Below are 288,358 nucleotides of genomic sequence, written 5' to 3'. Positions count from 1 at the left end.
AGAGGAGTAAATCCTCCGGCCCGTAAGGTCCAACTTTCTGCCCTCTCTGTCCACGGGTGCAGAATGTGCCTTCTGTGAGCGGCCTTGAGCCGACTCCCTACGATCGAATTAGGTTTGGGATGTTGGACCAGAAACTGTACATTTTCTTGTTAGACTCGATAGAGGGTCTCTAGCCTTTACGATGTGGCTGGAGACATAGCCGGTGTTTTCCAGAATAATTGAGCCATTTGCTTTAAAGCATGTGGTGCTGGATCACCAGTCCTAATGCCTGAGCCATTCTAAGCATATGATCAGAAGATCTGACCGTATCGTCGGAAGGGGAAGAAGGGTCGTTGTCATGAACCTCATCTTATGGTGAAGGCATCGATGGAGTAGCCGACAACCCCAATTCAGAATCCGATGAATAATTTTCTTCAGGCAAGGATACTGTAACCACCTGGAGGCATACATGCTCCGTCAGTATCGTGGTAACCGCGGCAGTTGATGCCGATGGCTGTGTACGGTGTCGAGGCGTCGACACCGTGGACATTGGTGGGCGGGCGGTGGAGGCAGCGGTAGATGACACATGCTCCGTCTGTATCGTGGTAACCGCGGCAGTCGATGCCGATGGCTGCGTACGGTGTCGAGGCGTTGACACCGTGGACATTGGTGGGCGGGCGGTGGAGGCAGCGGTAGATGACACACCCTCGATGTAAGCGAAGGGTGCGCATAATACTCTTCTTGAGGGTACTGGTGGTCACCCTGGAAGTGGGCGATATCGATCCCATTCCGAAGGCGGTAGAGGGATTAGTCCCTGAACCTCTCACGGCCTGGTAGGCTCTCAGAAAGAGGCCGCTGAAGCCGAATCCCGCAACTCGCCCTCCGATAGACTGGGAGGGTGTGTCGGTACTGTAGCCATCGGTAGCGGCTGGAATCTCGATACCGAGGGAGGCCTCGGTATCGAAGCGGTCGGTATGACAGGAGGAGTAGAGTGACTCCTAGCCGTTTCCGCCGCTCCATTTCCGAAGAAGATTTGGGAGTCCGGGCCTTTTTTGGAGATTTTCCTGGCCGCGGAATTCGCCAGTGACCGTCCAGGCGTTAGGGGTATCTGAGCCCTATTAGCCGCTCTGGAATATTCAGGCACCTCAGTGCAACAGTCATCAACGGACTTACTGGCTGCCGTTTTGTCGATCGTCGAAGATTTGGGAGCCCGGGCCTTTTTTTTTTTTTGGAGACTTTCCTGGCCGCGGAACTCGCCAGTGACCGTCCAGGCGTTAGGGGTATCTGAGCCCTATTAGCCGCTCTGGAATATTCAGGCACCTCAGTGCAACGGTCATCAACGGACTTACTGGCTGCCGTTTTGTCGATCGTCGAAGATTTGGGAGCCCGGGCCTTTTTTGGACATTTTCCTGGCCGCGGAACTCGCCAGTGACCGTCCAGGCGTTAGGGGTATCTGAGCCCTATTAGCCGCTCTGGAATATTCAGGCACCTCAGTGCAACGGTCATCAACGGACTTACTGGCTGCCGTTTTGTCCATCATCGAAGATTTGGGAGTCCGGGCCCTTTTGGAGATTTTCCTGGCCGCGGAACTCACCAGTGACCGTCCAGGCGTTAGGGGTATCTGAGCCCTATTAGCCGCTCTGGAATTCTCAGGCACCTCAGTGCAACGGTCATCAACGGTCTTACTGGCTGCCGTTTTGTCGGTAACGGACTTACTCGCTGCCGTTTTGTCGGTAACGGACTTACTGACTGCCGTTTTATCCATAGTAGGAGCCTCCGTGGCTCTGAGAGCTTTTTCCCCCCAAGATGGAGGGAAGTCGTCAGCTCTGCTTTTCCTCGTTTGTTTTGTAAACGACATGCAGTGATAGCAGGCCTCAACGATATGGCCTTAGCACAAACAAAGGACACAGAGGGAGTGTCCGTCAATAGGTGGAAGCTTAGCCCCACACTTCACACACTTCGTAAACGGGGCTTCAACTGCCATACAGGCCTCACGCGACCGAAGTCACTGAGGAAAACTATCTACAATATATATATTTTTTTTTAATATAAGAAAAGTAGTAAGAAGAGTCTTAGAAAAAGATCGAAAAACGAAGAAGATCGTAAAAGAGAAAATAAAGTTAATAAGAAAAACGCTAGAGGTTCGGTTAAACAGGTCTGTGCACAATGGCGGACGACGAAGAACTGAGGTAAGGGCGGGAACCCCATGGACATGCACGGTAGCGTGGGGGAGGGGTTCCCGCCAAAAACGTTCCACTCAGCTATAGAAGGTTCCGGTCTGGTCTCTGCGCAGGCGCAAAGCCCATATGTGTGATGCATAGAGACCACGAAGAAGAACTGGCATATACTTCTGCTTTCTGTACCTGTTCAGCTATGTAATTGTATAGAGTAGGAATGCTTTTTTCATATCCATTGTGCTTGCTAAAATAGTGAAAAGAATCTAAGCAGTTATGTTTGAATAAGAATGTTAGATTTTTAAAAAATACTGCACTGATTAACCAAAGTTGCCTAGTATCTACAGTACCATTTCATAAACCACTTGCTTTGTCACAGTTCCATTCATACTACTGGGGCTATTCCAGAAAAAGAGCACCAATTCTTCTGAGAGCACCAATTTAACAATATTATTATTATTATTATTATTATTATTATTATTATTATTTATATAGCACCATCAATGTACATGGTGCTGTACAGAGTAAAACAGTAAATAGCAAGACCCTGCCGCATAGGCTTACATTCTAATATAGCTTCAGATTATGAACTAGTACTGTATTATGGAGGGGAAGGAGTGCACAATCTTTTGACTTGCTCCTAGTAATTTAACCATGGTTAAGGGATCAATCAAATGTGCATTATTTATTTACAATTATCATTATACCATTGTATTATTATTATTGTTGTTGTTGTTGTTGTTATCATCCTTATCCTCCTCCTCCTCCTCCTCCTCACCAAACTCCTTGTGAAAGTCTGCAGAGGCAGGAAAGCTTCTAAATCCAGAAGCTATGCTAATCCTATGCCTCAATTTAATAAAAATCTGATTGGGCTCATACATTGTCCCATTAAGCGTAACGTTTCTCCATGAATCCTCTATCTGTGATAAGCAAATAACTGTGTTGCTGCCTTGTCTGAACTTCTGTCTCCTGCCTCCTTGCAGGATTTCCTAGACCTGCACCAGTTTCCATGTTCCGGGACCAGCACTGTAGTTTCAAACCGCAATCTAGATTGTAGACCTAAGAACTGTCATCCTTGAATTGCCTTCGCCTTCACCTTTTCTGGCTTAGACCACTGGCATGTTAAGGACACTGCTTCTGTCTTTGGGCCAGTAGCTTTTATTAATAGATGGTGTCTAATTGTAAACGCCTGAGTTTGCAAGAAACAGCAGTCTTCAACCCAGCATGTGATAGCTTTATTCCAGGTATCTGTACATCTAGCCAATTTGGGTGCTCCCCTGCTGTGCATATTCAGCAGGCCATTGTAATCATTTTGGAAAGACTACAAGCCAGGCTGCCTTTCAAGATGACTGACTATATATGCAAAATACTTAAAATTCTTTGTGCTGGTTGTCAAGGATGGGGGTGCAAACATGAATGCAAGGAATCAGCTAAATCAACCTTAGAAATCACCATGTCAGCTAGACCATCAAAATAACCTTTGCTCTGGCTTCAGTGGTGTCAACCACAATTAAAGAAGCCTAGATTGTTGTGCGGACTTTATACTGTTAGTTTTACCCTACCCTGTGCCTGCTTACCCTACCCTGTGCCTGTTGGCATTCTCTTCCCCTCCTTATTGTTTTACTATGATTTTATTAGATTGTAAGCCTATGCGGCAGGGCCTTGCTATTTACTGTTTTACTCTGTACAGCACCATGTACATTGATGGTGCTATATAAATAAATAATAATAATAATAATAATAATAATAATAGATAACCTATTCTGCTAAGCCTGACAATAGAAGAGTGTTTTCACTTATTCGCTTTCAACTTACAAAACCAGTAGTGCTTTATTATGCTAATAAAGGTTTTAGGTAATTACACTTCTCTTTTCAACTAAATTTGGGAGTGTAATGGCAAAGTTGTGTTGTTGTTTTTTAAGTTCCTATTAGACACTTGCGCAAAAGTGTGATACAGTGAAAAAGTTCACACCTACTTGATGATAGCTTCATGGGAGCGATAGTTCTCACACAGCAAGATCCTGCATGGAAATTCTGCAGGGTAGTGTTCATAGAGACGATCGAGTAGTGAGACGTGAAGATTTCTTTCTCTGGCAAATTCACTGTACACAAAAGGACTAAGCTGCAACAGAAAAAAAACCAAGGAACATGTTATTTATTTAGCCTTATAATTGAATTAGAATATCTGTGCGAACATTACCTCATGCTGTGTTGTAAAATATCAGAAAAAAACTAATGGTAAATCCATAGTAATAACATTAGATGTCTCAACCTACAGTGAAAAAAATAAATAGGATGACACTTTATTCATAGCTTGCTCCCTCCAGGCAGCAAAATTATCAGTGTGTGAAACTCCTGCGATTTCAAATCACAAATCCCTGAAGTAATGTGTCAAAATTATTATTTTTCTGTTGTATTGGGAAGCAAAGTGGATACCATAGTAGAGTTCTGGCTCCAGGTTTTGGCAGCCCTTGGCCAAGGCACCCTCAATGGGCCCCCTCCCTCAGTAGGCCTGTTCAGACAACATGCTAACCCATGGTTAGGCCACTAACCCTTTTGCAGCAAATGATTAGTGAGCATGCTTAAACTGTGGTTATGTAGCCACATGGTTAGGAATGGTTCACATGACACGCTCAATCGTGGTTCACATGACACGCTAGGCCATAATGTTTAGGTCAAAATGCTTAACCACTGTGGCTTAGTGTGTCATCTGAACACAGTCAGTGAGTCTTCACCATTGATCCCAACTACTATTGCTGCACATCCTCTTTCTCACCATTGTACCACTTGCTAGCTTGACAAGCAGAATCAGTGAGCAAGCCAGCAGTGGCATCTATGGCTCCCCATTCTCACCACCACCATCGCCATCATTGTCTGAACTCTTCCAGGTCAATCTACTATCATAGTCTCTCATATTTCTAATTGCCCATTCTTGTTCATTTCCTTTTGTGTTTATGCTGGATGTGTGATAAGGCTGCTCTTATCCATGATCTTTTTCTCTCTGAAGCTTAGTCTTGACTTTCATTGAAACTACACTACTCGCTTTTGATTCTGTGACTCCTCCATTTTCTCTTTAGATATTTTAACAATTTCTCATTCTATCTGCCTCAAAAACTATGTCACGGGATTTGCTTTATGCTTTTGTCTGGTATTATATCAACTTCGATAATTTTCTCATTCTGTCTCCTTTTAACAATAAGCAAACTTCAGTTACTTGTGTAAAGCCCATGTTGCCATGGGTGCTAGTAATCCTGCTCCTTTCCCACTGTTTTGCCCCTCAGTCCCCTCATCACAGGGGGGCTCATGATTAGTGCAAAAGGTGCTCATGCATAATAAATCCCCCCTCCGAAATTTGCACGCAGCACAGACACGTGCCCTCCCTCATGCTCCCCAGTTGCCCACCTCCATCTCCTTCCTCCTCCCCACTGGCAGCAACAGCTGTGCCCACAGCCCACCTTTACACTACACTGATTGGCTCAGCAGGGCTGTCTGTCATCCCGCTGGCTAGGGGCTGGCCTTCCTGTTTGGTACGGAGGGCATTAATTGCCATTCAAGCTTGAGCCTTCAACCTTTTCTTGAACTTTCAAAATTTTCTGCACTGCTCAAGCTTCAGTTTAAAATAAAAAGGAGCAAAATCGGCCTGGTAGATCTCAAGTAATAAGCCTTACACTACCGTATTCTTATATAAGATTGTCAACAGCAGATTTGTTTACATATTTACTATTTTGATTTTACCCGACCTGATACCAAGGGATTAGAAAGTGTGAGGTAGACAGATATTATTACCTCTTAGCAGACAGAAGCTGAGGCTGAAAGACAGAGACTTGCCTAAGGCTAACCAGTGAATTAACTGAGACCTTCATGATTTATGTTTCATTCTCTTAACTACTACACCATGCTACCTGTTGGGAATGTTTTATGAAAGTGCTGGTTTGTAATTTGCAAATACAGTGTGTACTTTGCTGGTTATTTTTATTTCCCTGAGGAACTTTTTTATGTGAGCTAAGTTCAACAATACACAGCCTTACTTGCATATGGTCTCCAGCCAAGACAATTCTTGTATTTTTATTTGCTAGTGCTAGAGGCATGATCGTCTCACACTCCATTGCTTGTGCAGCTTCATCTAACAAAATATGTGTAAAAAACCCTACAAAACAGAAACAGACAAAATGTTAAGTAACAAGTGATAAAAATGGTGATAATTCATTGAAAACACTGAGGTTCGATTCTGTAACACTGACTCAAACCTAATCAACACAATCATGTGTCTTGTAAAATGACTGGTTTTCGCAAGCAATTTTCAGTCAATACATGCCAACAGATAACTTCTTTTATCTGTGTTTCAATTAAAAGTTCAGCTTTGAATGGTAGCACTATATACGCTTCTATCTGTCATGAATACCCTATCTGCAAACAGTTACATCAGCTTTAATGTACTGTATGGATGCAAGGGCACGTTTGTCTATTTTGTCATCTGTAGCTGTGGTATACATATACCAGAAAGACAAGGGCAACTGCAGCTTCCCACTACTTATTACATTTTTATTCCACCTTTTTACGTCCTGAAGGAACCCAAAGGGGTGTAAATAATCCTCCTCCTCTCCATTTTATCCTCACAACAACAACCCTGTGAAGTAGGTTGGGCTGAGAGTCTGTGACTGGCCCAGACACCCAGTGAGCTTCCATGGCCAAGTGGGGACTAGAACCTGGATCTTCCGACTCCCAGTCCAGGACACTAGCTAGTACACCACACTGAGTTTTTCACCATATGTATACTATGATGAGGGTAATCATGGACGAGGGAAATCATGGATGTCCCAAAGTATGAAAAGAAATAAGCACCTTGGATTGGAGCCTTTGAGATTGTGGCTGGTTCTATTGTGCCCTTTTATATCCTCTGTGCAGCACCAACATAGATTGGAAGGTCAGGGAGTGGGGGTTGCTGTGGACTACAGGAATTTCATCTTCCTCTCTAGGCTATCTGCTCATTTGAGTGCATCACTTCCTAACAAATGGCTGGAACTGATGCTGAAGTATTGTAGCAACATACCAAATCAAGGGTTATAGCAGTTCCTTGTATCAGATGGGACAGTCACATTCTCATTTTTATATTCATGCTTTATTGCAAATAACAGGACAAGGATGGGGCAGAATAATTTATATAAGAGATACGTTTTGTCATTGCAGAAAAATACGTTCTGGATATCATTAGAGCAAATCCCAGCACCAGTAATTTATTAAAGATTGGGAGAATACATGAAAGTAAATTGAATCCTGATTTTCCTCCTTCATTGCAATTAGTTATAATGAACAACGTGAAGATAAAATAATATTGAGTAATACACAGATCTAGGAGGAACATACTTTAATAGAGTTTAGGCAAATGCTAAAAATGGTTTGATAAAAGGCTAGAGGGAAGTGGCTGAAGAAACAGGGCAAAATTGTTTACTGTACTTCCAATATTTCCAGATTAAACATAGCCATCTAAATATGGTTCAATGAAAGATCATACCAGCTTTGAACTTCTCATCATTAACAGTTTGTTTAAAGGAGCTTTAAACCAGATATATACAATAATAACAGGTTCGGAGACAGTAGGAAATTCATACGAGGTGAAATGGGAAAATGATCTAGGGCAGTACACTCAGGATATATGGAATTGGTTTGTAAATTAAACCAAAAGAGAACATTATGAATGAATTTCAAGGAAAACGTTTATAAGGTAATGTTTAGATAGTATTTAACACTTTCCAAACTCAGCAAAATATATACACGTGTAGAAGATAAGTGCTAGAGATGTGGCTCTAACAGTATAGTGTTTGTATCTTTTGATCATTTTTCAAAATTAACTTTTGAGTGTTGGTGGTAAGTGAGATTAAATAATGACTATTGTTACATTATTTATTTATCCTTCTTATTGTACAACTAATCAGTCAGTTTATTGCATATAACTATAGGTTCTTACAAGTTTATTGTATTATATTTGTTTGCTACTTTTGTAATATTCACCTTATGTTATGTAGCTCATTACTGTTGTAGTAGTAGTCGCAATTGCAATAACAATAACAACAACAACAACAACAAGATGATGGAAGAAATTAATGTCAGGTCTCTTTAAGCGTTAAACTATTATTCTGTTTCCAATGTAAAAAAAAATCAAATTCCTTCATAGTAAACATTTTGTAAAGAAACAAGACTCAGCATGAATAAACGGTGAATATATGCATGATTTTATATCGATAAAAGATACTGGGAAGAGTTTACTTCCCACTGCATCCAATCTGCACAGATTATCTCACACACAAACTTGCTGAAGAGTTTACTTGTGAGTACAAGACTGTAAATACAAAAGAAAGGAACAGTAAAACATTTCTCATGTACATTTCCTCACCAGGTTCAAGATCCAGTTGACAGAGATATTGTGACGTATTCAATGTGACCACTACTACTCGTTGTTTAAGAATGTCTTCTTTTTGGGGCATCTGAAAGGTGGAATGTGTGCTTGAAATCAAACAGTACTGATGCACAACTGGGTGGACAGTTTTTACCCAGCGATTTCTAAAATACACCCTGGAAAAGAGGGGAAAAGAACTTATTTTTTTGGCGTAACACAGCTGTAATGAACAGTTAACTTTTAAAATTTTCTGTTAAATAAATCAAATCATGGTGGAATGCATAATTTAATGAACTTCATTCTCTAACACACTCTACATTATTTTCAAAATGCAGAAGTAGCCCCTTTCTCCAACACCTAAATTATACGTATCAAAATGTTAGGTTATCAAAATTCACCGTGTCCTGACCCAGCACTTCCAATTTTTCAAACATGTGATTATCCAGCGTTTTAGATATCCCCCACTAGCGATTAGCTTAAATTATGCTGTAATATATTCCTCTCAGGAAGCTACTAGAATTAAGCCACTCATGAGTGTAATAACTGCTAGAATACATATTTGAGAAATTAAATAAAACGTTACATTTAGTTTGATATGAAAAATCACACAATGTCATTGTCCATGGGCAGACTGAAACTACAACCCTTTAGGGAACTTGGACAGAGCTCTGCTCCTTGCGCCACTACATCTCTGTGGAAAGCACAGGACTTCTGGGGCCCACAACTCCTCATTAACTGTGATTGGTCACTGCCCTTTCCTATCCCAGCATAAAATTTCCCTTTCTGGAAGTAAACTGTACAGCAAAGCACCTCCTGCATGCAGCTCACAGACTCCACTGTTTGCTTTGCCTTTGCCTGTTCCCACTTCTCGTAGTCGTGCAAGCCTTTCCTTGGTGCCTCTCCTCTCCCAGTACTTCCCTTCTGTACCTATACTCCCTAATGAAACTGGCTTCAGCTTGTCTCTCCTGCTGATAACTTGTCTGTGTTTAAAGTCAGGTGGCTTCACCGGCTTGTAAATAATACAATGTGAATAAATCATGTACTTTCCCCTATATATTATGTACTTTCCCCTATGTGGGAAACTAAAACAAAATCTGCCCTGCAGTCCTTACAGAGTGGCCAACCCCTGCCAAGATGCAAGGCGTTTGCAAATTTATTTTATTTATTTATTTATTACATATTTATACTGCCCAACAGCCTAAGCCCTCTGGGCAGTTTACAACTAAAACCATAAAATCCAGCATAATTACGGGAGGTACAAAGTATTTGTGGGCACAGAGTGCACAGAAATTCACTATACCCCCTAGGTTCTTGCAGCATTGAATTACAGTGGATTTGTTTTGTTCACTGTTCAGATATTTCATATGGATTGAATGATATGAAATATCATAAAATAAACCAATAAATATGCAGCCTAGTGACCACCGAGTTCAGAGGTTGTTGCTGACGGCAACAATGAGTCTTGGATAAGATGTATTATTTTTGCTGCTCTTTGAATCAGTTGTTAGGCCCTAGTATGAATTATTATTAGGTTTTAAAATCTTAGTATATATTTAAAATCATATGACTATTTATTTTTGGTATCTTGTAATAGTTAGTGAATTGTTTTGAAATCTAAACTCGTCTGATGATATATGTACTAAAAAACCCAAAACCATTTAAACACCAATTTTAGCATACTGATATCACTATCCCCTAATAATATCTTTGGCAATTACAAGCTGATAAATCCTATATTAATGTCAGCATTTTCAAACTAACTTTAAACAGAAAATAACTGGATAATTTAAGCACATTTAAAATAGTGAGCAACTAGCTAGTCTGTCATTACAATCTTATGCACGCTCACCTGAGAGTAAGTCCCAATGAACTCAATGGGAAATATATCTGAGTAGCCATGCAGAGGACCTTTCCCAATCAGGAACATACATTCTCCTTAACTATCCCCTGCTCTGTTTTCCTCCATATATCAATCTACTACTCCTTTTTTCCCTTCATTTGCTTCATCCCCCTACATCACTCCAACTTATTTGGCCTCCTCCTACATACACCTCCTTCTGTGTTTCATTTAGTCGATCGATTTTTCTGTCTGCTCTTTCATTGACCTCCTCTCCTCAGTCATTAACACTTCTTACTACTTATTTCTCCAACTCAGTTGAGGGCGGCACTGTACATGCCGGTCACCCCATTTGTGACTGACTCTGCCCATTGAGTAAATATTTTGAAACTGGCACTAGTGTTTTGTTTTTTTAAGTAGATCATACAAACCTGAAATCTGCCCTTCCGGGTATACAGAGCTTCACCTACCCTACCTTCACCTATGATTAAGATAATACAGAGATCCTTGCTGTGCTGGTTGACAAGGGCCAAAACAGCAGATTTCACTACAGCCACAAACAACATTATCCTGATTGTTCCTTTTCTGTTTTAGCGGACCCTCAGGAGTGGAAGTTTTCCAGCTACAAAGGGTTTGGAGAAGGAAATGACTGCACACTTTCTTTCCTAAACGCACCTTCCCAACTGCTTTACTTCCAACGGTATTCTGGGGCCTAATTAAACCTGAAAACATGGCTCTGGAATGCCATGAGAATAAAAGCAGCTCAGGGAGGTATAATCCTGGAGAAAGCAAGTAAAAAGGAAAGGGTAAGCACTCCCTTGCCCCCATTCCTTCTCTGAGTCTGCAGTGAAATGCTGTGCAATGGAGAAGGAACTGTTGGGCTAACGTAACACCTGGTTGCTGCGTAATATGCAATTTAAACAGACAGAAAAGTACAAGAATGTACAAGTACCTCTCCATCGTGCCTGGGTCCAGCTCCAGCTGAGAGCCCCCTCCCTCCTGCTACCAACTGTCACTGCAGAGGCCACCAGTGAGGGAGGAAGCAGCAGCCAGGAACCTCTCCACCGTGCCTGGGTCCAGCTCCAGCTGAGAGCCCCCCCCCCCCCCCGCTTCCTCCTGCTACCAACTGTCTCTGCAGAGGCCATCAGTGAGGGAGGAAGCAGCAGACAGGCACCTCTCCACCGTGCCTGGGTCCAGCTCCAGCTGAGAGCCCCCTCCCTCCTGCTGTCAACTGTAACTGCTGAACTTTGCAACTAAGATTGTAGTGCCTGAATTTGCTTTCCTTTCCCCCCTCCTCCTCCTCCTCCTCCCTCCCAATCCCCTTTCCTTTTGTGTCATGTCTTTTAGATTGTAAGCCTGTGGGCAGGGACTGTCAAGAAATACTTTTGTAAGCCACCGTAAGAGCCTTTTTTGGCTGAATGGCGGCATAAAAATGCTTAAATAATAAATAAATAAATACATAAATAAATAAATAAATGTGTTTTATTGGATAAACTTCTTTTGATAAGTAGAATGCAAGTCTGGCCCCAGTGCACTCATTTCTTCCCAAAGAAGAACCTGAAAAGTTTTAGATAACTGCATTCTACTTCGCCAAGTAAAGTTGGTGTAATAACAGGTAATCCCTCTCTACTTTGTATTTCTTGTTTAAGAGCAATGGTTCATTCAAGGCTTGTCACTCCAAGACGGAAAGGAAAGAGACAGCCATTATCAGTGTCCTGGAAGACAGTGCACCAAATCTTGTGTTTCGAAGGCTACTGGTTTAAGATGCAGACTTGAGAGACAGTGCCAACAGAATGCCTGAAATAGAAGATCTATTTGCACACAGATGACCAATATGCTTCAGCACTTACAAAACAATCATGAGCATAGCATTTGCACTTGTCACCACTGCATCCTTCCAAGCAGCGCGGAGGCCACTGATTCTGGCTCAGAATGCAGCTAAATTATTACTGAGGGTTCGATAGCAAAAAGCTATCGAAGAGAAAGAAAACTGGTAGGTCTGATAATATACATAGCCATGTAGAACTAAGGTGATCAACACAAGACAAAGCCAGGATATCTGATGTTCTCTCTAGAGAGAGAGAGCTGACAAATATCTAACAGGACAGTTGGCAAAATCAGACTCTGATCAAAAAAGTCAGTGTGGAGTAGTGGGTACAGTGTTGTCTAGAACTACAGAGACCCAAGTTCAAATCATCACTCAGCCATGAAGCTCAATGGGTGACCTTGGGTCTGTCACTATCTGTCAGCCTAACCTACTTCGCAGGGATGGTGGGGATAAAATAAATAAGGAAGAACCATCAGTGACACCTTGAGCTCGTTGGAGGAAATGTATATATTTATAAAAGGAATATAAATATATGAAATAAATATAAAAGGTTAAATCCATAGTCATACTTAGAATAGAACCACTGAAATTAATGGAGCGGGTAAGTCCCACTGATTACCATGTGTCTACTCTTAAGTATGATAAGGAACTATTCAAAAGCAACCTTTGAAGTTATTTAAAAACACATGGGACCTATAATAAAATTTAATGTTTACTATTTTTAACTGTTGTAAACCGCCCAGAGAGCTTCGGCTGTGGGGCGGTATATAAATGTAAATAAATAAATAAATAAATAAATAATAAAATGCAGCAGTGAATACACACTGGCTAAGAAGAGTGCTTTTGTTCAGAGCTCTTGACAGCAAGGAACAGGAGCTTTGTTCATGCCATGCCAATCAGGGGCTGAAGGATGCGAGGGGGGGAAGAAAGTTTCATGAACAAGTAAGGGATTGAGGGACACTCTTCTTCCCCCATGCTAAAGCCTTCCTCTCCTGTGCCGCACAACTGCCAGCCAAAATCCTGAGCTATGAACCACTCATATATTATGGAATAAGGATGTACACTATGTTTACATACAGTGTATTCCTGAACGTTTGAGATGACTATGTGTATACATGCTGGTGCTGGGATACCCACAAACTGAAGCTCTCCACTGAGAGTACATGCAATGGAATACATGCAAATAGCTATTCCAAGCAAGACTGTACATTCTTAATCCATAGTGTATGAAGCATCATAGAATCTGGTTACCTAAAGGAACATCTTCTCCGAATTGAATCTGCCCATATATTATGAAAACAGGCTTTCTTCCTCTTTCCACCACATCCCACCAATATCTGAAGTGCATTTAGCAGAAACGCAGGAGATTGAGCTTTTCAAGCGGCTGCCCCCATGCTCAAAAATTCCTTGCCCAGGGGGGCCCATTTAGCCCCAATACCACCCTCCCCATGTTATTGGCCTTTCACCAAATGACAAAGACAAGCTTTGTGTTCCAGCAGGCTTTTCGGCAGTATTTCATTGCATTATGGGTGTTTTAGCTTCCTGTTGGTTGTAGTTCATGATTTGTTATTTTACTGTGTTTTATTGTAGTTCTGCGATTATCCTTGTTAGCCTCCTTCAGCATACATTTGGAAAGGCAAACAGGAATTTATTATTCCCAGATCTGAGTGATCAAATGAACTCCCAACAGGCTTTTAGAATCTCTACAACATAATATTATTATCTCATGGGCCACATCCCAATACTCTTTTAATGAAATTCTGGAAAATTGCATGCCATTCCTATTAGCATCATAATAATTTGACTGCCTCCTGTTTTAATATTATTCAAAAATCAGAATGTCAACTACATTTATTATGGGGATTGTATCTGTCTGTTTTGCAGCAGAACTGATATTGCTGACAGCTGGGATTTCCCCATCTCCTTCCGTGCTTCCCAAATCTGCTCCAGAGGGTTGGAGGTTGCAGGAGGTGCACAGGGGAGGAGAGGAAGGGGAAATGCTGTTGTATGACTAGGGCCTGTTCAGAAGACACCTTAAACCACAGCTTTAACCACGATGAATAAGGCAAAAAGACTTATTCACCATTGTTAAAGCCATGGTTTAAGGTGTCTTCTGAACAGGGCCTAGATGTCCACCCACATAATGTTGGATGGAGCCCTGTAATTTTTATTAAACAGATAAAAACTAAATTTGTTAAATTCAGAAATTTAAAGCAATACTGTTACGTCACAATTAGCCAAAAGTTGCAAATGCCATATAACATCTTCTGATTTCAAATAATGACATTCTCTTTTTGCTTGTCAGATTGCAATTTTTAGTGCATGTTTTATAGAAAACTACCAATCACAAAACAATTTTAATACAGCTTCAATCCACCAATGGATATCTGCCAATTTGCTAGAATAAGAAGTGTTTGCAAAGTGGTTGTCTTTAATTTAGCTGTGTTGGGGCTTTGACGAAAGGAGTTTGTTCCACTTCAGTGAGACAGCAGTGATCTAAGCAATTTGACTTTATATTCCAGGTCTAGCATAGCTCTGTTTTGCGACTGTGAAGTAACACTTATCTCACTGTACCCTCTTGCTACTTTTCACAGCTCTTTCAAAAACACCCTCTTTAATATTTGGAAATGTTTCAAAGTTCAGAAATGAACAGACTCCAAAGAAACCAATGATAGTGCTTTACTCTTTTAAAGTGAAAAATCTTTAAAACATAAACACACATACACAGGCTCAGTTCACATAACTAAAATAAACCCATGGGCTGCTACAGGGTTATTTGGGGGTTGTTTAGCCCTCCAACAAGGATGCTGCTCAAGTTCAGACAACACAATAAGCTGCAAATCACACCCGGCTCGCACCACTGCCCACCACTGGCTTGTTTTAGCATGTGAACCAGCCCACTGTGAAAGTGAGAAATTAACCAAGGAAGTGAACTGCCTAGATAATCTCATAACTAGGCAGTCCTTCAAAATGTTGAGGACCTAGTGACAATTGTAACTGAACTAGAAGGCTGCATCCGAAGAACAGTCCAGTTTGTTCCAATCTATATATGGAATTCACCCACTCTTACTTGTTGCCCCTCTATGCTGCCAGGTCACAATTACAGTGACCAGAGAAGCCACAACCAGACAGCTTTCTGTGAGAGTCTAAACTCTATGCCTCCTTGTTTCCTGGTCCTCAGTGCCTCCAAACCTCTTCTGCCTTGCTGCCAATAGCATGCAGCCCCAGTCTTACTATCCAGATTTGCTGCCACACCTACTTTATTCTCAGTTCTTCTTTCTTTCACTGTCATGTCTCCATCACTCATTATTTTCTTTTCAGGCCAGTGCTTATTTTATCCATTTAGCCAATGGCCGTGTTCACACAACACGCCAAGCTACCTTGTGCATAAGCTACACAGTGTGGGTTGTTCACACAACCCATGGTGTGCCTGACAGATCATGGGGCTCACCATGCCTTGTTCTCTCCCTCCTTCCCCACTGAATTCTCCTGGCGGTATTGCACGGTCCTTTGGGCCTATCCCATCTTTGTCTTCCCTTCCCTGCTCTGATCGCTACCCGTCTTCATTCGCCAGAGTTTTGTTTTTGTTTTTTAAAAAAAACAGAGCTTCAAAAATGTGCAATTGGTGTTGCATTTTTTTCAGCCCCATAAAATTGAGCAGTTGTGCTCATAACTTTTAAAATTATTATTTTTCATAAGTGCACTCTTAAGGCTGTGCAGTATGTATAGTCTTGTCTGGTCAATTTCCTTGTTTGTTTCAACTGTCAAGGGAGCAGTAAAGTGGAGTAGCCAATCTACAGCTGATCCACACATGAAATTATTCTCCCGAGTTCGAATGACATGACAACCCACTATTGATTGAACAAGCCCTAGAACAAGCCATGAGTTGTCAGGGTGGCTTACTGCTGAGAAATAAGCCACCCCACATGAAGCTGTCTAAGTTTGGACAACACAACATCCCATCGTGATTAGTTACCCACAATAGGTTGTCAAGAAATACTTTTGTAAGCCGCCGTGAGAGCCTTTTTTGGCTGAATGGCGGCATAAAAATCCTTAAATAAATAAATAAATAAATAAATAAAAATAAATATCATGTAAACCCACTTTTTCAATAACATTACCTAACCCAAGAAGATTTGCACTTTATGACTTTAATAGAAAATTCCATCTGATTCTAGGAGGGCCATTCAATCCCTAGCCCACCAAGGCCCTCTTCCACAAAAGGAGCAGTTTATGTCAGATGTGGCACAAGTACTGAATATATAAAACATATGAGTACATCTAGCTCAGTGCTGTCTACCCCAACTGGCAGCAGCTCTTCCGGGTCTCAGAGACAGGTTTTTTCAGCTCTCCTAATCCGATCCTTGGAGCTGGAAAGGCCAGGGACTGAATCTGTGCCCATCTGCATGCAAAGCATATGCTCTGCCACTGAACCACGGCCCTCACACAGAATACAAGCACACCCCATGCCTACAAATGACTCGTTCAAGTCAGCCAAGCCAAATGCTATGGAGGAAATTAAAAATCCCAAGTGTGACAGAAAACTCCGTCCTGACTCCAAAAACCTTGTCAAGATCCCAGGGCTGCCAGCAACACAGCAACTGTGTGCAACTTTCATTGCACACAGCATTTGAACAATGATGCAACTCCAGATGTAATTTTGTCTCATTTTAAATATAAAACACTTGCTCTGCGGAAACACCCCTTCCATTACCAACTTCTGCCCTGACTTCAGGACAGTGGCATGCAGTGGTAAATCAAATTTTAGCAGCAGCATCTGCAGCTAAATGAACTCTCAGATTAAATTAAATGTATGTCTATTATTAAACAAATTTCTACATATTCCAGATAAAAATATAAGCAAAGTATTCCCAGCAGGAAGTAATTTTTGATTCCACAGGAAGGAATTAAATTCTCCTCTGAGATCTTTACTTTGCTAATTCCCCTAATACCCAGGACAACTTCATTTAAATACACAAACGGCTTGATACTGAACTAATTTCACATGATTCTCTAAATATGTAACTTCTTTGATAGTCATTTTTTTCCAAATTGACATGTGTTGTTTGATTTTAAAAAGACACCATTTACCCCAAACAAAATCCAATTAGTATCTTGTTTAAAAAGAAAGAAAGAAGTCTTAGTTGCTTTTTAGAGGACCATAACAAAATTTGTTCAGTTAGAAAAGCACATATATCCACAAAAGAAAGGCTTAAAAAAGGATGTCTTTATCTTTAACGCATGAAACAAACTCAGACTGATATTGTTCCATTTTGCATTTTTATTTCTAAGTTATGCAAAAGCACCGCTTTTAAATGCCAATATACCTGAAATCCTGAAATGTTTCAAAAACTATTTGGAATAGACACCTTTTCTTAAGATATTGTACAGATACATAATAAGCCTTAAAAAATACCTGAGAGGTCTTGCCTGGGGATTGCCTGCTTCTACATATGGATGTAAATAATCCTTTATGTAGAGATCAGCAGCACTATTAGAATGGGTGCAAATGAGAATCCTGCTGGAATAAATGGTGCAAATAAAAAAGCAATGAAGAAACAGAAAATCATTCAAAGCAGTAAAAATACAAAAAAATAGTGACCATCTTCCCCACACATTTATTTCAGTGAAATTAGTCTGTGAATTTATGGTTCAATGATGCTTCTAACTAATTTCTGTGGGAAGATTTAAACTTTCAACACAGCTTTTAAAAATCATTTAACACTTAAACTAATGTTTTTTTAAAAAAAATAAAGATATTTATTAAAGTTCTACACAATGCACAGCTTTCTAAATATAATGCAATGCATTTGTTCAACATATTGCCAATTTTAATTCTAAGGACTGCCAAATTCTTTCCTGTGTATCTATACGAAACAATGATGGATGGTTTTTTTAAAGCTGGATGGAGATTCTGTACTGCTAACTTCCCCTTAAGTAAAGAGTGGCATTTGCTTTCCAATTCAATATCTATATATTATCCCATCTCACCTAGTATCGTGCTGTTGGAGTATGTGCTTGACTGCCTGAGCCAAAGTGAAGGTTTTGCCTGTCCCATAGGGACCGATGATAAGAACAGGAGGCAATTGTATTGAGAGTGGAGTTGTGATAGCCAGAACAGCCTCTTTCTGCTTTGCATTGAGCCTAGGATCCAATTGCTCGTCCCACTGTCTGCACAATAGAAAGCAGGATATTTAGCAACACCAAAATGCCATGAATGAACGTGAAATGACTTTATAATTATCCAATTACATATCTCAAACAAATATTACACCATCACATTCTTGTACTATTTTTACAATCTGAATTAAACTTCAGCAGAAATGACAAAGTAAAACAACAACTATTTCACACATATTAGTTGTATTGGCTTCTTTTAAAATACTGCAAAAATACTGTTTTTTATGCAATTTCTCACTGTCCATCATATTCATAATCACAACTCAATTAAAAACACAGACAATACTAGTTTACTTATCACTCACTCCAGTTACATTTAAATAGACATTACTCATTATCTTCAATGAACAAAAGCCCAAACCAGATTTTTTTTTAAAAAAACAACAATTTATACAGTTAGATGTATGGGTTGTAATTAATTTATTGCATTTTTATACCGCCCAATAGCCAAAGCTCTCTGGACACAAAAATTAAAACCATAAAAACCATTCAAAATATAAAACGTCAATCTCACATCAATTACACCTTGATCCATTTTCTCATGATAAATTGACTTTATGGGGCATCACATCTAAAAATTGGTAGCTCTGTGTGTGTGTGTGTTTGTGGCAGACATGGACAGATAACGTATTTTTTGCTTTGGATCATTAGGTGCCAATGATTTTTGTCATTTTCTAACTTGGGTGCCCTATATTACTTACCAGCTATGGCTAAATGACAGTACTTGCAATTGTAGCATTTATTAGTAACTAGGCTTGGCCCAGTAACTTTTACAGGATCAGAGTCTCCATCTTTATTGGAAGCACTTATTGGGGCTGATCAGGCAAAGTGCCTTATGATTCACATCTATAAAAACTTGTTATTGGTTAATAAATATAATATATAGGATTTCAAGCAGGAATAGAATAGGGAATTGTATTGTCCCATTATGCCTAATCAGTGGATCTCCATTTGGTGTCTATACCTATTACATCTATGGATCTTAGGCTGCATCTTAGTCAGCAAAATCTCTTGTTTCATGTCTACTGGCCACCACAATGTCTCTTTAATAAGGGATTGTCTAATTCAGCTAATTGCTGGCAGTACAATGCAGCTAATGCTTCTTTTAAAGTTTGGAAATGTCAAGTAGTTGCTTCTTTCTAGGAGAAGGTTATTGTATGGATTATATTTTGTACTGGTACAAAAAAAATCCAGTACAAAATTTATCCATATTCCCTAACATGTTATTTTAAATTATTTACCTATTTTATGGAAATTAATGAAAAGTGTAAATGGATTCTACACACCCTCTGACAGCTAAAATACTGACATTACAACATTGGAAGGATAAATGCCCACCTCTTATAATGGAATGGACTGAGGCCCTTGTAATGCTTTAAACATTTGAATGGGTGGCATTTAGACACGACCTTCAAATGGATATTTACTTGGATCTCTGTTCCACATTTTGAAGCCTAAGGATTTTGTATTCTCCCTTATTATAATTGCTATTAAGTTGTATTTTCATATATATATATATATATATATATATATATATATTCATTGCTATGGATATATACATATTTATGCACACATATTAAAAAAAGAAGAAAAAAGAAAAAAATCTCACTCCATTTTCCACTTTTAAATAGACATCACTCTTTATCTTTGATGAACTAAACCCCAAACCAAATTTTTTAAAAGAACTGAACCGTATAACTCAACAAAATTGCAGCCAATTGTAAAATCTCTCTTAAAAACAGTATTTAACATTAAAAAAACCCTGCATCTTGGAAGTACTAGTACAGCAAGTTTGTTAAATAATGAGCATAAGGACAGGAAGCTGCTCTAGAGATATTCAATAACAGGTTAATGATTTCTGCAAGCAGTAACAGATTTAAAAGTAGGCACAGATAGTAGAAAACACCTGTTATTAAAGTCCATACTTTTGTAACGTGATCTTTATCTTGGTGTAAGTTTCATAGACTTGGAATATTTGCACTAAGTGGTAGCTGGTTGTAGGGGGTAAAAACAAAAGCTCAGAAAGATTATTAAATCCGTTTTGCAATGACTGCTATGAACAGCCAGCTGAAGGAAGAACCTCGTAAGAGCTATAAAAGTTATAGTGATGTAAAGCCAAAAGAGAAAGAGAAACTAGAAGGGAAGATTATCTTGAATTAGTAAGAAATATAAAAACATTAGACGGAAGCAGTATCTTTATTAGAACACATTGAACTATATGAATAGCTACTGAAACAATCCCACTGATTTTAGTGGGACTTTGTCCAGAAATTCACTGGGCTCAATGTTTAGGGAGTAAAACCCAGAATCAACCCTCTGACAAGACAGAAGGCAGCTAGTTCGCTGAGGAGCTTGACATATGAAGGATTGAAAGAAGCCTGAAAAATGTATACAACTGGGACAAATAAGTTGAAATGACTAAAAGTTATGTCAGTAGTTAAGGAGACAGAATGAACCACTCTGAAAGAGTAAATAATCATAATCTTCAAGAACGAACTAGACTCGACTCCTCGATTCAGTACAGTGAGGAAGTTCCCTTGGGTGTTGGTGCTCAGACATGCCACCGCAAGGCAATAAAGGAATTATCCGAAGTATCAGCCCACAAAGCTCCATCTTCTGTTTGGAGAGCAGGACTCACCATGTACTAATATTACTGGAAGGCTGACAAGGCAACTCATTAATCCACTCATTAGTGGAATGGAAAAACCTATGACAATTTTGTATGGCTCTTTCCAGGTAGTAGTCCATCACAACCTCCTCAGTTCAACTTCCTTCTGAACCCTGTTTCAGACTCTCCAAGACAGTTTAACTAATCATTAGACAGTAATATGGAATATTCTATTCATGGACTGGCCAGTGGCTATTGAGGACTCCAAGGTAAAAATAGTAACTTCTCCTGTTTCTCCACATAAAAACCAAACTAATTTCCTAAGAGAAAACAGTTGCTATTTCCATACTGTAAAGGCCAGATTTTCTTCATAATAATCAGTACAAACAAAATTATTTCCTTTGAGGCTCTGTTTATACCAGCCTGTTTGCTCTTGGGACAAGTTCTCTCAAGGGGATCTTTCCTTGCCCCTATTCAATCTTCTCTCTGTGTGTAGGCCACTAGCACAAAGAGCAGCACAGGAATTACTCACAAGTAAATGCCCTGCTGGGCTGCTTGTTTATTCAGCCCTGCTTCACAAACACATTTGCTGAGAAGGTATCACCACAGTACGGATGAATAAAAGGTGTTGGTGGACCATTCCTTTCAACCTGACCAACTTAGTATTCTGGTCCAATCCATATAAATACTGTAAATCACTCTAGTTTTTACTTTTAAATTTTCCTTGAATCCTCTCTCACTGATTTTGAAACCCTCTGTCTACTCACACCTCCTAACAGCTGAAGAGCATGTGAGGCTCTTCACACTCCTGTGATTAGTATCAGATTTATAGAGGAAATGTAAATGATATGGAGTAAGAAGAATGACATGGAGTAAGACATGGAGCTCCCACTACATCGTAAACTGAAGGTAATTAGCTATTGATATTCCTACCATCACCAGTCTTGACATTCATTACTGTTCCACTTTAAATAGTTTAGGCCAGCATATTTCGGTAGTTATTATAAACCAATATGAGCCCTTGGGAATAGGGGCATTATGAACCTGCACATTATTTGCAGGAAATAAGATATCCTGATCTTAAGGGTCAACTATATGTTTGCTTTCCTACTTATAGCTGTTTCACTTCCTATTCCTATACCCTACACAGAAGAAGGTGATCTAATGTAAGGACATGTCTGAGCCACCTGCTATAAGGAATGCAAAATAATACTAATATAACAGCTTCCAGTATCAAAGTGTATTTTGTACCTGTTGGGACTCCAAGGTATTGTGGGAATCATGTTGACATCTGGAAAGAGAATATTGTTGTCCTTGATTCTGTCCAAGGCATAATGCATTTCACAGAGGGGTAAGCGGTTTAACTGAAACTGAAGTTCAACCTATGGTGCATACAAAACGAATGAATGAAAGGTATGCCAGAAAAAAGGCAATTAAAAGGAATAGTATTAGGCTTGGTTAAACAAAACTATTGCAATTAAATATGTCAACAAATTCATAAACTTTACAGGAAAAAGCAGCAAATTAGATTAAGATCTTTACTAACTGGCTTATATAGACTTCAGTCAATGGAAAGGCCAATGCAAACATTTTTGTAACACAACTTGCATTTTGTACTACTGTTTTATATATAGATGTACTACTGCTTTTAAAATTCAGTGATGCCTATTAGTAAACAGTATACAGGCTTCTCATAGATGAACTTATTTAGAAGGTTTATAACAGAGATGGGGGACTAAATTCCCTCAAGATATTGTCCCTCCAGCAGTCAATGGAGTTGCAGTCCAACAACATCTGGAGGACCACAAGTTTCCCAACACCTGGTGTATAGAATGAAACCTTGATTATTGATATGGTCAGAATACAATTTGTTAATTAGCAGAAAATCTCCAGCATAAGCCATCATATCTACAACAAGCCCCAACAGAGGTTAATAAGCAATGAGTGGGAAGAATACTGTGGAAGGATTGGGAAGAGAGTCAATTAACTGTTCAGATCCATATAGGATTTTGGGAGCAAGGTTAAGTGAGACACTTATTGGAGGCAGACTGATGTGCGCTGGATGTAGAAGGATAAGATCAAAAATACTAAAAAGGCTGGCCCAAGAAAAATATTTAATAACCAGCTGATCTTTCTGAAGCAATTTTAAATATTCTGCCTTTATTTTATGAAAAAAGAATGACACAATAGTCTTTATGGGCATGAACTATAATATTGTTATCGATAACTATTTAATCCTAACAAATAAGGGTCCCGGAGAAATATTGGCACGCTTCCAAAAGTATTTACCAGAACCCAACATTTGAAAATGTACAACATTAGTTCCATCAATTGTATTACTAACAAAGCAAATAAGGAAATACAACTTCATTGGGAAAATGGATAAAAGCAACTCAAAAGAAGACAAATCATGAAGATTATTCATAAAGAGCCAGAAATGCACACAGCATTAATTTGGATTTATGTCCAAAAACAATTATCTCAAACCAAAGCACTGAATGCAAGGTTGATTCTTATGTAAAAACCTAAATAAAACGACACCAAACAAAACAGTTTAAACAGAATGTGAGTAACATCAGGGCAGGGATGGGGGATCTCTAGCCCATGGCCAAATGCCCATAGATGTCCCCCATGTGGCCTGACAGTTATTTAGGTAGGTTATTTGTCCTTTGCTATGCCTCCCATGGCAGCCATTTTGTGATGGTGCCCAAGACAGTTTCTCAAACTGCCCAATGCCCCCACAGCCCAAAAAGATTGCCTAATCCAGTATTAAACAGATAACTAGTAAGACTTAGAGACCTGTAAGATGACCCTCTCAATGACGGTGAAGAGAAATATATGTAACAAGCTGTGAATGAAAGACCCTTAGTAGGCAGATAACAGAAATAGGACAAAGAAGGGCACACCTGGCACCTGTACCCTTCTGATATACCACAGGTTGTCTCATTAATCTGCCTGGACTCAGAGTCCCAACTAAGAGCATCCAATCAACCCAACTACTGGAGGCACCGCAGCACTTGGGCAGACTGCTGCAGAAAGTTGGCAAGTGCATAGAGGAACTACAGGATGTTAGGCACACAAAATCTAGTCTTGTTTCTCTGGCCTCCCAAATCCAGATGCACAACCACTATATTTGGCCCCTTGTCATTAAACATGCGATATTAGAAAAGTTTAAAGTCAAGCAATTGAACCCAACAGAGTCATTCCAGTAGCACAAATGACGTTGCGCTAGCAGAAACCAACTTTCAACTATGTACAAAGGGAGAATCCAACTGAAGTTCCACTTGAGTGAACGCTTGGAGATCAAAAGTTTTAAAAGTGGCCCACTAGCACTTGCATAACAGGAAAAGGCAGCAGAGCTCTACTAGCACAGCCATTTCTTCCACTAAGAGTACATTGGATTTGAGCCAAATACGGAAGGGTACAGATTAGAGTAGCTGAATAATTTTTAAAAATCTATGCTGTAAAACATAGTGCCCATTGGAATGCGTTGGTGCTCTGTAACAAAATGTAGGAAGGATACCAACAAGTTGAACTTCACAATAATTTGTAAAAGAAAATCTGGTCACAGCAGCATTCTGGATAGGAAACGCAGCTCTCAACGTGGACGCTCCACAGATAAAGTGTTTAACTTTGCTATCAATGGCAATATTATTGTCGCTAACAGTGAATACTCATGATCAGCTCCTGACAAAGGATCCTGGTATCTAAAACGTTGAGCTTTTTTAATCACAAATCTATTTTTTCCACAATACCATTAAAGATTTATTATCCTGCATAGCACCAGAGCTAGTCTCTTTTCTCGTACCACAGCTACTAATAGCCCGTTTTCTTTTGTATTCCAGTGGCATTTGAATTTCCTGATCTAGTCATGTAGTTGTGCTGATTGTTTTTAGAAAATATACACAACCCAGTGTCCAGTGGTGTAATCGGTGTGATGACTAATTAGCATGTTAAATAAAAATATATTAGGATTCGTGCATAATTCTTCAACAGACTAATTAGAAAGTGACATTGCTGATTTCTCCCAATGGGAATGAATTTACTTCATCTGTACTTGTGGCCTGTATTTTAAATTATTTCTGCTAGATAGCCAGAGTCAGCCACTTTATGCCAAAACCATTTAGTTCAGTTGACTGAGACTTTTTAATGGTCTACAGCAGGAAATATTAAAGGTGTTTGATGGCACTATCTTTGTCTGGAAAACATAAAATGGCATAAGGTCATAGCTTCTACTTCCTCCAGTATCAGACTGACAGCAAAATGATCAAAGACATGACCATATACATCATATCCCCAATGCTTCCTTATCTGCTGCTAGTGTTGTAAATCACTATTCTGAGACTCTATGAAAGGAAGATTACTTTAGCTACAATAACACAGACTCCCTTTTACACAGATCACCTTTCTATCTTCTGTGCTATCTAAACTTATTACAGCCAGCTAAATACATTCTTTTTGTTTTAGAAGAACTGGGCTATCCCAATTTTGGCAGCCAACAAAATGATGACGACGACGATGACAACGAATCAATTTTTGTGGTTAACAAGCAAAGGTCAACTGGTAATTTTGCCTGAAACACATATGGAGTAAAATTCCTAGGGCAGCATGTTAAATTGAATGCTTAAAAAAACCATTTATTTCATTTATTTTCTAACACATTCCTTCGAAAGGACTTCAGAGGGAGATTTACAAAAAAAGATTAACAAAGTCAATTACAGGGAATAATAGTTTAAAATGCAGTCATTAGAACTATAAAACAATAAAGCAACAGTAGAAAAAGGGAAAAAAGCTCACTTTAAAATAGCATCTGCCTTACCCTCCAAAGACCTGCTGGAATAACACCTTCATTCGTTTCTGAAAGGTGAGGACAGAGCTAGGAAGGAAATGGCAGAAAAGACAGAAAAGGAGGAAAGAGTGGTGCCATAACTGAAAACGGCCTTCTCTTCATTGCCCCAGCCTAAGAGGGGCAATGAAGCAAGACCTCTTCTGCTTATCGTAGTGCACAATACGCATGGTAAGGAGAAAGGTATTCCCTTAAATAACCTGGGCCATTCAGGTCTTTAAATGTCAAAACCAGCACTTTAAATTATTCTTAGAAACAGGTTAAGAGTCAATACAGCCATTTCAGTTGACACCAAAAATTAAATGAATGGCCTCATTTTAAATTTACTGAAGTTTGCAGACATACATCAAAGGCAACCTCGCATAGGGGATGTCACAATAAGTAACTGGGGATTTTATGTATATGTTCCATGGGGCATAGGATGGAACTTGTCCTATGGTGGAACAGATAGGCAAAGAACCACCTTGCTTGTGGTGCCTCCTACCTAGGCAGGTGATCCAGAAGGATATCATGGTTGATAATAATGGAAGTCATCGAGAGGTTCTGAAGAATCAACAGAAGAATCTCTCTATGTATTTCCCTGCACAGGTCATCCACTGGGACAACCCAGGCAGTTTCTGTTTCAGCCAGGCCTGGAGCTAGACTCATACAGCTCTAGATAATCAGTTTAATCCAGAAGTCCCTTTACTTGTGTTACTACTACTACTCAGTTGATCATTTTGCCCAAAGAAGTTGGATTAGACACTAGACAGAAATTATTCAGGTCTAATAGGTCTAAGGATTCTCCCCACCCCCTAATAAATGTCTGGGCAAAGGGGCAGAAATGATCCCTTCCCAGAGAGGGACACTGATCTCATCCTGGACCCAACCAGCCAACAAAGCCCATCTGGTTACAACCAGCTAGAAAGGGCAAGTGTTGGTCAGATGCTTCTAGAAGCTTGTCCATGTTCTCAGATAAAATCAACTGAAATGGATCCAGTAACTGACAGAGTCTGTGGACATCTCCTGAATCAGAATTACACTTGATGTGGAATCCACATTGGAGCAGATGCATTTTTATCCACGAAATGCCCAGCAACAATATCACAGTGGGCTGTCCTGTGTTCAATTTTGATTATCATGGTGAGAATGTAATAGGCTTTATTGGACAGAGCTCTGCTGGGCAGAACCATGCAGATACAATTATATGGTGGAGAAGCAAGACTTCTATCACAGAATAAGTCTTCAAATGCTTGGTCACATTTCGACTACCATCACGCTAAGTCTTGTCCTTGTTGCTTTATCACCCACACCCCCTTGGAAACACCATAGTATCAATAAAAGTTAGCACAAGGGAGAGCTGCTACGTAAACTGGTCAAGTCAATTCTGTATTCTAGACATCAACTATGCCTTCAACAGAATATTTAACAATTACAGGGAATAATAATTGTTAAATTATTGAGCAGGGGGTTGGACTCGATGGCCTTATAGGCCCCTTCCAACTCTACTATTCTATGATTCTATGAACATTTGTCATGCAAGTTCATTATTATAGGCTGATTTTGTATATCAGTACTAATTTCACTCTCATCTGGAATTTCTGTAAGTAACAACAGCCCCTGCCTCTCCAAGAGGGATTTCAAAATTTTCACTTTTCTTAAGAACAATTTTACTTTACCTTCTTATAAACGATGTTCCGTAGGGCGATGAAGGACAAACTGCTCAGAACCAAGGCCTACACCAGAAATGTATGGTGAGCCACAGGGGTCTAAATTAATTTTCAAAGTCTTAATGTTATGTTACTGACACAAAATGTGTATATCCATGCCAGAAGCTCCACAAGTAGACATGCAATACTTAATTTTTGAACTCAGCTAGAAAAATATTTCAACTAGAAAAAACGATATTTTACTGTCTCTCAGTCTGTTTCTAGGGCCAATTCACAGTGCTGGTATTAACCAAGAAAATTATAAACAGCTTGGGGCTAGGTTACTAGAAGGATCATCATATCGCCCAGTTGTGGAATGGCCTCCCCAGAGAGGATCGCCTGGTGCTTACATTGTGGTCTTCCTGGTGCCAGGTGAAGATCTTTTTATTCTCCCAAACTCTCTAGTTTTAGTACTTTTTAAGTTCTTGGCACTATTGTTTTTTTTTCTGTTTTATTCTGCTGCTGTTATAACCGTTAACATGTTATTTCCATGTTTTAGCTTTATACTTCATGATTTGAATTTGTGAACCACCTGGATAACATTTTGTTGAGGGGTGGTATAAAAATGTAGTAAATAAATACTAAAATTGTGACCATGAGATAACCACCAGAAAAGTGAGTGTTCACAAACTCTTCAGTGTGGATTAAAAGTCCCGGAGCTATGGCAAGAGAAAGTATTCTTAAAAGAATTGCACCACTGCACTGCTATAGGTGACTCAAGTCTCTCTCACTGTGCTCCCTTTTTTTTTTTTAATCATGTTCAAAGTTTACACACTACCATCCCATCATTGCACAATAATGTCCACCTTTTTTGAGTGGTGGTGGAAGTTATGATGCGATAATTTGGGTGATAATGCTGAATGCTCCCTTTAGTTATGGTGCAATAAATGCCCTCCAGTGAACTCACCCTTAGCATAGAAGAGGTTGTTAGACACATAGGTTAGAGCACTTTCAATCAGTGGAGATGACTGAAGCCAGATTTGTGGGGGTCAAAAAGAGTTGGTGAGGATAGGTCACAGCCACAGGAACAGACAGCATGTTTAGTGATTTGGGAAATAAAAGGGAAAGAGGGAAACAGAAAGAATTTGGCTTTAACAAGAGCCCAGAATACATGCTATATCTATAAACAAGTAGTTGGTGGCTCCATAGTCCATAAGCATTCTTCTATGAGGCATTCTGAATTAAAAAATGTCTGCATTTTGTTAGCAAGTACTGATTCTGTTTCTCCAAGGCTTCAGCAACATCAGATTCAGGCCTACACACGTATCAATATCAGAACAGGTTTTAACTTAGAAAGAAAACTCAATAAAAATAAAATAAAAAAAGATTCAGACCTTGGTAACCAGTTCAAAACATTATCACATATAAAATCAGACATAAATATTAGACAAGATTATTAGGTTATTCCCAGTATAATCAGGTAACTTAAAAAATCCTCTTCATCTGTTCTGGCAGCGCAATCCCAATGAGTTAAACAAGATGGAGCAGAACTTGTAATGGCTTGCACTACCATCACTACTGCAACATCTTATCGCTGTCAAGCAGGTCAGAGCTCTAGCTGTGCACACAACCAGGAACTTCCACCTAAAGCTTTAAGACAGTTCTGTCAGCCTCCACGAACATCACGTTGGCAGCTGTGCCTCGCTTTCTATCTCTGGCCACAGCAATTGAAGAAGTAAAGACTGCGGCGTTCACAGGTGCTGCTATTGCTCTTACTGTACTGTACCAAGTGTAATTGATGGCAATAGGTCTGGCCTCCCATTCCGTAATGTTTCATTGTACCAGCAAAAGAACCATACAGTCTGGTCCCATAAGATGCTGCCTCCAATGTCTAGATTTGTATCACACGCCTTATGACATGCCACCTAAGAAATGCAATTCCTTTGCTTTGCCACAAATATGTTGTACAACATTTATTCAAGATAACTTGTGAGGACTCCTATGTTATGATTGACCTAGCAGAGATAGAAGGCCAAAGGAAACAGGAAGAGGCACACAAGCAATTTCTATCCAAACATACCTGCATTTCACAATCTGCTCGAAGATTAAGTTCTTCACAGCATTCCCTGGATATTCTCAAAAAGATATACTCCTTTGTTTTTTCCTCAATAGCTCCTTCATACACCTTCTCTTTGGTTCCTTGGGTCAGTACTGACTTCTCTTTAGTGACTGGCAATAAATAAACAGCATTGACTTTGGTCATCACCAGTCGCCCTGCCAAAGTGTCCTCAGAAAGCGTTTCTGTGAGCTTAAATCGTCCAAAAAGCTGTCCATTTTGGGCATACTTTGCCCCTCCAGAAACACCGGTGAGCATGAAGCTTGCTACAATCTGCAATTGCACTTTTATGTTGAACCTAAACCAGAAAGCATACAGTTAGTTTTTTTGGGAAAATAACTGACTTTTGTATCCAGCAGAAGCGATAAAGAAAAGATTGAAGACCAAGCCAGAGATGATGTGTAGAATCCATGATCAGAATCTTCTGCGTTTGTTTTTTTAAAAAATGATATTAACAGCAGATGCGGAGGTGAGAGAGTTGGCTGTGAATTGGGGATGTTGCCTTGGGAGATGGGGAGGGGATAACCATTTTTCCTAATTGAAATTGGAGGTGGGAGAGTTGGTTGTGGATTATGACATACCGGGTGCCTCCCTTCTGGTTTTTTTATTTCCCATTACAATAAAAGGCAGTTCTCCTGACCGTGGGAGAAGCCCTCAAGCTCCAGCAATTCAGACATGACATTCATAAAGTTTATTTATTTACTTTATTACATGTCTTGCTGACCAATAGCCAAAGCAAACTTGGGCAAAGTTTATTACCTGGATATATTAACGTATTAACTACCTTTCCAATGCATGTTTGTTTATTTATTTATTTATTTTATTGCATTTATATACTGCCCCATAGTCGAAGTTCTCTGGGTGGTGCACATAATATTTAAATATTGTATAACATGAATTAATGCAGCTACAAAGTACTGGTTTACTTGCATAATATTTAACAGTAGCACATCTACTCCTGAATGTGCTTCCGCAGTGTCCACTGTATTGACTGTGGTTACAAAACCATGCTGTAAATTAAAAGTCAGCATATACCAACACTAAAAAGCACATAACTATTAGGGCTGCACCATATTTTCGTATGGTTCATTTTTCGGTTGAAACGTACGTGCTTTGCACACAAACAATGGTGATCAGCAGAGTGAGATCCCTCCTCCTTTCTTGGCAACGCAAGGAGGAAGGGATCTTGCTGCAGATCACTCTGCAAGCCGCCACATTTAAAATGACAGCTGCCACTTTAAAGAAAGAAAGCCACAACATGTTACAGACTTTGTTTTCTCTATTAGGAATAGAGCATCTGTACAGCTTGGAATTGCGGGAGGGGGAGGGATGCTTGCCACATGAAGTTAGTGAATACATATTACCACCGCTAAAGGGGGTGTCTGTAAGACAATTAAGTTCAGAATATAAAGCCACCTAAATGAATCACTGACTTCATACTGCACCAAATGTTTTAAAAGCCCTTAGTGACCCAAGCATATGCTTGATTCAAGAAAAAGAGATTATGGCACTTTAAAGACTAACAAATTTCCCACAGTCCACTTATGCAATATTTGATTGGGGGGGAAAAGAAACCAAAATTAATGTACCTAGGCCCTGCGATTAAAATCACTCCACTGGCTGCCAATTAGTTTCCAGGTGAAGTACAAAGTGTTGGTTATTATCTTTAAAGCCCTACATAGTTTGGGTCCAGGTTACCTGCGGGATCGCCTTCTCCCCTACAATCCGCCCCGCACACTCAGGTCCTCTGGGGAAAACTTACTTCAGTCAGCCAAAATTAGGCTGACAACTGTTACTTAGAGGACCTTTTCTTTTGTCTCCCCCAGACTGTGAAATGGCCTGCTGGAAGAGATTCGTCAACTTAGCTCTCTCTCAGAGTTAAAGGCAGCAATAAAGACTAGCCTCTTCCAGCAGGCCTACCCAGATGAATTTTAAACGAAGAATTTTAAGTTGACTTGATTGTTTTTTTAATATTGGATTGGATTTATATGCTTTTTTAATTAATTTTATGTATTTGATTTATATTGTATTGTTGTACTAATGTTGTTCCCCACTTCAATCCACAGGGAGAGGTGGGTAAGAAATAATAATAATAATAATAATAATAATAATAATAATAATAATAATAATAATAATAATGATCACCAACACAAGGAGGCATTCCCACCCGCTTTTCTCACTGCAGCCACCTAAAAGCCTCTCTAGGGGATCCTCTGGAATGCCATGGGAAGCGGTGCAGGAGGCTGCAGTAAGAGAAAAGGTGAAGCGAAGAAGTGAAAAGCAGGTGGAGGCACCTTGCACAAAGGAAGTTCTGCTTGTGCACAGTGTGCCTGCCTGATTTTCACCAATTCCCCCATCCCACTGCAGCTCCTTGAATTAGGAGGGTTGAAGGATGCAAGGGACTACACTGCAGAGGAAGGGGTGGAGAAGCCCCACTTCACAAGTGACCGTCTACTCGCACAACTCTAGATCCAATCCATGGACCTGTAGGAAAAATTCCTGAAACCATAACTGAATACAGCTTAATAAATAAACTTTGCACAATTTTTTAAACACACACACACACACACACACACACACACACACACACACATACCATACAGCATGATAATTAGAGTAAGAATTCAATGACCTCTGACTTCAAATACAACAGCAGCAATCAATCAATCAATCAGGGCAATATTTAACAGAAATGTTACTTACTTGCTGACTTCTTTATATTGTGCTATTTCTTCAATATAAAGGAGATCATGCAATCGTGACTGATAGTTGCTCTTGGTCAATGATTTGTCCAAGACAGACTGTGTAAATAGCTGGTCAGCAGACAGAGGAATTTGGTATCTGATCAGAAGGCTCTTATCCAATTCAGTAGTCTCATTTGGCTCAAATTCTACAATAGTCTTAGAGGTGGAATCCCAACGCTTGGCTGTAGTTAATAGTTGTTGTCGTGCATTCATTCGGTACTCAAGATCTGTTTGACAGCAGAAAAATACAGAAAGATTGATGCATAGAGGATATATATACATATTATATATTACACAATGAGAAACTGCGATGGATTTGTGGTGCCTCATAAAGGTGCCATCAAAACATTGTATGTAAAGTGCAGAAAACTACATTGCTAAGTGACATGCCCTGTCGCTTCAAGGAGCTCTCGCAGTTATCAAAGTGGCTATAGTTCACTATGACTGAATTATATTCAAATAATCACACTGCAGATACAACTGATCAGACAATGTCCCTGCTGTGCCACCCCAATCGGTTTCTGTGCTATACGTGATACAGGTGGAGTCCCTTCCGGCATGACCAGCACAGAAATCAAGTGGACTGACGGAGGAGGCACAGAGTGGTCCGTGCCTCCTCCATTGAGCTTGCTTTTTTTATGCTGAAAGAACAGAAGAGCTGGCACAAGAGACATGAACTGATGGCTCCCTGCCTCTGCCAGCTCACTTAGCTTCTGTGGCTTCCCTTCCTCTGTGGCCAACATAGAAGCCAAGAAAGCTGGCTGAGGAGGCGTGGAGCGGATCCATGCCTCTTCAGCCACCCTGCTGTGTTACTAGCCTCAAAACTAGTTAAGTCAAAACTATTCTGGCAGGCCTTCCCTTTTTAGAATTATTATTTCTCTTTGCTTATTGTCATATGCTGCTGCAAGGCTGTATTGTTTTTATTGTAGGGTGTTGGTGTTGTTGGCGGTTTTGTTTTGTTTTGTTAAACTGTTCTTAACTCTGTATGCCACCTAGAGTACTTTGTATATAGGTGGGTTATAAATTGAATAAATAAATAAAATAAAACGTTGTTCAAAGCTGCTTTTACTCTGAAAAGAGCCCTCTTCTGCAAAGGGCCCCCAAACCTGCTTTTACTCTGAAAAAGCTTTGGCTATGGGGCAGTTTATATAATGATGACGATGATGATGATGACGACGACGAAATGAAGGCAAGGGAAATGTTTCACAGGCAAGTCACTTTGAGGGGCTTAGCACCAAGGCTGGCCTAATATTTAATTTATGGTTCTTTCTTATCCAGAGCCCTCATTTCATGGATTTTAGGCAATACAAACACTGTTTCTATTCATTTGACAATAAAGTATCAAAGTAGCTTTTATTTCCAAGAAATGCTAAAAAAAAAAAAATGGGTCTGGAAATTTTATTCATATTTGGTCTGTATGAAACAAAGGCAATCTTTTGGATGAAAGTGCCAGCAGTTACAATTTTATGTCAGGACCACAAGCAGCTGTAACCGTAGAATTTGTAATTTTGCATTGCTGCTGTTTTTATCTGGTTGAGCTTTGATATTGTATTTTATATTATGATTTTATACTGTTGTTTTATACTTTGAATGGTTTTAATTTTTGTGAACCGCCCAGAGAGCTCCAGCTATTGGGCGGTATAGAAATGTAATAAATAAATAAATAAATAGTCCTATGCAGTTTCTGCCTGCATCCTTGATCAGTTTTAAATGATCAGTACTGAGAATTCAGGCAGCTGAAATGAAAAAGGACACAGATGTTTTTGAAGATGAAATCCATGCCATTTCAGGAATAAATTGTGGATTACACTTTTTGTGGGTTTCAGAGTTGTTTTTTGTTGTTTGTTTTTAAACAGCAATAAAACTCAAGCACACCAGATCTCTCCAAGTTGACTGTACACTTTATAGACAGGATGCCTTTGATTAGCCACCTTTTAACATTGAGATCAAAGAACTGTTCCCAAGAAGACCACAGTCATCCCCCAAAAAATCTTTTCTAATTCACACAAGTCAAGTCAGGTTTTGCATTGCAGCAACAGTACAACTTATACAGTCTCCCTGCTTTAGGCTACAAGTATTCAGATAATCTGGAAAGAACAGTTCACGAACTATGGCATTTGCTTTACATTTTTGCTCTATCTGTGCTGGAAATGTAAATCTGTTGTACATAAATAAAGAATAGGGATGAGCAAGAAAGCACCTGAAGCTCTAGCCAACCCAGATTCAGAATATACAAAGGATTCAGTTTGCAGCATAATTAGTGCCGCTCATCACAAGGATTTTAAAAGTCATGTGCCTCGGTGTAGACCAAGGAGATTGATGAACCACAAATATGGTCCCAGCTCAAGCCCACATGAATGAACAAGATGGCAAAAATATCAAGAACAAAACACTATGCTCTAGACAGGCAAGAGTTAGTATTTGAAACCTAAAATAAAAACCTGCATGCAGTCCATCTTGTGAGCATTTTCCTTCACCTTTCTGTGTTCCATTGTGAAATGAGATAGATCTCAAGCTCTGAAAGTATTTGAACTTAGCAAAAAATATACCAGATTCAGTCTGTACAACAAGGAATGCTGCTTATTTCTGTAGCCTAGCTACAGTTATCCATGCTCTGATAACCTCTCGTTTGGATTACTGCAATGCGTTATACGTGGGGCTGCCTTTGAAAACGGTCCGGAAGCTTCAGCTGGTACAAAACAGGGCAGCCCGTTTACTAACAGGGACTGGCTGGCGAGATCACATTACGCCAGTCCTTTTACAACTTCATTGGCTGCCAGTCCAGGTCTGGGCCCGATTCAAAGTGCTGGTATTGACATTTAAAGCCCTAAACAGTTTGAGGCCAGGTTATTTGAAGGAACGCCTCCTCCCATATGTACCTACCCGGACCTTAAGATCATCTACAGGGGCCCTTCTCCGTGAGCCCCTGCCAAAGGAAGTGAGGCAGGTGGCTGCTAGGCGGAGGGCTTTATCCACTGTGGCACCCCGGTTGTGGAATGAGCTCCCTAGAGAGGTCCGCCTGGCGCCTACACTGTACTCCTTTCGTCGCCAGCTGAAGACCTTTTTATTCACTCAGTATTTTAACACTTAATTTTAACTTAAATTTAAATTATACTGTTTTAACTCTGTATTTTAACCTTATATCAATTTTGCTGCGTGGTTTAATCCTGGTTGTGCTTTTTATATTGTATTTTGTATTTGTGTTTTTAACTTGTTGGTTGTTTTATGATGGTTTTAATTTTTGTGAACCGCCCAGAGAGCTTCGGCTATTGGGCGGTATAAAAATGTAATAAATAAATAAAAATAAATAAAATAAATTATTTCTACTCTCCTTTGTGTTACAAAAAATCATTAAACAACTCAAGCAAATCACTTTGAGGGAGGTTTTTTTTAAAAAAAAAAATATCTGGATGCCTGAATCCATCAAAACACAGCAAAGAAGTGCTAATCTCATGTCTCTGTGACATGCAATGAACACATGTTCCAGTACTTACCCCAAAGTAAATTAATTTCACTCTGGGATATTATGCCATGACTATTATGCCAACAGATGTCATTACTTATTGGAAAGTTCAATCTATTTCTAGAAAGTTGGGGTAGTATCCAATGTTAGTTCCTACATAAAGCAGACTCATTGAAATGAATGTGGCTTAAATTAATTATGACTAACGTAACTGTCTTTCATTTCAATGGCTCTACTCTACCTAGGACTAACATTGGATGCTACCCCTGGTCTTTAACAGGTGAGTTTTAGCCTTCTCTAAGTGGAAACATGGCCAGATTTTGGAGACAGAATGAGATAGGGGGGAAGGAGTAAGTTGTACAAAGGGGAAAGGGAAGAGGAAAGGCACAATGTGGACAGACAGACGGACAGATAGATATACCAAAGGTAAAAATAATATGGAAAGTACAAAATTAAAATGACCCCCACACACACAACAAACCACTTCCACATCTGAGAAACATTTGTTGCAACAATAAATACCCTAAGCTCTTTGGAATTGGAGTCATAAGAAAACAGGAATAAGGGTAGAATGACTCCGTGAAGAAAGGATGACTTGTAATCTTCAAGCCACTATACAGCATAAAAACGAGTTTTTAAAACAGATTTAGCATTATCACAGCTCTGTGAGGACTGAGCTGCTAGTACTCTAACTGAGGCAATATATTTATTTATAAAGAAAATTAGGAGGAGGAGGAGGAGGAGGAGGAAGAAGAAGAAAGAGTACTAGGACGCTACAAAACATTCATTATTAAAACTCTGATTAACTTTAAATGCTTGGTTATTTTCAAATGCCAAACAAAATGGGCTAGGCTCCAACAAGAGATGTTATCAACATTAATGAGATCTCACTTTCTAAAATTCATAGGCCAATCCTACGATGTGCCAGCAAAGGGACTCAGCTTCATCATTCATTTATTTTGAAATCAGCTCATTCAGCATTCCCATTATTCCTTGTCCTTATTATCTCCCTTACCCTTTGTAACTTGTGATCTTTGATAGCGAGTTCTGTGGATGCAATCAAATCTGTCCATGTGTTATATGGCTTGTGTGTTCGCAGCGCAGTACTGTCACTTGTTTGGGAGTGGGAGGCCTGGGAGTGGGAGGAATGTCTAGACAATGGGCTTGGTATTTGCTTATAACATGTTTTGGAGTTATTGCACATGCCTCTATTTACACACAAAGGAGAGAGGTGTGTCTAATCCTGTTGACATTCAAATGATTGCATTTTGTGTTGTTACTGCTTCATCTTATGTGCGCCTATTGGCCACATCTGACTCACTCAAGACAGTGCAGCTGTACCAACATAACAGTATGCAGCAGTACAATTCCTTGACTACACTGGCAACATGGTCCTAGCACTTGATTCTTCTAGCCTTACTTTTGCTAGGCATATCTCATTCACCACACTAGATACATTTTTCTGCCTGCTTTGTGTTAATATTTTTAGGTCTTTCTCAATACTATACCACCCTCACTTTTTACTGGTAGCTTTTTACCAAGCAACAGAACTATTTTCATATTTCCTCATAAATCAAACACATCCACTTCCTCTTCATATTCTCCTTTTCCTGTAGGCATTTAAAAGTACTGACATCCTCCTTTATAACAAGGGAGAAACGTGTTGTCTGGCAGGAAAACTCCTCACAATGGTGGAAGTTTTTTGGGGGGAAACACTCCACACAGGATATCCATGCTGTGCAGAGGAAAGTTCCTGCACAACCATCGTATTTTGGGCTTCGTGGAGTTTTCCATTGCGTTGAGTGGACTTTTCCCACTGGCTACAGAGTTCCCTGGCAAGAGCAGCAAAAGGTGTGAGTATCGCTCTAGGAGAGCCACTGGGATTGTGTTTTTTTTGCAGCAATGGCTGATGGGATACTATCGGGAGAACCGGGGGAGGAGAGAGGGCAGAGGAACTGTCAATCAAACATTGCGATGAATTTTACTCAACTCCACGGTAGCCCACAGTCACAAAATGGAGTTAGAACATGTGGTGTGGGGAGCACCCCCTAAAAACTCAATTGTTGAGTGGAGTTTTCACATTGCATTGACTAATGCGTTGTCTGAACTGAGCCAATGACTTCTCTATTTCTTGCACTTTGTAACACTTAGAAACTGACTGAAATCTGAGCTTGATTTTGTCCGTTGCCTCAACCAAACCAGCAACAAATGCCTCCTTGCCAACACTTGTCTTCCAAAGTAATCGGTATTTCCATAGTAGCATGATTTAAGCATTATTATGTTTTAACATGTTTCCTTATAGCTAAGTGTGTTCAAGACATGTTTCAAAGGAGTTCTTTGGTAGCATATTTCAATCATATCATTCAAAGATCACCAAAATTAGACTTACTGGCATTGAACAAAGTATAGGTTAACTTTTGGGTGTTTAATCCTCAAACATACCAAAGTGCCGAAGGTTCGGATATCAGTGTAACAACCTACAAATGCAGCATTCGTAGGTGATTGCTAAAAATGGTAGGCAGGTTGCACACGCTGTGCATCATTGTAATTTGTGAATTAATTTGCCATCGAATACCACCATTACAGACCCATTGAAACATTTCTTGAGTAACTATCAAAAATCAATTCTCAGAATATACTTAATAGCCTTCAGTCTTGCTATCTTTTCAACTGTCACATTATTCCAGACTAAGTAAAAGACTATTACATTCCTGCCATTTTTAGAACTTTTTAATACAAAGGTTCAAGACTGGAGCAGCAAAAAGCCTAATAAATACAGACTTCCATATGAAACTTCCTACTCCCTAAGACCATCTGAAAAGGCTATGTGCTGATTTTTATTACTGACAGACCGATGACAGAGGGCCACACTACAATGCTCCCATATATAATGTTTGGCGCAATGGCTACTTTACCATTGCAAAGCATATCGAAGGAGGGGAAATTTCCAATGGATTTCCCCCTGGAGCTCTCCTCCCTCCAGCCAATTTTACCTGTTTCTCAGACCCATGTTTATCTCACACAGACAGGTATGGGACACTACAGGGTAAGGGGACTTTCATGGGAAAAGCAGCAGGTAGGGAAAGTTTAAGCGTAAAAACACGTCTCTTCTGCCAGGCAAACTGCCCTCCCAAAGGCACTTTACAGTGGAGAAGCAGCCGTTGGGTTAACATTACACATGACAGCAGTGGAACTTGTAGTTTGGCCCACATACCAGAACTTTTTCTGTGATGCTACTCTGCTTGTGGGATTCCATCCCCAGAGAAGTCAACTAAGCCCATCCCCTAGAGACTTTTAGAAAACTAGCTGTACCCGGCGTAATATACGCCGTTGTAGCATATCTTAAAGTTTATTAATTAAATATCATCGCGGGGGTGCGGGCTGCTTGGAGGCTGCCGATACAGCGCTGTCTGGCAGACCTGGGGGGGCAGGGAGGTCGGGGGGAGTGGAAGCAGGTTTCCCCCTCTCCCCGGGGTTCCTGTCAGCCTTGGGTCACCCACCCAGCTTGCATGAGATTAAGCCGGGACCTGGGCTCGCAGCAGGCGAGAGGCCTCCCACCCGGCCACCAAGGGCCCTGGCCGTGCCTCGCTCATGCTCCAGACTGTGGTGCTGCCCCCTTTGTGGGGGGGGGAGCGAAGAGGCAAAAAGGGGGGTAGGATTACCTTGGAAAGCTCGGAGGAGTCGGGCGAGGGGCTTAGCAACCTGTATCAGCTGACGTTACATGTTGTTACTGTTGCTTAGCAACCTGTATCAGCTGAAGCCTGTACAGAAACATACCTAAGCATTTTATATAGATAGATGTGTAACGTGTTTTGTTGTTGTTTTGTTCTGCCAGATATTTGGGTTTGGCCAATTTTTAACACTGATGTTATTTACCGCTGCTGCTGATGATTTGATTGTATATCTTTGATTTTATGATTTTTTTGTTAATGACATCACAATGACAAAATTGCCCTGCCTCTATGTATGTGTTTTTTTCCCTCTGACATGTCTCAGGTCAGCATGAAAGGCCCATGTCTGACCATTAGCAAAAGTGGGGAGGACAGAGGAAGGCACTCCCTATAGAATAACCCTGTTTGCTGCACATACTTTCTCGGAAAATCTGCCTGGCTCCCTCTTATTGTCGTGCAGCCAGCCGATAAAAACTCTTGTATTCTTGAAGGCATTTCCCTCTTGCTGACTGTAGACACAGTGTTTTACAACTGCTGCTTAGTTTACTTGGCTTTGGCTTTTTGAATGACTTTTAGGCTTTAGTTTTAGAAGATTTTTGTTATATTTTGCAGCCTTTTCTCTATTTTAAAGCCATTCTGATACCTACTATCAACCACTATTTCAATCCCACTAAGCAGCCCTCCACACATTAGAAAGACCTGAAAGAAATTTGTATTTTTATTTGTCCTGATGACATGGTAAAAGCATGAGGTGTTATTTTTAATATAATAGGCAACTGCAAGGGGAGTTTACAGTAAGACTGCAACTTCGGCTATTAAAAAAAACAAACCCAACAACAACAGAGATTCATTGTGCAGAAGGAAGGAAAGTCCCAAGTGTTTTTTGGAGTTAGGAATATGAATACTAGAATACTACTGTCATACATGTCAGAAAACTCTCAAGACAGCTTACAACAAAAATGTATATAACACAGACTGTTCCAACAAATGTGTGCATTAACAAAAGCATGGAAGCAATACCTTCTGTTGAAGCAGCATCAATCATCACTCGTTGCATCAAAACTGGTTCAGTCCCAAAATCAAATACCACAGTTTGGCGAAATGTCCCAAAGATTTCTGTGCTAAAGGCTATGCTGATTTTGTACACAGAATGATCTATTCCATTCTGGGCGATCTTTCCTCCTATCCATTCCTGGCAATTTTCTGGGACTTCTTGTGATACCTGGGTAGAGCTATCTCCAGCAGATATGGCTGTGATACTGAAATGGGGACGATGGGCATCATAAAGTAATGCCACCCGATACAGCATTCTTGCGGGCTGAGGAGGAACAAAACTGTGTAAGTAATTGCGTGTGAGGGGGTGACATCCCAACACAGAATATATGACAACCCAACACAGAATATGATTACTTCCACCGACCTCAAAAACATCAAGTTTAACTTCTAAAAATGCAAGATTTTTCTAGCATTGTTGTGTGGTCAGAGAAACATGAAACTGTGTAAGAAGTTACCATTAAAGACCAAAAGACCAGTGAAGGTTCGGGCTTGCAGTAACTGGCGGCTGGGACTTTGGCATTTAATAACATGGCGCCTTTATATAATACTCTCTTGCATTCAAAGTGCTTCACATACATTATTGTACCAATCCTTACAACAATTCTATAAATATTATGATCTCCATATGAGAAGGGGCTGAGAAACAGGCTCGCCGAAGCCCACCTCGTGAGTTCATTGCCAAAATTAAATTTGAATTGAGGCTCACACTCTTTCCTTCCAAAAACTAATCTAAATTATCGGAAAAACAGCAAAAGATACATTTCAAGCCTGAGGCAAAGGTGGAATCAGTTAATTTTGCAACAACTGCAGAGCATGAAAATTCTACCATTATGTGCATATTTGCACACTTTTCGTACTTCACAGCAGTGACAGAATGTGGATATGAATATTCTAGTAAATAGGCTGAATGTGGATATGGATATTCGGGTAATCTAGCATTTCTCTCCTGCAGATGGCAGGGCTCTTTCGGTTGGCCTAAGGCTTCTGATCAATCAGAGAATTTCCACTGATGGAATGGAGAAAAATACCACTTTCCTCTATTCCCTCATCCCCTGCAATCCCCAATATCCCTAAAATTCTACTGAAGAACAGTGAGGGAGGTGGCACTGGGACTGCTAGAGGAGGGGAAATACCTACTCCACCCTTTTGCCACCAGAAGTGTTCTGAGATGAACTCCACGCAGGAAACGCTCCCACTGGAGGAATACAACACTGAATCCAACCCACTACCTTCCCCATGAATATGGAAAATTCAAAAATAGAAGATGTTGAAAATGTTAAGTGCAAACATGTATAATCTCACAATTCCAGCAACACAGTACAATCTAAATTCTTGCAAAGGGAAAAGGGAAAAGGAGCCTACCTTACATGTGAGAGCAAATGTCCACATCTGTTGTGATTTTTTGGTGGTGACAGTAAGTGACAGTTCAGGGTTATGTTCAACTCTCACGCCATCTAGGCATTCACTAAGCTAGAGAAAGAAGTAAATATTAGATATTCTATAGGACAACAGCAACAGGGGAGAAAGCATTTTTTATAAATGTAGAAATATTTCTTAACAAGACAAATACTGGTGAACATCCTTTTTAACTACATCAACTACATTCTGCACTAGAGAACCAATCTAGATGTAAATCGTAATAATGATCGCTGTTTATAGAGACACACACAGTTCAGGGAGAACTCAGTACTCATCAGTGTGAATTTGAAACAATATCACAAGACAGGTCTACACCAGGATCTTATACCAGCTTAACCTTAATTGAATCAGTACAAAAAAAAATCAAGGTTAAATTATTTTAAACACATATATCTGCCCTGTTATACTAATTGATTAAGCTCTATGATTCAGGTTATTTAAATGCCTAACTGCTTAAGCTAACCTATAAAGTACAAGGATGTTCAGTTACACTTAAGGGACCACCACCATTTCCCACTAAATCTTACCAAAAGTATTGATTTCTTAATTCAACTGAACTTTATTGCCTGGTTATGAAAACTATCAATATTTATATATAGATATAGATTGATGCATTATCCCCACTTCATTTTATCAACTTGTTCATGAACAACCAAGTTTTTGCATCCATGAAACTCTGGGCTGCAGCGGTAAATACAAAATAGAGCTAGTTTAATTTTGATTTACCAAGATCATAGAACTCAGCAAGAAACCACATGCACAACAAATAATAAAAAGGGTTAACGGGGTAATAGAGGTGCTATGTGCAATATTTGAAATGTAACTGGCCTTAATCTCAGCAGGACAAAATTACTATAATTAAACAGATATCTGATACGATGAAAAGTTCCCACACTCAGTAACTGCATCATTGCTTTTAGAGCTAACAGCATGATTCCTCTGTAACGCATTATCTAGGTTCCTATTCATTAATAATTTAATTCAGATATTTCAGTTGTCCTTGATTCAAATTTACTCAGCATCTTATGTACCCAAAACTCCTTTGTGTCAAGTGGTAAGCAGAACTGGTCAAATGCTATTTGACAAAAGCTCCTTTAAATCTTTTGGGCTTCATCATGTTCTTCCTAACTACTGTTTGGTATTCATGATCAGGCAGAAGAGGGGATAGATGGCAGCTACAAAAACCTAAAGCTGCCAATCAAGAAGATCTTGGCAGAAACAATAATATTTTATTTCCTCCAAGCATGTATTTTCCTAACACACACCTGTTCTGTTATAGATTCAGGAAGCAGGTGTTATCCTATGAAACCTTGAGTCATTTGGTACAAGCTTGACATGGTCTCAATGTCAAGGTGAAATCTGCCCAAATTGTCCACAAAATCTTGAAGCTGTCAACTGCCATTACAGAAACTAGGATTGGCTGATGAATTTCTTATACACAGAAAAATTGAATTACACGTTTGAAATGGTACTTTGGGAGTAAATATTTCAACCAGGCCTAACAGAAAGTGCCAATATCAGGCATTTTTGTTAATCTGAAATATTAACACTGAAAGAAGTAGTTTACTTTTTCTTACCACTTTCTCAGGAGATAACGAATTCATCCATTTTTCAATCAAGGATTCCATGTAACTTCCCAGACATTGTTTGTTTTCCTTCTGCTGTTTTAACTTTATCAAGCGGGATGCATATCGTTTCTGCCATTCTGTTAACTCTTCCTTGGAATGTGCTGATGTACACTGTGCACCATACCTGCAAATTCCTGGTTCTAAAACTCTACATGAAGCAAGAAAGATAATTATAGTTTCCAATTCAAAATATCCCCCAAATGCACACTTTTCTTTTTTAAAAAAACAAACAAACCTTACGTCTTGAATTTCCCAACTAAAAGTATGGGCCAAGATTAAAGAGGGGGGAAAGCACAACTAGTTCCATGTGGCCAAGGTGAGTTTGAAATTGCCTGTCTTCAACAGTACCCACCACTACCACACCATGCTGCATGGCTTTTGAAATTGGGGGAGTTTCATAAGCAAATTGTGATATGGCATGAGGTTCTGCTGATTAAAGAAAACATACATAGCTCTTTAGATCATGGCCATAGTATCATTTATGGCAAATAAAAAAGAGAGATAATATGTAAATGTGTTCAACAAATAGTCTTTCATTTGATCTCTCTTATAAAATACAAAGAACTGTCCAATACTACTATTCTAAACACATTTTAATTTCAAATAGATACAAGTTAAACACCTAGCACTCCAGCAGAAATAAAGGACACATTATATAGCAGAAGTACACAATATAAAAAGGATCTAACGTAAGTTTGAAACGTAAAGATGTATTATTCTTACTAACTGCCGCTCGCCAGACAATTACACAGCAGTGGGGAAAATTGGACAATTTGAACTTATCGGCAGGGTACCGAAATATATGGTCAGTGGCAATATCAGAAAAAATAACTCATGACTTGCTTCTAATCCAAGGAAAAACAGAATCACTATCTTTTTATGTTATATAGTGGATATTTATTCAACATACGTCACAACCGGACTTACAACAATATATGCCCACTTCAGCTTTGAGCATTTGGACATTATAACAACAAATGAAACTCATACAGCACACTTATTAACTGATATATTTGTTTTAGTTATTTCTACTTTTTCCTCCCCTTTTTTCTCTTTTCTTTCCTTCTTTGTATTGCTTTCCCCCCTAAAATTGTATTAATTAATTTTATGTAGCTATTTAGACATCAATTCTAAGGGGACTGATAACTTTTTGGTTACAATTTAAAAAAATAAAAAATTTAAAAAAAGGAAAGAAAAAAGAAAAAAATCTTTCCAAATACTGGAGTGACAGTGACACCATGTGGTCTTCTTTGTTATTTCAGGTTCATACTAGTAAAACAGGAACATCTTCAGCGCACAAATCAAATGTCCACATCTTTGGTATGTGTCCAACTAACTTTGTGACCAATACTATTGCCAACATAGGAATCAACTTATAACTGCCTGCTGCCTGCAGGAACAATTTATAATCCATTTATTCTGGAGCAGTCCCATGGATATTATAATAGGATTTTACTAGCATACATGGATGTCACATCCTGTTTGCAATTGGCATTGCTATAACTGCTGATTGGTTACATCTTTCATTGAAATATTAGGATTGTCTCCAATTAAAAGCGCTTTATTGCATATCTTGCTTTTAAACACTTTACAAATAAACTCATTAAAAGAAACAGCATTTTTCTGGGATGCTATGAAAATATTGGACAACAGCAGATTCTTATATAAATCACTGGAAATATTCATTGCTGGCTAAGTCATCTTAAATGCACCACCTAAATAGTAAAAATGTTTTATCTAACAAGGGCCATTAGCAGAAAGCATAATTTTACAGGAGACAGCCTTAAATCCAACTGAAAATAAATACTTTTAGCCCATCAGCAGTTATGTTATTCTATCAAAGAGTGGAACCCTGTCCAATAAGTATATCTGCTGAAATTAACCTGGATAGCTACAAATATAACAGCAGCTACAAATCTAACAAGTCTTAAAAACAGTTGGGGAAGAGAACGTAGCTTTTGAGTGTTAAGATGCAGATCAATATAAGTTTTAAAAAAAACTATCACATGTACCGCCTCAACAGCACGTAGTTAAGTTTTTCCTATCCCTGCTTTACCTATTATATAAATAATAAAAATGCAATGGTAACAAAAGGAGAACATACTTCGACCCAAGTAAGAGGGTAAAGCAAGCAGTGGAATTGAGCTGCTATGGCCCTAAGCCAAGTTCCCCAATCAATGGATAATTCTATCTTTCCACTTGAATTTACATAAGGATATGGAAGGTTCACATATGTATGTTGACCACTTGCTTACTGCAGCATCAAGTTGTGACTTCCATGGGTGAAGCCATCAGTAATACAACAATGAAGACTGAACTTTGCTATCACCTTGAATGCACTATTTTTCATGGCGAGTCAGTTTGCATATTCACCAGTAAGTCACTGTGTTGATAATCATGTGTGAACCCATGCAACATATCTTTAGCATACCAAAAGTACAGCAGTGATTCTCATTAGAGCCAAACTCATAGAGCCAGAAGGTTTGTGAGATTTTCAAACCCATCGCTGGGGAATCACTAATCTCTGAGGTAATATGAAAGTCAGGGGAAAGCAACCTAATATCCTCCAGCTGTTTTGGACTACAATTCCCATAAACCCCAGCTAGTATGACCAATGGTTAGGGAACATGGCAGTTGTATGCTAAAATATGTGGAAGACGCCAAGCTGCTTAAGGATATGCTATAAGATGATTATTACTTATTGCATTTATATACCGCCCCATAGCCGAAGCTCTCTGGGCGGTTCACATAAAGATACTATTTGTTATTTATTTCTTCATATTTGCTCTACTCTATCCCATGAGCTCACAATGGCTTCATTTAAATATAATTTATTCTATTCTAACTGGGTGAATTTACACTCTTTTTAATGATTTCCTACCTAATCTTTATTTGGCATATTTTCAAACTGGATATTTAGGATTTTACACTCATCAAGAAAGTCTTCTATTTCCACATTTAATGTATAAATGGAAATTAATTTCTGGAGTCTTACAGCACACATTCTGCTGAGATATTTTAAGGCACATAAGAATACTAGGAATACTCCTGTGTCTTATTTCTACAGCATGGGAAACAGTCCTAAACTATCTCTTTCTACTTTGTTGTGCATAAATACAAGGGGTTCAACCTAGAGTGCCCTTTCTCATGAATAGAAGGGCTCCTTCCATTCACAGAATGGACCAAGATCCAGCAGAGGCTCCGACTGGAAAAAGGGAGGGTGATATTTAGCAATTCATCCTTCTCCCTGCAGCTTCCCGCACCACCTTCCACGTTGTTCCAGAGCATCCCCACCAATCCTCCTGAGCAATTTTTCAGAGAGCATAAGGGAAAGAAAGTTCCTCCTTCCCCCACTTCCTCAAGGGAAAGCATCTCCTGAGCAGAGTTTCACTCACAGGAACTCTGGATCCCAGGCAAAGCTGAATAAGAATCTTAAGATATGCAATATGTTACAGCTATATTTTTGGTAGCAAAAATAATGGCCAGCCTAATATGCTTCTCCCCTACCAACCTGCCAAGTCACTGAGGGCATCCGAGGGCATGCTCCTGGTAGTTCCACATAGATCCATCCTCCGACTGGAGTCCACCAGGGGAAGAGCCTTTAGTGTGGTGGCCCCCCTCCTAAGGAATTCCCCGCCTCTGGAGGTCAGGCAGGCGCCAACTTTGTATTCCTTTCGGCGCCTCCTAAAAACCTTATTGTTCCAAGAAGCCTTTCCTTAATGACCAGCCACGATTCACAGTTCACCTCTCATTTTGCTTTTAAAAATCTATTTTAAGGTGTTTTATTCTGTTTTTATTGTATTTTATCTTGTAGACCGCTCCAAAATTTTGAATGGGGAGCAGTATATAAATATTGTAAATAAATAAATAATATGTAGGTTCTGTTGGATACATAATATACTAATATACAAGCTTTAGAGAGTTGTAGACCTTCACAATGACAACCCACATCATCTTAACAAATGCCAACACGGATTAAAATCACTTTAAATTAAGTTATTTCATTATTTAGATTGATTTTATCATCTTGTTTGCACTCCACCATTCTTTTACTCACTCACAAACAAGTAGACTATCAGAGGAAGAGATTGTTAAAATGAAAAGTAATTTGTGAAAATCTCTTTTTATATATATATACTTCCAGACACAGAACGTTATTCATGTTCTTTGCTACTATATATATTTCTGATTTATGTGTTCCTCTTATTACTGATGCTGTTTTGAGAACACCAATCAACACACACAAAAAATGAAAAGCTAATACTTTACCTTTTGCATAATGTGTACTCCTCGCTACTTGTGACTCCCCTGGGTGGGGGGCGAAATTGCCAGTGATCCTGAGATCCTGCCACAAAATTATAATATTCATATTATTTTTCTGGCTGCCACTACTCAATTCCTGATACACGTAGGCCATCCAGATATGGGTCACATAACTGATTTCAAGTGTTGAGCTGAGCCAAACAACAGACAGCCTGATCCAACCTAATGGTTACACTGCTTTCCAAACATGGAGAAGCCAGTGCTCACTCGCCTCAATAATGGTTTGATAAGCATCTAGAATATCCGAATTAGAGTCCAGGATTCCTTGGTGATGCAATATAAAGGTAATGCTCTCGAGTGTCTGAGAAACAGAAGAACCCAGGTTGATTGACCAACATATCCTTCGTTCCCCAAACTGAACTCCATACAAATTTTGGAAAGAACAAGGAAGATGTGGATTTGGAAAATCTATTGTTAGCAACAGGAGAAACTGATCACTTTCAACCCCATTGTCAACCTTAAAACTATCTATGTCAGGCAATACATTTACAGAAACTGCCCCAGTCCTATCATAATGGGTTCCATGTAGACATTGTTTATTATGCAAATATAAGACATCTAAAACTTCAAACTTGATTTGTTTATAATTTTACCCTGGGAAACTATCTATAAGTAATTGTTGAGAACATCCTCCATGGTTAATGCCATCCACTTGTTTAGGCAAACCAATGCCAATTATAGCATTAAGATCTCCACATAACAGAAGTCTTGTATTGGGATACTGAAACTCCAAAAGAGTCAGGGTTTCAGACAGGCTATTCCAAATGCTTTTTGAACCTAAATTTCTGGATACAACAGGTAGAAAATAAACATTTATTCAAATAAAAGAACCTAATAAAACACTTGTATATACTGCTGAGAAATACTATTCAATGGTTGTATGTCAGCGGTTAATTGAGATCTAGCTGGAGCTAGTTCAGAGAGTTTCTAAAATTAGGAGCTTTTACAATCAATTTCAACTTAATTATTATCTTATGTTTATCAGTAACTCCATGTAAGGAGACACACTAGCTTCACTATCAGGATCTTCCCTTGTTCTAATCTAATCCAGTGCAATCACTCCATGAATAGAAGGAGCTTCTGTTCACAGGAGGAGAACTGCACTCATAAAAACAACAGTGCAACTACATCAGACCCAATCCTTTGTCTCCAAGAAACCAGTGACAGAAACAGGGGAGATCAGCAACCTGGTATCCCCAATTGGTGAATTAGAAGGTGTATAAAAAATGTCACATGTCTTTTCTATTAGCAGGATAGACGCTGCATTTAACATCTAGTTTAGGATATTCTTTAAAGGCATTAAATATTGTTCCTGTCCTATATGATAAGGCCTATAAATCAGTAACGCTAATCTCAGGAGGGAAGATGCAGGCTCTAGCACGTCAACATGTTTTTATTGTGCTTTATGGAAGAACTTTTGCATAAGCCACTCTGGGTTTATTTTATAAAGAAAAGTGGGCTGTAAATGTTTAAATAAATAAATAAATAATCAAACAATCAGCACATCCTATTATTTTCCATAAGTGGACATGCTCATCAATTGGGCAATAGTTCAAACAATGAGGCACGGATCCTGAGCAGCACAGAAAAGAGGGGGTTGGCAGAATATGACTTTCCTGCCCTTCTTCCCCTCCCAGCACCTACCCACCCCCAAACTGCCTCTTCCTAAGGTCATGGGAACTGCCTGAATGGGGTAGGCTGCAACATGAGGAATCACCAACAACTGGGCACAGTCACCTTCCATGAGCAGGAGTATCACTCACAAGAGGTACGTCCACCCAATTTTTGGCAATACCTTCTTCCTCATCCTCCCCAGCCCACCCCACCCCATGCTATAGGTCATCCCAATCACAGCAGTCCCCAAAACTTCAGAAGCAGCTTTGGGAGGGGAGTAGCCAAGAGGAGGAGGGGCAGAAAAGTCACTTTCCACCATCTCAGGATCCAAGTTTCTGTCCATTATAACTTCCCTTTTGTCCTTCATAAACATCGTATTGCATGCTTCCTATACCAAATTCTGGAATAAACCTGGCTTAGCATCTCTTGACAGGAAATTATAATACTCCGTTCCAAGTTGTAAAATATATTTTTAAATTTACCCTCTTCAAACTCTTCTTCATGGTATATTGAGGGTACTTTAGCAGCTGCTGCCTGCAAATATAAAGAATTCATGTAGCATATTAGTCAAACAAACAAGTCTAAAATAAGTATCAAATACAATTCTAAATATTAACTATATGAAAATTTAAGTAGAACATGAAATATACGCCACTTCAGAGAATTTATGGTTTTCTTTTTAACAGCTTTAGATTCCAAGTTTAAAATATATTTTGGGAACTTTCAGCAGTAGTGCTCCCAGGGCAGCTAGTTTAAGGTCCCAGCTTCAACATTGGAGTTAGCCTTGTAGATTATAGCTAAAATTTTATTAGAAGTAGTCTGAAAAGGTCTGGGCCTTGGAATGTCAGAATCTATGTGAGTTTATCTCTATCAGTGCACTCAGACCAAAGCCAGAGGAGTCAGCCTACTCCCCATCCAACTGCTAGTTTGGCCTTGGCAAGGAGGGAGGCTGGGAAGCGCTCTCTGAGAAACTGACAGAGGTAGGGGTGTTACAGAAGGGTCACCCAGGTTGAAGCATCAATGATGGAGGACTGAACAGAGACGCCCTTGTTTGGACAGGGGCCGCGCTGAATGGCTAAAAGCCCTTTGTCTGTCAAATGGTCCAGAGAAGGTGTCTTGTAGTCACGTTTTCCCCTTTTAAATTGACAAAAATGTGAGGAGCCTTTGCTAGGAACATTCTCATCTTCATTGCCTGAAACCTTCTATGTTTGGGTCTACCATCTTCTGAGCCTCTGGAGGCATTCCACACATTATTTTATTTATTTACTTATTTATTTATTTACTTATTTATTACATTTTTATACTACCCAACAGCTGAAGCTCTCTGGGTGGTTCACAAAAATTAAAACCATAATAAACACATGGAATCTCTTTCTAACTGGAACTTTGGATTGCTAAGGACTAGCCATCAAAAGTCCTGTAATGCTTTTCATAGACTTTGAACTCTTGTTTTTCTGTGGATTGTATGTCTTCCTTGTGGTCAGCCTAGAGTGCCAGCAGGCTGGGTCCGATCCTGACTCTTGGATTTTTCTCGTCTGGACTGGAGTTACCACAGTGAAAGCTATGGCGTGAAACCATGCTTGTGTGAACTTACTCTTGGACTTAATAGGCCTCGTCCATGTAGTACAAATCCAAAAGGAAGGTTCTGGGTTATACAACATCTCCTTGCGTGTGGATTTGTTTGGGCCTTTTCTAGAACTCTTGCCTTTGATTGCCTGAAAAGGATAACCCAGGAATCATTCCAGTTTTTTGTTCTGTTTGTGGAAATGCATTTCTTTGATTGCCTGGGAAGGTTTATCCCAGGAATAATTTAGGTTACTGACTCTTGTCCACAATTCCCTGGGAAGGATGACCCCAGGAAGCCTGAACCCCCTTCCCTGTGTTTTGAGCCTAAAAGATTCAATGGGGAAACCTATTGTACACATCTCTGCTAAGGTTGTAGTTTTTAGCTTTTGACTGTTCTGGAATTACATAGGTCCTATAGCTATTGACTATCAGCTATATGATTTCGGAAGAGTGTGATTTCCAGCAATAAAGAAGTCTCATTGATTTGGGTGTCCTGTGTCAAGTTTGCCAGAGTGTGTGTTCTGGAAAGATTGAGAATCATGACAGCTAACAAGTTAGTCAAATATATTTAAAATAATAAAAGCCTATAACAACCAATAAACAAAAAAACAAAAACAAAAAACAGCAGGGCAGTAAAACACTAAAATCACAGTGGCAAAGAAAAAAAACATTTCAATCAGAATCTAAAAGGCCTAGGAAAATAAAAGGTCTTTGCCAAGTGACCCCAAAAACTAAGAGTGGATGCCAGGTGAGTCTCCTTAGGGAGGGCATTCCAAAGGTGAGATGCCACAACTAGTCACCACCCACCTAATTTCAGAAAGTGGGGAAACCAAAAGAAGGTTCTCCAGGGATGCTCTTAATGCACAGGAGGAGTTACTCTTTCAGGTCATTTAAACAGTGTCCTCTATTACCTTTGAACTGGTAATTTATTCTGTTTTAAACTAAGGCTCACTTCAGACAACACATTAGTCAACACAATATAAAAACTCCACTCAAAGGTTGAGTTTCTAGGGAGTACTCCCCACCCAACATGTTTTAACTCCACCGTTATGTGACTGTGGGCTACTGTGGAGTTGAGTAAAATCCATCACAAAGTTTGATTGACAGTTCTTCCACCCTCTCTCCTTCCCCAGTCCTCCCGATGGTATCCCATCAGCCATTGCTGCAAAAAAAATATCCCGGTGGCTCTCCTAGAGCAACACTCTCTCCTTTCACCGCTCTTGTCAGGGAACTCTGTAGCCAGTGGGAAAACTCAACTCAACGCAATGAAAAACACTACAGAGCCCGCCACATAATACAATTGTGCAGGAACTCTCCTCTGCACAACATGGATATTCTGCATGGAGTGTTTTCTAAAAAAAAACCTCCAGCGTTGCATGGAATTTTCCCTCCAGAGAACACATTTCTCAACGGTGGTGTAAAAACTCCACCGTGGAGTTTTTACACCACTTTAGAACTCCACCATGGAGTTCTAAAACCACTGTTGAGAAATGTGTTGTCTGAACTGAGCCTAAGAGTTTTACTTTATGTTTTACTAAGTTATTGAAGAGAGACTGAAACAACTGGGCATGTTTAGCCTGGAGAAGAGAAGATTGAGGGGAGACATGATAGCAGTCTTCAAATACTTAAAAGGTTGTCACACAGAGGAAGGCCAGGATCTCTTCTCGATCATCCCAGAGTGCAGGACACGGAACAACAGGCTGAAGTTACAGGAAGTCAGATTCCAGCTGGACATCAGGAAAAACTTCCTGACTGAGAGCAGTATGACAATGGAACCAGTTACCTAGGGAGGTTGTGGGCTCTCCCGCACTAGAGGCATTCAAGAGGCAGCTGGACAACCATCTGTCAGGGATGCTTTAGGGTTGATTCCTGCATTGAGCAAGAGGTTGGACTCAATGGCCTTTCCAACGCTACTATTCTATGAAATTTTGTTTTGTGACCTGCCCAGAGAGCTTCAGCTACCGGTTGGTATAGAAATTTAATAAATGTATCCTAAACATCCAGAATTCAAAGAGACACATACAGGGCTGCTTTCAAGTAAGATGCATATGATCAGCCAGCACAGCATACGGAGCCTTGGTAGATGTGACACTAAAGTATTCAGCATTATTTGAAAAGGCCGTGAGGCCTACAGCAGTGAGGAAGAATCCTTCAGTTCCATAAAACACAGCGCAGGTAGTCCAAAGCTGCATCCAGGAAATATACTGCTATTCTTACCTCTGTTTCAACAAGAATTGTTTTCAGCCTTGTCAGATCTTTAGTTACCATCCCATTCTGCCAAAAAAAAAAAAAAAAAGTTATCACATACTGCCCATTTGTTTTCTATGTTAAATACAAATTGCAAGATCTTTTTTCTATTTTTTTAACAAGTTTAGTTAAACTGTATTCTCGACAGGTACTCTATAATTCTCAGTGACATTGACTATAGGCCAGTTTAAAATAGGGCAAAAGTACATGAAAAAAATGTTTACAGTTATCTAAGCTGCGTATCAGTGGGAACAAAATTGAAAAATATTTTGGGCTACATTCAACATCACACAAGTAGGCTTCTGCTTGTGCATAAGGACTTCCCCTTCCTCTCCTCTCTTGCCCTGTAGTCCCCAAGGTACCCACTGAATCTGATCCACAGGGCTGTGGGATGGACACCACTGAAAATAACCCTTTATTTGAAAAATGACAAACTATGGGAAATCTCTTACACCTTTAAAATACAAGAAAATTATATGGACTGAATTTATGACCGATCACTTTTACTACAGAAGGCACTCTTTCTCTTTTGCTCAAGGTTCTTTATTCCTGATAAAATGCTTCTTCCAACCATCAAACTGTCTGCAGTTACACTCTTAAAAACAACTGATAACAGTAATAGTCAAGGACAGCTCAACATTTCAGACTTGGGGCCTGGTCAGGCCAGTATTATTTGGTGAACCCGGTATAAGGGGAAGCGTGCCTCAAGCTCATGTGCACCTTCACTCTGTTCTCCCTGCCTTCATTTCCTTGCAATGTCTGATGCTGCCAAATGTGAACTCCAGGCTAAATGAATTGCCAGACCCTTCACTATCAAACAAAACGTATCAGAAATAACAGATAATCTATCTATGTCAGTGAGGCAAGGTCAAAACAAAAACTGTTTCCCTGAAAAACAATGGAACAGTGGAACTTTTAAAGCTATCTATTTAACTAGGACATTACAATACAGGTGGCATTTTGTTTAGTACAGTTGTTATGTTTATATATTGATATCAGTAAATCCTCCAGAGTTATGTGCAATTACTTCTGTATTGTGTAAAATCAGCCTTAGAATTAAAAGCAAACAAGCTTTATTTCTTTTACTTGACAAGGAATGTATTCTGAATATGTGTGTTCTGCTAGCATGGGTTCCATAAACATCAGTAAAAGAACAAGAAATTTCCAATCCTTAGACCAGGGATGGGGAACATGTAGCCCTCCAGATATTTGGGGACTACAACTCTTATCAGCCCCAACAACATCTGTAGGGCTGCAGGTTCCACAGCCCAGCATTAAACTAATCTTTGAATTGATACCATCACTTCACATGGAGCAAATTAAAACCATGACCAATAGAAAAAAGCAAAACAGGACATGCATCCTGATTCTTTTAAGTATAAGTAGGCCCAAAGGAAAAAGATAAAGTTAAAAAAACATGGATGCAGAACCTGCAACACTCCATAGATTGCTGTACTCAATTCCTGTCAGCCCCAGCCAGCATAGCCAATGGTCAGAGATATTGGAAGATATAGTCCAACAACACCCGGAGGGCCACATATGGTCACCCCGGCATAAAGGATTTAACTTTTAAGACTGTGGGCTGAATCTAGAGAAAGAAGAATGGGATTCCACTGGTAAAACAGACTTTTGTAGCTCCTTGGCCTCTGCTACTGCCCCATGTGCCCCGTCAAAAGCTGCTCCTAAGGCTACACCTCTGGAACAAAATGTGATGGGACACTGGGGCTCCAGTGGGCCAGGGAAACCTAGAGAATCCAGCTTTCTACAAGCAGAACGGCCTTTCCATTTGTGCAAGACATCTCTGGATCTAAATTTGTGGATTTATCATTTAGTGATTAATTACCTGCAAAGGAAACCTCAAACAAGCTATTTTCAGCTATTTGTTTTGAAAAGCAAACTCTCTTTATCCTTTCCCATCATGGATTAATTTGATGGTAATTTATAAATTGGATTGCCTTTAAAATTATTAATCCTACCAGCATGCTTTCTGCTACATAAAGAATTCAACAGGAAACCTTCCTGTAATTCTGTGTATCTGGAAGATACACAGCAGTGGGATACACCTCTCTCCAATGTGATTCAAACCAAAAGAAACTAAAGGGTTTGGCCACTCTCTAGTCTGTGGCCACCCTACTAGGCTATGGGCCTAGCAACAGGGAGATTCTTGAAGAAGTGGGGGAAGGTAATTTCATCACTCTGAACCATACTGAAGAATACTGGGCTGCAGCTCTGTCAGCCACAGCAGGTGGCAAATCAAGTCACACTGACTCTAGTCTGAGGCCAGATTAACGACAAGTGAGGTCTCAAGGGCATTTCCCCTTCAGAAAACCCAGGTAGTACCTTCACATACTATGAAATTTATGGTATAACAACTCAACCTCTTCCAAAAGGAGCAGACTCAGAAAGACCTCTGATGTGAAAAATACAGTAATAAAAATGGAAAGGCACATGTCTCTGCTCTATTAATCTGCACATGATGAAAATTACTTGGCATTCCTTTGCAATTAAATGGCGGTAAGGGTTTTTTTTTTTTTTTTTTTTAAATCCATATATTTGTCTGTCTGCTGACTGGGGCTCATGTTTCTTTTCATGTATTAACATCTGGATATTTTGATATGTTTACATCACTGAGGGTTCAAGCCAAAGCAGTTTGATCTTGAAATCTACTGACATAGCCACTGTGCTACTAATCTAAAGTACCTTAGTTGTCACTTACCAGTGATTCGCCCATCAGTGACTTAGAAAGCACGTTAGATACAACCTGCAGCTTCCCTTTAAGATGCATGCAGCAAAGCACTGCACGGAAAGTGTCACCTTCCCTGTCCAGTCCTTCTCCCAATACTGCAATCCAAAGCAGATTCCATTACTTCCCACAATACAGCAAATATGTAACTCAACACACACACACTTTTGGTCTCACTGTACAAAAGTAATATTTAAGGCTGCAACCCTAGTTTTACCCTACCCTGTGCCTGCTTACCCTACCCTGTGCCTGTTTGCCTTCTCTTCCCCTCCTTATTGTTTTACTATGATTTTATTAGATTGTAAGCCTATGCGGCAGGGTCTTGCTATTTACTGTTTTACTCTGTACAGCACCATGTACATTGATGGTGCTATATAAATAAATAAATAATAATAATAATAATAATAATAATAATAATAATAATAACAACAACAACTCAGGGACCTTACTTCTCAACAGACACGTATAGGATTGCACTGTAAATCTATGGCCCAATTGGAGTCCACCAGGAGAAAAGCCTTTAGTCTGGTGGTCCCCTTTCTTTGGAACTCCTTGCTCCTGGAGATCAGGCAGGCACCAACACTGTGCTGCTCACAGCGCCCCCTGAAAACAGTCCTATTTCAGGAAGCACTCCTTAATCGACAGCCAGTTTTTATTGGCATTCCATTTTTAAAAAGTATAATTTTAATATGGTGCTGTAATCTTTTTATTTTTTACGGTTTTATTTCTTATGTTCACCACTCCAGAATCTGTTTTAGATATGGAGTAATATATAAATTTTGTAAATGAATAAATAAATAAATCCTTTTTGGGGAATGTAATTTTAGAAAGTGTCCTCCCCAGTTTCTCTTTCGTCACATTTTCACTGTATGCATGTCATATTGCACTTTCTAGCTCTGCTTTAAACTTGAACACTGTTATAACTAAAGAAGACAATCCTTAGGAATTTGTCCTCCACAGTTCCTGTGGAACTGGTGTTCATTTCAATAAAGCATGCACAAAAGATATTCCCAGAGAACTGTACCCAAGGGCAATCATCCACAACGTATTTACCAACGAGCAGGCCCACTCAAGTCATGCTGTGGGATAACTTTGCTTTGTATCTGGATCAGTTTAATTTTGATAGTACAAAATTAAATCAGAAGATAAATGTTGTGTTCTCAGTGGTATATTACAAGCAATATATTCAGCAACGTAAAGCCACATTAAAACAAGTGCAGGAGAGGGAAGGGTACAGAATTTCACAATCGCAACCTGTTTATATTATAACCGCAGAACATTATCCAGTCGAAGTTAATGTACTTAATTCTCCCAAGGAAGTGAGTGGAGCTTAACAGTGCTTAATTTAGGGCTAGGTCATGTCTATTATTTGCATAAAATCTATATAAATAAGGAACACACTAAATTGCAACCAGCAGAGGTATTGCATCTCTTCTGTCACGTCATTTGTGGTCTGGTATGAAATTAGACAAGCCGTTCTTATATTTTGGAATTTAAATCAGTTAAATATTCTCAGCTGAATCTTACTGACATGTCTAATTGTAAGTGAACAAATGTAGGTGTCTAGTAGTATTGTTTTGACTTGACAGGCATTTTTGGAGGATGCCAACAACCATACATAACCACAATAACTTCAGACTGTTTTCTCTCATAGGTTTTAGAGAATGAAAAAAGTTGCAATTAATGTTTTTCAGGTGACTATCCCAAGCACACGTGTGGGAGAATACATATTATACCACTGAAATGTATATGTGTCTCATACTGAAACCCCAACAACAACCACTGTGGATTGGTGGAAAAGAGTTGAACTCTTTTTCTGTTAAATAGATGTTTGTCATCATATCATACAAAGGTTTTTTTGGGTTGCTAAAATTATTAGTATATCAACAGTTTTCAATACTTTTGTTTTTTCTTAAATGTATACAATGTATTTATCCTATTGTCTTTAAATCACATTAATCATGCTTTCATTCCCCCCCCCTCAAATAATTTGGGTCAAATATTTATGGTGTAATTAGCCTGAGATCCTTTTTTAAGATTTGTGGTTTATTAAATGCAAGTAATAAAAACATACTAAATTAGATCACTCCCTAAGTCTCCAGAAAAAATCTGATGCACATACAAAATTTTCCAATGAAAATTTTCCAATGAAAATTAGCTGAATTTTGAATTTGCCAATTCAAAATTTTCTGGAAAACTGACATCACTAGCTAAAAACATAACTGTGATCCTCCAAGTTGTGAACCTCTGGATTAGATCCATCAGATCTCCTTATTGATTTATGTCTTGAAACCAATCAATTTTAAGTAAATTTGCATATTATCAAAAACCTCAAAAGGTGCCTTTTCAGATAGAAGTATAACATAAATAAACAATAGCTGTCACCTTTTGCTAGAAGGAAAAGAATTTTTAAAATTATTTTCTTTTACATGTGAAATTACAGTAACACAGTACAACCAAAATATCCTCAAAAGATAAAGAATAGTCTTTGATTCACATCAAATTAAATTCCCTTCCCATTAATTAAGCTTTAGTTGTTTAATTTTAAGCTTTATTTAAATTACCAATTAAATCAATTAAAGTCTGCAGCCTAACTATCAGTTAAAGACTCAATTAAACAGAAATCCAAATATCTGAAGTTATTATAGCAAATGAGGACAACTACAGTATTTCAAAATCAAAGTATTTCAAAATAAACATGGCTAGTAGTTTAGCATATGGCAGGATGATCAGAAATGCAAAATAAGTTCAGTTGTAGACACCTAAGTATGAATTTTTGGGGGAACCCATCTGCTCCCATGTTTATGCTTCTAAAGTGACTTTTCAGTGCTAAAAAACAGTAATACAAAACCTGCACTACTCTATATAGCCTAGAGCACTGGTCTTCAACAAGTGGGTCCCGACCCAAAAGTGGGTCATGAGATCAGTCCAAATGGGTCGCCATGCTGGGCAACTGTGAAATTGTAAAAGTGGATCCCATGCTGCAGGTTGGGAGTCCAAGATGGAACTCGGGTCTGAACCAGTTGAAGACCAACTGGCCTAGAAGATAACAGAGGTTTCTAAACATATACTTTAATTCAACTGACTTCAGTCTTTTGTTATATCAGGAATATTACCAAACATTGGAGCAGAGCTGGGAGACTGAATATTAAAATCTCTGCTCAACTACTACCCATTTCCTACAATTACGAAGGTACTGTCTACTCTATACAAAAAGTACCAGAAAAGTTACTGTGATGTACTGCATTATCTTTTTGAAAATGGCAAATATTTTTTTTTAAATAACCCACAGCAATATTGATATAATGGACAAATTCTTCTTATCAGAGAAGTAAATGTGATATCATTTCCTAACATTTAGAACCCAAAGAACACATTACTATAAACTGGGGGGGGGGGGACTACATACCATGCCTACAGTCCTCATCTGCCTTCCCATAGTTTTTCTGCAAAAAGGAAAAAAATGATGATTAGACACAACAGCCATAATAAGTACATCTCTGCTTCTCAGCTGCTTAAACAAAAACAGTCTAAGAAGAAATGTTATTTATTCAGCAGCTTCCTGGGTGTAAACACAGTCATATGTATGGAAGCCTCACTGATTTCAATGCAACTCACACAAACTTGAATGTGCACAGGATCACAGACTAATAGTGAATGCGTTATCCAAGTGTGGATCCTAAGTAGCCAAAATGGCACCATCCATGCACAAGAGGAAGATATTAGAATACTCGGGGCAAACTGAAGATTTGCAGAAGCACAAAAGATGTTTAGGGGGAAAAACACCTAAATGATGAACCCCCAAAAACAACTCAGTGAGGACTAACCATGCTTAGCAGTCATGGAATACTCACTGTTGTGTGTCAGGGGAGAGAAAGTGTGGGAATGGAATGGAGTATGGTGGAGCAGGGCATGGCTGACTAACTTGAACAGTGAACAGGAGCACGCCACACTGCAACATTTTGTTGCAGGTTCCACTTGTCTAGATCTTAAAATAAAAATAGAAACCTTCTTTATGCTCATTTAAAATAACAGAATTCACATTAGAAATAAAGGGCATATGTAAGGTCTACAATACTCAATTTTTTTAAAAAAAAAAACACCTACTTGTCACCCAGACTAGTTTAAAATTTACACTGCTACTTACCCACTGAGCATACTACTTCAATTTGCACTAATATATTGCCAAAACCTATACAAACAGGTTAAAATTTAGATCAACTGATGTCAGTGTCAGTCTTGCCACTGACTCAAGTAAAGCCAGAATTCTGGCATTAAAATTGATACATAACACCTACAGGATTTTGCATTTTCTATATATATTTCAACAAAAACTTTTATTAAACTATCTTTGCAAATAGTTAAGAAGCATTTAACATCACCATTACCACTGAGAAAAGTATTTAGCAAAACATTGTCCCAATTGGTGTCTGTGATCCCTTTCTTAAACTCCATTTATAAAATGGTTCTCACTTTAAGAATTGTTTCTAGGGCAGGGGTGGCCAACCTATGCCCTTTGGCCTTCAACTCCCATGATCCCAGCAATAGCTAAGCTAGCTAGAGCTGATGGGAATTGTAGGCCAAAACATCTGGAGGGTGAATGGGAGATGTAGGCCAAAACATCCCCTCTATGATTTTATTAAGAAGCTATTCTCTAAAGTGTATATTTCCAATGTTGCTGTAATTTATTATATAACTACTGGATATTTCCCAGCATTAATAGTTCAGATCTAAATTGTATTTAGACCAAATCTTGAAAGCTGTTTTATGCAGGAAGTCTTGAAATTAATTTGTACTAGATATTCAGCACACAAACTCTTAGCATCTCCGCCTGATATCTATCAGCACACCCGCACTGGTGTTTGACCCCATCCTCTCTATTTAAGGAATCACTACACCAGTGGCAGTGAAAATTAATTCATTTTCCTCTTCACCAACTTTTTATGTTGAACTACACAGCCACTATTTCAATAAGACAGAATGAAGAACAAAAATCAGAATATCATAATTTATACCCCAAAGCAGACAGCATTGGACAATACATGTCCATTTCCCATGAAAGCTAACACGGGAAGCAATTATAAGCATCCACCTCAATTATATAGCCAAGTACATAAACATGTTAATCACAAAGTTCTGCTTGCTGGGAGTAGCACAGTAGTGTGATGTCAAGAAAGGCATTAGTTTTCCATTTTTACTCATACAATAAAATTATTTTCACTTGATTCCACTGTAAACATCACACTCACGAGTTGCAAAGAAGAAGCGATTCTATAGAGAAGGCTCTCAATTTTGATGCGGTCGATTTCAGCCTGACATGCGTCTGGGAAGTGAGTGGGAGGGTATTGGCTGAGGGAAAAAAGGGCCTCCGAACAGTGCTTCAGCGCCACTTCATAATCCTGCTGTCTGAGTGATTCACATGCTTGTTCACATGACTTCTCTGGTCTTCTGTCTGCCATGACTCAGCGACAGAAATCCTAATATGAATCAGGAGGGGTTTCAAATGCAGGTTAGCTGTAACACGAAAATGATCTTTTGAAACACACCTACAGTTGTGAGCGCTCCCCACCTGGTCTTTATCCATCCCATTGTTCTTATATTCTGCTTGGGCCTCTGCCACATGTTGAACATTTGCCCTTTTTTCCATAAGTTGTCTCCTTGCATTACACATTTGCACTGCCATCTAACATCTGGGATAAGGTAGACTTTACTCATATCCCCTTTTGCTACAAGTATCAAGATTGCATTCTATAATTTATCCTAATTTAGTTGGAAGGGTCATCCAGAGTTAGCTGGTCAATCACCTTTGAATTTTCGCCTAAGCCATTCCCAACAGATTCTTATATTGTCAATTTGATTTCCCTTGCACAACCTTGACATTAATTATGCCTGAAATTAATTTTGCACTTTAAGTAACTGACAATTTTGTGACTGACTTCCAACAGATCCAAGATTTTATATTCCAGTCTATCACTCGCAGTGCCCTTGAGAAGGGGCTGTAGCTCAGTGCTAGAGCACCTGCTTTGCTGACAGAAGGTTCCAAATTTGATCCCCAGCATCTGCCGGTAGGGCTAGGAAGGAATCCTGCCAGAAACCCTGGAGAGCTGTTCCCAGTCAGTGTTGGCAATACTGGGCTAGATGGACCAATGGTCTGATTCAGTACAAGACAGCTGCTGCCTGTGTTTCTAAGGAGAGCTGAGGGTCTCCTCCTTTGAGCATTAATTTTCAATAACATCCTCCTTTCCATGGAGTTTAAGACAGAATTCCCACAGAGATAGAAAATTGGGTGGGTGGGATTTGGGTTGCAGCAGGACACAGCCTTTGACCCAGGACAAGACTGCAATACCAACAAGCTCCACAAGCTCAGTACATGGGTTAGTGCTCTCACTATAGATAGGATAGGAAACTACTACTACCAATGTCAACAAAGCAGAAAAGTTTCAAATTTTTCGGCCAAGAATGTAAAAATATTTAGTTGGGTGGAAGTCAATTTCTAATATAATAACTAATTTTGACACACACAAACGATTCATTGTTCTTCTGTGTTTTCAGTGGTAAGTATATTTTATAAGGACGTTATATTGCAACAGCACTTTTTTTAGGGCTGTGTGCTAATTTAAAAACTTTAGTTGCTCTGACTTATTAAAATGAGATAAATGCTGATTTTACCAAGATTTTAATAAAGGTGCTTTTGTGACATACTGAAGGACATGGATGCTACTTACAATTTAATAAGCCAGAGCTTTCATGCACAGTTAGAAGAGAATTATTTAATATTTTCATTCATTCTCTATTATAGTAACATACCAGAACCAAAACAGGTAAATTAAACACGTGTGCCCTTGATTTCAGCCCTCATCTAACAAAATTGCCCTGAAATGAGAAATTAAAGCTTGAGCAATTAAATGTTTAAGTTCATAAATCTACCCAACAAGCTCTGTGCCTTATAGTTCTATTTTAGTATAACCCCCCTTTATATTGGCATTCTACAATCTGCTTTAATGAAAAATGCATTAATTTTTATATACATTCTACCTCAATCCTACATGGATTAGAAACAAATACCTTGACTTCTATGGAATTCGATATTGGACACATACAACCTTAACACTCCCAATCTCAATCATGTTCACAGGACCATATTCTGTCTCTGCCCGCTTCTCATATGCATTTGGACTACTGGAAAATGCTCTACATGGGACTTCCTTTGAAAACTGTAAAGAAACTTTACAGACTGTTGGCTGGGGTTGATTACAGGGAGCACATGACTCCCTTGTTACAATAGCTTCACTGGCTACTGGTTGTCAAGCGCCAAGCCTCTGGTCTCTTTGTAAATCCATCTTCACTGTGAGACTACCAATCAATTACTTTTAGTATGTAAGCCACAGCCAAATCGACAGTGCCTCAGGTTACAGTCAGCATCCACAAACAGGAACGTGGAGCTAGGTTCTCCAGTCAGCTTTGCATAATACAATACTAATTAGACTACAAGTGCTTCTTTGGTTAATGCACTATGATAGAAAGTTGCAATAAAGCTGCTGGCCGCCTCTTCACAACCTGAGTGTCTCTCTAAATCCCGCCCTCAGGGTGGTTCTTCCCAGAAAGACCTCTCCTGGGCTGCTAGCCTTTTTTAATGTCTCACGACCCAGCATTGCTCCTCCCTCCTGACCCAACGTCTAATTCTTGGATCCTAGCTCCTCCTCATTAAGATCCTGCATTCCCATGGGCAGTGAAGGCCCTGGCTGGTTATCATCCAAATGGTTAGTCTGGATATGGACAAGCACTTCTCTGTTAATGTTAACTCTCACACATCTCCTGAGATCTTGGTGGCTCGACAACCCTTTCCCCCTCCTCTTTGTCTGACTCCAAATCAGTTCCCACATATTTTTGGATGGTTCTGTAGAGGTGCTGAGCCCAATCCCTACACCAGGCACAATTAAAAGTGCTAGTTATAATCTATAAAGCCCTATATGGGTTGGGACTGGGCTACCTGACAGGCCACCTTCTCCCATACAACCGTGACTGGGGAGGCCCATTCCTCGGTATCACCACCTTCAGAGGCTCATTTGGTGGTGATACAAGAGAAGGCCTTCTTGGTGACTGCTCCCAGGATCTGGAACTCCCTCCCAGGGGAAGCTAGGTTAGCTCTCTCTTTGCTATTCTTCTCATGCAATGCCCTATTAAAAGCTGCTCTCATTCTACAAACATTTAATCTATCTGGAATGGTAGATGCTCAATTTGTATATCAAAACACTCCTTGTTGTATAATGATTGAGTTAACTTATTTCATGGCCAATTTGGAAAAGGCACCTGGCCATTTCCAGAAAAGGCAATGAAAAAGCATCTTAGAACAATGTTTACAACCCCCAAAAGAAATGAAATCAGTACCTAAATTCCTCTTGATTTTTTTTTTACATTGAATAAGGCACCAAATAATTTGCTCTATAAAAATAGGCTTTGGAATGAATACCTAAAGAGTAATAAAAGGTTTTCTGAAAACCACTAGAAGAAATTCACAAAACTTTCTCACATAAAAATTTAACAATGATAATTCAAAGATATCAAACATGACTACTCAGTATTAATTCATAGCTGCCAAATTATCATCTCCCTGACTTAACAGTTTATAAGAAAAGTTGGGGGGGGAATCGCAACTTCCACAACTAACAAACTTTTATTCATTCAAATTGTGTCCTAGAAGAGTTCTGACAGAGTGATGAAAGCAACGATAGTTTTTCCATATTAAATTGGAAAAATCCCTGGAAAAACCACAGCTGAAACAATGACACTGGCAGTTCATCTTGTGAAGGATTCACTATACCATATGTCACCACACTACTGAACCAAAAGGAAAGCATTCACATCTGCTCAGTGTTTTGTATGGCAGAACACACACAAATCTTCAAAAGACAAAATCCCCCTTTGACCACTGTTCTAAAGCTCTTTACTCTTTGATGTGTTTGTTTCTATCACGGGGTGGGGGTATGTTACAGACCCTACTGTCTAGATGCCAAGGATAAGGAGGTAGACTGTGGAAGACTTCTGCTGCAAAGAGCAACCATATATAGATATAGCAGTTTAAGACTAAATTTATTCTCAAGGACCATTATGGTCACTGTACAGCTGTGTGCCGTGTTAAAAATATCTTAGAAATTAAGCTCAGCAACTTTCAAGGGCTCTTCCACTTTTCACGTTGGCACTTTGTAAAAGGTATCCAAAAAAGCACACATTTTATTTTTGTCACCCGCTGCCCAGCAAAGCTTGAGTCTTGTTGTTTCAGCTGTCCAAAGGAGAAACCAAATTTCATACCCTAAGGAAATGCAGCAGGTTTGTATTGTGGGACAAGATTTTTTTTCCCCTTGTATTCTTATAGAGTACTCTAGTAATAAAGCTTTAGATAATACTGAATTTTAGTCAAGTGGTGTTGACACATACATACACATACACACACACACACACACACCCCATTGAGACAGGTTTTCACATGGCAATGCACTGTGCGGGAAGAAAATGTGAAAATATAAAGGGCCTTAATTTCATTTTGGTCATTCAGGATAATGCATTACTATTAAGCTTGTGAACACATTTTTAGATTCTGGTTTAAAATTCGTACACAGCAAGCAGCATATACCCCTTAAAAATGAACCAGTCGCCAATTAGATAAATGCTGATGCAAGTAGGCCCATTTGCACAATTCCCCCCCCCCCCAAAAAAGAGTTGTGGCACCAGATCCAACTCCTGATTTCAGGAGATTCCCCACCCCACCGCTGCCATCCCATACAACCCAGCCCCACTGTTCAGCCCGACTCTTCAGACTCTGGAGGGGCTTTTTGGAGTGTACAAGAGGCTGCAGGGGAGGAAGACTGGTTGCACTACTCATGTAACCACTGGATGCAACCCACTACCTAGGCAACTCTGCACCTAAGTTTCCTTGTAATTATCTAATGCAAGCTAGATTTGTACAAAGTTATTAGAAAACCACAAGAGCACCTCAGCACAACTTGCAACCCACCAGGCATAGCTATGTATGGCAGCTAATTGGGGCATGATAAACCTTGGCATTTCCCCCCCTAGAAATCACAAGAATCCTGCAGGACATAATAGATGGCAAGCTGTACATGCCAGCATTAGTCCCTTGGTTCTCAATTTTGGTGCAGGCCCCCACCAGGAAAGTATAAGCTATGAATCAGGGGGTGGGGAGGAGATAGAACTCTGGGAACAACCTGCAGCTGCTGTTTCTAGAAGACAAACCATGACAAACAATGGTTGACTCTTCTCTCTCTCTGAGACCCCATCAAGGACACTTCAACCAAGAGCTGGAGGAAGAAGCCACCTGACAGGCCAGTGCGTACAGTAGTTGATCACATCCTCCAAACTGGGATATCAGGCTTTGGAGTCTTTCAAACATGTTAAGTGCAACTAACAGAAATCAAAATAAAATGGCTTAAACACAAGAAAAACAACAATAACAACAGCAAGCAAAGAGAAAGAAAAGTCATTATTATTTATCATTATGTGGTTTATTGTACTGTGTTTTATTTTAATCATATTTGTACACCGTGCTGGTATCTGCAAAGATGAATGTTTAAAACTTTAAGGAAATAAATGTCACTCCTCAGGAGTCACAGAGAGTACTAGGAATGGAAAGAGTTGTCGGGTGAAGATAAAGAGGCACAAACAACAAAAGCATCTACCTCACTTAGTATAATATAAACATCACCTCTTCTTGACACACAAGAAGCTGTGAAAGAATCATTTCATGGCTGGATAAATGGCTCAGCAACAAGCCAAAAATAAACATGCAAAAGAGTGTGTGTGTAGAGTGAAAGCGCAATGAAAGTTTATCATTTGGGAAACAGTCCGTGATCATGCCCTCCTGCAACATATTGCAGTGATGCATTCAAAAACTCCATTTTTAAATATATGAACAGATCAGGTGAAACACAAAGCCACTGAAGTAAGCAGTCCCGTATAATTTTCCAGTTCATGGCAACAATGAGAGCCCTTGGTATGATCCACCAACTGGGACATGTTCACATGAAGAATTACTTCAGTTTAAAACATTCTTCACATGATTTGATGCTGTTTACTTTCATCTTTTCAGAAAGCAGGCTGGGTGCCCTCTTGGGTTGTAGGCCCAGAGAAGCTGGCTGTTGATACTGACCTATTTTTCATATTTTTTTCTGTAATTCATATCCTCCCTTCTGTATCAACATATATTCAGAGAAGCTCACAAAGATTTAAAATACAACAAAACAAAACAGAGCAGTAAACCACAAATTTAGTACTAAAATACTTCTTGATGAAGTGTTTTGAACACTCTAATGTGCTATATAAATGATAAATATAATTAATATTAATGTACCCTGCAATCTGTCTAGTCCTCCTCCTGCTATGCCCTGCTGTCAATCAAGATATACCAGGACATATTTTCAGCCTTCTGTATTTCCCGTTTTGTATGGTTCTAATATGAAGTTTGGAGGGAAACATATTCTGTTTCTCTTTCCTTAATTAAAACGAAGCAATAAATATTCACAGGTCTTTAAAAGAAGCATCTTAACTTATGCACTCGAAAACCCTACATTTTGCATATGTACACCCTTGCCTGATGCCTTTGCTTCCCACTGGCACTGCAGTCTGTTCCTGGCTGTGGAGAAACAAAAAGAAATGGAGCAATCTGGCTGCTTTACTGCCTGCTTACTCTTTCCAATTTATGTGAAATTTAGAAAGGATATGGGTGAAGCTTGACTAGCTCCATCTGAGCCTAAGAGAATCAATATTGATCCTGACTGACCTTGTGACCTTTTCCAAAATACTTGATCATTTCTTTGGATGAGAAACATGGACCCCACTATCAGTGCCCATCGGCTAGAGAAAGATTTCAAATACTTCTGAAGACAGGTACAGATCGTCATTTTAGAAAACGCAATGACATGCCCCTTTTTAAATTAAAGATTTCACTGGCGTATAAATAATTGTGATTGACTCACAACAGCAATAAGCAATTATCCAAAATCATTAAAGTCCATCCAATCAAGGTTTTCAAAATGAACTGAATGTTCACATTATTTAAAGATATTTTATAACAGCAGAAAGCACTCTCAGAAATAAGAAAAATATCTTCAAAATTGAGCTCTTGGCAGAGCACAGAGAATAGCCCATAATATTGAAAAAGTAGCTGAACAAAAGTTATGGATTGTTTTGAAAATAAATACTAAAGAAGCCCATGGGATTTAAGTCAAAGGAAATATTCATCTAGTTGCATTTCTGTCATGCCCTCCCAAGGGTTCCAGCGGGGAATATTTTAAAAAAATACAACATAAACCTAATACCCACTTGTCAGATATAATGGGGAAAGCTATAATACTTCCCCCTCCCTCCCTAATTATATAGCTGAGCAAAATGTCCTCTGACTTTCATAGATCCCTTTGGAGAATAGAGCATTTCAGCTGCTTTCAGGGGTAGGACACATTCAAACCTGGGGAGAGGGGCAAAATTCACCAGCAGTCTTCGTAGCTGTTCAGGCCAGTGGTCAGAATCGTTATGTTTCAATAATGACCCAGAGGAACACGATGTTGTGATGTACTGGTCACCATTTGGGGAGGACGACACCCTCCCCACAGAATGACACTTGGAATGACACTACATCACCACATATCTTTGTTTCAGGGTATTACTGGAAAATAAAAATCGCATTTGCCAGCTGAAGGGAAGCCACAGGAGCATCAAAGAGTGTTGCTTCCAACCCCCAACCCCGAAAGACAGAAGAGGGACAACCCCCACTCCCCACCATTTCAGCCAAAAGTTATCTTCTGAGAACTTTCTGCCCAGCACTACTTCTATTTTGCACTGTAGGTGCTGCTTCACTACTTGAATGCAATCACAATCAAAGTTCTTTTAATCTCCTTCACACATGTGTGTGAACAGACAAACCGGATTCAGAAGATGAGGTATATAAAAAGAAGAACCCTCTTGCTATTTGCACAGGGGAAGGGAAGGAGTAAAGAGGCCGCTGCCTAATTCATGAAGAAAGACGCTAAACTGCATAACGGCGGCATCCTGCCAAAGCCTCTGCTGCTTTTCACACTGGGACAGCCTTTTGCCTGCATTTTGGTCCATGCAAGAGTGAGGGAACGTCAGGACTAATGCTGCAGACCCTTCAACAATTCAAAACAAGGTCCCTGTTAAAAGTTAATTGCCAGTCAGGAACTTACATACATACTGAGAAAACAAGGCCAGAAGCCTTGATATAACTGCTCTTTATGTAGGCCTCTGTATGTAGTTTGGTTCTTGCAAGTGAACTGCATGATGGGATTGGAATAATGTATGTGCCTATTTGTGCTGTAATGCTAAAACTGTTATATCAGCAAGGAACTGTCAAGACCTCTTGATATAGTAGAAGACAAATAAGCTAGTTTGATAAGAAGGACTGAACATCCAGGTCAATCGGACACTGCCAGAAGAGTTTTGGGCCATCTGTTGATAAAGTATAATGACAAAGTTTTCTTTGATCTGTCTTTCTTTTCCTTTAGGACTTTACTAACTTGTAATTGGTTAAGATGCTACTATGTATAAATATACCTGCTTTTCATACTGCCATTTGACAAGTTTTGTCTGAAGGACTTTTTCTATACAACTGTATTACGCTCAATAAAACAGAGTTGCCTTACAACCAAAGTGGACTTTTATCTTTGGCAATACATACATACACATTCATAGTGAGCATTACACAAATGAAAAATGAGGGCTGTGCCAGCTGTGGGCGTGTCACTTCATCATTCTCAATCCAATCCATGATTTTGTCTGGACATACGATAATGACTTTTGCTTCCACTGTGCATAGAAACATATGTCGCACTAAAATACAACACCAGAACAACAAAAAAGCTGTTTGTCACAGGCATGATCACACACAAGCTTAAAATAGACATGTGAGCTAGTGCACAAGTCACTCTCAAATGCATAGCTATCTGAATATATAGTCATTGCATATCTGCTGCAACCCTATTCTCTATTAACTGTTTGCCAGCTCTCAAAGATACTGATCACAACTGGTGACAAAAAGTGGTCAGCTGCTAAAGAAAATACAATCTAGGGAGTGTCTTACCTACACTGTGATAGCTGAGGAAGCTCTATATCTCTTTGCCAAGTCGCACCCACATTCCTCTTTCGTCATCAGACAATATAATGTCGGATTTGCTTGTAAAAAATGGAAGCACTCCATACACAGGACCTTTTAAATGTGGCAAAAGCTTCAATTTGTGTGGTGTGACTTTCTGACTATAAAATTCCATAGACACCATGGGCAGACATGGGATCACTGCCTAGGTGCAAGCTGTTGACCATTTACAAGTAGTTTTAGGCATACCATTCAGAGGCTTGTCTCTTCAAAACATTCCAAGGACTGCCATTTCGGGTCTCCTTTATGCAAGTCAATTTATTGAGGCTTCTAGTTCGTGCCACTCTTGCAAAATGGCCAAGAGTGTTAAATTAACACTACTTTACTTTAAACCACTTTACTCCCCACCCCCTTACTTTAATCCACAATCAAACTAATAGATACAAAGGGGGCACAATTTCAAACTACAATGGAACATTTGAATGATTTCAGCAGGGTGCACTCTACACAAAACAGTAATAAAAATAGACTAGTAATTTGATTGAGGGCCATACAGCACCTGAAGCTTTTTCATACTAATGGTTGATATTAGAGCTTGTAAAAGAACATAGCACATTGCATGCCAAATGTAATAAACCTGATTAATCCTTTTACTTTTTTCCCCTTTGGAACTGGTAGGAAATCAGGGCGTTTCCACAGACCCTACCAATAAAGATTATATACCAAAGACACAGATAAGAAAATAGCAATGTTCAGATATTTCAATTAGTGTTCCTACAGGGTAATTACCCTTTATTTAAAATGCACAGCCAATCTCTAAGAAAGCACTAAACAATTTACATTTTCACAAGGAGGAAATATTTGACAAAGGATATATGGAAAATGTTTGAAGGGCTATCTATGGCCCAGTGACTTTCTTAGCTATTCTTCAGACATGCAGCTCAAACCTGGCAACTTCTCAGCTGCAGGTTCCATACATTTGAGACACATGTCCTACCCACACAGCCAGCTGACTATAATGCAATCACAGTGAGTCAGGGAGGCAATTTCTTTAACCCAAAAACATTCACATTAAATATGTGTAAGGTCTCAATTAAGTGCTATAAAATTTTAACTAACAATACTAAGAACTAACTACTCAGTTACAGTATCATGTCTTCAATTTCCTATCTTATATTCACATGTCATAGAAACCATTTTTAATGATTAGTCACACATTAATTATTCTCTAGCAAGAGTATCAAGGATATACACATAGGCAGACATATTATTTTACTTTTGGTCAAATAAAAGCTGAATTTCAGATAAAATAAGCAACGGTGAAGATAGATGTTTGTATCTAGACACTTCCAATACATTGTGAAAATACAAGGAGTGACCAGGACTAACATGCTCAGTGAAGCCATTCCACAGAATCATTTAATCATTTATTTACTTATTTGCAACATTTGTCTACTGCTTCATATCTAGACAGGTTACAGAGTGAACAATAAAAGATACAAAACAGGATAAAAGAATAAAACGCCAATGTTAAAATAATTGAGAGGGCAGTTGCCTTCCATCTCCAAGCAGTTTTGGAAGATACAGATTTTCTAGACTCATTTCAAACCGACTTCAGGGCAGGATATGGAGTTGAGACAGTTATGGTCGCCTTAGTGGATGATCTACGCTTGAGTATTGACAGGGGGAGTGTGCCCCTGCTGGTGCTTTTGGACCTCTCAGCGGCTTTCAATACCATCGACCATGGTATCCTTATGGAACGCCTGGGAGATTTGGGAATCGGGGGCACTGTGCTTCAGTGGTTCCGATCCTACCAGATAGTGATGCTTGGGGATAGTTGCGCCTCAAAGAATGAGATGTTGTATGGTGTACCACAAGGTGTCATCCTATCCCCAATGCTGTTTAACATCAACACAAAACCACTGGGAGAGATCATCCGGAGGCATGGGGTGGGGTGCTATCAGTATGCCAATGACACCCAAATAGCCTTCTCTATGCCTTCAACAACAGCGTCAGCTAAAGATAGTGCGTCTCCTCTGAAGGAATGCATGGAGGCAGTAATGGGCTGGATGAGGAAAAACGAACTGAAGCTGAATCCAGACAACACGAAGGTGCTTACTGTCAAAGGCCCCAACCTGGGTTTGGAGGTCTGTCAAGCAGCCCTGGATGGGGTTACACTCTCCCTGAAAGACCGTGTTCGCAGCTTGGGGGTGCTCCTGGATCCGTCACTCCAAATGACAGCCCAGATAGATGCGGCAGCAAGGAGTGCCTACTATCAGCTTTGGCTGATATGCCAGCTGCGCCCCTTCCTAGAGTCGGAAGACCTAAAGACGGTAGTGCACGTGCTGGTAACTTCAAGGCTCGACTTCTGCAATGCACTCTACATAGGGCTACCTTTGTGCCTAGTCCAGAAACTTCAATTAGTCCAAAATATGGCAGTCAGGCTGGTCACTGATACACCTAGGGGTGACCACATTGCACCAGTTTTAAAATCTCTTCACCGGCTGCCAATTAGTTTCCGGGTGAAGTGTAAAGTGTTGGTTATTACTTTTAAAGCTCTACATGGTTTGGGTCCAGGTTACCTGTGGGATCACCTTCTCCCATACAATCCGCCCCACACACTCAGGTCCTCTGGGAAGAATTTACTTCAACCAGCAAAAACTAGATTGACATCTGTTACCCAGAGGACCTTCTCTTCTGCCGCTCCCAGGAGAATGGCCTGCCAGGAGAGATTCGCCAACTCAACAGTCTTTCTGAATATAAAAATGCTATAAAGACTGATCTCTTCCAGCAGGCCTACCCAGTTGAATTTTAAGATGTCTGCCTGTTATTTTAATAATGTATTAGTTTTATATGTTTTAATCAGTTTTATATATTTTATAATATTTTTGTATTCTGTTGTTCCCCACCTCAATCCAGAAGGAGAGGTGGGTAAGAAATATATTATTATTATTATTATTATTATTATTATTATTATTATTATATTTTTAAAAGAAAACAGAATTCTGATAAAACCGTGGCTGATTACTCAAGGAAGGCTCTCAGGAGACACCAGAAACAGTAAAATGTTGGTACTTCCAATATAAATGAAAGGAACCTTGGGGCCATCCAACCTCAATGCAGAATGAAACTACAGCACCCCTGATGGATGGCCATCGAGCTTTGCTGGAGATATTTCAGCAGTAGGAGAGTGTACCTTTTTTTGATTCCTCCCAAATTTCTGGGGGTGGTGGATCATTCAGAGTTTTGTGATTCAGTATCACCAATATGTGGATGACACAGACCTCTTTCTTTCCTTTCCATCTCATTCCAAGAACACTGTTGAGGTGCTGAACCATTGCCGGGAGATGGTAATTATTATTATTATTATTTATTTATATAGCACCATCAATGTACATGGTGCTGTACAGAGTAAAACAGTAAATAGCAAGACCCTGCCGCATAGGCTTAAACTGCTGAATCCAGACAAGACAGAGGTGGTCTTGGTCAGTAGACTTTATGCAGGATATGTGGCTCCACCTGTGTTGGACAGGAGAGCATTCTCCTTGAAAACAAAGGCTTATAGTTTGGATACTCAGGTCTCGGCAGTGGCCAGGTGTGCTTTTGGCAACTATGCCCATTCCTGGGGAATCGAAATCTGGCCAGGGTGACACATGCCTTACTTACAGTAATGTGCTCTACATAGATCTGCCGTTGAAGAATATTTGGAAACTACAGTTGGTCCAGAATGGAACCCCTCAGCAGGGCCAGCGCTGCCACAGAGGCCAGTCAGGCAGCCGCCTAGAGCGCCAACGTAAGGGGGGCGCCGAACACCACACCCGGAAGTCGCCCTCCCACTCCCAAAGCCGCTCTAGCTGAGCGAGGGCAGCTTCCGGGCACACCGTTCCAAAGCTGCCCTTCCGCCCCCACCTCCACCCTATCGTCCCTGGCTTGGTTTCGGCTGGGCGCCTGCCCAGCCAAAGCTAAGCCCAGACGCTGTGGGGGGGATGGCTCCACGTTCTGACTTCTAGCGCACGCCGGATGTCAGAACATGGAGCCATCCGCCCACCCACCCCAGCGTCCCAACTTGGCTTTAGCTGGGTGGGCGCCCAGCCAAAGCCAAGCTGGGACGGTGGGGTGGGGTGGGGGGTGGACGGACGGATGGCTCCACGTTCTGGCGTCTGGGCATGCCGGACGTCAGGACGTGGAGCCGTCCGCCCGTCCCCCCCACACCCCAGCATCCCGCCCAGCCAAAGCCAAGTCAGGGCGCATGTTCTGACTTCGGGTGAGGGAAAGGTAACGCGGCCTCCATCCCCGCCTGTCTCCGTCTACCGGGGATGGGGGGGTACGCTAGGGTGGGGGGGTATGGTGGAGTGGGGGGGTACGCTGGGGGTGGGGGGGTGAAATCAGCTCACCTTGCCTAGGGCACAAAATAGCCTAGCACCAGCCCTGCCCCTCAGTTGCTAACAGGGGCTGCAGTGCATGTCACTTCTTTGTTGAAACAGCGGCACTGGCTTCCAATCTATTTCCAGATAGAATTCAAAGTACTGAATTAAAAGTGTTTTAAAGCCCTAAATGTTTTAAAGTGTTTTAAAGCCTTAAAAGTGTTTTAAAGCCCTATATGAAAGACCACCTCCATCCCCCTGTAAGCCTGCTTCGCTATTGATTTCACTAGCCCAAAAAGGAATCAGAGTTTGATTCCAAAAAGTAGTAATACTAGAATATCTATATAACATTATAAAAACCTAAAGTGGGCAATGTCAGAGAGTTTATTCAGTAACCAAGTGAGCTTCTCCCTTACTTCCCCTGTTTTTAGTCAATGAGTTACGAAAGGACTATACTCCATTAACCTCAAACCAACAAGTAATCTAACACAATGATTTTTCAAAGACTCTGTCTTCAGGAACTCTTTCCAATTTGGCTCATCTCCCAAGTCACCCCTTTATAAAGAATTCCCAGACTTATTTTAGGGCACCCTATTAGTTATGCTGAAGGCCAGGCCTGTTGGGCCTTGCCTTTGTCCCGTGTGAACTTAAAACACACCCAATATGCGCTGTATACTGCAAGGGGAAGATACTGGGCTGGGCAAATTGTCTCTCAGGGAACATCTTCCATTGCTTATCATTTCCCCTGATAAGCTTCCAAGGAATCTCAGGCTTCCCTGGAACACAGTTTAAAAAAACACTTCCCTAGCAGAACACATACAAACCTCTTAACAGAATTTCACACTTCTGATTCATATGGGTAGCAGTTATTAAAATTACCTGCAATTGCATAGGAAAACTGCTTTCTTTTGACGTGTCTCTTTTTAACAATAAAATGGACTGTACTTACTATACCAGATTTAAATGTAAACAATTTATTTAGATGCAAGCCCCAATGAATCATTAGAAATTACTTCCAAGTATATAGTTTTAAGAGCGCAATCCTATACATATGTACTAAAAAAAAAATGGATTGCATACTAACAGTACAACCAATTAAACTGTCTGTTGGATATTTCTTCAAAATGCTTAAAGAATATCTAGGAAATGGCTGATGAGAAATTTGGAAGAGATTATGGTGTCAAGGGAATATAACAATTAACAATTTTGCATTTTTATAGCCTAGTACAAAAAAAAAGCACTCAGGAAAGAACTAGACTTTTGCAGTAATTCTTAAATGGTAACATATTACAGTCTATTGGTCGGGGTTTGCTTATTCTTTGCCTATTTTACTCTTATGTGATGGTCCAAAATATTGTCATTTATTTATTTATTTTATTTAATGGACACATATGCTGCCTTTCAATGCAAAGCCTTCCGAAAGCGGCTTACAAAAGATCATTAAAAAACATAAAACAAATGTTAAAATACAAATAAAACAACCCGATTACCAAAACAGCAACAACTAAAATCAGCAAGTGTTTTAAAGGCTTCCAAAACTTCACTTCTTCTCTATTCTTATTCACCTGTACTGTATAAGGAGACACTTGAAAGGTTTCCCAATTAAAAACACTTTTACTGCACTCCAGTGAAACTATACCACATACTCCATCCAAACAAATTAGCCCTGTATTGTAATGTTTTGTTTGACAAATGTCTCAGTAACACTGAGCATGTACAAACCTAGTAATATTTGGTACTTACCTACCAAAGCTTGCCATTTCTTTTCGTCCTACACAATGTGCACAAGGAGATGGAAAAGGCAATCAGTATCTCCCTCCAATATTTTTGTTGTGGACTCAGAGACCACCAGAAAATGTACTGTAGACAGCAGTTTAAAAATTTCTCTATCAGTGGTACAGAGTAATTGAAATACACCGCTTTCCACTGTAAATCTTTCTACAGTTTTTTGTTCCTAAAGGCTTTATAGTTCCCTGAATTACTTAACAAAATGGTCCAATAAAAAACTAAGCTTCAGTTAAACATTTGTATGTTCAGTTAAGGTAATGGCTAAAAATTACAAGAGCTTGTATGCTCAGTCTCTGCAGTTAGCAGTTTTCACCTAACACGTAAGGTGACCTTCAACTTTGTGCTCTGTAAGTTCTGAAAAAGTAAACATAATACTGCGAATATCTGAAAAACGTAACATTTCATCTCAACAGGAAACAAAGCGTGATATGTAAACTGGACATAACTGAGGAATGCATATTATTGTAAGTCTGGAGCGAATTGCTCCAAAACTAGTGGGTATGGTTTTTTTCTACTTAATACCTTTGGCAACTTCAACATATATTCAGATCAACTATTCTGTTCCCATTATCCTTCTGCTGTTTACCCACTTTTGAAATCATTATTCCTTTATAACCAGGCAAGAGCATGAGATGCTGTCCACAGGCATTACAAACCCAAAGATTATACAACGTTCAGTTAATTCAGTCACAATACAAGAAGCATTTCTGGAGACACTGCATCAGAAACAAATCAGAGTAGGATTTGCAAAACTGACTTGGATTGCTTTAACAGACCTATTTTGTGAATCACTCAGCAACACAGAAATGACTAGTTATTGTAGGTAATACGACTGACGGATTATCAACCATGCCCAGCATGTACTCCTTAAAGCCGGGGTGGACAAGTTGTGGCCCTTGTTGTTGAACTGCAACTCGTATCATCTGTAACCAGAATAGCCAAAGGTGAAACATTCTGCAGTCCAACATCTAGAGGGACAAAGATTGCCCACTCTTTCCTTAAAGCTACTCTGATCTTTGATTTACTCACCAACCCAAAATACGTTGGCTTGGATGAAGAGTACATGAAAAATTCCACTCACAATTTGCTCCTGCTGGCAGGTGGGGGGAACAATTTCCCCTGTGTCATTCAAAAAGATCTCTGGAAGGTTGGGGGACCCTCCAGAATAGTGTGGGAGGTGGTATAGGAAGAATCAGCAAAAGCCACCTTCCACTACCATGTACTTCTGCTGGATCAAAATCTTCCACAAACAAAAGAAAACAGGTATGGATCCGAACAATTTACTGACAAGTAACTTCCATTTATTAGAATCCCATATATATAATCCCATCCTACGTGCAGAGTTGCTGCTACAGAATCTAGGCCCCACCACCATACAAGTACTTCCTTAGAGGTAGGTTGTCGCAAATTTTACACTAATCACCACCTATTAATTCTTCAGCCAAAAAATTCAAATCCTTTTCTTAAACTATACATGGTCTTTTTAAGTATTAAGGTGCAAGCTGAAATTCTCAGATTCCTAAAAAAGTAACATGATTCTACAGTAGGAAGACTTACTGATTCACTCTATCTTCTGCTGTTTGGTTATTATCACTTGCTGCTGACTTATTTTTGGTTGTACATTGCTTCATTTTTAATAGAAAAGTTTACTGTGAGTGGAAAGAAGCTTGCGGAAGTTGTCTCCATCTGATTTGGGCTAATTCTCCCTTCTCCCAGCAACTCCTGCGCTGGAATGCACACCATTCAAGGAAGTCCCCTTACCACCTGCAGAATCTTTTCTAGAGATGCAGGCTGCTGCAGGAGAAAGGCAGGAATGGGATTGTCCCCTTCTGAAAGCTTCCTTCCACTTGTGATTCTCAGGGTCCAAGTCTATACATTTTATAGATAATAAATATTCCATTGTGTCCAGCATGATCCCGGAAACTTCTACAAGTCGCAGCTTGCCAATGATGTAGTGGGTTTTTAACGAACAAATTATGGGAAGCCTTTTTATCGAAAGGCCATACTGCTGATTTAAGGTATCGCAAGAACACACAGAGATATATATTGACATGCCTGCCTGTGTGGGCATGAGAGGGCATGTGTATGTATAAGGCACTAACTCTCTCACATTTACATACTCTTCAGATTGTTGTTAACCACCCAGAGAGCTTCGGCTATTGGGGGAAATAGAAATGTAATAAATAAATAAAATGTTGTTCTTATTTTATTAAATTATAGATCACATCCCACCACAATAAGCAGTCTTGAAATGACTTATATACACAATACAGAAATCTATGATTAAATAACAAAAAAAAAACCCCACCAAAATCAATATAATCAATAATCAGCACAAAAATAATAATCAGCATAAAAAATACCATAAAAGCACAATACAATATGACAAGTGTTCATCCACAAATACACAAAATCTTACCACACTCGCAGCCTAGCATGAACATCACAAATGCAACCCATAACAATTGGGCCATAACTAACATCCAAATGCATAAATGCCCCTTACGCCTGGAACGCTCTTCCAGAACATTTGAGAACTACAAGTTCAATCTCAGCTTTTAAAGCTCAGCTAAAAACTTTGCTTTTAAAACTTGATTTTGTTCTGACTTTTATACTGTTAGTTTTACTCTACCCTGTGCCTGTTTGGTGCATTCTCTTCCCCTCCTTATTGTTTTATTATGAATTTATTAGAATGTAAGCCTATGCGGCAGGGTCTTGCTATTTTATTGTTTTACTCTGTACAGCACCATGTACACTGATGGTGCTATATAAATAAATAATAATAATTAATAATAATAATAACAACAGCAAGTACAGACTTATTTATCTTTTAACTACTGGGGATTGTATGGAATAGGCACAGCATGTCCAGTTCTGAAATAAATAAAAATTGAGCCAGGCGCTACCATTAGATACCCCACCCCTGTCTGGCCTGGGCCACACAAACTGCAATGCTTAGTTGTGCCATATAAAAGGCTTTTGAGCTCCCGCCATTGTTGGTATACATGTGTGAAACACAGAAAGTTTTAAATGCACTTGTCCTAGGCTTTTTAATCAACCATGCAGGAAAATGGATTTCCAATTGTATTTTTTCTGTCACTTGCAAACAGATGTGTTCCATCTAAAGCAATCACCATTTCCCCATAGGGCTGTACGCATTTAGGAATAGGGTTTTTTCCCCCCCGCATTTGCACATTTTTCTTACTATCCCATTATCTGCTTTTCAATGAAACTGACAAGGTCAAGCAATCAGTTTTACTAATGCTGAGAAAACATAATCCATCCACCTCTTTTGCCTGCTGCCATTTCTACTATTGCTCCAATGGGGTGGGGAAGAGGAATGTACAAAAGAAATTGACAAGCCTTTCTTCCAATCATGTCAGTTTCAACGAACAGTAGAGAAATGGGATGGTGAAAGGAACACAAATTGTGCAGGTTAGAAGGGTAATTGTAGAATTGCATTCTTCCACATTAGCTGAGGAAGAATGTGTGACATTTAAAGCAGGAGAGGCATAACTTGTGAACAGTGGCAATGCATATTTATTGAAGCGTGTAAAGATTTCTGAGTGACAATTGCAGCACTTTAGAATACACATGTGATTTTGCCAAAGTCTCACCAAAAGTATCTAGACCTATTTCAGGCTGGCTTCAGACCTGGACACAGCACTGAAACAGCCTTGTTCAGCTGACTGATTACTGTCTTCAGGAAAGAGATGAAGGAAGAGTGCTCCCCTGTGTGTTAGTTGGGAGTAGGAAGTGCTTATTGCAATGGTTCTGCTCCTACCAACTGAGTCACTACCAGCATGGGGAGATTTCTGCTTGGCTCCATGACCGTTATGATGTAGGGTGCCACAAGGTTCCAGCTTGTCTACCATGCAATTTAACATCTATGTGAAAGTGCTAGAGTTGGGGTAGTCTTAGGATTTGAAGTGTGGTGTTACCACACATGTGAATGACACCCAGGCAGTGATGGGCTGGAAGAGGGCCACTAAACTGAGGTCCTGTAAGACCGAGGCACTGTGGGTAAATGGTTCCTGAGTACAACAATCAGTCAAACTGTTCTGGATGGAATAGCACTCCCCCTAATGGAACAACTATGTAGCCTGGGATTATTCCTTGATTTAAAGTTGTCAATGGACCCAGGTGGCCTCACTGGAATGAAGTCTTATGGTGAGCCATGGCCATCCCCAGACCAGGATTACCTGGCAAGAATATTCCATGCACTGATAACTTTCCAACTGGACCACTGCAATTTTTTTTACAACAGGCTGAAAGCTGCAGCTAGTGCAGAAGGCTGCTGTCCATGTGTTGAGTTTCTAGATCTCTGTGCTGTCTGCTCCTGAGCTGCTGGGCCCAATTCAAGGTGTTAGTACTATTGTAAAAAGCCATAAATGGCTCCCAACCTAGGTATGTGAATGATTCCCTTCCCCAATATCAACCAACCAAAGATTTAAGATAGGCCGGGGAAGCTTTACTTGTGGTGCCCTTGAAGAATGTGGCCTGTGGGTACCATACATGGCAGGGCCTTTTTGGTGGTGACACCCCACCTATGGAACTCCCTTCCAATAGAGACAAGCTGTTGTCATTTAGGTGCCAGAAAAAATGCATTTATTTGTGCAAACATTAGGGGTATAGAGAAGTGCTTTATTTCTTTTTGATTGTGTTTATAGCTTTTCTTGTATTTTATTATATAATAGTGATTTTATTTATATTTATTTATTACATTTATATACCGCCCCATAGCCGAAGCTCTCTGGGTGGTTTACAAAAGTAAAAGAAATTATTTCAAATGTTTTTGTGGTGTACTGTGTTTCTATAAGATGTTAGCCATCCTGGGCTCTTTGTGAGGAAAAGCAAAATATAGATCAAATAAATAAACAAATACTCAAAGAGTGAATAGGATTAAGATTGCAATAATAGAAGAAATTGCTGGATGAAACCAGGCCTTGTCTAAGTCTTTTGCCAGCAAAAAATGCCATGATGCATAAGTAAGCTATGGGAAAGGGTGTGGGAAGGGGGAAGCAGTAAATACCATATATTTTAAATATGGAAAGTTGAAAAGTTGTAAACCCTGAATTGGCTACAACAGCAAACACAAAAGAGCATTGGCTCAAATAAAGCCAAAATGTCAATGGAAATAGAGAGTGCTTTCAATACCATGTTTCCAGAATAGGAAGGAAGTATCAAACTATATTAGGATATTATTATATCGCCTTCCATTTGTTCACAAGAATTGTTCAAAGGTGCTTTTCTAATCCAATAATGATATTGCAGCAAGCTGCTGTTGATGCTTCTATGCAGACATGAATTCTCACATGACATCACAGACGGTACCTCACATTATTCTAGGACCACCAAGAAGTTACAGTGTTAAATTTCCAAATAATCTGACAGAATCCAAACATTAGTTATCATGAAAAAACTTCTCATCTACTCCACAGTGTTCCATCAATCAAGGAAGGTCAAAGATAAGTGCTCATCCTGTTTAATTTCCACCATGACTATATATATTGAGAATAAACATATACCCCCCCTAAACTAAGTTTGATGTGAACTTCAAAAATGGGTGAGTCTATTTTAACTTCTTATTATAATTTAATCAAAGAGACATGCTGCATCATCATTATTTATTATTATTATTATTATTATTATTATTATTATTATTATTATTTTAAGCCACATGCATTGGCCATCAGTAATAGTTAAGAACTTTAGAAATCCAGGATTGGTTCCCAACTCTACTGTTAAGCTATTTAATGCATTTTTACACAAAATCTTAGTCATGACTTAGCTAGTCAAGCTCACATTCCCTCCACACTTTGTGTTGTCTCTGAGAAGCACTAGCTAGCTACACTGCTTCCTGAAATAATACCAAGCAGTAATATCTTGGCAGAAAACAGCAATTGAGAACACATTAAAACTGGAATGCCCCTTCAGAGGACTGGTCCTGGAAGGCTATTTAAGGATGGACATGCCATGAGCCAGGAGTCAAATGTAGACAAACTAGTGCCAGTTTATTTTATAGCCCACTGAGCTTTCTGCATATATTGTCCCAGGAGCATAACAGTGAATGACTAGCTTCACACAAACAATTGCATTTTCTCCTCCCAACCCCCAGTCACTGAAAAAATGGAAGAGAACACCCACCCCTTTCCATCTTCCCGCCAGAAATGAAAGATGCGTTTCCACTACTATGAGATGCCAGGTATAACACAAAGAAACATGTACTAGCAGTGACAAGGGAGATATTATCTGGGGACACAAAAATGGCAGCAATAGCAGGAGAAGATCGGCTAGGTCAGGTCAGAATAGGAACCATCCACAGGAGACCCAAGATACAAAAGTGGAAGGTGCACAACACTACATCTCCTAGGGATGTCTGGCAATGCATAATGTTTATTAAAAAGAGTATGAGATGGTTGATATGTAAGGGAAAGTGAGAAGGCACAGAGATTGCATGCACATTTTTAAGTCAGGTAGCAAGTAGAGAGGAGTGTAGGCTAGAAAATGCGTAAAGTGAGTGGGTTTTGCAATACTCAGCCTTATGATTCATAGAGTTATTTAACTGAACTAATTCATAACTGATTGGCCAAAATATACCCTTTGCCAGCCAACACTTCTGCATATAATATGTCCCACCAAGCAGCATGTCAATTAGCCTATGGTTCGAGTACACCAGTGGTTCTCAGCCTTCCTAATGCCGCGACCCTTTAATACAGTTCCTCATCTTGTGGTGACCCCCAACCATAAAATTATTTTCGTTCTTCTCTACACGATCCATTGTCATGGGATGGTTTGCTAATGAAAATAATACATAACAATAGCTTTAATAATACAAAAGATGATACATGACATAGTTCAGTCAATACAATTTCAAAAGACTGTCGGAAATATGTGTTTTCCGATGATCTTAGGCGACCCCTGTGAAAGGGTTATTCGACCCCCAAAGGGGTCCCGACCGCTGGAGTACACAAATAGTCACTTACAACTTAACAAGTGAATATCAGCAAACTAACAGATGCTGTATGAAATACCATCACATCTTTGTCTTGCAAGATGACAGAAGTGAAATAAGTTCAGAAATAAATTCTGCCCATAGTATCATATATTGCAAAATAGATGTAATACAAACATGTCTGGAGCTGTATTGAAAAGATCACAATTAAGCTGCAAACTGTTGCTTGGTAGAAAAGTTCAATTCTAAGAAAATAAAAAACAATGCGTCCAAAAAAATTTTATTGCAAATCCTCCTCGGGGCAATGATAGCAGATATAATTTTCTTTCAAAGATGATTCTCTTACAACGCAATCCTATGTATGTTTACTCAGATGCAAGTCCTATTGTATTCAGTGGAGTTATTCACTGTTAAATGTGTTTAGGACTGCAGCCTTGCACTACAAATCTAGGTAAGTTCCATTCTGTTCAATGGAGCTTACACCCAATTAATTACGCACAGGACTGCAACTTCAAATACTCTTAAAGGATCTTTATTTTTAATAAAAAAGAAATCAAATCCAAGTGTCCCAGTAGAAATTTACAAGACAAAATACTTTGGGCACTTAATAGCTTTCCTCTGCCAGAATAAAACTTTTCTTCCCCTACATCTATTAGTTTGAGGCCTACAACTAGTATTTTCGATCCTTGTTTCTCTTTATTTCTTAAACTTGTATTAATAAATTTACTCTGCCACTATAAAGAAGACAAGGGGAGATCTGCCTGATAATACTGTATCTGTGACAAAGATGGGGTATCTTAGACTGGCACCGTAATTTCTTACACTGGGAAAAACAACAGACAGTAAGAAATTAATGAGCAAGGTAGTATTTAGTATTTGTAAGGCATTTTTGAGTGTTCAAAATACATTACCCTAGTAATCCTTACACAAATATTGTAAAGTAAATCAGTATTACCAGACCTAGATCACAGATGGGGGAGGAGCTACAGCTGAGACAGCACCTTGCCAAGACAAGCTGGTGAATGAATGGTTGATGGGGAATTTTAACAAAGATTTTGAATCTTATTGACTATCGACTATAAGCCACTTTGATAAATACTACATAAATTAGTATTAATCTAGTGCATAAATACGAATTTATCCACTAGAAATTAGGTTGATGCTATACTTTTGAGCTTCTCCTTAAATGAAAAGGAACATTTACACAAAATACATTTACATCACAATCCTATACATGTCTACTACAGAACTCAATAGGACTCATTCCCAGGTATACATGAATTGCAGTTTTAAGAAGGAAAATGTTTAAACTGATTCTCTGCATTTATGATCATATGCTGTAAAAAGCAAGGCCTGTAAATAATCTCACTCTTCCATTAAAAAGATTTAAGTCAAATTTGAATTAATGTTAACATTGTATTGAAAAAAGAATGTTCAGCTTTTAGGCTATTTCCCCTGCATGGGTTTCAACTAAACTGCTAAAAGACTTTTTCCATTTGTAGCACACATACAAGAATACTCCCCCTTGCTCAAACAAATCCAGCAGCATATCCTTAACTTCAGTTGCATATACTGAAGTTGTTTTGAGTTCCTGTAAGAGCATTTCCTTATTCCTATTCCTGTTTCTAATGGCAAACTTGGCTACATGAATCCTAGCAGATAGTTTTCACAGGGAAAAAAATTCCTTTCTATGAGCTATCCCAGCACTCGAAGTTACAATCACAAAGCTTAATTATCTTTCAATATCAAATGTGTTGTGTAAAAAAAGTGTTTGCAAAAGTCATACATGTGTGTTGCAAAAGGCTTCATTTCCTAAAGAGCATCAAAATACTAACACTTAACAGTACTCAAACCATTCCAGAAAAATAAGTCCCAGTGTAGTAGCACAATTCCCCCCCCCCATTTATAACTCATTTTCCCTTATGGGTTTGCATCAATATTTTCAGTTATGATCAGATTTCTAGTCTATGGGATAGAATACACAGTTACTGATTTCCCATATTTACCATGTAATCAATTTTAACATAGCTTTCACTTAATAGCCATGCAGTTCTTAAACATTTTTTTAAGTGTTCTCATTCCCTCCCGACAAAGGAACTCATTTTCTTGCAATTGTCTTCACCGATCTGAGCACTGTCCCTTTCATTCTACTTCTTGCTGAAGAATCACCTCCGAAATACTCAACCCCCTTAAAAGTCTCATGCACCTCAAAAATTAACACTTGATACGTCTAATATTTATGTCTAACTTCGTTAATGGAAACAGTGCTGCTTGGTGGAGCTGGCATGCATATTTGCAGGAGCCTGCTTTATAGCGGCGGCGGGTGGGGTGGGGTAGGGGGGAGTGGGAGGAGAGCGGAACCGTCCGTTTAAATGTTGGGAGTTGTTGTTTGCCTTCTCAGTTTCACAAAGACTTGCCCCGTGAGATCCTCGAGGAATTTTATTTTTTTTACTACCCCGCCCTTTAAAAGCTTCCTCATTCGCTTAGCTTAAATGTGCACATGCATGTTTTAGACATTTTGTTTTAAAACCGGAGAGGGAGGCACATACACACACCCCACCCTTGAGTGTAGGTTTTGTTTCCTCCCTCCAAGCCGTTTAAGGCACCGTTCGTTCCCCGGACTGCCATCTGCAGCCGCCCCGGTTCGCAGCCGCCCGGGCCGCTCTGCCCCAGGCAGCCCAGCCCCCCAGAGCAGCTCACCAGGCACCAGGACTCCGGCGGAGCCTGCTTGTAAACAGCCCCTAAGCTGCTGCTGCTGCAGGCCCCTCCGCAGAAACAGGGCCCTCTCCAGCCGGCACTGCTCCACCTCGCCCCGAGCCAGGGGCCTCAGCTCAGCCCCACCGGGCCTTGCTCCGCGCCGGGAGCCCACCGACCCGCTCCGCTGCCCCTACTCCCGCCGGGGCCCCTTGCCCTTCGTTCTCCTAGCGAGGAAATGGGGAAGTCCTGACTTACCTGTCATTACTTTCTACGCCATCTTGGATCCACTTGTCAACGTCCTCACAAAGCATTGTGGGTAAAAAGTCTTCCCCCTTCCCTTCCCTTCTCTTCTCCTCCTCCTCCTCCCCCCTCCCCAGTCCTTCTTCCCTTCTCCCATGCCAGGACCAGAGCAAAGAAAGTTGGGCGAGTGGAGGGGCTTCTGCGGGGATCCGCTTGCTGCCCAGCCGGAGGGGGGGGGGGGAGAGGGAGGCGTGAGAGGGAAGTCGAGATGGGCTGGCACCGAGCAGGCTGCGAGCCAAAGGCGGCTATTCCTTGCCCCGTTTTAAACACGACTTTTGCAAAAGAGAGTTCAATGGGATTGGCTCGGCGCCAGCCCATCTCTTCGGCAGCCTGTCGAGCCAAGAGACTAGAAAAAGCAATCTTGATCTGGGCTGCATAGATTGAAAACCTAAATACCTAACTGCCCCCCCAAAACTGGAGTTTTATTTCTGTTGGGCTGCACCTGCCGTATTATTCTTCCTTTTCTTTTCTTTTTAATGCTGTGTGGGATTTGGGGCGGCCATAATAAAGATTTAATATCGTAGTGGGCTTTGTGCACATATACATTTTTAGTATTGATGGTCTCCTCCTGTGCTCCAGAGTGCTGTTTTTAGGTGTTTTCCAAATTATAGATACAACTTTGGACATTTACCAGAACAGGTACAAGATATTTATTCATTTTGTCTGCCGATATTTATGAACCACTTCCAGTAAAATAAATTTCTAAGCGATATACAGGTAATACAGTATAAAACCATAGTAAAATATTGTATAAGACTTAGAAGGGACAATAGCATGGCAGCAATGAAAAAGACAAGATCATCATTTCGGGAAAGCATGTTGGGACAAGTAAGTTTTCAGTATTTATTTATTTAAGGATTTTTATGCCGCCATTCAGCCAAAAAAGGCTCTCATGGTGGCTTACAAAAGTATTTCTTGACAGTAGGTGCCACAGCCCCAGAAAGGTTGGTGGGGAGTTTCACAGAGTGGGTGCTGTGATACTAAAGGCCCTATTCTGAGCCATCGTGGACTGGAACTCTGATATCTTAGGCACAGCCAGGAAGATATCTCCTGATGAATGAGCAAACAGGCAAGTAGGGAGTCAGGCAATCTCTTAAACATCCAAGTGTTGAATGGTTTAAAATCGCTTTGTAAACATGTAGCAAAAACTTAAACTTGGCCTTGTAGACTATTGGCAGCCGGTGCAGTACTCTGGTGTAATAAGCCAGAGATAAGCACCTCCTGTTACTGACCTGGCCATAGTATTTTGCACCAACTGCAGTCCCACATAAGGTAATGCAGTGTTGGGGTTACCAATACATGAATCATGGTGGTCAAGCTATCCTTGTCCAGGAATGTACGGAGCTGTCTTACCCGCCAGAGCTGGTAATAGGCACAACTAGCTATTGAAGACACTCGTTTCCAGTGGCTCGAGAACCCCCAGACTAGGCACAGGCTCCTTCAGAGGGAATGTAATCCCGTCCAGAGCAGGTGGCTGACCCAGGTTTTGGATATGAGAACCACTCACCCACAGAAGCTCTCTCTTGCCAGGATTCAAACTCAGTTTGTTGACCTTCACCTAGCCTGACAAAGCATCCAGACACTGGCCCAAGGCTAGCAGAGCCTTCCCTGGTTCAAACATTGCAGAGGAATAAAACTGGGTGTCCATTATTTGAAATTGTTGTAACTGATGGTGCTTGAGAGATAAGAAAAAGTTATTGATAGATATAGATATAACATGTACACACTATACACATATCCAAATGAGTACCCAATATCTACTGTCTCTGAAATCCTTCCATGTAGCCATTCTCTTTCCAAGGAAAATTAACTATTTCTTACAAGCAGTGTCTCAGACCTAACGCTTTACAATTTCATGCAAGCAGCAGGCTATTATATATTTTGTATGTATCTGCAAGGTACAGTGGTACAAAATTATGGTCACTCAGAGTATCTACTATCAGTTCCTTTTATTATTTATACCAAGTATATTTCTAGGTTTCTGAATAAGGAATAATTTCCTTCCATGATACCATACCACAGTGGAAGTGGGTAATGAAATGGTACTGGCCATGTATTCAGGACAGAATTTAAATAACTTCAATTGAAACTCAATTATGCTGCAGCCTCTGGGATTAATGAGCATAATCTGCTTGTTTACTGCAAATTGTTATCAAATTTTACTTTCTTTTATTGCAGAAATTAGCATTTGCTTTGCATTTTGTTGAATAAGAACACTGGGTGCAATCTTATGCACACTCACTTGGTATGAGAGAAAACTCCACTGAAGAGGGTAGGACTTGGCTCTGAGTAACCATGCATAGGATCAGACTGCAGCCTCAATGTGACACCACGGAAGTGGACCAAAGATTGAAAAGGATTTTTGCTTTGCAAACCAGCATGACAAGAGACCATTCAAACACAACTTCCTGAAATCATACTTACTCTTGAATAACAACTGTACCAGCCGTTCTAGAGGCTGAATTGCTCATTTATGCATCGACACATAGTGTAGTATAATCCTATAAATGTCTACTCAGAAGTAAACCCCCTTCAGTTCAAACGGGCTTACTCTCCCAGGTCAGTGGATACAGGATTGCAGATCAAAGGTTCTATTGCTTGCAGAAACCCCTTTTTTATTCTTGTGCAAGTATCAACACTTTGATTCTGCTTATGCAAATTATTGTACAAGAAATTTCACAATGCATTTTCCAAGCTGTTGTGCATTTTGTGCAACAGCTTGTGCAAGCAGAATCCAAGTATTGGATTTGTCACATGTGCAAGGATAAAAACAGTTTCTGCAAGCTGTAGAAGCTTTGCACTAGCAGAATTACACCATTGGACACACCCTTTAGTGTTCAACTGATACATAATACAGTATAAATTGTGTGAGTCAATAGTGCCTCTGTCAAAAAACACAACATCTCACCAGCGAGGACTATTTTCCAGTAATTTTCTCTCTTTACGTACGTTTTTATAATGAGTGTGAGGGAAGAAACCCTCAGAAAGTGTTCCTTTAAAACAAAATCAACCCCATCATGCCAAAAAAAAAAGTTTAAGTGCTGTTTACTCTTGAATGTCTCTAAAGTTCTCTGACTATCTTGTTCTCTCTAATTTGCTACTTCGTACCCACTCCACCCACCCTTTTGCTACTTCCCTTCCCATTGATAATTCTGCTTTTTTACTGGCCTTTCCCCACCTCCTTTCAACGCCTTCTTTCCTTTGTTTATCAAAGCAGACCTCTTTCACTCCTTCTCTTGCTTCTTTTGTGTAGATATTCTTGTTCTACTCTTCTTCCATTGATGTGCCCTTCTAAACTACAGCCTTCAGTCACTGGTACTATTTATTTTCTTCACCCTGCTGTGTTCACCTCTATGGGAAAATACTGTCCTGGTTTAGTCTACAGTATAAATTCTCCCTCTCCTCTTTCAACTGCAGGAAAGATTATGCATAATCAAAGTTAAGCTTCTTAAACATTTGAAGTTGTTCTAGGTACAGTTTAAAGTTCTCACAAAAGTCTAGGTACAGTTTAAAGCACTCACAAAATAAACAAGAGAGCTTCGGCTATTGGGCGGTATAAAAATGTAATAAATAAGTAAATAAACAAACAAACCCACACCAGTGAGGAAAAAAGGAGTGTTTTCTGTTGACAACTGGATGTTAATTACAGTTGAAAATGCAGAACCAGATACTCATTAGACATACAAACTAGATTTTAAAATTAAAATATGTTTCAATTCATTATAAATTCAGCCGAATTGTCATTTTCAATTGCAATGTTAGCTTAACATTCAGAACACACATCTCATTTTTATGGGCTTCAGTCTAACACAAAGACTGGTTCACACATAATGCCTGCAGCATGCCTGCCTCTTCCATTTTTACTGCACAACCTGCAATTGGCTGCTTTGTAGATTGTGCAGCATGACATACAAACCCAGAGTGCAGGGTTGTTTAAGGGCCAAACAGCTTAGCAGTTAACCTATGAAGGAGCTGATCATGGTTGTACACTAAAGCAGAAGTGGGGAGCGCATCCTGACAAGCCATAGGTTTTTAAACCAATGGGTTATCATGTGTGAACAACCCCAAAGCGGGCTGAAATCCATTGAATGTAATTAACATAGACACACTTAACTTTGTGTTGGATTATGTTTAAGTCACTCATCACATTATACCTGTGCACCACTAACTACATTGGCTCCCAGTTCATTCCAGCCCATGGCTTGAGACAAGCATGGAGGAACACTTGTCTACACATTTGCCTACTGGTGCACTACAATATTCAACAGAGACCCTTTTCAGATGCCAGCTTTTGGATTTATTTATTTTAAAAAAATCAAAGTAATGATAAACAGTACGCCACATGTGAGTCAATTTGTTCAGTATTTTTGATCACTCAGGATCTCAGCAAGATTATCTGATAAAGTCAACAGTCATCACCCTAATAGGTCACACACCACAGAATTCCATGTGTCTTAGGAGGTTGTTGTGTCTTGTTGTGCCGTTGGAGGCTTGACGGGTGGCTACCAGAGTAAGGTCACCCTGACTGTGGACTATTCACTCAGGGCATCCAGTGGGCCGCTTTTATTCAGCACTGTATTTGTTTTATTTGTGCTGACTGCTTTTAATATTTGTGTTTAGTATTTAGTTTTGCTGCATTTTTAAATCTTTGAAATCTGCCCTTGTAAAGGAATTATTTAGACTTATCAGGCTAATCAATGAATAAAGTATGATCAATACAGTTACAGCGAAAACAAACAAAGACTATAGAAAGCAGAACAGGTGTTAACTTATGCAGTCTTCCTTTTGCCTTCCTCTGACTTGTTAAGATGAAGCTATCTTTAAAAGGTCTTTCAAGAAAGACTGAATATTGACATTCATCTTGAGAAAACAAGGCCAGGAGCCTTGGTATAACTGCTCTGTGTGCAAGCCCATGTGTGCAGTTTGGTTCTTGCAAGTGGACTGCATGATTGCATTGGAATAATGCATGTGGCTGAATGTGCTGTAATGCTCCTTTTTCCCTGTGGGGAAGAAGGAACTGTTGGTCTGCCCCTCTATTAGAAGATGAGAGGGGGGAGAAGGGCCTTCCCACCAGCCTGAACAGTCTCCTTAATTTCTTTTTATTTTCTCCCTCTTCCCTCCCCATCCCCTTTTCCTTACATTCTTTTTAGAATGTAACCCTGAGGGCAGGGACTGTCTTCTTTACTGATCAATTGTAAGCCGCTCTGGGAGCCTTTTTGGCTGAGGTGCGGGATAAAAATATTCTAAATAAATAAATAATAAATAATAAATAAATAAATATCAGCAAGGAAATGCTTAATTGGAATTTCTGTCAAGTCCTCTTGCTATAGTAGAAGACAAATAAGCAAACTTGATAAGAAGGACTGAATATCCAGGTCAATCTGACATTGCCAGAAGTGTTATGGGCCATCTGTTGGTAAGGTATAATGAAGAAGTTTTCTTTGATCTGCCTTTGTTTGGTTTTAGAATTTTGCCAACTGCTAATTGGTTAAGATGCTACTATGTATAAATATATCTGCTTTTCACACTTCCAGTTGAGAAGTTCTTTGTCTGAAGGACTCTCTCCGTACAGCTGTATTATGCTCAATAAAATAGAGTTGCCTTACAACCAAAGTGGTTTTTTATCCTTGACAACCTGCTTTGTTTTTGCTAGAACCCCAAGATCCACCAACTGTCTGGTGCAAAAGACAGACACAGTAGGGTCAAACTACTGTACATGTTACGTTAATTGTACTGCATATAGCTGAGCCTGATAGTTTTATTTATGTTAGTGTAACCACACACAGTCCTGATCTGGATTGGGATCAGCATGCATTGGAAGGGGAGGATTAAATCTTCATCCCACCATTTCTTCCTGAAATTATTATTATTATTATTATTATTATTATTATTATTATTATTATTATTAATTGCATTTTTATACTGCCCAACAGCTGAAGCACCCTAGGTGGTTCACAAAAACTAACTGTCAAGTCCTTAATGTAGAGTATGTAGACTTCCTCCACGCACCTTCAAGCCTTAGTATCTGCTCAGATACAAAAAAGGTTTTCCCCCATTTACTCTCTGCTGTTCTTCCAGGAAGCTCAAAGCAGTTTAGATTTGGTTAAATCCTAGAAGTATAGTCATAATACAGTACACACAGCATATGAAGTTGAAACATCATAGCATAATCTTCATTTACTTATATTTATCTAAATCTCCATGCACACAAAATGCAGCCCACTAAGCATTTTAGTATAAAATATGTATACTAAATAAATACAATATTCCCCTAGACCAGCCTTTCTCAACCTGGGGTGCTCCAGATGTGTTGGACTGCATCTCCCAGAATGCCCCAGCCAGCAGAGCTGGCTGGGGCATTCTGGGAGTTGTAGTCCAATACATCTGGAGCGCCCCAGGTTGAGAAAGGCTGGTCTAGACAATGTTATTTCCTATATCATGTATTCTTCCACAATAAAGGAGTACTTTTTTCTTGGGTATTTTAAGCTCCACTCCTATTTTTTATTTGAAGGATCCAGGATCTGCCTTCTGTGAGGGGAAGAGCTTCACTCAAGGAAAATCCCTCCACCTGATTTTTGGGGAAACCTCCACACACACTATAGGTCACCTCTTTTAACAAGGACTCCCCATCCTCTGAATAGCATTTTCATTGGTCTGGAGTGGTTGTTGTTGGAAGGAGGGGGTGGGGGATTTCACTTATCTATTATTTATTATTAAAATGTATGTATTGCTTTATCTCCGAAAAAGCCACTTCTGCCTGCACCGTTGACTTCAGCAGCTTAAATCTGGATCCAACCAAAGGTCTAAAAGTAAATAGGGGGAAATCAAAAAGAAACACCATGCACCCAGTTTATTCAAGTGAAAAGGGCATTTAACAGTGCGATCCAATCCATGTTTATTCAGAAATTGCCCTATTGACTTCAGTTGGACATATTCCAAGGTAAGTGGGTATAGGACTCTCTTTTAAGTGTCAAAATTGCTTTTCTATGCAGCACACAGATCAAGGGCAGCCAATTTTAAGAGACTACGAAGTGATCCAGGGGAGGATGCGTCCTCCGAAGTGTGTGAGCATTTGCAAGGAGGGCAACATGCAGCATGCACTTAACACAAGAGATCTAAAGGTAAAAGACAACAGAGCCACTAAACATCAATAGAGCCCTGCAATTCTTTTCTGTGGAGAAGCACAACTCTGCAAGTTATCGCTACTATTCTGAAGATGCCACTTGTAATTTTCACAGCGGAAGAAAATATATAACAGACTATGTGAAAGAAATATTTTCTAGCAACAACTAAAAGTAAATAGGAGTGCCTTTTACCAGTTTAGGTTGGTACACTAGCTGCTACCCTGGCAGGATCTACACTACTGCTTTATAACCGTTTTGACAACTGTTCAGGCCCAGGTCACATTCTATATACCATTTTCAAAATGTTTTCAAAATGTTATATCCTGCTTGGTGTCTGGAGGTGGCAAACTTTGCTTCAGATTCTCATGCCCTGATTACATCTAGATTAGACTGCTGTAAAGTTCTCTGCATGGGGCTGTCTTTTGAAGATTGTTCAGAAGTCTCCATTGTGCTAAATGTGGTTGCCTGGAAGCTTGTAAGGACGAAGCGTTTGGAGAACGTTAGACTGATTCTATACCAGTTGAGTTTATTCTAGGCCCAATTTAAAGTGCTGTTTTTGACCTTAAAGCCCTAAACCAGGAGAAGGCAACCTGCAGGTCTCCAGTTGTTTTGGACTACAACTCCCAGAAGTCCCATCAGCATGGCCAAAGGACACTGATAATCAGAGTTGTAATCCCTCACATCCGGAACTCACCAATTTTTCCACCCTGGCACCAAAATGGTTTGGGACCAGGTGATGTAAAGGACTACAAAGTGACACAGGGGAAGACGTGTGAGCATTTGCAAGCAAGGTAATATGCAGCACGGACTTAACACAAGCGACTACTGAGGTAAAAGACAAATACAACATCAACAGAGGACTGCAATTATTTTCTATGGAGAAACACATAGACGTTTGGAACCAGGTTATCTGAATGACCACCTGCACCGATATGAATTTGGCTGACAACATGCTTCTGATATTTTGCAGACAGTAAAAAATGAAAGTCATATAAAAATGAAAAGCCTCTGTAGCTTAGGAAGCTACAGAAGCTTCCAGTGGACAAATTTAGCTTGTTTTAAAGCTACATTTGTCCTCAGGAAACCTCCGCAGCAGTCAGTTCGGTAGCAAAACAAGATTCTTTTTATTGGTGCCACAGAAGTAGAGGACAACAGGGCTACATTTTGGCTATCCCTGGCCTACAATATGCAAGTTTTGGCACATGGAATAAACATGCACAGAGGCTAAGAGAGGCCTCTCAGGCAGAGTGTATGTGTATGTGTTTTCCCAGTACACGTATTTATTTATTTCCTTCCTTCCTTCCTTCCCCCAACCCCCTTGCTGCGAAAACTGACAAACTGAGGCCTGGCTATGTGACAGATCACTAGGTTGAGCTCATTTTATAGAGCTATCCACTCTCTTCTTTTGCTGGTCCCGGCACCACAATCCATCTCCATGACTGGGATTGTGTGATATATACAATCAGGGATTGAATATCTACTTCTACAACTACATGCGCACGCCTACATGCATCCAGGCTTTCCAAACATATTAGGAAACAAAAACCCTTCTAAGATGAACATCATAGATCCCTTTTGCCTTTTAAGGTTTTCATAAGAGTTATAGATGCATGTATGTAAATGTTTATACATTTTGACAGCTTCAGAGTTTCAGTTTCGCATGAATTTAAACCTTTCTAAATTTTTAGGAATCGGGGAGAAAATACCTCTCACTGGAATGTTTGCCATGCTGGCAGTTCGCAATGGGAAAAACCCTTTTCTCTCCCAACACAAACTGTCGTCAGGGATTTTCCCTTTTAATTTAAGGTAGACATTTAAACCTTGGGCTATAAAATCTACATCACATCTATGTCCAGTTCCACTCTCGCTTTCTCTTTCCCATATGTGAATCCCATGTATGCTTATTTGTTTATCATCACAGATTTAGCTTCAAAAAATTAAATTCAAAAGATTCAGTCTTCAAAACTGACAAGGGCAGTAAGATTAGGAGAATGCTAAAGAACATTTTGTTGAGGTTAGTAATGTCTTTGTTTGTTCTCACAAGCTTTTCAAGTAGGCTAGGCTGAGAGCATCATCACACAGGGGAAAATCACATTTCCTTACTGTCCCTTCGCTCTTCCTGCCCTGAGAAAAAAGAGGAAGTAAACAAAGACCACGTGGCCCATTCAGGGGCTATTGTTATCATGCAGCTTTTCCAGCACACAGCAAGAGATCATGGCACATTCCATTAAAAAAGTCAGATTAAAAGGGGTCTATTTTGCAATGGAAAAATGAGCGGAAGGAGTGGGAGACACATGGGAGTCAGATGTCGCCATCTAAAGAACGTGTGTACATCTGTAAGTGGGCAGAAGCGAGCATGTGATAAAACACTTGTCTGATGAACCTCTGAGACAGACAAGGCCATCCAGTAACGTTTGTAACAAAGTGGGGGTTTCAACCTAGCCTAACACTCTTAAGTGCTACTCTACACTGGTCATTCATTGCTTAAAGAACAGGAAGCAGAGAAGAGGAATCAAGAGATGGTTCTCACAATGGTTAGAAATTAGGAAGTGAGGTTCCCAAAGGATCTGTAATTTTTTCGTAAACCATATGGAATGAACAATGACATGGCCAAGTTTGTGGATGGCATGACACTCAATTTTAAGGGTGGTGAACATCAAAGCAAAAGTGCAAGGAGCTCTCTAACCTGGGCACCAAATGGCAAATGTGGTTTACTGCAGGGTTGGCTTGATTGGGCACCTACTGAAAGCCCAGACTTTAGCAGAGACCCACCAGAAGAACCCCTTGGAGTTGCTCCTTTTCACTAGTGCAACCTGCTTGTTCTCTTGCTCTGGCCCAGTCAATGGTGGTGGTGAGAAGGAGCTGTAAATGTTACTGCCTACTTTCACACAGACTCCCTGCCTGTCAAGCAAGAAACTGGCGGCAGTGAGAAAGAGAATAAGGAGCAATAGCAGCTGGTTTCCCCGTCTCAAAAAGGATATTGTAAAATTATGAAAGATGCAGAAAAGGGCAACAAAATGATCAGCACGCTGCAGCGTTCTAAAGAAAATGGGCAGAAGCCAATGTCACATAAGTGGACTTCCTGCTTTTCTCCTTCCCCTTGCTGCCCCCACCCCTAAATCTGCTCCAGAGGAGGGGAGGGCAAATCACTCCCCTCCTGATTTCACTGAGAGAAGCAGTTCCATCAGCATAAACATTTCACTGAATTTCATCCAAATTGCCTGGGTCTTTTAGTTTAGGAAAAAGCTGACTAAGGGGAACATTTATTTATGATGTCTATGTGCCATCCAGTGAAAAGACTTTCCCAGGGAAGCTCACACAAGAAAGGTTTATAAAATTGGGGAGGGAGAGAAGTTACACACACACACACACCAGACTAGAATGCAGGGTCTCTGATTTGGGACAGGCAAAAGAATGTACTTTACACAACACATAATGAAGGTATGGAATTTGTTACAAGATGTGGTGATAACTACTAGCAGTGGAGGCTGGTGGCTCCCATGTCAGTGGGGTGGTGAATCTCCTCTGGGTTTCAGTCAGAACAAGTCAGACCTCTAAAGAAGCTATCCTGGATAGCTTCTTTAGAGTTCTGACTGGTTCTGATTGAAACCCGAAGTAGATTTGCCACCCCACTGACATGGAAGTCACCATTCTCCAATGGCTACTAGCTTAAGATTGCTTTTAAAGCGGATAACACAAATAAGAACTTTGGCTATTGGGCGGTATAGAAATGCAATAAATAAATAAATAAACCCATAAATCTTTACATGGATACTGGTCATGATGGCAATATAGAATCTCCAAGTTCACAATGGGAAACCACAACGGAAGACTCTTGCCTTCAGGCCCTGCCTGAGGGCCTTCCAGAGACAGTGTCTAGCTGGCCACCATGGGAAGCAAGCTGTTGAATTACATGGACCTTTGTCTGATCCAACAGTGTTCTTCTTGCCTTCTCAGACATCGGAGCAAGAGTAACAACAAATGAAGATTGAGCTTCAGTGCTACAATGCCTTACTATGCAGCATGAATGGGGAATGGGTGGCCCTCCAGACATTGTTTGACTGCAACTGCCACCATCCCTACCATGCTGATGGGCATTGCAATCCACCATCTGGGAGGGTCATGCACCCCTCCCCCTCATTATGTAATGCAGTCATCATTGTGAAGAAGCTGGAAGAAGAGTTATCACATCAATCTTCCAAAAGAATGAAGCAGAAAACTCTTCAAAGGGTTGGGTGATGGGAAAGAGTGCTTCAGGGTAACTTGCAACAAGTAGAGTGTTCCAACTTGTTCCCTATTCCCTTTTATCAATTCAGGACAGTAAAAAAATAAATTAGTGTTAAGAATATAGCTGATCTTGCCATCTGTTTTAAGCCTTGTTGCCATTGCCAATTTACTCATGTAGTGAGAAACGCACATCACCTTAATTAAGGATGTGATAATTATTTTTTAATTTAGATTTTACTAACGAAAACAGCTTGCATTGCATCCTTTTTAGTGAAGGTGCAGCGTTCAACTTTAATTTCCTTATGCTTCCTCTACTCTCACTAAAATGAGCAAGTTCCCTTAAGAGTGCACAGTATGTTATTTTTCCAACTCTAATTACAGATCATCCCATTAAGGAGAGGACAAAAGAATGAATTCTCTTTGCACAGAGGGATTCCTGCTTGCTTAAAATTAAAGCATGTAGCATCTTCTGTTCAGGCTACCTGGTAAAATGGAAGGATTACAGAAGAATATTCTAAGCCTACAGTTTGATTTGGTGCCATGAACCTCAAACAATGTCATGCTGACTTAGTAATGGGCTAAACTTTCATCATCTTTGCCACTGGGCTAGAGCTGCTCCAAATTGGACCAACAGGTAATTGACACCCGAATCCTGGAAAAGCCAGGAAAATAACTGTGTGAAACACAAGCAGAAAAATCAAGTAAACTAAATTCTATGTTGCTTATTTAAAAGCTTAAGGTAACTTGAGAACGTACCACCTTCCTTCCAACCCTCCTGACTACTTTTATTGATATCCAGATCCTCTAAAAACTTTTCTTCTCACACTCTTGTTGCAATGTGATTTAATATATTGATCCGTTCAATGAGATGGAACCTCAAATTCATATGCTGAAGAGAGTAATTAGTAGCCCATGGCCTATGTGAAATGATTTTTGCATAGCATAAAAACAGTGTTTTTATGCTTTAGGTTAGAGACAGGTAAGAGCAAGCACAGTGAAATAATGTAATAGTTTAAGTTTTGATATACCATACACTTAGGTACACAAAATGTGCTAAGTTGGGAATGTAGCAATATTCTAGCTTTACTTGCATAAAGCTCATCACAGTCCCCTATCATTTTTGCATAATAAAGAGAGAAGATCCAGACTACACATGAAGGAATACTTTAGATCACAGGAATAGATTTTGCTCTTTGATAAAAAATTAAGTGCCCATAACAACCAAAGTGACATATTACTAGAACCCAGGGTCATCCCATGAAAATGATTGGTAGGACATTCAGGAGATGAAAGGAAGTACTTCTTCACTCAACACATAGTTATAACTATGGAATTAACTACCACAAGTTGTAGTGATGGCCATCAGTTTGGATGGCTTTAAGACGGACGTTAGACAAATTCATGGAGGATAAGAATACAAATGGCTACTAATAGTGATGGCTAAATGCTACCTCCAGTATCAGAGGCCATATGCCTATGTACACCATTTGCAGGAGAACATGAGGGTGCTATTGCACTCACGTCCTACTTGTGGGTTTCCCATAGGCAGCTGGTTTACCAGTGTGTGAACAGAATGCTAGACTAGATGGACCTTTGGTCTGATCCAGTATGGCTCCTCTTATAGTAATTGAGATTCTATTTTATACCACACCATGATAATAGCACTGTAATTAACACAGGATAATCCTTTTTTTAAACCAGGATTTTTGCCTTTGGCATGTGTATATAACACATAGGCCCATTTTATTTTTAAACAAAACCAGAAAAATGGCCAGAAATTTAAAGTGCCTCCGAGTAATAAATCACATCTCTCAAGTACCTGGGTATGTGTGCAATTTTGTATTAAATTGCATTAAATCTTACTGCATTTAATACACCTCCCTCGTCTTCAGAATTTTAACACACAAACTCCATTCCAATTTCTCCCTAAAAGGACATCCACAAAAATGTAGCACTGTTATATTCAGAAAACCTATCAGTTCATACATTCTGAGCTTCACATTTTGGGGCAAACTTAACACAAATATCCAGCATGTCTGACATTGAGCTAAGGTGAGTCATCGGGTAGCAATTACTCCCATGGTGGCTAAAAAATAAGAGGTTTCTAATTTTTGTTTTAAAAAAGAAGGGGAAGGGAACTATAGGAACAACTGCTGAACATTTCAGGCCAGGAAATCAACCATCTCAAGATAAATCCTATTTCTATTACAAAGTCTTTTCTATCCTAACTTAACTCATATTTCAAATTGGCTTGTCTCATCTTACTGTATTTAATACACCTCTTCAGAATTTTAACTCATTGCGTTGGAAATGAGTTCAATTTTACTGCTTAGAGATGATAACTTGATTCAGGTTTCATCTGTTCTTGGAGAAAAAGAATTTACATATTAATACCATTCCAGTCTGACTCAGGGAGATTAAGTTGTCACATGGGTACTAAATGAGTACTGCTTTTTGAAGGCACTTGCTAACTGTAAGTCACAGAGAACACGCTGAACAACCTAAAAGGGGGATAAGGTGCCCCTTTTAAAAAAATAATGCTGCTTGAACAGGAAGACTTTTCTGGCTTGCAATAGTACAACTACTACTTTTGGGATCCAAGAGGTTCCACCAAATGAAGTGCCTATAACTCATTTTCCACATATCATGGGGGAGGATAAAGGACCTATGCAAGAGGATTTTCCTTACCATTGGAAATCCTGTTCAGCATCACTCTGTCTTCAGGTTTTATGAAATATTACCACCCATTTTGCAAATTCTACATGCTTGATTCAAAGATACCCTTCTGCTCATGGAAGGCTGGTTTTACACCTCACAGAGCAGCACTGTCTAGATATTGTTCTGCTTGTGCATTCTCTCACGCAAACAGAAGCATGAAAACTGCTACAGAAATTATTTACAGTACTGCATGAATTCATCTTAAGCATGTGCAAGACACTGGTAGCAGCTATTTCCCTTCCACTCAATGTTCTTTGGGTCAAATTCAGCTTTTTTATAAATGAAAACTGGAAGTTTCAGAACGGACATGAAATCCCTCATTCTATCGATAGCATGAACACAACTATACCCAAACCTACACAAGGCAATACTGAGATATTTTTGCAAAGTGAACTGAAGCAATACTTTATAAAAAGCAGACTATGGGTCTTTTGACAACAAGCTCCTATAAACTTCAGTTTTTTAAGATAATTTGTTACCATTGGGCTTCATGGAGATGTTATACTATGGAATATAAATGCTCAGAAACATTTTAAAAGTATGTTAACACTGAGGTGCCCAAGGATGCCGTGGAGCCTTGGCAAACCAGAAAGGAATTCTTTTGGGAGAGGAAGTGGCTATTTGTTTCATAGAATAATTAAGAATGAATTATTTAGGCTTTCCTACTGTGGGTCCAAGCATACTGCAGCTATTGGGTAGTCAGGAACAGCACTAAAAATAAGAGACACTTGTCAGGTGGACAAAATAAGTGAGGCTAGAGATAAAGTAGCTAAGAAAACCATAGAAGCCACACCCCTGCTGTGGCAGATACAAAACAGAATGGTTTCATGATTAATTCTAATAAATACCATTTTGTACACTAGAACCAATCATTTGCAAAATGCAGGGTTTTTCCCCCCATTTTCAACTATGTGCTCTGTAAGCATTTAATTCATATGATCACTCATAATGAATTAAAGACATAATGAATTAAAGGTGTTGAAATAAAGGTATGTATCTTAAACCAACTGGTAGGAAACACAAGAACACATTTCCTTGCATCTATTTTATGCAAGATCTACAAGATAACATTCACAGAAGTCATTAATCCTTTCGTCAAATACATTGCATATATAAACATCTCTAAAAAGTTGACACCGTTACAGAAAAAAAGTGGCCTAGAGAACCTCTGAAAGTAACAAATATTGGTTTGGATCCAAAGAAGTGAAAATTGCAGATGACTTTCCCACCTCTTCTGCTGCCCCACCTCAACGGCATAAGGGGGAGTTACCAAAAATGGGACAGAAGCATCTCCTGTGGGCAATCTTTAGTAGTACAGTCCACTTAAATTACGCATACTTAAAATGAACCCAAGTCTCATTGAAGAAAAAAAAAAGATTTTCCAAACATAACCAAGGCAAGAAAAAGAATTCAGCTGGTTCTTGTTAAAAGACAAGGAATCAAGTGAATGCAATTGAAAAAAAATGCATGCCTCTCTAGCAACTTTCCACACCTCACATGTATTGAGAATTGGGCCCAACTGAAATATTCACTGGGTTGACATTGGGCTAACTGTGTAAAGGAACACATTGTGGAATGTGCCACGAGTACTTCTCGGGAAGGCCTGCATGCACAAAGGCACCATATGAGATTCTGCCCCCTCATTGTGTCAATCAAGTTTCACATGCAGGCAGACCTGTATGACATGTCAAGTTCATACATGGTCAGGGCTAGGGTGACTACCTGCCTACTGCTGAAATCCCACTCAATTTTTGTAATTCCCCCTTTCTTTTCAGCTACCCACATCACAGCCCTCAGGAGAGGCCTTTTAGGAGATATGAGGAAAGTCACCTTCCACCCCCCCACCCCTCCTGCCAGTGCTTCTCTGAATCCAAGCCATTAATTGCAGCTATAATTCTAAGTAGGTCTGGGGTTGGACAGTGCCTAGTTACGAGATCATCTGAAAGCCCCATGTGTGTGTTTCAACAGAAGGACGGGATACAAAAATAACAAGCAAAATCTAACTACAAGCATTTTCTACATACACTGGCAAAAATTATAATGAATCTGAACAAAGTTTTTCTCTACATGCAACTGATCTATTTACACTTCACCAAGCAAAATATGATAAAGATGTAACAGCATAAAGAAGAGGATAGGTATTTTTTGCTTTCAAAGGCTGAGATCAGAGGACTGAGCATGCCTGACAGATATTTTTTCTTTGAAAAGCAGAGTCCCCACCATCACAATTCGGTTTTGAGCGTTTGCTCACGTTCAAAAGCAGTTTGCCATGTCGCATAGGTGGGCTAAATGAAAAACCCAAACTCAAAGCACACTTAGGCAGCATTGCTCTTTAGAACTCAAAGTATCCTAGGCACTTACACAAAAATGCTGAAAAAGCTAGAAATGAATTTTAACAAAATGTAATTTGGAAGCAACCTGTTTTACATCCAAATATGGCTCACCTAATTTAAAATTATATATATATATATCCTTCTACAGAGTTGAACATTTTAAATTTGATGGCATTTGTGGAACCATAGGTATATGGCCATTTGCGAGATGGAAGTCTGGAACAGAAGATTAAAACACCAGCTTGGCTTATTTACATTCTGCTTTCATTTTAAAATCTTAAAATGAACTGAAACAGTCTAGATAATCCCTTTATCAAGACATGAGCCATCTACATTGCTATAAAGTTAGCTTTTAGTAAAATTACTTGAGTTACTATAGCTAAATACAAGTCAAACAAAAGGCATTTATGCACAGGAAACAGAAAATAAGCTAAAATTAACTCCATGCTGTCTTCGGTTAGATCACATTCTGCTATAAAACTATCACATAACAGCATGGAATAAAAATGGTTATTCAATTTCATGCTTGAAACTCCTAGACATACTGTCTGGGGAAAGTTAATTTTTAAGAACCACCTTATTACATTTCTTTATAAAAGAATATATTACAACATACTCATACATCTGGAAGAGGAAAAAAGATAGCCAAGACAGACAAACGCAAGGTAAGGACAAACTGGGGATAAATCAAAAGTCATTTCCATTACACAGGCAATACAATTTTATTGTGTTTTTCCATCAATTGCAGCAAAAAAATGTTATAAACCAAATGAATAATCAAAAGAACTTAATTGTCAACAATTCTTCAAGAGTGATTATGTTCTAAGTTTCACCCGGGAGAGATGAAAAACAAACAAACACAAATATACAGTGGGATAAAGTCTCTTTCTATGACCAATTCAATGCCTCCCTAAAGCATTAAGGCTACTGAGGCACCCTACTGCAGGTTATGTATCATCTCCTCTTTGGCAATGAGGTGTGTAGTTTTGTTAACTAGAGCCATCAATGAATTGAGCTTGTGAGACCAGTCATTGAGTAAGTTATTTGGGTCCTTGGGTCTCTGAAAGTTGATAATTCCTGCCAGCCTATCAACTTTTGCAAAGATGGTCTTATTCACCACTAAGTTGGACAAAAACTCTTCAGATTCCTGTAAAGCAAACGAATAACACCGAATTAGATAATCAAACTGAAAAACTGCTTTGAGTAATAATATTTCAAAAATATCCAAACTCTGAAGATCAAACTTGTCTGTTGAAAGTTGATTTATTTCCACTGAAATAAATTAGACTTCAGCATGGTTCAGACATTTCAACTCAGCTGGTTTGTTTATCTGTCTGAGATAATGTCAGATAGAGTTCCTTAACATCTGTGTTTCCCAAACTGAAACTTCAGTGTTATCAGACATATTTGCTAAGCAATGCATCAAGGTAATCTTATATGATGCAAGGCGAACTCATATCTGAAGCCCAGCTATCTCTTTACAACGCTATTATGAAAACTGTTGCACAACATGTAAATTCCACATATCTTCTTCTGTGGCCATTATGAAAGGAATACAGTTGGATGAATATTACAAAAAGTACAAAAGCAGGGAATAAGGCTCCCCAAACTGCAAGTGTGTGGAATCTATGCAACAATTCTGCTGCCCACATGAGCAGCAGCCTTCCCCCTTTGATGCTGCAGAAGCAGGTATGGATTGTCCCAGCAGTTGTGTGGCAAACCCACCATCTTCCCAGGTCCACAATTGGGAAAAGGGCTGGGTATCTAGCTGCTGCATGGCCATGAAATCTGACCAGACAGGGCCATAATGGCAACCTGGAGTAGAAAAGACACGTTGGAGGGTGCTGCCTTAAGGTACTAGGGGCCCTTTCAAGCACCCCCTGCCAAGTAGGCTCCCTCCCAGTAGACCAGGGGTAGGGAACCTCTTTCAATTCTAATTCCACTTCAGGGAAGCTCCCTGAGGCTGCATTCCAGTGGTGGGCAGGCCCAAAGGAAAAAGCAGTGGGGCCAAAATATCAAGACTAACAACATATTCTAGCTTAAAGCTCTTGTTGCCAATAACGAAGTCTTAGGAGAGGCATTTCAACCTTTTAGAGGTTGAGGGGTGGGGGGAACTGCACAAAAGCCAGGAATCCACCAAACAATTGGTGGTTGGGGGAAGGGGTGGGGCCAGCGGCAGGTCATCTGGGGAATCCTGGAGGGGCAGATTTTGGGGATTCTTTATCTACACTACAGCAATTGTCTTAGAACATAGTCTGGAAGAAAACTTGCACAGGCAACCATTTTACCCATAGGAAACTTACGCCACAATCCTATTCATGTCCACGCGGAAATAAGTTTCACTGAGTTCAAATGGTGCTCCCAGGTAAGTATTTACAGGATTGTACCCTCAACCAGATGTATTTGTTCTATATGGCACAGCTAATGGTGAGGAGTGCTGGTAGTGGCAGTTCAACAACTTCTGGAGGGCAACACATTCACCATCTCTATTCTATATGAAGTTAAGTGCTCCTGACCTGAAGTGATAGTTTGCAATTGCCACATTACTTATTGTGATTGGGCTGCAAAGATTCTGGAAGTACTACTCTGACTCATCATTTGTCAAGTATGTTTTTCTCCCATCCAAAATCACTGAACAACCCTGAGGATCACTTACATCAACTGATAAATCCAGAAGTTGTGCCATTCTCTTCATGGTAATTCTGGTATAATATTTTGCCATTATTCTAATATTCTAAAATAAAATAAAAATAAAATAGAATAGGTTATTGTTAAAAAGTAACTGAAATGACCTCCACAAATAATAAAAAGCAATACTGAAGTAGGATGAAATATGCTCAGATTCCAAAGGCTTATCTAGTATAAACCAAACAATTATTTCACTTGGGTATTCCAGGAAATGTTCCAAAACATGAGATAAACTTGCTAATTCACAACCAACAGCCTAATGAAAAGGACTACTAAAAATGTTTCAGACGGTAACAATGCTGCTTGAATCCACAGTAGCATAAAGCTTTACAAAACCTATTTAAATATTTATATAGAAAGCTAGAGGACTACAACAAATTAAAATAGGTCTTATGATTTGCTACAATGTGTTAACTACATTCTGACTTCAGCAGAACAGGTGTCATGTGTCATTAATAAAAGAAATACCCAAGAAACAGCTTAAGCTGGAAATACAAACCCCATATCTTTACTATTTATAAAAGATAGTTCTATGAATAAGATCAAAATTGGTTCCAAAACTGCTTACAGCCCTAACTAATGTCTAGAAAACAATTCTACTTACATGCTCCACTACTCTGTTTTTTAAATCTTTCCATCTTTTTTCACCTTCCTCTGTATAACCAAATACATCTGTTGCAGGACTTTCTAGAGATCCTTCCCTCAATTCTTTTCCATATTCGTCAACTAGGGTAGTCCAGCGCATCAGTTCCATAGTAGTAAATAGTTTTAAAAGATCTCTGTTAAAAACACACACACGCAAAAGCCTCTGTAAATGGTTGGTTGACAATGTTATTCTCATGCATCATAAGATAGTGGGGGCACTTTGCATGTAGCAGCAAATTGTGGGCTAATTAACCCACAATTTACCGTGTATGAGTGAGAACACTGCCTATGGCAACGTTTCCCATTTGTTTTCTGAGAACAACCTATAATTGGTTCGTTCATTGGCTGTGTGTGTGCCATGAGAACCCGGAGCGCTGGGTTGTTGAGCCGATAAACAAACCAGCACTCCAGGTTCTCACATCATACTAACAAGCTACGAATATGTCAAATGTAGGTGGTTTACAGAAAGCAGAAGTGAGTATGCTGGAGGCATGCATGCTTCCACTCATGCAGGGTAAATCGTGAGTTATCTCACTATTTGCCATTACATGTGAACATGATCAGTATGTTTGCCTTTTAAGAACTTGCCAGAAATATCAATGTATTAATGCAACAGGTGCTTTTAGAAAATAGATACAAGGATTAATTCAGAGAAAGGAATGCACTGACGCAGCTTCCAGTATATGGAATGTACGTACATTCACTACAGAACAAATCTCATGATTGCTAATACTGTTTTAGTTTGATTTAAACAAAACATACAAAAAATGCTGTAAATCGAAGTCCCCACTTGCATGTGCAAATGACTGGGTACAAACTCAAGCACAATCGAACATACTGTAAAGAGTGGTAACTCAAACATCTTCACGTCTACGAAGACTATTACATTTTGAACATTATACAAAGTTCTATAGGACCATGTTCCCCAGTACATTAGCATGCAAACAAATACTATGTTCTCTTATCAAAAAAGCTACATACTTATACTTAGGAATGTCTTCTAGTTTTTTATCACTGCTTATTCTATGCACCAGGTCAGACTGTTCATTGTCATAAGGTGATAGGATAACATAAAGAACAACACTCTTCAGTGCCTGTTTCAGAGAAAGATAGAAGAAACTTAATTTTGAAGAGATACAGGGTACATGAATGTAATAAATGAAACAAAGCAGCAATTGCCATTTGGAAGAGAGGGCTGAGTTTATTAATCTCCATTCCTTTAATGAATTAAATCCACCATATCACAGAATCACAAAAACAAATTGGCCATTATGCCCAACTTTGTGTCAGAAGCAGGAATCCTAATCAAATGACGATATACAGAATGAAAGCTAACATTGCACAAATGGACTTCTGCTCATGCAACGGGACCTTCCCCTTTGCTTCCTCCGCCATGCAGCCCCATGCATTCAGACACAAAACCAAAATCTGCTCCAATTCTCCAAAGCAGATTTTGAGGTCACACAGAGGGCTGCAGGAGGGGCAATCATCCTCTTCCCCATTCTGCTTGCAGAAGCAGCTCCATCGACGGAAGGGGCTATTGGATACAACCCATATATGGAAGCGAACTTAAAGTTCCTCCAATCAATCAATAACTTCGCCACCTAAACAAATCTAGCCTCATACTAATCTAACCTAAAGACCTCAACCCTTAAGCAAGCGTGATCCATGCTCACTCTTACAACTAGAACATTGATGTTCTCTAACTCAGGTAGCCTATAAACTATTTTTGACCATATTTTGCCCTAATTTCTTGTCTATGGTAGACAAGGAAACAATCCCAATTGTTGTAAAGATAGCACTTTGTGAATCTGAAAGCATGAGCTAGTCTTATCTTCTCCAAGAATATCCAAACGCCTCCAGAAATTCCTCAGATACCATTCCCCCGTTCTTAACTGCTTTTGTTACTGCTCTTTGGATTTCTGGTGGTTCGGACAATTCTTTTCATAGGTTACAGTATGGGTCTGTTCAGACAACACGCTAACCCATGGTTAGGCTGCTAACCCTTTTGCAGCAAATGGTTAATCAGCATTTTTAAACCTTGGTTATGTAGCCACCAGGGTGAGGAATGGTTCACATGACACACTAAGCCACCGTGGCTTAGCGTGTCATCTCAACAAGGTCTATATTTAGTTCTCTTTTCTTTTTTTTTACCTGTTGCCATTTTTCACCTTCAGCCTGAATGCAAGGTGTATCATAAATAGCTCTGTAGTGCTTACAGATGGAAAGGTAGGAACCTTCATGTTGATCCAGTTGAATCATTAAGTTGTAGTATTTCAGTTTTAATTTCTGAAATGTCAAATAATGTCAGGTTAAGAGACACATTAAATTCAATAGTTTTCCCAATAATACTGAGAAATTTATTAAAAACCATGTACATAACATCCCATAAACTATCATAGCATAAATCTTCTACCACCAGACTTACTTCTGTGTTTTCTTCCTGGAAAAATTTGGTGTTAATTTTTTTGCTAATAATTTGGGTCCGAATGTAGTCCTTGACAGCCAGACAAAGCCTCATCTGTTCCAAGATGAACTCCACACGCTCCTTCTTTTCCATTGACCCATAGGTTTCCACCTAAAATTCGGAATATATCAGAACATTATAGATGCTGACGTGCAAAATTAAGTACAGCACACATTAACTCAGGGGTAGGCAACCTGGTGCCCTCCAGATATTTTGGACTACAACTCCCATCAACACTAGCCAATAGTTAGGGTGTATGACAGTATATCATCTGGAGAGCATCAGTTCCTACCTATGCATTAACCTGTGTGTAATGAAAGCTATTCAATAATTAAATCCAATTGTATTGGTTTAAGTAAAATAAGTTTGGCCTCTGAGCCTATTAGAAAGTTACTGCAAGTCCAAAAGGCTAAAGAATATGGCAATATTCAGTATGAGAATAGTATTTCTAATGTCAGATTGGTGGCCACACGAGAGGACCCTTTCCTTTGCCACCCCTCAGCTGTGAAATGACCTGTTGATTGAAATGCTCATGCTGATCTCTTTGAATGTTTTTAAGCAGGAATTAAAGAGTTTATAATTCCAGCAGGCCTTCATTTTTTAGAGTTGTTATTTCTCTTTACTGATTATTATATACTGTATTGTTTTTAATATAGGGTTGTTGTTTCTTTTTAAACTGTTTTTAACTCTGTATGCTACCTAGAGTACTTTGTACATAGGCGGGTTATAAATTGAATAAATAAGTATTTATTATTATCTGTTTAAATATAGCTTGTACAAAAACATTATACGTTCTAGTTCTTGCCAGAATTCAATTTAGGAAAACCACTCAATAAAGTTTTATAGGATACCATGAGAATATCACTAGGAAACTGGCAACAATTTCTGACAAATAATGCAGTACATCATGTAGGCAATGTATTTAAATTTGCTCAAAATTGTTTTTAGATGTACGTTGTCTCTGTGTATACTGTCTGTTGTGTGTTTCTATGTTTTTAAACTTTGCATTTTTTTTTTAACATTTTAATCTTTCTAAACCACTCAGAGAGCTTCAGCTATGGGGCAATATAGAAATGTAACTAACAGCAACAACTATACTATTAAGGGTACCTGAAATATAGTTGCTAAAAGCTTCTGGATTATATAATTTTCCCATTTCTATCACTACGTCAAATAGTCAAAACAACTTTTAAAAATCTAAAAAAGGGTTGAAGTGACAATACTTTGTGAGCTGTTATTCAGTTCAACCTAAGCACTTTTGCTCTATTACCTGAAGTTCTTGAAGAATTGAGGCAGCTTCTTTTACATCTCCACTCTGTTCTTTTATTGTTGCAAGAGTATTTGTCAACCGAGCCCTCTCAATTTCAACATAGATCTAAAAATAAAGAAAGACTTTTAGCTTTATGTAAAATGTTTGGCCCACAAACATTATTTGTGATACAGAAATCATAAGACATGATCCTTCCCTGCATAAACACAGTGCTTCTGAGTGTGAAGGAACCCCAGTAGGCAAGGGTAAGCTACCTTTTGGGGTCTGTGGGCACAATTGGCATTTTGATAATCTATCCTGGGTACTACCACAAAATGGCTGCTATGGGAGACATGGCTAGTAACCTGCACAAAAGACTGAGTATATGGCATAGGTGGTGTCTGAACCCCAATACACAAAATAACTACTTTTTGCTTGGCATTTCAGCACCAACAGAAACCTCCCACCTCCTGTGTCAGACAAGTTAATTCCCCACAACTCTTTTTCTTTCTTTCTTCTTTCATGCTGGCTCACCAGAGACATACTCTCTCACACACATATACATACATAAACACTACACAGCCCTAGTTATTCATTCTCTCTCTTTCACTCTCACACACACACACAGCAACAGGAGAAGATTTTATTTTCTGAGGCTTTTAAACTGTGAACTTTAGAATTCACTGAATTTTAGATTTGTTGCATACTTTTAACAACACTGCATTTCCCTGTTTAACTATCAGCTGCTCAATTTTTAATGCTGAATTTGATGTTGTTACAGTTATCTGATTATTTTATTTTAATCTTTTACTGTCCATAAACCATCCTGAAAAAACTTTTAGATAGCATATAAATGCATCAAATAAATAAATATATCTCATTGCTTTTGAAAAGGAAAAACATCTTACCTTTCCTTCCGTAACCATACGCAATGTGTCAATTAATCGCAGTTTGATTGGTAGATCTGTGATCTCTTCAACGTAAGTACAGCACTGCTGAACCATTTTAGCAACTGCCTAATATGAATAATGAGAAAAACTGTAATCAAGGGTAAACATAGCCTTGCATAAATAGAATACTGATTTATCCAAATATTCAAGTAATGATGCCTTTTACATTATTATTATTATTATTTATTTATATAGCACCATCAATGTACATGGTGCTGTACAGAGTAAAACAGTAAATAGCAAGACCCTGCCGCATAGGCTTACAATCTAATAAAATCATAGTAAAACAATAAGGAGGGGAAGAGAATGCAAACAGGTACAGGGTAGGGTAAGCAGGCACAGGGTAGGGAAAAACTAACAGTAGAAAGTAACAGTAGAAGTCTGCACAACATCAAGTTTTAAAAGCTTTAGGAAAAAGAAAAGTTTTTAGTTGAGCTTTAAAAGCTGTGGTTGAACTTGTAGTTCTCAAATGTTCTGGAAGAGCGTTCCAGGCATAAGGGGCAGCAGACGAAAATGGACGAAGCCGAGCAAGGGAAGTAGAGGCCCTTGGGCAGGCGAGAAACATGGCATCAGAGGAGCGAAGAGCACGAGCGGGGCAATAGTGTGAGATGAGAGAGGAGAGATAGGAAGGAGCTATAATTTCACTTCAAACTTAGCACCCATAAAAACATAAAACTTTTGCAAACAAATAAAAATGGGAATGTATTTATTTGAAACAGAAAAGGAAGTCAGCACTAAATAGTTTATTTGTTTCTATTCTCAGATATAAACCATACTGAGTATGTAGACCTCAAAAATGTAGCTCAGACGCTTCTTCCCAATTCTTCTCACTTAATAGCTATGCTTAAGGCTATTAAGGACATTTCTCCAGCAACACAAAGCACTATGTGAAAAGAAAGAACTTGCCTGTCTGCTAGACATCAATTCAAATATTTATTTCTGAAAGCAGTTTGAATAACACATTTGAAATTGCTCTTTCCACAATATGCTAGTACTGTATGCGGCTTCGCTGGTTTTTTAAAAATGCTGTGAACTTTCACTACTCCTATCAACTTGAAGAGCCTTCCCATATATTACCATTTTTTGGCACACTACAAGTGCAGCTCACGGGCACAGGATAATACGTATAATGTAACTGATGATTTTTCTTCCTTTTTCAGCATAATTTCCACTGCAACTACCATAGCAAAATTCCCCTAAGCTGTCTCCTGAGACTTATGATTTATAACAGTGCTACGCTGATCTCACCTCGAGTGGCTGCTGACTTGTGTAGGATGCCAAATCAATAATATTAAATATACAGCTTCAAAAGGAGCTTTTATCACACACACACTCCTTGACAAATAAATATCTAATCTCCCCTTCAAAAACTTTGATGAAGGGGGATTTCATTACCTCTCTTAGGCAACCTATTTCCTAGTCCAATTGTTCATAGAGCAACGAAGCTCATTCTATTGAACTTTGAAATCTAAGACATCTAGTCCACAAGACACAGGGAAAACCCTACATGTCAGCCTTTAAATTCATTAATAAAAACTTTCAAGTACTTTCAGATCCAGATGGAGAGGCGGGTAAGAAATTATTATTATTATTATTATTATTACAACATAAAACGTATCCCTTTCCTTTTCTAGCATTCTAAATCCTTTCTTTGTTGCTCTCTTTTACTCCAATTATTATTGATGATAATTTTAACAGGAGAAGACATAAAAAAGTCATGTATTCTAGCAGCTGACAAAAAATATCCAATACATGAAAGCAAAGGAATGCTATGTATCTTCTATAAACTATCACTTATTTATTACAGAAATGTATTCAGCCAAAAAGACACCCAAAGAGATGCAAGATCAATGGAAATAAGTAAACATGAAACTAGAACAAATCTTTAAAATGTAAAAGGCACAGTGCAGTTTGCGATTACTTTTAAAGTGTCTAAGAAAATTAAGAGGTCTTTACTCTGTATCTAAACTTCAGCAATGAGATGGGGCTGGGACAAATTCCTTATAGGTGAGTACAACAGGTTGGATCATCTCTTTTTCTCTGTCAAACACATATCTACCATTTATGATTTTCAAAATGTTTGCCATGTTAATTGAACAATTTCCCCCTGCCAATGTCCTAAATATGTGGGCAATCACATATTGAACAGTTTTCAGACTAATTGTGATCTATATCCCTGTAGTGTGGCCCCCAGCACAAAGCCACTGCATATAGTAGGGGGTGCAGAACCTCTGGCCTTTTGGTCTAATACAGTATGTCAGACTCCCCAAACCAACCTGTGGAGCCTCCTGGGGTTCCTCAAAATCCTCTGCCCTGAAGAAATCCCCCTTGCTATTTCAAATGTGAGACTGGAGGTAACAGTGGGTGGCAGGGGACTCAGTTGGCACCAGGAAGAGTAGCCACTCTTCTCAGTGTCGGTGGAGTCATTTTGCATGGTGCCCAGCACCTCCCTGGGGATGCTGTTTCTGCACAAAGCCCTGGCCAAGACTCTTTCTCTATGCTGGAGATGCATGGAACTCTGTGCCTCTCCCAGCAGGTCGATAACAGTGGGCACATTATGCTCACTGATGTCCTCTAGCCCACAAAAGTCCCAGGAGGGCAGAAATTTTCTCCCAACACTGTTCTCCACCCATGACCTAGAGTTACTGAGAGCAAGATTAATAGCCAAAAGAATAGCTCTCCAATATTTGAGCTACACTGATAGCCAAGGGTGTAGCTCTCCAGTATTTAAAGTAATCTAGTACAACTAAAGAAATGGATAGAAAATATTTTAGGTAAGAATATTAAGTAATGAACAATGCAAATGGCAAGGACATTTTGAGAAGGTTTGGTATTACTTCCTTAGATTATAGGGTGGATAAAAATTTAGGGTATTTCAAATAATTAAATTTCAATTGATTTTTTAAAAAATTCAATTGATTTTTTATAGAAACCGTAAATATATTTTCTCTCTCCCTTAAAAATAAATGTTACAATTAAACTTCATCATAAACATGCTAAATCTACATTTACAATCTCATAAAAAATGAAGTTATCTACTGATCAAACATGGGTATTCATTTCAGTTTTTCCTCTCATGAAAATGGCTCTTTCCAGCATACTAGCTCTTGCTTCTTGAAAGTTCTGGGCTTCCAGTTTGCATGATTAAAAAAACATGCTAGACACTATTGTTTGTTCTGTGATGAGTTGTCATTGGTGGTGAGTTGGGCCAAGCAAGGCAGAGGAATTAGTTAAGAAAGAACAAAAATAGGGAGGGGTCATTAAAAATTGGTGCTTTAAAAAACTCCCCAAAATAGGATTTTTCAAAAGAAAAAAAATATGCCCAGTAACTATCAAATCTTGCTTTAACTATCAGTCATAGCAACTATTTTTCATTGCTACTTTATTTTTTGTAAGGGCAAGGCCTGGCCAAGACAAAGTGAAGCCGAAAGAAGCAACACTGGAAAGAAAAAGAGGGGACAAAATTGCCTAGTGTACATCTTCTTGTATTTCCATAGCTGCAAACCTATACCCACTTACGTAGGACTAAGCCCTACGTAATGGAAGCTATTTCTGAGCAGGTATAGGATTGTGCTGTTAACTTCAAACTGTTATGGGTAATGGTCATAAGAAAGACCCTATATGGAAATTTTTAAAAGACATTCCCTCTATAGGTAAAAAAGGAAAGCATACAAAATATATACAGTGAAACAAATACATGAAAAAACTACTTGTAAGAATGAAACAGTGTAAACAATATTCTAGTGGTAAATTAACATGGCTTAGTAGTGAGATCTGCACCATTATTCAGAAAATATATGAAAACGTTTCAATGGGAAATTCATTTTAAATCAACTTTTTTATTGATTTGAAACATTATTGAAATCATCTTGATTTAAATCACGCCACCCTATAGACAGCCAAGTTGCTCCATCTTTTTTGGACCTATATACATAGTAAATTTATTTCAATTTCCTATACTTCACTATATTTTACTTTAAATACTATGCTACTCCATCTAAGTGTGTATTAATCGAAACCTTGTCAGTGAGCTTTACAATAAATATATGATGGGTTTTATAAAATACAATCTCTAGCAAGATGGAAGTACACAGTTCAACTATCCATTTAAAGAGAGCAACTAGGGAACAGATAGGCCATTTAACTGAACAGAATGAACCCATCTTCCCCTCAAAACTAGCAGTAATTCCCCCAAGGATGGGTTGCGGGGGGGGGGGGGGGATAAACAAAAGAAAGATTGAAATGCTCTTGGCATTTTGCCACAACCATTGAATGAATATACTGGTCAATTACAGATCTTCTAATAAAGATGTAATGTGTACTTTACAATTTTAGGACTTCTTTATTAAGTACTCAGGATGCACTTAATTAGATGCCTGAATCAAACATTTTTAACTCATTCCCAACATGTATCTTATAATGGATTTCTGATCAACACATAAACTTCCTTAATATCTATCTCCAAAATACATACTACATAATTAAGCCATTTGAGAAGTATATATCCACATTCACTTTATACACCACACATCCCATATCACAATTAGCAAGATGCTCTAGTTACTTCTGGATTAAGTCAGCCAAAACCAACACTTTGGCTTAATTGGACTGTGGATCAGATTTAATAACTACTAAGTAAACAAATGATAGCAGGTACCAAAACGATAAATTTATTTTGCAGAAAGGGGAGTGCCCTCAATTTGTGGCTATTAAAAACAATGGTTGACTACAAAAGTGTAGAGAAAATGTATAGACACTCCGTTTTATCTGCCATCACTCCATTTATTATAATCTCACCTGTTTTAACTGACTTCTCCTCTTCGACAGAATAATAATATTTTCATTAAGAGCATCCCAGTCTTTCGCATCGTAACACATTTTTACTACAGTAACCAAAATGCGAGATGTGGATACCATATCAGAAGCCTAAAAAGGAAAAACACATCAATTAGCTATAGACTTAAGCACAGAGAAACTGCTTCTAGAATGATCAAATGAAGGAAGTTTCCAAGCAGTCCCAGTGGACTAGCACTTACACAATGAAAAACAATGTATTCCTGACCTGGTGACACAACCTTGATCCACAGTAGGGGAGCAATCAGAGTTACATAAAGCCAAAGCCAGGGATGAATTCACAGTTTTACCACTCACATCAAGTAAATTTACCTTAGAGAAGCAGTGGCAATATACAACAGAACAAGGGAGATGCCTTCCTTTCCCTACTCCCCACTCTAATTCTTTTTCTTGCACTTTTGACCTCCACAAGACTGCTACTATAACACTATTTGCACATAGGTCTTGTACACTGTGTTATCGTTCAACTAGCTGTTTCTGCAATCATAAGCATTAGAACGAAAGAGAGTCTCTATCATTTATAAGTATACATTGAAAGGCTGGGGGGAAATCCACGAATTACCACTGTGGCCTCTACAAGAAAGCCATTAACCGTAAATACAACAGAATGATTAGAAGGAATTAAAGGGCAACTAATTCACATTAAGTGATCTTGTGGGAACACCTTAGGGCTAAAGGGCTGCAGGCTAAAATTACGATTATTATTATTATTATTATTATTATTTGTATTGTACTTACAGTTCGAGTCTGTTTTTCCAAGGACAGCAAGGTTTCAATTGCTTCTTGAAGTCTTCCATCCTAAAATACAATACATACTATTCAAAATGAGGAAACACAAAGTACTTTTAAAAACTACAGAGAACTAAAACATAATACAACCAACATGACATTTAACAAAGCTGAGTAAAATGTGTAATCTTTATTGCAGATTTATTGTAATCTAGAAACAAAAAGGACTGGTTCAGATGTCATACTAAACAAAATATGGACGGAGAGTCCATGGCTGAGTTCAGACGATACACTAATCAATTGGGGGGGGGGGGGGGGAATAGGAACAGAATGGGAAACAAGCATTGATTAGCGTGTCGTCCGAACTCAGCCATAGTCTTACGTGGACATTCCCACTAACAGGAGGAGCCAAGCAGAAGCAACTGAACAATGTGTGCAAGCATGCTTGTTTGCTCAAGGTAAGCGAGTAGTCAAAAAACTTTTTGTAAACTGCCCAGAGAACTTCAACTATTGGGCGGTATAAAAATGCAATAAATAAATAAATAAATAAATAAATAAGAAAATAAACCTTATTATGTGGCTTTCAGTAAGACATATGGGGAGATCTACACTACTGCTTTAAAGTGCTTTAAAGCACTTTGAAAACGCTTTGAAAACTGTATATGCAGTGTGTCCTGGGCCCCAACAGTTGTCAAAACTGTTATAAAGCACTTTAAAGCAGTAGTGTAGCTCCTGCCTTAGTCATAACTGACTACAGCTAGATCAGGGACAATGAGTTTTAAATGTGTCTTTTTCTTTAAATGTATATTTTTCTCACAGAAGATGTAAAGCAAAGCTGCATATCTCAAAATGTATTTGTTACAGTTGCGCAATGTTCTCTTTCAAGCTGCCAGAAGCAAAGATGGAAAAAATAGGCAACCATTTTTAAAAGTGAAAGCCATATGGTATGTTCAACTATTAAAGAGAGATGCTTAGAGGCCAACTTCCAAGTTCAGAATTTTGGAATGCAGAGCTTTGGACTTTTGTAGTCCAAAGCTCTGCATTCAGTGCGTGTGGAACAACAGAAACACTTCCCAATTCACCTAAAATCATTTTCACCTGATTTCCCTTGCTGTGGGTGGCGGCTGGTGGAAGAGTTGCTTGGAGATCCATCAGATCCATACCTTTGTTATTCCCCCGTCCCTCTTCTGATGCTGAAGTCATATCAGCATCATCAGAAAAGGAGGGGCTGGAGGGGGGAAATCTACTTCATCCTATAGTCTATGGAACACCCTCCCAGAGGCCATAGGATTGCCATCTAAGGATGTAATCCTATACATGCTTAGACAAAAAGAAGTCCTACAACTCCCAGCATGCTAGAAGTTGTGGGGCCTTTGTCTGCCAAAACATGTGTCGGATTGCACCCTAAGTGTACTTAAATACTTTGGGTGTCGTTTCATATACTTCAAAGTAACATTCCTCCCAGAGCATTTCAAACTATTTAGAGATCTTTAGTGACTAATTTAAAGCACTTTGTGAATATATTTCACTGTATAAAACATGCAAATATAATTCAAAGATTGATGCTTCCTAAAGTAAGTCTTCAAGTAGTTCCACTGTGAGAGGCAGCAGCAAGAGGATCTGACTCAGTAATTACCTCTCTTGCCAATACTGCTGACTGTCTTCACTTGCAGTAAAAAGCAACCCTTACATCAAAGTTATCCAGGATGATTTCTCTTCACAGTAAAAGGTAGTAAAATTGCTGTGAAAGGGCCTAGTCACTGCTTGTTTGCCTTTTCCCTGTATTCAATGGAAGTGGCACCGTGGGATCTGGGATCTAAATTAGCAGTATCTTACACAAAGGCAGTTGCTCTGCTGAATCACTTAGCAGTGCCTATTCTAGCTTATAAATTAGCTACTGAAGGGGCAACAATAAGATCCCTCATTACCACTTGGTCTAGGTAGCAAAAAGGCAGCCTACCATGTTTTCCCATCTCCGTGGACCTGCAGTCTGGACGGAATCGTAATATAGCAATTGCTTCTTCCAGGTGGGAAGTAAATGCATTGAGAAATCTCCACACTTTGTTTCTCAGGCAGAGACAACAAATCACCTGTATTCCAGCAGCCAAGACAAGCAGCATGGAAGACTGGTCTTTGCAGTCTCCTGCCAGTTCCAGCTACTATGGCAGAAACTGTGATACTACTTTGGGGAGTAAACTATAGATGTAGCATTAGGATACAGGGTTTTGAATTTGCTACTATTACTTTAAGAGGTAAACTCAGACTACTGCCATCAGAGCCCAACTCTTATGAATTAAGAAACGAATAAGAAGAAAATAACGTAACTTCCCGACACCAACCAAGGGTGTATTCACTCCTTCGTTGGCACGTGCAGGTGCTATAATCAATGTAACAACAGCATTGACATAGAAGAGAACCCTTCTAAAAAGTATAGTACACAATCTGGAGCTCTGAGCTTTCAAAGCTACTGAAAATCAGTATTATAAATCACTAATAGCAGAAGTTTAAAAAGGCAAAAAGTGTTAAACAGTTTACTTAGAATTACTTACAATGTCTCTCAATCAAAACAAGCATACACTTACTAGTCACTTTGGGTTTTTTCATGGAGTTCTTACCATGGTTTAATGCAAAGAATTCACAGTGCACTAAAACTGATTTACATTACACAGGAAATACATGCATCAATATTGCGTATTTGTGATTTATATAAATCAATTTTTAAAAACAGCACTGTAACCCAGTAGAACATCTTATTGTTGATGCAGCATAATCCTACACGTGTTTACTCAGAAGTCCTACTGAGTTCAATGATACTTACTCCCATGTAAACAAGCACAAGATTGCAGCCTTACTCTAATCCATTATTTGAGGAGCAATTCTCATCCCTGAGTATTCGGAAGTTCCCTCCCTCTTCCCCTTCTTACACACTAGTATTCCGCTCAACGCTTCTCTTTGGGTACAACCGGCTGTCTAGACGACGCCAAAGTGTTAAAGGAAACGCAACGCCTTCATAAATCTACCGTAGCAAGTACATCCATTAAATTTTAGATTTGGAGGCATCATTTCTCTAGGAAACAGTCAAGAAGGGAAAAGTTCGTCCCGATTTAGACCACAAGCCACTCTCAAAGGGAACATTTCCTCCGGCCGGCACCTATTATACCCGCCATCCCTCCCAGAAAAAGGACCCTCGCCTTGCGCGTTCCTCCCATCCCAGCCGCCTAAAATGCGGAGGAAGCGGGCCCGGGCCACGTACAGTCCATCCTAGCAATTGGGTCACTTGCTTTCCCACCCCAGGATGAGGCAACTTCCACGATACGGACGAGGCTTTCATTACCCTCCCGCCTTCGCCCACCTCTCAGAGTATCCTGCCACCCCGCCCGAGCTACCGCGGCGACCCTCCCGCCGTGCCGGAGCTCCAAGCTGAGGGAAAGGCCGATGCGGCCTAAGCTGATCCGCGCCATGACTCAGCCCCTCGGCCGGGCCCGGTGCCTTACCCGGGCCATCTGCTCGCACTCGGGCAAGCGCTGGTCTACCGTGGCGCTGTAATCCACTTCCATTTTCACGATGCGGCCATCGGCCCGCTCCGCACCACCGTCCGCCATGGCTGGGTCACGTCCAGCCGGGAGTCCCCCCCGCAGCTTCACAAGCCCTCAGTCAGTCAGTCTCACACTGACTCACCGGAACCGGAAACCAATCGGCAGAATCACGTAGGCACCCGCACGGACGGCCGTCCCGAGAGGACCCCTCCCTCCTCCTTCCCTCTCAAGGCAGGCAGCAGGCACTGCGATAGACGCCTAAAGCGTGCGCGGCGGTTCTTTCTATGCAAGGAGGCGGGTCCTGCCTGAGGGACGGAGGCGAAAGCTGAGAACTGGGCGGGAAGCGGACTTTGAGCTGCCTGGGCCGCCTCATTAAGGCGGAAGGTGAAGATGGAAGACCGAAGGAGGTTCAGCTTGGTTTAGATCTGCATGAAATCCCGTTATGAGGGAGGGAAGTTAGCCCGTAAAATAATACCAGGGATTTATACCTCACACTTCAGGGCTCAGTGGTAGAGCTTTGTATGCAAAAAGTCCGAGGTCTAATCCTAGCATGGCATCCCCAGGTAGGCTGGGAAAGGCTAGTCTAAACAAGCTGGCTGTTTGTACAAAACAGCAGCAAATCGTGGGTTAACGATTTGCTAGGCACGTGCTGCAGACTTTTTGAATATTGAAATCCTGATTGGGGGATTGTTATGTGAAGTTGGAATCTGGATGCTATGAGGTTTTCATGACATGACAGCCCAAGGTTTTAACCCATAGGCTGACAGGGATGGGTGAGAGAGAGCGGGCTTGCTGCCTGCAGTACACCCAGCACATCCACTTTTACACAACAACCCATGTTCGGCTCATTTGTAGGATACTGAGCATGTCATCTGAACCTGGATTGCTGGTATTTTTAGGGGCTAAATAACTCAGTGGTTAACCCAACAACAAACAATGGGTTAACAGCTGGTTTGTTTAGCCCCCAAATAACCCAACAGTCCAGGTTTGGATAACATGCTAAGCAAACTGAAGGAGCCATTGATGGGTTGCTGTGTAAAAACAGTGAATGCACTGCAGCCAGCATGTCCACTTTCTCCTGCTCATCCCATTCATGTCACGTGAACCAGGGTAAGTGTGGGTTAGACAACCCACAGATAACCTACAATTACTAGTTAGGTTATTAATTATTTGCTGCATTTCTATTCTGCCCAATAGCCGAAGCTCTCTGGGTGGTTCACAAAAATTAAAACCATAAAATGAAACTTAAGTATAAAAGTTAAACCACAATATAAAAGTACAACCAGAATAAAACTGAGCAGCAATGCAGAGATTTAAAATACAGATTTAAAACAGCAGGATTAGAATGGTAAAATGTTAAAGTACTTGGAAAATAAAAAGCTCTTTACCTGGCGTCAGAAAGAGTATAACGTAGGTGCCAGACGAACCTTTCTGGGGAGCTCATTCCACAGCTGGGGTGCCACAGCAGAAAAGGCCTTCTTGGTAGCCACCAACCTCACTTCATTTGGCAGGGGCTCACAGAGAAGAATTCCAGAAGATGATCTTAGGTATATATGGGAGGAGGCTTTTCTTCAGATAACCTGACCCCAAGCTGTTTAGGGATTTGAATGTTAATACCAACACTTTCAATTGGGCCTGGAACTGGACTGGCAGCCAGTAAAGCTGGAAAGGTACCAGCGTAATGTGGTCTCATTGGCCAGTCCTCGTTAGCAATCTTGCTGCCCTGTTTTGGACCAACTGGTTTCTGGACCTTTGTCAAAGGCAGCCCCCATGTATAACACATTACAGTAATCCAGATGAGAGATTATCAGAGCATGGGTAACTAGCTAGGCTATGTGGAGATAAGAGTGTAATTAGTCCACCTGTGCCTCAAGTGACAGTTCTGGATCCAAGAGCACCCCCAAATTATGAACCCAATCCTTTAGGGAGAGTGCAGCTCTCTCCAGAACAGGTTGAACATCATCACAGATGAACCACCCACTAGCAGTACCACTGTCTCGTCTGGATTGAGTCTCAGTGTATTGGCCCTCATCCAGTCCATTACTGTGCCCAGGCACTGATTCAGAACAGCCATTGCTTCACCTGGGTTTGATGAAAAAGGAAGGTAGAGCTGGGTGTCATCCGCATATTGATGACAGTTCAGCCCACATCTCCAGATAACCTCTCCCAGTGGTTTCATGTAGATGTTGAACAGCATAAGGGAACCCTCTGGCCTAGATGCCACAGCACAGAGCAATAATCCCACAGCACCACCTTCTGGAATTGGCCATCCAAGTAAGAGTAGAACCTCTGCAGCACAGTGTCTCCAACTCCAAGCCCAGAAACCTAACCAGAAGGATACCGTGGTCGTTGGTATCGAAAACTGCTGAGAGGACCAGGAGAATCAACAGGGTTGCTCTCCCCCTGTCCTTCACCCGGCAAAGGTCATTACGTGGCTTCGGACCACACTACCTGACGGAACATGAACCTCCCTGCTCAACATCTAAGGTCCTCCTCTGAAGGAAGCTTGAAGGATGGCACTAAGGGAAAGGGTCTTTACAGTGGTGCCCCCCCCCCAATTATGGAACATTCTCCTGGCTTGCCTGGCGCCAACTTTGTTATCTTTTCAGCGCCAGGTTAAGACTCTTCTCCCAGGCATTTAACAACATACATGTTGAGTTGGTATGTAATCTGTTTTTATACTTTTAATTTTTGTGTATCTGTTTTTAACGTTCAATGCTTTTAATCTTTGTAAACCGCCCAGAGAGCTTTGGCTATGGGGTGGTATGTAAATGTAATAAATAATAATTCCACAGGGCAGTCACAGTAGTTTTCAATCCAAAACCAGACCTGAAGCCCGACTGAAATGGATCTAGATAATCCATTTCATTCAAGAGTGCCTGGAGTTGTCTTGCAACCATCCGCTCAAGCACCTTGCCCAGGAAGGGGATATTAGCCACCACCCTATAATTGTTAACATCCAGGTTAGGCTTTTTCTGTGGATTTAACCCATGATTAATAAGCTAAAGTATTTGGGTTTAGAGGTCACATAGCAATGTTCGATCAGGGGTTCAATAATCAAAATGGCTGTCGAATGTGCCCAGCATGTACTGTGGCAAATAATGGGTTTGCATTACATGAAAACTACTGCTGCCAGGCAGTGTAGGCCAGTGGTCTAACTTGGTATAAAGCAGCTCACTGACCTGTGGCAAAGGCGGTGGGAATTTAATGGCATGCCTGGATAGGGACAGGAGGACCCATTTGCTGTGGCACAGAGTCAAGCCTTGCACTGTGTTGCTGCCTCTTGATCCTGACTCAGTAGACGAGGTAAAAAAATAGAGCATCAGAAGTTGCATATATTACTGTAGCATACACAAGTATACGTACACTTTTAGTACTTTTGTGCTAACTTTCCCCTGTTGGATTTCAGGTCTGAAAGAAACACAGTTTGAAATGATAATGTATCAAATGTTTTAATAAGTCTATGGCCATACAGGAAGACTGATTTGCTATTGCATTTTATTGTAGATTGGAGGAGGACACGGTAGTGTGGAGAGCAGCCAGACCTGTAGATAAGACAGAAAGCAGGGTTACATGATAATCAGATTGTCACTAAGCATCATGATAACATTGTATTTGCAGCAAAAGCATACTATAGTGAGTGGTGATGTACATTAGTCCTATCTGTGAATATTAAACTTTGGAAATGTTCAAGTAATTTTAGCTCCAGAATAGTGCTATATCATACTTGGAACTTGACTTGTGGCGCCGTTGTCAAAAAGGGGAGGTTGCTGCTGCTGCTTTAAAACATCTTGATTACATTTAGAACATATTTTAAATATTATGTTATACTGATTGGGCACACATGCAAACCCTTACTATTCTTTTCAACCCTATCTTTTGGTGGCTTACTCAAATGTAACATGTTTAGAATTTTGTGGGATTTACGCCCAAGGAAATGTGCATACTTTTTCAGACTTGGCCAGATTACAGTTAACCCAACCACAGTAGTCAAAGTATATAAACTGAGTGGATTTTTTTTGTTAGTTCAGTGCCTGTTTGCATAAGCTTTCTTGTTTGGGGACTGTTGGTTTGGTGTGTGTTTTTTGCTAGTCAAGCATAGTCACTACAAGCGACAACAAATTGCATGCAAGCAAGTGAACAGGCTGGGAAAGGACAGGTGGGGAACTCTGTCTCTCTTCTGCCAGGGTGGTGACTTCAGTAGGATAGTTTATAAAGCTGTAGGCCCACATTTTTTCAATTATTAATAGGAGTGTTCTTTTAGTTACTAGTGCATTAAAATAGCCACTCCACTCTTGAAAGTAGGAGGAAAGAAAATCTGCTGCTGTTGTAACTGCCCTGTGTAAACAAGAGGGTAAATTGAATTAAGGGGAATTATAATCTAATGAATATTATCCATCCAGGTTAGTAGACCAAGTTCCTGTGGTTCAATTTTGTTGCATTTTCATGCTTTGAAAAATGCTGAAGTCTTCGGATACCTCTCCCTTTTCCTCTTTCTTTGCCCAAAGTATGTTTTTGTTTTGTTTTTGTGGCTCTTCTACTTTTTGGTACTGATCTAATTTACTAATTTTCTTACACAACTCCAAGGTCTAGCTTGATAACAATGCCATTTCATCATGTACTTTGATAGTTTGTTCCCCATCATAGCATAAACCTGTATAACTTGTCCAGTAAAGTCACTGGAAGGTTAATAGCCTGATCTGTGCAGAGATAAGCATGCTTAAGGCCATTCATTGTATAGGATGAGGCTGTAAATATACTTCACTCTTCATATGCCACAGTGGATAAAAATAATCACATTTAAAATAATCAGATTTTTTTTATTTAAATCAGATTTTTATTTCCTGTTATTATTTTTTAAAATGTGGTTTTAAAAAGCTGCCATGATATAATGCAAACATAATGAAGTCTGCACTGATATAATCTCTTAAAATGTGATTAATGATCCTCTTTCCCACTTGCATTCCCACAGCAGACCCCTGAAAAGTCTCCTCCGGCGTTTGAGAAAGTTTGCTAAATAGGGTGGGCTGTGTTGTGGAAGAGGGCAAAGTATGGTCCCTAGAAATTGGGTGGAGGCAACTTTCATGAACTGGATGTCTTTTTGTTGAAGGTGCCTCTGCCTGATTTTTGAGTGGCCTTGCATCATTCCAGTGGGTGAACACATTAATGCATTCATTGTAACATTGCAGAAGAAGTAGTTGTACTTCTAATATATTAATTACCAATTTTATTTCTGTGCAACGTTTGTGCTTGGGAGTGTGTGATGAGAGAGTGAGTTGTGGGGGTAATTCTGAATGAGAGAGAACTGTGGGTTGAAGGGAGTGGTTTTGCGTTCTTAGGCTCAAACTCCAGCAAGTTACTTTTCTTTTAGTCTCACCAATTTGCCTTTGTGACTGGCCACACCCTCACAGCAGCTGTTTTGTGAATAGGCACCCCCCCCCCAATAACAGCCAGTTTATCAAAATTCTAAGAGCGTCATCACAGGGGGGAATCGTGTTTGCTTACCGTTGCTTCTCTGCCCATACATTTGTCCCTCATTACTTCTACTTTAGAAAGAGGGAGTAAACAACATGCACATGGCCTATTCAGTGGGCCTTTTTGATCCTGTTGCTTCTCCTGCACACAGCAGAAGGTAGCAGCAATTTCCATCTTTAAAAATAAGTCAGACTTACTGGGGTATTTCTTTTGTCGTGCAAAGAAGGCAAGAAGGGGCGGTAGGTGCATGGTAGGCAGACAACATTGTGAGAGGGGCCCACGAAAATCTGAGTGTCCAGTAATGAGCATGCAATAAAACGCTCATCTGATGGAGCTCTAAATGTGTCCACTAATTGTTGGAGAGCCCTGTTTTAAGCCCTGAGGATGAAAACCTAGAGGTGAATATTTAAATAATTTAAATATTTAATATTAATATTTAATATTTTATAATAAATAATATTTAATTACCAAAACTGTTAATTTGCATGTATATGTGTATTAGAAAAATGTGTGTGTTTGCTGATAGTAAAATAGAAATTAATCACAACTATTTGTCATTTTTGTGTTTTTTACAGCAGTTACATGTCTTGCATGCATATTTGAAGCCTAATAAAGGGACAGTTCTCACTAAGGAAATAAATGCTAAATTAGACAAATGTATGTATGACAATTTGTGGTCATTTTTCTAGTTTTATTTGGGTCATGTATTGTAATAACTTCAAATATTTCCTTACATAAAGCAATTTTTCTAATCACGGAAGAGAGCCATGATCTCATGGAAGCCCATTTGTTTGATGTTACAGTGCTTAAGTGAATAGGTCACTTGCATGTGCAGTATTTGCACTTCTAAATTATTGTTACGTTTACCCCAATTCTCCAAGTAGTGAAATGTTTGAAGGCTGCTGCATTTGTTCTCCTTTGAATGAAATCACAGAAGGCTTACTGGCATTTTGTAATAAGTGTGTTTATTTACAAATATACAGGTTGAACACAGGTGGAAGTGAAGCATTAAACACTCAAACAGGTATTTCAAAGTTCAGTTTTCTAGAGAAACAGCAAACATCTCCAAGATGCTACCAGGATTCCCCCCAAAAACCTAAGCCCACAGAACCTTTCTTTTCTCATTCTGAACCAAAACTGACAATCTAACCTACACACACACACCAGCCAGGGAAGGAGGGGCTGGAGCATCTCCCCTATGAGGGAAGGTTAGAACTGCTGGTATGTTTAGCTTAGAAAAAAGGAGGGTAAGGGGAGACATGATAGAGGTGTACAAAATTATGCATGGTACAGAGAATGTGGATAGGGAGACATTTTTCTCCCTCTCTCAAAATACTAGAACCTGGGGTCATCGCATGAAGCTGATTGGTGGGAGATTCAGGAAAGATAAAAGGAAGTACTTCACACAGCACATAGTTAAGTTATGGAACTCACTACCACAAGATGTAGTGATAGCTACCAATTTAGGTGGCTTTAAAGGGGTTTGATAAATTCCTGGAGAAGTCTATCAATGGCTACTAGCCCTGATGGTTGAGTGCTATCTCCAGTATTCGAGGCAGTAAGCCTGTGTGCACCAGTTGCTGGGGAACATGGGTGGAAGGGTGCTGTTGCACCATGTCCTGCTTTGTTGGTACCTGGTCAACAGCTGGTTGGCCACTGTGGGAACAGAGTGTTGGACTAGATGGACCTTTGGTCTACAGTGGTTTATATTTTCACTAGATTGCAGTGTGTGTCTCTTTGGACTGAGCGTTACAGATCCAAAGATTGCATATAAGTAATTTCTTTTTAAAAAATTGTACATTTTAACTTTAATATTTTCATCTTGTGAATACAGTTTGGTAATTGTGGTTTCAAATATCCTCTAGGCCAGCCTTTCCCAACATGGTGCCGTCCAGATGTTTTGGACTCCCATAAGCCTCAGTCAAGATGGCCAGTGGTCAGGGATGATGATAGTTGTAGTCCAAGACATCTGTAGGGTGCCGGATTGGGGAAAGCTGCTCTAGGTTATAGGATTCTCAAAAGATCCCAAATGTCTATGAAACAAACAACGATTCCTTTCTGGGTGAATGTTGCCCATTTTGATGGTCTTTCATTCCAAAGGTGTGAAAGAAATGCAAATAACTTTGTCTCACAAAATTTGAAACCTTTCTCTTGATATCCTTAGAAACACTGTTTACAATTGGAGAAATACATGCACAATTGACATTAGGCAGCATTCGGAGGCATCTTGAAAATAAAAGTTATGCATGTTCTTGACTGGTGAGCTTTAAATATTACCTTTCAAATAAAATTAAAAGATCACATTCTTTATCAAGTGCAAATTTCTCACTTCACAAGTAGAAAAGGAATATGTGAGCTCAAAAAATGTAGTAATGGATTTTTCACTTACATTTCTAATTGACATGGGAAACTGCTTTACAAAGTTTAAGGCTGTTAATGAAATGCTGACCAAAAGGGAAATGGGTGAGGTTGTTGCATCCTGTTCTTGTATGTCCTATGCTGTCATTTTACATGTATACAGGACTGTTTATTTCTTTTGAAGCATTTGTGCTTAATATTGCATAAAGGCTCTGACATTCTATTATTACACTAATTGTTATTGTCTGGAAAAAATAGGTTTAAAATGCAGTATTAGATCAGAACAAAAATCTTTTATCTTGGGATCCTGACTCAGACTGGCTATACCAACTGCTTCTGAGGATTTATGGGGGTGGGGGGGAAAGGCCTGTATAATGTGATCTATCTTGCACCACTTGCTTCTAGTTTCTTTCAGAGGTTTAGAAAAACCTGCCTTGTTTCAACATAGCAGCGGGACATTTATTTACCAAAAAAAACCCTTTGTTTTTATCAAAATGGCTTAAAAGAAATAATGGGCTGGATTCAAAGGTATGCAGAAGTCATGTTCTGCTCATGGGAAGCCCGTTGTATACATTGTGCTGGAATGTTGCATGGAAAAAGGTGGAAACAAATCCAAAGATGCTGCTCTGCTTGTTAAAGAGTTTGCCCAAGAGTTTGCATTAGTAAAGGCACAAGAACAGCTGTAGAATCTACTGGTTATAGCACTGCTTCAGTTCTTATACAAGCTTTTGCAGGCCAGTGCTAGTGGCTATTTTCCTTCTAGTCATGAGTCTTTGGAGCCAACCCAATGCAAGATAAGATTTTATATAAAACTTACCATCTATGCACATGACACTTCACAAAGAACAAGTTTGACAGGTTCTGTCTTAAAGGATTTACAGTCTAAAAATAGAAAACAAAATATGGGGAATAGAGGTAGGCATAAATAGCAGAAGAATATGCAATTATATCAATTACACTTACTTCAGCTTAGTTGAATAGGGCAGCCTTCCCCATACTGGTCCTCTCCAGTTGGGACTACAACTCCCAACATTCCTGACTATATGCTAACTGGAGCTGATGAGAGTCTAAAGCATCAGGAAGGTACCAAGTTTGGGTAGGCTGCAATTAGATATTGGGCCTAGGGGCTTTTCCAACGGCTTCCTAAGGTGAATTTGAAGCAGGACGTAAGGGAAGTTGTGACATAAACTAGAAGTCCCCTATAAGGCCTTGGACCCTAGAGGTCACTAAGTGCAAACTTTTCCCAAGACTTCCCAAAATACCAGCTGCCACCTCCTACTGATTTATAGAAAGCAGTCTTTATAGTCTTAGTATGTTGGGTGAGAAATGACAATCTCTAAATCTACCCAGTATTAAAAGGTATAGACATAAATTTATTTAACAGATCAACATTCAGAACAACCAATAACTAATAATAATGATTTAAAAAACCTAACACTACATCTCTGCTTTCAATAGCTTCTCTCCATTTTCTATTCACAAACTATTGTGATTCAATTCACTGACTAAGGAAGCAATGCTGTTGACCCTAGACAGAGGGGCTGTCTATACGTGATGAAAGAAGCCCTGGGGTGGGCGCATGGCAGTGAGGCGTTGATTATATGACGCAGAAGCCACCACACAGGCATCCCAGGGCTTCCCCTCGAACTTCAAAGCAAAAAAGTTAGGGACTTCTTTTGTTCAGAGCACGGCAAGGGCAGCACATCGCCATCTGATGCTGTGCTCCGGAGTTGCGGTGGAGGCATGGCCAGGTGAATGTCGGCCCCTGTTTGGTCACCGTCTGCCTGGGCAGGGGAGAGGGGGTGGGCTGGCAAGCTGAATGGCTGCTGGAATACCCCTGTGCTGCCTGTGGAGTGGGGAGAAGAGTCTCTTTTATTGGAGGAAAATTCTCAACAAAGCCAGAGAGGGACAGGCGGCAGCGGCTCCCCCCCATGATGATCCATGTAAACCCTGTACTCCAGCATGTGGGGATAACATGACACAACCTGGCAGGAGCAAATCCATGGAGTTTGGGGGCTTGCAGTGCCAATGCATCATTTTAAAGACAGCCCCAAAGTCTGTTGGGCCATAGGATAATTCTAACTCTACTCTCTACTTCCAAGACATCTCTCTAACTGCCCTATCTTCCTTCTAACGGACTTTCCACAACTGCCATTGGGCACATTCGGACGACACTTTAGGCAATGGAGGAGGGAATAGGAAATGCACACTACCTTATTTCAGAGGTACTCCCTACACAACATGTTGCCCCTCCCCCGTCACATGGCAGCTGGTGCTCCTTCCTCCCTCAGTCCTCCTGGCCCTATCCCATCATGCATTGCAAGTTCTGCCAGCTGTACAGGAGTGGCTGGGGTGCTTTCAGCCACTCCTGCCAGAGAACTCTATGACCTTCCAGAATAGTGCACTTGACAGGGGAGATTACACAATGGACCCAGCCACATGACATGTTAATCAATGGGTCTCCAGATAAGCAAAAGAGCAGCCCATTGTTCTCCCTATTGTTTAATTCCAGAAAATAACATACTGTGAGTTGTGTGCCCGTTGTGTGTTGCCCCCCCCCAGATGACACAATAATCAACACAATGGATGATTGCCTCTTTACCCACCCACCCCCACCGTTGATTATCATGTCGTCCAAAACCCAGCCATTATCTCCAACCAAGATTCCATTCTGGTCTCATCTGTCAATCATTCTCTTCACTCACCCTTCTGTTACAGAAGTGGTTACACGGAGGCATTCTGAGAAGCAGTTCCAAGCAATAAGAGGCATCAAGGAAGAAAAGTTGGGATCCTTTTTGAGAACAAGAGACCTTCCAACATTTGAGTTGGTGAAACTGGACAAAGAAAGGTCATATTTATTATTTGTTATTACACTTATATCCCACCTATTTCCCCCCCTCTTGCAAGGAACTTAAGGCAGCTTACATGGTTCCCTTCCTCTCCATGGTCCTCCTCTCCATTTTGATCCTCACAACAACCTGTGAGGTGGATTAGACCGCGAGTCGGGCCTGTTCAGACAACACACTAAAGTATGGTTAGGCTGCTAACCCTTTTGCAGTCAATGGTTAGTGAACATGTTTAAACTGAGGTTACGTAGCCACCATGGATAGGAATGGTTCAGACAACATGCTGGGTGACACGCTAAGCCATAACGCTTAGCTCAAATACGCTTAACCACCATGGCTTAATGTGTCATCTGAACTGGGTCAGTGACTGGCTCAAAGTCACCCAGTGAGCTTCATGGCTGAGTGGGGACTAGAACCTAGATCTTGTGAAGTCTTGGTCCAACACTCTTAACCACTACACCAGAGGCTGGGATATAAGAGCGTAGAGATAGGTTGGGGGGCAAACCATGGAGGATTTTGAATATCTTTTTTCTGGTGAGAATTGATACTTTAAAACTCTAGTTCTTTTGTTGGTGCTTCATAAATGCTTTTTAAAAAGTTCCTTTTTTCATGGCTCATTTGCTTTTGTTTGAATGCTTCCAGGGATTCATATTTCAAAGTGCCAATTTAATTGATATGTCAGGAATCACAAAGGCCACGAGAAACCCCTTCACTATTACTAAACACTCTAGGACAATTGCAGCAAAGATATATCTTACTCCAAAGACTCCACAAATAGCCAGCGTGTGGACTTAGCATTAGGCTATTAAGTTGGGAGTTCAGCTGGCTGCTCGGAAGGGTGGGTCGAATCAGGACAAAAATATTGGGTTGATAAAATAGTAATTACAAAATGCCAAGCATAAAATACTTTCCAAGTAAGTGCTGTGGCTGCCATTGCAGCGTTTGCCTACTTCTAATATATACATTGATTTCTAAACATACCCAATAAATAACATTATCCAGAGCCCCGGCCGGGGATGCATTTCATCACTTAAGAGCCCTCATACTTCATTTCTCTTATATTTCCCCCAACTGCTCCTAGTTGCATCTTTCCGATGGGCCTGATGATTCTGCCACGAAAACAAAAAGGCATGATTTATTTATTTGTTTTATTGTAGCTGCTGGCCCAATTCACTCGCAAATTGCTTTCTGGCACTTGCGCCGAGACATGCTGTCTTGTTTAAAACGCTCACATTCTTTGCTCTGCCATTTCCCTATTGGCCGGTTGGGGCCATCCTTCCTGCTGTGGCTGCTGATGTCAGACAGCCTCTCACACCCTTTCTAAGGTTGCTGCTGCTGCTGCTGCAGAGACTTCTCAGCACGATCCGAGAGACGACCCGTACGTACACACACACACGGCTCTGGTGGGGAAACCCAGCCCCCACGGACGATCAAAGGTGGGAGGAAAAGCCGAGACACATCCTGTCTCTCCCTCACGGTGCAGTAATGCTGAACGCTTAACAGCAGCTCTAGTACAGTTAAGGCGGAGAGGACCTTGTTTACCAGGCTGGAAAGGAAACGTTATAAACCCTTTGTCTTGGAAGTCAGCATCTCAGCTGCTGGTGGTGACATTAACGCTGTGGACTGCTTCAAGCTATTTCTTTTATTTTATTTTTACTTCTTTTGTCGATTGCCCTAAGAATGTCTTGATACAACTGCAAAGAAATTTCCAATTTTACAGCGTTTCCAGCGGACGCCTTTGAATTCACAATGACAGCATTTGATGTTTGAGAAGCCTTTGTGGATGCGTGTGTGTATGTGTGTGTGAAAAAATATATATCACATGATCTCAGTTTGAAGCAGAAAAACTGGAAGAGAGAAGAAATTCTGTGTGCTTTTTTCTTTTTTGCTTGGTCAGCTTTCTCGATGGTGGCAGTGGCAAATTCTACATACGTGGTCAAGCACATATACTACAGGGTGCTGTAGGTTTTGGTGATTTTAATATTTTTATTTTTATTTTAAATACAGTCAGGGTGCACTGTGATCACATTTCTTCTGAATTGCCGATTTACGTTGAATGTGTAGGAATATGCTCATGAAGGAGTATCGGATCTGTATGCCTTTGACAGTTGAAGAGGTAAGTCCAATGACTAATAATGCTCACTGCTTTGTTTTAACTATTTCTTTCCTGAGTGTGACTAGAGGGAAGGTGATAAATCACCCTTTTAATTAATGGTACATTTTATGGTACATTTTATTATAAAATATATTTTTCCTATTCATACATATTTCTATTGCAATAGAAAGAAAGCACATATAAGTGAAAGTACAGATACTGATTTACTGTGTCATCAGAGTCTTGATTGGCCACTAAGCTTAGATAAGAAGAACACATCATGCAAACATAAACATGCACATACACTTTTGGACTGAAAGTAATGGAGCAAGAATTTATACAATAGAACAAAGCAATGGTGGGGGGAAGCATTTGGTAAGAGATTTTCTCAAAATATGCTCCTTTATACTCCCAAGCTTAATAAGTGTAATCATTTTTTATTTTATTTTTTAGTTTCTCTTATGTAAACAAGTATTTGTAAGTGGGCTGGCTCTCTTCCAGCATGATTTTTAATGTAGTATTCTATTCACATACTTTACTAAACCATTGCATATTTAAATATGTGTCTGCAACACTAGCTATCTAAACTGAAGCATATATGTTGAGAGGAAGTGACAAACAAACAGGCAAAAGATGATGATATGGCATTAAGTGGTGTTTTTATATGCGGAATGCAACATGTTTCAGTATCTTATCAGCTATGGTTTTCATCAGCTAGCTATTTCATTGGAATAAAGTTGGGACATTGCACACATAGTGAACCTCAGCCTGTGTGTGTGTGTGTGTGTGTGTGTGTGTGTGTGTGTGTGTTTAGCAAGTGGAGAGGTTGACTGTTCCATAACTTTTGGATATGAATCTGAAAACATTTAAAGTTATGATTGTTTTAATGGGAATCCAATCACTATCATGAAAGTTTTTCTGCTTTATTTTTGGAAATGCTCAAATGTATTCTGTTTCTTTTCTCTTTTTTAAAAATTGTGCTTTATTCCACGAGGGGGAGCTTTGGACATATTTTTCTGTAGAGCTTTGTTCCTTCCTCTCTCTTTGCTCTGTTCTTGATGCCGAAATATATGGAATGGTGCTTAGAATACCACTAGCAGATTGTTTTCTGCAGGTATCTCAGTAAAAAGGTTAAATTATGTGATTGCACCCTGTAACTTTTGGAAGTCTGCTGGACTGCAAAGGTTTGTAATGTTTGTGCCATTGTAATGGAAGTAGTAAAATGTACTGTCAGTACCACATTTTAACAAATTTCTGTTTAATTGGTGCAAAATGATGAAAGAGAAATCCAGATGTGCATCTTAAAATGCAGTCTGTTTTACATCTGTATCTCCTTATTGGCCACCAACAAATCCATGCATGTGGAAATATTGTGAATCATTGTATGCCCTGAATGTTGTACATGTGCACTTGGATGATGCTTTAATTTTGCCTTCAGCAGTTCATTGTGCTCTTTAACCTCCCTTTTCTGCTAGCCCAACCAACACTTAAGTGTTTAAAAGGGCTTTGCAAATAATTACACAGAAATTACTAGTCCGTCAAACAACATTAGCTTATCTCCTAGAACATATCAGCCATGTATGGAAAGTTGATAGCTTAAAAGGACCACCTCCCCCCACCCACCCCCACACACACTTTCTGTTATCAAAAGTTTTCTACAACATTGCCTGGGCGCAATACTTGTTCATTATAGATGACCAGATAAATGGCTGTTCATGAACCTGGTATAAAATGCACTTTATAGCTCAGTGGGAGTAAAAATTAAAACATCTGAATACATTCACCAATCTGAAAACCTCTGATACTTGATTACATTTCTAAATTAAGTATTGCTATAACCCCATCAAAGTGTGTTGAATAAAAAACCATTTGTAACAAAGAGGTTCCCAGTTTTACATTGGTACAGTAAACTGTTATGTTATACTGTAGATACACAATGATACACCTGAACACAATGGAGCTTACTTCTAAACAGACATGCATAGGATTATACACATCCTGTACATAATAGGATTGTAAATATAGATTTCATTCTTAAACAGTAACTGCACTGAACTCACTACCTTATTCAGTTACATAGAATTAATAACAGTTGGCTATCTTCAAAAGCTTATAGGCAATTTTCTTCAATCTGTGAGTGAAGACCTTGCTGGAAATTCAGGATTCTTCACACACAGATCCAAATCTGTTTGTCATATATTATGATGAACATTTTTTTAAAAATAGAGTAACAGTCTTTTGCCTGCTAGAATATTTGTTGAGTTAGAAAGTTCTCATGGTTGCCCTCTGTGTTATTGTTAAAGTTAGAGCTTAAGTCCATTAGTGGAATGAGATATGATATATTTTCCCCAGAAACTGAGAGAATGTAAAATACAAAAACAGTAATGTTAATACACTGGGATGTGGCCTCAGTGAGTTTCAGTTTAAGGTTACAATCCTATCCATACTCAGTGGGATTTATTTCTATGTAAATGTGCATACTATCTCCCTTATGTTATTCTTAGAAAACTCCTACCAGAGTATTTAATGTTATCATTAGTTATACCTGAATGACAACGCATTAGAAAACATTGATACTTTCACATCCAAAGAACATGCCTCCCAGCATGGGGAAGGATCAATGATTTTATATAGAGATGCAGTTAGTTTAAATCTGATTCTTCAATGTTTGTTATATTATTTCTCAAAAATAACCTTGCTTAAAATTTCCAAAGGGGTATCAGTGTTATTCTGAAGCAAAAACACACACAAAGAGTCTTGTGGTACCTTAAAAACTAACAAATTTATTCTTACATAAACATGGACACAGTTCACTTTATTAGATGCTTAAAAAGATTTCCGAATGTAATACAATGTAATTTTAAAATTATTTCTTATTTTTATATTGTGTTATGTCAGTATTTTAGAGTAAACCAATTAGAGATTTTATTATACTAGGTGGAACATAAATGTTATAAATAAAATGAATACAAAATATTCTACATGATAACTTCAAATGGAATCCTTACGTTTGCATCAAGCACACTTGGGTAGTTTCATTGTAACACGAAACCAAGGTTTGGTGTTATATGCACAGGTCTGGCTGGCCTATTGGGTTTGGACATTATCACCACACCTTCTCTTCCGCCTTTCTTTGCCCATGCCCTGCCTCCTTTCCTGTTTTGATGCAAGCCATAGTTTACCATTTTGTCTGAACTGGCAAACTATGGTTTATGCTTTCAAAGCAAGATTGGAAACTTGGCAAGCAGAAATTAGTTTTCCAGTTGGGACAAAATGGCAAGCTGGTTTGTCTCAAACCAAGAAAGCTGGCATGGAAGCACCATGTTTTGAGTGGGGAAGAACAAACCCAATGCTCAATCTAGGTTTGTGAACCAATACATTGAGTCTAATTCTGCTTTGCTATGTAAAAGAGTGAATGTAACCCAAAAGGATTGTATGTATTATTGTGTAAATTATGAACAGTTAGACTATGTCAACAAAAAGCGTGGCCATTTTCTTTCTGTGTCATGGAGAAACATTATTCTGCTAATTATCAGCCCCTGCTTCTGGAAAGTTTCTGGGTTATCCCAGCTGCAATCTTATGCACACTTACTATGGGATTACTCCCACTGAATTCAATAGATTTACTTCTGAGTAAACATGCTTAAGATTCTGCTCAGGTACATGAGCTTGTATTGTGTCCTTGCATGTGTTGATAGAAAGAGCCAATTGCTTCTCCAAGCAAATATTATTTCTGTAGTACAAAAGACATGTGGGCTAGATGATGAGAAATTTTGGATTACGCCCTTGGTAATACAGAGACTACTTAGTTGAAAACAGTTTTGATATAGCAACCAATTAATATGCTTGTTTGTTCAGTAAATATATGAAAGAAAGCTGGAACTTTGATTTAAATCAGTTCACCCTGCTGCTTGCCTTTTGAGGGCTCTGAAATATTTTCCTCTTCTGGGACTGTCGCCTAATCTTGGTAATGTTCTGCAATCTTTTTAAGTGTTGTCATTTTGTACAGAAAGCAATGGTAAACGTACAAGTACATTGTGTGATTATGATGTTAGTAACCAACTGTTGCTTTCCTTAGATCCATTGCTGTCCTGTTGCTTTCCTTTAGTTTAACATATCTTTATGCGCATATGACCTTTAAACATTTATCATCAAAGGGACGTTTTCCTTGAGCAGTTCATATATTTGTTTAAAGTCTCATGTGACTTGAGTCATATTGGGGTAAAATGTCAAAATCCCAGCTTCAGGCTGCCATAGTGGTTTTTTGGTAGAAAGTTCATTTAACATCCCCACACACACAAAAATCTAGTACTGTTAAAAACATTTCTTTGGTCTGTTTATAATGGCTTACCAAAAATGTTGTGTTATGGGGCAATTCTGATGCCTGGATGTTGAATCATAGAATCATAGAATAGCAGAGTTGGAAGGGGCCAACAAGGCCATCGAGTCCAACCCCCTGCTCAATGCAGGAATCCACCCTAAAGCATCCCTGACAGATGGTTGTCCAGCTGCCTCTTGAATGCCTCTAGTGTGGGAGAGCCCACAACCTCCCTAGGTAGCTGATTCCACTGTCGCACTGCTCTAACAGTCAGGAAGTTTTTTCTGATGTCCAGCCGGAATCTGGCTTCCTTTAACTTGAGCCCGTTATTCCGTGTCCTGCACTCTGGGAGGATCGAGAAGAGATCCTGGCCCTCCTCTGTGTGTGACAACCTTTTAAGTATTTGAAGAGTGCTATCATGTCTCCCCTCAATCTTCTCTTCTCCAGGCTAAACATGCCCAGTTCTTTCAGTCTCTCTTCATAGGGCTTTGTTTCTAGACCTCTGATCATCCTAGTTGCCCTCTTCTGAACACGCTCCAGCTTGTCTGCGTCCTTCTTGACATGATAGCCTGCTTAATGCTGATGTCTCTCCAGCCTGAGGTTGATTCCTTGTACAAAAAAAAAAATACAACCATAATGGGTGTTATGTCTCTCTAGCTATGGTGTTGGAGGGGGGAGCATTAATGTTTGTTTACAGTATAAATGTGGCTTATGGCATAATTTAAGATTGATTGTTATGGTAATTACTGAAACATCCAACCATATATTTGCTCAAAGTATTTGTTCCTAGTACTTACAAAATGTATGAAAATATGCGTTGCTTATTTCCCCTATCTTCAAGTAAGTACTGTATTTTCTTAATTTCATGACTGTTAAATATTTTTATCCACCCCTTTCCATTTAAAAGAACCTTCAAGGCAGCTAATAGTATTGATAAACCACTTCAATATAAATAAAACAATACAATAAAATGTCCAAAATTAAGAAATCACCAAACAGCGCAGCAAAAGGTAAACACTATAATAATAGTGAGCAACACATTCTGTGAGCCAAGTCAACAGCCCAGCAAATAGTATCATTACCAGTTGATGGATCATTGCAAGAGAAGGGACCATCTTGGCTTCTCTGGGCAACTAGTGCCAAATCCTGGGCACTGTTCCTTCACTTCATTCCCTGCTCAAAGTGTGCAACTAGAATCCTAAATGAGGAATAATGAGGAATAATAACAATTCTAGGCAGGTTTAGACAGAAAAAAAGTCCTACAACATAGTAACATGGCCCAAGATCTTATTGCCATGTTTCCTTGTTCCAAGACCAGAGATTCTCCTTTGAAAAAACAGAGGACTCTCTATTTGAGGATCAGAAATCTAAGGGCAGTATCCAATGGTACTCCTACACAGAATAGGCCCATTGCAGTGAATGGACCTTGTTTTTGTAAGACTACCATTGATTTGCCAGGCAAAACTTTGCACTGATGATCCTCTTTAAGCCCAATTACTGAAAGGTTCTGAGAAACAGGATTGAAATACAGCAGGGGCTTCCAGTTTTGCATAGTTGCCATTCAAAAACATGCATTGTAGCAAGGTGTCACGTTTAAAGGAGTACAACTTCTCAAAGATCTTTAGATATATACTGGCAGCTTGCAGGCTGAAGATAGTTCAGATGAAAAGAGAAGGCTGGCACCTACCTAGACAAGTGTAAGGAGGATATTGTAGAAAGTGGGATTTATTTCAGCAGCATATTTTTTCCAGAGGTGTGGTACAGATGCTCTTTTAGGTGAGCCTCTCCATTCTGGACGAAGGAGCTGTGACACTATGGATGTGTGTGTCTCAGATCTCTTCACTGTATTCTGGCTCTGAAAGTATTACAGCATGCAATGCCTTTTCCTTAACTAAAATCATTTTTAGTAACTCTTTTGTTGGAGGTATCTCAGTGTAATCTCTTATTGATGGTGTTTGGACTTGTTGCTTTTATTTGGTAGTATCTATAGCAAGATTTCCAGGGGGTGGGGAGAAGGACACAAAAGACACGAAACCCTATCTCCCCGTTCACTTCACACTTTCTAAATTATTCTTTAACTTTTCCCTTACCAATCAAAACTGCTTGGGTCAACGCCCTTTCCCACCTGGACCTGCTCTAAGAACTGGGGTCTTGTGATTCCTCCACTAGCTTCTTTGTAAGACCTGTTTCCACCAGGGCTTGGGAAGGGATGGCCCTGTAAACTATTTTCAGAAAGGAGCACCCCTCTTTTTCATTCAGGGAGGGGATGCGTGTGGGTTTTCTGAAAGGCTTGGTATGTCCCTGGTCTGTTGTCCAGCTAGAGATATTTGTATGGCTGACAAGTTATGCATGTTGGTCTATATTCTTGTATATCTGGAATGTTACTGACAGTATTCTGCATTATTGTTAGCATGTTGCACTGTGGTTTTTACCTTTTGGCCTAGATAGCTAAAATAAGCACTTACTTCTCCAGTTAAATCTAAGTATATAACTCAGGCTTCAAGCAATAAATGTCCTGAAATTCTCTTTCTCCAGTAAATTTATAAAGCCCAAAATTATTAAATTCACCTTGATTTAGTGAACAATTTTTAGCAGTGGGAAAATGAATGGATATGATAGTGATAATTATTTTAGCAGCTACTTGAAAATTACAAGTCTACAACATTTTGCTAGCTCTTAATGGGCATATATTTTAACCAAATGTTTACTCTAGGATAAATATACGCTCTTAACATCAATCAAGTACATGTTTTGAACAGCTCCCCTCTGATGTGTGTGTGTGTGTGTGTGTGTGTGTGTGTGTGTGTGTGTGTGTAGATGAATTAATCTTAGCAGGGGACTATAACAGAACACTTGGCAGCTCTGTTGATAGGACCTCTTGTAACTGTTAATTGGGAAATACATTGTAGCAACACTAGACTATGTCTCAAGTGAATTTACTAGACTCTAAGGGATTACTCAACAGAAATGTTTGTGAATATACTTTCCATTCTATTACCCAAGAGTTTTAGCATCATATTGACTTGCTGTTGGTCTCAAATTCTTTAGCACTGTGACTTAATGGGTTGTATGCAGTGTTAGCCCTACTTAAAGTGGATATGTTCAAATGAATGGGACTTAAGTTTCAAGGAATATTCTCTAAATAGGACTGACATTGCATATAACTTGATTGATTTATTTATATTTATTTATTTATTACACTTATATACTGCTCCCATAGCCATATCTCTCTCACACCTATTACCTAATCAGATAATACATAGTTATTATTACTTGTAATGCCTCAAGACCAAGGAATAGAAACTAGCAATATTTTAATGGAAATCAAAGAATATTCTGCTTCAAAATACTTTATTAGTGTTACATATTAATGAGAAAATATTTATTTATTTCAAAGAAAATTCCACACCAAGCACATCATGATAGATCCTGTGGGATGCATTCAAATCTGTGGTTAGAGGTTAGTTTCTTGCTGAGGCATCTATAATGAAAAAAGAACAGGAAACCTTGAAGTGATTTGCTTCGAGTCATTAATAAACTAGAGCAAAAGCACAAATATGCAAGATCTCTAGAGTTTATAGAAAAAATACCAGACTCAGGAAACAGAATTTTTGGAAACCTCTGTAGTCCCGAAAGCTCTCATTTATCCCAAACAATGCTGTTTTGCATTTGATACTGAACTCAAGTAGGATTTTGCTATTTATTTATTTATTTATTTATTACATTTTTATACCACCCAATAACCGAAGCTCTCTGGGTGGTTCACAAAAATTAAAACCATGAAAAGCATAATAAAACAAAACACAAATACAAAATGCAATATAAAAAGCACAACCAGGATAAAACCCACAGCAGAGATTGACATAGATTAAAATATGGAATTAAATTAAAACAGCAAAGTTTAAATTTGTATGCCTGCAGCATCTGGCAAAACTCCCCCCCCCCCCGCCCACAACAGTAAAGCTGCAGGAGCCCCACACTCCTGCCCAGATACAAAAGAGGGCAGGGCTCCTGCAGCTCCAACTGCTGCAATGAAACAGGATTCCCACCAGGTGCTCCATGCATACAAATAACACCTACTGAAATTCCCCCCTCCACTCAGCTGCCAAAGATACAGGAACCCCGTCCTCCACATGGTCACCCCAGGAAAACGTTTTGTTTATTATACCTGATGCTTTTGCCAGGATCAGTTACAATTCATAAGCTCATCCCTTCCAGAGCCTTCTTTATTTTGGGTTCAAGACACAATTAAAGGAGCCTTCGATTTTACCATTTCTGAAAGAGCCATACTAACAAACATATCAACACACATCTCTGTTGACCCCTCTGGCATATTATGTAGGCATATAAGCAGCACAAGCCAATGCATATTTACTCAGAGGTAAATCCCACTGTTCAGTGGGCTTATTGCCAGTTAACTGTAGATATAATTGAAACAGAGTCACTGAGCAATATCCACCAGTCCCAAAGACATTGTACTAGTAAAATTAGGAGCTAGTGCAACAGGGAGCTACCACTTGCTAGCACAGCTCGAATCTAGCCCAAATTAGCACTTCTGGAATGGGACAAGACAGTGGAGCTCCCTTCAACAAGCTGAAGTGCTAATTGGAGCTAGTTTCCAGCTGTGCTAGCAAGTGCCAGCTTCCTGTTGTGCTAACATTAATTTCCGCTAGCATCATAGTTGCATTGGATATTCCCAATGGTCCCTTAAGAATATTAATAAGGGCTTAATAATAAAACTCCTGGAGTTGACAACATTACCAGGAGTTGTCAGAGTTATTTACATTTTATTTAAATAAAACTGACATTTGTTAATCACCTATCTAGTGTCCATTTTAAATCAAATTTTCAAAGAAGGAAAATCTGGGCTGAAATGTATGTTATAGTAATTCCTAAGTCCGGCAAGGATCCTTTCTTACAATCACCATACAGGCCTTTTTTCTTTCATTAACCAGGACTCAAAAATTGTATATCTGTACTGACTCAAACATTTAATATAATTATTAATCAATACATACACCTGACCAAACTGGATCCTTTGATAGGGATTATCTGATATGTTAAGAGTTATTGACATAATCTATGCAGCCAAAAGTGGCCCTGTCTTCAGATGCAGAGAGAGCCTTTGACTGTGTAGAATGGTTATAGTCAAACTGGAAAAACAAACTTTTTTTGCTCCCCCCATCAAACATATTGAGTTATCTACCCTATTGTCTTAATGCTTCCATCTGCCCACATGATCCTTCCTCTCCCCTCCAGTTTTCAAGATACCATCTCCCCTGCCGTTTTTCTTCATCACATTATCAACCTATCTTTGTCGTCTGGCTTCTCTTCTGCATTCAAAACTGCCACTGTTTCCTCTGTTCTCAAAAAGCTATCCTTTAACCCATCCTCCCTCTCCAGCTACTGCCCAAATTTCCTGGAGCAAGTTGCTCTGCTATCTTAACTTTCTCTCCTTCAATTCTGCTGTAGACTACTTCCAAACAGACCACTGCTGCACTGCTGTCATGAAAATTACTGATATCCTCCTTGCTGCCTATTCTAAAGGGTTCAACTCAGTCATCCTCCTTCATGATCTTCCTGCTGCATTTGATACAGCTGATCACTCTCCCAATATGTTCCTTTATATCCTAGTTCTTTGTGATTCTGTCCTCAGCTTCCCCCACCCAAACCTGTCTAATCAGACTTTCAGTGCTTCCATAGGGTGAAGTCCTTCTAATGCTTTCCCTCTTTCTGTTGGGGTCCCCAGCCATACACATGCATTTCCCCTTAGTAACCTCATGATTTACCATAGATTTCAGTACTGTTTGTTTTCTACTCCAGAACTTTTGCTGTCCAATCTTGCATTTCTAGGTGCCTTTCTGATATTTCTGCTGGGTTGCTTCATCATTGTTTCAAACTTGGTACGTTCAAGATGGAACTTCTCATCTCCTCCACAAATTATCCTTTCCTTCTTTACTCTGCTTAACCTATGATACTATTACCATCCACCCTGTTGATCAGACACAGTCTTTTCTTTTTTTACTCTTCTCTCTCCTTTTCTCCCCCGCTCTCATAATCAATTGATTATTAAATCATGTCACTCTTCCCTTCTATTTTTAAAAATCGTCCCTCTGTGAAACCTTTGGTCCATGCCCTAGTTATCTGTCACCTTGACTGTTGCAGTCTTCTCTCTAGTCTTCCATTGCCTCACTGCCATCCAGTCACATCTACTCTTTTGTCCAATTTCTCACCTCTTGTCGCTCTGCCCTTGTGATGTTCCTCCTTAAATCTCGACACTGCCTTCTTGTCCATTACTGAATCCTTCACAAGTGTTTCATCCTTGCTTTAAAAACCCTCTATACTTTTGTCCCTCATTATCTCTCCATTCTTATATTCTAATACATCCCAACCCCAATTACCTTTGTTTATCGAGCTTCACCAATCTAATCCATTGGAAGGACTCTTACTCCGTAAATGACTCCATTTACGTATACCTTTCTCTTTGCTATAAGCACACATTTGGAAAATTTATATATTTATTTTCTTCTGACTGTTTCTTTACATAATATTAGTTATTGCCCTTTTCTTGTTAGTTTGGACAGAGAAAATGTTTTCTTATTGTAATTATCCACATTAACTTTTCCATAACGTTTTTATTTTTATTCCAGGGGCTGCTTATTATAGTCCTCACTTCACAGTTGTGCGGTTGTGCAAACGGTAGCATATACTTAATGACTTTTGGGGCTTGTAGAAAACATGAGAAATATGTTTTGCAAGGACTGGATGGAGCACTATTACATGGAGCACTCTGCTTAAATTAAAATCTTTGTTGGTATGGTATAATTCCACTGTCAACTGCCAGGGAATACAAATTATATCAAAAACATTATGCATTGTTTTGCATTTCATACAAGTACAGAGCCAGGATGTTTTGGGACTCAGGTAGGAAAATAACTAATATCTGTTTTCTCAGTGATAGGTGTATTAAGAATGGCAAATGGCCAGGGTAAATAAATCCACTAGTTTATTTAATGAGAATGGCATAACTGACTTGGAGCTGGTACAACGAAAACAACCTCATTAATAGCATGCTAAATCCACACTCCTCCGCCCCTTAATTCAATTTGAAAATTCCTTGCAAACTCATAGTATGTTGTCCGGTTGCAAATGACTTGAAATTGGTGGTGCTGGATCTTCTACACTTGAATGCTTCTTGAGAAAAAGTTGGAGGATCCTTGAGCTCTTGAAAGATGGACCCCTTCAAGGCAGTCTTAACTTGCCAATGTGAACTATGTTCAAGTTACATATATGTTCATTACTTGCAAGGTTTTATACGGAAGAGAAAATTAAGTTTTGTGCATTTCATGGGATTTATCTTTTTTATATCTATAGTGTAAATCTCTCTTTCATGTTAGGGTGGTAAAGCCAAGAAATGAAAGCTAATTGTTCTGCAGTCTTTTTGCCTCTATTTTGTGTGTATTTACCTTCCCCACCCCCAAGAATGCAAAAATACTTGCTTGAACAAAGAGATCTGATCTCTCTTGAGCACTCATATCTGCTTACATCACAAGGCCTTCATGAGTGCATGACCTCAAACTGACCTTGAAGTTTACAAGACAGTAACTATATAACAGCCCAAGAAGGCAAGGCTGCTATTATACATGCTCATACAAAGATACAGAAATAAGCTATAGCTGTTCTGTTTACTGAAAGGTAGTTAGAATAACAGTTTGGAACGTTGCTGTGCTTTAATGTGGAAAGAGAACACCTGCCGCCTTTCTTCTTTAGAACTTTTGATGCCAGATTCACTTGAGCATGTATAGAACTGGAACTGGGAAGACTGCTAGAACAGATGTGATAATCTGAATTGGACTTCTTGGTGGAGCTGGGAACAAACATTAAAAGGATTTGTAATTAGAAGATTCTATACTTACTATTGGGGGAGAGGAGGGACCAGACTACAGATCTAAATCATTGATTCCTGGAGCTCCTTTTTGGCAGGACAACAGGGTGGGAGTGGAAAATCTCAAGCACTGGATTCGAAGACCCATTTAAAGTAACCTGTACTTTGACCCTTTGATGACAAAACATGCCTTTCTTTATCACTGTTATTTTGGCATCCAAAAGCAGTTCTGGATACAGTCTAAACGTATGGAGACATATCTATCTTTTTTCATATTGAGATTATAGGAGCCACAAGGGCAAGCTTTACTTTACAGCCAAAATATTAAAAGTACAATTGCCAAGAGTATAATTTCATAATCTGCTTGAGAACTGGACCCTGCGGCCAAACCCTGCAGTATCACTGCTGTGCACTGGCAGTGAGTAATCTTCACTGGAAGAGGCAGTGCAGGCTTTCCAGTGGCCATTCAGCTTGCTGGGCCTGCCCCTCGCCCAGCTTCCGGTGGCCAATCGCAGTTCTACTTCCACATGGGAGTGCCCCCAGTGCAACGCCGGAGCGAGGACAGATGGTGGAAGAGACGTCGTGACCTCACTCTGGTAGGAAAAGTCAGGATGCCGCTTCGTGGGAAGACCCCACAGTGGTTGTGAGGTGGCTGCTGTGTCGTATAACCAACATAGCGCCCCAGCACAGCCACCACACAGCTTTTAAATTGTATAGACAGCTCCCAGGATCAAATTTCAGGTATTTTGCAATGCAGAAATAAATCATGTGCTCTAATTAGCATTCTGTTTTGAATGTCTGTATCTGTTCTTTTTTTTTTAATACTATTTTTATTGATTTTCAAGTAAGGACAAATACAATAAATACACAGAGTAAAAGAAAACACTCAACAACAATATAGATGTTCCCATAGCACCACTATAAAAAAACATGGGTGTTCATTCCTTCAATAAGCACTTGGTACAGAAAAAGATGCAGGTTAAGTTAGAACCTCTGACCAAAAGGATTCCTGAGTCATTGGGGGTCTAGATTCGCCAGGATTCATATTAATAAATGTGAAAAAGTCCAACCAGTTTTCCACAAATGTCTCTGATGTTATTTCTCCTCTTGCTAACCTGCTATGTTGTGTCAATTTATCATTTAAAGCTAGTTTCCAAATCTTATCAAACCAGCGTTGATGGTCAAAAGGTCTGTCGCTTTTCCAGAATTGAGCAATTTCCCACCTGGCTGCAACCAGCAAATGGGTGACCAAGGTTTTGGGAATAATGTTTCTATTGGCATTCCTAAAAATAGAAAGTAGAGCCGGTGCTGGGTCAGTTTCTACTTCAACATTAATAATGTTTGTAATGGTTTGGAAAACCCTTGACCAAAAAGTTTTGACCTGTTGACATTCCCACCAAAGATGAATATAAGTGCCAGGAACGGAGCAACCACGCCAACAGTGCGGGGATATATTAGCACTAATATGGTGCTGTCTAACAGGGGTGATATACCACCTGTGAGTGATTTTCAGAGTGAGCTCTTTAACTTTTGCTGATATTGTTTTATAGGGTGCTGATTGCCACAAGCTTTTCCATTCACCTGTATCTGTTCTTAAGGACTAACTTAAGGCTTTATTATTGCATCTTTTGTGTAGAAGAAACTAAATCCACTGGACTGGATTAGATTGAGAGTTCCACCTGTGGAGGTTGGTGGGCAGTAACAGACTTTCCCCATTCTCTCCCTCCCTCGGAGCCTCCCCAAAATGATCTTCAAAGGGCGAGGGTACTCTGCTAATGGGATGGGGTCCGAAAAGGAAAGAAAATCAGTGGAAAATCAGGCAGAGAGATTATCTGTCCCATTCACAGAAGGAGCCTCTGCCCAATTTTCGGCCATCCCCCTCACCACAGCCCACCCTATCCAGCAGGGTCCCTAACCCTCGGGGGGGGGGGTTTCTAAGGACTGGTGGGGTGAAGATGGGCTGGAAAAGTCAGCTTTTGCCCCCACTCTCTCCCATGTGGAGTTCTCTGGATATAACCTAATTATTTTCTTAAATTTATGAACAGGAAGAATTCTTGCCAATGAGATGACTCCCATTAGTAATATTAATCTTGTATGTTGTTAGCAACTGCACAACTTAATTTGCTTGTGGGTTTGTAGATATTTTGGTGAATCTGAACTTATAGGAGCCTGACTATAGTAATAGATTGCCTCTCACATCTGTGGCACACTCTTAACTGCTTATTTCATCACCCCTCTATTTTCTTCACACTCTACCACTGAAACATTCCACATTTTAATGATCTTGGAAGTAGGCAAAGCAAGTACTAGTGGAAGTGTTATGTCACAAGAACAGGTGCCCTATAGGTTAGCTGCTTTTAGGATCTCATAGACTATATCTTACTATTTATAGCTTCTTCATCTAAGCACCTCTGTTTATGTTACCATGGCATTGCATGTCACACTTGGGGTGGTAAAGGCAACTGAAAATAGATACACTGGCACCAAAATAAAGACATAACAGGTGGTTACATATTTATGAAGTTGTAACTTAGGTTCCATGCAAGCGAATTTGCCTAATATCTTATGGCCTTGATTTTGTTTTAAGGTAGCATTCCAGTAGATATTGATTATTTGATAATGATGTCTTTATACTTTAGCTTCTATAAGTCTGACATAATTGTCAAGTAGTGCAGGAGAATTGAGTGAGAATGGATACAGTTGCTGGAGCTGGATTTCGTGAGCTCGCTTGTGAAAGAAAGACCACCTCTAACTGACATTAGCTTATTCCAGAAATCTTTTCCTGTGATTTTCTTTATGAGGCCCCTACATGTAAACGAAGTGACATATTAATTTGATTTATTCACCACCCTTTGATAGATTGCCAGAGAGGCTTACAAAAAGTTAAAATTACAGTTAAATAAATGAAGACTTAATTGCCAGTTATGGGTTTAGCAGTAAAAGACAGCTTAAGAAATGAATATCTTCATTTCTTAGCTTGATTAGGATTCAGGTCAGTTGAATGCTAATCTACAGTACCTGTAAACAACACAGATCATCTGACAAAAGGCCAGTGATGTATAACTTTTTAGCCTAAACCTCTAGAATTAGGGTGACCATATGAAAAGGAGGACAGGGCTCCTGTATCTTTAACGGCTGTATTGAAAAGGGAATTTCAGCAAGTGTCATTTGTATATATGGAGAACCTGGTGAAATTCCCTCTTCATCACAACAGTTAAAGCTGCAGGTGCCCTGCCCTCTTTTAAATCTGGTCACTCTAGTATAGCTCCTGCACTTTAACTGTCGTGATGAAGAGGGAATTTCACCAGGTGCTGCATGCATACAAATGACACCTGCTGAAATTCCCTTTTCTATGCAACTGTTAAAGATACAGGAGCCCTGTCCTCCTTTTCATATGGTCACCCTACTAGAATGGCAGAACATAAAATCTAGAACCTTAAATAGAGTAATCCCACCTGTGGCAGAGGGGAGATTTGCATTTGAAAGCCACATCAATCCCTCTCAGATAAGTGAGGGTGGCATAACTTCCAAGAGAAGACATGTAAATATTGTGCCACAAATGAGTAGCACGTGTTTATTGTTCAAAAAAGTGGAATTCCTTTTTCCTCATCATACATGCCGTATGCTACATGGTAAGAACTGACAACTACCAGTGGGCATGTAATCTTTTGTTCAAGTCTGCCACAAGATTTTTCTTCCCCAGCTCTGAATTTCATTCCTTCTCTCTTCCAAAATTATCCTGTATTTCATGTCTCCCTTTTCTTTATTTGTTTCTCAGCTGATGTTTAGTCTTGTAAAGTACTTTTGCCCATGAGCATTTAGTGAGTTATTGACTGAGAGACATTAATCAAGATTTAATTGTGTTTTGGTGAATTTCTTCTCTTACATAAAGTTCTGTGCTTGATTAATGTTTTGTTCAGCTGATTTGGCCAAAATCAGTGTGAAAATCTTCAATAAATCTGCAATAGCATGTGATTCTAGAATGCAATTCTACTCATGTGTTCTTTTAAAGCTGCTGTAAGAACTGAGCAGACATCTTGATGTAGCAAATCATTATTTTTATAATCATGAATCATATTGAAAAACAAAGTCTTATTGAAACAATTGTTGCAATTTAATAAAAGATTCACCCCAAAGCTATTTTTAAAAAATACCGGTTTAGTGGAGAAAGATGAGTAACTGGCTATTTTAGAATTGTGTGGTTAAAAAGCAACCGCTGTGCTGAAAGACAATCTGCTTGCGATAATGGTCAGCTTACAACATAGTCTGTTTTATGCTTGCTGCAGCCCAACTATGTATATGTGTATATCTAAATCCTACATGCATCTAATCAGGACACTGGAAAATATTTTAGAAATGAGAAGGGAGTAATCGTTGCCTTTTATCCTAGGACAGCAACGTAGGCAGCACTTAAGGGATGAAATGGCTTGCCACTCATTGTGCATCTGTGCTTGGTGGCAAGGGCCAGATGGCCTATATTCTGACACATCCACCAAAGAGCTGATGAGAGCCAAGGTATAATTAGTGTTCATGATGTGAAAGATTTCTGAAACAAAACAGTTTCATAACATCCTTCTCCTAAGGCTTTACAACACAATATCATGAGCTTGTTATTCGCTACTCACAGTTGTTTTGCATTTCTTTAGACAACATTTTGCTTCCTTATCAAACTAGCATTTTTTGCAAGTTTTTTTTCAAGCAGAGAAATTGTACTATTTAATTGTGAAAGTGAAAGAAAAAGTCTTTTCAACTTGTGTATTTGTGTTATACTGCTGTACCACAGTGCCACCTAGAGGATATATAGTAGAAAAGCAGGAAAGAAAATGCACTTTGTGTAGTGCTTGGATCTTAATTCTGTGATGAAACTGAAAGTAGATACAGTGGATTAACAGCCTCCTATAGAATAGCTCCCCATGCAATAGGGCTATGGTAATTGAGCTCTGGCAGAAGATCTTTGCTTTTCCTAAGAAAGAAGAGAATTGGATTCAAAATGCCAGATCAGACAGAAGGAACATTGTGGAGCTCAGGTTCACACACACACCAATTTGCTTTGACCTCACTGCTGTGTCTATGAATAATTAGGTCATTGTAACTTAAATAAGAATGAAAAAATATTTGAGGAAGGTGTTTTTTAGGTTTGTTTGTTTTTTAAAAAGCTGCATGTCTGCTATATTTCTTTCTTTTTTCTGCAAAATGTCCTGGTACTCTAATTTAATTCAAACTAAATAATCAGCTTAGATTTTTAGGCACTTTTTGGATTAAATCTTTAAAAATGTTTAACCTAAAAGAAACATTCATGCAAGTGCTAATTATATATTAGCAAGCTCCTCTTGGGTTTGCAGTAGAAATTAATGTGTACATGGAACCTGTTCCTGCAAACCTGATACAGTTGTTTCCAACCCTCTACTATTTTACAAGAAATAGTATAGCTGCTTTGGTGTTCTTCCCCCTCCATGTAAATTAGCTGCTTTTCCTCCTTAAAGCATGCTGGTTCTGTTAATTCCACCCCACCCCTCTTTGCTACTTCTGTTAGGACATCAAAACCACTGAAGTCAATTTCAAAAGCAAAATTGTTAAGGCATAACAGTTCAAATGTCAGCATTTTCTTAAAGCTGGGACACTCAGAGTAGTCATTATAGCAAATCAGGAAAAACAGTAATTTGCTGACACAAGAGAGGAATTTGACATTCGCTCAGAATGAATGAAGCTAAAGAACATTGTCAGTGAATGAAAGAAAAGAACATTAATTTTCAGTTTTGTGTGTCCAATCGTACTGATACTATTGCTAGTTCCATATATCACTCTCTAGCTTCAGCTGTATTTTAGTTACTTGAGATCTGTGTCTCAGGTTTCAGAGTCTTTACCCTACTTCAAATTTTGCCTTGGGTAAATATTAATTCAATCTTTTGATTACTCTTTCCCCGAAGCTGTAAGATGTAGAATGTTGACAGACCTTTGTTGGCAAATGCATGTGCAAACTCCCTCCTCTCTTTGTTCCAAGGACTTGCTCAGATGAGCCAATTGGAGAGAAGCAGTTAGCTGAAGTACTCTGAATTGGCTACCTTCCTGTGACATCTGTTTTCAAAAGTAGCTGAAGGGAAATTATCTAACAGGATAACCTGGGTCAGCACACAGAACTGAGGGAGAGATTTCTCATTCTAACAGCTTCCCGCATTACCTTTTACAGTCATTAAGTCTTATTGATTTCAGTGGTTTTACTCTTAAGAATGATGAAGTCTAGATCCAACCCAGAATTCTTAAATGTTAAAAGTTGCAAAAAGTAATTTTGAAGTTGCTCTTCTGTCTCTCGTGTAAACCCGTTCAGATGTAATGAGAAGACATAGGGCAATATCCAATGGTAGTCGTATGTAAACGAGGCCCATCAACTTCAGTGGGTATACTCTGTGTGGGAGTACTATTGGATACTCACCCATGTTTTCCTACTGTGTGAATGACTCGGCATAGGCATTAGGAACTGCCCAGAGAGCTTTGGCTATTAGGCGGAATAGAAATACAATGAATAAATAAATAAATAGGCTAGCCCGCTGCTGCCACCACCACATACGGCCCTGAGGTGAACAGAAGAATTATACATAAATCTCAACAAATGCAGACTAATTATCCATATAAGTATCCCTGATTATTGTAGTAGTTGACTTATTTCCAATATGCCTGTAAGGAAACACTGTTAATTTTGCTCATAGAAACTTACGTGAATGCTAGAAGTCATATAAAGATCTGGGAATCTTTATGTAGAAAATATGTGGGGAGGGGAATAGTTTTGAATTATTGATTGGTATTGATAATTTGCAAACTTCGTTATTAGATTTAAGTGTCGTCTTGTACTTTTATTTAAAAAAGGACATATGATTTGGGATAAGAGATCCCAATAAAAGAATGTGAATAGATATGGAGGAATATATCAAATACAATCATATTAGCTGTTTCAGAACTGATCAGGGTTAAAACTCTTTTTGACCAGTATTTTGAATTTGCTTAATAAAATAACTGATTACTCCGTTACACAACATCCTAAATAATAATACAGTAGTACCCTTGTGTTATCTTAAAGATTTGGTTAATAATAATGACCTTGAAGTTGACGAAAACCTGCTCACAACAACTAAATTATGTATAGTTGCAAATTGGAAGAAAGCTGCTGCTTCAACAATATTTAAATGGTATGGTAGAATATGGAATTTATTTATTACATTTATATCCCTCCTTTTTCCCTCCAAGGAACCCAAGGAGGTTTACATAACCCTCCTCATATTCTCCATTTTATCCTCACAGCAACAACCCTGTGAGGTAGGTTGGGCTGAGAGTCTGTGACTGGCCCGAAGTCACCCAGTGGGTTTCCATGGCCGAGTGGGGTCTAGAACCCAGATCTCCCAACTCCCAGTCCACCTTAGCCACTACATCACATTGGAATATTTCAATCCTATCAAAATTAACTTATTCCAGAAAGTCAAAGAATGGACAGATAAATTTATTACAATAAGTTTATTTTCAGTGTTCCAGAATAGTCAATATCAGGATCTTTTCCTTATTGTAAAATATTCTTTTTCTTTTTGTCTGTGCATACACACACACACGCATAATAAAACATTTGTCTGTGCATACAATAGGTGTGTGTGTAATAAAACGTTAATATTTATTTATGTAGTGCCATCAGCATTCATCGTGCTGTACAGAACAAAATAAAACAGAATACAAAATACCCTGCCATATGGCTTACATTCTAAAATCACAATTACAAACAAACAGGGAGCGGAAAGGCCAATGCTATATTTGTAAATAAAAGAAAGAAGATCTGCGAATTTGGTGTAGGTGTCTCAAGTCTGAGTCTTCCATTCTATCCGCAATTCTTTAATGTTATACATAGCAATCACTAATAATAGCACTAAGGCTAGTACCAAACATACCTAAATACCAGCAGCTGGTGACTGACTATTTATCAGATGACTAGAGTATGCACATGCTTCATCTTCATGCCAGTAGGTCATAATCTATATAGTATTGGACTGACTTTGAAGCCGTAAGGTATTTACTCCTCTTCAGTTGTCAACAAACTGATGAGTCTAAATTAAGCACTGTTTTTTGAAGTGTTCATACATATTTAGTTGGGGGGGGGGAATTAAGTTCGTCCAAGTCTTTCTCAAGAAGAGTAATGCAGAAAAGGTGAAACAAGTCTCCGAATTGCTTCTAGTTAACTAAATGAGAGTGCCAGACTTGACAACATGGTGTTTTATTGGGTCAGTGTCATAAGGCAGCGCAAACTTTCAAGTTTCAATGTATTTTTATGCACAGTGCCATGCTTTGGCTGTGGCCATATGATGGCATCTAGTTATTATGGAAGCAGGCTGACAATGAAACATGAATGGTTATCTATTAGAGACGACAAGGCAGACACTGAGCATCGGATAAGTAATCTGTCAAGCAAGTGAGCGGGGTCAACAGAGAAGCTGGTACAGCAGTCTGATATTAGCTTGGACTTGACTAAAGGAACAACAACTAGTTGCTCAAGCTGAGGAGTGAGACCAGGATGTAAAGCTTTATAGAGCCGGGTGAAGTCCTATTGGCCCCTTGTGTCACCTGGTTTGAAGTACATTTTGGCTATTTTCATTAATGGTTCCCAAGTCCAGTGGATAGGAGTCCAGTGGTACACTTATGAGCTACCAGAGTAACACAGAGATGAAGGCACTTGTGTTTAGCTATCGGGTTGAGACTTATGCTATCATGCAGGCATCTCCTTTCTATTCCCTCATGTCTGAAAACATGTTGTACCTATAAATGGGCCACTGCTCTTTTGGGTCGACAAAGGTAAATTAACTTGACTACATTGCCATCCACAAACCCCCCCTCCCCCACCCCCACAGTGGCCAGATGGACCTGAAGCCTCAGGAAACGCATAGATTCAAACTTCTGCTTGATTTGTGCGTCTCCATACCATTTTGTCAGCCAAATTTAGAATGATTCCATGTGCTGCAATCTGTTCAGTCGGAGCAGTTCTACCAAAACTATAGGAATGGCACTGGTTACATGGCTAACTTTTCCTAAGCATTAGACTTTTCTTTTAAAATACCCAACATACTTAACTAGGTGTGGCACCCCGGTTGTGGAATGAGCTCCCCAGAGAGGTCCGCCTGGCGCCTACACTGTACTGCTTTCGTCGCCAGCTGAAGACCTTTTTATTCACTCAGTATTTTAACACTTAATTTTAACTTAAATTTAAATCTTACTGTTTTAACTCTGTATTTTAATCTTATATCAACTTTGCTGTGTGGTTTTATCCCGGTTGCGCTTTTTATACTGTATTTCGTAATTGTGTTTTTAACCTGTTGGGTGTTTTATTGTGGTTTTAATTTTTGTGAACCGCCCAGAGAGCTTCGGCTATTGGGCGGTATAAAAATGTAATAAATAAATAAATAAATAGGTGCTGAATACATACGGTCTCCTTTTTAGCATGCAAAATGTATATTTTTATACACTTCTTAAACACTCTGTTCTATTTTATAATGAGCCATTGGTAGCCCAGCTGCCTAATTTGTGTATGCAAATTGCTGTTTACAGTTCAGTTTAGCAGTACTCTATTGGCATGGCAACTATGCAAAGCAAGCTTAAGAGGAAGTCTGATGTCTAAGACCCTCCTCATGCATAATGATCTTCACACGTGGATATCACTTCTATTAGAAACAAGTGTGTACAACATTATCTGCATCACATTGATGCTGTAGGAGACTCATTCATGTTGTCCCCTCCCCCTCTTGCAATGGCATATCATGGCCAGTCATGGTATATATGTTCTATTTACTTGCAGCAAAGCTCTATATTCTATTGCACTTGTAGTGTTGAAGCCTTGCCAGGAATAAAGCATGTAGTTGTCCCAGCTTTCAGCACCCTGGTGTTCTCAGATATGTTGAATAATTCTCAGGTGCCTGGGAATTATGGGAGTTGCAGTCCAACACACCGGGTAGGTTACCAGGTTGCAGAAGACTGAATTATTAGCCTAATAAAAAGGAGCCAGAGACAGGCAGACCATGAGGAAGTCCAAAGTATTTTAATGGAGATGTAGGCATCGCTGAGTTCATCCATGTCTGGGACCCAGCCTTTGCCTGTCTTGCTTTCTTTAAATGAGGGAAATGAAGGAGAAAACACTGCTGCACACACCCTTACTCCATCAGTTCATCTGCTGATCTCCTGTGGTTGTGTCTGTCTTCAGATAAGTAGTTTGTTATCTGCTGCAGTAGCTGTCAGGTGGCAAACTGCTATTTTGCAAAGATAGCCCAAACTGCTGAGGGTTGGACCAGGTGGGAGGAACAGTCAGGGCTGGTCCTGCAATTAGGCAGAGTGAGGCAACTACTTCAGGGGCCAGATGCTGGGAGTTGGCAGCAAGGTGATGAAAGACAGAGCTGTGGGCCATGCAGCCTTCCCTGTGCCCCTTAAGCTAGCCTGCTGCCTTAAGGTGTAGTAGAAGATGCTGTCCCTTGTCAGTGTCAAAAAAAGAGTCAACTGCCAGTCCATTTGGCTTTTGTACATGAAATGGAAGAGATACCATTTTGTCCTTTGACTCAAGTAGCCAATTGTTTTGGGCCTGCCCTGCGAATACTAGCATGTTCTTCTCCCTCTTGGACAGAATGAGAATCAGGCAAAGGAAAACAAATACGGCTGAGATCCTATGTACAGTTATATAGGAGTAAGCTCCCATTGAACGTACTGGAACTTCGTTTCATGTAAATGTGCATAGACAAATATGTGAGACAAACATGGAGAAAAATACCTCATCTTGCAATTCTTAGTGGCGGCTAGCACAATTGTCATACATTGTAAGGTCGTGTCCAAGCCCAGTATAAAAACTTGGCACAACAGGATGTGGGCCTACTTAATAATGGATAAAATAACTTATTAAATAAAAGTAAAAGCCGATTTCTCCACCTATGACTTTGGGCCTGTCTTCGTGGTGTGGCTTCACTGCTCCTTCCCCCTGAAACTCCATGGTATTGCTGCTGTGAGGTGGGGGCGGGAAAACCCCACGCCAGGAGGGAACGCAGGGTTTCCCAGTGGTCATCCAGGTACTGGAGCCCACCCCTACCCTCTTCATGGCGACTAATCATTGGTCACCATCCACCCGGAAACCACCCTGGATTGACCCTGGAATGAGGTCACAAGGCAGAAGGACCTTGGTGACCTCACTTCTTCATAAAAAGTTGGAGTAAGGCCCTGACTTTTCCAATGCGCAGCTTCGGGGAAAAAGCCCCACGGTGGCTGCGAATTGGCGGCTGCATTGTATAATCAATGCAGTCCTGATTCGCAGCCCCCGCAGGGCTTACATGACGTTTAGACAGCCCCGTCCTCTAAAATAACACTGGCACAACTTGTTTGCTTAATTAAGTTGTTCAGAATGTTTTAGAGGAGTCTGATGAATAATCTGTTGGAACTATTGCTTTAAATATGCCATGGTATTTGACTTTTAAGGTTATTCTAACATACATAAGGGCACTTTCTAAAACATTCTTTGTTTTTTTAATATAGTATCTGGGGTTGACATGCATTTTTATTATAGTCCCACTAACTAGGTAGCACTACCCAAATTACATTTCAGCTGATCTATAAAGATTAAGGGTTTGAGTACATTGCTATTGTTGTTCAGTGCTTGCTAATGCAAATAGATCCATGTGATTTCGAAGAGGTTTTCATAGTCTTTTTAGAGAGGCATAAGTAGCTGATCAAATGGGCAGCTGTAGCTCCAGAATGATACATTGACAAATGATATTGGCAAAAGAAATGTTTGAGGGCAGAACAGTTCTGGATGCTCTTTAGAAGCAGCAGTAACAAACATGACAGTGCCTTCTTCATCCACTTCTTGTATTTTGGGCACAGTAGCCAAAGTACCAGTGTACGCATCACCCTTGCATAGTAGATATGCAACTTGTTTTTCATGTATTTATTTATTTATTTATTTATTGCATTTATATGCCACCTCATAGCCAAAGCGCTCTGGGCTGTTCACATGTACAAAATGAAGTATTACCGTATTTCTTTGCTTGTAAGACGCCATTGATTGTAAGACACACACTAATTTCAGTACCACCAATGGGGAAAAAAACCCTAAGACACACCCGTGATTCTAAGACGCACCCCATTTTTAGAGATGTTTATATGGGGGGGAAAGTGCGTCTTATAATCAAAGAAACAGAGTATGTTGAAGGTTTACTTTTGTGCTTGCACGCAAAATGGACTGCATCAGTACCTTTTAACAAAAGATTACCACACTTAATTATGCATCAATTACTGTAATTGTTTTATTCCTAGGCCTTGTCTGCAAAGTGATTACTTTTGCCATTTCCTATTGATGCAGGCTTTAATTCTTAACTGCCAAGGTTAACAATTGTGTCTGATGAAGCTGAACGTGTAGTATAGGTAGATGGTGCATTGTTTTAAAACCAACCGTGTTTTAAAAAGTATATTCTTACTTAATGAACACATTAAAAATGTAAGTTCTCAGCAGGAGTCTTAATTCAGAGTTCTGTATTTCAGCACACTTGTTTATGCTTTGCTCTTTGAGAACAGATAATAGTTAGGAGCAATGAAACAGTAGGGACTAGCTAGAACACAAGTGAAGAAAAATATTTTAGTGTCTTCTTCACAGCAGCAATAAAGATGAATAGAAGTTATTTACCTGCCATCACTGTGCACAATGGGTGGTCAAAGATCTTCTTCGTCTGTGTCTCCAAGGTGGTCTGTCAGACCCCTTGGTGGCACATAGATGTATTTACAAAACATCTCGCAGTTACAATTGCTCACATTTGTTGTGATCTTGATGCCATATAGTTCACAATATAAGACATTCTTTTAGCTCCTTTCAGTCACTTTTAGGTGGGCATATTTCAGTTATTTCACCCTGAGAAGGGTGCTGACAACTGGATGCTTGAAGAGGTGCTATATGTGTGTGTGTGTGTGTGTATGGATGTATGGATGTTTGGGAGTAATTGATTCAGTCCATAAAATGGTGAACAAATCCTTTGTTGAAAGAAGCGGCAGTCCCAGCACCTTAAGCACTATAAAACCGCCCAATGTCACGGGTGTTTTTTTGCAAGGAAACTGCCCATTTTAGTTGATAAGCAACTGCCTTGCTTTGTTAAGCTAATTAAGCATAGCCGGATAGCCCCTAGCATTCACACTATCTACTGAATAAAGCTTTGTGGATTGTACAGCAGATTCATCAACTTGAAAGTCTTTTAGCATTTAAAAAAGCAATAAAGACTGATCTATTCCAGCAGGCCCATCCAGTGAAATTTTAGAATGTTTTTAGGATGTTTTAATAATGTATGCTATGTTTTAATCAGTTTTTAATGTGTTTTATATTCACTGTTGTTCCCCGCCTTGATCCAAGTGGAGAGGCCGGTAAGAAATAAATAAATTATTATTATTATTATTATTGTCTCATATCTCAGTGGGAGGGCTTGGAACACAACTTTTTTAACCCTGCACCTTCTTCTTCTTCTTCTTCTTCTTCTTCTTCTTCTTCTTCTTCTTCTTCTTCTTCTTATTATTATTATTATTATTATTATTATTATTATTCTACCATTTTCATGCACCTGGCGCTTCTTCCTCGATTGCGAAATTTTGCAAAATCACAACAGTTAAAGCTGCAGGTGCTCTGCCCTCTTTTAAATCTGGTCATCTAGTATAGCTCCTGCACCTTTAACTGCTGTGATGAAGAGGGGATTTCACCAGGTTCTCCATATATACAAATGATACCTGCTGAAATTCCCTTTTCTATGCAACTGTTAAAGATACAGGAGCCCTGTCCTCCTTTTCATATGGTCACCTTACTGTTGCGGCAAGGTGTGGATCACACCTCATAACGACTCTCCACGAGGCTGTTAATCAGCTGTATCTACTTCTGGTTTCGTTGCAGAATTGAGATTTGAGCACTACACGAGCAGAGTTTGACTTCCTTCTTTTCTGCTACATAATATTTACAAGGCACTATAATATAGCAGAATAGTGCAAATACTCAAGAGGAAATAATACTTTCTTTTGTTTTCACAATTAAATGGTGTATTTCCCCTGCTTTAGAAAAACAAAACTCCCTGAAAGTGCTGGTTAGACACAGAAGCAAAACTGAAGGGTTATGATGTCATCTAAAGAACCTGTAACCAACCATGAATATGAAATAAGGAGTGCATGTGTAGCAGGATGGCTGTCTCATTCACTTGTTATCCTAGGTTCTATTAGCATAATGCTCTCAGATGGGTCTTCTGTTTCCAATGGGGTAACATCTCATTTCTCACAGATTTCCTTTCCGTCATCTGCCCAGATACACATGCTCTAGACTTGGAAGAACTCTTTAATGTGATTGAAGTACTAAAACATGTAAGTTCTAGTTTAAAACACTGAGTTCTCGTTAATTACTTAATGTTATAACATGAGCATACAAATGATGATAATTGTCAGGAGGCAGCATGATTAACACAAAAAGAAGCATTCATTCTCTAACAACTGATGCCGGCACAGCAGTTGATCATTCTTGAATTACAAGCATTAAAAGCCCTTTGGGCCATGAGATTTGCAACTAGCTTGTACAGTTGAATAATAGGCAATATGTAACATTCTACGGCATGAAGGAATTAGTTTTTAGTGACAGCCATCTGTTTTTCTGTCAAAGATGACACATTATTCTGTGACTCATAAACACGCATATGTGTGTGTGTGTGTTATCACAAATACATAGTCTCATATATAGGTTACTTCTACTTTATGCAAAATTTTGTTATCACTTATAGAGCATAAACAGTGTGGTCTTTGGCCCCCTAATAGCATATTTGACCAAGGATAATTTTATAATATTGAACTCTCTTATATGCAGGTAGTGTTTTTAGAACAATGTACTGTTGTTCTTTCACATTAGAAAAGATCAAAATTATTTAATTTCAAATTAGAGAATAGTGTGCAACATAGGTGTCACAAGTTTGTCCATCTATTATTTAGCAATGACAGCTACTAAAATTCCTGCCAAAATGTCAGTCGCATCCCGACATTTATCTTCTCATAATAGGTCAGAATCATCTACATGTTTCAGAATCTTTACAACTATCATTTTGTTTCTTGCAGCCCTAGGCTGTGATTCAGAAGGGAATATTATCATAAGTGTACATTTCGTTGTTCTCTGATTTCCCTTTTCAAAAATCTTGAGTTGAAAATCCTGAGATAGCTTCTCTAGTTTTGCTTTGGTCTTTCACAAGGTTTGTGACTATGGCCTTCTTCACACAAGTGAAATAAGGCAGAGTTGTGATTGATTGGCCACTCATGGAAATTCGCAGGTCCTTTTGATGATGTCAGCAACCTCCTGCATGTCTCCTACATTTTCCCTGGTAATTCCATGGAGTGTTTTCTTTTTTCTTTTAACTGTGTTATCCCAATTCTGCTGAAATATTACAGGATTTTCTACCGTGTATGGGGGAAGTTGCACTACAAAGCACCCACTAGAGGGTGCTGTTGCATTCAATACTATGAGAACAGAGAGGAGGGGAAATTGTCAATTATAGACCACGTGGTCGCCCCTCTCCCACCCATGCAGTGCAGCCCCATTACAATTGCACAAGAGAAGCAGGAAGCAAAGCCCCAGTAAGGAAACACAATTTCCCCTTAATCTCAAGAAGCCCTATGTGACCGTTCCACAAAGTTTAGTCAGAGTTTTGTTAACCATATATTCAAACAGACTTAGGGCGTTGCTAGACGTACCGGGTGTTCCGTCGTTGAGGAGCGGTGAAAGCGGCTTTTCCCGTTCAGCCGTGACGCCTCATCATCCACACCTGCCTTCGATTTGTGGCGGAAGTTTGCGCCGGTTGTGCTGCTGCCGCCGCGAGAACGGTTGCGCAGCCACACCGGCCTGATTGCCGCGGCTTTTTTTTTCGCTCGCTGCACGGTTTGCGCACGTCCGAAAGACCGCAAACTTGCGCAGCCGTCAGCGATGCCGCCGCCGGCCCTGGCGGCGGCAGCGGCGGCAGTGCCAGTGCCAGCCGAAGTGCTGCTGGTGCTGTTGAGGGTCAACATTGATGCGCTCACTTCCTGATGGGGGTCGTGGCGGGTGTCATATGACCCGAGGTCAATCGTCTGCATGGCCACTCTGTGCCTACATCTCCCATCATGCCTCTGAGGTGTCGGCGGCGATGACCGCCTCTGTGCCCTGTGCCCCATCCCAAGGAGCCAACCCACATCTGGCCGTAGCCATGGCAGCAGCCCACAAACAGCTCTGCCCTCTGCCAGCCTGGTACCCACACTAACAGGCAGCGTACAGCACCGCCATTATGCGGCCACGGTAGCTGCCCACCGCAAGGAGTCACCAGCCACTTTTCCGTTCCTCCGTTCCTGCGCAAACTGTCACTGGGGAAATAAAAAAAAAAAGCCGCTCCGCCGCGCTGCCCCAGCTGCCGGACTGCGCGCAAATGGCGGAGGCGGCTTGACCGAAGCCGCTGACCACTCCCCCTTAGCACGCCTTTTCCTGCCCAGTGCGGACCGCAGTGACCTCACATCCTCCCACACGTACTCCGAATTACCGCGGGACAGCAGGAAAAGGCGTCCTAAAACTCACTTTTTTAAAGTCGGGAGAAAGAGGCTTCACCGCGGGATAACGGCGGATCCTCGTGAACGTCATCTGGAAGCCTCGACGTGACTGCGGAAGGTAACGCGCGCTAGAGCCTCGTCTAGTAACGCCCTAAGTGTGTAATACTATGCATGTTTATACAGTCCTACAACTCCCAGTATTCTGGTTGGTGAATGCTAGGAGTTGTGGGACTTTTTTCTGTATCAACATGCATAGCATTGCATCCCAAGGCTTTTGTTTTTCTTTATATCCATTGTCACTGTGATTTCAATGGTAATTTGTAAACGTCATTCACTAGTAACTGGGAAAGCTGCAACTAACATGCACACAACAGTGTCTGTGCTTAACTAAATAATAAATGTTAACATAATAAATGTTGTTTTTCATCTTGTTTATAATGGCCAAGGGAGTTCAGCAACAACGCTGTAAGATATATGAGCAGTACAGCTATTAAAATCCACAGAATGTTATTAATAACGTTTCATTTTTGGAGCTACATTAGTGGAACCAGCTGCATTTCATTGCATATTGGGCCTCGCCAAGCAAGGAAGATATCCAATGGCCTCTTTAGCCTGGCCAAACAAGGAAGGTTTCCAGGGGCCTCCACTTCCAGCTGTGTTACACAGTTCCAGCTGTGAACAAGCAGTGGTTGCATTTTTCTTAGTTCCAAATATGAACACATCACTTTAAACAGGAGCCTTGAGGGGAGTAGCCAAAATACAATATTGATCACGTTGCAATAGTGTTGTTGTTGTTGTTGTTATTATTATTTATATAGCACCATCAATGTACATGGTGCTGTACAGAGTAAAACAATAAAATAGCAAAACCCTGCTGCATAGGCTTACAGTCTAATAAAATCATAATAAAACAATAAGAACGGGAAGAGAATGCACCAAACAGGCACAGGGTAGAGTAAAACTAACAGTAAAAAGTCAGATCAAAATCAAGTTTTAAAAGCTTTAGAAAAAAGAAAAGTTTTTAGCTGAGCTTTAAAAGCTGCGATTGAACTTGTAGTTCTCAAATGTTCTGGAAGAGCGTTCCAGGCTTAAAGGGCAGCGGAAGAAAATGGACTAAGCCGAGCAAGGGAAGTGGAGACCCTTGGGCAGGTGAGAAACATGGCATCAGAGGAGCGAAGAGCACGAGTGGGGCAATAGTGTGAGATGAGAGAGGAAAGATAGGAAGGAGCTAGACAGTGAAAAGCTTTGTTGGTTAACAAGAGAAGTTTATAATGGATTCTGAGGTGAATTGGAAGCCAATGAAGAGATTTCAGAAGTGGAGTAACATGGTCAGAGCGGCGAGCCAAGAAGATGATCTTAGCAGCAAAGTGGTGAACAGAAACCAACGGACTGATGTGAGAAGAAGGAAGGCCAGAGAGAAGAAGGTTGCAGTAGTCCAACCGAGAAATAACCAATGCATGAACAGAGTCTTGGCAGAACAAAGTGCTAGGTGCAAGCATCTTACTACAAACAATGCCAAATTATAGTCTAGCAAGTCATACAATCTAGCTCTGTTCACTTCAGGAAATGTCTTCATTTCTGCAGGCATTGTAGGGGGCAGAGGAGGAGGTGTAAGGCTAAGAGTTCAACTGTGTTATTTTCTGTGGATGTTCTTTCTATGTCATTTATAATACCAAGATTTCTTATTTTAATGGTCAAAATGGTGTTTTATTTATCCCGATTGTTACTTTATTATCTATTCTTATTTGTAAACTGCCCAGAGGGCATAAATGGACCGTGTGATGGGATCAAAATTAAATAAATAAAATTATAAATATTTTATTTATTTTATTTTATTTATTACATTTTTATACCACCCAATAGCCGAAGCTCTCTGGGCGGTTCACAAAAATTAAAACCACAATAAAACAACCAACAGGTTAAAAGCACAATTACAAAATACAGTATAAAAGCACAACCAGGATAAAACCACACAGCAAAATTGATATAAGATTAAAATACAGAGTTAAAACAGTAAGATTTAAATTTAAGTTAAAATTAAGTGTTTTATTTTATTATATTTTATTTATTTTATTTTATTTATTACATTTTTATACCACCCAATAGCCGAAGCTCTCTGGGCGGTTCACATAAATTAAAACCACAATAAAACAACCAACAGGTTAAAAGCACAATTACAAAATACAGTATAAAAGCACAACCAGGATAAAACCACACAGCAAAATTGATATAAGATTAAAATACAGAGTTAAAACAGTAAGATTTAAATTTAAGTTAAAATTAAGTGTTAAAATATTGAGAGAATAAAAAGGTCTTCAGCTGGCGACGAAAGCAGTACAGTGTAGGCGCCAGGCGGACCTCTCTGGGGAGCTCATTCCACAATATGAACTTCCTTTGAAAGTCATGCATGATTGCTGATGCTTTTCACCAGCAACTGATCCTGTACAAAGTGCTAGGCTTTTGGACAGAAGTTTGGCATTGAGATTTGCATTGTACGATACAGCTGTGCACTTTGTTCTCATTTAATTGTGGTTGCGATTTAACACCAGGAAATTCTGGATGATGCACATTATTTGGTTCCAATTCAATGCAGCTCCAGGCCCAGTTAATGGGATGGAGAAGATTTATCAGACTACTTCTAAAAATTTAAAGACAATAGCATGTACTATCCTTACATTGTTTAAATCTAAAGGAAAAACAAAGGTACTGTAAAGTGTTGAACACAAATAAATTTTTGCAAGCCAAAGAACTGTGCATGATGTGCTGACGACGGCCACACACCTATGACTTTGACGCTGCCAAGCTTGCCTGATACTGTATTTGCATTTGGCATCCACTTATTGTTACTAATGGATTTATGAAATGGAAAAATGTCCTCATAAAAATAAATCACTGGGAAATGTCATGGAATATTTTCCACTGTGTGGGAAACTGGAAAAGGAGGAGTGCTGCGTCCCTGTTGGTTCTACTGGACCTTGTCATGTCCCCACTGGAAGAATCCTCTCCAGCACAAGAGCTAGAGCTCCCAGAGACAAACGGCATCAAGAAGCCACCCATGCCAGGAAACCGGGGGAGCCTGGCCCTTGGAGGAGATGGCTGTGGGTCCATTTCTGCAAAATGAGGGGAGTTCTGCCTCTGAGGCAGAGCCTGAGTGATCACCTAGCCTCCGAGAGCACAACTTCTCAAGAGGCAGGCGAAAATATTCACTCTAAGAAATAGTGCCTGGTTGGAGAGGAGGGCTCTTTATCAGTAAAGGGCTTGTTGTGAGCAAGGCCCTCCTCACAAGGAGGACTTCTTCAAGAAGCCCCTAATTTGAAGCCGAATCCTGGGTAGGTCTCTGAAAGTTTCAGTTTATAAGCTTCAGTTCTTAGCAGGTAGGGCTGCTAGAAGAATGTCTTTGTACCAGCTGATCCCTGATCTCCTTACCTCTGATGAGTACTTAGGCTGTTGCTAGACCTACCGGGTGTTCCGTCGTTGAGGAGCGGTGAAAGCGGATTTTCCCGTTCAGCCGTGACGCCTCATGATCCACACCTGCCTTCGATTTGTGGCGGAAGTTTGCGCCGGTTGTGCTGCTGCCGCCGCGAGCACGGTTGCGCAGCCACACCGGCCTGATTGCCGCGGCTTTTTTTTCGCTCGCTGCACGGTTTGCGCACGTCCGAAAGACTTGCGCAGCCGTCAGCGGCAGCGGCGGCAGTGCCAGTGCCAGCTGAAGTGCTGCTGGTGCTGTTGAGGGTCAACATTGATGCGCTCACTTCCTGATGGGGGTCGTGGCGGGTGTCATATGACCCGAGGTCAATCGTCTGCATGGGCACTCTGTGCCTACATCTCCCATCATGCCTCTGAGGTGTCGGCGGCGATGACCGCCTCTGTGCCCTGTGCCCCATCCCAAGGAGCCAACCCACATCTGGCCGTAGCCATGGCAGCAGCCCACAAACAGCTCTGCCCTCTGCCAGCCTGGTACCCACACTAACAGGCAGCGTACAGCACCGCCATTATGCGGCCACGGTAGCTGCCCACCGCAAGGAGTCACCAGCCACTTTTCCGGTCCTCCAGTCCTGCGCAAACTGTCACTGGGGAAATAAAAAAAAACCACTAGAACAGGCGCACATCCCCCACCCATCCCCCACACACCCCAGCAGCACACTAGCCACTTTTCCGTTCCTCCGTTCCTGCGCAAACTGTCACTGGGGGAGTAAAAAAAAAAAGCCGCTCCGCCACGCTGCCCCAGCTGGCGGACTGCGCGCAAATGGCGGAGGCGGCTTAACCGAAGCCGCTGACCACTCCCCCTTAGCACGCCTTTTCCTGCCCAGTGCGGACCGCAGTAACCTTACATCCTCCCACACGTACTCCGAATTACCGCGGGACGGCAGGAAAAGGCGCCCTAAAACTCACTTTTTTAAAGTCGGGAGAAAGAGGCTTCACCGCAGGATAATGGCGGATCCTCGTGAACGTCATCTGGAAGCCTCGACGTGACTGCGGAAGGTAACGCGCGCTAGAGCCTCGTCTAGTAACGCCCTTCGTCTCATCAGACCTCCTATGAGTAGACCCTGAATTGTCTAGTGACTTTGCATTTAGATTCTTCCTTGCCTGGTGCCATCCCTTTTGCGTGAAGCTTTCTAGGCTAGAACTCGGATTGCTCTGTGACTTTGCATTTGTACTCATCTTTGCTTGGTGCTGTGTTTTTGGAGAGAGCCCTGTTGCCTTGATCCCAGACTGCCTCTGACTGTATGTACAGACCTCATCCAGCATTGACCATAAGGAGGACAGGCTTCTCAGGGGCTCTCAGTGCCATCAACCATGATGTCCTCTGGGATGGAATGGCACCCAGGAGCAGCGTTCAGAGGGTCTGCAGCAACATGCTCTAAGGGGATCCTCCCCTAACCCCGCTACTGCCTTCCCTTAGCCCCCTTTTAAAACCAAATTTTAAAATAGCAGTTTTTCTTCTCCAGTGTTGAGACATTTTGGATTTGTCACCCAATATCTTATATGTTGTATCACTTAAAGCATTCCGGGGGGGGGGGGAGCAGATGGCTACCGCCACCACTTCTAAACCATGGAACCTTCCATATATATATATATATATGTTTACAGTGGGAAGTTGCCCACCGTACCAGCACCTCCACAATCCTCTGGAATGACGTAACTTTCAGAGCATTGGGGGAAATCCAGAGGGTCAGTATCAGAGCACCCAAAAAAATATTTTTAGGTAATTCTCCCTGCCCCCTTTATTTTAAAAATGAGCTCCTGGGTAGGTGTCCTGCCAGTGGCCTGAGTATGCTTCATGGTAGTGCCAGTTCTGATCAGGGGCATCCATTTGCAGCAGAGTTTACATCTCACCAGTGGTACCACCATTTTGGGCCCAAGGGCAGGAGAGATTGCATTGCACCATGTTTATGGTTACCTCTGTAAGGAAGGGGTAAATTCATACTGGAATGGCTGTTTTTAAAATGTTAAAAGTATTCTATTGTTATGGTTTTAGGAGCGGCACAGATAAGCGGCCAGCTGCATGTGGGCATTTGGGTACATCCTGGAACCGCTTGGGGCAAGGCCGACCGGCCTTGAGCAAAATTAACATCTCTGGGGAAGGTGTGAACGATCTTCGCAGGGAGAGCCGAAGGGAGGGGGGAAGGAGCAAGAAAAGTATCTATAAAGGGTATTCTTTGAAAAGGGGTTTTGTTCTGAGCTGGATGACATCAGAGCTGGGTGATATATGCTTGCAACTTAGTTTTTAGTTTGCTTGGCCTGGGTTTCTTATATATCTGCATGCTGGTTATTTTAGAATCCTGTATTTCCTACCCTTATCCTGAAATAAATTTGGGCTTAAACCTCCAAACTGCGAGCTGTGTGTGTTTGTTCCAGGGATCTGTGCAAAATCCAGTGGGAAGGCCAGCTTTGCTGGGTCCAGCTTCCTTTACAACCTCCACCCGTACCCTTCTGCATTACCACGCTGCCTGAAAATATTGTCAACCTGATCGTATGCAAAGTTAGGAGTGCTTAGGCCCATTGAAACGAATTGGCTTAGCCACCTCTGCATTGGGTATAACTTTGTGTGCCTGTTAATAAGATTGTGTAACTGAGTGCAATCTTTGATGGGTGACCAGACCCTGCTTGAAGTACGCAGCCATCATAGCATGGGCCATGGTAAACAGAATCCCGATGCAAAAATGCCTCCGCCTGCCAGTCTGAGCTATTCTACATCCAGTCGTCATTGCTCAGGGTTTCAAGGGGAAGCGCAAGTGTAGTTGACTTGTCTGAGACTCTATTTATATCAAGCTATCTACAGTCCAGGGGTTGGAAGAAGAAAAGGGGAAGCAGCTGCTTTGCATCTAACAAGATTTCGGCTTGCTTGGTCGGAAATGCTGGTTCTGAGCAACTGCACAATGCGGTGGGCATATTTAGAAATGGTCTAGAGGGTGGTTTTTGAAATGGTAGTGGAAAGGAACTGAGAAAATTGCCTGCCTAAATCAATTGCTCAGGGGAGGCGTGAAAGCTGTGAATTCTATGCACATAGAAGGATGTAATATTGCCTCCATTATTTTATATGGTCCAAGCCCTTGTGAGTCACTCCAAGTGGGTGGATTGCTAGATCCATCTTAAAAGTATGCTTCCGTCTACCACATAAAACATCAGTGGAGATGTTCTGATATAGTAACATGTCATCCGAAAATCCATGAGGGAGGCAGGGGAAATTCATTTTTAATTTTGTTGTTTTGTTTAAAAGGTCTGTTCCCTTTCCTACTGTGTTGTTTGTAAATCCACATTACTTTTGAATATATCGTGGGCTTTAATCCGGGATCTGCCTTTCCACTCACGGAAGTTCCCTCTGCTCGATTTTTGGGGATCCCCCTCCCACCCACATTACAGCTCACCCCATTCAGCAGGGTCTCCTGACTCTCTGTGTAGCATTTTCAAGGGGGTGGAGGGGCTGCCATGGGAAGGAGGGGGCAGGAAAGGTCACTTCCATTGGCACAGTTGATCCAACATAAATCTGCACCCAACCCCATATATTTTAAATTGCTATTTAAGCCAAGTGCTCTATATGCTTTTTCAGTGAAGGTCTAAAAGAAATTCGCAGAGAACATGTTTTCTTAGGAATTATCCACTGGTTTCCCCACTCTGAGAGGGTTAATAAACAACTAGACTTTTAAGAACTCTGCAAAATTAGCCAGAGAGTTAATCAGAAGAGTGGCAAAGTAAAGCAGGGAGAACATTCATCTCACCATTTAAAGAAAAGAAAATCTGGCAGAAGCTTATATTAAGGCCTTGGCAGATAATTAATGTTTTAGGTAAATACAATATGTTATTTACTATACCGTACATCTCAAGAAAATAGTTATTTTCCCTAATCATCTTCACTTGGCAGCCACAGGCAAAATTAGCCAAGAGCGAGGGCCCTTGCTTCCGCCCACTTCCCTGCATTTGGGACATGTCATAAATTAATTGAAACAGATCATCTCTTCCTGCCTCTGCCACACAAGGGGGGGGGGATGACTCCGCTACTAGGGCACTAATCCTAGGAACTGCATGGGTCTGCTCTGTTCTGAGCGACAAGACATCGTGTGGCAGTGATGTGCCATAAATGAACAGCTCTGTAACAAGAGTATTCCTGTGTGTTTTAGAGTAGTGCAGTCTGTCCTGTCAGCTGATTTATTCATAATATAGAAGTTGCCTTGTTGCAATCAAAAGGCACTAATGAACTGCCACTTTACATGTTCTTTTTCACTGAACTGGTCTAATTTGGCTAGTCGAATTCTTTGGATGTGATGCTGCCCTCCCCACGAGATGGCATTTATGATGAGTTTGATCTTTGCTCTCTTCCTTAGCAATATCTGTGTTGTATCTAGGGGTTGTTGGAGAAATCCACAATGGGTTTAGATTTCTATGAATCTGACCTGCGGATTCTGGAGAAGACTGGCTTTTTCCAAGTCACACGGATTTCACAGAGTTGCGTACCTGTTTTTTTTTTACTTTTTAGGAGGATTTGCGCAAATATGCATGAGTGCGAGGGCACATTTGTGCTACAAAATCAGATTCTGTCAATGATTGGACAACAGAAGGGAAGATGGCTGACAATCTGTGAAACACAGGTTTAACAGAATGTGGACATCCACAGTTGTATCCAACTGTATCTATCCACCAATAGAACGGCAGGCCAGATTTCCTCTCCCCCTTGCACCCACGCTCTGTGCAAATGTTCTCCTGGGAGCTGGGGGACCCTTACGAGCAGATTTGGGAGGGTTCATGGGCAGGAGAGGAAGGTGAAGTCCCACTGCAAGAGTGGAAGTCCACTCGCATTATGTTGGATGTCACTATATTTTTAACTATTCTGAGGTGCAGTTCAGATGTAACAACCAAAGCTTATCAGCCTGAGAACAAACTGTATGCCCACATATTTCCTCCTGACCCATTCCCACACACATCTGGCATGAAATTCATAACTTGTTTAAACCAAAGTTTCTTGTTATATTCAAAAAAGGAGACTGTGGTTTAATCCTTGTTTGCTAACAAGGATATCTTGAAGGATTCTGATCCTGGGTGCTACAGTGCATTTTGTTCATTAAAATTCAATCATTTTACATTGTCACAAACAACAAATATCAAAGAACTTTGCATTAAGTTTCACTGAATTATTGAGTTTAATGAAAAGTAAGGTCTGTACAACATTATTTCAGGCGATATAGATGAGGGTAACACAAACTTGTTGCATCCTGACACACCTGTGTTGTTAGTTTTTGCCCTTATGTATATTTAAGAACACAAAATAGGCAAGATAACCATCGTGGCTTTCCATGTGAATTGGAGGCCTTATTTTGAGCTTGCCATGTGATTCTACATAGTGCTACTAAATGTAATTATTGATTTTTATTTATTTACATTACCTATTTTAATTAAATACTTCTCTCTAGTGGTTCACTCTTCTTGCCTCTTAGTTCGCGTGGGATAACCTCTGTATTTGTGCATCATCAGAATAGAGTCAGCTGCAGAATTAAGCCTTTGTTCTATGTTGTTTCCATCTTCACTTCTAGTAAGGTATTAAAATTCTATATTTGAACCCACAGTTTTGCACTGGTCTGGAGACTAAGAGCATCATGGTGAAATATTAAGTGAAACAATTATTTCCCCCTCTTCTTTTTGACCGGCAGTGTTAAATATCTAGCATTCGTTATTATCTTTGTTCCATCTCTTCCCTCACACCATTTTTCACAAACACGTTTTGATTACCTTCTGCAATTAATTTGAGGTTTCTTGCTTGAGAATTCAATTGGCTGCAGTTCTGATTTTCCATAAGTCAACTGAAGGTAATAAATTTCCACCCACTCTAATTCTTGGATTCATTAAAGGCTTGATGTGTTTCCAACAGCCTGCGATATTAAGAGACATCACTATGGGCCAGGCACAACTGAATGACTTACTTTATCTTAACTTTTCCCCGTGAAGTCTACTGAGTAGAGGGTTTGCTGAATTAACTGTTTGCTGAATTAGCTTTTAGTTTATAGGTTTATGTTTTAATTTCTCTTTATGCTGAACACCAGTCTCCTCTAATTTCAAAGTATTCTACAGTATTTGCATACATAATAAGAAATAGTCCACTCAAAGTTGCCAGCAAATATGCACTAGCAGTTATTGTTATCTGTGAAGCTGCAGACATAAACCTGAAGACCAGTCAGTATATGAAATTTAAAAAAATCAGACTCTTGGTTTGTTTCATTTTATTAGATTAGTGATCAGGTCGTATGAAAGTGACTAGGATATAATCTGATTGTTACTGAGCATCCAAAAATGTTTGATTTCATTGATTTATTTTTAATCTTAGTCCTCCAGTGAAATTTGAGAGTAATAAAGAAAGAATTCTCATAACACTGTCTCCTGGATTTATTAAAAATTCAAAGGTCAGATTGAATTAATTTTAATATGTGAGTAAGTGGAAGACCAGGGCACTAAACCAAGTATGTATTTCTTAGAATGGATGTAGCTTCTTGATTCTTGTGAGCTTACAATTTCCTATGTGGAATCTTCTTAGTAATCACATCAAATGTACTGTTTCAGGAAGGCAGCAGCCATATGCATGATAGATTATATAAGGCCATATGGTATGTGTCATACTGATTTAAAAATAGTTTGAAGCAAATCAGAGCTTGTGGATGGCCACCTAATTGTCATTAGTCATGAAGCTTAGGAGAGTCATTCCTGTCAAATATTAATAAATGCCTTTGTATCCTCAGGTTCTAGAAATAAACTCATATTGGACTTCCAAATGGGAGCTGTCTGTATCAGAAATGGTCTAAAAGGAAACTGTGGGTCGAAACTATCCACTTTGCCTATTGAAATGGAATGCCAGTTCTCGGAATATTTTGTTTTCAATATTAGAATCTGTGCATTTGTCAATGGGATCCAGTGGAGGATGGTGGCTCCGATGTCAGTGGGGTGTTGATATCTTCTCCGGGTTTCAGTCGGAACCAATCAGAACACAAAAGGAGCTATGCAAGCTGAAAAGATCCTTTTGAGTTCTGACTGGATCCGGAGCGGATTCACACACCCCTAGTAGAAGTTGGAGTCATCAGTGTCCACTGGTTGTCTTGGTTTGTTGGTTTGTTTTGGAAGAGTCACATTTACTTATTTTTGGTTTAAACAAGACAAACAATTATGAAATCTCAAAAAGATGAGGTCAAAGCTCCTAAGCTGTTAATAACTAGGTGGTTTTGTTCAGGTTAATAAGGCTGTAACATCTTTCAGCACTAAAACTTAATAGTAATTAGATTTCAGTGGGTACTCAGAGCTCTTAAGGGCACTAATGTCTGCACAGAATGTTTGTTTCCACTTCAAGAAAACTATATTGCTGTGTCAAATTTAGCAAAGAAGTTAGCCCACTTTCTCAGCTGTACATTTCCTAAATTGATTAAAGATGGAAAGTATTTTTCTAAGAACCCCTGTTAAAAGACATTCAGAAATTTGAGCAACAGTTTTATAAATCTCTATATGATTTCAGATCATCTGTCTGAAGTTAAATAACACAGGTCCCCAAACAGATCCCTGTGGGGTTGCATTGTGTCTTTACTCCATGTGAAAATTGTCCATGTATTCCTGTTCTTTAATGAGTTACTAATTTGTAAGAGGACCTGTCAAAGCCTTTTGGAAGTCCTAAGTAGGCATAGATCTAATGAACCATGGAACTAGGTGGAAATCTACACTGATGTTATTCTAACTTTTTGAATGGGTTACTGTGACGCACAACGTCACGTGACCCTGGGTCTCCAACGTTGCAAATGAGTTGTACTTACAGGTTCTATTTCTTAGTTCCAGCGTGGCTACAGATTCATGTGCCTCGTTCTACCGGTAATTCTCTTCTCCCTCTTCTCTGAGCAGAGCTGCTGGGTTTGCTCCGCCCACTTCCTGTTCTCCTTCCTTCGCCCCGTTTGCTAACTTATCTGCTACAGCAGATAAATCACACCAGCGTTATACTGTGCAATCACTGACAATTGCATGCAAAGGACTGAGAAGTTTTCCACCTTAGAATCTGCTTTGATTGTGAAGTAGTCCCATGCATCCAGCATTAATTGTCCTCCTTTTGCAAAAGATTCGCCCCAGCCGCTGCTGTGGGCACAAGAGCAGGATTTTAAACAAATGCTTACATCTGCGTAAGCTTTATAGATAAAGACACCAAAATTGGCACAGTAATTCAAATACCAAATTTGAATCAAATTGGGTCATCGGTTGATTTTTATGAGTTTTTTTTTTAACATTTCCCCCCTCTTTGCAGAGGAGCTGAGGAGCGCTCAAAGGATCGCTGTAGCTCCCTGCAGGAAAATTAACAAGGGTCCAAAGTCCAAAACTCATGACCAGCGGGGCTTAAATGGGGCTGCTGCTAAAACTTTTCAATTTAGTCTCCCATCCAAACTCTGACCAGACCCAGCGCTGCTTAGCTTCAGCAAAGTGGCTGGCTCCTACACATTCAGGCAATTCCCTGGGACTTGCATTAAGGTGTTTTGGGAGGGGGTTTGTGTGTGCTTATGACTATTACCCTTCCAGCTAGGAATGAGGCAGGCAGTGGGCGGAGCAAACCCAGCAGCTCTCACAGAAGAGGGAGAACAACAGAAACAATTGAACAATGTGCCCTGAAGTTCCGTTGCAGCAAAACGTAAGTCACGCTAGTGTGTCCCGTGATACAGAGAAACGATACAGAGAACCACGTTAGAAAGGGACACTAGCAACGTTATAAGACTAGTGTAGATCCGGCCTAGTTCTGCCTTCCCAAGGGGACTTTGGACAAACATATCATATGCTTTTGAAATAGATGAGCTTCAAATCACCAAATCATATAGAATGTGTTTTGCCAATCAAAGGGAGAAATCTCTTTGGATCTCAACCAAATTATATAATTCCTTCCAGATCATTCCTATTCACATGTTTCTTTCTAAACAAGGCATTCATTGGATGCTCATCATTCCTACTCATTGTTGTTTATGGTTCTTTAGATGACATTGTGACCCTCTAGTTTTGATTCTGTCCTAACTATCACTTTTGGCGAGTTTTTTAAAGCAGGGAAAATGTGGCATTAAATTGCAAAAGCAAAAGAAAACATGATTTATTCTTGTGTATTTGTACTGTTTTGCTATACCACAGTGACACCTAGACGTTATATAATGGAAAAGCAGGAAAGAAAATGCTACTCATGTAGTGCACAGATCTCAATTCTGCAACAAAATCAAAAGTAGTTGCAATGGATTAACAGCCGATTAACAGCCTCATGTAGAAAAGCTCATAGTGTCTATAAATAGGATTACTTCTAGTTTTAAAAAGTCCTAGGGATATAGGGTAAACTTTGGATGTATCCACAGTCTACACAGCCGTTTTCTGTATATGTGTATATACACACATCTATAGTTTTACTTAGCATAATATGTCAGCCTGTTTTCACATTGATTATCTGAAGTCACTGATTGTACTGGAAAACAAGGATTCCTTTCAAGATTTTTAAAATGGCACCTGGCACTATTCTATTGAAACCTAATTAGATATGCTTTACAGCTTGAGCCCTCCATATCTTTCAGATTGCTTCCTTTCCTTTTTCATGATCATGGTCATGCTGGCTGGAGATTATGGAAGTTGTGGTCAACCACCAGGTTGGGGAAGGCTGTCCCATACTGATACATAATATTAGCTGACATGTTTGTATAATTTATTTATTTATTTGTTACAGTTATATCCCACATTTTTTCCTTGATAAGAACAGAAGGCAGCATACATAATTGTCCTCTCCATTTTATCCTCACAACAACAACCCTGTGAGGTAGGTTGGGCTGAGAATCTATGACTGATGCAAAGTCATCCAGTGATCTTCCATGGCTGAGTGGAGACTAGAACCCAGATCTCCCAAGTCCCAGTCCAACACTCTAACCACTGCTTTGTACTGGCTCACAAAAGCATGTTATTCTGGATATTGGTGCCTCCCTCCGTTTGTTCAAGCCTTTCTTTGGAGTCATTCTTTCTTCTGCCATCAAGCTTCCTGTCAAATGTATGCCAACTGCACTGCGCATTTTGTTAAATTCCTGCTGAATAGTAGACCAGAATATGGAACAGTTTTGTTCTTGAGAGGCATAAATATTGAACAGTTGTGCATAACATTTGGTTTTAAGAGCAGGTGGACTTGAAAACAGGGCATATTCTTTCTTGGGCTGTAGCACTGAGTGTGCCGAGTTCCACCTGTTCATAGAGCCACCGTTGGCTCACCGCTTGCCCTGACCCTTGTTCGGAGGGCAGAATGGCTTCTTGTTTGTGATATCACAACTGAGCATCCAAGCTGCCCTCAGTCCTAGCTCCAGGCTGGGATTCATCCCTGTTGAACTGGGCCTCGGATATATTTGGAAAGCAGCAAGTCATTTTCTCAGGCTTGGTGCATTCCATCTTTACAAAGCCAACTTCATCTATCAAATATTTTGATGAGTCAGAACATATCCAGCATAGCCAATACTTTTTAAATGTATTTAAACTGAATTTTAATCAAGACAGGATGGAAGTGCTGATGTTAGGCCAAGTGAGAAGTGATGGGACTAGAATGGGTTTGCAGCCTCTCATGGTTTGTAGCCTAAGAATATACTTGAACCTCTATTATCGTTGGATTCTCATGTGGCAGAAGTGATGAGAAAAGTGTCTTTATTATCAGTTTTGGCTAGTCAGCCAGCTGCAGCTGCTTCTCTCAGATAAAAGGTTTTGGCCTCAGTCATATTGTGGACTACTCCCTTGTGAATGACTGCAGTTTGCTGTATGTGTGGATGCCTTCGAAAAATAGGGTTTGGAAGCTGCAGTTATTACAGAACGCTGCAGCTTGTTTCTTTCTGGGGACAAATTGCAGGGAGCACATCACGGTTACCTTCTCCCTTCTACACTGGCTGCCTGTTTGATTCCAGGCCCGTTCAAAGTGTTTGTGATTACTTTTAAAGCCCTGCAGACTAGTTTAGGGAGCAGCTGCTCATGTATGTATTCTCCCTTTATGGAGGTGGGGCTGTGGCCAGACTTTCTTTATTATGGCACACAGAAATGATGGAATGCTCTCCTTGGCAAGGTGTTGGGCTTCCTCCTTACTAATTTGTCATTGCCAGGTAAAAGGCTTGCTCTTTCAGAAAGCTTTCTGTCAGCTGACTTGCTCTGTTTTTACATGGCTCTGTTGCTTTAAATTACAGCATTTACACCTGGCTTTGATTTACACGTAGCTGCTTCAGGTGCTACGTGTAAACCAGAGGTGAGCAACTTGTGGTCCTCCCAGTGTTTTGGCCCACTAATCCCATCAGCCGTAGCAAGCGTAGTGAATGGTGAGGGATGATAGTAGGCCCAAACAAGTTGCCCTCTCCTGGTGTAAATAAAAGAAAAAAGTGGTCTATGAACATTTAAATCATTGTCCTGCAAGTCATTAATTTAAATCTGGGCCCCACCAATGTGCCTGCCAATGGCGTGTATTTCTTATTCTGAAAAGAGCCCCTTGCCATTCTTTGTGGATTGGGGAACAGGGCCTCTTGCTCACCTTGTGTTGACTTCAGAGATGCTTTGACAGCAGTAACATATCACATCCAGGCTCAGTGCAGGTTAAGAAAATAGGAAGAGGCCACTAGTTCATGCCAGTCCTCACTGTTCTGCTGATTGGTCTTAACTATGATTAAAGGTTATGTCTCCAGATACCATAACCGTGACTAACACTAACCCGCAGGGATTTCAGAGTTCACGTGTCAGTTTCAGATACAAAGGGAATCCTGATTCATACAGACTTAACCCTAAACCATGATTAAAATAAAGGGAAGGGCAGTCCCTAGCTTGGTCTCCAGTAGCAAAGACCAACTCCCATGGGCTCCCAGCAAATGCTTGAGCTTTGGAAGGCTTAAGTAAATTGGCTTTTTGCATTCTGGAGCAGCTCTCTTCTCTGCTCAGATGGATATGGGTTCGCAGTTTCTAAGCTGGTCTCCAGCACCAAACTAACCCCCAGTAAGCAGTTGGACACCTAAATAGACTGACTGGTTGACAGCGAAGTCTTCCCCAATCAGATATAAATAGATTCAATCTTCTAGTTGTTCTCTGTCAACAAACAATAACCCCAGGGATTCAGTACCCAGGGGATGGGCATGATTTATTAGCATGTTTGGGCCAAACTAAACATGATGTTAAACACAGGATTGGCTCTTGTTTTGTTTTACCGTATTTCTTCGATTGTAAGACGCCATCGATTGTAAGACGCACACTTAGAGATGTTTATATAGGGGAAAAAGTGTGTCTTAGAATCGAAGAAATAGGGTATGTCTTTACTAAATAGGGGCCAAGGGGAAGGGTGTGTGATCCAAACTGGGACCACAGCAGGACCAAAGGGTTAAGTCCCCTCTTCAGCCACATAGGATTGGGGGCCCTGCAGTTACTATATAGTAAGCAAAAACCAGGAACACAGTAATCATGTCTAGTTTGGCTCTTGTAAGAAAGGGGTGGAAGGGAGATTAGAAATGACTGTAAGAATTGCTGATTTGTAAAAAAACCTAGTAATAATCTATGAATTTTAGATCCTTAAATATCAATAGGTTTTGTGTGTGTCCTTTAAGCATTTTAGGAATGCTTATAAGAACAAAGGCAGTCGGCTCTGTTTGAACCCTTACGGTTTTCTTAGGGAGAAAATAAGCTGAAAGAGTAGTTTCACACGTTATATAATGTAGCATTCCCCTATAGATAAAGGCATATTAATGAGATGAGTTGTACTATTTCCCTTTGGATGCATTCTGCCTTTGGATGCAACCTCTTGATCCTCTCTTCATCAGTTACATGGTAAATGTTAGCATGAGGCTTCTGTACTGATATTCAAATGAGCTGAAGAGACTGAAATACTGATGTCTGCACTCTGACTTTTAATCAGTAGATTAGATAATGAATATAATGTATACAGGTCAAGTTACAACTGAAAGTAAATGTTAAAAAAAACCTGTTTAAGCACTGCACTAAACCATAAAGCATATCTACAATCCAGAATAAAAATTCAGTATGAATGCCTTTTTTATCATGTTTAGGTTACTTGCAGGATCCCTTATTATCTGAAACAGTAGAAAGGCCCGAACCTTTCACAAATCTGTCGTCATTATTAATTATGGGTATAATACATTTTTTAAAATACCTGGTTGGACTACATGCAGTTTGGAGAAGCCACATGACTTTTTAGTTCCTTCTTCAACAAAGTCATTGTCATGACTTTCCAGCACACACACACACATACACACTGGCAAACTGGCACAGGTCACCCAAATCAGTGAGACTTTATTGTAGGAAGTCCCACTGCAAAGGCTTAATGGTTACACTCTTCAGAAGTCATATACCTATGATCAGTAGCTATAGGCTCTATGTAATTCCAGACAAGTCTAAAGCTAAAAACTACCATCATGACAAAGATCCACACAACAGGTTTTCCCATTGAATCCCTGAGGCTCAAAACAGAGGGGAAGGGGCTCAGGATTCCTTGGGATCAACCTTCCCAGGCAATCAAAGACATGAATTCCCACAAATATCACAAAGAACTGGAATGGATCCTGGGGTCATCCTTCCCAGGCAATCAAAGGCAGGAGTTCCTGCAGAATGTAAACAAAAACAAAAAAAGACCCCACCCCCAATGGGCACGGACTACTGCCGTGCAGCTCCATGCCCCATTTCAAGTGTCCCGCTACTCGCAGGGAGAACGGGACAACCCAGGATCAATGGCCACACAGCACACACTCCATGTGATGGTCCAAGAACTGCAAAAAAGTCAGGTTTTTCGTGGTTCCTGATATCCCAGGGTAAGTCCTTGCTTGTCCCGGGTTGCCCCCTGGATCTCCTATGTGTCATGTGGGTGTACAGGGATGATCCAAGGACTAAGCCAGGATATAAACATGGCCCCTGTCTCTCTGCACATTTCCAATATTCTCTGCACATTTCAGGAAAACATGATCCCGCCAAGATAAACTTAGGTGTTGACGAACTGCATCTATTTAACCCCTTTAATTTTAAGTGATTCAATTCTGTTTGTTATATTTTAAATATATAACTGTCAAGAGAGCACTATGAAAGATCTTTTAACAAAGAGGGCAGGTTTTTTTACATATAGATAGCCGGAGGATTTTTTTTTCATAAATCCCACCCAATTTATATATAGCAGAACATTAATAAGTACATTATAAGTACATTAAATAATGTGTATCTAGTTTTAGATTATGCTTTTGGGGTTTTGCATTGTGCTGTAACTAATAATGATAGTGTTTTATTACTTATGAATTATGGGTCCATAGCCATATGCTACAGAGGAATGGGATGGATAGATTATCTGTATATCAGTATGCAGAACAGCCAAGCAGCTTTTTGCAGAATTGCTATCAGCTCAAAGAAGGAATGTGTTACTGAAGCTGCTCCATCTTGTAGAAGGAACGAAGTTGAAGCGATTGGGGAGTATGCACCAGCACACTTACTCATTGCTGGTGAGTCAGAGTCCTCAGCACTTCTGGTTTCCTGTTTTGTGCGAACACAACTAGCCCCTTCATTTGTGACTTGCCTTTTGAATACAGTGAAATAGGGCTCTCCCCCAACCTCCATTAAATATCATTTAAATATTCTCCCAATCATGCAATAGCTGCTCACAGATAAGTGGCTTCCTCATGGCTGGGAGAAGGTCTCAATTATAGATTACTGATTAGAGATGTAAAATTTCTGGAAAGTTTGAAGCCATGGAAAAAACCCAGGTTTTTTTTCCAGGGGATTTCGAGGGGAAACGGAAATTTCCAGAAAAACTAAAATAATGCAATATTAGCACTTTTTACAGATTGAAAGCCACTTTGATACTTTAGGAACATAAAATAACAGCCAACTTATTGGAGCATGACTATGGAGAAGCTTTTTTAAATGGTCCATAATTCCACTCATATTTTATGTTCTATGTAAAATTCATGAAGTGGATTTTCCTGCAATTCATAAGCCAGTGAATCGATTTGAATCTCTTTATTGGAGTCAGTGTTCATTTTTTCTTCCTAATGTTTGTTTCAAGTATATCTGCAATCAGTATTAGACAGCATGTGCAAGATTCCTCTGGTTTTTATAGTGATGGCAATGTACATTTATGCCATCTCTCTTTAATTAAAATCAAGGCACCTTGAAAATGCAAGGCGCCTTGCTTTCTGTGATGTGGAGATTAACAGATGGGCAGCAAAAGTGGACACTGTCAGCCCTTACAGTTGCAGAGAGAGCTTGGGGAGGACCTATCATTCAATGGTCTAAAATTGTACTGCTCTTGCTGCATTTTCACATATCTTCTACAGTCGTCATTTTCGTAGGGATGCTTGTTTAAATATATGGACTGTTTTATATTAACATATATATTTAAAATATTATTTATTATTTATTAATTGCATTTATATCCCACCTTTTTTTCCTCCAAGGAACCCAAGGAAGTGTGAAATCCTTCCCCTGCCTTTTCTTAGTTTTTTTATTAAGTGCCACGTAAACAACTATTGCGTATGGGAAAACGTAATATTATGCTCTTCTGTTTTCCCTATTCTTCATTTTTTATGGCATTCCATTCCCCCTTTTTGTTGTTGTTATGTTTACAAGTACGTATTTTTTGCAAATACAAGAAAACAGGTAATGACAAAAACCCTAATAATATAGTAAGAAGCCAATAGCAGTTTAAATTTAAATAAGAAGCTGTTGAAAGGTTCAACTTAATTAATAACTCTGAACTTAGCTGGATGGGGCTTTATCCCAGTGCGAACCCCGGGATTGTCCCTGTGCGTCCACGTAATGCACAGGGGATCTCGGGATCAGGGAGGGATCATCCCTCCCTTGCCCCAGGATAGAGCCCTACACTTTGGGCCCAGTTTTTCCGCGGTCTCGGGCTAAGCCCGAGACCGCAGAAAGTGTGGCCTGTTGCCGCAGGTTGACCCAGCTCTGCGCTGCGCCCATCAGGGGTAGGGTGGGGGGACTGGGGAAATTAATTTAATTTTAAAAACCACTTATCTTTTGCGCACAAGCGTTCGTGCACTCCCATCATTTTAAGAAAATTTTTTAAATGGCGGGTGCAATGCCTTTTCTCCTGAGGTCGTCGCGCATCGTGTGTAAATGGAGGAGGGATCTCGTGTTAAACACAATGCAAGATCTTCCCACCTCCATTGCGTGATAAAAGGTAGTTCTAGCTAAGGCCATTGACTTCCCAACATCGAACACTGTTGGGCCTTTTTTTGGGGAAGTTTCACAAAAATGGGGCAAATGCTGGGTATATCCTGCTTCTAGCTCCCCCTATCCACCCATGTTGTTTTGGAGGGAGAAAGGTATAAGAACTTGAAAGGAGGCCCACAGAGGACAAGTAGCTTTGGGGATCTCTTGCGGGGTCAACTGGAAGAGGTGGCAATATTTTACGTAGTAAAGTTTTATTCCATTTAGATTGAGTTTTTATGACTTGCAACCAAAGGCACTACTGGGTGGATGAAAGGGAAATCTTTGGATACAAAACTATGGGTGGTATCCAGCTGTGTCTCAGCACTAGTACTAATGTCACTAGTGCAAACCAACATTTACATAACCCCTCACCAACGTACAATTGTCAAGGTCCAGGTAATGATGTGATATAGATAGATAGACACACACACAGTAGGGATATATAAAGTACAAAGTGAGGAAGGGAAGAAGAGCTCTACTTTATTTGACTTACAAGCAAGAAACACTGTGTATAGCATAAAGGAATCCCTTGATAGTATTTAGTTGCAAAGCCAGCAATTAATGAAGGAATCTCATTAACTCTGGAAAGTCAAATCGCAGAAATGCAATGACCTGACAGTTTCTTTATTGTTGTAGACTTCAGCTGATCTTAGCAAAAGCAGATGCTGTCTTTCAATTTCCTTTTTGTTGAAGTGGAGAAATTTTAAGAGCAAAATTTCATTCTGGAAATAGTGTTATTAAAGCAACACCGAAACTCATTGAAATGCCCACGTTCTCCTCGTGCAGTGCAAGCTAAATCCTTGTGATATGATTATTTCCCACAAGTTCTTAACCCCCTTAAGAGTTTAACTCTTTGCAGTTTTTAAGGTGTTAGTGGTTTCAGAGATGAATGACACTATATCGGCATCATATTGATTGTTTAATTGACCTGGGAGATGGTTTTATATTATCAGTTTGGATATATGCCAGTATGTGGCAACGTATGTTATCTGCACTTAAGCTCTGTTTGAATTGAGATATTGTATTTATTTTTAAAGTTGCCTTGGGAAGTGCGTGTAAGCCTGAAATATATGCATGTGTTGTTTGTTTGTTTACAATAATTTATTTTGTATTTTTTGCACCTTTAGATGATCTTTGTTGGTTTGTTGCTTGCCTAATTGTCCTTTTTGCTATACTTCATAGGTCACCATGAAAATGTGTACAGAAATATTGTGATATTTAGGGGATTCGTCTGTTACTTTGCAAAGCATTTTTCACATCAGTGGTGGCTTCGAAATTATATGCAGAACTGGTGGTAGTTACGGCTGACTCTCTGGGCCATACTTACACCAGAGTTTAACATCAGAATTCAAGAGGGACTAGAAAGACTAAAGAAAACAACACACGTTATGTATCTCATTACAACCCTCACCTGCCCCAAAAAAACCTTAAGATTTCTAGTTTTTCAGATAATATATAATAAAATTTTACATGCTACGTTTGTAAGAGCAAGCCCTATCCAATGTATACATCTATGGGTATTCTGAAATTTAAAATTTTCAGATTTATGAGAAGAACCTACTGGTCCCAGGGCATGGTTTGAAGGCACACTATACTGCAGAGTTGCTGAAACTAAACAGGTGAAAATCTAACCCACCACCCTCTAAAATGAGTCTATGTTTGGAAGATGCTGAAGAAACATAGACTCATTTCTGGGCTCCACAATTCAAGAAGGACACAGACAAGCTGGAGCATGTTCAGAGGAGGGCAACCAGGATGATCAGGGGTCTGGAAACAAAGCCCTATGAAGAGAGACTGAAACCGCCCAGAGAGTGAACCGCCCAGAGAGCTTCAGCTATTGGGCGGTATAAAAATGTAATAAATAAATAAATAAACTGGGCATGTTTAGCCTGGAGAAGAAAAGATTGAGGGGAGACATGATAGCACTTTTCAAATACTTAACCGGTTGTCACACAGGGAAGGGCCAGGATCTCTTCTCAATCCTCCCAGAGTGCAGGACACGGAATAATGGGCTCAAGTTACAGAAAGCCAGATTCCGGTTGGACATCAGAAAAAACTTCCTGACAGTTAGAGCAGTACGACAATGGAACCAGTTACCTAGGGGAGGTTGTGGGCTCTCCCACACTAGAGGCATTCAAGAGGCAACTGGGCAACCATATGTCAGGTATGCTTTAGGGTGGATTCCTGCATTGAGCAGGGGGTTGGACTCGATGGCCTTATAGGCACCTTCCAACTCTACTATTCTATGATTCTATGAAAAGAGACACCTCTGTATGATCAATCACCTTCCACATTTAAAACTGCCAATACAGATTTCATTGCTCCTTGCAATGAAATCTGCTCCTTTGTTTTAAAGAAATGAAATAGCCATCTAGCCCCAGTTATTTTCATTGCATCCTGCAGGGTTCACCTTCACAAGGACATGTCCCTATCTGAGATATCTTACTAGGCTCCAAACTGGTGTCTATGATGTGTCTCACTCTGCTTGGTGGCAATATAGTTGTTAAAAAATGCAGATAGGTTTTCCCTGAACGATTCACTCTTTTCATTTTGTTTTATTTCGTGACAGAATTGCTGTTTACGTTGCGCAGTAACTGTAAGCACCTAAGAAGGATTTTAAAGGGCAGACTGTCGATAAATCTTTTGGTTCACTTCTTTGTAGATCTAGATATTGCAGTTCAGCCATTTGTGTTAATCTGCTGTGTAAATCAGAAAGTTCTGTTCTTTAAGGAGACAGTTGTGATTAGATTGATTATTTGTTCCTTAGCATGCTAATACCTAATTAAGTTACTGTAGATAGACTACTGCATAGAAAAGCAAGGCTGTCTAAAGTTAGCGGTATTCTGAAAGTGTACAGATAGGTCTAATGCTGCCTCCTTAACTGCATTTCAGAAAGCTGCTTAAAATATTTCTTTAATAATTCAATACCATATTTAAAATATGTAATATTCTTCCACATTAAAAAAAAAAAACTTATGAGGGTCATTGCTTATACTTCTTTATTTTGGCTACGCTATGACATTGAAATTCCCCCAGTTTTATTGGGCAATATTTTTTTCTGGATCAAAACTATAAAATAACCAATTCTATTACTGATGATATTAATCTTTGCTCTCAAAGGGCTGGATCAGTAAGCAGATTCCATTCTAGGTCGTTGCTTGGAAATAATTTTAGAGTTTCAACTTAAAAACACTGAGTTGAAAAGATGAAGAAATTTAGCTTCTGATTTCTGGAACGAGAAAGAATAGAACAGCCTTTCCCAATGCAAATGGCCATACTGGGACTATGGAAATTGTCATCCAGTAGAGCTTTGAGGAAAGCTGGAAGAGAATATTAGGCTGGGAATGAGGGACACCTCCAGATGTCTACTCCCTTTTATTCAAACTCTGAGCACTGTAGTATGCAACTGGAATGTAGGAAGTGTGACCAGAAACACTAAGTATCTGCCTCTCCCCCCCTTCTCCCCATAACCAAAATCCAGGTTTACAGAGACAAGGCTGGGACCTTTTGCTGCCAGCTATGTGGATCACCATGGAGCAAAATTAGGCCAAAGCAATCCTGCCTCAGTTTGGACTTCAAGGACTGGAAGCAATGAAGTGTTCCAGGTCCTCAGATCTGAAAATGTGGTAGAGATCTGGGTTTCAGAGTGCATGCTAATCCTCTCAAGAGGTCAATAATCTGAGCCTTTGGAGTAGGGAATTGGTAATTTTGAAACTGTTCTTAAATATATAGTGAAGTTTTAAAACACAGTAGAATAAGTCTGGGGCACTTTTGTATTACAAATCTTCAAAGTCATGTATAGCAAAGGACTGATAATGACCTTTGAGAAGAAGAGCAGTTTAAATTGTTCAGCAGTCATGGGGACGGGGACAGGAAGTGCAAGTGCACCACCCTTGCTTTTATTCATCCTTCTCTATTAGCAGCTGAAAAGAACATTCACGTCTTTGCCTGCAATGGTATGCGTAAGTTGTCGTTGGGCATGTTTAGGCGGGGCGATATCCTGGGGATCGTCCTGGGTTCATCCCGGTGCATCCACATGACACACAGGGCATCCCGGGAGCAGGGAGGGACGATCCCTCCCTTGCTCTGGGATATCGCCCTACCCTTTTATTCCAATTTTTCCTGCAGACTTAGGATGATTCCAAGACTGCGGGACGTGTGGCCCGTCGTTGCGGTTTTGTCCCGGCTCCTCGCAAGTAACCACGAGGAGTCAGGACCCGGGCAGGGAGGGGGAGGGGGGAGCGGGGTCTTTTTACCCCCTGTAAAAAAAATACTTTTTTGTAGGAGCACTCCTGCACTCTTTTCTGATAAAAAAATCCAAAATGGCGGGCGCGACGTCCTCTTCCTCCTGAAATGTTGCGTGCCACATGTAGACGAGGGGGGGGTGACCTTGCGATCATAAAATCGCAAGATCATACCCCTCCACCCCCCTCATCTAGCCACGCCCTTTGTTTTGGGAGCTTGCGCCTTTTGATTTTCAGACATTTTGGAGCAGTTACAGGAAATAAGGCCCTCATGCTTCTTGTTCCCTTGGATCTTTGAATGCCCCGAGTCCCTATGTGGGGAGTCTCTTCGCCACAGAAGAAGCAGCATTGCTGGGAAAAGGTATAATGCTATGCGGTTTGTTTTTCACATCTGGGTTGTTTTTAACCCCACCATGTAGCTTTTGTACAGCTATTTTCAAAATATATGAATGATCAGAAGATATAGTATGGCCAGGTGGTGCATGTATAAGGTGCCCACCTTTTGGGGAGTGTGCGCATTGAGCATGCCTACGATCAAAAGGGCTGTCCTGAGCGAGAAGGAACATCAGCAGCCATCATAAGTTGTTTATTAACAAACAGACTGAAGAATTGTAACAGATGCTTTTTAGTGTTTCAACTTAATAACTGTAAGACATCTTAGTGAACATTAAAGCAAGACGATGGTGTTTGTTGTTGGACTATGTACTATTTTCATTATCAAGGGAACCAATTGTTTGTGTAACTCCACGTTTCCAACCAGCAACCCTGTGGGGTGGTGGAGGCCATGGGATCATACAGTGGGTGAAAGAGAAAAGTGCTGACCCCAGTTTCTGTGTGATGCCTCCAGCCCAACAAGACCCCTGGGGGAGAAAAACAAGCGAGCAACTCATAAAACAAGAAGTTGGATTTATTTAACAAGGAAGGTGATGGGAGAAGGAAGTTAAACAAACATTTTATTTATTATTTATTTATTACATTTCTATACCGCCTAATAGCAGGAGCTCTCTGGGCGGTTCACAAAAATTAAAACCATTCAAAGTATAAAACAACAGTATAAAACCATAATATAAAAGCTCAACCAGATAAAAAGAGCAGCAATGCAAAATTACAAATTTAAAACACCAAGTTAAAATTTATTTATAGACTGTTAAAATGCTGGGAGAATAAAAAGGTCTTCACCTGGCGTCTAAAAGCATAAACAATGTAGGTGCCAAGCGAACATTCAAAAGAAGTGTCTCGAAAATGAAAAGAAGAAGGTGCAATGATTATGCAGCCCACAAAGGTAGATGATTTCTCAACACCTATCTCAAACTGTGCAGTCCAGGACTCAGAGGTCGCTGTACTTGGCTTCAGTTATTGGCGGTTTTGGGGCCACAGCTGCTCTTTTCTGCGCCTCCCCTCTTTTCTGTGTCTGCCTTTTTACAATTTCTTCCTCAAAATCTCTGCCTACTTCTCTCTCTTCTCCTCCTCCTCTGAATCTCTCCTTTTAGTCTCCTCAGAAAATTGCCAGGGTCTCTGAAGTGGATCCAGATGAAAGTAAAAGAATATGGCCTCATAGTTTTCAGGAGAGTATTCTTAGGGTTTAAATATTCAAGCAATCGGGCAGTAACCCATTTTATCCTTTGCTCTTAACTGACTCTCCAACCCCAGTGAGCTATGGATTATTATAAACTCAAAGCCTGCAGAGGATACTGTGACAGATGGATTTTAATCTGCCTTTAATTTATATTTTTCACATAGCAGAACGAACGTTGAGAGAAATCAAATAATCCGAGCATTGACGTCTTAAACTCTTAGGTAAAGCTGGCATTGAGTTGTCTGCTAGGTTAAGTATGTTCCATCAAAGACATTAATAAGGAGAAGGTTAATTAACATTCCAAAAGAACTTGTTTCAGTCAGAACTAATCAGCAAGAGAAAAAGTAATTTCAGCAATTGGTTGAGAAAGTTATTTATTTGACTCTATCTTCAGACTTCAGCATAAAAAAGTGTACAATAACCACATATTTCTTGTAAGCAATTTATAAAGAAGAAAACAGGCTAATTTAATTTTTAAAAAGCCCTCATTCTAAAAATTTGAGTCAATAATATTTTTTTATTCCCAGACACCATGTATAGGCATTAGAATACTGCCTTATTATCCCTTTTGTATAATAATTTGAATATGTACTTCAAATTTAGCTCAGTGTTTCTATTCATACCAAACAGGCTTCCACCCCCCATCTTTCACTTTTCTTTCTCTTTCTGTCTGGGTAATGAAGCTGAAAGGGACACTGTCATCCTTGTTGAGGTACAGATTTATGATTGGTTAAAAATAGAGTTATAAAATGACTAAAGAAATAGAAATAAAATGAGGGAGATGCACCAAACTCATCTGTCTTAGATACTACAATGATTGATCTTATGATTAAAACCTATCTCCCATGTAAATCTTATTGTAAGCTTATTTTCCCCATAATGTTCAAATCATTATAATGCTCTTCTGCTTCAGGTTTAATTGGCCACTGAAGCTGAAGAAATGAACTGTGTGTCATGAAGGAGACGTTTCATGCCACTTCTAATACTATTCCCTTTTAGTAAGAGTAAAACAATATAAAATCAGGCAGGTGATAAATCGAATTAATCCAGGCCAAAAAAAAAGGCCACTGGATGAATATGGGATCTATAGGAATTAACAGAAATGAAATACAAGGCCTTCCCTTTACAATTTCCAAAGAAAAAGATTTGGAGGTGATTATTAAGCCATTCTTGCATCTTAGAGAAAATGGCAACATACCTAGGCTAAGGGGAGACATGATAGAGGTGTACAAAATGATGCATGGTATGGAGAATGTGGATAGGGAGACATTTTTCTCCCTCTCTCAAAATACTAGAACCCGGGGTCATCCCATAAAGCTGATTGGTGGGAGATCCAGGACAAATAAAAGGAAGTACTTCTTCACACAGTGCATAGTTAAATTATGGAACTCACTACCACAAGATGTAGTGATGGCCACCAATTTGGATGGCTTTAAAAGGGGGTTGGATAAATTCCTGGAGGCAAAGGCTATCAATGGCTACTAGCCCTGATGATTGTGTGCTATCTCCAGTATTCGAGGCAGTAAGCCTGTGTGCACCTGTTGCTGGAGAACATGGGTGGGAGGGTGCTGTTGCATCATGTCCTACCTTGTTGGTCCCTGACCAATGGCTGGTTGGCCACTGTGTGAACATCCCAGCTTCCTTGGATCATATTGGGCTGTAGGCAATTGCCTCTTCATGTGGTTAGTAGTAATCACACACAGTACATGTTATGTGACTGTGGTGTGTTTATTGAGTACATGTATCCATCCCATTTGTACATGAATTGTGCAGACTGCAAAATCCCATTGTAAATATCAAACACAGTATACACCTGATGGAACATCTCCCCTCCCATCCCCATGTGAGTGTGATTACTCCAACCTTGCAATCACGTCTGCTCCAGATTAACCCTTTTCTGGTTTCCTAAGCATTTTAAGCAGGTTACTTAATTTTTTACAATTATTTTTAAATTTTACAATTATTTTTAAATTGTATTTTATTGCTGTTTTATTGTATGTTATAGTTTATATTTCATTTTGTGGTTGTATGGCCATTCGTATTATATTTATTACTCACTGCCTTGATAGCTTTTGATGAAAGGCAGTTTATAAATATTCAAATAAATGAAGGAATAAAATATCCAGTTAAAATAATCTGCCCAATTTTTTCGATTTAGAATACAAGCACCAAACCAAGAGCTGAGGAAGCAAATACCTTGATTCACTGTGTTTTACAATAAAATGGGCAGGGTGAGAAAACTGTGTAGCTGGTAGTAACACTTTTTTTTAAGCAGGACACAAGAACTACCCTTAGTTAACTCTGCTGACATGACATTTCTTTTGTTGCCCAGGTGTAGGGAGAGCAAAGAAAAATAATCTATCAAAAGGAATCTATTTTTTCTCTTCTTTTCCTTTTCTTTTTCCTTCTTTTTCCTTTAATGCTTCTTTCTAATTCAATTAAGCTTCCTTCCCCTAGTAATTATCTCAATCAACCTTTTTTTTACCTATTTCCTTTTCTTAAGTATATTATACATATCCATATAATTGTTGGTTTGAAATTAAGTGTTAAGGAATTGTTTGTACTCTTCCCCCCCCCGCCCCGGTAACACTTTAAATAAAATTAAAAAGACAAAAAAAATGATAGTGAGGTTGGGATGCAGAATGTAGCTCTCCTACTCCTGCCACTTTTTCTAGGGTTCCACTTCCCTTGAACTGGAGAGGCCATGTAGAATAAGAAAATGATTGGTCCTTACTCTTTGTAGCGCATAAATAATGTCACAAGTGTTTTGCAAATGTGTATTAAAAGAGCAACTTCATTAGGTGTTTGCCAAAAAATGTGGTTAACTTTCAGAGGAGTGCTCTCATATCATAACTGAAGTATCAACATAGCCAAAATTACTATGTACATGTTCACAACAATGGATAACTGGCACTAACTGCACTTTAGAACTCAAATCATGGTTAGGGTTTCCAAATATTCTGTTAAACCATGGTATAGAATTATGTGTCAGCTCATGAAAAAATGGTGATCTAGAAATGATTGTCTGCTTTGGTTTTCCATCTGTACAGCAAATCATTATTATTTCGAACTGCTTGTCGGCTTTAAAAACAACAGAGTCTTGTCACACCTTAAAGATGAACAGATTTATTGTGGCATAAGCATTCATGAACTTTTTGTTCCTAAAACATTATGCCATAATAAATCTGTTAGTTTTTAAGGAACCATAGGACCTCTTTTTGGTTTTGTTGCAAAAGACAGGGCAGAGCAATTCAAACAGGGCTGGGAACAAACTGCCACATCACATGTTCTGCTAGCTTGTGCAGAAGGTGCAGAAAGGGGATCAGCTATCGCTACACTAGGTCCAGGCTGGTGTAGCTGACAGGCTCAAATTGGGCCTGTCCAAGAAAAATAGAGCAGCTTTGGAACCAGCATATCCAAAGCCAGATCTACCCTTCCTTGCCCATGGCGTGTCCCATTTGGGGCCTACCTGCTGCTCCTAGCAGAAGCTCTCCCCCACCAGCAGTGCTCTTCTCTACTGGCAGGCACCAACACACCATCATAACGCCCTCCAGCCATCCACATAGTGACTCCATTCACACAACACGATAACCCATACTCAACCCTTGTTGAACTGTGGGTTGCTGTTGAAATGTGGGTTATTGTGTTTTCTGAACCCAACCATGATAACGACCCATGGGTTGTTAACTTCAAACAACCCATGAAGAGAACCCATGGTTTGTTGTTGGGTTGTGAACTGTGTTGCTCATTATGTTTTCTGAACCCAGTGTAAGAGAAGATTAACACAGCTGTCCTTCTGGAATTTTTTTCACTTTAGTTTTCCATTTTCTCAGCACTCCCATTTCTGTGTCGCAGGATCCTCTGGAGCCAGACAAATGGCTCCAACTGTGGTTTGTCAATTCAGACACCATGCCAAACTACATTAAGCACAAACCATCATTTACAAAGTCACTCCAAACATGGCTTTTGGATTCTGGATTGCTGATTGGTCAAAAGCTAATGGTTTGTCATTTCTGATATATTGTCACAGCATTTTTAACTTTTTTTAAAAAAGCTAACACCAGCTTCAAGAACTGACACCCGGGAAAGCTGTTAACCACCACAAAATGGTGCCTCTTAAACCCAACCATACCAGGAGGACCAGAGGAATCCCATGGTTGTTGATAATGAACACCCCTGTGAGGTCCAGCAGAAGTAGCAGGGACCTACTCTCCCTCATTACTTCCCAGCATACATTGTCTACAATGGTGACCAAAGCTGTTTCATGCCCCAAACCAGGCCTAAAATCAGATTGAAATAGGCCTAGATCATCCATTTCAATCAAGAATCCTTGGAGATGAGATGTCACTATACACTTGAATATTTTGCCCCCAAAACGCCAATTTCAGATTGGCAATTTTAAATACAGTAATATCCCAGTAAGCTCTGTAGCAATCCTACTTATTGCTAGCTTTGTGCATATGGCACTCAACCGAAACATATTTTTAAAAGCTTCTTTAACTGAAATGTAGGCCTTGAGGATATATGATTGATAATGGTTCACTTGGATGATTTCTGCCCCCCCCCCCCGCCCCGCCCCCCAGTCATTTGCAGTTAAAGGAGAGTAATTCTAGTTATGGATAAGATGGTGAGAAAGCACCTGAGTTCTGGTCTGCATGTACTCTTGGAGCTCTTGAAGCATTTGTTTATTAATGTACAGTAATGGGTGGGCATGCTATAAGATTTAGCCCAGCTAGCATACTAGTTTCATGCTTATGAAGGATTAGTAGAATAATGCCACCAAACATTTTGAGCTGCACTCCACTTGAAAGAGCAGCCTTGCCAGGGATGGATGAATAGCAGGGACTTGTGGGTGAAGAGCCACTTCTCAAGGCCCTCTCTGCTGTCACTCATTCCTCTAAAATAAAAACGCCTTCAGGCTTATCAGAAGTCTCATATGTGTGGGAAAGGTTGTTGCTTTTGGACTGCTCTGTTCAGTTGGTGATACGTGGCCCCTTAGTGAGTTCTAACGTATATGAGATATGCCTGGTTAATTTCATCCCTATAGTCTTTTGATTATGGTTCCCGCCTTGTTGGACATGTTCATATTTTGAGAATTTGTTTCCAAAGCAGCCTTTAGCACAGACTATTACAGCACAGTAAGTATTCATGGAACTTTATAGAGTAACATAAGCAATACAGAGAAGGGTCTTACCATGAGGTCTTTGCATTCAAACATTGGGGAAACAAGGGAGAAGAGGAAACATAGTTGGGAGTAGTAGTAAGATGGTTAAACTATAAAGCCCACTTTTTCTGTTACTCTTAAGGGGGATTTGAATGGGTGGGGAGAGATAAAATAATTTAAGCATGCAAAATGGTATGAAAAAATGTACTGCTAAGCTTTAGGCGTTCAGGGTTTTCTGACTAATGATTTAAGGGGCTCGTTTAAATCCAAGGGTTTGTTTGGATGATCACTTTGGTCTTACGCAAGAAAAGTACAGTATGTGGATGCTTATGGAAAGATGGGATATAAAGGTAAATAATACATACTATATAAATAGTGCACAGCCCAAAACAAAGTCTGTTTTTAGCACTTCACAGCTTGAATTAATATTTAATAACAACAAAATTTAGTCAGGATATTAGATGTGCTAATACTCTTTCGAAATGAAACCTTGGTTTCTGTCAGTGCTAGTTCTTCTATAAAATACAATGTGGAAGATGGATAATTCCTAGACTAATGTATATGTTTCGGCGTATTGTGTGGATGTCAGATGGACACTACAAAGGATGGACACTACAAAGCGCTTTATCTCTAAAACAAGGCTTGCTTGGCGCTAAGTAGAATCAACTGTGAGAGGCATACAATGGACGATCTGAATTTAGCATCCTTGGAACTTCTAATTGTGTATTCTCTTTGTGTCACAGGGAAACACAAGGCTAGCAAATGTAACCTTTAAACAGCAAGCATGGAACAGCTGCATAAATTGTTAAATGTCACATAAAGCATTGTCAAAGCAAAGCACAGCCAGTTCTTTTCTTTAATCTGAATTTATTTATAACAAAAAATGAAGATAAAACGAGATTCTATTCCCAATTACAAGCAACAAGGGGAGGCAGAATCACTGGGTAATTCATCCACGTGCAGTAGAAGCAGAATTCATCCGCCTTCCACACACTATGCATTGCCTGTGGGAAGGAGGGACTTCATCCATAGCCATCGGCAGAGAGAAAGCAGAAGAGTAATCACACATTACTATGCCTTTGACAGAACACACAGGTTGTATATTCAGATGGCCTGCAGGAACAGCTGTAAAAGCTTTGACAGGCCCATTCCACATAAATCAGCAATTTGGAATATCAGAATTTCTCTGGCATCTGAACTGGAGGCTTAGGTTAGGTTGTGGCAGCGAGAGAACTGAGAAACGTGGCAGTTGCAACATTAGAGGCACACCCGACTATCGCTTATACGCCTGGATGTTAGGAAAGAACTTCCCACCACCCACCTTTCCCATGATTTCTCTCACTGGACACTTCCGCAAGGGAGAAGAGGGATGGGGGAGGGGTGGCAAATCCTTGTAACCGTAGCGATTTGACAGGCCTACATTCTAGGAAGTCTTCGCCACAATCATAATGAGGCCTGGTAGCAGGTAGGCATGAGTTCAGCCAACTTTCTCTAGTGTTGTCCTGCAGCGCACAGAGTATGGAGAAGGACACTTGACTCTGCACGTATTGATAGAGCTCTTAAGGAGGTAGAAAAATTGTGCAGAAGCATAGCAGATGGTTCATTTCCCACCTCCCGTTTTTAATTGGGGAAAGGCCGTAGCTCAGCAGTAGAGCACCTGGTTTGCATGCAGAAGGCCCCAGGTTCAATCCCCGGCATCTCCATGGAGGACTCATCCTGGTGACAATACTGGGCTAGATAGACAAAGTGTCTGATTCAGTATAAAGCAGTTTCTTATGTTTCCAATTCTCTCTGCCTCACTTGCATAGGGAGGTCACAGTACATTTATGAGTTGCGCAAACTGATTGTAACTGAGGAAATATCCTTACTACAGAACTACAGGCGTTGTTTGATGCTGGTTTGTGAACACCTCTGGCACAGCCTACTCTGCCAATTGGGAGGCTGGCAAATCTTGTCATTCAATGAAGCTGTGGGTATTAATTTACTAAAGAGGTATATATTACCTTTCTTCTAAGGTTCAGAGGCAAAAAATAACCCCTTTCGTTCTCAGTTTCTACTATTTTCATCTGACGTTTACATTGATTAATATGCATCAGTTTCATATACTGACACATTGTCCTGGTTCAGGCCTAACTCTGAACCTACAGCCCTCCAGATGTTGTTGAACTAAAGCTCCCATCATTCCTGTCCATTGGCCATTCTGGGTAGGGCTGATAGGAGCTGGAACACAATGACTCCTGAAAGACAAGTTCCACACCTTTAACCTTTAATTAGTTTAACCATGGTTTATTGAACAAGCCATGATCTGATTTGCAGACATTCGAACAAACTGATTTGATAATAATAATAATAATAATAATAATAATAATAATTTATTTCTTACTTGCCTCTCTGATTGGATCGAGGTGGGGAACATCAGCAAGCATAAAATACATAAAATACTAATTTAAAACATAGTATACACTGTTAAAAACATCCTAAACATTAATTTGTTACATTAAGGTTTGTTGTCCCTCATCTCTTCTGCAAATATCCACCTAGTATACCAAGACCTTTGAGGCACCTAAGAATTGGCAAGGTATTAACAAGTCATCTGTTCTCTTACCATTGACTGGCTTCAGAAATGGAGTGGGGAACATTAGCATTGTCTTCGTTGGAGAATTTTGGCTTCTCTTGGCATTTCCCTGAGGGGGCTGGGTGGGGTTTGTACACATATTGTGAATATGTAGACACAGTCCTACCCCTCCTCTCCCCACACCATCTTCATGGTCATGATCCCAGGCATGTTGTATAAATGGATTACAAGGAACTTAATTGCATCAAAAGGTGCTTCAAAAGGAGTAGAATAAATATGTACAAAAATAAGACCATTGAAAGCATTTGATAAGTTTTGCAAAACAACAAAAACCACAAAAGAGGTAATATTTACAAAAACCTTGAAATCAAGTAATGTCATTTTTCTTTCTTGCGAATTATCATTTCCTCAAAATCAGAGGATGATTTTCTAACCTTGAATTGACATTGAGCATTTATGATTTGTTTCTTGCTCACAAACAACTATTTTGTTGTTTGCTCAGGTAAGTTAACTCCAGTAAACACATTCTTAAATATAATTATTTGAAATGGATTACCTGAAGCACGATTTGCAACAATAGATTTGAAGAAATTGCCTTGTTGAAAGCTAAATCCAAAGCAAAGTAAAACTTATTCTTATCTTTTAGACTCTGTAAAAAGAGCTTTGTTCTTTTCAAAGCAGATGGTGCTTCTCTTTTCCTTTTAACAGAAAGGACCAATATTATATATAGTTCAAAGCAGGGGTCTACAAATGTTTTTGCCACAGGCAGCCATAAATCTAATTCAGGAGACCAGCAGGGAAAGCTTTTAGTATACTTCATTGTAGAAGTAATACATTTTAAAGAAGTTACAGGGAGTAATGCAGGGATAAAGGAGTGCATCTTCCAAATTAGTGCTAGGCTTTCAGGCTCAGTGTCATGTGTTGGAAGTAGGGCTGGCCCTACCATAAGGTAGAGTGAGGCAATTGCCTCAGGTGACAGATGCTGAGAGAGGGCAGCCAGGTATTGGAGGAGAGAACTATGGACTATATGGCCTGCCTTGCACCCTCCTCAAATCACCTGCTTTTGTGTGTGGTAGAAGATGCTGTCCCATAGCCAGTGTTAAAGAAAGATTCAACTACTTTCAGTCCAGTCAGCTCTTGTACATGGAACGGGAAGAGGCACTGTTTCATCTTTTGCCTCAGGCAGTAAAATGTCCTGGGCTGCCCTGGTTGTGGGAAGGAGTTGTGCTACACACATACACACCACCCTTTGCTCCTCCTCCATAAAACTGCCATGCTGTGCAGCAGGAAGTAAGAGAGCCTAGACTTTTAGGCTACTAGAATTACAAATTGGTTACCAAAACTAATATTTTTAGATCCTTGGTTCAAAGCAGTTTTCTTATTTTGATGCCTGAGACAAGTTTCCCCGAACCTGGTGCCCTCCAGATATTTTGGACTACAACCCCAAGCATTCCTTGCCATTGCCCATGCTGGTTGAGTTGAAATCCAAAACGTGTTCTTCCTTAGCTTTTTCCTTTTCCTCATTCTTATTGTAAACATCTGAAATATGAGCCCACTGTAAGCACTATGGATGGAATGGGCTAGCCTTTTTGTGAGCCAAGAATGAACCCATGAAAGAAGACACAGACACCAGAGCTTTGGATAAATTAGGGCCTCTTTATTTAATTAGGGAAATTCTCCCCTCCCTGGATCTGTACGTGAAAGTGCGGGAATCTTAACCACTCTTACTTCAGGCCACTACCCTGCAAATAAAGGGCAAGCCATTCAGTTGAACACAGTGGTTAGGTAAACCCGGCCCCTTTTCCAAGCTACACTTCCGCATATGGAGGGACCACCCTGCGTCATCCCCACCTGGGGCTGCACAGCTCCAGGTAGATGAGACAGGAAGGACCCCAAAGGCAAACCATATCCTGACACGAGAGCTGCACAGCCCCCGAGGAGCAGGACCTCTGGATTGCCAATCACCATAAAGGTGCCACAGTGCTCACCATCCCTATTCTGACCTCATGTAATTCCCGCACAATCTCCATAGGAGGGAGCCAAGCCTCAGCTTCAGCTCCCTCCTCCCCCCCTGTCCAGGATGAAATCCCACAGGCCCACGTGCAGATCCTGCAGGAACATACCATTCCGTGCATTAGAGAGGTGAATTCCATCAGCCCTGTAAAGATCCCCTCTAGAAGGAGTAATAGCAGGATGGGGAATGGCAATTCGCTGCCGCTCCTGTAAGATAAGCCGAATCCCCCTATTTACACTTTTGACTGCCCTATTTAAACTACGGCCATTGCAGCCCTCACACCATTGGCGTCTAGGGAGCACATTCGACCACACTATACAAGTGTCAGGCCACCAACTCCGGATGGTGTGAAAGTCTGCCCTAGCCTGTAAAATTAAAGCCTTCCCTTTTAGAAGGCCCATATCACTTCCCCCCAGGTGCATTTGAGGCATTTTTGTTCTCCATGGAACCACTGTGCCTTTGGAAAAGGGTGTATTTTCCATCTCTGCTTGGCCTGCACCTTTGTTGATCATTTCAATCTATAATGTTATGACTGGGGCAGCTTGTTCCTTGGGGCCTTCTGTTGAGACTCTGTCGGAAATGCAAAGCTATAATTTTTCTCCCTTTCTTTAGTTCTGTATTATTCAAAAGAATTCTATGCTCGCTCTGTATTCCATAATATGCTAACAAACACTATAGACCCATCAATGGTGTAATTGTCCTTGGCTTCCACGGAGGTTAGACTGAGTCTCAGGATCAGTCAGCTATTGTGCAGTTTTACTGAGAAAAACATCTCTGCAGGTGAAAGGATCCATAAGCTCTTAAGTATTCTGCTGTAACAAAGTTCCTGTTGTGAATGCATTAATGAAATCCTCTGTGCACTTGGTAGACACAGTTTAAAATAATAATAATACAACAGTTAGTTCACAAGGTTAATGCCATAGTATATGCATCAGCTTTTTATATGATACTTCAGGGCTATTTGTTTGTAATTTCAGAGAGGCTGTTTGCATATTTCTGAAAGTACGGTGTCAGTTTATAACTGAGCGAATTATCTGGTTCGCACATAATTGTGTCAAATCATTATTTTATTTATTTATCTTTATTAAAACATTTGTATCCCACCCTATATCTCTGGGATCTCAGGGCAGCATAGAGATAAAATCAGAATAATATAAAACAATAAGTATACACAGCTGATCAGTGAAAAACTAAAACTAGTAGAAAAGTTTAAAAGCAATAAGAACAATTAAAAACAATGAAAGCTACATGCAACCTTGGAGAATTTAGCCTTCAAAGGCTTCAATAAAAAGCCATGTTTTGGCTCCAGAATGAAGCCAGCGTCGGTGCCAGTTGGGTCTCCAAGGGGAGGGTATTCCACAACTGGGGTGCCACCACAGAGAAATCATGGGTTAATCAATTAAGAACATAAGAAGTGCCCTGCTGGATCAGACCAAGGGTCCATCTAGTCCAGCACTCTGTTCACACAGTGGCCAACCAGCCATTGGCCTGGGATGAACAAGCAGGACATGGTGCAACAGCACCTTCCCACCCATGTTCCTCAGCTACTGGTGCACACAGGCTTACTGCCTCAAATACTGGAGATAGCACACAACCATCAGGGCTAGTAGCCATTGATAGCCTTTGCCTCCAGGAATTTATCCAACCCCTTTTTAAAGCCATCCAAATTGGTGGCAATCACTACATCTTGTGGTAGTGAGTTCCATAATTTAACTATGCACTGTGTGAAGAAGTACTTCCTTTTATTTGTCCTGGATCTCCCACCAATCAGCTTCATGGGATGACCTTGGGTTCTAGTATTTTGAGAGAGGGAGAAAAATGTCTCCCTATCCACATTCTCCATACCATGCATCATTTTGTACACCTGTATCATGTCTCCCCTTACCCTCCTTTTTTCCTAGTTAAACAATCCCAGTTGATGTAACCTTCCCTCATAGGAGAGGTGTTCCACCCCCTTAATAATTTTAGTTGCCCTTTTCTGCACTTTATCCACAATTTTCCATGGTGCATGCTGGGCACATTCTATGGTCTTTTTAAAATATTTAACCCCCACTCTTCAGTGATTGCTACATGATGTCTGAACCTGGATATTATAGGTTAATTGTGTGTTTAGCAACCCACAGTTCACTTATCTACTAATTGTAGGTTAACCATGGGTTGTTTAATTAACTCACAATTTGCCACCATTACATGCAATCTGGGTCATTATCTCAATTGTAAATTGAGGCAGTACTTTCAGAAAGGTATGTTCTAAAAATTAAGTTTGACATGCACTTGATATCTAGTTTTCAGTATTTCTTACATTTAAAATCAGGGCTCATTTTCCCTCCTAAGCAATTCCAAAACAGCTTTTTCATGTTGAAATGTGCATCGTAAAGTCAGAGAGATTTGGCTTTTGCAATTTTATGTGTTATTATAAGAGTTAGAGAAAGGGAAGAAAATAAAACCACAGCCATCAATTCAGTTGCACAAATATCTACTTTACATTTCAGTGATCTCAGCTAGCTTTACACACTTTGAAAAATCCTTCACTAGCGATGTATTTAGCTCAGTTACATTGAAATCAAAGTCTATTCTGAAAGTATTTGATAGGAGAAAAAACATGGGAACAATGTATAAAAAGTGGGGATTCTTATTATTATAATTATTATTATTAAATTCTTTTTAAAGTTGTCTAAGAAAATGTAGTATTCTTTTTATTGAAAAGCCCCTTAAAACTTTGTTAAAAAGAATGAAGGTGTTGTCCACAAGATACCACTCTTATGGTTAATTTGTTTGTTTTATAGCTCCTGAAGAAGGAGGTAATCCCTCTGAAAGGTGTAGAGCATAATAAATTTATTTCTGTCCTGAGCACCGGAGTTTGCCTCCTCCTTTGCCATATGTATGTGGTAGGACAGATGTTATGCCTTCCATGTCCTTGGAGCCATCCCCCATGAAGCAACCGAAAAAATGTCTGAACCAGCCCTATCATATTGCGACTTTGGCTTGATGATTATAAATACTTTTTCAAGCCCCATGTAAATACGTTTCATAAACACATCTCGATTATCGTTTACAATGCTCATCAGTTCTCATGGTAGTTTGTTAGTTTTCTTCACCAATTACTTTAAATTATGTTGATTACTACAAGGAAGTTTACTTTATAGGTTTGATGATTTTGCAGGTCAAATCCTTTTGCTTCTGTTTTGCATTGCAGTACAGAATTGGACAACTGTACATGATCAGTAAACATAGCCATGAACAGAGTGATCGTGGAGAAGGTGTGGAGGTGGTGCAGAATGAACCCTATGAAGATCCAAATTATGGGAATGGTCAACTCACAGAAAAACGGGTTTATCTGAACAGGTACGTATTTCCACAAGCATCCTGTCATTACATTGCCTTCCCATGCATATGCAGACTTTGAAAGCAAAACATTTTTCTACAGTTTGCCTGCTTAAAGCAAAGTGGAAATGTAAGACTACTATCACTTAAATAGAATCAGATTCAGATTTTTATTATGCGGTCACAGACCCAATAAAAGCAATACCAACAATCATTAATTTAAAACCATAAAATCACAGTCTTTTGTTCAACAGGCTAAAAGAGTTATTTAAAACATACACATATTTAAAATATATAGGCATAGTTAGTAAAATTGGGAAAGTGGGCCCCATGCTGCAGGTTGGGAATCCGAGGTGGATCCTGGGTCTGGATCAGTTGAAGACCACTAGCCTATGAAATATTCTGGCCTCTGACCACTGAGGGCAGGAGCGTCAAATCTCTTTCACCCTGAGCACGGAGTTACATACATTTTATTATGTGGTCACAGACCCAATAGAAACTATACAAACTATACCAACAATCATTAATTTAAAACCATAAAATCACAGTCATTAGTTCATTATACAAATAGGCTAAAAGAGTTATTTAAAACATACACATATTTAAAATATATAGGCATGGTTATCTTGTACAAAAGATAAGCAACAGCAGCATAGGATAGAAGTTACAATTAAGATAAGATTAATTTGCGATTCCTTTGTATGGAGAGGAGGAACTTAGCCACTAACTCTGTTGTTAACTTGTTTGTACCTGCCAGAAAATATTCCAAATACTGTTTGGGTGTCCTTCCAGGGCATTTTCTCATAAGAGGGCCAAGAAATCTATTTCTCTCCTCCCTGTGGAAGCTACATTGGAAAAAAACATGGTCTAGTGTTTCAACTGCTTTGTCACCGCAGGGACACAAGCGGTCCTCATATGGGATGCCCTGATAAACACAATAGAATTTAGCTGGGGTATTTTTTCCAAATGCACAGAAAGTAGTGTAGCATGGAAATGTAGTAGTAGCTTTGGAAATAATGCATTTGCCTCCTCCCTTCCCATTTCTCATTAAGACAGTTTTTGAGTGTTTATGTTTAAAATACATGCAATATGGCTGACCTTCTAGGATTCATTGTTTGTCAAATTCAGCAGCTTGCATGTGAAGCAGACGTCAGCACCTCTTAATTGTCCCATAATTAACCCATAATTAATTGTCCCATAATTGTTATAATAACTAAATAACAGATTTAGTTATTATAACAAAGAATGATACCTGTGATATATCAAATATCATGTGATATAAATAAAGCCCAAGTGGGACTCAAGAAGCACAGATGCTTAAAAGTGCCTTCAATTTTTAATTCAAAAGCATTTGCCAGTGGAACTACCCCTGGCAAGTCTATGTCAGGTGCCGCCTAAACATCAAATTCCATTTTAGAGAAGCTTTTGGGGGATGCATTTCATGGGTAGGTGGGACCAAAGGCTAAGGGTTGGGGCTAAAAATACTGCAACACAATGGAGGCTGGTGTCTCTGAATTCAGTGGAGTTGTGAATTCACTCCGGGTTTCAGTCAAAACCACCTAGAAGTCTAAAAGAGCTATCCAAGGTGCTGAAACACAATTTTAAAAAAGTTTCAGAACCTTGGATAGCTCCTTTCAAGTTCTGGCTGGTCCTGATGGAAACCTGGAGTACATTCACAACCCCACCGAAATTGGAGCCACCAGCCCCCGCTGCCAGGACACCTGGCAGCACACAGATACTCCTCCCACACCTCACTGGAGTTCTCAGTGAATTGCAGGGAACTTCTGTTCCAAAGCTCAGTGCAACATTAGATCTCCCCAAAATCCAGTGGCTCATGCAGGCTGTGGAAGGGCTGCTGCATAAGTGAGCGGCCTCCCTTATGCTGGGATTTGGAACAGGCAGGAGAAGCACAACCGACCTGTCCTGTTTCTGCCTGCTCCCAAACTGAGGACTAGATGAGACATTTCACCCTACCGAAACCAAGTCCCTTGTGCATGCCAGAAGACTCTGGGGAGAGGCAGGATTGTTGGTGGTCACAAATAATGGCTGGCCGTTGATCCATGCCAAAATTTGTGGACCCTGCTTGTATGGAATCACAAGGGCTATGAGTCCTTAGTACAGAATTCTACTGCTGAATCATACATAAACTGGGGAAAGCGCCAGACTGTAATCTGTGATTCTGACTACAGTTTTCCCCCACCCCCATTTCATGTAAAGTAACAGATAATTATGGACTTGAACACCATCTTGAGCACAGATTTGTGGAAAGGAAACTGAGAAATATAAATAAAATGAAGTGACTGGTGCATTCATTGAGACAATTGTACTTTGTCAACTAGGCAACCTCTGGGAATTGCTGAAGCTCCATGAATGTCCATTTCGCACGCCATCTTTGTCCACATTAGTGGCTCTCTTACTTGATAAAAACTGCAGGGACAAAAGCCCCCCCAGATTTCCAAGATGCAAGTCAGAACAGCACCTGCTTTGCCTTGAACTCCCAGTGAAATCCTTGATGCTAAGCATACGCTGGAGGATAGATTTGGGGGTCCAGTCCTCATGAGCTTTATGAGTGATAATTCTTGTCTTACAGCTTAAAAGGATTGGTAGGGCTAATTAATTCATGTTTGTCATAGTCTTTCAAATTCTCCAATGTGTAAGGTATAATCAAAGAAAAAAGGTGTCATCTTTACAGTTAAAGCTGAGTTACTGCTTAAAAAAAGAATCTGTACAGCCAAATCAGTAGCTGCAGTGGGAAGAAGGTGCTTTTTAAATTAAACCCTGTCTGACACAAAGGGTTATACTTGTCTCTATCAGCAGTGCATATAAGGTCAATCTGGCTCACAATACACAGAGAATTGCTTACAGCAGGAGCATCCAGCATTGTTCCTCAGGAAATGCACAAGAGCAGTGACCCATTTGGGTGGCGAAAGATAGGAACATAGGAAGCTGTCTTATACTGAGTCAGGCCATTGTTCCATCCAGCCCAATAAAGTTATTGCTAAGCTCTCCCGAGTTTCTGGCAGGATATTTCCCTGCCCTACCTGGAGAAGTTGGGAATTGAACCTGTAAAACTTTGCATCCAAGGCATATGTGTTCTATCTTAGTGAAGAAAGATAATATGGATGGCCACCAGGTGTGTGCATCAGTAGCCTACAGCAGCAAAGTTAAAGATGCAATGGAGGGGAATGGTGTTTTTCTTATTCTCTTTGTTCCATCTTTCTTAAAGAAAAGTATATTCATAGACTTGATAACACGTGACGGTTGGTGCTTCTACTCTGGTTTATGTGTGGTTCTAATTTTAAGGGCTATAATGCTACTCTTACAAACATATTGCTTAATCTATTGCAATTGTTTTATTACTGGCAGCCGAAATGAGTAGCCTCCCTTTCAAGTCCTTTTACTTTCATGGGGCTGCTGTGCGCCTGTGACCCTTGGAACTTTGAGTCTGTTACATCACTGTAGTGCTGCCCTAGAATCTTGAGAGAACTGACCCTTTTCTAGCATAGCAATAGAATGACAGACCATGTTCCAAATGAAAATTCTGTTAAGACAACATGCTTCTTCGTACCCAGCCTCAGGTTAACTTCGAACAAACTAGAGCAGGAATACATTAACCAGCTAAACCGAGGTGCCTGATCCCAAGTACCTGTCACCATTTGACTACACATTGGACCTGTTCAGACAACATGCTAAGCCATGGTTAGGCCACTAACCCTTTTGCAGCAAGTAGTTAATGAGCATGATTAAACCATGGCTATGTAGCCACCATGGTAAGGCATGGTTCACATGACATACTAAGCCATAATGTTTAGCTGAAAATGCTTATCCATCATGTTTAGTGTGTTGTGTTATAGCCAGGAAAATATATATAACTGGAGTGCATTAAGCAATTTTAAGTCCCACTGAATTCAAGGAAAACATTGATAACATACAATCCTATGCAGACTTAGGCATCTGCTGAAGCTCATTGATTTTATTGGGCTAAAGTGCTCCTCTAGTCTGCATAGGATGGCTGCATATCTCTTCAAATGATATTAATGGGATTTAATAGTATTTAACTGGCTGTATAAGGGCCCTGGTTAGTACACAAAGTAGAAGCCAGGCCTGACAGGCTGAAAGTTTAAATTTGGGCTCCTGCGGGTCTGACATCACCAAAAATAGCTTTACTTTGAACAACAGAAATGCCGAAATTAATATACAGAGTAGAGAGAGAGATCTCTGCTACAGTTTCTCACCCAAAAATAATAATCCTGGGAACCATTATTTTTCTTTTAAACTAACACTGCATGATATTGTAGTCACACATATAAGAATATAAAAACATGGATAGGTTAGTATGTAGTTATGAATCCTGATTTACTTAATTTTTTAAAACAAATCTCGGCTAGCAGGAGATAGGAATGAGCAACTCTGGAAAGATCTGTTGTGTAGAATATTTTAGACTGGACATTTATAGCAAACCAAAAACACATTTGGAGGGTAACATTTCCCATACTTTCAGTAGTTCGTATTAGGTTAAGGGCAAATCTCTCTCTCTGGAGCTAAGTTTCATGGGATATGTTCAGTTCAAATATGCTTGAAAAGTATAATTCTCAGAATGTATAAACCGTACATTCTCAGAATGTAAAAAAGTATAATACACAGAAGTAAACTCAAACCCTGTGAAATTCAATATACATGTTCCAGCTAGAGTAAGGCCCCAGACTAGAAATGCTTTTGCAATCAGCTTTATCTTAATCTTCTTCAAGGAAAGAATGTTGAATGTTTACTTCACTCTGAAAAGGAGAAATTGCCAGGTCAAAACATGATACCTGCATGTTGAATTTGCTGATAGCCGGAGTATCCCCGCCCCGCCCCATCACTCTTCTGATTTTTGCCCTTAGGTCACATTTAGCAAAGAAGAGGGGTAATTCCCTGCAGCAGTTTCTCTCTCTCATTTACAGTGTTCACATTCAGAGCAACAAAACTATTTTAACATCCTGTTTGCCTTCGTTCCGCCCTTGGGCAAGTGCCAGTTCATTAAATATGCATAATGCCCAGGGCAAATCTGCTGGCAAAGTAATGTATCTTTATATCCCCATTTTTATTTTTACTCTCCTTTGGCATGTATAGTTTCTACTCTTTAAAACAACAACAACATTTTGTCATATATTCTAGTATGAGAACTCTATCCATGACTTAATATTTTCGCCATGCCAGCTGCTTTACATCATTTAATGAGCTATTTCTAAGGCAATGCATTGTTAAGGGAAACTATTCCTTAAGAATGTTTCTCTCACAAGGCAGCTACTCTCAAGGCCCTCTTGATTGGGCCTGATAATAATTTAGATGAGGCAACAACTTCAGGAATTTATTTGATTCAAAACAAAGACAAAATCACCTAATGTTAAATATAAACTTTACAGTGGGTTGAACAACTTAGCAAGGTAGGCTGCCACCACCCCTTACATCCCCCTCAGCATGAGCCAGGGGATTCTCAGACCTTACAGGACATTCCTAGAGCTTAAGAAATAAGAACCCAATCTAGGACCCTCTATTTCAAAGCCCTAGGCCTGACACTTTAATCACTAGCAATAACCAAGCAGAAGGCTTTGGATTTAGTACCAAGGTTTATTTGGAACAAAGCACACACAACACTTGAGGTAGATGTTAAGTTTATTTACAATAGGAAAGGGAATTAAAAGGCATATAAGAACCAGAGTTCATTTGGAAACAATGCTTTGAGGTAAAACCAACAAATTTTACCTAAACCTGCCTATATGCACCTCAGCACTGGTCTTCAAACAGGACAGGACCGAACAGGCCAACATGGAGTCCAAAGTGAAGGCAGAAACGAAGATGAAGACCAAAGGCCAGCGTTACCCCTCTGATTTTATGCTCTCACCCTGGCAACTCCAAGGAGATCCCTGTCAGCCAATCACAAGCTGGCTTAGGCAGTTTTCCCAGGCCCCAAGGGGCATAGTGGTGGTGATGGTGGTGGTGAGAGTTTCGATAGGAATGCAGCTGATATCACTCAGCCCTGTTACCTGGATCTTGAGGCTGGAGGCCTCTCCCGATAACACGCATGCAGGTGGTGCATTGCTACGTGTCATTTTAGTCTGGCAAAATGGAAACTCACAGCCTGCTGGGAGACAGAAAGAAAATGGAGTTCTTAATCATTATTAGCAAACTCAAGCAGTTTTAAGCTGTCTTCTACAAAAGCCACTCATGGTTTGTCCTTTCAAATTCTTACAGGAGTGTGGATTATATTTCACTATTGAGTACAGTTTCAGTTGCAGGCTGGTATTGAAAGCACTGTGCCAAACGCATTGTTCCCATTAAATCAGTGAAATTACTTTGGGTGTGAGCTAGCACTAAATGGTGCCTTATTGTGTTCTGCAGATGGAGCCTTTCTATTAATTTTATAGCTGAAAACCTTATTTGGTGTATCCAAAGAGAGAAGAGGGAACCTTTCCCTGAGGTTTCATTCCACCTTGCAGTGAATTCCACAACCTACCACACTTTATTTTTTATGGCTTCAACTCAAATTGAATTCAAGTTTGTACCACTTTCTGAGAAACTTCGTACAAGTCTTGGATTAAACTATATTTATCCGTAGGCTGCAAGCCAATCTAATTCCAACTGAATCGTCATTATTTTGTTCTTAGGGCTAGTCGAAATATCTAGATCAGTGGTCTGGAAACTGGTCAAACTGTTCAGGGAACCCTGGGGTTCTTCAGAAGCTGATAAGGGTCTCCTCAAGATTAGTAATGATGACAAGATTCTCTGAAATACGGTGTATTTACCACTACCTGTCGGGACACCTTTCCCCAACCTGGTGCTCCCCAGATGTGTTGGCCTACAACCCCTATCATTCCCTGCCAGAAAGGCTAATGGGATGAGTCGAAATTTCAGTTGTTGTGTTTATAACCTGATCCCTGACTGGCTGGGACCCCAGTCCCAGGAACAAGAAAAGGGACCTAATGGGAAATAATGGCAATTGGGGCAAATTTGGCAAAAACAGGTAAACAGTGGGTGGTTTTTAAGGAATATTTTGGCAACTCAATAAGCACCTCTTCCCCTTTTGTGCTGAAAATATCCACTAGGGAATATTTGATACAGTCCTAATTACCCACCCTGCAATATAAAGCTGTAGCAAAGTGTTTCTAGGGTACGTTCTCTGAGACATCCAAAAGAGTGGCCAGTATGAACCAATATTTTCCCTATAGTATAGCTTCTGCGATGTGCATGCATTCTGGGGCAAATATACAAAGATTCCTATGCAGATAAGTTAATGAAGAATGTGTCCCTGAAGGTAGAGTTTGAAAACGTGTTCTAGGTGAAACACTTCCCTGAGAAACAGACAATTATGGTTTGTACCAATGAAAACAGGTACGTGCAGTCTGTTGAGATGCAGCTCTCTGCCAAGGAGAAGAACCCATGAGAGCCAGTGTGGTGTAATGGTTAGAGTGTTCAACTGGGACCAAGGAGAGCTGGGATCAAGACCGTAAACTTGAATATAGATGTAAATTAATTTACAAAACTAAAATAGTTTTTCTTATCGAATGCATAGTTTTTATAACTATTATTTGAATTTAGAGTTAAAACAGAGATAACAAAAACACTAGAATTTCATACTGTATGTAAAATATGGTTGATTTAAACCATCCACCTTTCATTTTCACAGAATATTAAATAATATTTAACTAAGATCATAAGTCAAAAATGTAGTCATGCATCAATTGCTATGCTTTCAATCAAAATCCGATCAAACTCAAGAACAGTATTTTAAAGGGGATTACTATCACATAATTATAAGATGCTAGTCTTTGGCAACAGCCAAATAACACAAGGTCAAAATAATAGTGCTTGCAGTGATAGAGCAATAATAAACAATAGTGCGATAATAAAAGTGAAGAGACAAAAAGAAGTTGTACAAAAATTGTGATCTTTTAATTATATTAATCTAAAATGATCCCAATTCATTGAAGCAGAGTGGAAAATACTCAGGCTGTATCAAATAATAGTTTAGCAGATGGTCTCACATGTCACATGTAGCTTTAAATGCAGCAGCTATTTTTGCATAGTGTGCAAGCTGCAGCAAAACAATACCGTTCCCAGAAAGGAGGCTGTTTACATCTTTTTCCATTGACTTCTCCTGTGGATGAGGAAATACTCTGCACTTAGGGTATTCCCTTGATGTATAAGTAAAGGCCAGATGGCCAGGATGTGGGAGGGGGGAGAGTAAGCTGAAATGTGAAGATAAACATTTTAACGCGCCAGCAAGACACAGGGTGTAAAATATGAAGTCAACTGGGAGAGCCGGTTCAGAGTTCTAAGCCCAAGAGAAAACGTTAAGGTAAGTCTCTATTTCCTCAGGAGACCTTCAGAGACTTGTGTGGCAATATTGCCCAACATGCCTCCCAATTTCCACCCCAGCCTCTATGTGCAGGGTGTTGTAAACTGGTGGATATGGACTAAAGCAGCCTTCCCCAGCCTGGTTCCCTCCAGATGTGTTACACTACTACAATTCCCATCATGGCTGTGGACAATGGGAGTTAGAGTCAAACACATCTGGAGGGCACCTGGTTCAGGAAAACTGAACTAAATCTTCCCTTGTTTGTGGAGACAATTGCTGCTTTTGCATGTTATGTTAAACCATAGTTCAGCTCAATGTGAACAAGCCTGAATGAGCCACAATAAGTCACAAGCTCACACTCTTCTTTTTCATTCTATGTGGCCTGGAAAAGAAGTTTGGAAGTTTTTTGTTCCGCTTTTAGTTAACCACAGCTTGCCACATTGTCCAGAAGTATGGTTACCATTAACTATGGTTAGTTTGAACAAGTCAGCTTCAGAAACCATGGTTTCAAGTTAGCTTGTTTCATATACTCTATAGTTAATGTAAACCATAGTTGAGACAAAATAACAAATCACAATTAAGCAAGAGCAGAACTGAAAGTTTCCAAACTTCTTCCTACCTCATGGAAGGAGGAAAAGGGACCCTGAAGTTTGTTCCAGCTCATTCATATTTCACTAAGTATAATGCTCAAATGCAACCACTGTACATTTCACTGATTTGGAATGAAAGGACAGTGCAAACATCTGGAATTTGGTTGTTTGCTAAACTGGTTCTCCTGTTACAAGAAGAAACCACATCTCCATAATTGGAAGGAAAGCTATTTAATTATAAATAACAAGATTGACTGAAATATTTCAAATGCACCTTTTTGATTTAAAAAAAAATCTCAAGTAACTAAGAAAATATCAGAAAGATCCCTGCTACGTATAAAAAAAAGATTAAATAGAAGAAACATAGAAAAACTATGTTTAAATAGGAGAACAGCTAAAATACAGTGTTCTCAGTTTTAATTAAGTAATGGAAAAATTAAGTACCCTAAAATGCTCTCTGGAATAAAACCACTGGAGGTGTAAAGAATCACAGAACTGAAAGTGATGCATGGGATCATTTGTCCAATCTCCAGTCCAAAGGCAGAAAATCCTATATCTTAAACATCTCTAAGAAGTGCCAGGCCAGCATTTATTGTTACTGAACTAATGCTAGTACTCATTCTTGGGTGTTCTACCTTTTCTGAATCTTACTGAATGCTGTATAGGGACAACACAATAGGCAATGGTAGGTTAATAGTCAACTCCACAGTTGATTATCAAGGGTGTACTCCCCACACGACATTACTATAATACCAGTGGTGTGGATTAAGGCCAGGATCAAGTTGACTATTAGTTCAACAGTGTGTTTGATTGACACATCCCCCTCTCCCCCCCCCACAAGTCCTCCCACTGGTATCCCATCAGCCATTGGGAGTTTTGCTGGCTGGACTAGAGTGGCAGCTGCTGCTTTGGCTGCTCTTGCCAGGGACGCTGTAGTTGCTGAAAATAACCAACTGTATGCGATGAAATAGTCAGTGGTGGCCAACACACGATATGATAACCAATGGTTGTTCAAATAGCCAACTATGCAGTTGACTACTTGCATTGGTTATTTTGGGTGAATAACCAACCATGGTGTGAAAATGTCCTGACAGACGACACAATAACCCACTGTTTACTATTTGACCCACTGTTGACTATTTAACCCATCATTGGTTATTGTGTTGTCCAAACCCAGTCACTGTTTTCCACAAGCTGATGTGGAAAGTGTACCCTTATCACTGTTGGCATGTGAACTTTTGAACGGACCATTATTAATAATGGTAGAACATGTTTTTCCCCTGTCAGGCTTAACTAAGGATTTATGAGTGTGAGTCCCTAAATTTGCTTTGTGCTAAACATGGCCTGTTCCTGTAAAGTTTGCTCGTTATTCCCTTTGGAACTCTCCGTTGAATCCATTCCCAACATATGAGAAGGATGTATACCTCTGTCTGGTCACTAGTCAGACAACCTTTTTTATCACTTTATGACTTTGTTCATCATTTTGGGTACCCACATGGGAGGGAGGGTGGGAAAGAAGAAGAAATAAATAAATAAATTGTGGAATGGGTGTGGGGAGGAGACCTGTATAAACACTGAATTACATTAATTTTGCATCCTTGTAGTATAACTTAATCAGAGATCCGAAATGTTAGATTTCATTGCAATGAATACCCCTAAGGATTAAGAGTATTAATTGCAATGAAAGTTTAACATTTTGTATCCCTGACTGAGACATATTATAAGGATGCACTATTACTGTAATTCATTTAGTGTTTATTCAGCATCCAGGGGTTCACTAGGCATTGTATAAACACTAGTGTGGCTATTTAGACTCATAAGACTGAGATGGTGGGCTGAGCTTCTAACTTTTCTAAGAAAGTTGACCCTAAAAACCACTTCCAGAGTACAGGCAATTGTTTTTCTCCTTCTCTGTATTCTCCTTCTCCTTGCAATAAATGAATGATGCCTGAAAAATATATTTACTGTGTTGGTAAAGATTAATCTCATTTTGTGATTGTTTAGACATTTATGCATAATAAATATGAAAATGGTATTTATGAAAAGTGCCCTCTTCAGTGGAGTCAGTTGCAATCATTCTGCTGATCTAAGCTAACCTCATCTTCTTTATAAAACTCATGTGATAGGAATATGAAATTGATTCTAAGATATGTGCACTGTGGCAGTTAGAAATAAATATGTTACAACTGGCTGTAGAGTCCTTAACAAAGTTTTGCAAGTGGTCTTTACAAACTTATTCTTATCAGAGAAGAAAATGGCTGCTTGGAACACTATCTTGATTCATCAAACATCTGCTTTCCTTTAAGCAGCTTTAGCTTCCATGTTTGTGCTTTAATTTGGGAATCTTACATTAATCAAGGAAGTGGGCTGATACCACCAAGAAAACTAATTTCTTGTACGTAACTCTTCTGCTACATAACTATGACGGTGATCAAGAAGGCAGTTTCTTATCATGTGTGCCATAAGCTCCCACTCAGAATCCTGTGAATCTAGAAAATGCTCATTGGGAAATGTAGAAGGCTGTGTGTCCCCTCTTCACAATACAGCAGAATGCAGCCTAAATGCAAGGGACTGGGTAATTGTCCCATAAAGGGGAAGAGCATTTGGAGTCTGGCGGGGGGGGGGGGGACTGAGGTTACACATGGAGAGCTTCTCTACATTAAGCAAACCCCCCCCCCCAAAAAAACCCACCTGCAATCTTACCAGGGCTTTCTGCTTTGGGTTTCTTTGTGGAATTACAATTGGCTTCCTTACATGGCGAACATGTGGTTTGAATCAAGGAAAGTCCTTCCTCTGCAAGTTCTATATGTTTCTGTGTGTTTCAATTTCCAGCCACGAGATGGTGTTGTCATAGCGCTATGTTGGCTTTTCACACAGATGATAGTTCAGAATAACATCCTTTTTTGCTTTATCTCCAATATTTTTGAAAGTGGGATAAAGAAGGGAAAGCATGGGAGGTGTCCTGGAGGTTGACAATGTCATGGAATAACATGGAATAACAATGTCAATGTCAATAACATAACAATGTCATGTTATCCTCACCTGATAACCTCTGTGAGTGTGCAATCATGAGCGTGCAATAAATTGCTTGTGTAGAAAACGCTAACTATTGTTTGGTACATTAAGGTACTACTGACATCCTCTGACGTTTTGTGTGACACCTCCTCTCTCTTCCCTTGTTTAAATCTTAAATTAAATCTAGAAAATTCCCCATTTGTAAGGCAGAGAAACAGGGCCTAGGAAATCTAGCCCAACAAGTCAATAATTGACTGTGCCATAATGTATCAGAAATGTATCTTTTGGCAAAAAGGCAGCTGCTATAAAAACCAAGATGGCATGAATGGGGAAATAGCTAAACACTGAGTCAAATGTAAACATGTTAAACTCCCATTGATTTCAATGGGAAAGATTGAAGCATGTGCCTCGTTTTCTTACTGAGATCAATGGGATATAAAAGTGTTTGGCTGCATTATACTAATTTTAAATGGTTAACTTTTAGTTTGGGGAAATAGCCTTACATGTTGGCATGTAATGTGGGAAGTCATACTTTTGCACTGGAGAATATGAAGGAAGAGATAAAAGAAAAAAAGAACACAGTATTCCTCCAACTACTGCCACTTTGTGGCTTACAAATAGTATGTACACCATACGGGTTAAAAGCCCCACAGAGGCTGTGCAGTGCTGCTCCTTCAGTTATACAACGCAGCAGCCATCTTGCAGTCACCATGGGACTTTTCCGCAAAGATGCATGCTGAAAAAGTCAGGGACTTACCCCGACTTTTCCTGCCAGAGCGAAGTCACTATGGCTCTTCCAGTGTCTGCCTTTGCTCTGGCGTTGCACCGGGGGCATTCCTAGGTGGAAGGCAACCTCCCATTGGTCACCGGAAGCTGGGTGAGGGGCAGGGGGCAGGCCCAGCGAGATGAGTCCGGATTACCCGATGCTACCCCACTAAAGTGAAAGCATGGGTTGTTTTTTTTGAAAAGTGGGGACAAGCCAGGGCTGTCAAGGTAGCCCCCATGCAAAATATGTTACAGTTACAAGCCATACTGTTACATGACCAACATGTGAATTCCCAAGCCTGTGCTTAGCATTTTGCACAGGAATTTTCTTTTCCCTTAGTCATATACTGATGGGAAGTCACTATATATTCTAACTGGGTATTAACGCATTAGAGGAAATTAAGTTTCCTTGTTATCCAAGTTTTTGTTTCTCTTTGCAGCAAACTTCCAAGTTGGGCAAGAGCTGTTGTCCCCAAAATATTTTATGTTACAGAAAAGGCATGGAATTACTACCCATACACAATTACAGGTAAGTGGGTCTTTTCTAGTGATTCCAATTTTAACAGGATTCTATTATTTCATGTAACAAATTTGTTATAGCCTAAGCTCTTGTGGACTAGAGTTCACTTCATCAGGTGTATGATGTGATATCCTCTGTTGCAGGTGTTGATCACATAGTGGAGTGGGAAATTGTAAGCAGTGGGGTCAGAGGGAAATGAAATGCAGAAAAGTACAGACAATGACAATTTAATGAGGGAGTAATCCTATGCCCCCTAGACATTATCAGCAGGGGCCATAGGATATTTATGATTACTGGATCTAACGGACCCAGGAATCCATACTGCCTCCCCTGCTCCCTTGCAGCTGTCACAGAAAGAAGTGCACCAGCTGCTTCTCTGACATCATGAAAGCGACCTCGGAGAGGATGCAAATGGGGTGTTCCTGTGGGTGGGAAGAAGACCAGAGAGGCCAGTTTACATAGTATCCCCAGGCCTTTCCAGCCTCCTTTCCCTGCCTCCCTCCGGCTAGCTGGGCGAAAAAAACTATCTAGCTAAAATTCATTGCTGAAGGTACGGCGGAGGTGACAGTCACTTCTGCTGTGCCTCCTGCTCTACATTGGATGTAGATTTCAGACACATATGAGCATCAAGGGCGGATTGTGAACCGCCCAGGGAGCTTCGACTATAGGACGGTATAGAAATGCAATAAATAAATAAATAAATAAATAAATAAATAAATAAATAATTTCATAGGATTGCGCCCCTGGATCTTGAATATATGCAAAATAAGCACAGTGACCCTTCACAAGACCAGTGATAGATATAGCACAGCAATTATTTTGGACAGGAAACCATTGCCTCTATTCAGACCACCACCACCACCACCCCAAAAAACCAGAATTGAACTTCTTGATTAATTCAGCAGTTTCAATTGGAGCTTCCCTTTGCAGTCCTTTGTTCAAGGATGGCCACCATGAGATAAGTAGCAGAGTGCCATGAGTTGGTTGAATGATACCTTACTGGTTTCTCAAGATTGCCATTTCTGATTCATGTTCATTGATCATTTTCCATAGGGATTGATCTGTTTGTCCTATGTAAAATGCAGAAGGGCATTTCTGGCAGATAATAGTGTATATCAAATTAGAATATGAGCAGGTGAATGAATCCTTGTTGTGGCTAACATTATTGGTTCCTGTAACAGTGTTGCAAGAGTAGATATGGGAACAGAGTTGGCATTTGGCTCTCTTGCAGGCTCTCTGTGTCTCTGTGTTACTGGTGAGTCGCTGTTTTAGGTTAGGGGCTGCCTGTAAGTGAGGACTAGTGTACTACCCAAAGCCTATGAGAGGGAACTATCATTGTCAGGGATGGGTTGCAGGTTCCTTGATGATACATTGGTGTAGTTTTAACTGGGAACTACAGTCAATAACAAGTTCTGTCATTTTCTCTTCAAGGTCTCTCCTGTAGTAGATTGTTCTGGGTATCAGTCTTGTTGCTCTTCTTTATTCGTTGGGTGGGTATAGTAGTCTAATATAAATCCTTAAGTTGTGAGTCTCTGTCCAATACGTCAGAACGGATGCAGGGTTCATCTGTAGACAATAGATTTTGTGATGTGTTTTGGATGGCAGCTGGAAGCATATAGATATACGTAGCAGTCAATAGGTTTCTGATATAAGTTTGGTGCCTCTATATGTTCATCATGTAGGTGCTTAGTAGTGTCAGAAAGTGAACCTGTTGCCTGGACTAGTCCAGGCTCAGGTTGATGGTGGAGTAAAAGTTGTTCAAGACCTGGTGAAACTTCTCAAATTCCTCCTGTCTGTGAGCCCAGATGATAAAAAATACCATAATTATAAGTTGGGTAAGGAAATTATAACTCGGGTAAAGAGAGAGGAGCTAAGAAAGTATTATTCTAAATCAGCCTTGAAAACACTGGAATACCGTGGTGCCATGCAGGTACCCATAGTGGGGCATTTAATTTCTTTCTAACCTCACTGCTTGCAATTCCACCACTACCACCACTAACCATATGTAGATATACCTGCAACAGAGGATAACACTGCATTCATCAGGATAAGTTTGCTGCAACACAGCTACCATTCTGGAAATTGTTGCTGATTTCTCTGTTTCTCTTTTGCAAATTAATTTTCCAGAGCACTTTTAATGACAAAAATTCTTATAGATTAAACAGCCCACTAACCCACAGATCATACTGTTTTCACCTTGTCCTTCATCCTTTGCTAACATCTGCTCTTTCATGCTTATGGCCCAACCCTCAGGCACATATGACTGCAAAGTTGGATCCAACTGCCAAAATTCACACTATTGCTAGTAACTATTTCCATTGTGGCTAACATACACAGCTGTGCAGTGCAAGAAACCATTGCATCATAGGGAAGGCTTCTCCAACCTGGTATATTCCGAATGGTTTGCATTATAGCTCCCAGCATTTTGGACCATCAACTGGAGGGCACAAGATTGAGAAAGACGGTCATAGGATGTTACAAGGAGGAGATACAACCTCCTCATCCAGCACCTTTGAGTGGGGTTTTAAAGTCCAGCTCAAAGTTGTCATGACTCATAGTAAAGGCAACAGCTCATAAGAGGGACAGGGTTGGGCATAGATTAAATCAGGGGTGGACAGAAAGTCAAACTTCAGATATTTTGGACATCAGCTCCCAGAAGTCCCCTGCCCAAAATGGCCAGTGATCAGGAATGCTGGGAATTGAAGTCCAAAACATCTGGAGACCTACTGCCAATCTCTGGATTAGATTTTAGTGCAAATCATTGATTATGGGATCACAGAAAAGGAGTGGAAGGTTGGAACGTATTCTCCAACTGTTTTAGGTGCGGGTTGCACATGTGACCATCTCTCGTGGCTCTGGAACTGTCCCTGACTCCACAGGCTGAGGGGAAGTGAGGTGTAGCCAACACAAGGAACTGTCAGGTGGGGTGACTCCTGAGAGGCTGCGACAAAGCCTGGAGAGCTCTTGGCTCATGGTGCTGGTCTCCCCAGCTGCTCCCACTTACCATTTCCCATGAGTAACCAGATGGGATGAGACTGGAGAGGCTATCGCTGTTTTATGAGATCCTGCAGACTGCAGCACCAGATTTCCCAGGGTCACTGTGGGAAGGGAATCTACTGTAGAACACTGGTAGAGCCTATACTTTGCATGCTGATGGTTCCCAGCATCGCCAGTTAAGAAATATTGGAGAATGGCAAGTGCTATGAAAGATGCCAGCCTGAGAGCGGGACCTTGGAACCAGCAGGCAATCAGAAGAGACAATACTGGCCTAGGGAACCAAGAGTCAGTCCTGGGGCAAAGCAGCTTCCTGGAAGGATGACTTTGGGGAGGCTCTGGCTGTGTGTCATGAGCATTTGGGTCATGGTGCCATTCTCATGCCCAGTCCCCGCCCTCACTCCCTGAAAAGAGAGATGGACCCCTCTATTTTCCACCAAAGCAACTATAGGGGATAAGGGGAGATTGAGGTTCAGAGAGGGTACATTCTCCTCCAACAGCTGCTTTAGCATCTTTTCTCTCAAGGAAGCCCAGTTCGCTTCCCACAATGGAGGGTTGACCCATTCCTTCATCTCCACAATGCTAGGAAGAAGGGGTGAAGTGCGGCGACTGCTCAGGCCACTGTCTCTAAGCTGTTTCCCCCTTCCAACAATAGATTTGTTGCAGGAGAAAGGAAGGGGGTAAGAATAACGAGTCCTTTGCCTCACAACCTTCTCCCCCCTCCCCAATACACACACAATTTCTTCATGTTTCCACTTGCATTATCTGTTCAGTATGTTGGTATAACCCTTTAACACTCTGTTGGGAGGGTGGGGGGAAGACGTAGGAAATATAGAACACCAGCCTGGCAGGAAACGAAATTTATTGCCCAGAATTTAATTCACACATAACTAAATTTATCAGACAAAAATGTAATTGCAGTAATTAAATCCAGATATCGAATGGCATTTTAAATCCTCTAAGGAGTATGCCTAACTTACATTGAGTTCCACTGTAAGGACAGTGTGTGACGTAAAGTACCAGTATGCTATGAATCTATCCATTTAGGTCCAATCTAAACAATACTATATTTTTCTGCATTTGACCTCAATGGAATCCTACTTATATATGATACGTTGATGTGGATGGAGTAAGATAGCTAGGACACATTTTAAAATAAAATAAGAACAAGCACCTTGACTGTCCACAACAAAATAGGCTTTTTAAAAGAGTGTGTAAAGATTTTCATTGTTTCATGTATTCTACATCAAAATCCTAACATTTTGTCTCCTCCCAATCATAAAGCCAAAGCCATTTTAAGGTGAGAGCTGCCTTTAACTGCTCTTGGGGAGAGACCACACAGCAAGGATATGCAGGAACGTCTGGTGCTTCAGTAGCTTCCATCTCCCACCAAACTATTAGACAAACTGCCCGAATGCACTATGCATGTTAGCGCAATTATTAATGTATCTTTGCATTTTAATTAAAACACAATGAACAATAAAGTAATTCTGCCATTATTTTTCCCTTTCTTCTCTTTCCATTGAACAAACTTGGATCAGAATACACGGTAAGTTTTGCTTCCTACTATTTGCCATGTTAATTCAGTCTTAGCTGTAGTAAAGCTAAGCAATAGGCTGTAAAGAGAGTTCTTTCATGGTGATACTATTGCTCAATAGAAGAAGGATCCTTCTTTTATATAATTGGGGAAGTATATTGCAGCGAATGTAGGATGATCTGATCAATTATTTAACTTAATATTATAATTTCAGACACTTGATATATTTTGGTATCCAGTAGCTGTAACAGACAACTCTATAAAATGTGTGGGTTTGGTGTGGGTTTTTTAAAAAAAGGGCAAGGCCTTTAAAGTGCTGCTTATTGCTGGTAGTCAAGAGACAGTTTTTTATTTTATCTTTTATTAACTTATAAAATGGCCATCAATCAGAATGCAGTGTCTGGAAAACTCTGCCATCTCCAGACAGAATTAAACAAATTTGGGCTCAGTGCCCAGAAAGGAGAAGAAGAGCTGGATAAAAGAATGTAATACATAAGAGGCACCAATATAGTTACATGTGGTCTGCTCTGAACATACTCTTGGTTAAAAGTATCTGCACTTCAGCAGTGGGGATACATCTTTTGAGTGTGGTTCCACTCCCTTTAAAGAATCAGGCATATATATGGCTTGGGAGCGCTCCTTGATGCAACTTTGATCTTGGATGTACAGGTGGTGTCTGGAGCCAGGACTGCTTTTACCCCTTGAGTCTCATGCATTAGTTGTACTTATTTGTGAGAAAGGCAGATCTAGCTATATGGTCATGCAGGCCTTATTTAAATCACAGTTGGATTACTGGATTATGCTTTACTTGGGTCTGATTTTGAAAAGTGCTTGGAATGCTGGTACAGAATGGAAGGCCTTTGCGCAGTGCTAATTATCAAGACCATGTGGTTTCTTTGTAATACTACCTTGACTGGCTGCTAGTTTAGTGCTGATTCCAGTTCAAAGTGCTGATTATTACCTTTGAAGTCCTAAAAGGCTTGGGACGAGGATGCTTGAAAGACCACCTCTTACCCAACGAATCTGTCCACTCCCTGAGATCACTGGAAGAGGACTGCTCTATGTCCCACCAGTATCTAATATTTTATAGGAATATTATTGTTTATTATTTATTTACAATATTTATATACTACTCCATATCTAAAATAGATTCTGGAGTGGTGCACATAGGAATAAAACAATAAAACATGGAATAGGTAGGGCCTTTACTGAGCTCTGTCAGATGAGCGCTTTATTGCACGTTCATTACTGGGCACTCATGGATTTTTGCAGGTCCCTCTCACGACAGCGACAATCTCCCACATGCCTCCCACCCCTTATAGCCTTCTTCGTGTGACAAAAACACACCCCAGTAAGTCTGACTTATTTTTAAAGATGGAAGTTGCCGCTATCTCCTGCTGTGTGCAGGAGAATCAGCTCGATCAAAACAGCCCACTGCATGGGCCACGCACACATTGTTAACTTCTTCTTTCAAAAGAGGAAGTAATGAGGGACAAACATATGGGCAGAGAAGCGATGGTAAGCAAATGTGATTTTCCCCTATGTGCTGACGCTTACTGCCTCCCTACCTCAGCTTTGGCATGCTCTGGCCCAGGAGATCTGTTCAGCCCCTTCCCTAAAGACATTCCATTCCAGGCTAAAGACATTTGTTTGTTCTGGTGCAACTTTCCAAAGCGGCCAGGCTGATGCTTCTCTCTGAGGAGAGTCCTGCTACAGGAAAGACCTTATATTGAGTCAGATTATGGTCCATCTAGCTGGCTATTGCCTACTACTCCTAGCAATAGGACTCCTAGGTCTTTGTCCAACCTTACTACCTGAGATCGCATATTTGGAAATGCCGGGGATTGAACTGGAGACCATGCAAAGTGTGTTTCCTTTGGCCCAAAGACATTTTCCTGAAGCTCTGATCTGGCTTTGATCCTTGTCAGTTCGGTCTGCCTATTCTTTGAAATGGGTGGGGTTCTGAGCACAGCTGTCTGCTCATTTGGTTCACCCCAGTATTGAGGACAGACTACGCTGTTATCTTTTGTATTAACCATCTGCAATTGATTGGGTTTTGGCAGTAATCAGAATATATTTTATGCACAGTGACTTGCTTTCAATCAGCATGAATAATGATCATGATGAAGAAGCAACATTTAAAAGAATTTGAGTTTGGTAGTTTTGGGCTATTGTGTAGTTTGCAAGCGAGAAAAATTCTCTCTTGGCATTGTTGTCAATGTAAGGTCAGTAACTTCACAATTTTTACTTACTTCAGTACTATATATGATCAGGCCTAGAATTTGAGATTATTACTTCTTTTCGGTAACAGCCACAAGAAAAATGCTTTATTTTTTAAAAATTGAGTGTGTAAACTGCTGAGAAAACCGACAGTTGATGAATTCTAACTAAAGGCTGAAACATCATGGAAAAATGCTTGTCCATTATATGTGCCTTTGATGGTGAAACCCTGGAGAGACTGTATTAGAAATTCTATACTCAGTCATGAAGCAGAGGCTTCCAAGCTTAGACTAAAATAGATCTATTTACTTTTAAAGTGTTGAAAAGTTTGAGATATATGCAATGAACAAATATCGAACACAACATCTCCCTAGCAGTTCTCTCTCAGGAAATAGTGTATGCTGGCTTGCTTGATTTCTTGAGGGCTAAAGCTGAGTCATTTTCTGATCTACTGTTAAAGAAACTCAGCTGCTCCATTACCTTCCTTACAAGCAACACTTTCTGATAAAACTAGGTTACTGTGCCACATTGGGCATGCCAAAACAGTAGGCTATGCAGGCTGCATTTTAGTTATTGTCTTAACATTTATTGTAACTATTCTACTAATATCAGTGGCAGTAAAAAGGCTAGGGGCATGTCTACACCTTAAGAGTAGGGGGAGGATCGTGGACTTACCTGCTTCCGTGATCCTTCCCCAGTGTCCAAACTGCAGTGAGACATCCCGGAAGTAAGGAGGGACGTCGCAGCTGCCATTTTTTTTCTTTCATTAGAAAAGAGCCACACAGGTGCACAGCAAAAGATACGTTTTTTTGAAAAAACAACCTGTACTCAACCCCCCACAATTCCTGGGATGGTGAAATTGCTGCCCCCACCCCTGAAGGGCACAAAGCCCCCCCAAACAGCTCCATGCCTGGCCCCACTACTCATGGGGAGGAAAGGAGAAGGCGGGACAGGTGCCCACACCAGCTGCGGTCCTCGGAATGATCCCAGGATCACAGCGAAAATTGGGATAACTGTGGGGTGATTATTATCTAAAACTCTAAATGGCTTCCATCAAGGTTATCTGATGGAACAACTCCCTCTGCACGAGCTTCCTTGTGTACTGCATTCAGCGTCTGAAGTCCTGCTCCTTGTTCTTTCACCTTTAGAAGTGCACTTGTGGTGAATGGTAGCAGCACTGGAATGTCCATTCTAGCAAACACAGTTAGTGTGGAAGCAGAGTTAACTGTTTTATTTTTTATATGAAAATGCCTTTCCTACTCTGGAAAAGAGCTGGCTTTATTATTTGACCTGAAATAATTTCCAGTGTTTCTGAATTAATGTCTCTAAAGGGCAGAGCAATGTGGGGATCTTCAGCATCTGTTTGGATTTTCTGTAAAAGATTTCCGCAGCACAGCGAAACGAGGTGAAGCATTACTTTGCTTGGTTGTCCTAGAGGCCATATTTAGATGAAAAGAGTGGAGAAATATTGTTATCTGGCGTAATCTCCAATATTTTTAATTCAGAAGATTGTAATCCTTTCATCCACTTCAGATGCAATTGCTATGGAAAGACTACTATTGTAGCAGTCAGTATAGGCTGACTGGAAAACAAAACACCATGTGTTTTGTATCCTGTGCCTTTAATTCTTTGGCACTTGTCTTGGTTTACTTACATTATACCGTCTTCTTGCTGTTGCTTCAAATTGCTATGGCAACACTAATCAATCATCACACTAAAAATAGCCCTTTTAATTTATTTTTTTATTTTTAAGAGGGCGTCTGTAGTGAATTAAAAATCTAACTTTGGCTATGTGTTTTCCATAGCTGCTTCTCTCTTCTAACTCCATCCAGGGAATACTGACACAAATGTCTTGATAATTAAACTAGTTATCTTCTGCTTTAATTCCATACTCTGCCAACATTGCTCAGCTGAAAATATGGCTACATGCTTGTTACACTGCTCATCTCTCAGTAAGGGTCACTGCCCCCTTCCCCACTGTACATTGCTTGAAAGCCCCTCTCCCTATTGTGTGTTATAGACAATCGGCAGTATCCTACTGTGGATGTCCGCCAGTGGGACTGACTTCTTGTGCAATGGAGTGTCATTGCTTCTTAAAATAATTGGAAACTAGCATTTCCACTCATTTTTGCAACAGTGGAGCTTGCAGAAGGGGGCGCAGACCTCTCTCAGTCTGGAAACAAGTGTTTCTGCTTATTTCGGGGGTTACTTTAGGTAACACTAAAATAAAATGCTAAAGGGACAGTCCTGCTGGCCTAACAGAAGGAGTGGGAGTGCAGCGGCAATATTGGATACTGCCCAATGTATGGATAGGCAAGTATGGAGATGGGTGGGATACAAGGAAAGCAGGGCAATGGCATTTTGTGTCCATAATGTGCCTTTACACTCATGTGTACTAGAGTCAAGATGCATCTGTCCCACCTCTCTGCCCTCACTCAGAGATGTAACTGAGACCAGGTGTGGGCGTGGGGCGAAAATTTGAAGAACAGTTGAGCACATGAATGCACACATGCTTTAAAAGAAAAGCACCCCAACATCTTCTACAAAGGCAAAAATAGGGGGTGCTACCATTGATGGAATTTTAGGAGCAGGGAACAATTTGGAAACAACATTGCCTTAGAATAATTTCTTAGCATTTAATGGATTTGCATCTAGCTTTTTCAATGATTTAATAAACTGGAGTCTTACGATGAAAAGCTAGCTGTTTCCTGTACAAATTTGTTGCATAGTGCAAACTGCATTAAGAATTTTTTAATAATCTCAGAACATTGTTTTCCTTCCTGAGTGTAGCACCTAGCAATCCCCAGAAATGTTGACATGGAAATTAGAAAAATCACACCGGTGAATTGGCAGATCCACAATAGGATACTGCCCATCATTTATAACACACAACAGGTAGAGCGAGAGAGAGAGAAGCTTTTAGAAATAAAGGACATTTACAAATACAATTTTCTGCATTTGAACCCTGAATCTGGTTTTAATACTTGTATAAATAAATATGCTGTCACTTAAGGAAAAAGCATAATTTTCTGTAATGAACAACCCAGCTCTCTGTGCAATGCATAAACAGTTTCCTAGCTCTGCCAAAGCACAGTGTCAATTACTGAGTGAATGTGATGAATCTCAAAACAAATTCTGTTACTTGTATTGAAATCTAGACTCAGATGAGTACTGTTGAAAGCTGATGAGCGTTCATCCACAATGTCTGTAAGGGATGGGGGAGCTCAGTTACTAACAGTAAGAGCTTTAAGCTAATACATGCTGGAATTTTGGCTTATGAGCCCTCAACTTTTGCCTTCAGCCCCACCCACCACTGGAATGCAGCCCCTGAGAGCTTCTCTGAAATGGAATTCTGCCCTCGGGTTGAAAGAGCTTCTGCACCATTGCTGTGGAGCATTTTCGCTGGTGGAACAGGGCAGGAGGTGATCTTCACTACTGCAGTGCCCTTATGTCCCCTGAAATTTGCTCAGGAGGTGTGTGGTTCCTTTTAGAACAGCGTGGGAGGTGGTGTTGAAGGATGCAGTGGATGTGGTAATTTGTGAAAATAGCTTTCCCACCAGTGGGAGCATCCTGAGCGGAATTCTGCTCAGGAAGTGGTCCCATCGGCAGGAGGAAACCCTGGATCCAACCCATAATTATAATGTTTCTCTGGAACATAGGGAACTGCCTCATACAGGGTTGGACTGTTTGCCCATCTAAGGCAGTATTATCAACTGCAAGCGGCAGCAGCTTAATGTGAGGAAGCAGAAACCTTTTGAGTGCAAAGCAGTTTTTCTGTCACTGAGCTATGGTTCCTCCCCAGCAAACTAGCATTTCAGCAAGATTCCAGATTGCAACACACTGCACTCTATTTGAAATATTTCCATTTAACTTATATATATGGGTAGTATCCCTATTTTGTATTTTAAAGTGTTGAAATCTGCTTTGTGAGGGTCTTTCCTCTGAAAGTGGGCTAGAAACCACCACCACTACCATCATCATCACAACTCATTCTAGTTTATTGACCATAAACTAGATTAATGCAAAAAATTCTTCAAATGTATGAACATGTCCAACAAAGGCTGGGAAACAGTGTCTGCTGTGAAATGATTCTCAGGGCTAAAAAATTCCCGGCAGGAATTCCACATTGGCCACCCTTCCTGTGACCTGCTCCAGCCTTCTAGAGCTTTTGTACCTAAAAAATATAATGCTGACTCCCCAGAATAGGAGGTCAGTTTATTCGGTTTCTTCCTACTGTTTTTGAAGCATGGTGTTCTGAAAGGGTCGGTCCAAAAACACAGTTTCTCTTGATACCTAAGATGGAGGCTGGTGAATTACTTCCTGTCATGTTATAAAAAAATAATAAAGATATAAAAAGTAATGGAGATATGAACTAGTAAAGTCATTCATGGTTGCAGCTGTTCTGATAAGTTTATTTTCTTTGCAGTGTTCATTTTTGCCTAAATTCTCCATTCACATAGAGACAAAATATGAGGACAACAAAGGAAGCAATGATAATGTAAGTATGAGCTCTTCTTCAAAATTAAACTAAAATGTGTTTAAAAGTTTCCATCACATACACAGCAAGCATATGGTTAAGAACATAAGAACATAAGAAGTACCATGCTGGATAAAACCACGGGTCTATCTAGTCCAGTACTCTGTTCACACAGTGACCAACCAGTTGTCAACCAGGGACCAACAAAGCAGGACATGGCGCAACAGCACCCTCCCACCCATGTTCAGGCTTACTGCCTCGAATACTGAAGGGTTTTGGTATTGATCCTGTACAAGTTTTCCTTATGTAACTTCGCTTCAAAAAGAGTATGATTTATATTTTATATATAGTACAGATACAGGTTAGACCCTTCTCCACATACACACACCTTTCTAGAATGAAGATGGTGAGGAGTGTGCCCAGGCTGGTACTCTACTACAGGTCACAGTGCTCACCACCACCATTAGCTGGCTGTTGATCCAAGGAAACATAGACCTTTTGTCGAGATGTAATGTAAATAGGAGTCTTCAGGCTTATAGAAATCCTGAGTGCTCAGGAAAGTCACAGGATTTAAAAAAGTTTTCAGAAAACCTTCTTGAAGGGAAAACAGCAAGGAGATTTGTGGCACCTTAAAGATGAACAAATAAATACATCTGTGACATAAGCATCCTTGGCCAGAGAACATTTAAGCTGCAATCCTATACCTGGTTCCCTGGGAGCAAGCTCCATTGAACTCACTGGGATTTACATCTGAATAGACATATGTAAGATTTCACTGTTAGATACATGAAGCAGATAGATATGCGACGAATACATAAAGAAGACAGGAAGACAAAAATGGACAAAGTGAGGCCAAAAAATGAAGTAATGCAAGAGATGGTTGAATTGGAATAGCATAGCAAGATGAATGCTGAAAATCAGGGTGGGCAATTTGTGGTCTTCCAGATGTTTTGGCCTACAACTCCTCTCACCATTGGCTATGCTGGCTAGGGCTGATGGGAGTTGTAAGCCAAAGCATCTGGAGGGTCACAAGTTGCCCACCCCTTATGTAAATTAACAAGTTGATAAAGGTTTTCCTATGGCATTTAATTGAAATAGGCATTGAATTTTAATTTTATTTATTGAATCTGTAGCTTTAAACTATTATACGTATGTGAACTGCCTGTCTCTAGATGAACTGACACTGTTCCTCAGATAGCCTATAATCTGGGATTGTAGTGGTGGGGGTAGCATTTGTTTTATGTAGCAAATTTGTCAGCTTTAACTGTTATAGTTCTGTTTTTTAAAACTCAGTATATAGTAGCTGTGCACCATGGCTGCCATTTACCCTAGTAAGATGTGTTTCTTGTTAACCCAATATTCTCTCATGAGCAGTTAAGAAGCCCCTGAAAGGAAAGAAGAGGATAGTAGAAATATGATAATGTGTTTGTTCTAAACACAGAAAAGTAGATATAAATCTAAATAATTGTAACTAGATTTACAATCTACTGTGCTTCCTGATGAGGGTTTTATCACATAATCGCCTGCCTCATTTACAGAATTTTAGTGTGTGTGTGTGACAGTTTCTTACTCCTGTGTTTTCTCTCCACTTCTTACCACAAAAAAATCCCGTTAAGGAGGAAAAGATGGACTAGTTGCCTTCTCATTGGTAGTGCTAGGAGCCCTCTGTCTGGAAGCATTTCTAGTTTGTACCTAGATTTATAGTCTTCCACAGTTTGACTTATTATGTACAGCCCAATTCCACTCCCCTACAGAATAGTATATTCTCTTATTTCTGACCGTGCCTAAGGACCAAAATACAAATCAATGATGAAAAGGCTGATGCCAAATATATCAAAATTTCGACTTCCTATCTGTAATGCCAGAAATGTATTGGTGGGATCCAGGGCTTAACTGAGCTCTGGTATCTGCAAACAGAGCTTAAGGATTGCCAAAAAACCCAAATTACAGGGAATTTAAAGGAGCAATGCTCTGGCTTGAAATCTCAGACTGGGGTGTGGTGGAATGGTTTCAGAGTAGGTCTTTGTCATCTTCTCTGGCAATCCCTCAGAGGAAAAACTGTTTTGGATAGTCTGGGGCCTAATTCAAGTTCTGAGAAGCCTGAGCTCTCCTACTGGGATTCAGAGCCTAGTGATTAATTGTCCTCTTGAGAGAGAGAGAGAGAGAGAGAGAGAGAGAAAGTTTAGTAAATTCTACTTCAGACTCCAAGGCTGAAGGTTGCTAGACGAGGCGTTAGCATGGTGTGAGGCCCGGTCTCCCTCCTGTGCATCCAGATGACGCACAGGGGATTCTGGGGTCAGGCCGGGCTAATGCCTCCCTTAAGCCGGGATAAGCGAATTCGCTTATGGCCCAGCTTTTCCACAGCCCCGGGCTGAGTCCGGGGCTGCGGACGTCTAGCAGGGTCCATGGCTTTTCCAGGCTGCATCGGGCCGGGGGGGGGGAATCACGGGGGGAGGAGAGATAGGGGCCGGGGAAAGGCCGGACCCGGCAGGGGAGAGGGGAGGAAGAAGGATGGGGGACAGGGCACGGACATGGCGGACGGGGGAAGAAGGATGGGGGACAGGGCACGGACATGGCGGATGGGGAAGAAGGACGGGGGACAGGGCATCGGGGAGGGGAGGAAGAAGGACGGGGGACAGGGCATCGGGGAGGGGGGAAGAAGGACGGGGGACAGGGCATCGGGGAGGGGGGAAGGACAGGGGACAGGGCATCGGGGTGGGGAGGAAGAAGGAGGGGGAACAGGGCATCGGGGAGGGGGGAAGAAGGACGGGGGACAGGGCATCGGGGAGGGGGGAAGAAGGACGGGGGACAGGGCATCGGGGAGGGGGAGAAGAAGGACGGGGATCAGGGCATCGGGGAGGGGGGGAAGAAGGATGGGGGACAGGGCATCGGGGAGGGGGGAAGAAGGACGGGGGACAGGGCCTCGGGGAGGGGGGGAAGAAGGACTGGGGACAGGGCATCGGAGAGGGGGGGAAGAAGGACGGGGGACAGGGCATCGGGGAGGACGGGCGAGCAAGCGGCCAGGAGGGCCATCAGGCATTGTGTGTGGGGGGGAATCAGGGGCAGGAAGAGCAGGGACCATATATTTATTTTAAAAAACACTTACCTTCTCTGGCGGTGCGCTCCTGCGCACATGGCCCTTTAACCCTAAACAAAAATGGCGGATGCGACGGGGCTTCCCCTTGCCCCGTCACATTTTACGTGTGGAAAAGGGTGACGTACGCGCTAGCTGTAGCGCGCTGTCGCCCCGACTCCCGGCTGGATTATCCAGTAGGTCTAGCAAGGCCCCAAGTCTGGTGAATTTGGAAGCTGTGAGACCTGAACAGGCAGTCGTGGCTTGCAGTTAGAGTCTGAGCAGTGGATAACAGAGGGATGGGTTTAGAGAATGTCACAACAGTAACCATCTGATGGACGTTTAATTAAATTGAAGCCATACCTTTTTACAAACTGTATAAATGTTATTCCTCACACTTATGCCCTTTATGAAGCTCAGGACTGTGTATCCCATTTTATTCGTACAACAACCCTGTGAGGTAGATTAGGCTTAGATATAGTTACTGCCTAGTGAGTGCCATGGTTGAATGAGGATTTTAACTGAAGTCTTCCCAGTTCATGCCAAACATATTATCTACGGCAGCCGTTTAATTCTCACAGAAACAACATGATGAATAGAATAGAACCGTGAGTTTGCAAACATTATATTCCTTTTCTACATAGATCTTCTACATAGATCTTTGACAACTTTCTGCAAGAGATGTCAGTTAATAATTATGCTTTCTGGAGTGTGTCACAAAGCAATTAGGGTAGCAAACTTTGAACAGTACATTAATATAGCTTTAGCTGATTGATGAGTAGGGCATACATTTAATCAGGGCATACTTTCTTTTAGGCTGCTTTTGATGGTGTGTTATAATAATGAGAATGAAAAGCCTCAGCTAACGTGGCCTGGCTTGCTACGAACTAGCTTTATATCTTCAGAGGATAGCCATGTTGGTGTATTGTGATAAAACAACAAGGAGTCTTATGGCATCTTAAAGGCTAACAGATTCATCGTGGCACCTTTACGACTGTTTATTGCGGGACAGACGCAAAGTGTTGGATTTAAACTGGGCCACTTTTATTCAAGATCTGCAAAGGGTATCCTATCGGGCATCAAGTCTGGCCTGCATACAGATCTTTCTATGTAAAGGGCTTTCTTGGCCCAGCGGGTGGCGCTCAGCTGTTCGCCGCCCTACTGTCCGTCCCCTGATGGGGTAGGGAGACCTTCCTTTGTCACCCGCAAACCATGCCCCCAGGCTCAAGGTGGGTGAGAGAGGTCGGCCTCAGAGGCCTCCTTATCCCCCAGCCCGGCCACAAGGCTCAACACTGGGAGCCCTCGGGAATCACCTATCACTGGAACAGTGCCCAGGAATGCTCGCCATTCAAATCCCTCTGGATGCCCGTCCCTACCTGCCATGGATTAGAAGTGACCAAATTAGCTCGCAGCCAAATTGACCTAGTTATGCTCCCAGACTGTCTTACAGTGTGGAGTAGGTGAAACAACTCATGTCCAATTCAGAATGTGAGCAAAAAATTCCTACTTGCCCCCCTAATGGCGACCAGGAAGCTCACACTGCCTACAGGGAGGGAGGGAGGGAGCCGCGAAAGCGAGAAGGTCTGAGAGGGGTAAGCGGCCGGTTTTTATACGGCGTAAAACCCCTCCCCAACCCAGTGGCACAAAATCATGCCCAATACAAGATGGGCACGTCTCTCCCTTGCCCCGCCCGCAAATCCCTCCCCATGCCCAGGCTTTGCCGGGCATGGCAGAATGGGCATTGTGGCATAAGCTTTCGTGGACGTCTGATGAAGTGGGTCTATTCTTTAAAAGCTTATGCCACTATGAGTGGTAGCCTGTAATGCGTCACAAGACTCTTCACTGTTTTTGGCAATGTCAGATAACTGATACACTAGATTACTACATGAGTACGTTCTGCTACAAGGACCATCTTATATAGAGAGGTTTGGCTTTGTCATCAGTAAAGCAATATTCTTAGAAGCAATTGGCAAAAGCTATATCCATCTTTAAATCTGCAGATTATTTTCTTCTACAAACACAATTTAGATACGTAACTCTTAAAATGCTGATCCATTAGAAGTTGGATATAAAAACCACTACAGATAATGAAAATAATATATGTTAATGCACTCCTTGGCCTCTTTAGAGGGGAGATTTTTTAAATTAGTATTTCAAAACTGACCATGTATCAAGTGGAAACAGGCAGTTTTTCTAGCGTATATATCCCTGATACAGATGAATAATGACAATGGCCTTTGACAAATTAATAGCTAGAGAATACTAAAGCGAGCTGGATAATAGCAGATGGATTTTGCCTTGCATGTGAAGCTGCACTAAATTGGAGAATTTACCTAAAATTAGGAAATTCTTATGGATATACATTCTCAAAAAATAATACTATTGTATATGGCCTATGTTCAAATATATAGCTTTGTCAGTATTTTAAAAAACTTTTCTTAATGTGTCATAGCAGAACAAAAAAAACAAAAGATTACTTCTCATTTCAGATTATATTCACAGTTCGGAATATAAATGCAGCCAAACTAGGGAAGTTCTTACCAAGCATAACAGCAGAAAGATTAATAATCCTTTGCAGAGAAGAGAAATGGTTTAGATAAAGTCCCAAAGAAAACAAGTCAATCAGAGTATCTTTTATAACGTTGCTAACTGGTTTAGACAAGTTCTTTTGCTCATTAACAAAGGATATAAATGGATACCAATTTTTATTAAAAAATAGTCTCCTTTAACAAGTCCATTAGCCAACCAGCTTTGCTGTGTGACCTTCTTCAGAGCAGATTTTAATGGCCATTTTTGCTACATTATGTCCCATGTTTATGAGTGAGTGCTCTGTCCAAAGCCCTTTTTCTATGCAATATTGAACACTTCAGTAGATTTCTGTCAAATCCAGCAATAGTACATTATGCTGCAGATGCCAACCCCTTTCCCTTGTTTGAACCCTGAAATATTATAACTTCAAAGCTGGCCCAGTTCAGGTTGCTTGCTCTTCAACTATCAGGGTGTTTATAAAATCAATTATCTAATAGATCTGAAACCAATTTGTCCATATCACTCCATAAGCTGTGATGCTGACGATTGCTGGGTTTGCATAATCACTGCAACCCACTGTGGCTTATTTGCAGTGCATGCTGGTGTCAATTTTGAATATTCAGTCATCGGGGTGGGTTCCATGATATGCCATGTCTTCTCATCCCAGGCTGCAGGAGCTGTTAGAGGGGAAAACAACACTCAAATAACCCATGGTCTGTTGTAGGATTATTTGAAGGCTTTACCCCCTACCAACAATACTGCTGCCGGGCGTCATCCAACATGGCAAACCATGGCAATCCCCTGCTGGAGGTTGAATATTCAAAATGGCCACCGGCACACACTGCAGCCCACTGTGGCTTAAATAAGTCACAGTGGGCTGTGGTGATCATGTGAACTGGCCCAATGGATTGCCCTTACTATAAAGTTTGCATCACCTAAAAATACTAGAGAATGTCCATCTCTCAATGTGTGCTTGTTTAGACAAATCTACAAATAGCAGGTGCTTCACCAAAAGAAATAGAGGGGAAATCGATCCAGAGGGAGAGGTGGGTAAGAAATAAATAAATATATTATTTATTAAATCCATCACTAGCGCTGGCTTACCTGCCCACCTTTCCATACATGCATCATTGGGTGGACACGATACTGATGGGAGAGAACCAGTATCCCAATCAAAATTAGCTACAATTTCTGCATGAATACAGTGCTGATCACACCAATTTTGGGCTTAAAGGTCAATTGGCTCAACTGAAATGCAACATCTTCATCTCTTACTTCGGGGGCTCCTCATCAACCTAATTTAGTGTTATGATAAAGGGGAGATCTGCTAGCTTTTTTGCTTTAGTGAATGCAGGAATTAATTAGTTAATTAATTTGTTGGGGGAGGTTAAATATTAAGATAGAGCCATACTAGAATGGTTTGAAAATAAACATTCAGCTTTGGAGAAATTGTTTTTCTTGATAGCTGCTATCCTCCCCAAATGATGGGAAAGAAAGTTTTGCCCATTGTTTGAGATTGTATTCGGTTTTAAAAAAAGGTGGGGGGGAGAAAAAAAGGAGTCCAAAACAGAGCTTTTGCAGTGAGGACAGTTGTTTTTTTAAAAAAATATGCACCTGTCTATTTGATATGTACCATGAGCTGATTTCTCTATAATTCTGTTGATGATTATATGCTCTGCTCATGTCAGATGGAAGCACAGGAATTCAGATTAATAAAAATGTCTATTTGTAGGCCTACTATTTTCCTATAGCTCTATATTAGGAGCGGCATGTCAGTCTTTTAGAATGGGGGAAGGGGCAAAGCTGGAAAATCACCAAATGATTGGGACGTGGAAGAAAGCGGAAACCATCTGGTGACATGGGGAAAGGATTGTGGCTCTCTGGGAAATCCCGGAGGGCTGGATTTGGGAACCCAGGAGAGTGGGAGGCTCAACACCCTGCTATAATGGAATCCACCATCTATCCAGTATAAACCATCTATCCAGTATATCAGCTGACATGCAGTGCAAAATAAAACCATTTAGGACACAATCTGTTGCGATGCTCATGAACTTGGTCAAGGAACTCCGTTGTGACCTGTTATCTGTGGATCTTTATTGGGACTGTAAAGGCTTATAGCTCATTATTGGAATGACTGCAATAAAAGGTTTTACTGAGACTTGTGCCTCTCCATCAGGAAGTCAAGTACTGACACAATCCTATGCATGTAGGAATTTGTTCTGTCTAAACATGCATAGGATTGTGTCCTTAGTCTACTTGCAAGGAAGGCTAGGAAATTCTTTTCTGTTCTGATTGAGCCGTGTAACCGGCTCCACATCTGGCCTCTGCATCTTCTTGATCTTATTCAAGTTTCTATGACATGGACAGACATGTAGCAGCTGGTTTTGGTGCTAGACCTCTTTGCATTCCTCAGTGTTATCCATACCTAGGGAGCAGCTTATTAATCAAAACCACAAGGAATTAGACCATGTTCCCTACTTCTTCAAATTCTGAAATGTTCAGGACCCGCAGGTTCAAACAACATGTTTTCCACTTTGAGCTGCAGCTCCCAGAATTGCCGGTGTCTGCAGCCCTAGATTCATAGCAGTATCAGCAAAATGATTTATTTTAGAGGCTACAATCCAGTTTGCACATCAAAACGGAAAATTGTGGGTTATTTAATGGTGCCAGCAAGCTGCTTCCGCTTTCTGATTACCCCGATCGGAAGTTGTGAGTATAATGTGCGAATCCAACAATTAACACACACTGTCATGTCTAGCCCTGCTCCCCCTGGGTTGGACGAAGGTGATCAATCAGACTCTGAAGTAGGGAGTCAGCGCCAGAAACAGGCCAGCCTGTACCAGTGGGGGAGAAAGCTCTCACGGGCTCTTCACCTGCTGGGAGTGAACTCTCTCCAGAGCTTATCTTGTCAAGGGCAAATAATACACAGTCAGTGGGAAGCCAATATACTTCTGAAGGAGAGAGCACTGAGAGGTTAGCTGATCCTAGAGTACGCTGCCGACTAAAACAGGCGGAGCAAACGGAAGGCGAGAGGAAGTTGGCCTGGCTCGCATCTCATCAGAAGCTGCCTCAGATCTAGTCTCTCTGAAGTTAAATGCTAGCTTTGGGAGATTTGCTAGCTTTTTTGCTTTAGTGAATGCAGGAATTTAATTAGTTAATTAATTTGTTGGTGGAGGTTAGATATTGAATTTAGCCTAATGGTTGGTTAGTTTCCATCAGTAAGCGTTGGATCATCATACATGAAATAACCTGCTACCATAAAATAAGCTGAACTGCTGAACCCTTTTCTTCTGGGAAAAATGTTCACCTGCATAAAACGATTTTTTTTCTATAATCAATTTTAAAATAAAATTTGCATTGAGTTGGCCAAGTTAGAAATGCAAGAAAGCTGAGGTTTTGCAATGGAAATGCTGACACAAGGGTCTCTTGTTGGATGCTTCTGTATTAGGTTGAATAAAACACAATAGTTCTGGGTTAATGCCAGTCCACAAAGATTAGAATCACAAGTTGGAACTCGTTGGCCTCCTGCCATATATTACCCTACTTTTCAGTTTTTGTAAAGCAGAAGAGGTTAAAGAAAACCATCCTTAATTACTTATTTGCACTGCTCTCATCAAAATACCCACAATATACAGCCAGTGATTTATACAAAGGAACATCATAACCTCCAATAACCTTACGTTTTCACTTGTTTAAAATGTGTAAACATTATTGCCTTTCTGCCTTTGTTGTTCTCCTCCAGTGCTAGGCATGGTTACTTGCCCAGCAGCAAAGCTCTAGTACATATCCATGGTTGCATTTTGATAGCAGGCTAAGTGCAGTTTGAACAGATGACCACAGGCTGTTAACCAGCAACAATGAAGAGACCGATACTTGGACATTTACAACCTATCCTGTGCATGTTTACTCAGAAGTAACTGAGATCAGTTAGACTTTTGCCTAATAGGTGTACTTAGGACTGCCAGAAACAAAAAAAATACTTTCTTAGAAAAATGAACTTTTAAACAGTATTTGTTTCTAAGGAATTTGGCTAAATGTACAGTCTATATTTCTCCTCAATGTTAATCCTTAAGCAGTGGTCCTGCTTAAGCAGTGGGCTCACCGTGGGTTAATTTACCTGCAGGGGCTGTCGTGTTGTGGCACCTGCCCATAGGCATCATTTTTGCACGTGGTCCTTCAGTTTGCCATGGCTTGTTATGTCATGCAAAACCAGGCAGCAGGAGTTGTTTGAAAGCTAGACAACCCTCAAAAGAAGCCCTAAAACAAGCTATGGGTCATTTGAGGGCTGTCTAACCCTCAAAGAACCCTTGCCACCTGAGTTCGCACAAACTTCAGCAAGCCAGGCACCTCTCGGCACCATGCAAAAATGATGCCTGCAGGCATTCAATGTGATGCAACAACCTCAGTGGGTGAATTAAGCCATGGTGGGCTGTCAAGACACACAATCATTGTGTTATTCACTTGGGAGAGATTTGGCTAAACTGGCTGAAAAGTTATTTTGTAACTTATGATGCAGTTTTCAAAAACTATTCTTGCCCATGTTTGAATCACTAGCAAGGCCCACTTTGTCAAAGGAAATCGATTTTTTTGCTTTGCAAAATGTCTGTAGAACTATTAATTGCAGTATGTATTTTTCTTGCCTTTGGGAATACCATTGCAATACTGCGATAAAAGCTTGAGACAGAGGCGATAGTATTGTTGTGAGCTGTGCTATTGACCATGTTATTAATTGCCTACTTTCAAATGCTACAAACTTGGATTCTCCCCCTCCCCCTCCCAATAGATGTATGTGAAAGAAAGTAGATTAATATCAGTGTCATGTCTACCCTTGCTTCCCCTGGGTTGGAAGAAGGTGTTTCAGGTGATCTATCAGAATTAGACACTAAAGTAGAGGAGTTGGCGCCAGAAACAGGCCATCCTGTACCAGTGGGGGATAGGGTGACCATATTTTGGAAACCAAAAAGGAGGACAACATGGCCGCCCCATGAGGGGGTGCCCACCAACATGTCCAACCCCCAAGGGGGCGTGCCCACCAACATGTCCAGCCCCCAAAGGGGCGTGCCCACCCAAACATGGCCTTGGTCACAAGTCTGATTTCACAGCACACTATTAAGACAAAGCTGTTCTATATAACACCTTAATGTTAAAATCACTGGAATACAGTATAAGTGAGACATTCAATGTATCTAAAATTAACTTCACTCATTCCTACTTCTGTAGCTTTTGCTGTACGTTGAAGCTTTTGCTATACTGTGTGCTCAGCTACACCAAGCAGGGTATTCCACTATGAAAGCAGTATATAAAAGGCAGGAGCCACACTATTACTTTATAGAGGTATTGAACTGCACTGCAGGATTTACACTACTGCTTTATAGTGGTAATGAAGTGCACTGACAACTGTTGGGGCCCATGACACATCTACACCAAGCAGGATATAACACTATGAAAGTGGTATATGGTATGTGTCATGGGCTCTAACAGTTGTCAGTACACTTCAATACTGCTATAAAGCAGTAGTGTGGCTCCTGGCTTTCTATACCGCTTTCAAAGTGGAATATCCTGCTTGGTGTAGATGAGCTGTGTGTGTGATACAGTCTTCCCTTCCCTCAAATATCTTTTCTGACTGCAAATCCTTCACTGGGTGACCATAGTCTAACCTTTCCTAACATTAAACACTGTTTCCCCATCACCTTACTGCATACTGCTACCACTGAACAAATGAAGCAGTTGACAAGCATACAACAACCAAACAACCAAGCATTCAGAAAGAGTATAAACTACTATTAGCCTGCAAACATTAGCCATGGAACAAAATGGACTAAAGGCTACCACCTCTTAGCTTGTTTCAACTTCAACCAGACATAACAGTCAAAAACAACCGAGAAAAACACACCTACATTGAAATTGCAATACCTAATGACAATGTTGCAGAAAAGGAAGAGGAAAAGAGAGAAAAATATACACCACTGGCTATGGAAGTTAAAGAACTATGGCAACAGGAAAAACTTACAATTATTTGTTAGTCACATCAGTCATCAGCATGACATCATTGTTTTTTACAGAAAACCTTCAGAAATTAGGCCTTCCAAAATACATGCATGCCAACATCCAGAAAGCAGTCATACTTAAAACATGTTCAATAGTCAGGACATTTCTGAATCAGTAAAAAACAACATGACTTGGCAAAGCCCATCATGTTCATCTAGCAAAACCACCACAAGCAAGAAAAGAGAGATAGATGATGATGATGATGATGATGATGATGATGATGATGATAGCAACCGTGTTAATTTTTTTAAAGTTTCTTTAAGAAGGATGAACAATTGTCAGCCACTGTTACAAAATATACGTCATGCCAATTACAGCAAACAAATTGGAAAGGAAGGTCTATGGGTCTAAAATGCATTATTTAATAGGAACATCACCTCCAAATCATCCCCCCAAAACAGAAAACTATAGCCACCCCCACTACAAACATGCACATGCATTCATTCAGTCAAACAACCAGGCATTCCATTCAGACATCAATACACTCACACTGCCAGAACACGTGTGCATGCGCACACACACACACACTCAGCATCACTCACTCCAAAAACATGCACATGCACACATGCATTCACTCAAAGACCCCATGCACCCCATTCACCAATACATTCTCCCTCTCCCTCTCTCTCCCTCTCTCTCTCTCTCTCACACACACACACACACGCAAACACACAAACCTCACTCTTACCTCCTACTCGCTTCTTCTCTTTCTTCTTCTCCACCTCTTGCTGCTTGCTTCTTTTTGCTTCTTGCTGCTGCTTCTTGCTGCTTCTTCTTCCTTCTTCTTCTTCTTCTTCAGTGCTGCGGGGTGGGGGGTGGGGTGCTGGAGGCTGCATTGCTGAAAGTTCCTGCACGCAGCCCCCAACCACTCACCTCGCTCTCACCGCCCACCCCTCGCGGTGGCCATCTTGAATCCCACCCGAACTCATGCGAGATCTCGGCTGTTGGCTGGGTCTCATGAGAGTTCCCAGCCAGCTGCCAAGATCTCGCGTGAGTTCGGGTGATATTCAAGATGGCCGCCGCCACTCGCCGGAGAAATTTAGGCCCGGTAAGTTGGGGTTGGGGTTGCTGCGGGCCCAGTAACCACAACCCCGGTATTTTGGGCCCTAACTCCAGTTCTTCCGGACCCCCAGATCTCCCTGGAGGTTTCCGGAATTTTCCGGAGGGTCTGGGCAGCCTAGTGGGGGAGAAAGCTCTCACGGGCTCTTCACCAGCTGGGAGTGAACCCTCTCCAGAGCTTATCCCTTCAAGGGCAAATAATACAGTCAGTGGGAAGCCAACATTCTTCCGAGGGAGAGTGCATGGAGAGGTTAGCCAATCCTAGAGTGCACCGTAGACTAAAACGAGTGGAGCTAAAGGAAGGCGGGAGGAAGTCAGCCCAGTTCACGTCCTGTCAGAAGCTGCCTCAGAACTAGTCTCTCTGAAGTTAACATGTCTGGGGAAAAAGCTTTCCATTCTTCTTGAAAGGACAATTGTCTCACTTAGTTTGCATACTTTTTGCCTAGGGGAAAATTCCTAGAGATTAGACTATCTTCAGGTGGAAAGAGATGTTTATTGCTGGAATAAAGCTTTCTGGATTACTTAGCAGGCCTTGTTATTGTCTCCCAAGAAGGCAGGAGGTTTTAAGAAACACGACAATCAGAATATCTGCTAATAGGATTTAAGACTGTAACAGTATAGGTTGTTTCAGATGTAACATTAAATTCCTTCGTCCCCTGTTCTTCAGCATGGCTTCAAGGAGGAGTTCGGAAGCTTTTGCTTCCACTTTAGATTAGCTGCAGTTTACTGTGTTGCCCAAACCCAAAAAATAATAGTTAATATCAAGTATGGTTAGTTGAAACTAGGCAACCTCAAACCATAGTTCATGAAGTTGGTTTACTCTAACAAACCACAGTGAAGATTAACCACAGTTTAGGGTTTGGATGACATACTAAACTGTTGTTAATCTAAAACTAGACTCAAAGCTTCAGAACTCCTTGTAGCTGCTACAAATGAGATGTGACAGAGAGCACAGGAGTCCAAGGCCCACTGAGGATCATTGAGCGTTATGTCCGAATGCAGCCAAATTAACCCACATACACCTATATTTCCTAAGTTTAATTTGGATTTTCCTATTTAATTATGTCAAAACATTCAGTTTTAGTTTGTGGGTGGGGAATAGAAATGGAAGATACATTGTGATGATCCAGTTTATATAGCTGTTTGTTCTTTAATTCGTGAAGTGCTTTGTAGAGTATTACCTCCCACAACTTGCCTGTGTATAGCCTGTGCTGGCTATAAAGATACACAGCGGAAGTATGTTTCCCAGCATCTGTTGATGGAACGTAAACTGCTTTTAAGGTGTTCATTTTGAAGAAGCAGTACAGCAGTGTTCACAGGATTTTTTCTCACAGAGAGAGTTCTTCCATTAGAGCCTTCAAAATATGTTTACTTAAAGTATCGTGTGTATTGATTAGTAAAGCACTTTGAATCCATCTGTCAGGCTAATACGGCACAAACTCTAAAGGAGCATTCAACTTGTTTACATTATCAGAGGTATTCAAAAAAAGATGGTCTCCTTTTAGAAGCATTGCTTATTATTATTATTATTATTATTATTATTATTATTATTCATTTTGACTAGAGGTATTTACAATTGGTCTGACTTTTTAGAACTTGCTAGTCTTTTTTTTGGTAAACAATGGATTCATTCCACCCACAGATACAAAAGAATCCAAGTGCATCCTGCTGGCATTTGTTTTCCTTTTGCTGTTCCAATCCCACCCTACCAGCATGCTCCGGGGAGTTTCAAAAGTAGCTTATGCAGCACCAGCACAAGCTCTCCTGCCACCTGAGGTTGGAGGGCACAGACCCTGCCCCCAAATTGCTGCCACCACATAGCACCCTCACCCCCATAACCACTTCATTACCACCACAGTGTAGGCACCCATACAAGCACCCATACCCACCCATTGCTATCACCTGCCCCCTGGCTTGTTTCAGTGCGAGCCAGAGGGTAGGGCAATCTAGATAGCTGCATTGACTGGAGAAACAGGCAATCTCCTGAGACACCCCTCCCATAATGCCTGGCTCTGAGGAAGAACACCCTCAGAGCTAGGCATTTGGTTCTGGCCAGCTCTGAAGAGCTGTGCCAGCTGCTTTTTCCAGCCAACATGACTCTCCGGGGATAGGGTGACCATATGAAAAGGAGGACAGGGCTCCTGTATCTTTAACTGTTCTATTGAAAAGGGCATTTCAGCAGGTATCATTGTTGTGCATACAGCACATGGTGAAATTCCCTCTTCGTCACAACAGTTAAAGCTGCAGAAGTCCTGCCCTCTTTTGTATCTGGTCACTCTAGTATAGGTCAAAAGGGCAGGGCTCCTGCAGCTTTAACTGTTGTGGTGAAGAGGGAATTTCTGCAGGTGCTGCCTGTATACAAATGACACCTGCTGAAATTCCCTTTTCTCTAGAACTGTTAAAGATACAGGAGCGCTGTCCTACTTTTCATATGGTCAGCCTAGTTTAACGCCTTAATGCAAATCAAAATAGGGCTTTATCTATAGCCGTGGGCAGTTGGATGTTTATAGCAAAGCTTGTTTCCATGGTAGTCCTAATTTTAGCATCGGAGGTAAAATAGAAAAAAAATGTCTGTAGTCAAGTGGAATGAGCTAGCTGAAGTGTATAGTTAAACTATGAAAGTCACTACCACAAGATGTAATGATGGCCACTAATTTGCATGGATAAATTCCTGGTGAAAAGGGTTATCAATGGCTACTGGTTCTGATGGCTATGTCATACTTCCAATATCCAAGGCAGAAAGCCTATATACACCAGTTGCTGGGGAACATGGGTGGGAGGGAGCTGCTGCACATGTATCCTGGTTGTGGGTCCCTGGTCAACAGCTGGTTGGCTATGTGTGAACAGAATGATAAATAAAATAAATCATCAGAATGTTGTTGGAAGTGATGAATTCTAATAGTACAGGTGAGTGTTAGGGGAGTTAGGCCACTTCATGGCAGAGCATTTCACCAATAATTATTTGCTAGATTAAGATTAACTTCTTTTGCAGCATTCTTTTGAAGGCCACAAAGTGTCATAAACACTTTTCAATTATCTATTGATTGAAGCAGAGTTTTAATTATTATTCTATCGTCATATATACTAATAGCAAACTTGTTCTCTGACTACTGGGATTTATGTAGCCAAAAAGGTACCATCCATGCACAAGAGGTTGGTATCAGCCCGCTTGGAAAACTCCAAGGTTTTCAGAAATATAAAAATACTTCGAAGGGGGAAACCCTTAAGGGTGAGAATAAACCCCAAACCATCCAATGAAGACTGAGCGTGCTCAGTGGCCACAGAACACTGTGTGTCTTTTAGAGAGAACAATATAGAAAACCAGTGGAGGATTGGAATGGAGCTTTTTCAAAGAGGGCCTGGCTGCCTGGAACCCTTAGCAGGAGCATTCCACATTATGTTGCACTTCTTACTTGTACATATCAATAGTGAACATTTTCTGAGTGTTGATCCTCATGTAGCCTAAACAGCACCATCCAAACAGAAGAGGGGAGATTTCAGCAGGTTTGTCTTTGTCATGCATTCAGCAGCAAGTTCCAATGAAGTCATTATATATTTTCTATTTCTTTATCACTGACAAGCCAGCCGCAATCCTCCATGCCGAATGCCATTTCTCTTTCATAGTTTGAAAAGGATTGGCACTTGTGTGCCACCCAGGCGTAAATTAAAAAGGTAGCAAACAGATGTCAGGAAAAGAAAAAAGAAGCATTTCCCTGTCAAAACCCTAAAATGGAGCGTGAACTAGGGTGGCTCGGTGCATAAGGCTAGGAGGTGATAAAATGTAGCCCACAATCATCCATTGCTACACAACCAGTACACATTTGCCTCCATGGACAAAGGTGAGGGACACCAGAAGTGGGAATTCAGAATGCAGTACACAGGCCAAATCTGGGAAGCGTCTATTTTGCAGTTGTGTAAAATCTATTCTATATAGCAGGGGGGGCAACTTGGGGTGGGGATTGGGAGCTGCTCCCCCTCACCAATTCTTGCCACTGCCTGGCTGCCAGTCCCCCAAAATGCCAAAATTCAGTAGCAAACCATTATGGAGCCTTAGAAAGGCTAAATTTGGCTTGAAAACAAAACTCTAAACAGCCAGGTGTGGGGGTGTTTTGCTGCTGGCTGCCACTGGATTTGGCAATGTGGCAGTGGCTGCAGACGAGGATGGGGGCACATGCGAGCCATATGTTACCCACCCCCTGCTATATAGAGATTGAGGTAACGCTGTTATACATCACACTAGAAGTTAGAGTCAAAATGGCAGCATTTGTTTACAGGCCCGGTGCTGCCATAGAGGCAACTCAGGCGGCTGCCTAGAGAGCCAAGCAAACGAGGGCACCGAACAGCGTACCCGGAAGCTGCTCTCCTAGAGCGGCTTCCTGGCGCGCTGTTCCAAAGCTGCCGCCCCAGCCTCCGCCCAACCCCAGCGTCCTGGCTCCTTCGAAGCCAAGATGCTGGGGTTGGAGGCGGAGGCTTCAGTACAGCACGCCAGGAAGCCACTTCCTGGTGCGCCGCTTCAAAGCCTCTGCCTCGCCCCCAAACCCCAGCGTCCTGGCTTCAAAGCTGAGAGCGGGAGGGAGCGGGTGGTGAGCGGGCGAGCGAGGAGGGAGCCGGAGCGGTGAGTGAGCGAGCGAGCGAGGGGGGAGCCGGAGCGGTGAGCGAGCGGGCGGGGGCGGCAAGCGGGCGAGCAAGGGGGGAGCCGGAGCGGCGAGCGGGTGGGGGCAGCGGGCGGGGGCGGTGAGCGAGCAAGCGGGCAGGCGGGGGGGGGAGCGATGAGCGAGCGGGCGGGGGAGCGGTGAGTGAGCGAGTGCGGGGTTGGGGCGGAGGCTTCAGAACACGCCTGCCTAGGGCATAATATAGTCTGGCGCAGGCCCTGTTTGTTTATTATGCATTTACCTTCATGGGGTTGGATGCTGTCTACCCATGAGCAACACTCCACTCAAAAGATGCTCTGCCAGAAGCAGAGGAGGCGGCCGTTTTTGCCAATTCCTCTTACCCATTCAGCCTCCTGTTCCTTCCATCATAGTGCCCTGGATGCCTTGGAGACCCCCCAGAACAGTGTGAGAGGTGATGCCAGGTGCTCCAGGAGGAAGGGGGAATCACCAAAGATCACCTCTTCGCCAGCTCTCTCCAGCGGGGAGGCTCTGTTGGTTCTCAGTCCCATTCGCAAAAGGGCAGGTCCAGATCTAACCCATAGTATTTATTTGGGCATCCCTTGATTTTTAATAACGTTGAGCAAAGATTTTAGACTTTTAAATATAATAACTAAGAAGTATTGAGAAAGTTTTATAAAATTTAAAATACGCGTCCTGCACTTAGATGCCTTCAAGGGAAGCTTTTAGCCTGATTTGAAAATCCTTGTTTGGAACATGTGCATTTTACACTGCTGCATTATATTGCTTCCAAAAAAAAAAAAAAACCAATCCAAGCCGCTCTAATTTTTCTCTGATATCATAATATTTATTAGTCCGTTCTTCAATCCCAGCATTGTTAGGAACACAGAATGTTCTTGCCATTTGCTTCCTGCTCTTTGCCAAAATAGAGACACAGATTGTGAGCCTTATGGGTTCCCCCCTCCGTGGGCTTTAATCTTTTAAAAAACCCTTTTAAATATCCCCAACGTGATTGCAGAACCAATCAAAATTATCCTCCCCTGAGACTTTAAGAGCATTCCAGGGTATTTGCCTGGAAAAACGCCAGAAGAATTAGGCCTAAAAAAAAAAATCAATCTTGTACACTAATGACTCCTTATTTTCCACTTCTGATAAATCTATTTATTCCTTTGTTTAAATATTATTAGACTAGCCTTCATCAAAAAGGTATCAGAAGACCAAAATGGTAATCTACCATCAAATATTACAAAAACATAAAAGTACAATCATAAAACCATTTAAAAGGCAGTAAAATACAGGACAGATTATTAAAGGGCTGTGCAACCAGTTTTAGCTGTGGAGCAAAATTGCACCACCACCTCGCTGGGCCCTCCACATAGAAATCTCTCCCTTGTGTTTGAATAAGATACCCATCTAAGTTTGGGAGAAGATGTAAGGGGAGTCTCTGTGTGTGTGCGCGTGCATATGTCTAAAATAGACTTTTGTAGTTTAGAACAGAGAGAGATGGAGGGGCATAGAGACAGAAAGAGAGGTAAATTGACTGAAAGCATCGTTGTGGTTCAAAGCCTCTCTCTGATATGAAGTAGCAGATCCTCTGCCTTTTAGGAATGCATCTTTGCTTCTACTTAGGCCTTGCTAGTAAATAAAGCAAATACTACAAAGAGCTTAATTCTGAAGTGGTCTCTCTTCCAAAGGAAGCCAAAACAAGTAGCACTGATCCTGGAACTTCTCATTACTCAGGAAACTGTGGGGTTTGCAATAATATGATTTAATAATATGGATTTTATTTATGCACACATGCATTGGGATGGGATGAGGTATTAGAAGCAAGGTACTGGAGTAACCGCAATGGGGGGCTGGGGTGGGGGAAGCTACACTAGGCAGACTAGTATGTACTGGTTCTCTCTGAGCTATTTTCTCTCTGAGCCTATAGGCTCTGCTGCTGCTATCGCATTATTAAACTACTTGTTGCAAGCGTAAGTATTGTGACATGAAATAAAATGTCTTCAGGATTTTGCTTCATTTTCTGAAGTTACTGCTTGCAACTAAACCGTTTGAATGCAGCCAACTTGTAAATAAAAGATACTGCTAAGAACATACTCTGTGGCTTTTGAAACCAGTATTTTTGTTCCTTTTGTTGTTGCCAGTTCATAACATCCAGAGAGTTTAAGTTTAGAATACATACCTATCGGAACAGTAACATGTTTTTGTTTGAAAACCTCCAGATATTTGATAATGAAGCCAAAGATCTTGACAGAGAAGTCTGCTTTATTGATATTGCTTGTGATGAAATTCCTGAACGCTATTATAAAGAATCAGAGGTGAGTATTATGCTCTTGATTGGGGTAAATTTGCATTTTGCAGGGAGACCCTGAAGACACCCAAGCTACCTTGGGGCCATCTTTAAAAATCAAGTGGCAAGGATATTTTTTTCAACACATGAAGAACAGGTGTGTGGTAGAATGGATTGTATAACTGAATTCTTATACTTTTCTTTCTCTCTCTCTCTCATCTACCTGTATTTCTTTGATATTTGTGTGCTGCTTTTTGGTCTCTCGAGTAATTCTTTTTGTTAATACAGATTTAAACCTAATAAGCCTTCAGGCTCATTGGCTTTTAGGCATTAGAGCAATTTTTATGCTGAGTAGTAATCTTTAGTTCAGTTAAATGAATTAGAAAAGAGCTTTCTTACACTGTAATCTCATTTCTATTTCTCACAGTTTAGATTCTATTCACGTGTATTTTGTTTGTGTATTCCCAAAGTAGTTCACTAGAAGCATCTAGAAATCCTTGTTGATCGGCCAGAGAGGTTTTTTAAAGATTGTATTTTGGTACTTCAGAAGAGTTTATTAAAGAGGACTCTTAACTATAAACAGCTCGCTGAAAATGCCAACCCAGTGTACGGCAGCTGTAAAGAAGGCAAACTCCATGTTAGGCATTATAAGAAAAGGAATCAAGAATAAAACGGCCAGTATCATACTGCCTTTATACAAATCTATGGTGTGACCACACTTAGAATACTGTGTACAGTTCTGGTCACCACACCTAAAAAAAGATATTATAGAGATGGAAAAAGTGCAGAAAAGGCCAACTAAAATTATCAGTGGGCTAGAGCATCTCCCCTATGAGGGAAGGTTACCACAGTTGGGATTGTTTAGCTTGGAAAAAAGGAGGCTAACGGGAGACATGATAGAGGTGTACAAAATTATGTATGGTGTGAAGAATGTGGATAGGGAGACATTTTTCTCCAGCTCTCAAAATACTAGAACCCGTGGTCATCCCATGAAGCTGATTGGTGGGAGATTCAGGACAAATAAAAGGAAGCCAACCAGAATCCCCAATGGGAAGTCCACAAGCAAGACATGAGCACAATAGCACCCACACACCTATTTCCCTCAGTAACCAGTATGCAGAGGTATACTGATTCTGAAAGTGACATTAATATATACCCATTGAGTACCTTATGCTCTGTGAATTTGTCTATTCTCCTTTTAAAGCCATCCAAGTTGGCAACTATCACATTTTATGGCAAAGAATTCCATAGTTTGACTATACACAGTGTGAATAAGTACTTCCTTTCATTGGTCCTGAGATTTCCACCGTTCAGTTTTATTGGATGATCTTGAGTTCTAATACTATGAGAGAGAGTGGAAAACTTCTCCCTTTCCACTTTTTTCACACCATGGCTAATTTTATTCAGTTCTATCATGTTGCCCCTTCCTTGCCTTTTTTTTCTAAGCTGAAAAGCAACATCCCAGCACACTTCTAAGTCATTTATGGACAAGTTTGAAAAAAACATCAGTTCCAATTCAAATTCTTGAAGGACCCCATTTCTTACATCCCTGCATTGTGAGAACTGCCAGTTTATTTTTTCCATATGGTTCCTGTTCTTTAACTGGCCCTCAATGGCTGCAAAGACAGGCTTATAAGAACATAAAAAGCCCTGCTGGATCAAACCATGGTCCATCTAGCCCAGCACTCTGTTCACACAGTGGCCAACCACCTGTCGACCAGGAACCCACAAGCAGGACACAGTGCAACAGCACCCTCCCACTCATGTTCCCCATGAACTGGTGTATATAGGCTTACTGCATCTGATACTGAAGGTAGCACATAGCCATCAAGTCTAGTAGCCATTGATAGCCATCTCTTCCAGGAATTTATCCAACCCCCTTTTAAAGCCAACCAGATTTAGGTGCCATCCCTACATCTTGTGGTAGGGAATTCCATAGTTTAACAATGCTCTGTGTGAAGAAGTAATATAGAGTAGCTTCCTCTGTCCCGACTAATAATAACCAGGTTTGTTGTTTATTCGTTCAGTCGTTTCCGACTCTTCGTGACTTCATGGACCAGCCCATGCCAGAGCTTTCTGTCGGCTGTTGCCACCCCTAGCTCCCCCAAGGTCAAGTCTGTCACCTCCAGAATATCATCCATCCATCTTGCCCTTGGTCGGCCCCTCTTCCTTTTGCCTTCCACTTTCCCTAGCATCAGCCTCTTCTCCAGGGTATCCTGTCTTCTCATTATGTGGCCAAAGTACTTCAGTTTTGAATAACCAGGTAGGGTATAGTAACTGTTAACTGCAGGTCTAGATACCTGTTTGTGTAGATCAGCCTTCCCCAACCTGATGCCTTCCAGATGTGTTGGATTGCAACTCCAGTCATACTCTACTGGTCCCTCAGCATAGTCCTGCCCACGGGCCCCTGCAAAAGCTCTGCCCACCTGCCCACAGCCAGCCTCTGCCCTTGCCCACCCATGCCTCTGTCTGTGTGTGCTCCCCCTGCCCAAAGCAAGCCAAAGCCCCACACCCACTAAAGCTGCCCACCTGCTGCCACTGCCATCCAAAAGCCCTCTGCCTTCCCGCACCCCATGCCAGCAGCCAACCAAAGCCCCATGCCCTCAAGACAACCAAAACCTTGACCAGCTAGGCAGAGCCCTGCACTCACTAAAGCTGCCTGCCAACCAAAGCCCCCTCCCCACCCGCCAGCCAAAGCCTCCTCCATTCAGTGGGGACTCCTGTTTCTCTGACCGGCCCTGCTGGCAGAGTGCTGGAGCACCTGGCTGAGGCTGCAAGCTTCATGCGCAATTTTTTTTAAAAAAACACACCCTACATTTTGAGTTATAGTGATCTGAACCGATCAGATGCTGCCTTTGGGGCGGGATGCAGCCAATGAGGGCACAGGAGTGACATAAAGACTACCATATTCTCTTTTTGGTTGTGTCTTCCCCAAAGGCAACATCTGATTGGTTCAAATTGCTGCTACTCAAAATGTAAGCGCTTTTCTCTCTCTCTCTTAAAAATGGAGAACCAGGGCCTGCAGGCTCAGCTCTTTGCCATTGGATCCAGCCATAAAAGTAGGACGAGCAGGATGGCAGCCGCAACAGGCTGAAGGGCAGATGGGCCCTCTTAGCCTCTAGGCCCTAAGCAACTGCCCAGTTATGCTGACTGCTAATGACAGGCCTGACTCTGATCATTCCCAGCCAGCACAGATCATCAGTGGAAATGTTTGAACTACGTAGGAAATTATTATTCTATGGGGGGAAACCATTTGTTGCTACAACTGTTACAGAGCATGCAGCAATTCATTTCAGCATCTTGATGGTGACAGGATGTTTATTACATTTTGCTGGGAAACACATTTGTTGTGCACTCGAGCTGGTGTTAGACTTTACCTTGGGAAATGACTCAGCCACTTATTATTTTTACTTTACCCAGTACTTTTCTTGTTCCGTAGGAATGGCAGATACGGGGAAGATACATATAATTAAGCTAGCCAAGCTTTGTTTAGTGGATTAAAGTTATATATTTTCTTTTAATCTTCAGTACAATGTTAGCAATAAATATGACATCTGAACATGTCCTTTATGTTTCCAGCTGTAAACTGCTAAATTCCATGATGACAAGGTAGATTTTGCGGCACACAAAATCAAAAGCATTTTGACCAAAAAAACAATCAGGGACTATTTATTATAGCTCATAGCCGACATTAGATGATACATTGCATGCTATTAGACAACAACAGAATTACTCCATCAGTAATATTTCTTTCAGGGATGCAGTTTATGCCTAATTGCAGACATTGTTCTGGAGTTGACAAAACACTAACCATTATATGGGAAGTCTTTCTGTGCTAAAACACAAGTTATTAGAAGATAGTCCATAGTAATAAAGAACAGCATAATGTCATGACATGGTGCTACAGGGTTAAGGCCACAACATTGGCCCATCTTAGAGCAGTGAGTCAGAAAAAGCAGAGATGTCTATCCTCCCCCCTCAACCCCCCCCCAAAAAAACTGGAAGCCCAGAATGATCTTTCCCAGCTAGAGTGGGGCTTAAACTACATGAAACCCCCTAGCCTTATCTTCAAGCATGTGCTTAAGTTTATGAAACAGTTCAGGCCTCTGTTTTCTCCACCATCTCTTCTCTCAGGTTCTTATTATTTTATTTATTTATTTATTTATATTTATACCCCGCTCCTCAGCCAAAAAAGGCTCTCAGAGCGGCTTACACTTAGCAAAAAAGACAGTCCCTGCCCTCAGGCTTACAGTCTAATAAAGACATGACACACAAGGAACAGGAGTTCAGGGGGGAGGGAGGGGGGAGGGGGGAGGAGAGAGAGAGTCCAACAGGAGCAGGCCGTGATGTTTCTTCTGCCTGCTCCTGTCCCCTTGCTCTTTCTTCTTCCCCACAGGGCCAAGATGACAGTTTGCCCTGTGGGGGAGGAGGAAGAGTCCAACAGGAGCAGGCCATGATGTTTCTTCTGCCTGCTCCTGTCCCCTTGCTCTTTCTTCTTCCCCACAGGGCCAAGATGACAGTTTGCCCTGTGGGGGTGGGGGAAGAGTCCAACAGGAGCAGGCCATGATGTTTCTTCTGCCTGCTCCTGTCCCCTTGTTCTTTCTTCAGTCCGCTGTTGAGTTTGCCCCCTTCCTTTGCCTCTTGGTTTGTCCTGCCTATTAGTTTCTCTACTTCCCAAGAGCTTTTCTCACTCAGCTTGCTTACCTTGTCAACACAGTCCCTCATGGCACTCTAGAGGTGCAGAACTAACTTCAGTCCCATTAATTTCAGTGGGCTTGCTGAAGTATGGCTCCGTCTGGATCCAACTCCATATATTTAAATCCAGGGCAATGGGATGAGTCAAAGTAGAAATGTGTACATATTCAGTGAGAAAATCAGGAGTTGCTCAGAACTCTACCCATTTCCCTTACACGCCAAACCTCTAAATTAGCAACGGCTCTTTCACATATTAAAAGCCCATGCAGCTGTTACACATGTTTATAAGACACATTTTAAAATGTTATGTTTAGCCCCATCCCATGAGCCAGTTGTACATACATTACCTTAAAACAAAGACCCCCTGTCCGCATGCCCACCTCCCACTCTTGCCTAAAGCAAATCTGAGGGGCCTGCATGCATGGGATTGCCAATGACATTATACAAATCAATAGAGTAAGTTTCAAAAAGCTTGTTTTGCTGTTTTAATAGTCAAGCCTTTACTTGCAACATATGTCAAACATCGTTTGGTAGAATACTTCATGTAAGATAATGAAATAAGTAGCCATATGCTGGTATAAGGGCAAACTTAATTTTCTTTCTATACCCTGTGCAGATGGACAGGCTACAAAACATCTGCCCTCAGGTTTATAGGCAAGCTAAGATGATTGGCTGGCCCAAGTCCAGGAAAAAAGGCTTCCTCCTCTGGACTGTGTACTTTTGAAATAGTATTATATAAGATGTCAAGCTTCCTGAAATAAACTGAGTACGAATAATAAGGACAGAGGAACAAGAGAAATACTTCACTTTTTCCCTTGGAAAATCTTTAGGGACAACATAGTTGGTTAACCGAGTAAGCTCAGATCTTCCATTCTTAAATCTTGGTATATGAATAAATGATAAAGCAGGATGTTAAAAAAAATGCCTAGGATGTGCCTCAGTCACCCAGTCTAGATTCTATGCGAACAACTAAGCACGCTTATCTCATCCATGACAATAGATAATTTCTCACTGCTAGTAAAAGGAGGAAATCCTATTGTGAAATTATATCTCACTGATATAATAACTCACACTTACATTTTCCCAAAATAACAGTATCTAATATAAACATGAAAAAGATTTTCAGTGAAAGTGATCAAGATCAAACAGATAGTCAGATGTTAATAAGTTGTTGTTGTTATGGGTGCGTTCGGATGACACTTTAGTCCATAGAGTGGAAATAGTCCATTCTACAGATGGCTATTTCCGGGGCATCCTTTGCCCTCATCTCCATAGCAACAGGGAAGGGGACGGCTACAACAATGCTGCCTGCTGCCCCCTTGCTATGGAAATGGTGGCGATGGAGGGGCACACAAGGATCTGAGCTACTGCCGTGGCGAGCAGGAGATTCTTCCGCGTCGCATCCCATCCCCATTCATGAGAACCGAAGGGGAATCCTTTGCTGAGGCAGGAGGGATGCAGGGGAATCGGACGCGCAAGCATTTGCATGCCTCAGCAAAGGATTCCCCTTCTGTTGTCGTGAATGGGGACGGGACGCGACATGGAAGACTCTATCCTGCTAATCACAGCAGCAGCTCAGATCCTTGCGCACCACCCTCTCCAATATTGGTGGATGGGTTTCTTCCATAGTTGGGCGTTTGATGTTCAGTCCCGGGAGGCATCTTTCACCCATCCCTGCCGCCCCGCGATCCATTTGAGGATCAGCTCGAGGGAATGGAAGAGGCTCCTTCTATCCCCTCGAGCTGATATCCAGATGGATCAGGGTGGCAGGGGGGGTGACAAAGGATGTGCATGTCCCTGGGAACATGTGGGGCACTGCGATCAGTGGTGCCTCACCCCAGGACGGCATGTGCCCGTGTCAGGAAGCACGGGTGGAGTAGAACATCATGCCACCCCACCCAGGGACGGCACAATCAGGGCTCCCCAAGCGCTTGCCAGCACGGAATTATTTCCCCTGCCAATGGAGCCCCACTGGGCTAGAATGGCCAGGGTTTCTGCCAGTCTTGCCTCGTGACTCTGTCAGCAGGGGAAATAATCAATGGAGCTCAATATACAAGACACAATAACCAACGGTTGTGCAGAAAAACAACTCTACAAACCATTGGTTATCTCTGTTGGGGTTTAGTTTTTTTGTTTTTGTTTTAAGATAACCAAACATGGTGTGGTTTTTGGCCAACAGATGACACATTAGTCAATGGTGGACTGTTTAATCAACGGTTCATTAAATAGTTCTCCGTTAACTAACCCGTCGTCCGAACTGAACCTATCTCTCTTTTCATGTTCATGGTGTTTTTTCTAGATGAACATGATGCGCTGATTCAGGAATTCCCTGATTATTGAGCATGTTTTAAGTATGGCTACTTTCTGGATGTTGGTGTGGATGTATTTTGGTAGGCCCAGTTTCTGAAGGTTTTCTGTATAGTTTTTTGATGTGATGCCAGTGATTGATGTGACTAATGGAATAATTGTGACCTTCATCTGTTGCCATATTATTATTATTATTATTATTATTATTATTATTATTATTATTATCATTATTTCTTAGTCACTTAGTTATTATTTCTTAAGACTTAGTGTTACTTACAACAAAATTGTTAAAATGTACAAAACATAAAATAGCTTTAAAAAATCCGTTAAAAAGTATCAAAAACATAATAAAACCACTAAAACCTCAGTATGGACCTAAACAACTGATGCTTTAAAATCTGATGCATAAATAGTATTAACATGAAATGTTGGAAATCAAGTTAGTGACCAGGATCCAAAGAGCTGCTGCTGACTAATCCTTCTGGAGCCATATCACAAAAAAAGTGTCAGAAGTGGTTTGCCCTCTGCCATGGTGTGTGCATATGTGTGCATGCTGTTAAAGAAAAATCAGTCTCTAAAGTCTCCTTGGGCTCACAGAGCTTTGTTCTTTATATGCCAGGTTCTATGCTACTTAGTCTTCAGGCCAGATGTAAATTCACTTTTTAATAAGAGAGTGCTCCTTCCTTTCTTTTCTTTTTTTTTAATTAAAAAGGGTTTTGTGCTCTTTCCACATCATCAGAAATGCCTGTTGAAGGCAATGGGGCTCACTCATGCTTCACTGCCACAAGGTTTCAGCCAGCATCTGTCTAGTTCAGAACATAATCGTTCCGCTAGCACCATATCAAAGACTTCTTTTCACCACTTGGTTTAGAATGTCCCTCCTCTCCCCTCCGTGCTTCTGTCGGATATAATTTATGAGGCAAAGTCATTTTGACAGAATAATTTTGCTAGCAAATGGCACAAATTGCTCCGTGTTTTCAGCACATTGTAATGCCAAGTGCAGAATGTTTTAAAAATAGCACTTGCAGTATTGGGTGCTAACGAGGCAGAAGTACTGCTGCCTCTCTGTTTGATTTGCTGTTGGATCCAGAGAAAAACAAGAAGCCAAATGTAATTATTTCTTTGGGGGAGGGGGAATTGTGCCAATTTTCAATTGTATTTGCAAAAAGGTATTTTATGAGTATACTAAAGAAGAGATTTTGGATTGACATGATTTTAAATGAAATGAGCACTTATTTGGAAACAAACCAACAAACCGAAACTACCTGAAATATCAAAACCAAAGATGTGTAATTCACTGTGATAGTCCTGTAGTTACTCAATAAGGGCAGAGTCTAACAGGACGCTTAATGCCCCCACTGATTCTCTTATGCTCTTTGCGCAAGCACCCCCTCTCAGCATTTGCGCTATGTCGATTTCTCAGTTCTGGGGCAACCTGAAATGAGTGGAAATGTTTGTTTCTGGAAAAAGGCTGGCTGGCAGAGCTCACATAAGGAAGCTCCAGTGACCTGCCTCCTTCCAGAAACAAATGTTTCTGCTGATCCAGGACTTGCTCTAGAAAGCGCTTAATCTCCCCTGGGTTAGTGGTGGGTTCCAATTGCACAACAGAATCACACCTTTTAAAAATGCATTTCCAACTTTGCCCCAAACACAACACATTTTATACCATATTTAAATTGGATGTTACACATGGCATAGACAACTTGTAATAATGTGCTTACATTTTGCCTATATTTCAGGCCTTGATAAGAGATGTATTTAAGGGCATGCTACCTCCTGAAACAGTGGTACAGTAAAATAAGAAGTACAGTTATGATCATCTCCCAAACTAACTGTTGTTTGTTTTATACTTTGAATAGTCTTCATGGTTTTAATTTTTGTGAACCTCTCAGAGAGCTTCAGCTATTGGGCGGTATAGAAATGCAATAAATAAATAAATGAAACTATCATTTAGTTTATGATTATATGCCCTTTGAATTCAGAACCAATAGAAACTCATTTCATTTTAACAATAAAAAGTAGTTCTAACAACTTTTATTTTCAGCAAATGAAACACTTCTTTTTATTGCCATCTAGAAAATGAATTTAGTACTTCGCAGCTCTTGGATATTAAAGTTACAGTCTTGGAGTCTTGCAAAATTTAACCATTTGGGCGTTAACTTGAATTGCTCTGCTTGCACAGTATTGTGTATAGTCACCTACATGTATAAACTAACTTGAAAATATCCTAATGTCCGTAGTCTTACAGTTATAGTTATTCTGATAGTAATTGTTGCTGTTTATACTCTATCTTTTAAGATAACGCCTTAAAGAGAATCTTACACCATTCAGAATCAATAACTTTGCTTGAAGGCTTTGCTGTATCAAAGTAAGAGCTATTTCAATCTGCGTGAAGCCAGGTCTGTTCACTAGTTAATAATGTGCCCCTGCTAAATTGCAAGGGCCTTCCAGCATTGATTTCCCCCCCACCATGGACTTTTTTTTTAACTAAAGGTGCTGGTTGTTGTTTTTTTGTAGGATCCTAAACATTTCAAATCAGAGAAGACTGGGAGAGGCCTATTAAAAGAAGGCTGGAGAGAGACTCAAGAGCCCATTATGTGTTCCTACAAGCTGGTGTCCGTGAAATTTGAAGTGTGGGGACTTCAGACTCGAGTAGAGCAGTTTGTTCACAAGGTGAGTGAAGGACTGTGTCCCTAGCTCTTTTACGATCTTATCCTGTACATGGACAGAAACAGCAATTTGCATACGTCAGGATGTTCATGTGTGGATCTGGTTTCAGTGTTTCCAATTACATACTCTGTATATTTAGCCGTGCATTTAATGTGCAAACCATCACAGAATTTGAAGCAGAGTTTGCATGTCACCAGTTTTGAAATGCAATCAAATAAATTTAATTGATACAAGAAGAATCCCAAACCACCTATGAAGGAGAATTGGTAAAAAGTATCAATGCAAGCAAGTAGAGGATAGGAAATAATTTATTCTAAAGATGGATAGTGCTCTTCTATCATTATGAGGACAATTTCCATATTTCATTATGACATTGTGCTCCTGTGTTCAGTTAAGAACACCTAATTCCCATTTATCTCAATGAGAGATTTGTGCATAGCTTTTGGTACACATTACTGCACATAACATGAGAATTTATGTATGACAATCCATGTATAAATCCACATATGTATGTTTCAGGGGTCAGGGGATGCCAGGTAGAAATCGAAAAGAAATAAGGAAGGGAAAAGAAGATCAATAACTAGAAGACAACCCATAAGCTTAAGGGAACTGAGTGGAGTGGGTGAAATGTTAGAAAGGGATGTAAAGTATTCATTTTAAAGTCAGGGCAAGAGTGGGTGAGTATATTGTATGATTTAGTCATCCAAGATACACAGAAACTGGATTTGGGTGATCGCGTTGGTAAAAGAAGCCATCACGGCTCCTCCACCTGCCCCTGCATGATCATCATTCGCATAATTCCCCATAATGCAGCGCAGATTGGTGTGTTGTAGAGGTACAAAGTCGCACTGCATACCAGGTTTGGATGACACACCAACCCGTGCTGCATCGCAGGGAATTATGCAAATGATGGCCGTGCGCACGGCATTCACGGGGGCAGTGGGAGAAGCCACGATGGCTTCTTTTACCAACGTGATTGTCCAAACACCCCCACAGATACTGTTCATCCATGTACAGGTGAATGAAACAGAGGCAAATCATCGTTTAGGAAGGATGGGGAATGTCATACTTCAAGAGCACCTATGTTTCAGGTTTTGCCCTTTTCACTGTTCTTTTACCCTGAGGGACACTTGAGCAACCAGTCAAACACAAATCATTATTTTTCTTGGAGTAAATCAGAAATGCCTCCTGAGGTGAGGGTCCCGAACACAGCACCCATAGGTACCATAACACCCACTGGAACCTCCATTGGCACCCATGAAGGTCTCCCCTCCATGTCCCCTTAAAAAAAATTGCTTTAAGAAAAACCTTGAGAAATGTTAGGGCAGTTTTCTTTCTCTCCCTTTCTAGCGTTTAGCCTTGCTCTTTCTCTCCCCTCTACTCATTTGCTTTGCTATTTCCCCCTCCCTCCCAGCCTCTGGCCTCACTATTTCCTCTCCTCTTTAGCTCACTGTTTCTTTCCCTCCTAGCCTCCAGTCTTGTTCTTTCTCTACCCCTTTGCTTTGCTGTTTTCCCCTCCACATTCTCTAGCATGCTATTTTTTTTCCTGCCCCTCTTTAGTTCACTTTTTACTAGACAGCCCCCCACGGTAGCCATTATATAATTAGCCACTTCCATGGGAGCCATTTTGTGGTGGTTCCCACAAGAGTTTTCCAAATTCCCAGATGTGCCCACAGGTCCCAAAAGGTTAGGGACCACTGGCCTGAGGGCATCTTGATTTGGAATCATCTATTGCGCTATGATGCTGTAGACAAATTACATCTTACTGGATATATAATCAAGAAGACGTAATGGATAGAGTATCAGGCTTGGATCAGGGAGGCTCAAGTCTAAATCCCTACTCGGCCATCAAATTTACTGAGTGGCCTCAGGCAATTCATTATCTCTCAGTAGGTTATAGTGAGGATGAATTTACCCCATGTACTTCTTGGAATTACGTGTTTATTTATATATTGTATCTTAAAACAACCCAATAACTGTTGTTCTCTGGGAAGTATACTAATACAAGATAATAATAAAAATAAATAAATAAACAAGTTAGACATCACAGGATAAAACCAACAGAGAAACCAACAGAGAATAAATAACAGTGTGAAGATCGACAAGCACTTCATCCGAATGGTGGGGGAAGCTCTTCACTTGGGACTGAAAAGACCACAAAGTGGGTGACAGCAAGACACGTGTCACAGGTGCCACCACTGAAAAGTTCCTTGGGGAAGAGCAGTATACAAATGCAACTGCCAATATTCTTCCCCCCCCTTTTTTTTTTTTACAATGTTGACATTACTAATATCTTAAATCTGATGACAGCAAATTGAGCTTCCAGGGCTAGTAGGTAAAAAGAAGCCTAAGAATTGTTTACATGCTTTTTAACACTCTCAAAGAACTCTAAAAAGTTAGTGAGCCCATGTTAGCTTTGCCATGTTAATTCTTCTTCCAGAAGTTTGCCCCTGAAGCCAAATGTGATTGTGGTGGACTTCCTTGGCAATTGTTCACTGACATATATGTTGAATGTCATAGCACACTGGTCACTGTTTCCAATCAGTTTAACAATGCTTATGTCTCACATCAGGTCTTGGGAGCACTTTGGGTTAAGTCCAGGGCCGCCTCCTCTCTGGTCAGTTCCATGACTCTTTTAGGCAGGGCACAGTCATTTTGGTTATCAACAGATTTTACCTCTCTGTTGTGACCAGAATATACATTTACCCAGTTTATAAGAAGGTAATTGAAATGACCATTACTACAACATTTTCTCCTGTGGATGCCTCCCTGATTTTATTCTCTATCTCAGAGCATTTCATCGCCAGTACTAAATTACTTTGGGGGCCTGGTATTGCCACACACAGCGATTCTGTGAAGGAGTCTATGCCTCAGTTAAAATTCTGTTTTGTTTGACTCTGTGACGGTGTTTTTTAATCTTTAACCTACACCCACCCACCAAGTACACAACATTACTTGGTGAGTGGGCTGGTAATTTCTCTTAGGTGGTAGAATGGACAAATGGCAGAGTTAGAAAAAGATAGAATATGTTGTGGTGGATTCTAGAAGCTAAAAAAGTGCCAGTTTTTATTTGTGCAGTTTTTTGAGAGCCTCCTTCTCCCTTGCCTTTGTAGTACTACAGTGCCCTCCTGGTAGTTTTCTTTCTGGAAACTCAACACCAATCCCTAGTCTCATTGGAAATGGAAATGGTATTAATTTTCATTGGGTTTTGCCTTCAAAGGGCAGAGGGCATTTCTGTTACATTCCTCTTTGCAGTGTGCAACTTTTGTAAAGGCCCAGGGGATTTTAAGTTCAGGGCAGATTGCACGGTACACAACAATTCTTCTCCGCTGGCAGTCTGAGGTCATTGTAAGACAAGAGAAGGGACTGTCTAAAATCTCAAATACCCTCTGAAGTTCTGAATTCCCCCCTCCACAGATTTGTAGATCATCCCATGGGAAGCTGTATAACCCCAATCAAGAATCACTGCTTTATGCCCTCTTTGATGTACAGAGCAACACCTACTCCAGTGCGAACTTCCCTGTCCTTCCTATAGAGTTTATATCCAGAGATGGCCGTGTCCTATTAGTTCTTTCCATTCCACTAGTTTTCCTTTATGCACGCTGGATCGATGTCCTCCTTTAGAACCAAGCACTCCAAATCATCCATCTTGGCTCAGAGGATTCTAGCATTAGCATAGAAACAGGCAAATGTGTCTAGCAAGTGCATTTTCCCCTATGGCCTCTTTGACTGGCCGTCGTATCTTGCTGAATTTCATGTGGCCAACTTCTGTGCACCTTGTTTTGAAGTGAAAATGTGGCCTTTTTTGCAACCACTGCCACACGGCTGAAATTCAGTGGGAATTCAGTGGTCGTGACTTGGGAGTGGTAAGGCCAAAGGGGTGCATGTTGCTCATCCGTGTTGAATGCCCATTGCCTAGTTCTATCCTATTCCCATTCAGATGTACAGAGACATTTTCACCCTCATCCCCTAAGGATGATTCAGTCCAAACCTGATGCTTCTTGGTTTCTGTCAGCTTTTTTCCAGGAGTCAGTTCAAAATCTAAACTGCAGCCTTTTTATATTAAGTGCCAGAAATCAAATTCCATTTCAGTTCAAGTGGATTCTATCCCTTTTGTACTAGCCCAGATTGTAGCAAAACTTTCCCCCTAAGAAGTCTAAATCCCTACTCCTTACACCACTATCTCATCCATTGAGACCCCTCAGCTCTGCCTGTCCAGGTAGTCCTATGTGTGGAACAGGTAGCATTTCAGAAAAAGCTTCCATGGTGGTCCTGGATTCCAGCTTCCTAGCCAACAAGCTAACTTTTGCTTCCAGGACTGTACCATGACCTGTCCCAATGTGAGTCATGGTGCCAACTTGCACCATGACCCCGGACTCCTCCCCAGCACTGTCTACAAGTTTTATCTAGACAGAAACGTACACATCAAGAATGTAACTATTCTGCATTCTTCTTTTCTGTATCTTTCTTTATGAGAGAGAAGGGGCTGGGTGGGTGGAAGAGAAACCCTTGAGCTATGTATTTGCTTGTGCATCTGCTTGCAATTTACATGCTCAAAATTCTGCACATTTTTGCTTATTTTCAGTTCACGGTCTGAAACAGGCAGAGAGGAACAAAACAGGAAAGGAAATGCTGTAGACTATAGGATGAGGAATGGATTCCATCAGAGTAATATTAGAATGTGAATGTTGCTCATTCTCATTGCCTGCGTGCTTCCTTCTTCTGATGCTTTGCATCCCAATGCATGCTCAAAAGGTCCAGATAATAAATCTACAGTTGTGATGAATAGTTCTTCCATGTTTCAAAGACCTTGGAATCCACTCCCTTTGAGCTATGCCTGAATTCTTTATAAAGATTCTGACATACTTTTTGCAGAGGGTATTCTGCTGTAAATCCTGCCTAGGGTAGATGTAGCTCACTTTAGAAAAAGAAGAGATAAAACAGAAATAAATCCACAGCAAGAATTAAGTAGCTTTAACATACATACATACATACATACATACATACATACATACATACATATTTTTAAAACAAACAAACACAGAGCTTTTACTACAGCTCTGACTAGTAGCCAACTGATTTTGCTAAAATGTAATCCTACCAGAGAGGGTCAAACCATCACTGAGACAGGATCCAAGCATACTGGATCCATCACACTTTGGCCCAGATTTTCTTTGGGGCCTTCTTCAGAGGTTATAAAACACATAATACGTTTAAGAATCATGCATTAAAAGGGGGCCTGGTGCCCATGTGTCCAGATCCATTCCACCCACTTCCATGCAATATTTCCACCAGCAGCCATTCAAGCAGGCTGTACGGAGGGCGTATTGGGGCCATTCCACCAGCTGTATTGAAGACTACCTCCATGAAGGCTCCTCCTCCCTCAGCTGTCACTATCAGCAGCCATTCCATACTGAGGGAAATCAAAGGGGAGGTGGGGCCATTCCACCAGCCCTGCTGAAAGTCTTCATTCCCCCCCCCCCCGGGTTTCTGCTCCTATTCCTTTCCCCTTGCGTTTCAGGCCTTTTTAGATTGTAGGTCTTCTGGCAGAGACTGTCTTGTTTAACTCGTTATATGGAAACCGCTCTGGGAACATTTTTGGCTGAGGAGTGCAAGAAAAATACTTTAAATAAATATAATTTTTCATCCTAGCATCATAGAAAAAAATATGCACTTTCAAATTGTATGTAATTTTAGCTTGCTTTGCAGGTTGTTTCTTTTTGGGATTATAGTCAACCAGTACATGTGAATTAGGAAAGCAGGCTAGCAAAGATTATTACGAAAAGTTTATTAGGAAGATTAATAGGAAAAGATCAGTTCTAGCTACAACAACATCTTTAGTGTTCATTTAGGAATTCAAAACATTAGTTTCCATGCATGTTCAGAGGAAGGAGGGTCTGGTAGCCTTCCTATGTCTGTAATCAAGGTAGTGAGCTGTCTTCTAGACTTTATTATTATATTTAAGTATCCTCTTGTAGCCATTTTCTGTTTTTACTCCCAGGAGCTCAGGGTGGTGTAATGTGCTTCTCCTTCTGCCCATTTTATCCTCCTGTGAGCTAGGAGAAGCTGAGAGATGGTGAGTGGTCCAAGGTCATCCAATGAGCTTTATGGCTGAGTGGAAATTTGAAACGGAGTATTTCTGCTCTGACTTCCTAAGCCAGGGAGGGCAACTTACCTGAGGGGAGTGCCTCTGCTGCTATGAACCTATCTATATACTACACTCATCATCTGATGCTGTCCTCCAAGGGAGGCTCGGTAGGTGGCAACAAGGAAGAGGGTCTTCTTGGTGGCGGCCCCCTGATTATGGAACAATCTCCTCAGTGAGGACCACACCTGGCTTCTTTTTGGAATGAGGTTAAGGCTTTCCTCTACCCTCAGGCATTTGGCAGCATAGGATAAGAGTTTTCAACTGGTCCTGAGATTTACTGTTGACTGTTAAAATTGTGTGTGTGTGTGTGTGTGTATTTATATGCTGTATGTAAATAGTTCTTCTGTTACACTATTGTATCTTTAAGGTTTGTAATCTTTATAAACTATCCAGAGCGCTTCGATTTTTGGGCAGTATAGCAATGTAATAAATAAATTGAAATGAAATCAATTTGTAGCCCTCTAAATGTTTTGGCCCACCCCTCCCATCAGTGCTAGCCAGCATAGCCAATAGTGAGGGCTGTTGGGAAACGCAGAAAAAACATCTGGAGGGCCGCAAGCTGCCCACCCCTATTCTAACCATCCATTTATTTATCTATTACATTTCTATACCACCCAACAGCTGAAGCTCTCTGGGTGGTTTGCTAGCCTGTAGCCATTTTATACCTCAACAATCCTCCATCTTGATTTTCAGTCTCTTGGGTATAATTTTTGGAGGGCATTGGCCTTTCACATGTGGAATGAACATAACTAAGTTTTAAAATGAAAGCCAGTTGAAAGCCAGAGTTTTAAAATGAAAGCCAGTTTTAGCCCAACTGCTGAAAATCTAGGTCTTCATTGCTCCTATTCCTGTATGTGTAGTCATTATCAGATTATCAGTCTTTGTTGCTGTGTTGTTGTTTTAAATGAACTATTTCTATGTGCACCTTTCAGCAAACGAACATACAAAATTAGCAATAGCTTTTCTGTTATTTTTCTTTGGGAGTTAGAGGAACCCTTATTATTAGTGTATTAGTATTATTTTGAAATATGCCATTGCCATTATAAATAGGTATGGAGATTTGCCATTCAGAATGGCATACATGCATACATATATGTATGTATTCATACATATTGTTGGCTGTTGCTCCTTTTGTTTTGTTTTGTTTCTCAGAGAAGTCTTTAACCGCATTCTGATTTACAGGTGGTCAAAGATATTTTGCTGATTGGTCACCGACAGGCTTTTGCGTGGGTGGATGAGTGGTACGGTAAGTCATGTTTTAAAAAATAAATGCACATTCTGGCCACAAGAAATATCTAAAATCATATTCATTATATGCTCCCCTTATTTGTGCTCTGGCAGCCTTGGTTAAGACAGCCATCACAGAGAGCAGTTCTGCTGTCCTCTGTTTCCTTAGAAATATACAGAGCTCACTCATCATATATCATTCATAGCCAAAGCTGTAGAGGGATCAAGGTATGCTGCTGATGCATTTTTAAAGAAGATGGTTCTAATCCAACCACTCCAATGGACTTTTTTTGTAGCCAAGAAAGGCTTGCATACATCCTGCAGCACTGGTTACAATCCCGCCACTGTGTTGACACTCTGATATTAGAACCTGCTACAGTCCCCAGTTTCTGCTCATGTTATTTTAAATTAGGGCTGATTTATATATATAACATAGGACCATGGTTTAGGAAACTAAGGAAAAGCCAAAGGATCCTTAAAAAAGGATCTGTTGACATTTAGGGGCACCTCTAACTAGAGGTAGATGAACCTGGGTAGAAGGAGACCAGCACAAATTTTCCCATCCCTCCAGGATGGGAGGGATTGCTACTCCAACTTCGCAGCCTCGTCTGAATCTCCAAACCATAGTTCTGCAATATGTCTACACTGGCCTATAATTTTAACTGCAGGATCATTTAAAGGCATTCATAGATAAGAAAAAAGAAAAAAAGCCAGCATTATGAGAACATATATTTCAAAGCCCACTCATTTCACAGATACAGTTTAAATCCCACTGGTTCTAATGCTGCAACAGTACATAATAATGGTAAGAATTAGTACTGTGAATATTACAGGATTAGTCTAAACTTTTCTTTATTGTGCACTCAATATGCAGGTTTTTATCTGAAAGAGTCAATAAAAAATATCCATTATAACAAATACTGATGGATCAATCACAATCCTTCCCTAAATGCTTAATTGTAGCTTAGAAATAATGCGACAGCGTGAGAGGAGCGTGCAACCGGAAAGTATATTCCGTTCAATGTCCTGTGACCAATGTAGTTCCGTCGTATGATAGAACTATTCTACAATGGTTCTTGAATGCCTGAATTGGCTTGAAGACAATCTGTCACACCCTTCTAGTAATGATAACTAGAAGTAAATGAATCTTGTCAATGGAAGCACTGCTCCACAGACTTTAGTAACATTATATGGATTTATTTCTTTATAACTAGCTGTTATACATGTTAGGAGAACTTTCTTATAACATTAATTTATTTCAGAAGTTTAAGGAAACATAAAAGAGTGATTAGCTGAGGATCAAGTGCATATGGGTTCCTCTTTTCTAATGTTCACTTGCCATTTAGGAATGGAGCACCAGAATAAATATTGCTTCCTTATATGGTTTACATCCTTCACATCTGCAGAGCTTCGTGTAATGGTCTTGTTTGCTCTCACATTTTCTAAGAGAAAAAGAATCAGATCTATCCCCTGTTTATCTATGGGACTAAGCTTTTGACTATGGCCACAAAACTCACCTTTATACACAGAGATTGGTGTGTTCATCCAGTAGGGCAGGGATGAGCAGATGTTCATGAAGGCCAGATGTTTTGACCTATAACTTCCATCAGCCCTACCCAGTATAGGTAATGGCAAGGCATGATGGGAACGGTAGGAGGCATGATAGGGAGGCATTTTTCTCCCTCTCTCGTAATATCAGAACCCCGGGTCATCCCATGGAGCTGATTGGCGAGAGCTTCTGGACAGATAAAAGGAAGTTCTTATTTACACATCACATAATTAAAATCCGGAATTCACTGCCCCCAAGATGTAGTGATGGACACCAATTTGAATGGCTTTAAAAGGGGATTCAACAGATTCCTGGAGGAGAAGGCTATCAATGGCTACCAGTCCTGATGGCTATATCTTACCTCCAGTATCAGAGGCAGTACGCCTATGTACACCAGTGGCCGGGGAACATGGGCAGGAGGGTGCTGTATTTCTTTTTGATGGGAACTGCCAATAACTTTTATTTCTTGACAGAACTGGATTAAATTTGCAGGGATAGCTGTTCCTTCTGAAGGGATCAAACCTTCCATTTCAAATGAATAGTGCAGGGAGTTTTCTGCAAGAGCAGCATTCACAGATTGGGGGGTTCTGAAAAAAGGATGCATTTATTCCTCTACATTTTCGTTGCAGTTGCTATGAAAATGCATAGAAGTGTCCCTAGCTAAGAAACCTGCAACATTTCAGAAAGATAGGTGCAGCGTTTTTTTCCTGGAAGGGGAGCGCTCAGTTTTTTGGGAGTGGGGTGCTGATTCACTTCCTCAAGGTTTTCATGGCAATCATATTGGAATGGCCCCTATCACAGAGGTGTCTCTAGGTAATAAACCTGGGTAGGGGGGAATCAGAAAGTGCAAGAGGACAGGGATGAGTGATGGATGTGGAGCATATAGTGGCAGAAGGATTTGAACGTTCCAAGCAAGTGCCCAATGCTATACTTTCCCACAGACCCAACCAAACCTCTTTTAAAGTTCCTGCTTCTGGAAAAATAGAATAGAATGTATTGATCCAGTCAACAGATTTCACAATAAAACATTTTTAGTCCTGGGAGACAGAACTAGCAAAGAACAATGGATCTGTCCTGTGATATATTACTTCAACATCTCTTCTCGAAAGCCCTGGGATTGGAGCGCTCTGGAGGAACCATTGAATGATTAGATGCTAGAGCTGCCAGTCACAAGCTGCCTCATCCTCTACATGCTCTCTGTTCTGCTCACAGTTCTCAAGGCCATATTGCAACTTGAGACCAGAAGCATCTCACACCCACAGTCATCTCTCAGAATGGGGAATAGAGGAAGAGATCAACCAGATTAGGGTGTGTGCAGTATGCAGAGTGCAATATGAGCAGTTCCATGAGAAGGAACCTCTATGTGGTATTATTCGTTAAGAGAGCAGGGTTGGTGCAGTCACCCCCCAGCCCCACCAGCACCTGCATATCTGCCTTGTAAGGGCCCTATTGTCTACCAGTTCCAACAGCTCTGTCCTCTGTATACAGATGATAGGTTTCTATCACCACTTCATGAGGCATTGTAGAGCTGTCGCTACCCATGGGACGCACATTCAGACACTATTCAGACAACAAGCTAAGCCACGGTGGTTAAGCATTTTGAGCTGAACATTATGGCTTAGTGTGTCATGTGAGCCATTCCTAACCAGAGTGGCTACATAACCATGGTTTAAATACTCTCACTAATCATTTGCTGCAAAAGGGTTAGTGGCCTAACCATGGCTTAAGCGTGTTGTTTGAACAGGCCCAATATTTGTAGTTTTATGCAGTGCTTCATGCTGTAGATTGGCAGACAGAACCAGGTCCCTCAAAGAGTAATCCGAGCTTCAGCAATGGATGTGAACAATGTCATTCAACTGTTGTAGCCATGAAAGTGTGTGTATGTCTCTCTTGCGTGAGCAAACTTCCACTTGCACAATGGGAGTTCCCATCCCCTGCACTTCTCTGTGCAGACCTGTGTCTGGATTGCTGTGCCTGGATAATGACAAATTAATATTCAGGATGTTTTAATACTAGGGACTTGAATATTTTGTTGCAGAAGTCATAGAATAGCAGAGTTGGAAGGGGCCTACAAGGCCATCGAGTAACATAAGGGAGCACTTTCTTTCAAATCTGTAATGATTAAATGGCCATCTTACTTCAATATTTGTTATATATTTAAAGCTAGATATTCAATAAGGTATATATCAGTCGGTGATAGCAGACGAATTCAATGGACAAATATAAAACATCGAGATTTAGTTTACTCTAAAAATGTGGATTTTGTGGACCCAAGTGCTTTATCCCCACTATTGTGCACTAATCCCCAATTCTAAACATGTTTACTCTGAAGTATTTTTATTATTTCAGTGAATCTTACTTCCAGGTAGATATGTGTAGGATCGAAGCCTAATATGCAATTAGCTTTGGCACAAGATAACATTATTTCAAGTGTTGCTAATGAAGAGCATGTACTTTGCTTGGCAAAAGTGCTTCTGACCATGCAATTTCCATTTCTTCTAAGCTTCTTTGATCAACACTTTAATGCTTCTTCATTCCAAGTGGGGAAAAAGCACACTAATATTAAAACATGGTAATCCATGACTCATGTCAGTGGCGATAGAAAGTATTGTGAGACTTCATACTACATTGTAGTAAGATGGTAATGTGGTAAATCTATGCCATATGTCAAATATACTGTATATTTGACAAATATACTCTTCCATATGTCGAAGTGAAATATACTGGAATGTATAATAACACTTCCCTCCATATAAGATAATTGGTAGCCTGTGTAGAGTAGAACTCCATGGGTTAAATCCAATATTAGGCCTACTTAGAACAAACCCATTGAAATGAATGGGCCTTAATATTGTCTAATTTAAATCCCATCCATTTCAGTAGTTCTGCTCTAAATTAGAATATTGTTGAATTTAACTTTGTGCATGTTCCTGCAGAGCTTGGGGACATTCCCAAAGTTCACACAACCCTGCCCATGTATTATGCTGAACCTGGAGAGCATTTGGTTTTATTGCATAGCTTTAGAGATGCTTCCAGCTGGAGGGTTCCTAGCACTATTAATTGCAAGACATGCAACTATTCCATCTTTTCTTTCTTAATGGATTTTCCATTGTAGGAAAAAGGATGGAAGAAACAGTGGGAACACATAGCAGCAGGGTTTATGAGGAGAAGACATAATTGTCTGAATCTCTGAAAAATTACATGAATGAGGCAGGCTGATGGCATGATAAAAGCCTCATCTGGAAGCACTTTAGAATAAAAGCAGGTATATCCAACTGTCACTGGACTTACGTTTCAAAGGGTTTGAAACTTTAAATCTATCCATTACTTGCTAGAATTTCACTGTTATTCCATAGACTGTTTATTTTACATAATCTCTAAAATCTGAGCTATGTATTATTAAAATAAAGAAGGTATATTGTTATTATAAAGAATAATGTGTCATTCAGTATAATACTATAGAATTCTGTTGGAAAATTCTTGACAAGGTAAGTACATTCTTGAGATGTTCCTTAATCCTTCCTTTTTTCCAGGAAATCTTCTAAATTAATTTTAGAAGATGTTTGTCTCTAGCAAAGCCTGCAGCCCTGCACCCTCTTGCCTTGTTTACTTCACAAATATATCCCAGCTTCCAAGCATCCCTGTACTATGATTTCCTTCAACTTAACCTTCTTATATCTTCCTTGGCTGGTTTAACTTAACTCTCGTTAACAGTAATTCCTCATAAAGCTAGTTGGCTTCCTGCTTTTTGGCTTTTGCTAGAAAGATATTTTTCCCTAGGCTCTTCCCTTTTATTAAAACCTAGACTGAATTAATAGAAAACCCCAACATCTTGAACTTTTTTCAGATATGACTATGGAAGATGTTCGAGAATATGAGAAAAATATGCATGAAAAAACCAACATTAAAGTTTGCAATCAACATTCATCTCCTGTGGATGAAATAGAGAGCCATGCCAAAGGAAGTGTATGTAGTGTCTTTAAAAAATATTGCCCACCGTCTCCTAATGCAAACAGAGTCCAAATACATTGGGGTGTAGGTCAGATCCTGCATAACAATGATTCCCGTGGGAGCAGGCTTCGTCACTGCAAAGCGTCATCCTGGATTCCTTTTGTGTGCCATTCACCCAGGGGAGATATGGAAGGGCCAACACCAGGATCTGGGTGTGTAATTTGAGTAGCGAGCCCACAGTAAAATCATGCATTTTCTTCAAACTTTTGAACTTCTCTGAAAGGTCAAGCTCAGGGAAATCCCATTCTTTCTGTTCTGAACCAGCTGCAGATAGTGCTAATTTGGTGAACCCCTGTGATGCCAGAAGGCCACTTCCTCTTCAAAGCAGTTTTCTTTAAAAAAAAAATGGGCTGTGTTCTGTGTGTTTTTTAAATAAGGCAACGAAGAAACGTTCAATTGGACAAACGTACATGCTGCACTTTTTAAAAAATCAGCAAAAAGCTGGATCAGTATTTGATTTGCTGATTATATCTGCTCCTTGTATCCTGAATGCAAAATGGAACCAGGCTTGCCTACGGGGAATGATGTGTTGCAACTCTTGTGGGTGGTTTTTTTGGTACATCTATATACACTTTTAGGGCACAATCCTATGCATGTTTAGACAGGGGAAAAAACTACAATTCCCAGCATTCTTCTGCCAGCCATGGCTGGCTGGGAAATGCTGGGAGTTGTATAACTTTTTTCTGTCTAAGCATGCGTAGGATTGCGCCCTAGATATATTGACCAATATCTCCCAGTGAAAATAATTGCCAGGAGGCAATTTTACATCCCAGCTCTCTGTGCCAGTTGGCACAGGGTTCTACTGGCACTGTGCTAGTTCCGTCCTTTTTACCAACGTCTGTGGTCTATTTAGATCAGAATCAGGCAGTGTGCACCCTGCCCAGCAGTTTTCTCCAGGAACAGATTGCATATTCTTTTGTGCACATGGATAGCCTCTTATTACTGGGTACCTGTATGCACAAGAGATCCATCTGGTCAGATCTCTGGAATGGTGCACAGAGATTTGGATTGGTTACTTCAGCCTCATCAGAATGCCTAAACAGGAAACAGAAGACACCAGTGCAAGTGCAATGAGCTCAAGGGAGTAACTGCTTTGCTGTTAGGAACAGGCCATGAATGCCCTACTCCATCAATGCCTGAACTGACGTCAGTGTGAATTCACGATCAGGGGACTGGAAACTAAGTCCTGTGAGGAAAGACAGGAGAACTTGGATAAGTTTAGACTTGTGAAGAGAAGACAGAAGGGGATATGGTAGCACTATTCATGTACCAACATGGTTGCCACTCAGAAGAGGGCCACAACCTGTGCTCTGTCATCCAAGATGTAGGACACAAAATAATGGATTTAAGTTACAGGAGGGCAGAGTTTGGTTGAACATCAGGTAAAATGTCCTAACCGTCAGGGTAGTCAGACAGTGGAACCGACTGTGTAGGGATGTGGTTGGCTCTACATTGCTGGAATATTCCAGCAGAGACTGGACAGCCCTCTGTCAGGGAGGCTTTCAACTGGATTCCTGGGTTGGACTCGATGGTCTAAATAGGCCCTTCCAACATTTATGATTCTGTGTAGAAGATGACATATGTTTACATGCAGAACAGTGTCGCTAGGTATCCAGCTGCAGTTTTACTGGTTAGGATAATGGATTTCCATTCCCACACTACTGTGCTGCATTGTATGGACCCATACACTCTCCTGCCTTTTCCCATGATGTGGTTTGGCATCAACTCAGCCGTTAATGTTCTGTTATTGGGAAGCTACTGGTAGTGCTGGCTTAGAGGACCCTGGGACAAGATGCCCTCTGTGGGTCCCCTCCCATAGCGAGTCTACCTTCACACTGCTGTCATAATTAGTGGCATTTGCTCCCCATCCTCTTTCTCAAAATTGCTACCGCCTGCTAGCTTGATAGACAGAGAGCAAGCAGACAGTGGCATCTCCTCCTCACCACCATTGTCTGGGCCGGAGGAAGAGGCAGGTGAATGAGCAGGTTGCAATGGTGAACAGGAGGAGCAACTGTAGGGGACTCTTGTCAGTGGGCCCCTGCTTATGTGTGGACCCTTGACAGGTGCCCAACCATACCTACTTTTGACATCAGCCCTGGCTACTAGAAACCTCATGTGTCTAGTAGCAATCGTGTCTTCCAGTCTTTTCCTGGAACTATTCTAAAGTAATTAAAAGGCATTCTAATTAATTTTGATAAGTTGTGAGCCATTTGACTGTAACTGGTGGATATCTTTAAGAGGCTCTTAACAATTTGTTTGGTATTTCTGTTCAGCATTTATTTCTCTATGTAGCTTGAGCTCCTCTTACTTTCCTATGTGTGAGCCCATACTCACTGAAGAAAACCTGAAACTGAAACCAAGCTGTGTTTTGACTTTGGTAAACAAACCCTTTCCTGGCATTCATAACACTAACCTGGATTTGATATGAGACGTGCAAATCTCAGTTGACCTTTTGGTGAACCCATCCTGAATTTTGAATTGGTATAGAGAAATAACCAAGAAGAAGCCTGCTTTGGAATTTTCTAGGGGTGACGGAGAGAAATGTTGATTATAGTAACATAACTCTGCCCTCCGGTGGAATTGTGCAGTAATGTCTAACTGACATTTATTATATTTGTGAATGAAAATCCAAGTCCTTTCACTCTTAAAAATTGTGAATATTATTTGGCCTGGTTGCATTTATGTTCTGCAACAGCCATTATTAACAGTGCAATTCCTTAAGGTTTATTATGCTTACCAGATGAATTATAAGACATTCCTGACTGTTGTCAGCATATTGAAAAACTGTTGTCAGCATATTGAAAAACAACATAGGATATATATTTTTCAACCATTGATTTTTCTAACTTGAAGTGGGTCTCAATTCATTCTTTGACCTGCTTTGCACATAATGTGAAGCCACCAAGGGTGAAATTCCCCATGTTTTTTGTTGTTGCGGTAGTCATTTTGGAAATTCAGGGTGCCGGGGGGGGGGGGCACACCGTAGTTTCTCATTAAGTGTGAACCTAAGCCACTCACAAACATAAAACCACCCTGTAGGTTCTGGTTGGCTTGTCAGCCACCCCAACAAGCCATCCTTCCTGGGTTCACATGTAATGAGAAACTATGGCACTCCCTGCCTTGCCCCTAATATTGAAAATAGTGCCTACCATGTCAAGAATCCCCACAGCGCTTCTCATTACATGTGAACTGGGCCAGAATTTAATTTCTCAGTCATTTGAGTGTGAGGAGCTAGACCAAATGGGCTTTGAGTTTCCTTTCAGAGCTATACTTATGCTGATTTTGGTGTTTAATGATTCATGAAGGAATGACTCCAACAGAGATGCGAAAAAAGTTCTGAAGTATCGTGGTTCCATTCATAATAATCTCAACATCTTTCTGGTGGTGATTGGTCTCATAATTTTCTGTATGAACATACAATATGTTGGTCTTTATATAGAGGAAAGCAGTTACATCATGCCTCTTAAGAGCAACCCCTTATGTAAATTATATATATATGAGAGATACAATAATAATAATAATAATAATAATAATAATAATAATAATAATAGCTGCTGCTGCTGCTGCTGCTGAGGAGGCGGTAAACCTACACCCAGGATGGGGTGGGTTAGTTTTGCAATGGCATGATGAAATGCTCCCACAGAGGAGGGCGGAAATCCTACACACAGAAAAATAGCATGTCAGGATAGGGGTTTGTCTAAAATACTTCTTCATGACATCTACTTTTTCAAAAGTATATATACATTTTATGAAAGAACATTCAATCACGTGAATCCCCACCTCCAGTCTGAAGCGGCACAATGCTGACACAGGTGGGACAATAAACAAAGTGATATAATTCTACTTCTTTTGAAACCACCAGCAGCTTTACAATTGACTTTAATTGGAACTGCATCTATTTGGTAAAGATCTAATTATTTAAAGGTGTGTCTTTAATAACATGGGGTTGGATCCAGATTTAGTCAGAGTAGACCTATTTAAATCAATGGCACTTAATTTAGTCATTACTAAGAGTCCCATTGATTTCAATGGATTTACTCTAAGTAGGATCTAACCTGCCGTATTCTTTGGAAGGAGCTCAATAGACATAGTCTGCCATGCAAATAAAAATGGGGATACTTCAGCAATGAAGCTTACCTCATAATACAGAAAACTACTGTGAGTTATATGACATTGGCACCCTAAAAAATTATATTGGAATATTTGTGTGCAGCTCTATCATAACATATCTATATGGGAGCTCACATCAGTTGTTTCATAAGCCTGCCTTAAGCACCTGTTTGCTGATGCAAAGAGCTTCTGTCCACTAGATTAAGGGAACTATAATACAAGTAAAGAAATAATTAATGGTTTGCCTGTGTTGGATTATAATTCAAGGCCTAATGCATATTCGATTTTAATGCATATTTTATCCTTGTTTGAGTGAGGACAGACACAAATATAACATTGATAGAAGAAACCCAAAATGGACAGAAATAGATGACTTAATTATGGTACCAACATGAGAAAGGATTTACTTCCAAGTCTCAAAAGTTCAGTATACTTTGGGTGGTCAGCTGAATAGTGGTGTCTGAAATGTGGCCCCTGAAATTTCAGTGGCCAGTTCTGATCATGATGGCCAGAGTTTCTCTTAACTTTGGAATTCTAAGACATACCTATTCATACTGGGATGGGAATCCATCCTTAGGACTAGCACCTGAGCAAAAATTCGCAATTAACTTGTTCACAGTTCTAACATCAGTCTATCTTTCTTCTCTTCTCATTGAAGACATGACTATGGATGAAGTCCGAGAGTTTGAACGAGCAACTCAGGAAGCCACCAACAAGAAAATTGGGATCTTCCCTCCTGCAATATCAATCTCTAATGTCTCCCTCCCTTCTTCAATCCGCAGTGCTCCTTCTAGTGCTCCGTCTACACCTCTATCCACAGAGGCACCTGAATTCTTAACACTTCCCAAAGACCGGCCGCGGAAAAAATCTGCCCCAGAAACTCTCACGCTGCCAGATCCAGACAAAAAAGCCCTCTAATCCCAGCATGTTTTCTAATGACAAGCCATGACTGACAGAATAGTATTTGCAAAGCTCATGGTTGTTGTTTTATTTAAACATTTTTTATTGGTCTGGAAGTATGCCTTCCCCACTCCACTCCCCGCACCCTACTCAGGCTTGTCCCTTAAACTAGTTAGCTAAATGCATGCAAGAACATAATTCATGTGCTCTGATTCCCAAACTAAAGCTCTAAGCCATATGACAGATGTTGCTATCAACACAAAATGAAATTGCTTGCAAAATCAATCTCTTTGTAGCATCTGTAATAAAAGATATTCTCATATATAGAATAACAATATTTATGACTGAAGATGTTATAAGAAATTAATCAAGCTGGCAAGGACACTTCTAGAGAATGAAGTCCTATTTAGAGACAGGTTCAAATGACATTTCTCATTTCAAGCCATTCTATCTCAATTTCTAAAATCCTTTTTACTCTCAGGCCAAGTGCACCTTAAGGTAAACCTTTGAACTGCTATTCGCTGATCAACACTTGAATACCAACAGTAATTATTCAGATTCCAGTTTTACTGAATACAAACTCAGGATTTGGAGTATAGCTAATGCACACTTTAAGCGCTTCAAAATTAAAGAACCAGTGTGCTATCGCTCTGGGTGTAAGTCATTATACTTATTTTGAGTCCCTTGAACTATTTGTATCTTCCAGAAAATTTGTAACTCCTTTTTATTGTGTGCTGTTGTATAGCTTTTCTATGTTGGTATTTGAGAGTCTTGTTGCAGGGAGAAAAATGGGAATACAAGCAATGAAATAGTTTACAACGCCTAAATGAGAAGAGGCTGTCCAAACCTGAGGCTGACATGATTAATTCCTAACTCAATGATTGATTCAAGCCCTCAGAATTCCTATGAAGGCTGCTAAAAGTCATGATCCAAATCCCATTAAAACTCAAAGGAAAAAATCAGTCCATTTTTCACAAGATTGTGAGCAGGCATTAAGCCTTTCTAGCCTATAAAATTTCTCCTTCTGCTAATGATAGAGAAGAATGCTCAGCAACTGATTTGATGTTTCACAGAAAGAGGCCATGTTAGCCTGTTGCAGAAAAAAACAACAGTCTTGTGGCAGCTTAAAGACTAGCAAATATTAATCATAATAAAATGCAGTAGCCTTTATTAACTAGCATATTAACTAGCATATGTTAATCATAATAAGATGCCACAAGACTCTGTTGATTTGAATGATCTCTTCAATGTAAGAGAATGTGCCTATGTGAAGTAGGGGTAGGGGAATAATGGGCATACCCTGGGACAAATCAAGATTTCTGAGGGGCATTCCCTAGAACTCAGTTATCAACCCACTTGTTCCTCAGCTTGTGAGGAAAGAGACACGAATGCTGGAAAACGTAGCAGCAGGAGGAAGGCAAACAGGAAAGGCAGTCTCTTAAGCTTGCTCGCTTCCTTTGCTGTATCTTCTGTATTGCATGTGACAGTGGGTCTCTTCAGATCAGATGAAAACAACAGATTATTTTAATTGGTAACGCCTTTGTTTCATTCTGGTACCAGAGGCAGGTAGAACAGTTGGGGTGTGTGTGTGGAATAAGTGAACACAATCATATAGATTCGTTATGAGTTTTAAGATCTCCCCCAAAATGGCCCCACTTACAGCACTTTCAGTAGGTAGGGAAACACACCATCCATTCAGGTGACTGAGTTAACAGTAATTAGCAGACTGGGATAAGGTGAACAATCAATATATGCCCCAAAACTGGATGTTTAGGTCAGACACAAGCTCCCATGCTGAAAATCCATTGTCAAGACAATCGTGCATTGGGATGCTGAGTGCTGAATAATATTCTGAAAGGAGCTCTAAAGAGCGATACTACTTCATCAAAACTGGTGGTGGGGTATATAAGTTCAAGGGTGTGAGAAGCCCAGTTTCAGCTCTCAGTGTATGGACCAACAGGAGATAGTGGGCTGGTTCATACAAGCACCTCAGTCCACCATGGCTTATTTAAGCCACAGTTGAATGTAGTGTGTGCCAGCAGCCATTTTGTATATTAAAACCCTGGTGTGGAGTTGCCATGGTTTGTCATGCCATTCAAACCCAGGTGGCAGGGGTTGTTTGAGTGTTAACCCTCAAATAACCCATGATCTGTTGGACAACATGATAAACCATGGCAACCCCTGCCAGAGGCTGAATATTCAAAATGGCCACCGATACTGTAATTCATTGTGTCTTATTTAAGCCATAGTGGGTTACAGTGATTGTGCAAACCCAGTCAATACTGTAACTGCAGATTATTAAATTCAAGTGGAGGGGAAAGAAACCTTGTGTAAATTAGCTACCTACATATAACAATTGAAAGACAAATCTCGATCCAGTCCTCGTTTTACAGAACACAACAGCACTACGAAAGACGTGTGGCAATCACCTAAATATGGGTTTCTTCCAGAAGCAAAGCAGCCTGCTCTCCATTTCCTGAACTATTTCTTTCATATTAAAATTCTCTCCAACAGGGAAGACAGAATTTAAGAGGATGTTCTTTTGGCTATGGTAAAGAAGGAGAATTACAGTATCTCTTGTACCCTGTCAGACATTTGGGAAAGAGATAAAATCTCACTGGCTTGTTGGTCTTCAATCAGCCTTCAATTTCATGAGATCCAGTTACTTCCCCATATCACAATTTACCAAATATTTTTTTAAAATAATAATAATAAGGTGCCCTTTCTTGTCCTGAAATAACTGTCCTTCCATTGTCCAACTGTTGAGGACACAATTGAGGACAAAACTGCATTTAATCCTTAACCATTTCCTTTTGCTAATGTTCTTAGTAACTAGCCCTTTCCGACCTATATCAGGCCTTGCAGAGTGGTGAATATGTCATGAACTTGTAGTGAAATTATACCCTTGTACTCTCAGAGGCATATAGAAATATACATACAGACCTCAGGGTGTTAAAAGAAACCGTCTTTGAATAATGGAAAATAAGTTAGTGAATACATTCCTAGTAAAGCATGGTAGCATGATTTAAATCCCCCGTCAAGTTCCAAGTGGTTTTTGTTTAAATAGATGCAAAGCTGTATATTTTGAGGGGTAGTTTTTGTCATGGAGGTTGGGGTGTGATGGGAGAATGGGATGTACTGTGTGGATTTGAAAGCTTCAAAGACCCAGTAGTTCTAATTCAGTACTTGATACACCCACCACTTAGCTTCATGCCTTCTCTCAGTTATCGTTCATATTCTCATATTCCACAACACGCTGATGTTCTATGTAATATCTTTGTTTCTTATTATCACATGCAATTTTTTTTGCTTTGCTTTGTTATTGTTATATAAACCTACTATGAATCAGCATATAGCTATAGTTAACAGACATGTGTACTACTACCAATTTAATTGTGATAATTTCTGTAGGCCTAGAAATATATGTTGCCTTCCTCCTTTAGACGGTTTTGCACAAATTAATGACAAGACATTAAACAGCTTTATTGTGTTGGTTTATTTTAAACCATCTCACTTCCTACTGTATTATTGTTACTTTGGCTTGGGAATAAGATCAGGCATTTGTGTAAATGAATAATGTATCTTAAGAAGATACTAGTTAAAAGACTTCATAGTGCAAACCAGAAACAGGAAGATAATAGCATGCGATGGAAAAATAATAATGGACTTTTCTATGATACCTCCTTTACTTAATGCTCTGGCTATAAGCATTTTTTCAACTAGATGTGCTATCAAAATTTGGTGCTTAATGAATAGACACAAAAAGTTTGATTCTATTGCATGTCTAAATGATGGCTAGCACAATCCTTATCTGCCTCCTGCACTCTGTCTTTATACTGGTGGGGGGCTAACAGAAATTAAAATGTTACTTTTTAGGGGAATAGCTATGACAATATAACCTATGCTTTTCATGGTCTGCACTAGAATCCTCTGTCATATTCTGTCTTCCCTCACTGCTTTTGCCATTAGGTTATCAAATTTTTAACAACTTTTTCTTTTCTTTTCATGCTATGACATTTTTTAAATATTTCCAACGTGAGAATAAGTAAATTAAATTCCTAGCATATTTTTGTTGCACTAATATGTCTTTTATACAAAAAAAGGTTTGGCTGGATTTCACTGCTGGTTTGTCTGAATTAATTTGTACAAAATCTGTTGTATATTTTTAGAGGTGTTTCTGAGGAACAGACAGACATGTAGATGTTTATATTATTTGTTTTGTGGAACAAAGTGGCACTCTCTTTAAAGTGTGGTGCAGCAAAGCAAAACTGGAGTATTATTACATTACGGTGATGTGGTTCCTTTGCCCTTTTTTGTGAATAGCAAGTTGTATATGTTGAAACACTGCTAGGGAAGATAAATTAGGAGGTGTATATTCTGAAAATAACCTTTCCTATGTGTAAGATAGATTCTTGAAATTGTCAGCTTTAAACTCCCAATCTTGACATATTCAGGCAAAGTATTCATTGAAGTGCTTACTTAAAGCTGTACCTTGCGAATCTTAGTAATGATGGCTCAACACTGCTGTGCATGCATCAATTACGTTTGCCAAGTAACATGTGGATGATATACAGATGCCTTTAAAATCATGTACCTGTATTGGGAAACCTTGATTGGACTCAAGGGTGTTTAAAGACTATGTTATCAACACGTGTTTACTATGGGAAACACCCATTATACACATACAAATTGTGTTTGTCAATAACATATCAAGTTGCTGTAGGATAAAGTTGAGCCCTGTTGCTCTTCGCATCTGAGCAGCCATAACTCCTGCTAGTAACATTGACTTCATGATTGTATATTAAATCTACATCATCTTCCAGGCTGTGGTCCTGCAGGACAAGACCATTCAAGTGGCGCTTCTCCAAAATAGACAGCTCTGGAAATTGCATCTTCAATCAGTTTTCCTTATTCAGATGATGTTTTATCATTTAAAAGCTTTGTTAATGTGAGAATAGAAAACAAATGTTATGTTGTTTTAATTTGAATAGTAATGAGCGCTACACTCATGTAATAACACTTTGGCTTTGATCCAAAAGTGCTCCTTTACAAGCAGAAGGTTTTCACTGATCCCCTCCTACCACTGTATCCCCCCATAGCATAACCCATATCCTTCTGGAGGTTCCCAGGACATATGGGGTTCTGAAGTGGAAAGCAGGGGTAGGAAGGCCCCATTGGGGAAACTGAATTCCTTTCATGCAGCTTTGGATCCAGGCAATTGTGGTTTGCTGCACTGAAATTTTAAAACACATCAAATGTATTCATTTAAAATACATCACATGTATTTATATCAGCCAGTAAATGCAATAGGGGAGGACACATGAACTTGTCAATAGGAACTTTCCAACTGTCATTATTCAGACTTTATTTAGATGTCTTGTTTCATAAAGGCTTGAAGCTAAACTACTCTTAATTGTTTTTCCCCTTGTGTGGACAGCATGGTCTTTGAATTACAGTTGTCTCTGATTTTTGAATGTTACTTATAGAGATGAGTTTTTATTTCATTTCTGTGCCAATCCTTGTGACTTTGAATGTTGTGTATAATATTAGTGGTTTTGCTGATAGGAGTAGTGTTATGTTGGTTAGATGAGCTAGTTCCATGAAAGAAGGACCAAGTGACCCAAGTTAAACAATGCAAGGCTAAGTAGAAGGATCTGAGTCTCATAGTTACCATGCACACCACTTAATTGTTGCTTTTTCAGTTATTTATTATTGTTGTTTTTAAAATGGCCTTTTCTTACATTCTGTTGTAAATAAACTACCGATCAATCTTTCCAAGGCTGTTTGTTTTCTTTCTTTGAATTCATGCAACAAGATCCAGATCACTCTACATTGATAAATTTTCCCTCTTCAAATCTGGTTTATGGAAGCGTGAACTATGCAAGGTAACACCAGGTTAACTGAACATTATAGAACAGAATCCTGGATGAGAAGGATTATCTAGATCCATTTCAATCTGGCTTCAGACCTGGTTATGGGACAGAAACCCTCTGATTGCAAATAGCTGACTGTTTAATTTGGAACTGAGCACTAAGATGATACTCTGCTGGTTCTCAGTGCAAGGCCTGGGGAAACTGAATGCTTCCTATAATATTTTATACGTATTATCAATGAATTCTGAGGAGCCCTCTGAGATGGAGACATCAGCTTGGTTCTGCAGTTATTGGTAAGTCACAATCAAAGACCCTGTGTCAGGTTGTTTCCATTGATTATTCCATTTAGTCATTTGTAAAGAAATTCAGATGGGTGAGAATTCAAGTTTTAAAACAGCTGAATATATTATGAATGCCTTATATGGAGTCAGACCATTGATTTATCTAGCTCTACTCCGACCAGAGATGGCTCTCTAGGGTTTTAGGCAGATAGTCTTTTCTAACACATGATACTTGAACTTTTTTTAACTGGAGATGCTAGCGATTGAACTTGGGACCTTGTGCATGAAAAGCATGTGCTCTGTCACTGACCTCCGATGTTTTTCTGTGGAAATCCTTTTGTGTTGATCATTTACAGCTTCTCCCCTCTGGTTGCTTTTTTGTGTAAAATGCATTGTTTGCATAGAGAACTGGAGTGGTTTGTGCCATCCTATCAGAAAAGTGACTAAATGGAGACACCCTATTCTCATTTCTACTCTTCTTGCTGCAGTAACATTTCCATGATTTTTGGACAAAGGTTCATAATCATTAAAACAATCCATGGGGAAACCATTAATCAAAAAAGGCCATAAATGCAAGTTTACATTTACCTGGTAAGCTGGGAAAGGCCCAGACAGACCTGAGGAAGTACCAGAGCCAGTACTAAGAATGCCTATCCTGAACGCTAACCTCAGAAGATGTTGGGGCATGGAGCAGAGCTGCCTCTGAAGAGTTCAAAGTCAGACAGAATTGTGCAGGAGTAAATAATCCTTGAGATTCCCTGAACACAAACTATGTAGAATTTTAAAGGTGGTAACTAGCTCTTGGGCTCAGAAACTAATCAGGAGTCAACTGCAGTTTGAGTAACACCAGAATAATATGTTCTGAAGAACAGATTTCTGCTGACAATGCCTATTCTACAGAGTTTTAGCTTCCAAACACTCTTCAAATGCAACCCCATGTAGAGCAACCAGCAATAGTTTTAACCTGAATGTGAAAAGCACTCCAGATACCGCAGTGTGATGATTCAGGAGCAAGTCTGGGTCCAGATCCTTCACAGGGAGTGCTATTTCATCCAGAACAGACTGAACACATTCCTGTGATCAAATGCATCTCTATCTTAACTTGGTACCAAACCCTAGATGTGACAAGGCAAACATTTTTTCACATGTCTTCCCCATATAGAAGGGGTGAGGAGGGAGTTGAACTCTTCTCCTACCCTTTGCCTTGACACCTTATGCTCTAACCCTTCACACTCTTTTCTCCTAGCCAGGCTCCAATTTTATAAGTAAAATGACAGGTAAGATGTCAAGATTTGTATTTTAGTTTAACTTATTTTTAAAGGGGAAATCATTTTATTCATAAATAAATAAAAATAAAGTACTTAAAATGTTCCATATCTACAAAGCAGATATGGGGCATGTCTACACAAAGGGTTTGGCCCGGGTTAGCTTCGCATTAGTGGCACATCATCTACATGACGCAGCCGCCATTGCGAAGCTATCTGGGGGCAAACTCTGGAAACTCCACTCCAAAAAAGTTGGGCACTTACCCTGACTTTTTTGGCAGTGGAGCCCATGGCACCCCCTGATTGATCACCATAGGCAGACCTGCTCCTGTAAAAGTAAAATAATAATAATAATAAAAGGGGAGGAAGGAGAATAATGGGCCGTTCCTCCCCCCTTTTTAATTTTATTATCTGTAGCTCCACCGCTGTGCAGATACAGATAATGAAAATAAAAATAAAAAATGGGGGGGGGGGAAGGAACCAGCAGCCAGAGGGAGGAGAGGAGAGCTGGTTCACCCTGAGTCTCTGCCCCCTCTCCAAACGTCCTCCCTCTGGCTGCCTGTTCCTCTCCCCCCCCATTTCTTTTTAGTTTTATTATCTGTATCTGCGCAGCTGCGGAGATAGATAATAAAATAAAAAGGGGGGAGGAACGCCCTTGTTCCTCTCCTCCCCCCAGCCTGGTGTTTTGTTTTGTTTTACTTTTAAACACTGGGAAAGTTCGCATTTGCATTCCTTCCCATGTAAATGTCAGGAAGGAACTCAAGTGCGGACACAACGCGCCTCATGGCGCCAAAGCACCACTGTAAAGGCAGGCCAAGGTTTTGAGATTTGTAGATTTCAAAGAAATATAATTTCAAACACTTCCCAGTGTTGCTGGGAAGTGTTGCCAGTGTGTAGAGCAGTGGTTCTTAACCTTTTTGGTGTCACACCTCCCTTGTGAAAAATCTTGTGACCCACGCCTCCCATGTGTTAACGGCCCAAAATTTAGGCTTAGGCAGAACGAGTTTGCATTTTTTAGTTGTCTCTGGACTAAAAAAAAAAGCATATTCAATGAAAGGAACACAAACACAAGCAATGAATAGTTTTATAGCCGACTGTGGAGGAGTCTTGTTTGTTTGTTTGTAAACCACCCCTCAGCACTTGGAAGATCCCAGCCGCACAATCCAATCAAGTTTAGGGAGAAGAGGCCTATGCTGGGAGTTGTAGGCTAGGGTGACCATATGAAAAGGAGGACCGGGCTCCTGTATCTTTAACAGTTGCATAGAAAAGGGAATTTCAGCAGGTGGCATTTGTATATATGGGGAACCTGGTGAAATTTCCTCTTCATCACAACAGTTAAAGCTGCAGGTGCCCTGCCCTCCTTTAAATCTGGTCACTCTAGTATAGCTCCTGCAGCTTTAACTGTTGTGAGGAAGAGAGAATTTCACCAGGTTCTCCATTTATACAAATGACACCTGCTGAAATTCCCTTTTCTATGCAACTGTTAAAGATACAAGAGCCCTGTCCTCTTTTTCATATGGTCACCCTATTGTAGGCCTTTTCCCCTGTGCTCCTAGGTGAGCAGTTGGAGACCACATGACCTCACCCTCTCCAAACAGCATTCAGATAGAACTCTTGGGCTGCTGCATTTTCAAGGGGCGCTTTTAAAAATATAAAAAAAATGAAAGAAGAAAAGAACAACTGCTTAAACTTCAAAAGGTGGAAACCCTGTCCCTTTCCCCAAGGAGAAATTCTCCGAAAATTTCTCCTTTCCCAAGCCTTTTTCTCCAGAGCTTTCGTTTTCCTCCCACCCCTCCACGAAATGCCAAAAAATGGAACAATCGACACTTTCGGCCCAGCTCAACTTTTTGCAATAAGCTGGGGGAAAAGTGACTTAGAACAAAGCAGTCACTTATGAAAGATTGATTGTTCTTCACAAACGCTAACGCATGTGTAGCAGGTAACGATAACTATGATAACGCACGTGGTGTACAAGTGAGCTACGTCATAGCTCCCAAGTTTAGTAGAAAGAAATAAGGTTGGGCCAAGCTGCGCTGCTATGTACTTGTAAAATAAACAATTTATAGTTGAGAGGCTGCTCACACCTCCCCTGGAGTCGGTCCAAACCTCCCCTGGGGAGGCGTACCCCACCAGTTAAGAACCCCAGGTGTAGTGGCTAAAGTGTTGGACTTGGAGTCAGGAGATCCGGGTTCTAGTACCCACTTGGCCATGGAAATCCCCTGGGTGACTTTGGGCCAGTCACAGACTCTCAGCCCAACCTACCTCACTGGGTTGTTATTGTGAGGATAACATGAAGAGGAGGAGGATTATATACGCCGCCTTGGGTTTCTTAGAGGAAAAAAGGCGGAATATAAATGCAATAAATAAAAATAAATAAGTGTATAAAACATGTTATACTCACAAAGGTGGCAAATATTGCTGTGAAATATTGCCATTAAAACAGCACTCTTCTGAAACAAACCATATGGTGTGCAAACTAGTTAAAGAAATAAAGGCAGAGTGCTTCCATAAGATACAACAAGCTTAATCCCAAGGGTTCTGGATAAACTGATTAGAACACAAATATATACTAAGGAAGATCCATCGTTTCAACTCAACATGGTTTCAAGAGCTCTGCACATATGTGTTCAATTGTGGACCTGTTTTTAGAAACTATATACTAGCCTTAGATCTAGTTACATTCAGTGACTAAGAACACGAGCCTATGCATGTTTAGACAGAAAAAAGCCAGCATGGTTGACCAGGGAATACTGGGATTTGTAGAACTTTTCAAATGTTGTAGAACATATTAAATGTAGACATCTGAAGCTCCATCCGATGAGCGTTTTACTGCATGCTAGTTACTGGGCACTCACGGATTGCTCACATGACGTCATCTGCCTCTCTCGCATCTTCCAGCCCTTCTGGCCTTCCTTCCACCGCAACCCACCCACCCCGAAAAAGTCTGGTTGCTGCTCTCTCCTACAGGACTGAATAGGCCTCATTACTTCCTGTTTTCAGGAAGCAACGTCGGAGCGACAATGGAGAAGCGACAGGAGCCGCGCATTTCTACCTAGATGTGATGGGGCTCCTGACCAGGGCCAGAGCTACACCAAGCAGGATATTACACTTTGAAAGCGGTTTGAAAACTGAATATGGAGTGTGTCCTGGGTCCCAGCAGTTGTCACTGCAGTCAAAAACAGTTTTAAAGCAGTAGTGTAGATCCTGCCCCTCACAGACAAAAGAATGAAATTTGTGTTTTATTTATTTATTTATTTATTTATTTATTACATTTTTATACCGCCCAATAGCCAAAGCTCTCTGGGCGGTTCACAAAATTTAAAACCATAGTAAAACAACCAAAAGGTTAAAAGCACAAATACAAAATACAGTATAAAAAGCACAACCAGGATAAAAACCATGCAGCAAAATTGATATAAAATTAAAATACAAAGTTAAAGCAGCAAAATTCAAATTCAAGTTAAAATTAAGTGTTAAAATACTGAGAGAATAAAAAGGTTTTCAGCAGTGTTGCAGTGTACTGTGATGGCACAACAATTTTGGGCCTTGCTAGACGAGGCCTTAGCGCGCTTTGAGGCCCGGTTTCCCTGCTGTGCGTCCAGATGACACACAGGGGAATCCGGGGTCAAGCCTGTGCGTCATCTGTGCTCAGACCTCCCCTTACTCGCGTGTAGCCGGGAAAAGCCATGGACTGGGCACAGCGCTCATATGAGCGTTGTGCCCATCGGGCCACAGGGATCCCGGGGCGGGGACATAGGGGGGGGGAGGCCGGACCGGCAGGAGAGGGAAATGGCGGAGGGTGACACGGGAGACGGGGAGGGATGGCGGAGGGCGACACGGGAGACGGGGAGGGATGGCGGAGGGCGACACGGGAGATGGGGAGGGATGGCGGAGGACGACAAGGGAGACGGGGAGGGATGGCGGAGGGTGACACGGGAGACGGGGAAGGATGGTGGAGGGCGACATGGGACAGGGACGGGGATGGGGAGGGAGGGCGGGGAAAGAGTGGGCAGGGGACAGGGGGCTTAATTAAAAAAAGGGGGGGCTTAAGTAAAAAAAAAAACCCTTACCTTCTCCGGAGTCTTCGGGGCACACGTGGCCCCTTTAACAAAAAAAATGGCCGCCGCTACAGGGCTTCCGCTTTCCCTGCGCGTCGGCCGTCTAGGAGGCGGGGCGGCGCGCAGTAAAGTTAGCGCGCCTTTGCCCCGCCTCCCTGCCAGCTTATCCGGCAGGGTCTAGCAAGGCCCTTTGTCTTTGGCAGTGAAATATGGAGAGCTTAAAAAGTGGCAAACAGCAACAGAGATGCTTCTGTATAGGAAAAATGTGCAGTCCACATGTTATATGACAACATTTTTAACAGTTTCCCAATATATATGATTGCCAGAGGGTTACACAACAATATTCAGCCAAACTGCCCGTTATATTTAATTTGAAAGAAAAATGTAAACTCTTTTATCTAAAAATAAGAATTGGGCCCCTACTAAAGTAAAAATTGTGTACTTGCAAATAATACTGATGATGATGAGGATGATGATAACTACAACAACACAACAACAACAACCCATGTTTAATTAAACTTCCCCTTCAGCCAGTTTTATCCGGCAAAGAAGCAATGTGTTTAATGTAAAAAATGTTTCTGAAATAACAAAAATACGTGCTTCTTTTCTGAAGCCTCTTCTGTTATCTGATGCAGTAGAACTCATCTACATTTAAATGAAACTTCCTTGGCATGATCAACCATCCATGTGACTGTTTGAAGAGCTGTGGGGAAAGCCACATTAATATACATAGGGATATACATAATGGATACCATCACCAAAGAAAATTCTAAGTCTGCTGTCTTACCCATACCTGCTTGGAAATATGTAGGGCAGCCTCACCAGATACAAAAGTGAAGCAGCCACTCTGCATGACAGGTTTTGAGCACAACTGACGGGCAAAAAAAAATGTTTATATTTTGTATTATATAAAAATAGCATTCCCAACTCACTATGTGCATGTGTTTAAAGTGTATATATTTGCTCCACCAAATTAACAGTTTCTGAAATGATTTTCCCCATCCCCTGATTGACCATTGAATTCTGCATGACGGCTTACTATCTTAGCTACTTTTAAAAATTTCTATGCAACCTTTCCTTCATTACCAATGCTCAGGGCACTGGACAACAACAATATGCACAAATCATAGCTATAAATAACAATCCCTAAACTAACATTATTAAAAACAATAGATAAAAAAAACCCTAAGAGTTTAAACTAGCAATTTAAAACGTCAGCCACTAACCTATTTTGAGCATAATTTGAGCCAGGGCTTAACGCTAAACTTGTTTCCATTTCCACAACTCAGCATGGAATATATGACATAATAAAGAAAAACATGCCTTTAAACATGTACCAGTGCTGCTTACTGTTGCTGCTAAGGAACCGTCAACATACTGCATGCTGCATCTAGGACAGAAAGAAACCCAGCCTAGAGGGGTTTCGTCCTAATCCCTCCAGGACAGCTGAAGTCCAGAAATTTATCATTTTATCCATAAGGAACTGAAAGTAACATTAAAGCTAAAATCCACAGGTGGGAGTTGGGATTTATTTTCCCTCATGGACCAGCATGGCTATCTTGTTGTTGTTTTTAATGTACATTAAATCTGAAATCCTATGCAAACATATACAGTGGGATTCCTGAATAAACATGCATATAATAAGGCATGAAAGGCTGCCAGTTCTCAAACAGTTCTGCTACAACCACTCCCACCCATTCAACTGAGCCTTAAAGAGCCTCAATACAACTCTCCGTGGACTGGGCTGCAAATCAATGTAGGTTTGCACTGTATATTTTTCTCTATTCATATTCTGTTAAATGTTTCATGTAACTGCAATCCTTCTCTGAAGTGATTTGAAGATTATAAACAAAATGAAAGTCCTGAGGTAACATAGTGGATAAAAGACAACATACTGCCTGCAAATTGGGAGTCTCCAGGTTGAATCTCAGCTTTGCCCTGAACTCACTTAAGTGGCATTAGTCTCTCAGTCTCAGTCCCACATCTGCAATATGGTGACAATAACACTGACGTAACTTACAGAGCCGTTGGAAGGATTACAAGCTAATGTTTGTTTGTTTATTTATTTATTGCATTTATATCCTGCCTTTTTTCCTCTAAGGGACCCAAGGCGATGTACATAATCCTCCTCTTCCTCTCCATTTTATCCTCACAACAACAATTCTGTGAGGTAGGTTGGGCTGAGAGTCTGTGACTGACCCAAAGTCACCCAGTGGGTTTCCATGGCTGGGTGAGGAGTAGAAACCAAACTCAGCTGGCAAGGGCCAATAAGAGCGTAGCCACAACAGGACCACTGAGAAGCAAGAGGGAGGTCATTGGCATGCTTGAGGGGACCCCAACATTTGCAAAAGTACAATATTTTATTTTAAATAGCCCAAAGAGGACTGAGCATGGTCAGTGGCCAGATTGAGAACAGTTTGAGACATGGAATGGTATCAGTTGAGGCAAGGGGGAAAGGAAAATTGAGGGCAGAAAAAGAGAAAATTTACCCACTGAGGCCCCTGCCAGCTTATAGTAATTTAGGTTATAGGGTTGCCTTTCCTATCTCCAGAAGTGTGTGCACCTTGCCTACGGGTATATAGCTATAAAATAACTCGGGTTCAGGGCTGACAACCCACTACCGCAAGCAGGGAAAGGTGTGTGTATGGGGGGATGTGTGTCCTTTATTCCATCCCCATTTCTAAAACTCACCCTCTTCCTCTGAAGCTTGAACAGCACTAAAAGACTCCTCTTCCAGGCTGTTTGGAGCTTTGAATCAGAGCATTTCTCTTAGCAGTTGGAGATGCAGGCTCCACTTGTTATTACTATTATGATTTCAAGGCCCAAACAGGCAGTCCGTTACTGATGCTCCTACGTGAACCGCCCAGAGAGCTTTGGCTATTGGGCGGTATAAAAATGTAATAAATAAATGTCCATTACTGATGTTCCTTTACAGCAGAGGCAGGTAACCGCTTTTGGTCCAGGGACTGGATTACCCTCCTGGATCACACCAATGAGTTGGATGAAGGCAAGGGGCTCTTGCAAATGCTAACCAAATCAGGCACCTTCTTCCTGGGTCACTTGTGTCCCTAATTGCCCATGAGCAGCACATGAAGCACTGGCCGAGTGATGCATTGGAATCTCCATGTTACCATATTTCTTCAATTCTAAGACTATTATTATTATTATTATTATTATTATTATTATTATTTATATAGCACCATCAATGTACATGGTGCTGTACAGAGTAAAATAGTAAATAGCAAGACCCTGCCGCATAGGCTTACATTCTAATAAAATCATAATAAAACAATAAGGAGGGGAAGAGAATGCAAACAGGCACAGGGTAGGGTAAACAGGCACTGGGTAAGGTAAAACTAACAGTATAAAGTCAGAACAAAATCAAGTTTTAAAAGCTTTAGGAAAAAGAAAAGTTTTTAGCTGAGCTTTAAAAGCTGCGGTTGAACTTGTAGTTCTCAAATGTTCTGGAAGAGCGTTCCAGGCATAAGGGGCAGCAGAAGAAAATGGACGAAGCCGAGCAAGGGAAGTAGAGACCCTTGGGCAGGCGAGAAACATGGCATCAGAGGAGCAAAGAGCACGAGCGGGGCAATAGTGTGAGATGAGAGAGGAGAGATAGGAAGGAGCTAGACAGTGAAAAGCTTTGTAGGTCAACAGGAGAAGTTTATATTGGATTCTGAAGTGAATTGGAAGCCAATGAAGAGATTTCAGCAGTGGAGTAACATGGTCAGAGCGGCGAGCCAAAAAGATGATCTTAGCAGCAGAGTGGTGAACAGAAACCAACGGACTGATGTGAGAAGAAGGAAGGCCAGTGAGAAGAAGGTTGCAGTAGTCCAACCGAGAAATAACCAATGCATGAACAAGAGTCTTGGCAGAAGAGACAGACAAAAATGATCGAATCCTGGCAATATTATACAGGAAAAAACGACAGGATTTAGCTACTGCCTCAATATGAGGAATAAAGGAGAGCGAGGAATCAAATATAAAGCCAAGACTACGAGCTTCCTTGACTGGAGTAAGTGTAACATCATTGACAGTAAGAGAGAATGAGAGATGAGGAGAAGGTTTAGGAGGAAAAACAAGCAATTCAGTCTTTGCCATATTGAGTTTCAAACGACGATGAAGCAACCAAGCTGAGATATCTGAAAGACATGCCGAGATACGATCGTGAACATCAGGAGAAAGATCCGGAGAAGAAAGATATAATTGTGTATCATCGGCATACAGATGATATTGGAGGCCATGAGATTGAATAAGATTACCCAAGGGCAACATGTATAAAGAAAACAACAGCGGACCAAGCACCGAGCCTTGGGGAACCCCTACTGAAAGGGGAAAAGAAGAAGACGAGCTGCCATTAGCCAACACGCTGAAAGAGCGACCCGCTAGATAGGAGGCAAACCAGTTATAGACAGAGCCACAAAATCCAAGGTCATGAAGGGAATCTAAAAGAAGATCATGATCAACCGTGTCAAAGGCTGCAGTTAGATCAAGGAGAATAAGAACGGAATAATGGCCTTTAGACTTGGCAGTAAGAAGATCATTGGTAATCTTAGTAAGGGCTGTTTCAGTGGAATGCAAAGGACGGAATCCAGATTGAAAAGGATCCAGAGCAGAGTTACTAGATATAAACATCTCTAAAAACGGGGTGCGTCTTAGAATCACGGGTGTGTCTTAGGTTTTTTTTTTTTCTGTTGGTGGTACTGAAATTAGTGTGCATCTTACAATCGAAGAAATGTGGTATATCTAATCAGAGATAGTAAACACGGGGATTCCTCTCTCCTGCTTCCTCCCCAGGCCTCCAGGTTAGAGGGAAGGGCCCATGGAGGGTGCCCAACCCTACGCAAATCAGATTGCACACTTCTATGGGCTGGAACCTGGGCCAGAAGTTGCTGACCCCTGCCTTAAAGGTTATGGTGCACCACTTGCCATATCCTGGGGGGGTGGGGGCAGTTGCACAAAAGTAAAGTACCAACATTTGTGCAGGTATTCTGGTAGGAATGTTTTGTCTTTCTGTCTAGCATTGTCCCTGCCTTCCTTTGTGAGCATTTTTATTTGCTTTCTTTAACAGTGTATAAGCATGATTACACCTGTGCCTCCATTCCCTAGATACCATGCTTGTTTTAGCATATCAAAGAGCCTGCCGTGTGACAGAGAATTACTTCTGCTTAAGCAGAGATGGTCACCAATTCCCCACTTCAAAAAAAACACAAAAAAACCAACCCTGAATAAATAGGGTTGAAGGACCATCCAG

At 40.5% G+C, this 288,358-nt stretch overlaps 3 protein-coding genes across 8 annotated transcripts in view; 1 reads left to right on the top strand and 2 right to left on the bottom strand.

The window, feature by feature from the left end:
• HELZ (helicase with zinc finger) overlaps positions 1-86,291 on the bottom strand; it is a 142,556-nt gene extending 56,265 nt beyond the window's left edge. For 2 of the 5 annotated variants that reach the window (XM_063120018.1, XM_063120020.1), the window contains exons 1-18: positions 86,243-86,291; positions 61,314-61,541; positions 59,474-59,510; positions 56,038-56,162; positions 53,292-53,348; positions 49,991-50,042; positions 47,841-47,916; positions 43,521-43,719; positions 41,887-41,994; positions 40,489-40,786; positions 32,294-32,561; positions 29,555-29,888; positions 22,252-22,382; positions 18,204-18,383; positions 17,629-17,733; positions 8,545-8,723; positions 6,182-6,300; positions 4,130-4,275 (exon numbers count right to left, since the gene is read on the bottom strand). In XM_063120018.1, coding sequence (XP_062976088.1) covers positions 4,130-4,275; positions 6,182-6,300; positions 8,545-8,723; positions 17,629-17,733; positions 18,204-18,383; positions 22,252-22,382; positions 29,555-29,888; positions 32,294-32,561; positions 40,489-40,786; positions 41,887-41,994; positions 43,521-43,719; positions 47,841-47,916; positions 49,991-50,042; positions 53,292-53,348; positions 56,038-56,162; positions 59,474-59,510; positions 61,314-61,523 — 2,624 coding nt within the window. In that variant the 5' untranslated portion in view covers positions 61,524-61,541; positions 86,243-86,291. The remainder of the gene's footprint in view (positions 1-4,129; positions 4,276-6,181; positions 6,301-8,544; positions 8,724-17,628; positions 17,734-18,203; positions 18,384-22,251; positions 22,383-29,554; positions 29,889-32,293; positions 32,562-40,488; positions 40,787-41,886; positions 41,995-43,520; positions 43,720-47,840; positions 47,917-49,990; positions 50,043-53,291; positions 53,349-56,037; positions 56,163-59,473; positions 59,511-61,313; positions 61,542-86,242) is intronic. The other 3 variants (XM_063120019.1, XM_063120021.1, XM_063120022.1) reach the window with 2 other exon arrangements.
• Positions 86,292-103,386: 17,095 nt separating this feature from the next.
• On the bottom strand, positions 103,387-119,937 carry PSMD12 (proteasome 26S subunit, non-ATPase 12). The gene is made up of 11 exons (XM_063120017.1): positions 119,766-119,937; positions 116,281-116,340; positions 115,486-115,614; positions 110,647-110,754; positions 109,760-109,864; positions 108,451-108,600; positions 108,177-108,311; positions 107,004-107,116; positions 105,982-106,156; positions 105,346-105,423; positions 103,387-103,836 (listed from the first exon to the last, which is right to left on the bottom strand). The coding sequence occupies exons 1-11, from the start codon at positions 119,871-119,873 to the stop codon at positions 103,627-103,629; spliced, it is 1,371 nt and encodes a 456-aa protein (XP_062976087.1). The 5' UTR covers positions 119,874-119,937; the 3' UTR covers positions 103,387-103,626.
• An 11,899-nt stretch (positions 119,938-131,836) lies between these two features.
• PITPNC1 (phosphatidylinositol transfer protein cytoplasmic 1) lies at positions 131,837-277,404 on the top strand. Of its 2 annotated transcripts, XM_063120031.1 has the most exons (9): positions 131,837-132,602; positions 199,818-199,966; positions 213,094-213,190; positions 224,351-224,422; positions 243,946-244,041; positions 253,533-253,688; positions 261,016-261,079; positions 266,457-266,575; positions 271,389-271,465. In XM_063120031.1, exons 1-9 carry the CDS (start codon positions 132,543-132,545, stop codon positions 271,392-271,394), a joined length of 819 nt encoding a protein of 272 aa, XP_062976101.1. In that variant the 5' UTR covers positions 131,837-132,542; the 3' UTR covers positions 271,395-271,465. The 2 variants fall into 2 exon arrangements, with proteins under 2 accessions (XP_062976101.1, XP_062976100.1); XM_063120030.1 differs by lacking the exon at positions 266,457-266,575 and having other exon boundaries at positions 271,389-277,404.
• Positions 277,405-288,358: the final 10,954 nt, after the last annotated feature.

Source organism: Elgaria multicarinata, chromosome 3 (genome assembly GCF_023053635.1).
Source record: "Elgaria multicarinata webbii isolate HBS135686 ecotype San Diego chromosome 3, rElgMul1.1.pri, whole genome shotgun sequence".
Taxonomy (NCBI): domain Eukaryota; kingdom Metazoa; phylum Chordata; class Lepidosauria; order Squamata; family Anguidae; genus Elgaria; species Elgaria multicarinata.
This window is presented reverse-complemented; position numbering and strand designations above follow the sequence as displayed.

Coding starts and splice junctions, on each gene's coding strand:
- PITPNC1 (XM_063120030.1), top strand. CDS start 132,543: ATGTGTAGGAATATGCTCATGAAGGAGTATCGGATCTGTATGCCTTTG. Junction 199,967..213,093: donor AAACGGGTTTATCTGAACAG/GTACGTATTTCC, acceptor TTCTCTTTGCAG/CAAACTTCCAAGTTGGGCAA. Junction 253,689..261,015: donor TAGAGCAGTTTGTTCACAAG/GTGAGTGAAGGA, acceptor TCTGATTTACAG/GTGGTCAAAGATATTTTGCT.
- PSMD12 (XM_063120017.1), bottom strand. CDS start 119,873: ATGGCGGACGGTGGTGCGGAGCGGGCCGATGGCCGCATCGTGAAAATG. Junction 109,865..110,646: donor GTATGGTTACGGAAGGAAAG/GTAAGATGTTTT, acceptor CTTTATTTTTAG/ATCTATGTTGAAATTGAGAG. Junction 105,424..105,981: donor AAAACAGAGTAGTGGAGCAT/GTAAGTAGAATT, acceptor ATTTTATTTTAG/AATATTAGAATAATGGCAAA.